Genomic DNA, 249733 nt, shown 5'->3' with positions numbered 1-249733 from the left:
TCAAGTATGTAGTTGGAGTTGTTATTCTTCTGTACTGCTTTTTTTTTTTTTATTTCTCCCCCTGCTTTTGGCAGCATCCCCATATGAAAGAACTACCAGTCAGATGTCACCAAAACTTCCTAGGGCACAGACATCCACCCATACAGAATCCAGCATGCAGTTTGTAGGATGTTTAAAAAGTCATCTGAAATTTTTGGACAGCCTCACATATCATCACATTTCTGTGATTCATGTATGCAATTAACATAATGGGATGCAGAACTTTGTGTCATTGGACAAACTGTTTTTGAGGGTGAAGAAGTGAAGAATGAATATATGTTTGAGGGTTAGTGACACTACAACTGGAATTCTTGGTCCAAGCTTTTGGTTTCAAAATGCAAAAGAAACGCAAAATTTCTACTAAAGTAATGTTGTGCTCCCTTTGGAAAACCAGTTTCAGGATACAGTGAAACAAACGTGATTCCACATCAACAAAGAAATGGCGTGAAAAGTATGTGTAAGGAACCAAAACACGACTTTTCAGATCTATGCTGAATCAAATCAGTTCTATTTGTGCTTTTCACAAGTACATGTTTAAAATTTCTATGCTGTATTCAAACAGCAGATACTCCTGCCCACCACCATAAGAGTCTCATTTTTTTTCAGTGTAACCAGGAAGGACAAATCTTGAACAAACTTACAAAATTCAACTATTTTTATTTTGTTCCTGTGGTGTAATTGCAACAGTATAAGCTATAGCTTCATCCATTCTCTGCGTAAATGCAATGCAACTGGTCAGTGTCAATGTGTCAGAGGCTTTCTGCTGTATCCAGTGGGCAATTCATTCTGCTGGAAGCATTTACGTGTGATCCCACAAATCTGCCCTTCACAGAAAAGCACAGCTGGACACAAACATGACTACAGCTCAATGCCAGACCTTAAGTTATGGCGATAAATCCATAATGCACAAACAATTCACAGATTATCAAGGTTTTCCCGTCAAAGGGAAGAACTATCACCTATTGTGACAACAAATTTGCCAACAGCAAGACAAGTAACTGACACAGACAGGATAACTTTTATCCCATAAGGCCTAAACTGTTCAACAAACACAGGAGAAACTTCTCCCACTGCACTGATGTGAAGCCACTTGAGCAATTAAAACTAAAAGCTGCTGGAAACTTATGGATGAGTGCCATAGGAAGAAAAATACATTAAAGAACATGAAGGTCTCAGTAACTAGGAAAACAAGTACAGTAATAGAATATTATGTAAGTATATGTATGAGATAAAGTATATTTGTATGTTTATTAGCATATAAATATATATAGCTGAGAAACCTGATATAGGGAATGGCATCCCTGCCCAGAGCAGGAGGGTTGGAACTAGATGATCTCTAAGGTCCCTTCCAACCCAATGTATTTATGATGCATAGCATCCGTGATAATTACATTATAACACCAAGTCTGTTTAAGGTAGTGCCATTGTCTATATACATGTTGTGTGTGTGTGTGTTCATCATGTAAAAATATTTGCATTTTCTGAGTAGAACTCTGCACTGGTTTTTCTTAAAGTGAGAAAATATTTTATGTGCAATTACCTCAGAATTCTAAATTATCTGATCCTCGTTAGAAGCTGATTCTTTGCACATTTAAGGCATGGTCTTTGCCAAACCTTTTGGATTTTGTCTTTCACTTTAGCCATAATCCTAGTACTAAATCAGATCGGATTAAAGAGTCTGTGCCTCATTAAGACTTAGAATATATGAAAACTATAGCTTGTATGAGTGAAAAGACTAACTGAAGGTTTAGAAAACACAGGCTATCAGTAACCAGAAAGGTTGAAGCCCTAGATTAGTAATCTTGTAATTAAGACGCCAGACAGATAAGCTATCTATAATTGTCATGATGTGAACAAAGTGAGTTCATGATTGAACAAAGAGTGGAAGAAAATTTCCAACAGCTGGATGTAAATTTTCCAATGGAATGTTGCCAGTCATTTCACTGAAGTGCCACTGGGGAGGAAGGCAAAATATGCAATGTCTTGCATTTCAGAAAAATACTTTTAATCACAAGACTTTTTACTTTATATTATATTTTAACATAATATTGACATTAAAATGAACCATCTTGATTTTATCAGTATAAAACCCTTTAGCTAGAAAACTCACTCCTTTGCTGAAATGTCACTTAATAGGGTGCTCCAAAACTGTGTGTGCACATGTACCTGCACATCCCTGTATGTGTGTGTGCGTGCGCACACTTTTTCTCTGCTTGTATTTCAATCTGGAATAAAAACAGGTCTTGAAAGAAGATATCAAAACTCCCACAAAAATGACATTCTGTTTTTCTAACCAGGAGCCTTACGAAAGCTCCAGCAAGAAGCACAACGATATGCAGCTCCAGGGTATTCTATCCTTGTGGATCGTTTACAGGAATGCAAAAAAATTGGTGTGGCAATGTTGAAGAGACTAACTCAAAATCCCTAACCCATAATGTTGAAGTTAAAACACAACCTTTGAAACATCTTCAAGAAAGATCTCCTAAAGATATTACTGCTCCAGCAGATGAAAAGATGGCTAAGAATTATAATACAGTGCTGTGCCCTAATTGATTTGGGATATCAGTTTACAACTTCCCGTAAGAATTTTTGGCAGCAATTTTGTGAACACTGCCAGTCAGATTTGCAATCAGATTAGTTTTGCATGTAAAGTGTTCCTTATAGGGACATTAAACACCTGACCTTTCAATATTAAGGTTTGCATTATCAAGTTGCTGGCGCTAAGTAAATAACCTGTGACTCTTACTTAGCTTCTTATACTTTTTGAAAGCTAGGAAAGACAGCCTGAGCCCTCTGGCAGAAATTGCATAGCTACACATGGTGAAAGCAATATACCAGATACCCTCAAGTCTCCACTTTTTAGAAAAAAATCATAAACCTGACTCTTGAAGCAAATGATTTGGCCAAATAATACTCAGGGTGTAACTTGCTATTCATGAATAAATTATTAAGAAACTGGAAAAATAGTGTTTCCAGCAGCACCTTCCTTCTGCCAAATATGGGACTCCACAAGGTTGCAGTTCCAACTGGGATACAGTTGGAAAAGGTCCCGTGAGCTAAATCAAAAAGCAAAGATTTTTGTTCAGTTTCACATTGTTAATCCATGGGCAATGCATCTGCTACAGAAATAAAAACTTAAAACATGAATAAAAATGTGATTTTTGAGGCCTAATTATTCTAGCGGATGTTCGGTTAGCCAAAAGTCACATGCAAACTTCAGAGCTGGATAAATGACATAATGACTATTACTGGCACACTTGTAAAAAACTTAACTATCTCAAGTGACCAAAGTAAACACTCTATTGTGTTGCCTTGCACTGTTCCAAAACAAAAACCTCATGAAGATACAGCCAGGACTATTAAATGCAGTTCCAAAGAAATGTGCCAATCAACGAGCACATGCCCACACAAAATACAGAAATGATAAACCAAAACTGTGCAAAAAAAAAAAAAATCATTTCCCAAATTCACCCACAATCCATGCAGACATGCCAGGTTTTCTATGAGAAGCCAAGCTAATGAAGTGGGTGTCCTGCAGATGTAGTTCTCCATCACTTATCTCCATCCCTCCTCGATGGGACATCCCTGGCTTATCCCCACCATATCCTCCTTTACCTCCCCAGCCATAACTGGACACGTTGCAATTATTCCAGAACTTTGCTCGTGCTGCTTGAACAGTCAAGAGGCTGCCTAACGAAAGGTATAAATGATGAATTGTAATTGCTTAGTTCTCCTGGCCTTTTCTTCAGCTGGGGTACTAATCTCATTCTCTTTCCTCAACACAGAAGTTAGTTTCCATGAAACTAGAAGGAACCTAACTGTTTCTGGGATCTCGATGAACGCGACCAGCCATGTCGAAGCTGAGGCTTTCCTCAGCTTTCACAGGTAGAAGCATTTGACAAGGAGAACATGTTCACATAAGCCTCATTTGCTTAGGAAACCAGGTTAAAAATCTTGAAGCCCAGCAAATGGCCTTCACAAGCGCAGCAAAATATGAAAAATGAGCTGTTCAGCTACTGTTAAATACCAGAACATTTCACTGCAAATTAACAACAAAGAAAATCTGTGCTCTTTCAAAGACAAGTATCGCATATGAATATCCCAGCACACAAGTGGATTGGAATTACTGTGCTTTCTTATGGAAGAGTTATGTGAACATCTAATTAGAGAAGCCATAGCATATGATAATGATATGAAAACAGGCAGATACATAGTATGAACAAACAGCCAGTCAGAAAGCCACTTCTATTTTTTTAAGGGAAAAAAAATCTTTTTCATCAAAAAGCCATCAAAGGTAATACCATGGAACAAAATCAAATTCAATTTCCATTATTCATACTTAAAATATTAAAAGGGGATGGAAAGATATGATCCAGTTCTCCTGGAGGGCTATTTTTAGAAAGAACAAGATCCTGGATGCTAACAGAGACTACTGGTCTGGTTTGCGCCAGCACAAAATGAATGACCTTGCTCTCACAACCTCATCTGATAGAGATGAGAGACTGCAAATGGTGTGAACAGAGACTCAGCTGCAACAAGCTGTAAAACTCCAGCATAAACAGAGGCAGAGTTAAAGCCGTCACAGTGTTGGTTAACAAAATATTTTAATCTCAGATTGCTTGAATGATACAAGAGTTTTTCTGTCAGGGTGGTCTTAAAGCTGATTGCTCATCAACTGGCACTGAGAATCCGAGAGTGGGAGAGATTCACTTCCCTGTGGCCCTTGTAGCTCGTAAAAGTGATGTCTGCATAGGTGGTGGTGGCAGCACAGGGAGTTAATCATCCTCCCAAGGAAGGGGAAACGATAACAGATTCTCGAGTTGGTTTTACAGCATTCGTTACTTACAGCATGTATGCCAGTCCTGTTTTATTGACTAGCCCTGGCCAAATCTACCCACTGTTGCTGTTCTTGGCTAACCTTGTCGAAGTCATTCCCGTTGCCATGAAACAGCTTGCTTCGCTCTCACTCTTCATCTCCCTCTAATTGCCTTTAGTGCACTCTCTGATCCTCTGCTTTGCTTCTCTGCCCTCCCACCTGTAACCTGGTTAGCTCAAGCAGCCACTCCTGGATTGCACGGAGTACTTTTGTGTAGCTGCTCTGCATGTAAAGGAGGAGAAACTGATCTCTGTAGAGGCAGATGACAGTATCCAGTAACAAAAGAAAGTGCTTGACAAACACTGTCCCCTTAGCAACGGGATAAGGCTGTAGCTGCAGCCAGACCTCTTAGGGTCTCTCTGGAATTAACCAGTATCCTTGACTGTTCCTACTGGGAGGCTTATGCAAAGTGTATAATTTGCATTTTATTTCTTTCTAATTGCAGTGACTTATTGTGTGTATGTTCCTGCACAGCTGAGAGCTCAGGCCTGTGGAGTACTCATTACTTCCCTTTTCCATTGAACTTAGTCCCTAGAAGCAGTATTGTAAAAATATTTTTAAAAGTAATAAGGGTTCAAAGCGCTGCACCCATCTAATTTCATGTTTCTTTTTGCTGATAAAAGCTTTAGCATGCCTTTTAATTGTTTCAAATATTTCAAAGTTATACAGCAACATATGATCTACTCTGATTTTTGGACTTAGCAGAGCTGTTCTTTATGCTGCTTCTGAACATATGTTCTGTTCTTACTTTTAAAATAACTACCAGAATATGTCATTTATTCTGATGGCACCACAAGTATTCTATTGATGCATTAATGACATTACTGAATCTACAGAAACATTTTTACTAAAAATGTATACAACCTGCAGAATCGTTAAAATCACTGTTAAATGCAAGAACCTATTCAAATACTTTTTTTTAATAAACATAATAAGCCTTACTGAAAGGCTTCTTTCAGTGAAAAAGATCACATATGTAAACTGGAAGTGTAGTCCTGGTTCTTTTAAATATTGCTCCTTTATACAACTACAACAAGATAAAGAATTCTGCAGAAGAGTTGTAGAATCACAAAGTTAAAGTATTATTTGTATGAAGTGCTAAGGCTTTATTTACATTTTTAAGGTAATTAATAAAAAGCTACTGAATTAATTAATTAAAACCATTTTATATTTACTAGCTTAAGCATGAGATTCCAAGAACTGCCCAACTGCCACTCTGGCTGTTATTTAGCAGAAGCTTCCACAAAAGTTTCTGACATAAAAATACTCATCAATGGGAAACTTCACGAAGGCAGAAATTACTAAAACAAACAAACAAATAAACAAAAAAACTTGGTAACAAATTAATCTGAGGTCAGTTTGCCACTCAAATATGTAAAACAAGCTGTTTTAAAGCCAATCAACCTGTTTTCTCCTTTTTAAGACCCCCCTTCTTCCATTAGAAGAAACAAAGTGATATATATTCTACTCTAACTGCCTTAATTCCCTTCCAGCCTGAATTATCGTCTGATCCTGCTGATACCCCAAGGTAGTAAAGGATTTGAATACTGCAAACTTACATTTAGATGAGGAGCTTGTCTACAGAGAAATAGGTCCAACCTTAGAAGAGCAGATAAGTAAACATGATTCCTCCAGGGCAGGATTGGTTTGTAATGTATGGAACTGTATGAAGGGGCAGTAAGGTATTAGTCACATGGCTTTAAAACTTTTATTTCTGTTTGATGTGACTTAAGCCTAAATTTACTTTAGCTATCTAAATGTTTTTCCAAAAAAAAGATGTATTTTAATTTCTCTGCTTTTCAAAAAGCTTAAGGCAGGCATTAAAATAAAACTGTTTCATTTCAGAGGTATTAAATGACCATCTAGTACCCAGGTCTTTTCTAAGAGAGGTAGATACACAAGTACCTTTGGGAAAAAAACGTAATGGAAAATTCAACGATATGTGAAAAATATTCACAAACCCACTGCAAAATGTAAAGAAAATTTATCCTAAAAAACAAGTTACTGTGCTATATTTATCATTATAATATTGTTAAAACTGTGAGGCAACGTCTGTCTGAAGGGTGCTTTCTAACTTTCTGCCTTTTTTCTCCCTTTCCACTATTAAACTTATTTTTCATTCTTTCCAGCTACATGTTACCCACATCTGGAACCCCTCCACTGCTGATCTCAATCTACACAATTACTTTGCCTTGGCAGTTCTTGCTGGCTCCCAAAATTGTTTTCAGTCCAGAAAGTGGTCCAAGTGAAAGTTGTATTCTTCACCACTATTTTCTTTGCCAATTCTCCCAAAGTCATTGGGGCTTGTTGCTGGTTGTCATCTGTGTGCTCCATTCCCTCTCCTCTACACACACCTGTGCCCTTGGTAGGTCCTTCTTTGTCTGTACTTCATTTGAACTTGCTCCCAAGCCTCACGTTTGATGAGTGCCTCTCCAACAGAGAAAAGTACTCCACTGGAATTATATCACTGTAGTTTAGGGTCTGGCCCTCCTTTAAGCTATTTAATGAGATTAATCACTTGTTATGTAATAGAATATTTTACTCAAAGAGAAATCAAGTTCCTTTGGTTACATTTTCATTATATCAATCCACGCAGTAATATTTCAAGGTAAGGAAACAAAATTTCCTTTATTTTACAGAAAAATAATAGTGATATAGAAGCTGTAACCACATTGCTCAGTAAAACAGGACCAGGGACCATTCCATGGCTCTGGAGTCAGTTGGCACAGTCAGGACATCTCTACACTTGTGCAGGGTCCTGGGTTCTCTTTTTGGTCTCATGAAGTGCCTCTTAAGATATTATTATGGTATCCTTTTTTTTTTTCTTCTCAGAATGTCTCAAGTAATGTAAGAGCTGCATGGAGTCACTCAGAGTGTATAGTCATGGCATTTACTAATATGTGGGTAGGTGTTGTGTACCATGGGGCATGGCATGATGGTACAAAGTAGTCAAGGGTGAAAAGTCTACTGGGAACGTGTTGGAGAACCATGCAGGGCACCAGGACACAGTATGGGGTTTTTCTGTATTACCCACTGGCAATTCTGGTGCGACAAATGTCTTACAAGAATTTTATGAGGCTAAGGAGCAGTCTTCCCTGGAGCAGAGCTCTGTGTTTATTGGGTGGGCTAGATGTATTATGATCACTTTGACCAGCCATGAAAATCCAATGGAGTGGATTTTTCTTATACTAATTAATGATGTAAAGTTACACATTACAAGTTGCATTCCAGGGTATGGATAACACAATAGTACTGATACCAGCAATTCATAAAATGGAAGATGATATAGTTGTAAAACAATTTGGCTTTGTTCATTCTCTATGGAAAAGTTGCTTCCATAAGCCATTAGGGAATTTATTTTCAAGCAGATGTCATGTTGAGCAATTTTTCTCTGGTGGCTGAGTTCCCTTGGGGTTAGTATTTTTTTATGAAAAGTATGCTGGTATTTCTGTAGCATGTCTCTAGCCTAAAGTATGGTTTGCAGCAAGTGATTAGTCATTTAGCTATTAAAGTAAGTTGATAAGATTCACAATTTATGAACTGTGAATTAATAAACAAAGTGAATTGATGAACTTAAATTCATAGGCTTACATTAAATGAACACAGACCGTAAGAGGAGATAATATATGAGGCCTGATGTTGCATGGAAACACTCTGCCACTAAACCCTAAGTTAAGGTTGCTATCAGACACAGACGAACAGAAATCTAGCATTTCAATCTAGCAGACCAGGGCCATCATTTAATCCATCCAAATGGCTAATATTACTGGAGCTTTTCCTCGACACAGGGCACAGTTCTCTTCAGCAAGGCAAATCTGCCCAAGTCTAGACATCCAGCACTCAAGTGGAAGTTTTTTGCTGCCATGACAGCACAGCAAACAGAGTTTAGAGCTTATGTTCCAACAACGTGATGGATTACAGACCAAAAATATTCTTGGTTGATGAAAAAAATAGCATGCAGCTAGGGTACCTGACAATTATTGAACTATAAAAGCAGTGAGGGTTGTCTTCTCATCCTCCCTCAGCTATAAAACATGCCCATTTCTTCCCATTGTCACCAGCTTTATAAAACTGCCTTGCTTTATCAAGTTTACTAAAGCTGCAACTCACTGAAGACAATGCTGTTGCACCAAATGAAAATTAAGAAACTAATTGTCTTTTGCAACAGTGACACAATGGAGGACAAATGGTCACAACAAAATCACGACATACCCTCCTGTGACTCATAATTAACTTTTCCTTGGAATGAGAGGAACATGCTGTCCTGTTTCAAAATTAACAGTGTGCTTGGTTGTGAGCCAGAGTCAGTGATAAATACATTTCTGATTACAGTCAGCAACTTAATTTACAAGCATCTGATTAGAAAAAAAAAAAAATAAATTTAAAAAAACCCCCACACACAAACACACACAAAAATAAAAAAAAAAAAACCACCTTTCAGAAAATACAGTGATATAAACAAGACAACTATGATCTAATGCACTGAGCACAAGGTTGGAGTCATAAGACTTGGTGTTCCCACTGCTGCCACTAATCTGCTGTATGACTGCGTGCAAGACACTGGATGTCTCTATCTCTATCCAGTTTCTTGGAGCTGGTGATTTAACTACCTGTGGTCACAGCTTAGAGATGAAGGCTTCAACTACGATCTCTGGATAAAATGCTATGTTTTTATAGAAAAAGGTTCCATAATTTTAAGGAGAGGTTTCCGCTTTCACCAGTTGAAAGTCCTTAACTGAACCATACCTTGTCTGCAGGTATTTATACTGGGGCATTTTAGCAGAATTCTATTCCCACATATGATTAAGGCCAGAGGAGTAGAGATAATCTAGCTTTATGCAAAATAAGAGCCATACTGTCCGTGTCCCACCCATAGGTTTTGCCCACAAAATATACTGGTCTTCAAAAAGTCTGCATTTGTTCCAAGCCAGCATATTACAGCTGTATCAAACCAGTTGGGTCAGAAAAACGACCATCATTTATCTTCCAAGTTAATGATCAGACATTTATATTTAGAGATAATATACTGCCCTGTGTCCCAAATGAGACAGCAATATGTGACTGTACAGAAAGTATGCAATTATGTGCGGAAGTTCAGTAGTCAGGGAATAGTCCTGAGTGACTCCAGTGATAAACGTATCATTGTAATAAATAATACACTGAGCCATAACATCAAAGTTAATTGCCAACCCTCTAAAACTTTCTGCTTCTGAAAAGAAAATAAACAAACATTTGCCATTGCTGCTTGAGAATGGCCATATTGCTTTCTCAGTAATAACTCTAAAAGGATCAACCTTTCAGCACTCCCTTATTTTGGTTGCCCAGCTTTACCTATAACATCTTGTTTCCAATTGACTATAGAGCTGCCAAATTTAAAAACATTTGCCCAACATTTCCCATCTTTACCTGCAGTTTTAAGCGTAACATTTTGGAAAATTTAGACAAAACTTTTGCTATTTGTGAGATTGCTCTTAGGGGAAAAGATAATTTTCATTATGTTTACTCATTAACACTTGCATTTCCTCTCTCTATTGACTCTGTTAATTCCCTGGCTCAGTACTGGGATTTGTAACAAGTCAAGATCTAAATTCAGCACACTTTTGTACGTGTTCAACACACTTTTGTACATGCAGCAGAATCTGGAAGTTTGCTCTGAAATTTGAATGTGTCCACATTGTTCTGAAGTAACCAAAGGCACCAAAGCACATGACAAATTAATCTTTTGTTTCCTGATGTGTGCTTGTTTTCATTGGAGCTTTCTCCAATGCAGAGCACAAACTGAACTGAGCTCTTAAATCACAATCGCACTCTTTTTACAGGAAGTCTTCTCTGTAAAACTCATACCCTTTATTTTAGAAACTGTAAGGTGTGTATTGTAATAAATGAGGAGCTGTAGGGAGAGAAAGAGTAGTTTTCTCACTAAAGAAACAGTCAGGCATTGGAGAGTGGTGTTTTTTTGCCAGCTCTAGTGCACACCACTCATGCTGTGCTAGACAAACCAACCTATTTTAGACAGATATTCTTATACAGCTGATAAGAGAAAGAAAAACTAAAACCCATGGTTTGTTTTACAATTGTTTGCTGGAACAGGTTTTCATCGGTTATCTTTCCAAATTTTCTCAATTTCAAGAACAATTTTAAAAATGTTATTTGAAAAGATTTGTTTTGGGGGTTTATGTTTTGGACAGTAAAGAGACAAGGAGAGAGAAAAAAAGCCATGCTTCACTTTCATATGTGCATAAATTAAGATCATAAAGCAAAAAAATTCGAAGGATCTGACTTTCAAGCTTTCAGATGCATTATCCCATCTGGCTTACAATTTGCCCAGAGAAATAGATTCTGCTCTCTGGGGACAGCGAGAGAACAACACTTAGGAAGCATGTTCAGCAGAGTTTAACCAGGCTCCGACCTGTGAAGCTGTGCTTCCACACTGATCTACGGTGACAATACAAAAGAGTGCGTAGGAAGCAAGAGGAGGCGTATAGCTGATGAATCCATGCCAGTGCCATTCCACTGGCAAAATCCCCTCCTGGGGAAGGGAAGCTGTTGCAGGAGCTCCTGCACGCTGAAAGCTGCAGTTGTGTGCATGGAGTACTTATGCTAATTTTGTCCAACCTGGGAAAAGATTGGGGGCGGCTTCATCACCGGCACCGCATACCTCTGCTGAACACTCTCATTTTTGCTCGGGGCAGTGATCAGAATTAAGCTCTGAGAACAGAGTCTATTAATATGAATGGAGAGAAGCAATCAGGTTATTTTCTACCACACAGCTTGAAGATCTCTGAGTTTTTTCCGCTGCATTTTAAGGTCCTGTTGCCATAGTAGGCATAGAAGTTCAGAACAATGAGCTGCTGTTCAAAGAAGGGACTGAGGAGTTACAGAACAGCAGTTCAGAAAAGGACACAAAGGCAATTACAGAAGCTGCAGAGAAATGAAATAATTTTTCTTTTATCGCAATCCTTGAAGTCTCTGTTTTGACACTGGTGGCACAAGAATAAATGCCAAGAAAAGAAATTTCATCTACATTCAAATAAATGTGATTTTTAAAAAGACAGATCAAACCATACTCTCAATACATGGTGACAGTGTTCTCAAAATCAAGGGCTGCTTCATGTAAAAATAGTCATGGGTTAGACCTACCTATCTCCTGAATTTATCTTAAGATCAATATTTTTTTAGAACTACTACAACTTATATATCCTCATCTAAAAAAAAAAAAATCTGGTTTATATTTACCTGATTCTCAGTTCTTGTTGGATGTAACTATTGCAGATACCAAAATAATACATCTTTAGGTAGTGTTTTCTTTTGAATCGTCTGTTGCATAGCTTTCTAGAGTTAATTTCAATGCCTGGCAAGCAGAGAGAAATGGCTATTATGGGACCCAAAACTAACAAACTTATAACTTCCCAGTACTAACGCAGGGAGTCCATTTGCCAAAGAATTACATAATGCTCCATTTGACTGCAGTGATTCTTAACAACATGTATTTAATGGACAGTGGTGCATTTCTGGAGCCCAGGCCAAAAGAGCTTGTTTATCCATTGCTCATTAAAGTGTTGAATTTAGTAGGAACAGGATGGGATAATTGCTATAAAACTATGTAAAAATGTACAGAGGTTTGATTACAGATATATTCCATTTTGCATCACTGAAGGTAAATCTGTTTTGCAAATGCAGGAGGATGAGAATGTCCTTATATTTCTGCCAACACCCACCTTGGTTTGCTCCTAACAGAGAGGTGATCACAAACTCTGGGGTTTGTAACATGGAATAAAAACCTCCTGGGTCTCTGGGGTGGGAACTACAGTAGCAATTACCAGCTTCCAATCTGTGTTCTCAGGAATTGATGCGGTGACGCACATTTGCATTTCTCTGATAGCAAATGATAGGGCATGCTAATAGCTATTTTAATAGTTTAACAATTATTTAAATTAAGGTTAACCCTAATTACATTTTCTGTTAAATCCAGGGAGTGATTTCTCCACCTCCAGTGGAAAGAACCACATGGTGTGAGCCTTACATGCAAAGAAGGATCTCTCAAGCTTTTCTGGTGCCTGGTGGGGAAGACCTGGGGAAGTTGTGGCTCTTGAGTTTTTGCATGAGGGTAGGAACTGTCCTGAACTAACAATATTTAGCTATGATGATCCTCTTTGGCCTGAGAGCCTGCTGGATGTATCCACCTGATCCATCCAATAAAAACAACCCAGGGCCCAAACTCTGTTGTCAAAGCTGGAAGCCAGGTAATTAGCAAGGCTGAAAGAGAGGGCACACCACTCTCCTTTTTTTACTGGAAAAAAAGATAGGACCCTTCAGTAGAAGACAACATCAGGTTCACGTGTGCAGAAGACACCTCAAAGGGACATTATATCCTCAATGTATGAGGAAGCCAACAAACCTAGAAGACCACTCTGGCTGAGCACAGGTGAGGGGGATGTGCTCTTCAGAGTCCTTTGCTTATTTTTGTTTAGCAAAGAAGCAAAAGCATATAAGTAAACCCACATTCCTGCTGCATCCCCAAAAAAGATTAGGTGATTCCACTGCATCTTCTGGAATATCAACCCTGGTTCTTCTTTAGCCTTTAATTAGTTTATTGCTTGTGGATGGTTATTGAAACATACACATGGTCCATCTGTATTATGTGAGAGAAGGTTTTATTTGAGAAACCTTCAGACAGTGAAATCAGAAGCATGGCTGTTGTTCATTCTTGCTGTTGACTGATTCAATTTAGCTTTAAATGTGTAATTAATTTTACTACTATAGGAAATTAATTATGTTTTTGTTATAATGATCAGTATTAATCTAATTAGTGACCATGAAAATCCCCAAGCAAAGCACTTAATCATATTAAAATTAAGATGGTAAATATTTTCCTAATGGAAAACTTCCAGTAAAACACTAATGCGCTCAAAGGCTACAAGCCCAAGAAACATGTAGCTTCTGTAAAATACTTTCCATAATGAGTTTCTGATTTCTATCTCTGCTACACAAGGTAATAGTGTTTGTAATATGATGTTAGAAACATACCCATACATCACAAGTAAGCTATGCAATACTTAAATCAATGCTTTCAAGCTTCAGTTCACCAGCTACAGCAGAAATAATTTTCAATAATCTCTTTCTCTAATTCCCAGACAGAAGTGGTACCCTGTCCTTGCAACTCTTTCTGCAAATAAAAGGATAATCTCCAAAGGAACAGCATTATCTTCTGTCTTCTAGGAGACATATGGCCTTAGTAACCAAAGCTGAAGTCTATTGTAAAGAGTTTGTATTATAGCACCCACAGAAAACATTTGAAGTCCATCTTTTTTTGTTAAAAATTATGCTCTGCTGTATTATTCTACACAGCCCTTCTTGTAATTAAATAACACCAAATAACCAAAAGAGTCGTTACAGTTCCCCTGGGATAATATAGTTATTCATACCTCAATCTGACCCTCCTTTCACTCACTTTGTTAGAAAAAGCTTTCTTTTACATAACTTGTTGCAAGCACTGTCCCAGATTTAAGCCACTTTGTAATACAAGGGACGTATTTGTCAACGTGATCCCCACAGGCCACCTAACGTGGCAATTGAAGTATTTATTTAAGATAAAAGCTTTGTATTGAATTAGAAATCGATCTTCCACGTGACCTGATAGTATTGTTTTATGTATTCATGTAGAGGTCTCTTTAGAAACCTCTTCCATCTGTGTGCTGCTCAAAGTGAGTGACCGAATCTTACCCTGACAGGCAGAAATAATACCTGGAAATATAATTCCCAGCTTTTGTGGGGTCGAGGGTGAATGGGGTAGGCACCAAGTCTCTTGTCACCTCCCAGCTCTCAGTTAAGCCATTTATCTCAATTTCCAACTGTATACAAACTCTGCCAGGAATTTATCAAGTCAGTATTATAGCTTATCAATTATGCATTGCTTCCAAACACAATACAGTTCATGAAGTCTAAAACACAAACCAGAAAAATAGAGAATATTTTCCTCCAGAACTGTATCATATCATTTATGCACAAGAGAGATCACATAAAGATCTTCAAATGAATTCCTCTCTTTCCTTTCAACTTTGCCCCTTTTTATCTTATCCTATATTTTCTAATATGAGTTATATGTTAAAGACACGAGAATAATTAATCCATTAAAGAATTAATGGAGGTAAGATCCTGAGGAGATGATGGCTCCAGTAAACTGATGGTTTACCCTATAAAATAATTTGTGAGAAAGATTTTTGGTTTCCTATTTCTTTACATCTACATTCTTTGTGTTACATATAAATTTGTGCCTGAGCTCCTATCTTCTGGATAGTAAACACACCTGCATCTCCCAGTCTTATTGAAGGTGTGTATATATATCTGGATTCACTAACATATGGCTGCTTTCCAGTGTAGGCCATGGGCTATTTACTGTTTTCTCTTTCTCCCTGCCAGCTTCACTCTGTTGTGACAGCGTATCATTGATGGTAACATTAATGACAGAACTGTCCCAGGCTGAAAAGATGTCTAGCAGTGGAGAAATAGAAATACACAAGTCTTAAAATAATATTCCAGTATTGATTTTGGTGGACTGATGCCTTAAAAAGCCGTATTAGTTTTCAACATCTCAAATTATCCTGCAAAATATACCTTTTTCCAGAGACCTGTATTTCACTAATCTTTACAGGGAGTTTCTTGCAGTCACCTTTAGGTACTAATGGTTGAAATCCATGCTTTGGTAATCAATTTACCCTGACATGAAAAGTCTGGGTTGGTTTGTTTCAAACAAGCAGAACACAAAAAGCTGCAGGCAATTCGTTCATGCAATAATTATGTTTGCTATCCTGGCTTTTTAAAAATCAGCAGGTTAGGTCATTAATCATTTTTAAAACTCATTATCATGATGAGAAATAAAGCAAATCCAACTTTTTTGATTGATGGAGATTTACTAATGGAAAGCTTTTATTGCTGCATGCAAGATGAAGATACTCACATGAAATATTATAAGTACAATATATGACTGAATTAAAATTTCATTTTAGATAGTGCCAATACCCAAGACCTCAGCCTGTCTCCTTCAATACACTCTAGTAGTTCAAACATCAGTTTGGCACCAGCATAGCATTTGTATCAAGTCCCATTTACAGGTCTAAAAAAAAAACAAACCTCTAAACTCATGTAAGAAATGGTTTCATGCCTGTGACACAACTTGATTAAGACTGCATTAGAGATATTACTAATAAATTCATAAGCACACCTTGGAAAAGTAACAATAGCATATCAATTTTGATATTATTTATCATTATTAAGCACTTCTCAATTAATTTTTCACAGCCACAAAATGTGGCTAGGCTAATGTCTACGCTTTAGATATTTTAATTCAACTTATATGTCCAAAAAAATGGATGAACACTACATGAATAACTAAATGCACAATAGAAAACGGGAGGGCTTAATGCATTACCAGGCAAAGCAAACACAAAGTACAACTATGACATGGGACCTGACCTGCCATCTTCTGTCAAGCAAATTTTCCAGAGGGAGAGAGAGTTAATTCACTGAATGCAATAGGGCCTCTGGACATCAGTGTATCTACTCTGATATACTAAAATAAACCTCTACTTGCTACTGAACACAAATTGAGCACGAACATGCAAAGGAATACACAAAGGAAGCCTTTTGTTGACCTGCTAGCAGAGAGGGAATGAATGCAGACACATACAGGGATACAGCTGGGATATTTTTGGGCCCCGCCGGATCGACTAACTGTTTTCCTTTTCAAGGCCATTTGTAATGAGAGTAACTTAAAACATCTCTAAATTATTCAGAGAGATTAGACCTGCATGCAGCTGACAAACAACCAGGGAGCATTAAGTTTATCTTTGGAGGCTTTCCACGGCTATCCGGTGGGGTGTCTAGCAGGGCTGGATCACCAGGACCATCACTGCACTTCTTGTGCAGTCCATGGGCCAACTGAGAGAGGAAGATGAATACTTTCTTGCACAGAAACAGGTTCAAGATTAGTTTTGCACAGCACAAATTAAAACCCAGTGAAGTTACATATTTCTAATTGTAAAAAAAATTTGTATTTGCCAATGCCAAAAAAAGACAACAAGTTGAAGACTGTTTTGAGTATTTTTATTCCTTCCTCCAGACAGAGAGAACAGCTTTTAAAATTCATTCCAGTGTTATTTGGAACAAACCCAAAGAAATATAATGGTATATATAAATTCACCTTTGAGTCAGCATCTCGTGTTTCAGCACTTCTAGTCACAGCCTCTTTCAGAACAGTACATCATCCATATGCTTCATGCACATCTTTTACCTTCTCAGTAAATCAGAAGATGGATACTAAAATCCAGAAAGCAACTTTAAAAATTCCCTTGTTTTTTTAGCAGATTTTATCGATACCAATGGTAGAGCATATTTTGTAATGGGAGATGGCAACATCTCCTTTATAATTCAGACAAACAATTGGAAATAAGGAGGTTATGAAGCAAGGAACATTTGCAGCAGCTAAACGGTAATATTCCAAACGAATGTTGAAAAAATATATGCAGATATAACAAAGAAGAAAAATTCCTTTTCACTATAATTTGTAGGAAGTATGGGAGATGTATAAAAGCATCATGTGTGTCTCAGTGTCACAGAAACTTCAAAATGATGTCTTTGTTTAAAGGAAAATGGGGGGGTTGGGTAGGTTTTTTCTGTTTGGCTCGGTTTTTTGCCAGGATTTTTGCCACTGAGAAATTATTTCAGAATCAGGTTTCCAATAAAAAAGATTTACTTAGCTAAAGGAAAATGGAGACTGGCCAGGAATCATTATGAATGTAAACAGTTACTGGTATCTTTATGAGCTATTTAATCGACCTCATCCTTTGAACTTTTCTTGAGATCAGTTCTTCAGATTAGAGGAACATAACTGACAAAGTTTGCTAAATGTCAAATGGTGCGTGATCATGCTTCTTTACTTCTGTACACTCAAATAGCAAACTTTCTTTAGGCCTCTTGCTGCCATTTTATCTGTGTGGATTATGATCCACAGACATTAATAATGCTTAATAACTCTCTTATTGCTTGCCTCAGGGGTCCCCCAAACCAAATTGATGACCTTAAGTCCTAAACCACCCCCCACATCCCTCTAGTATGATGACCTCTCGCTTTTATTATAAAAGCATAGTTAACTGATAAAGCAAAATCAAGAGCAGAGTCATTTACATCTGAAGCTTGATTAGAACGTTGTGCTAGGTTGGGGTTTTGTTACTGTCCCAGTTACAACCCGGTTACCAAGGAAGGCCTGGACTCAAAACCACTACAGTTACAAAACAGAGGTGAGAATCACCAGCTAAATTCAAGTGCGCTAATCATGCCACCACTCCCACTGACTTCCAACTGCATTTACACATCCACTGCACTCCCAGTGCACTTCAGAATTACAGTTTATAGCCATAAACATACTTTTCCAGTGGTACTCTTACTCAAAAAGCACCTGCTTTGTACCCACAGCTTATTCTCTCCGCTATGTGCATCTAAACACCCTGGTATAAACCTGACCATTTCTGTTCATGTTTTATGGATAGCAAATTTTCAAGCCTTCCAGAGGTCAAGAAGGAATTTGCTGTATTTCTAAACAATTCCTCTCATGATAGTTGTAAATATTAATAACTAAGTGAAGAGCCATACCTGCTCTTGTGGAGGATTCTGAGTGTAACAGGATTTCTTCCTTCCTTAAGGTTAGGGAGAAAAGTAATCTCATAACTCACATAGTGAATGAGAACTTTAGGATCACTGTGAGTTTGCAGCTTGTGACTGAGCTAAAGGGATGCCAGTCTTGGAATGTTTATTCTTGTCTAGTCCAGCTTCTTTTATTTGTCTTTGAGTTTTTACGTTAAGAAAATATGTTTTTCAAGGTGAATTTTATAAATTAAACAAGTAAATGAATGTGAGGTATGCGATCTAAATAAATTTATCTTACATTTTGAAATGCAACTGTGTGTCTCAGTATTAGAGGAAGAGATTTTGTTCATCATGTCATTCCTTCAGTTCAAGGGTGGGGGGGGAGTGTATAAATTAGCAATGGTGTCAACCTCCCAGCCTAGTTGTATTGATAAGCTACTTAAAAAATAATAATAGCAGTAATTACCCAAAGATCCTAAAATAATGCATTTATTAAGCTATGTAGTATTTTGTAAGATAAATAGGCAGCCAGGAGGGCCAACCGTGCCATGGGGGGCATCAGGCAAAGCATCGCCAGCTCTTCGAGGGAGGGGATTGTCCCTCTGTGCTGGTGAGGCCTCACCTTGAATATTGTGGCAGTTTTGGGCATGCCTGTAATATAATAAAGATTAAGCTCTTAAAGAGCATCCAAAGGAGGGCAATGAAGATGACGAAAGGCCTTGAGGAGAAGATGTATGAGGAGCAGCTGAGGTCACTTGGTCTGTTCAGCGTGAAGGAGACTGAGGGGACACCTCACTGCAGTTACAACTTCTTTACAGCGGGAAGTGGAGGGGAAAGCACTGATCTCTTCTCTGTGGTGACCAGTGACAGGACCAGAGGGAATGGCCTGAGGTCGTGTCAGGGGAGGTTTAGGCTGGATATTAGGAAAAGGTTCTTCACCCAGAGGGTGGTTGGGTACTGGAACAGACTCCCCAGGGAAGTGGTCACAGCACCAAGCCCGACAGAGTTCAAGAAGCTTTTGGACAGTGCTCTCAGGCACATGGTATGACTCTTGGGGTGGTCCTGTGCAAGGCTAAGAGTTGATGATCCTTCTGGGTCCCTTCCAACTTAGCATATTCTGTGATTCTGTTTTACTATCACTTTTGAACATTTATCCTCTAATGTAGCAGAAGAACACTGAGAAATTTGATTTCCAACTGTGATCTCTGAGGGAACTTATTGACAAAAGTATTTCTTGTATAGTTTGTCTTTGCAGCACTTTGACACAGAAATATTGAACTCTTTTCTTCAGATAGATGAAGTGAGTGCATACATCCTCTCCAGCTGCTCCAGGAGCATGACTGCTCTTTCTTCACAGTGTCAGCCCGCCCTAGCAGAATCTGTGAGCCACCCTCCCTGGTCAATTTTACCATGATTGTTCTCAAACATGAAATTTTAATCCTTGCCTTAACATTGATTTCATAGCAAAACAAGAAAAGGAAATTTACTAGCTTGGTAAAGGACAGGTTTGTTGGGGACTCTTCCTGGATATTTTAGGACACTGGAGCCCGCAGCACTGGGGACATCTAGTAGACTACTGTGGAGACAGCAGTAACACTTACAGAGTAGCAGATAATTTCTTTCACTGCTTGGATTTTTATTCCTAGTTAAGTACAGCACCATCCAAAGCCTCAGACCCCCAAACCTGCAAGGCACTACGGCAACTCTTCCTCTACATCCTGGCTAGTGGTTACATGGCAGCCAAAGATACTGCTCTCTTTTTAGTCAGCACTAACATTTTATAGGATAGTGGTTTTTTAGTGGGACAACTTCTTTCATTTTTATTTGCAGAAAATCTCTGAAAACCCAGAATAGATAGCAGGACTTAGAGAGGAGGATGAGTAATTGAGTGGGTTGTATTTAGTTAGGGAATAATGATATTCTTGCTGAGAGAAGCATGTTTTCTATGTTTATGCCTCGGCTGACAACAAACTGCCTGTAACTATTGTTATTGTACCATTACAGACTAGGGGGACAGGAAGCAGTAGATTTAATAAGATTAGCTCGTTGGGCTTCTGGTGGATATGCAAACAAACTCTGAAGGCAAAGAGCTGTTCAGATGGACACGGAAACTGAAAGTCAGGCTTCCGTCCTTCTGCTAGTCCTCATTGCCCTGACTTCCCAAGATCATCCATTTTGTCCTGAACACTGATCTGTGCCACGTATTAAGCTGCAATGATGCTTGAGTGGATCCCACACTGGGTATGATGGGTTGCCAGGCAACTTAAATTCATTCAGCAAAATTAAATTTCCTTTATATTATTATTTTTATTCTGTAACATGCAGGGCTGAGTAACAAATTCATATGTTGTGCTACCAAGAAACGATTTGATTTCTGTTAAAACTTTGCTTTGAAGAGAACACAAAAGCAGCCAGAAGAAAGAAAGAAGGGGAGGAGTTGCAATATAGACCAGCATTTTGACCTAGCTTTAAGTTAGAGTGAAGCAATAGAATGTCACAGTATGCTAATTATTTAATCAACCCACATCTTCTCTGCTGTTCATGTATTATTCTGACTACCAATCGAACACCATCTGCCCTCACAGAAAAATGTTCCTGCAACATACAGAATATTTAGCTGGCAAGAAACTATCACCATGTTCGCACTAGGAAGTCCTGAACCTGCGAAAGCTTAAGGAACTTTGGGACATTCGAAATATCTCCTCCTATCTCTTGGCCTTCTTCCGGAGAAATGGACGATTTCCATTTAAATTACAAATAATTTTAATAAGTTTCATTAATGGCTTTGAATACAAATAAGAAGCCAAGCTTTGGAATCCAGCATTCCTTTTAATGAAAAATTTCTGTCACTTGAAAAAGCGTGGGAAGCAGCAGCAAGGAGAGGGAGAGGAAAGGAGAGGGAGAGGAGGCGGCTCCAGCTCCTCTTGTCCTCTCTGCTCCAGCGGCACTTTCCTCAGGGGTCTCCTGGCTGCCCACCTAGTGGGGCCCTGGCTGGACTCAAGCTGGCACCCTATGTTCTCTTTTCCCCAAACCCAGGAAGCGTCCCTTTGGGAACCTGCCTCATATACTCTGGGAAAAGGACCCCCTGGCTTTATTAATTCTCATCTTTTACCTGGATATAAAGTCTTGTCAGGGCATGGATTTTTTAAGGCAAAGGGATAATTCCTGTCTAAAACAGAGGAACAACTGGCTTTGTCCGTGGGATCTTGGTAAAATATTCTAAGGAGAGGATTTTGGAAAGGTTGTTTAGTAAGTGTAGATTCTAAGGAGCTGTTTACCTTGAATAGATAAAATTACCTTGCTAAGTACAATGAATAACATCAAACCTATGCCAAAGGAGGATAATATAATTTACTAAGTTAAAAATAAAATATAACTACTAAAACAGACAGACAGTTGCAACACTTCATCCTGAACTGTTCAAGTTGCAAATGCAGCACAGTTGGCCTCTTCATCCTTTTCCAATCAAACCCTGCTTGTTAAGGAATCCCAGCCAGTTCTCCAAGTAAACACTCCAAAAGTACAAGATACTCCAAAGGTACAAGGATTGCATGTGCTATAAGAAATACCAAGCGCAGAGGCAGCCAAAACGTCTTCAGGTGCTATTTAGAAACAGGTCTTGGAAACAGTCCCACCGTCTTTAGTCAACAGATTGGTTAACAGGCTGATGTTGAATCTCCCTCATGCCCTTCTGTCTCACAGCTTGGCATGGAGCACATAAGTCCATACCTTACCCACCAGAAAAGCCAGCAGGGGTTTAGAGCAATGTCCCCTGTACCAGTGAAGAGCTGTTGAAAAGGCATTGATGGATCCACCTATCAGAATAAAAACCTGGACCCCGGCATCTCTGTTGTCCTTACCCTGAATTCCTTGGAGCAGGCCCAGAGATTTCCAGTGGGACTGGAATTTGGCCCAGTGTGCCACACTCCCATAAAACACAACTGTCTGTTGGTTAAACAGTGCCAAGCACGTCTCAGCCAGATGTCTGTTTACTGACTACTGAGAGAGAAAAGAAGCTCTCAGATGCTATTGCTTGGGTTTGCAGGATGTAGGACATTAATTATGAACAAATGAAACGATCACAAAACAGAGATGAGCCACATCACTTGGTTTGGCTGCAATTCTCAGGATATGAAAAAACAGTGACAGCACAGGCCTTGGTGAACATTCACTCTGCATTAAAAAATAAATATTTTGTTATCTATTTGCTTAAGATAGTTCTTTGCTTTCTTCTGCTAGAAGGGATAATGGACCATAAAATTGGTTAAATTATTGTCCATTCAGCACAAGTGCTCTCTGCAGTAAAAGAATCCTGCTTCACTTGGCCAAGAAAAAGATGTTGTGTTAAAAATATCTTTTCTTTCCTAGAAACAGCAAAGTCCAAAAACGTGAGATGGCATTCACTAGGAAAGCGCTGCTGAGGGAATTACAGCAGGATGGTGGGTTGGTGAGCGCCTTAAAGCATGGCCTTCCCTGGGGCACCCACGTAGGAGAGCAGGAGGATGGGGGAAGGCAGAGGTAGCAGAGCCCTTCAAAGGCCCTGAACTTTCTTATTATTTGCAGATGTAATTAGCATAGGCCTTTGCTCAGCAGTTAGCTATTAACAAACCCATTAAAAGACCTGCTCCAGAACAGACCATAATGGAAAGCTTCTGCTGTAATGTCTGCTGCCATTGCTGCCCTCCAGGGATGCTTCTCATCCAAATAGGCATCAAACCCCATCCTTGGCCTTTCATTGTTTTCCTACCTTTTCTAACCAGAATGTTGTGTCACACTGCCATAGCCTTGCAAATCAAGATCGAGAGTGTCTACGTCTTCTTCTCTGGACACTTTTCTATAAAAATTTTGATCTGATGCAAAGGCTTTAAAATTCACTACCTTTGCCCTACTCCACACAGATGATCTTCCTTAAGACAGGCATTGTCCTAGCCTTCTCCCAGTCTGCTTGTCTGTCCACAATAGGTTTCCAGAAATCCTGCATCACATCTCTCTGTATTCAGAGATGCAATCCACCTGGCCTGGTTAATCTTAGAACATTCTGCTTAAGTCTTCACTTACATTTTCCCTGCTCTAAGCTCGTCTTATCTCTTTACCACTAGCATTAGCTCCATGAGCTGTCTGCTCCCTGTAACTCTTTCAGTGAGCACAAATGCAGAATAAGCATCAAACACCCAGTTCCTGAGGGTCATCTGTGGATAGAACTTCTCATGGAGAAACAGGCCAAATCTTTTTTTCTGGTCTTCCTACAGCTAATGAGATAATGATTTTTTTTTCTTGTAGGGGATAGATTTTAGTAATTGCAAGGGATGAAATATGACCCCAAAAGATCTTATGAAAATTTTCATGTGAGCTGTTTTCAAGGAAGACTGTCTCTTGAACCCCTCAGCTCAAGAAAGCAACATACTAAGAGGAAGAGAGCAAGTGAAGAACAAAACAATTACGTAAAACTCAGACGCTGTTGAGCACCTTCCTCTCACCAAATGCATGCAAGAAGTGAGACAAGAAGGTGCTTGCTGTAGCCATTCCCCTGCTCTCAAGACACTGACTAGAGGCCCGAAAAGTCTCCAGGATACATAGCCTGAGCCATGAGAAAATATGAAAGAAAGAGTTTGTTTTAAAGATAGTAGAAGGAGAAATAAAAAACAAACCCACACCCCCCTTTCTTGAACTTTCCTTAATGACAGTGAGATGTTTCTTTCCCAGCAAAAGCTAACTGCTACTCTTGACACGCCTGATGTCAGCTGGAGGAACAGATGGCCCAATGGTTCATTTCAAACTGTTCACTCAGCCAAACAGCACAAATTGCATTAATTGCCTCACAGTACGAGCAGGGAACGGAGCGCTCCGCGTGTCCTCACTGTGAATCACTGAGACTTCTCATAATTATTCACATTTGACAGGTCAGTCAGGAACTTACCCTCATACTGGGAGGGGTGGGGGCAGAGGGAGCACGACACAAGAAAACGCCTGAGCCAAGCACTCTGCAGGTAACAGAAGGTGCCCAAGGGCTGATGTATCCTTTGACTTTTGCCGTGGCTTTAGAATGGGTCCCTCAGTACCATGCCACTTTCTGTTAGCACGGAAATGTACAGAGTAACACACCTACTGACCAGCCCCAGGGAGCAGGAGGAACCAGATTCGATTACTGACCTTCTCTCTGTTCACACTGAGACCAAGAACACCTTAAATGCACTGGAGGCCCTTCTTAGTAGGCCCTTGTTTTGTCCCTTCCTTCATCAAAGGTAGCTTACACACCACTGGAGGTCTTGGTTGGCCACCCAAGAGAAAGCAAGTTCCTAGAACCTCCCAGTCAGAACACCTAGGAATGGAAACCACAAGAGGAGACTCTCCATACCTGCCTTCAATGAGCACAGGTATCCAAGAATTGAAAAACCTGATGCAGCCAAAGAGTTTGAAAAAAATTATCCCAAATATGTCTTCTGTTTGTTTGTTTATTTCCATAATCTGAGAACCTTGTATTTGTTCAATTTACTAGTACATATGTGCACAGGCATCTGAAAAGTTCATGCAGAAGGGGTGCCCAGATAAAAAGCTCTCCTTTAGGTTTGATTGCTCTAAACCTTGTTTAATAAAGTGATTAATTAGATACTCCATATCCTGTTGAAAAGTCCTGACCCTTTGCTCATCACTTGTAAGTGAAATATATTAGCTTTTTGCACACTGAAGACACTACATTTCTTTTGACCAAGGGAAAAATATTGCTAAATTACCATGAGATCAGATATTTAAGGATACAGTTTCCAAGCTAATATGATCACTAATGCTTCTCCATTATCCATTGAGTATATTTTCTTTATTTCAGAAATTTAGTAAAATACAATACCAGGAAAAGACTAACCTTAATTTTCCACAGGCTGCTGAGATTCCTGCTGCAAAATGTACAGGCGAATCCTGCTGCGCTTTTTTCCTCTCTGCTTTAGAAGGAGCAGAACCACTGTGGTTTTAACACCGTGGGCAGAGGTTCTGTGCACATCTACGTGCGTTGCTAAACTCTGCTTGAGCCCCTCCTACAAGAAAAAAGCATGGAAAGACTGGGGGAAATTAAACAAACGAGCAAAACATGTGCAAACCTCGATCTACAGGTGCAGCCCTCCCCAGATTGGCAGCAGTTCTGTTTATTGTAAATGAGTGACAGCTGAGGAGCGGCTCTTTTGCTCCACACCTGCTCAGTGGAGGCTCTGTCTGCACTTTCCTTCATAGATCCCTCTGTGCTGGCCTCAGATCTCACAGGTCTGTAGAGGAGAGAGGTTCTTCACTGTTTTCCTCTCTTAAGCAGAAGTTGCTGTTTTCCCCCTCAAAAGTAGCTTGTGTGGTGCATTCAGGTGCTCGAATTTTGAGCACTATCACTTGGATTTCCTGGTTTGGAAACAGGGCCTTACTGCACTTCTGACATCTGCTTCACTTCTCATCCATGCCTTCTTTGTGCCCACGGGCTCTCCATCTCCCTTGGACTAATTCCACCCAAACATTCCCATGCCCACATTTCAGGTGAGCTGTTTCACAAAGCATTCCAAGAGCTTCTGCATTGCACCACCATCTCTGAACGATCTCTCCTTCTTTTGGACTCAAGCGAGCAGCTTCTGAAGTTACTGGAGAGCTTCCAGCTTGTAGCAGGAATTAATTCAGACATTAATTTATTCCTTTGGGGCTCTTTCCTGGTTTAGCTGCATTTTACCAGCATTTAACTGCATTCCACCCAACTCCACTGACAATATCAATGTGGGAGAAAGGGAAGGAGAAATGGAGCACAAAGCAGCCTGGGAGATCTGGAATGGCAGAAGTGGCCATCATTACCACTGGATCTTCCCCTGCTCTGAGAGAGGGCAACAGGCAGCAGAGCAGAAGTAAGCCAAGCTACAGACCTGCAACCTCAGTTGCACAGAACTCATGGCTCGGTACAAAACCAATTCAACTTTTCCTGCTTTGATTAAAATAATATACATTATTAAAGCTAAATATTACTGACTTATTAATTAAATGACAATGAGGGCTTTTGAAACCTAAGGGCGAGTAAATAGCATGGACATTTCTGCTTCTTAGCTAGTAATAACAAGATACTGGGAATGGGTTTTCAGGTATGGCCCCAGCTACCAAGTTCCCCTTTTGTAAGAGTGTAAAGGAGGGACTAGTAAGAGATCTTGCAGCATCATGCTAAATCTCTGTTTAGCAATTATGGTAACATCTATTTAGATTTATGCCCATATCAGTGATATGACCCTGGAAATGTAATGTCATGTACAGCATGTAAGACTTCAGTGTGATTTTGCTGTTTTGTGTGGAAGAACCAAGGACAAATTTGTTTCCAGTTGCAGTGACATAATTATGTTGTCAACTGCTGCATTTACTGTCTTGTTTTTGTCCTGTGTGGTGCTGTTTTTCTGTACGTTACCTTGATCTCGCTTATGTCCTTTTACCGAAGATTGCTGCACCTCTCTTACATAATCAAATATTTATTCCTGAAGTACCACTCAATGTTATGGCCATTTCGACATCTCCATTTCAGGTAACTAATTCCCATTACCAGCTCATACCTGTTAGTGTTTATTCATCCCAGAGGTGGTGGTCTCAGCCCAGCTCCCAGTCCACCTGATAAAACAAGCAACCCCAAGCACCACTGAAGCTAGTGGTTAATTAAAATGCAACCAGCCCTGGGCTAATTAATTACCCTGTACTGTCATGCTCGGCACAGGAGATGAGATTTAAAGCCACAGGGACTGAGCTATGTCTTGGATCTAGTGTGGGCGAAAGAACCTTGTTGGCCATGATGAGAGCTGGCTACAACAATTCACATGTCTAATAAACCCTGTGTGGGGTTTTGCAGTCAGGCTTCTTCTGGCTTTGTGCCCTCCTCATGCCAGGCTGTTGCACGGCACAGCTCCGCCACCATACCAGCAGCACCGTCACTTTCCCTATGGGATTAAGGGTCACCTGGCTTCTCTGGGGAGGGGAAATGAAGAAGGCTCACTCCAGTGACCTTCCCTGGGGCACCTGCTTCCTTCCTGGTGCAGAACCCGTGGGAGCTTTCTGACCAGATCCATGTGGCAAAGAGAGGAGCCCCCTCTGCTGCGTAGGCGGGTCCCCAGGCAGGACAGCAGTGGGGCAGCCCAGCCAGCTGAGTGATGGCGAGGACTGCAGCCTCTGCTTGCTCTCACCCCTCTTCCTCTCTGCACAGGGTCCTCATACATCCCCATATGCCTTTGTGGGTGGGCTTTCAGAACTGCCCCCCACTGCAAATTGTTTCATCAGACACGCTTGGACACCAAGCCCAAAAAAACCCCAAACCCTGGAGGGTAATTCCTAGGGCTGCGGTCACGGAGCATGACTAACGTGGAGCCGAGAAACCCTGGCAGCCTGTGACAACACAGCTGTAAAGTAATTGTTAATTCTGCTGTTGTTAACAGCAGTGCTCCAGTTTCTCTCTCATGTGATTCATCCCATGTTTCCCAATAACTGCTGCAAAACTAACAACCTGCCTCGTCACAGGAGGCAGCTCTCCAGCGCTGGAGACAGATTGTCCCGAAGTCACCTTTCCCTCCCTCCTCCACATTAATACAGGCAGCAGCAGAAGGCTGGCTCCTATCCTGCAAACACATTTTCAGAAGAAAAAAAAAAAAAAAATTGCCTTTTTGTCATTTTTGAAAGGAGCAACAAAAATGTAACGAAACCTCTTATCCTGATTAGGTTTTGCTAGTGAAAAAATGATCCATTATGACACAAGCTCATTAGCTGGAAGAACAATCTTCCTATAGAGATAGGTATGTCTTTCTCTTGGTCATCCATTAGTAGATTTTCCTTAGAAATTTCCTGAGACAGAAGATACTGAAAAGAATTTCTTGTTTACCAACTCCATCCCAGTTTATTTTTACCCTTGAGTTTGAATACTCAAAAGCTGGATGCTAATGCTTTGGCCCTACTGCACATTAGCAGCCAGTGCCTGGAACAGGCCATCAGCTTTCACTACATTACTGCACCTTCCACAAAAAATACAGGATTAGTTTTCAGTACTCTGAGATCCTCTTGAAACAACGAAAACAAAATGGATTCTTAAGAACATCATCATCCCCTTAAAGGTCTGACCCCTACTGAGGTCAAAATGAACAGGATTTTGTTTTACATTTGTTTCCTCAAGATGAGTAGTTACTCATCACTGGTGCATTCTTGTGAAAAAGTGGCAAAATACCATGCAGGGACCGCACGCTGTCAAGTAGAAACAGGTAAAATATTGTATTTGATAACGTCTTTTCTTATTCCACTTGTGTGAAAACTTGAACAACTGTTGAACAATTTAAAAAGAGACTCAGATATACCTATTTCTAAAATTTCAGATATGCTAATCTCTGAAACCGACTCTGTGTCCCTACACTAATGTGTTAAGTTCAGCCACTTCTCTGAAAACCACACTATAGTCAGGAAAATGCATTACAAGATGGGCTTTAAAGTACCTCCTTTGGAGCCAGCAGTTGTCCCAGCAAGCAGAGCATTGGTGTCCATAAATGTGCATCCAGGATGGGCCAAACTATGACGTTGGTGCTCGTCATCTTCCAGTAACTCATTGTCTCTGGAGCCACTCTTGGACAAATCTCTCTGCAAAGTCCCTGCTGTGAACTGCGCTAGGGAATTATTTAAAATGATAGAAAAGGGGACAAAGGAGGAATTTTAAACCAGACCAAATCCCCTCCCCAGTTCATCGCGATTCCACTGTCAAGTGGGCCAACAGCCAAAGTGTGGGAACATCAGCACAGGGGTAGGAGGAAACATCTGGGAACAGAAACACCTTCACACCAACACAGACAAGGGCTCCCCATATCACCAAATCCATCTGACCCACTAGTTCAGCCTCCTAGACAGGATTCCTAGCGCTGGCTTTAGGAGGGTCCCTACTAAAGGAAGTAAGAATTTGTCACAGCACAAAAATCTCGTATGTGAGCTCTCTAGGGCTAATCACACACCAACTTCATGTCAGCAGCTCGGAGCACCAGCTGAACGTAGTGAAGAGGCACTTACACACTGCTTCGGCAATCACTGAGTTATAGTTAGTAATCAACATTAGAAACGTGACACTGGTATATACATTCCACATTTCCAAGCATGCTTGTCTTAGGAACAAACCCAGGTAGTTGATATAAAAATCATGGGGGCCTCTGACTACCGTTTGTCCATACTCCTAACAAAGCATTTTGCCATTAGCTTCAGCGGGAGCAGAAAAATCCTTGCTGTTAAGGCTTTGGCACAAAACTATTGCTGCTTCTTTAAACAGGAGCTGCACTGCACCACGTTATCTCCCTAAGCAGCTATCCCACTTTAGCTTCCTCAGAGGTCAGCCATTCATCTCTGCTAAGTACATCCGGTGTAGAAAGAAAATTCCTTAATCCTATTTCATGTGCTTGTTTTCATATGCACAGCCACAATTCTCCCACAGCCAGCCTGGGTGATACAAGAAAAATCCTTGTTTGCTGCTACTGCTGTCTGTGCTGTACAGATGCTCACAAGAAAAACTTCGCTTGGGCTGGCTCTTAACTCTTGCGTGCTACAGCAGAGGTATGTAAAATAAACAGCCATCATCACTTACAATGCAAAGAAAGAAACCGCATGGATTTTCATGTCTACTAAATGATTACTAGCCTCTGAGAAATACAGGACTCAAGCACATGACAAAAATCGGCAAAAATCCTGTGCCTCGTTTACCTAAGGAGTTTATTTCACCTTGTTATATTTACCTTAAGCCTCCTAGACAAGAACTCCCTCAAGCTAATTACAGGATGGTTGTTTCCTTCTAGCATATGGGCTGACAGAGGACTCACCTTCGTCTCCAGAGAACAACCTTCCCACTGTCCTAGCACGTGCTTAACAAAAACTAATCTCTCTACTTTTAGCTCCTTTTAAATTAGGCTTAGCTCCTTGGAAGAAGAAAAGAAAATACAGGCAGCATCACGACACTTCCATGCTGTCCATAAGCAACCACTAAGAGAAAAAGACAAACCACCTCCACCCGTGGAGTGAGATATGAGACCACGGGTGTTTGAAACTGCACCACCTGGTACTGTACTTATCCCGGGTAAAACTGACAGGCCAGAAGGTCTGTTATAGGAGGCAAGAGATATTTAGGTCACTCCAGAGAAATGCAAAACCAGAGCTAATATCCAAGCACATTCATGGATTCTCAAAAAGTGTCAACCCGAAGCAAGTCCACCTTTCATTCAGCAACACCCTTGTGTTGAAGAGGCTTTGCCTGCACCTCCCTTGTGTAGGCTTACAGAATAGTGAACTCATTAAATACCTGGGCATATTTCTTACCCTAGATTAGAGGAAAATGTTTCCTTTGATAAAAGAAGGTGAATTTGCTACACCTGAAAATGCAGTGAAACAGTCCAAATTTTATTTATCACAGCATGGTTCTTTATTGACTGGTGAGTTTTTTAATATACAAGAAGAAAAGTTCTGGACTGTCTTTGTTTCTACACAGAAAATACTTCCTAACCCCTGCTTTTTTGAATGACATCCTTTGTTTCTTGTTGTTGCAGAGTACTGAAACACAAAATTTAATACTATGTGAAGAATTTCAACAGAATATTTAATAAAAGGGAGTAAAAAATTTAACACTTTTAAAAAAAAAGCAATATAAAAAACTGCATTAGGAGTAAAATGCAGGTCCATCCAATTGTCCAGTCTGGAGTATGAGTTATTCATTTTCTCCTGTAACAAAGAGGTGCACATTTTTCTTGGACTGTAGCATTTGAGCTGTGCGATCTATGCCAACCACTGCAGCCAATTTCTGAGCATCATACTTGGAGTAGAGCACAGTACAAGTCCAAGTAGCATCCACTCCATTGTCTGTGGCCTTCATCATGTTACAAATCTCACTGTAGAAGTGGGAGTATGTTGGTAACTCATAGAAAATGAGGTTCCTAATGCCTTTTATCGTATACCTGTATTAGGAAAAAGCAAAGAAGTAAGTTTGTTGGCTATTCGTACAAAATGTCAGTGTTAAAACACCAATCTTGTATCAGTTCCTCCAATTTCCATCCACTTCAACGCTCGTCAGTTATAACTCAACTCTACAAACCCTGCGTCATGGACTGAAGACTGAATAGAGGAGTGGAATTTAACGGGTAAATCTAACACTGTCAGGCACAATGACTTCCTCTAAAGTACGGATCACCACCAACTTATGTAGTAGTCAGCCTCTTTAGCCTGGATTTTAAGACAGTGAAGCCTGATCAGACTAAGACTCATGAACCTTTTCTTAATTGCCAAAATATCTTCTGCTAATAGAAAAAATCCTGTTCCATTAGGAACTTGTAAACAGCACCAGTCAGAATGTAGCAAATTTTCCAGGTGGCCTCAGTTTGCTGTATTGCATTTGCTGAAACAATCACAACTTTTTCCAAAATTTTATGCAATTACTGTGGCACAGATGAACACAAATAAAAGGCCCAATGAATCCCACTTGCAGGCTATATCATCTTGTCCTGACATCAGTGGAACTTGGCAGCACTTACCTTCCTGAATAAAGCCTTGCGCATACCCAAGTACTAAAGTCTCTGCAAAGGGACTGCTGACAACATGCAAAAACTTTAAAGTAAAACTCAACAGATCTTACTTCAGTCAAAGATGTCCTCAGAGGGATCCAACAGATTCAAAAAGCAGTACAGTCCATCTATGAACAAGGTCAGACTCAACCTTCCAAACAGCACACATGCAACTCAGAGGGAAAACTCGGTCCACAATTTACCTTTTGTAAAAGTGGAAGCGCTCAGTGAACAATAAAAACTGCTTCTCTCCCTTGAGAAAGAACCGCCTCGCTCTGCAGACAGCAGCCTTTTTAGTGTATTCACAGATGTGAGTAAAATTCAGGTCCTCTTTCTTGAAGTAATTTCGGAGACGCACGTAGTCAAAGTATGACGGGACATAAATGAGCGTGTGTGACATGATGGCATCGCGGTACTCGGGCAAGACTTTGTCGATGAAAAACTGAAACCTCGGTTAAGAAAACAAGTTATGTTGTAACCAGAGTCAACATTTAGCTTTCTGATGATGATCATGACCTCGAACATAAATACCATCCAACAACAGGCTACAGAAGATTTTCTACACATTTCTCCTTTTTTTAACTTCATAGGATTTCTACACGCATAGAGGATAAAAGGCTTTATCAGTACTATGCAATCATGGTAGAGACTGATATTCCTTTCCCAGACTTTATTCTCCCATGCCTTTGGCAAGGAGAAGGCCAGTATTCCCCTCCATATGTGCAGAGCCCAGCCTACACCTGAGGACTAATAAAGGCATCCTTCTAGTGGTGAAAACACAGCGTGCTCTGCAGGGAACAATATGCTCCACTAAACCCAAAACTGCAGTCATTAGGGCACAGCAAAACAGTCTGAAACACTCAGTACCTTGCATCTATTACCGAAGTTATACTTTCAGGTTCTAATCTCCGAAAAACATGAGGAAGTTGGACCACAACGTGGCTAATGGAGCCAGCGAGCGGCACGTTGCGGACGGCCACCTGCGAGGAGAAAGTAGGATGTTAGGGGAAGCAGCATGGCAAAGGCAGCCAGCTTCCTGCTTCCAACTCACATCTGCCAGAGGTGCATGGGGCTGCTTTCAGGAAAGCTCCAATATAAAACTACTGTCAGGTATAAACATCCTTGATCTCTTAAATACACAATGACTACTTATGCCCTGAATCCATATATATGAGGTGGTCTACTAAGGTTTTTACTTTTCCTGTTTCTTTCAAAGTACTAACAATTCATGCTTCTTACGCAATAGGAGATTTAAAAAAAAAAAAAAAGGAAGCATGTGAACCTTCCATTTCACAACAAAATAAATAAAACAAGGTAACTTATGTATGTCAAATTAAGAAAAAAAAAAATCCAATTTCTGACATAAAACAGCAGTTATCCATGAAAGAAAAGGATCAAACAAGTATGGCTGCATAAAGAGTTCTTCATGCCTCTGGCACAGCATGCAGCATCATGAGATTCACACTGCATTACCTGGGTAAGGGAAATGACTGGCACAGTCTTGAAGCAACTGAATTATGGAATTTTTCTGCGTGTCGGGTTCTCTGTTCCTCTCCCCCTCCCTTCTGTCAGCACTAGAAGAAAACTTTCAGCTCATCTGTGAGCTCACCTGCCCAACGTAATTGAAGCAGTGTTTGTTGAAGACAGAGTTGATCTGGGGGTCCTGAAGGGCACTGAACAGCAGCGTCTGCCGGTAGTACTTGGACCAGTTGTTGAGGTTCTGCATTCGTACTCGGGAAAAGTCCACCCCATGGGAATCGAGGGGCAGCAGGTTAATGTGCTTCACCAGGTGCTACACAGACAGAAGGAAACACATCACTACTGACATCCCTGTGCCACACCTGCAAAAGCCTGAGCTGCATCGAGAAAGAAGGCAGGGACCAGCAAGACAGCAGAGAGTAAAGAACACCGGCATCTCCCAAGACACAACTGTCTGGAATTTATTGACCACAGCAAGAGTAATTTACTTGATTTTCTGCTGCAGAACTGAAAGCTACCATCTCTTTAGTCACCAGTAACAGTAACCTTAGCTTCCAATCCTCTCCTTGGGGCAAGTATAATGGATTTGTTTGTATTTAAGTCAATGGGCCCAAGGTTTCTGAGCTAAAAGAAGCCCCAACTGCAGCTCAGCTCCCATCACATTCACTGAGAGTTTGGGTGCATGTGAGGAAATTCACTTTATTTTTCTCTCAGGGAATGATGCCTAGGACTGGCATCCCTGCCACCACACGGCAGTTGCACCTAAAGGAAAAAATAAAGAAACAGGCTCCAGGGCTCCAGGACTCATTCCCTGGATATCACACAGACTCATATGCCCCTTCTGGGACTTGTGAGGAAAGAAGACATCTTCTGATTCCTTCAAAATGCACAGTAACATCATGCTGTCAAAATGCCTGGTCCAGGTACTTCAAAAGTGTTTCTGGGGGGGAAGAAAATCCCCACCCTTTCTGTTCTGAAAACTTTTACTAACCAAAAGCCAAAAAGCACAGGTACTGATGCATATTAGCCACAATCCAAAAGCTCCATTTTCATTAAATGTACAGGAAAATGTTCATACTGTTTAACTATGGACATGACTAAGGTTTAGTTACTTAGCAGTCAATGGAGACATGCAGCAGCTCCTATTGCTTTCTGGGGGAACCTGAATTAGGTTGCAGAGATTCCTCACATGGCTGCAATCTGACTGAGACACTGGGCACTCAGATAGCTGGCATATTTTCTCCCAGATGTGATTAAAAGAATCATCACTATCTCATCCTGCAAGATAATTAAAACTGTCCAAAAAAAAAAAATCTCTGATGAAATATGCCACTAAGATTTACAGAGAACAGGTGCTGAATACTACCAAAATCTGTAGAAAGAATATTCTTAGTATAAGGAAAATAAAAGGGTGGTAGGAGAAAAAGGAACAAACATTCATGTCTGGAATCAAGTCAATAAAAACCAGCAATACTGCTCACTGCCAAAACTGAGTTACATCAGACTAACAAGACACAGCACAACACAAAAATGAATACATACGGAAAACGCACCAGAACGTGTTCCCAGTTCTGCATCAGGTAAATATCTGCCTGATCAATTATGAGAATTTCTATTGATGACAGAAAATCAAAATCTCTCTTCTTCTCCCCCTCTGCGCCAATAACAGTCCTCATCCCCAGGGGAGAGGCGATGATGATGTCTGATGAGTAAAATGGTGCATACAGTCTCATACTCTTCTGAAGAATTGCAACTCCTGTCCAACAACAACCAACGGCAAATTCTTAGTTAAGATCATTTATCAACCATATTCTTCTAGCAGGCTCTGTAATAGTAACTCCCTACACCTCCTCTCCCTTGACACTTACTGATGATTGTAGCTGGACACAACTCATCTGTCAGAAACTCTTCTGTCCTCAAAAAGTGCTTACCTGCTCTACCCCCATTTGACAAGCATTTGGAAAATTTTCATGAAGTTAGGCAAAGTCTTTTATTAATACTTTTTTCCAGATTTTTCAGAACCTGGACAAAATTTTTTGACTGAAACATTTTTTTTTTTTTTTTTGTGATTTTTTCTGCTAAGCAGGAGGATGAGGGAGCGGAAGAACTTTAGGGAAAAAAAAGCCAGAAATTATTAACTACTCCTTTCAACCTAAATCCTAAACTTTGGTCTCTGCCTTTAGGTATTATAGGGACTGTTATTCTAATCTGTCATGAGAGATTTGGTGTGGACCTCTTGACTATTAACTGCCTTTATTGACAGAGCTGCAAGATTTATTACTAAACCACAAAGGACAAGGTTCTTCATATTACGATGACCAAATGCACGACCAGTTTTGTACCTTCCCTGCCGCTGCTTCTCACACCACATGTTGCAGTGTACATTCTGATGCAGCTTATGCATCACCTCTCATGTTATAGACAGGAAAAGGAAGGAATCAAAGGAGTTTGTTTCATAACTACATGGCAATACTGCTAGAACCCACTTTCCCGATCTTAAAAATGCAGCTAGTCCAGACCACATTCAAACAACCCCTACAGTCTGCCCAACAAAGGAGTCTCTCCATCTTCTTTCTCTGTCTGTGTGAAGACAGCTATCACAGGTACAGCTGAAGAATTTCACACAGACAGACAGTGGTGGGGGTCCCTACTGCTATTTTAACCAAATTATTAAAAAAAGGGAAAAAAAAAAAAAAAGAAAAAAAAGAAAGGTACAATCAGTTGAATTTCCAGGAAGAAGATATCACTTGTCAGAGCATATACACAGTTTAGCAACATCAAGTCTTTCTTCTGTTTAAAAATGTGCAAGAGTGGTTTCAGTAAGGCATAACAAATGTGCTTTAAATTAGATCTTTGTGCAGAAGAAACAGGGTGTAAGGCACAGTAAGAAAGAGAAATTATTCTGCTTCTATGATTTGCTTCTGCAAGTAACAGCACTGAAAGTTTCTTCAAGCATTTCTTAACACTTAGTAAGTGGAACAAGCAGACTGCGTTATGGGAGAGGACTGAAGGGAAAATTATTATGCTACTGAAAGTAAGATGCTCTCAGCCTGAGAGATATTCACTGGGGAAGGAAGAAAGAACGACTGAGTGCGACCTGCTTGTAATCTTCATTACATTTCTTGGGGTGCCAATTTATCTTCCAAGGCGCAATATTTCAAAAGCCTCTGATCTGTCAAGTTAAGTTAAAAAAACTGCCTTCTCATCTTGGCAGCTCCAGGAACCAAGCCACTAGCTAATTCTCTGCATACTGAGTTACTAAACAGCGTAAGATTACAGTATTATGAAACAGTCTCAAATTTGCTGCTGGTCCAACACTCCTACTTGCTGGCTCTCTGTTTGCTTTCATGAAAACCATGGGCAACAAAGCAGAAAACTGCTTTGCTCAGTATTGAGCTTTAAGTTTGTTCCAACCATTACCAATTATAAGAGACATTGTGAACAGGCTGATTAAACCCCAAAGATTTTTCTTTTTTTCATAACATGAAAGACTTTGCTGCTATCTTCAAAATGAGGTGTGGGCAATCCTTCTAGAATAAAGCATTCATTGCATTTTAAGTGATTCTGAACTTGATGTGGAAATAATTACTTTTCTAATTTCTCTTCCTTTTTAAGTTCTGACAAGGTAAGAAAGATTTGCAGAAAAATCGAAGTTACCAATGCAAAACTAGCAGGAATACCAAAGAGCCCAGAATCTCACCAGAACTTCCAGCCCTGAAAGCCCCTAGACATTTGGGAAGAACTTGTTACTTTGCAGTTCTTTCCAAGCTATGACATCTCTGTTGAGTAGGTCATTACCAATTCTGAAGTGGTCATCAATGTTGCCAGCAAAGACAGCTTCATAATCTTCAGGTCTTTTTAGGTTGGGGGGCTTCTCTTCCGGGTCAGAGCCAAACTCCCCTTTGAAGCGCTTTTTATTACTTACATCTATTTTTTTTTTGTCATTCACTTCAAGAAGACTGATGAAAATATGCACAATTCTCAGAGCACATTCCCTGAAGGGCACTATCATCAGCACCTGCACAGATCAACAGTTACAACAGAATAACCCATAAAATACAAACACTCACAGTTAACTGTATGTTAAATTATTTTTTTTACTTGGATGTGTCCCCGGGGGACATCCCAACAGTCAAAACAATTCTGACATGCAGTGGGAAGAAGGATGCAATGGGATGCAGTGTGCTCACTAACTGGTACTGGCCAGCAGCTCAGCTTGGTTCCCCATCTCACACCCACAGTACCAGTATAGGGGAACTGAAAACTAAGCATGTTCTCCTGTTCTCCCTCACCCCTAGGCAAGCAAGAGCTCCTGTGATACAGAGAGGGGGTCAACGGCTGGCTTCTGGGTGAGTGGCAATAATCTCTGCACAGAACTCTAACATATAAATGTCTAACAGGGCAGTCAACACAGAAACCAAAGGCGTTGGCCGGGTGTGCAGCAAACACTAAACCCTGACTCTGGAACTGTTCAACAGGCAGCTGGCACACCAGTGACAGGCTGGCCATAGTTGAATCTGTCCTCTAGCTGGTTATCAGCTAGAGGAGACTGTGAATCCAGGGGGGATTGGTTTGGGGCCCACTCCCCCAGTTATGACTGGTGGCCTTGACAATGGGATTCCCTGAGGTCTCCCAGGTACAGAAAGATCCTTCCGTATAGGCAAGTCCTTACAAGTGTGTTAAGACAAAAAAAAATCTGGCACAAACCACACTGAGTGACAGCCTACACTACCTACTGTACTAGCAGATTTAGAAATGGAAGCAGGAAAACGTAACAGTCTGTAGTGACAGGGGGAAAAACAAAGAGGTGAGTCAAACTCAGGGCTCGGCACAGAGACAGGCTGGCTAACAACACCGTGACCACTGCTTCTTGCAGGGCACTTGCCCTGGCCACAGAGGACAACTTTTGGACATGATAAAGGGATGTGGAAAGCCACGTGCCCAGAAACACGTCACCTGAGGGAGCAGCAACAGAAATACTTCCGGATAAACTAGCAGGATGTTTGTACAGGCAGGCAGGGTGAGGATAGGGGAATCATGTTCATGAAGCTCTCTTACCTTAGGCCTAGTGAGCCCCTGATCCCTGTAGTCATCTGTGTCAGACCCTGGTTTTCTGTCTCTTCGCTTGGCATTGTTGCTGAGCACTTGGGCATTTGCCTTCAGAACGTGGTTCAAGGCATGCAGGCAGTAAGCATGCCGGATTTCCTCTCCATTTGTTAAAGCATTTCTTTCTGGATAGAACAAGTCCCGGTATGAATTCATGATACAGAAGAGCTCTCTTTGCAAAGGGGTAAAAGGGGAATCGCTTGGTTTGTTCACTGAGGAGAGAAACTGTTTATTCACTTTTGGCCAAGTGGACTCCAAAGGCTTGTGGAGATAAAGCTGTTTCACATCAACTTCTTTGTCTGCTTTCAAAGTTTTAGGTTTCTCCAAAGTGGAAGAAAAAGTTAGTTGTCCCAGTCTTGGCCACTGAAAAGAAAAAGCCAACGACAAAGACGAGTCATATGTACCCAACTTCGTACATTTTAAGGCATGTCACCACAGCTGACAGTTCCATCAAGTTCATGAAATTTCAGAAATTACCTTCTCATAACATAAGTTGAACCCTTTTTTTCAATATGCAGTCCCTTTTCGAGTCTGCCAGAGTAAATAACAATAAACTTGATCTCAGATCTGGATGGATCTTCCAGTGATGTGTCTTTAACTGTTCTCATTTTACAGAAAACTGAGGAAGGATACAATTTTCTGCCTAACCCACTCAGCAAACCAGTGGCTCGACCCAGGGAAAAGATGAAAACACTGAATTCCAACTATGCTTACCAACTGGCCCCACTGAGGTACATACTTTATTTAAAAATGAAAACAAACCCATTAGGGGCTGATCCCAGGAGTTGTGATTCAATTACTAAATGAAATCTTCTGGATGTCTCTCTGATTTTGAGGGCAACAGCTATCAGTGCAATAGGGAAAAACTCTAAACTTTAAGCCTTCTGCCATGCAAGTTGTCCCCAACTATCCCCATAAAGTAGCTACACCAATTTAAGCAAAGATTTATCACGCACTTCTTCAGGTGGCACTGGTAATTTTGGCCACCATATTCCAAAAAAGAAAAAAGTGAATTAAATTTTTTTTTTTAAATCACAGTTTTCTCTCTGACTAACTATTGGCTAACTTCCAAACAATGTCACCCAGCATATGGCTGACCAGAATGGAAGGCAACTCTCCAAAACAAAATCAGATGTGAAAAAGTTAGGAAGCAAGGATTTGTCTAAAAATGAGTCTTTTGAAAACCAGTACTCTTTCATAAGCAATGAGGTGGTTTTCTGATACTGTAATTCACACATTATTGCCAGAATTAACAACGTACGTAATAAATTCCCCTTTCACCAGCCTGTCAATGCCACCCTGAAGCAAGAACGTGAAAGTGCATCATAAGTACTTTTAAAACTGCACATGGTCATCTCAGAGGTTCAGCTGCAGAGCACATCATGCTGTCAACACGCAGAAACAAGCCCTGTTTCTACCCTTTGTTAAGGTTTTGGGTTTACAGATCAAACTCTACAGCCACGTGTTTCAGATATGTCACCATGTGCCTACAGAACAGCAGACTTCAGATTTCAACTCTTGCACAGCACTAAGTGCATAAGAAAACTGTTCAACAACAACGGTGACAAAACCTTGATATTTGCAGTGCCAACTGTTAATAATAACAATTATAATCTACTTAGTTTTTATATGATAAAGGATTATTTTAATCCAGGCATCTTTAGGAACTCTGTAAGGGTACAGAACACTATTACCTGGCTTTGACTTGAAGTTTTAGGAAGTGTAGACATTTTCTCTATTTCTTTTTCTTCAAGTTCTTTGTCCATGTGCTGTTTAAATGGATCTATTTATAACAACAACAAAAAAACAGCCTGAGAACTATTGCAGCTAATAGTGGAATCAAGTTTCAGAATGGATTTGCAAATGAGACGAACATTTTCCATGCTGAAACACCACAATTAAAACTAGTTATTTCAAAGCACTTGGAGATGAGAGAAAGGATGTCAAATTCTCTCTAAAAGAACAGAGGGAACAGATTTGACAGATTGCTTTTACAAAAGAAAAAGAAGCACTTATGGAAGTACTAGAATTTTCAAGCACAAAACAAATGTTGGACAGGAAACCGATATGTACTAGAAAACACTGTGACAATTTTCTGCCTTTAGCTTGGACATGTCCATTGCTTGCAGGTGAAAAAGGCTGTCAAGTGAACTTACTGCCCTTCCTAATTTATAAACAGTTCTGCCCAGGGCTTTGGCCAGTGATATGAACACAGTTTGTAATAAAGTACAAAAATATTAGGCGGGTTATGGAGAAGGGAGGCAAAAATTGCCCGAAGTGAGCAGAAGTCTGATTTATCTAATCAGCATTTCTTCTTGGAAAGGAAAGGAGAGGCAAATAACTGTTAAATCGTATTACATTCAAAGACACTGGCACACACAAAGTCACATGCAAAGCTTATTTTGAAAGCCAAGCCCCGTATCCTGCTTGCGGCACAGCAGCGCTCGCTGCATAAAGAAAACTAATTAGGAACACTAGTGCTTGCCAACAAATATCCAGCCCACATACAAGTTATCCAGGCAAGAGTCAAGACATTTGCTAATCATGACACTGTTGAGAAAATCTTCCCAGCAACACAAACGAACAGAGTATCATTTAATTGCACTACACTCTTGCTCCTCAGTTGAGGTTTTACTGATTACAGCATTTTTCAGATAAAGTAGAGGGAAGAATGAGATGCATTTTCAGGAATTCTAGTGACCTCAGGGATAGAGTAGAAATTCATCCCCTTTCTGCTATCTTAGGTGACTCGTTTTCTGTAACAGATTATAAAGACACTTCCAAGCTACAAGAACCCACTGAGAAGTAGTGCATCATTTATAGGTGGAACAAAGCTGTTAGGATACTTAGCATGCAGTTGGAGAACTACCATTCTCATTAAAATGTAATGCCAACAGCCTAAGTAAGTCATATTCTTATGGTAACAAGAACGAGCTGTTTTTTCTATCACATGGCCCTTTGATGCTTCCACACATTTCATGCATCAACCAGGCTGCCTCCCAGATCTAATGTCAGCTGCTGCTCCAAGATGACAAGCCAGCATCACTAGGGATGCTACAAACATATTTCTCTCTCTCAAACTATGCCATCTGATATTAAAGCCACAGAGCATAAAATATGAGCAGAAGCTCGGCGAGTGCCAATGTACGGGATGTCACCGAGCGATCGCACACCTGTGCCACGCACTTATTTGTATTACATATGGTGGGATGACTCCAACACTGCGGCTCAGATACACCCAGATTCTGAGCTACATCCGTAAAAGACACCACATGTGCTCTGCTGATGGCTCATACCTTCCTGATCCTGGTGCAGTCAGACTCCTCTGCATAACCTTCAAAATTCTGAGAGCCCAGAGCATTTGTCTAAATTACTGTGGTTGCACCAAGCTTCTCAGAGTCTCACCTCTAACTCCACTGAGTTGTGAAGGATGCCCTCACAGGTCAGCTTTGTGATTATCTCCTGTGCTGTTCGTGCCAAAAATATCTTCAGTAGTCAAGTGCAAACTTGCAGAGCCCTTCGTATTACACTGGCTTTTAAAACTACTGTTAAAGCAACAGAACAAGATAACACCCTCCACACACATCTCTGGATCTTGATACTTCAACCTTTATCGGTCACAGCAGAAATCATGCATGAATCCCAGTCCACAGGGGCTACAGAAATCAAATGGTTCAGCTACACAACTGCATTCCTTATGGAACTGGCTCATACACGGCAATGCAATGAATAATGCAGTGGAAGAAGTCGGAAGCTATGCAGAGTATCCTTAAGGTGCTTGATAATTTAAACATGTTTACAGATACTCTTCTAAATGCAGATCCCTAAGCACAAACACACTACCTTCTGAAAAAGCTTGTGAAGAACTGCTGCCTCTCGTATCTGCATTACAATCTCCACTCTCCTCTTCCATGAAATTGGTTTCCAAGCTAAATTCAGATTCGTGTTTCACATCAGTAAACTCCTCAATTACTCCATGACGTGGGTCACAAGAGGTATCTGCGCCATCGTCCTGCTCCTGGCCGAGCGTCTGCTCTGCTGTGTCTGTAGCTGTCAATTGTTAGAGGGAGAAATGGGTTATTCTGTTATTCTCTCCTGGAAAAGTTACTGTCTGTAGACGTTGTTCGCTCTGAGTTACTGGCCTTTTTCTCCCAATACTCTATCAAAAAACATAAAAGCAGACTTTGTATTCTACAATAAAGATGACTTTTGGCTAGCGTGCCAAATGTTACATAATACAAAACGTGTTTCCCCAGAGAAAATTAAAAAAGTAACCTATTTGGGGAATAAAACTTCTAGTTTCCAAAGACCTCAAGTAACAGGAAATAATTAAAACTTGACTCCTCTCTCACCGAATTTTTTTGCAGACTTCCTAAACGAAGATACCTTGTCATAAAGGCGGAGGTTTCCTCCCAGTTTACATACTCTTTCCTCTGCTATGAGGCAAACCTTTCCCTCCTCTCGGTGGCAGCAGCCAAGCCAGATGCTACTCAAGAGAACAGCTTGTGTCTGCCATGAGTGGGTGAGAACCCCTGGTATGCTGCTCCATGTGGTTTTCCCCTGTGCTGCCGCACAAACAACATCTGAGGAAGCAGCAGCAGGCTGTCTGACGGGAAATGAGCACAGCTACCCTTTCCCCTGCTAAATCCTTCAGCAGTTGCTGCTTCCACCCACACAGAGGCAATGCAGCAACAGAGTCTCCAAGGCAGAAGAGCACCCGGCCAACAAGCCAGTTCTGCACCAGGATCCTGGCTAAAACACTATTTACCAAAGCATGGGAAAAGACAAACTACCTTCTTCCTCCTCTGGTACATCATTCTTATCTTCTTCACCTCCTTCTGCTTCTCCAGTCTCCTGGGACCCTTCGCTGTCCATTTCTGCCTCACTTTGCCCAGATTCTTCTGATTCACTTTCATCTTCCTCTTCCTCACTCTCAGACTCAGGAGAAGTCTTCAGGGTAGCCAGGAGCTTATGATATACAGAGACCTGTTCCACTTCAGTCTCTGAATCGCTTTCTGCACTCGATTTATCAGAATTCTCAGACTGGAAAGGAAAACACGAGTGTAACAGCAACAACAGCAACAGTCTATTAGGCAGCAGGCAATTACCCCTACCCCTACGTCCACTGTTGTATTTCCCCTCTCCCATGCAACTCTTACGCAGGTGCAAAGGAATTTTTCAAAAGCCAACATTTTATGCCAACAGCTATGCTGGACATCTCCATTCAGATTCTGAAAGCATCCTGAGAGGCAGTCTGAAGTGCCTTGTTCTGCACTGATTTGACTTGGAGCATCACAAAATCCGGTTCTTTCAGTATGAACAAAGTGGGGGCATTTGATCTCCACAGACAAAGGTATTTACTGAACTAGGACTACATCCTTCTAAGAAAACCAGTCAGAGATTGAAAACTGTGGAAAGGCACCCCTGCAAGAGACAGAGCACACTGGAAATGCTTCTGTCCTTCAAGAAGGTAAGTGAAAAAGCTGCCAGTTGACAATGGCTCCCCAGGGTGCTGGTCAGGTTTGACTCAGTTGTACAGCCCTATACCTCAAACAAGCCAGCCTCAGAGCCAGTTCTGTCCTGGGCTTGCACAAGCCAGTGTACAGATTACAGTGAAACAGGAATACAGGCACATCACCACTTACTCCTTTCTTAAATCTTTTCAGCTCCAAAAGGAAAAAATCAGTACATACTTTATTAATGCACAAAATTGATAAAGAAAAAAAATGAAACAGAGTAATTAATTTTTCCACACTAAGACTCTGAAGTGTTTTATTAATTTGATGATGAAGGAGGTTACCAAATCCTGACTGAAAGAAAGTTAAAGCACTGGCAATCTGAAGAAGAGGAATGAGCATTAACAAATTTCTTTGTTCAACAGAGAACAAAACATCTCCTAACTCATGCAACATTAAGTTTATTAACATAATTAAAACAACTTAAAGCATGATATAATTTTCACTGTAACTAAGTATATGCAAAAAACCCAAGAACTGCTGTTACTTCCTGCTGCTTCTGCCCTCTCATGGTATTAGTTTTGAGTTAGACATTGTAGAGAACAGTTCAGAGCCAAAATTCACACTCATTTTTTTCTCCTAAATGCTTATTTTCTAAGTGGAACAACTTAATGAGGCTGAATAACTCGGTAACACAAAATGCAAAGTTTTTCACTTCACTGAACTACACAAAGATGAAAGTAAGGAAAAAAAATACATTACCAGTTCACATATTTGAGTTGCTTCTGGTCTTTCAGAAACCCTGAAAAGAAAGCACTGAATTATCTTACGCTGTCAATGAAGTTATATACAGGATGAAAGAGATGAGGGGAAGAGTGAATGGATGAGTTATACAAGTTTGAAGAAATTAAAAGAAAGTTTAAAACCAAAGCATCACACATTTTTCCCTAAGAAAACACTGCCACTTACCCTGAAGGGTCACCCTCTCACGTGATGATGCACCCTGTACATGAAGCCTAAGTGCTCAAGCATTACAACAGATCAACAAAAGTTCTGAAGTAAAATCCAGCTTTAATCAAAAGATGAGGTGTTAAAAGGAATTTAAAAGAAGCTACCGACAAGGATAGTTTTTACAAAGTTAACCAGAGCAAGGGTCTACCTCTAGCATTAAATATTGATCTACGAAGTGGGAAAAAGACAAACTACAGGAAAAATTAGCATTAATTAACCAGTGTTGGGACCGCAATTCTGCAAACAAGACACTGTACAGAAGATGGGCCTAAACTAACCTAAACTAACTTCAAAAAGATGCAGAGCCTCGAGTGGGTCTGAGCGTCACCGTACGCAGGACACTGTTCCCAGCCGGACAGGGCCAGGAGGATCCCAAGGGACACACAAAGAACACGTCTTAACGCTTATGTGCCTTCTCCTAAGGGCACAACTTAAGCTGGTGATACAGCAGTGTTTTTCTCGCGGGCTTCCAAGGCTCTACAGCAGCACCAGGTCACACAATACCTGGACCAAGCAGCTCTTTCTTCACAAGTTTACACGGGGGCACTAAGGGACAGCGCCCTCTCTGACAGACGGGCATCCTGCCCTGGAGGCCACAGGTCTTCGGTCCTGCATTTTCACATCCTGTGCGGCATCAGAATGGGCACGGAACAGTGGGAAACCTGGAGCCCAGACAAGGGACCAGCCTGGTGTCACATGGGAACCCAACTTCGCACTCCTCCGCTTCCCCACTGCTCTTGGCAGCCTCCGGGCTGCACCACAAGAGTCTGGGACACTTGTGGCAAGAAAATCCGAGCCCAGATGTCCTGCCTTCCGTTCTCCTCTCGAGATTCCAGGCTCACGAGCGGCAGCGCGCCACGCAGCTGCAACTCCCCTCCGTCCCTCGCTCTCACGGGTTTGCCCGCCCCGGCACTCACTTGTCGTAGAACGGGTGCTCCTCCCCGAACTCCCGCAGGTGCTTCTTCTGTTTCTTGCTCAGGGTGCGCAGCAGCTCCCGCCCGCCGCGCCGCTTCCCCATCCCGGCCCGGCTCCCTCCACGTGGGATGTCCCACGCCGTACGGCGGCCCGGACGCGCCGCTGTAGCACGGCGGGGCGGTCCCCGCAGCCCGGCACCGCCCCGGTGCTGCCGGGGGCGGGTGTTTCACGCCCGGGGAAGGCGGGGCCGGGAGGCGGCTGGAAGGAGCGGCGGAGGCCGGGGGTGAGCCCCGCGGGCCGCGCCTCGCCCCGCCCGCCGCCGGCCTGCGGCCGTATGGGGAGCGGGGCGGGCGGTTGTGCCTGCGGGCCCCGCTGGGGAATGCAAAATGCCTGCAGGGAACATTCATCCCAAACTGTGCCCCAAATCCAGAAGCTGTCCCGAAGATGCGCCCCGTGACCCCGAGCTTGGTAGGGGCCGTGACGCGTTTCCGCTGCCGAGGCGGGGCTGAGGCCGCCGAGCGGCGTGTGCGGATCGCATCCTGCAGCGCATCCCGCATCCTGCAGCGCATCCCGCAACGCAGCCCCGCCAGCCCCGCTCCGCCGGGCCCGGGGCTGCTCCCCACGGCCACGATCCCGCCGGCCGAAGGGGCGGAGATGGCTGCCCTGCACCGAGGGGCGAGTGCTGACGGAGCCCAGGCTGTAATGAGGGTGGGCAGAGGGATGTTGAAGGCCTTCTTCTGCGTTTTTCTTTGCACCGCAAGCTTTTGCGTATAGTTACCATAATATATATTTTATTATGTGTATGTTATTATATAATAAAGTGTATTTTTCCCGTGTACATAGGGGATAGGACTGGACAAGCCTGGGCGTTTGTCCTGGAAGTGGCCAGAGAAACGGGCCAGGTTGGAAGGGACCACAGGGGGGGGTCAATCTAGTCCAACCTCCGTGCTTAAGCAGGGTCGTCCTGGAGCACATTGCACAGGATTACGTCCAGATCGTTCCTGAATATCTCCAGTGAGAGAGACTCCACAACCTCTCTGGGTGATCTGTTCCAGTGCTTGGTCACCTGCACAGTAAAGTTCTTCCTTATATTCCATTGGAAATTCTGTGCATCAGTTTCTGCCCATTTCCTCTTGTCCTATTGCTTGGTATCACCAAGAAGAGCCTGGATCCATCCTCTTGGCACCCCTCCTTCAGATATTTATACAGATTAATGAGTCCATGAATGATGGAGAGGATGCTCTGACCTTTATTGCTATGATGAAATTTTTTAATTCCCACAGCATTCCAGGTGAATGCAATGTCTCTTCCAATCTCCAGCTGCGGAAGCACTGATGATCTGAATGCAGTGTGACCCACCCTCTCCATACCTTGGGGAACACTGCAAATGGCCTATTCAGGTAGACACTACTTGAGATACCACATCTTCCCCAGCTCACCGCTGATCTGCAGTGCTTTGCCAAAAGCTACCAGTGCTGTGGGAAAACCTCTACAATAAAGCTAGAGGGAGAGACCCAGCAGAAGTCCTTAAAGTTCAGACTGTTTTATTCTGAAAGGTAAAATCAAAAGCTCCAAATGAAACCACACTAATTTCTGGATCTTCTACCATCTTACTGCTAAATCTTACTGAACGCTGCTTAGGGGTGAAGTAAAATACTTTTGCATGCATGGAGATAAACAGTTCTTCAGAAACTACCTTACATTGTGTCAAATAAGTTCAAACTCAATTCTTGACTTTAAAGTTCTTTATATTCCTTACATCCCCGTGTTTCTGTACGATCTGGCAGAAGCTCCTCTGATCTTTAGTAAGGAGAGGCTATAAATGGTGTTATGTGCAAAGCACACAGAGTTTGCCTCTGTGAGTACAAGAACTAAGTGAGAACAAGGGAATTCCAAATAGGATGGAGGCAGGGAGTATTTTAGGAGAAAATGGTTTAGCAGCTGGTGATTGTAGCTTCTTAACTACCTTGACTTCTTGTCTATCTTGACTTGAGGGCATCCATGGATTTGACTGAAGCAAGCAAGCACGTTAACTGCACTTCAGTTACACAGAAGCCTCGGGGAGTTGTTAATCCTGCTGTCTTGCCCCTTCGATAAACCCCTCCGGTGTGGAGGAAACTGTCTTAATCCAATCCATTCTACTGACCTGCTTTACCCAGTTCCCCACAGGAAAGAGTTGTCAGTGGCAGTGGGCTGTGCCCAGCAGCAGAAATTCCCTTAGCAGGCTCTGTCAAAGCCAACACGTTATGTAACAACACTGACTAAAATAAACAATTTTCAACTACCAGGCTTTTTATGTGGAGTTGGCAGCTAAGAGGAAAGATTGTGCCAATCAATACTACCTCTGTCAGGAGGAGGTTTATTTGTATGTTGCAAAATTGTTTTTTATCAGCTTCCACAATTTGGCATTGGGAGCCAGCAGGAAGAGCAGGAATCTGTTCAGAGCTGAACTATGAGAGCTCAGAAGCTCTTTGGGGACTGAACTTGGGTACAGCTGCTAGGGCAGTGAGCAGTTGGAAACCTCTGCATTTCTGTATGTTGAAGCAAAAAGGGGAAATGACAGGATTTGGTGGCAGTAAGGTTATAGCTTGGACTTCAGTGGTTTTTGTACACTCTTTCCAAAATATTGGCTCTGATGATATCTCACAATACTCGGTGGAGTTTCGGACTGCCTTTTTTTTCCCACGAATTAAAAAATGCATTAATCTCAGTCTTTTGTGATGCTCTGAATGCCAGCACTTGCTGCTGTGACCATTTAGTCACAACTGTTTTGACAATAACAGATGGTTTTTCTAGCAGTTTACAAGATTTGGGCCTGTAGCTTAATGTCTACTGTCACCCCCTTTTCCTTCATCCTGACTTCAATTAAACGCCTGAAACCAATGAGACTCCAGGGATTGCTTCCTTATTTCTGCTCAACTCCTCCCTCCCTCCTCCCCACACCTTGTGTTAGAAGGATCCTGCTTGGGCAGCATTTGGTGATTAGGATTAAACTACTTAAAAACATAGTGGTGCCATTCACAAGTGTCTTAAGAGATGTGCTCCCCGGGAGATTAACACCTCAGCTTCCCTGTGGTGAGGCACTGGCAGTAAAGCTGCACTGACACTGGTATCCCATGGACTGGAGAGCGTGACCACCCAGTGTTGCACAATAATCCTTTTCTTAAATTAGATCTCTCCACTTGAAAATTTTAAACCAAACTGCTAACTGAACTTGTATTTCTGAAGAAGTGAAATCATGGAAGTTACACTGGAACTCCAGGTTACTAACATGATAACATATCACCAGTGTCTCTGATTCCAACAATAATGTAGGAAAGAAAAGGAAGGTAAAAAGCTTGCATTATTTGTAACCTGTTCTGCTGACCCAATTCTGTCAGCAGCCACAATTAAACCCTGTCAGCAGAAGTCTCTTGCTGCTATCTGTGTATCCCCAGCACTTTTATCTGCATGACATGTTCCTGAGACACATGGGTTATAAAAGCCGCTTCCTTCATTTTAAAGAATTCTGCTAATCTGAGCATAATAGATTCCTCCTTGCTAGCTTATTGCCTTCATTCTTTTGTTTCATTTCATGTGCAGCAGCTCACTTACATGCTTTTCTTCCTCCCTGCTTTTCTACTTTTGCTTTTGCCCTGTTCCCTTGGGAGATGACATTTTCTCACTTTGGTGTATGTTTTTAATTGGAATAAGTATGTTGATCATATACTCTCTTCCTATCCAGATGCAAAATGGAGAGCTGAATTTAAATAATTTGCTCTAAGTTACTTAGGCAGTGTAAGTTACACCAGGGTCTTCAGCATATAGCTTATAAACTTGAATGCTGATTTATTTACTAAATGCACTTCTGTGGTGCATAATAAAAAGGAAGATGTGTGACTTAAGATACTGTCTGGTTGCGATGGGAAAGGTAAGTGATGACATCAGGTCTTCCCTCATCTCAGACTATCTCTGCTTAATCTTCTTTGTCACCTCTTTCCATCCATCACTGCTTTCCTGGTAACAGCCAGCACCTCTGCCAAGGCAAGTATCTTGATGCGTCCTTGATGTACTGTTTGCATAAATGTGGACAGTAACAAGCAAGTAATACCACTGAAAATAAAAAAGAAGAGCCGTGACCAAATATAGTGTTCAGCAGCTGCTGACTTAAAATATAAAAAGGAATTGTTACGACACAACCCCCCACAAATTTTCTGCTTACTTACAGACTACTGAAAGCTCTGCACAAGAGCGTGAGCACCGCTGGAATGGGCCATTTCTGCAGGCCAGTTCAGCTGCAGGACTTTCAGGAAGTGGCATGACTTTTTGGTGAAAGAATTCTTTGAAGTAGAGTTCTTTGAAGCATGGCCATACTTAAGGCGACAGATTTTTTTAACTTCTTTACCCTCCTTTCTGTAGTATTAACTATTTTTTTAATTTAGGCATTCAAGTTACTTGTTTATTCTTAAGCAACATGAATTGAGCTAAGAACAGAAATGCTGGGGGCTTCTGTATTAAGCATCTGTTCTCAAATAGCCATATTTAGCCTAATGCTCTTTTTCTTAAAAAAACTAAGTTTAGAAACTGCTTTGCCACTGTTTTTTTTTGCCAGTGTGAGCTGTATTTCGAGTGATATTGAAAATCAAGCTGCACTCTTTTTGACAAATGGCTGATACATTTACTGATGCTGTAATTCCTTACACCGTGGTTACTATAATGTATTGTCCATGTAAAAACCACTATATTTGATTTAGTGTTTTTAAAAGAACTATAAAGCTTACACACTGAAGAAATATGGAATATGGAGAATATATATATTTTATATATATTTTATATATATTATACATAATACATAATAAAATTTTAGTCTGTTGAGGGGAGCCCAGCATTTTAGAAAGAATCACAAAATCTGCCTTGAATCCATGTGTTGTCTATAGCAACATCAGCTTAAAAAACCCAAACCCACAATCATTTCTGAGAAAGCATGCATAATGCAGTAAAGAGTTTAACTGCCAGCTTGTATGTCAGAAATGAAAAACTGAACATGAAAGAAGGGGATGGAGACATAGCCCTCAACCTCTTCTGTGGGCACCCAGAAAACTGAATTGCACTCTTTTCATTGTTTCAGACTAGTTCTGTAGTACATCCACATCCAGTTCGTAGAAAACAGGTTTTCCAAACTTTTAATACCCTGCACTGGGACAGGTTAAGTAAAGGTATAGATTTTAATGAGATGCTAGAGAAAGTGGAAAGAAATCTGTATTAAGGCTTTCTCTGCTTCTGGGTGGGTGCCAACATAAGGGAAGAACTGGACCTTTTAAAACTGATCCTATTTAAAACATTAGAATTTCTTTTCCTCCTAGTAGTTACTGAACTAATCTATGTTATAATTTTTAAGGTTCCCTCTTGGATAATGCAGAATTGTTTTGGTCTGAAAGTTTCATCATTATATTTGATTTCTGATGGCAAACTAAGCCTTCTGCTATTCCTTAGCAGTGTGGCCACTGCAGGCTCAAGTAGTTCTAATCAGCTGTAGGTATCTGGAGTTGCTGTAAATGTTTGAAATATTGTTGGTGTTACTCACTTATGACGCCACTGCGTCTCCATAATGTAGGTATTGTAACTTTCTCTGAGCAGAAGGTGAAACTTCTGTACTCTAATGGCTTAGGGGAAAAGCCCTATGAATGTTTTCAGCAGCTAACATAAAAGAAAACCCCTTATTTTTGACTGGAAACATTCTAATATTGAGGCAAAGAGGAGTTAATATTTATACAGCAGGAGGGAATGAAAGATGAGTGATAACAGTGTGCTGATGAACAAAAGACCTTGCTTCAGAGATGTGATACACTGATTAAGAGCTCTTTGATAATATCAATCAGCATTTTATTTAAGTAGAAGAAAATTTGCACTTTTTATCACTGATGTTTCTTGTAATTCAATAAACAGCATTTCAGAAAAAAGGCGTGTTTTGAGACAACTAGAAATTTTAAACAGTGACACAGGTACACAAAACCCCAAATCCCATAACGCTGTCCTCTTACCACACGTAAGTGTTGCAGAAGAGAATCGTTATGTGAGCTTTGTGCACCTACCTGAACAAATAAATTGTCTGTATTAAAGGCTGAGGTTTTTCATATTCACTCTGTAAATTAAATACCTCTCAGATTTCTGTTTCCTACAGGGTCATGTAGGGGTTCACTGATATGCTGTCACACACACAGATCCCCTGAGGACCTCAGTGATTTATCATGTTTGGCTTACGAATGACTGCCAGAAATGTAAACTGCATTTTTCACCACACAAATGGACGAAGATGAATACTGAGGTTTTGTGGAAAAAGCTCCTGAACTTTAGAAGACTACAACAGTCAGAAGGAAACAGGATGAAATGCCTGAATAGGAGCAAGAAGTCACCCCAACTTTTATGATAGGAAAAACATTTTTAAAAGCCAGTTGTGCTATTTTTGTGGCTGCAGAAATGTGGAAACTAGAGGAAGGGTGGCATTTTCTAATGCCACTTGCTTGGGAAAGCCACGAACAACATGTGAGGTTCTATTCCCAAATTTCTATTTTGAAGGGACAAATAACAGACTGCACCTGTCTTAGTGCAGTCTGAGCTAAGAGAATAGCAGGCTTGAAGGAGTTTTAACTACAGCTTTATATTACACAAACAGTAAAACCTTCCTATTTCACAGCTTCCTGGGTAAATGACTATCCCTTGGATTTGCTGTTTTTCCAGTGCTTCCTGGAATAACAGATACATAGTAATTAATTTCCTGGCATATGAAATGCAGAACTGGCAGGAAAGACTTTTAAAGCAAGAAGCTTGCTGTAAAGACAGATTAATGCTGTGACAATTAAGTTGTGGTAGTGGTATGATTAAGACTAACTGTAGAAACCAAAACTGAAGTAACATTCCAGACATGACTGATGACTACTAAGGAGGAGAAATACATGCTCTAGGGCACTTCGATGAAATGTCAAGAATGAATGGAGACTGTTTCTTTAAGCATCACACTAAATGATACAGAAGCTACTATTCATAAATTGCTTTTGTGCTGGAAGATACACATGGCAAATGAACCCTGGGTATCTTGGACATGCAGGGTAATTTAGACTGTTTTAAAAAATATATTAATCCATAAGTAATAGGATTCTGCCACAATTGCCTTTGAGCAGAGCTTTCCTGACAATTTTTCAGTGGTTAAATGGCTCAAAGGAAAGTAACACAAGTGAATGCTCTGATTTACATAATATATTGGTCTGTGTATTTTTGACACCTAAAGTAGGCTGGCAGCTGTTAGTCACTAAGTATTTGTGGAAGGAAATCCACCTCCAGTTTACTGGCAGTGACCAAGGATTTTAAAGACTGAATGGACTCGAAAACTTATCTATCTTCAGTGCCAGTATTTAGCACAGTTCCTATTCAGACCAAGACAGTCTAACCACAGATGGAATGAAGAAGTTTCACTGTTATATCTAACAACCACTTTCATGATACTTTTCTAAGTATTTCTTACTGATCTGTGTGTTTGTGTAAGAGCTTTACATGGCATCTATTTTCTGTTACCCTTGGGAAAGCATTTTCTCATACTGGCAGATAATGTTAGACATCTGCCCATACAAGCTTGAGGATGGTCAAAAAGCAGTTTTCTAACAGTGAGGAACTGTACTCAGAAATGCACCATTTTCCTCTTGTTAATGGTTGTCTGACTTAGCCTTTAAATTAGGGAAAATTGAATCAAATATTTGCTTATTGGTTTGTCTGTGTTCTTGAGTATTTCCAGTTCTTTTCTACTGAAGATGTTCCAAAGTGCTCAGTGAGTGTACACCAGCAGGGTGGACACAGCTGTGTGCAAAGGGGTAGAAGGAACCTGACTGGATTTCAGACCAGAGGTCTCTGTCCTTGAATGCCACACGCAGATTACAGGGAAGAGAAAGCAAAGGTAATTAGGCTGAAGGTTTATCACTGCCCAAGTTCATATACAGTAAAACTCCACCTAGAAAGACAGGGCATTAGCTTAACCAAATATCTAAAAATCTTCTCTGAATGACTGACTTGGGTTGAACTCGTTTGCTAGATGAGGCTAATGCAGTATCAGCCAGGGGCGAGAGCAGCAGTATTAAGAGTCTGTGTCCTGATTAAGGGTGAGACTGAAGGCTACCGGATACTGGAAGTCAAATTTTGCTCCTGCATGCTGCCAAGTCTTTTCATCTATCTTTCCCTCCTTAAAAAAGGCAGTGATATCAAATTGATATTGAACTGATCCTAAGGATTTAGTTCAGTTCAATGTCTGAAAAAACATTCCCTCTCTCCTTAAGACAGAAGTGCTGGTTTACAGAGATACTGACAGTGCTTTGACTCTTTCATACTCAAACTGGAGTTCTAGGAAGGTAGGAATGCTTTGCTGTGATGCACAGAACTCCTATGTGGCAGATGTTGCCTCTGTTTCAGGGCATGAAATTGGCAATTCTGGCGGTTTTGCTGTATGGATCTAAAAGTAGGCCCTTCAGAAAGGAATCATTTAAGCTTTGGATGTCTGACTCATAAGAACATAGTACAGCATGCTCAGATACTGATGTTTATAAATGGTATGAAATAAGATGTTTTTATTGATTTCCTCTAAAATGCAACTAAAAATTTTCTGATTGAAAAAGAGAGGAGATGGTCAGTAGGTAGGAAGATGAATCGAGACAAGACCTAAAGCAATGGTTGGAGTGTTGCTGTTGGCAGTTGCTAAGAAAGGTGCCAGAATGCAAAACTGGAGAAACGTGGTAAAAGAAGTAAAGAATGGAAATAGTTCATCCAACGAATGAGTTTATCCAATTGGTAACTGGATAACAATCTGGCATACATAATATTAAACATCACACAAATGTGAAGTGGATTTGCAAGTATTTCAGAATTAAGAAGCCATCTAGCATCAAAAGGATATGATGAATTTATATACATTTATATATACACACTTTTTACAAACTTATTATAAATAACCATAGTTACAGATCACAAACTTCTTCACTTTAGAGCTGTACAGTCTAACATGTACTGGAATTATAAGGAAGAATAACTTGATGAAACAAGAGTTTATAAAATTTCTTTATAAGAGAACTTTTATTTAACAGTAAATTAGGCTGATAGGAACAATGAACTCCAGTACTAACAGAGCCAAGTACCTGGTGTGTTCATGACTTGACTTCAGCTTCTTCCACTTGAGGTAGTGTATCCCAAACTGGCTTCTTAATGTGTTCAGGTATTCTCTCTATCTTAGTCTAAAAGGAAAACAAAACAACCATTTATTACACCAAATAGCTAACATCTAACTACTTTGCTTTATTTACTCTCGTTTGAGATATAACTCAGATTAAAAATGCCACCTAGTGGCACTTCCAAGCAATACAGCCTCTTTAATGTGTAATACTCAGGAAAAAACGTTCCTTCCAATTTACACCTATTTCCTCGGCTGACCTTCTAAAGACTTCAGTAGTCACTGGTACTTGCATCAGGACTTCAGTCTCATAAATTATTAAATTATTAATTCGGCGTGAAAACTTACCTTTTTTACTTCCATGGCAACCCCTTCAGGTAAGTTTCGTTGCACATACTCCAAGTAAACTGCAGCAGTACTGCCTGTTAGGTATTTCAACTAAAACAGAAGTAATGTTTTTTAATTAACTACTATTATTAATGCTTTAAACAGAAAATAAAAACCAAACCCAAAAGTTTGCCCTAGCTTCTTTTTAGCTCCTGCTATGGGGCCAACTGCCATCTTTTAAGAAAGGCAGTTTCCATGATATTGAACAGAGTTGGTTATTGAACTGTACTCAACTCTCACACAAGTATAAAGCAGTTACTTCCCTCCACAGAACTGCACATGCTGCCTGGGACCACAGGCACTGATTATGACGTAAGTGGTGGATCTTAACTCTGCAGGTATCAGGTGAAATTAATTACAGGTTATGCAAGAATAACCAGCTTTTGTACACCCTCAAAGTTCAAGCCTATTATAAATCCTGCAGCTCCAGAGTTCCAATGATTTTTTAATTTCTCCTGGTTCCACTGAATTACTGATGTTTCAGTTTTTCCTGCAAGGCAAAAATTGTGCTTATGGTTTGCGGGCAGCCACTTGTACTGCATAAATGTCTGGGGACTTCAAGTCTCATTTTGCTAAGCACTGTGCAAATGTACAGTAAGACACCCAGGAGCCACAAAATGCTGGCAGTAAACCTTTCTTAGAAGAAAGTCAACCACAGCTGCATTCTAAACCATACAGCTGTCTGTGTTACTGGCCACAGAACTTGTGGTTTGTCTATGCATCCTTTCTTGTATTTCCTCCACGCAGTTTTAGTTTGCCACGTGATGCTGCATAGGGCAAAAGTATGTCTGTTCAAAAACATCACACAAACTCACAGAGAACAGAACCCTTAGTGACTGGCAACAACAATGATTCAGATGCATCTTCTTCCCTTCCTGAGAAAGCTTCCATCCCACTGACTTTTCACAACACACACGAAGACAATCCTCAGTTCTACCTTATCCTTTTAGTCATCCTTTCAGATGTTAACATGATAGTCAAAACCAGCCTTTTAGTCCAAAAATTACATAGGCTGTGCATTCAGAATAACATGTGCTACATTTGATGTACCTAGGTCAGCTGCTGTCCGATGCTCCCCTACCCTCTCCTTGCCAACCCAAGTAAATAGGAAATTTGTTTTCACTCTTGAACTAACATCTAGTAACACCTTTGAATTGCGCAGCCATAACACTTTCTTTTCCGTCTTTCTTACCTCCAAACACAGGTAATGTGTTCTCATTTCATACTGAACTCTGTGCTTCTTGAAAATATGTACAGATTTGAGAAGTGTAAATCGTTCTATTGTCTTCGGAGGTTTGTCTCTGAACAAAGAAAAAGACAATTTCATGTTATATAAAGGACGATAATACAAGTTTATCTCAAAGATTATGCTGGAATCCCTGTTCTTATTTGACATTTAGAAGATCTTCAGGGAAATATGAAACACTGGTACAGGGCAGTCTGTTATTATAACTCACATGGGCATGATTAACGCTCAGGTATTAGCCAGCATTAACTCAGGGAAGCTACAGCACTGACAGCTGTACTCAGAGTACTGTCAACATCCTTCATGTCAACATCCTTCATGTAGTCCACTACAGCAGTGCTGAGTGCAGAACTGCTGCTGCTTTCTTACCACTGTACTGCCACCTAAGAAACGTCAGGTTTATAATCTGAGAAAAAACTGTTAGGTTACATCCATTTCTTAAAAAAAAAAGAGAAAATAACACTTCTAAGCACAGAACCTGAACTACAGCAGATGACATAAGAAGCATCTGACACCGTATCACTCAACAGATCTGTTACTTACACTTTTTCAACTGAGATGCCAAGTTCTTTAGCTGCAAGCACTGCAAAATATTCATAGCTGTCCAACACAGCTTTATCGTGACCTTTAACTAAAAGGGACAATCTCTTGTACAGTGTTTCCGGCTCATCTGAAATAGATACCTGCATTTTTAAAAAAAGGACAAGAGTTACCACTGCATGTTCTCCTTAATTAATGCTCACACTGCCTGTTTCCTTAACCTGTGTGCCCCATTTGTAAAAGAGGAAAAACACCCCACAATCTGTTCAGTTGCTTATTTATCTAAGGGAAGTTCACTGTATTACCTGGACTGACAGGTCTTGCTCTTATCAGGGAAAGGAAAGTCTGAAGAGTCAGCTAAGTTCTGAACATTTAGGTAAAATTTCTTCATCCACAAAAGAATGCCAGATAAATATAAGGAGGACAACAATGGCAAAGCCAAGAAGGAAATTCATTGTCAAATCAGGTCTGGAGCAGCAGTATTTGTATTTTAAATAGCAGTGAGAGAATACCCCAAATACTCAAAAGTTTGCTTGGTTATGGAAAGTAACCAGAACATTATGGTCAACAACCAGAATTCTCACTTTACTAAGTTAGTTACAGGACTAATTTAAACATAGCAGGCTTCCCAAGGAGTATTATCCTTTCTGTTTGTGCAAATACAAGTTTGTGATTTTCAGTCAGAGCTTCAATTTCTGATGGCCTGGGCTCGCTGATCATCTGAAGAGCCTTGATGTGTCTAGAAGTACGGATTTTCCCACAGGTTTACTCCTAAGCAGTTTAGCACAGTAAATCCTGCATGCGCCCGACACGGCAGGAAGGCTGGGTCAGCACTGCAGATCTAACACTGTCTGTCAGATGTTTCTGAAGGCCTGGACAAAAGGCTGCTAAGCTGCCACAGGTGCTGAACTGAATGTGGCCAAAAAGCTGGTATTTCATAGAGTTACGGCTGCAGACAGAAAGCAGGAAGCGACTAAGAGGCAACTGTGAGATAAAGAATCTTGCCCCTAAACCCCCAAAAGAACTCAAATGCCAGTAATCTAAATTATTTCTTTATGACATATTTAACATAGTTATGACAGAACTTTAAAAAGCTGCAAGAAAGGAATTCAAGTTTTTCTGCACGTCCTCTTTATAACTAAGACAATATACAAAATACTGTGCTACAAAACACTTACCAAAGGATTGGTCTTAGGCTCCTGTGTATCAACATGGGATCCAGCCAGCCGTGCTCCCATCAAGTTGGAGCTTCTAGAAACACAAGGGGAAAAGCATAAAATAAGTTGTTAAAGATGGAGTTGGTTTTTTTTAGGGACTATGGAGGAGCAGTGAAAGGAGGAGGTCCTTTATACTTACGGAAGAAAATACTGCTTTTGCATAATTCTGCTTGCATAACTGACAGGAAAAGTTGATCCCTGTATAAAACAGATAAGTTATGCTGTGGGTTTTTCCCCCCAAACCAGAAAGCAGCCAGTTAATACAGGTTTATTAAAAATTACTTTTTTTGTACACCGAAGTGCAGCACATTCCTAGGCACTGATCTGGCAAAGTATGAAGTCTGCTCTGCTGGAACAGGACTATGGAAATATATTTCAGTATACAATAGCACCCAGAAAAGGAACAGATTAAAGGCACAATAACAGTATGCACTTGCTAATGAGGCACCTGAATAGCAACCACAAAGCATATTTTCAACACTGTATTTTTTTGTGGCATCAGATGTCATTTCTGTATGTGTTTTACTTTCATAGTAGAATATATATTAGTTTTGTCAAGTGACAAGCCAAAGTAGGACTTATAAAAGCAATTGAAAACAATACCCTAAAATGCAAAAATTCAACTTCTGGATTTAATTGGATATTTCCCATTTTTTCCGAAAAAAAGTTTCTTGTGATTTTGAACACTTGCTCTTTTGAAGAGAATATTTAAACAGAAATTTTTCTTACAAATTAATGAGTCATATTTAAAAGATAACATGACTTTTCTGTGTTAAAAAGGTAATACAGTTATAATAAAGATGTAACACTACTATCTTTCATACTGGAATTACTGTTCCCTTCTGAATATTATGTGGCTTCTAACTTCCTTCCACTAATTCTTCATTTGACAAAGTTACAGACCACTGAGGGAAGAAAGATTCAGGAAGGAACTTTCACTTGCCTAAGAGAACCTCATGGCTGCAGCAAAATGCTGAATCCAAATTATCTTCTTATCCTGCCCCTTGATACTCTTTTTTAAGAGGTGCTGGAATCATAGCTTTAAGAGAGAAGACAGATACTGTGCCCAAGAGTTATGCATGCAACTGGCTAATCAGAAAGCAGGCAGAATTTACACTTTTCTAGGTAATCTTACTGTAGTTGCTCATGGATATGCATAACTGACTACATGATGCCACTAGGTCCCTAACGTTTTCCAGCACCCATTATAGAATCATTAGACATCAGCAGGGAATGAAGCTGTTTTCTGAAAGAATTCTGCCTCCATCACTACTTATCCTACAAATGCTGCTTCCAGTAACAAGGATGACTGCAGGAAGAGGCAGGACAGTTTCCTGTTTACAAAGGTGACTGGTGTACAAATGCCTTCCCTTAGGCGACCCTTTCAAATCTAGATGTTCACAGAGAGCCACTGGTGTTACATTCTTTAAATGCATGTCACAATAAGCAACTTCAGGAGCACTGAATATTTGCCACTGTAGTTGACAGTCATTCAGGACGTTTCCAAGTTTTTATGTTAGGAACTACTTGAGCCTTAATACTTGAAACTAGTGAAATACATTTGATCATTCTCTAATGACATCTAATAAAATAGAGGGACTATTTACAAGAGCGTGTAGTGGCAGGACAAGGGAGAACGGCTTCAAACTGAAAGAGGGAAGGTGTAGATTAGATATTAGAGAAAATTTCTTTTCTGTGAGAGTGGTGAAGCACTGAAACAGATTGCTGAGAGAAGATGTGGCTGCTCCATCTCTGGAAGTGTTGAAGGACAGGTTGGATGTGGCTCTGAGCAACCTGGTCTAATGGAAGGTGTCCCTGCTCATGCAGGGGGTTGGAACTAGATAATCTTTAGGTGCCTTTCAACCCAGGCCATTCTATGATAAAATTATGTTGATACTTGCACCTCCATTCTCTATCTCTGAAGTGAGAATAGTGCCTCCCTTCCATTCAACAGCAATATGAAATACAATAACCATCACCTGACATCACTTCAGGAAGCAGACAAGCCTATGAGCATAAACCATTGTATTCAGTGCAGAGCTTAAATTGCGTGTGCAAGCACACGGTACAGAACCTGAGCCCAGACAACAAATGTAAGACTACTGACTGTAACCATACCTAAGTCTTTTAACTGTTTTGTATTTTGCGTGTGTGTATGCAGTCTCTATTACGTGTTCTTTTACTGCTAAGTGCTTGAGCTTGTAATACGGATTAATTATTTGCATACAAAAATATGTGCACTCAAAGCATATTGTGCTATGTGGTTTTGGATACAAAATTTTTCGTCTTCGTGCAATAAAGATGAATCAAACAAAACATGATGAAGCAGTAGAGTCCTATCCCACAAGCTAAGCTCTCCAGCCTATCCAATATCCTATGATTGTGCATGTTATTCCCACCACATGCCATCTCCCTTTGTTACTAATTATGCAGGTGTGCGTCATGTCTAAAATTAAAGGTACTCTGTGCAAATTTTGACAAAATGATACACTGGATACCTCAGGTAGTAAAGACACTGTTCAGCAGGCAGTAAAGTGTACTTTTAACAGCTTCATTCTCTGATTTAAATACACTTGATGTGCTCTGCCTAATGGCCATCATAGAAGGTGGAAAAGACACTCCAAGTCTGCAGCATAACAGAATTCAACTTCCTATGTCACCCAAGACCTGGCACAAAACATAATTACACCTCTCCTAGCGTGAAATAGCCTTAATTTTGCTTGGCTGAGAGACTCTGAAGTACTCAGGGGGAGGCAGATGCCTGCAAGGTAAGCAAGTCCAGAATACAGTGCATACACAGAAGTGAATTTAAGGTTTCAAAAAAGTAATACTAAACACCCAACATCGAATTTTCTCAATTTGAGAGAAAGCAATCACTCTTTAGAAGTCAAAACCAGCAGGAAACATCGGCAGTGCAAAACGCCTCCCTACTTTTTAACGCTGTTAACTTCCAAGATTTGAAACTTTCAAGACCAGAAACAGGCTTGGCACATGACGTCCCAATCCAAGCGATCTACTCCTCACCATCCCTTACACCCAGAGCAACTGCCGGGAGAAAATCCCCAGAGCTGCAGGGAAGAGTTCTGAGGACCCATTAGGCGACGATGGCGTGCAGAGACACGGCCCCACGCCGTACAACCCCAACCCTCCCGCGCAGCCCTAAGGATAACATTTGCCACGACCCCTTTTCCCACTTCCCTTCGGGAATGAAGACGCCGAGGGAAAGGACGAGGCGAACGGGGCTCCCCCGTTCCCTCCCCCGCCACACGCCGCACCTGACAGAGCCGCCGCCACAGCCACCCCGCCGCCATCTTGTCTCCGCCCCGTCCCGCCCCACACCGCCCGGAAGGAGAAGCCCGGCCTCAAGCGCCATCCCCTTCCCGCAAGGGAAAGGCTCTGGCCGCAGGGCAGCGCTCGGGGCGGGGAGACGAGTTAGGAGCTCGCTTGGCGCCATGCGAGCTTCCAATTCGTCTCCCCGCCCCTGTCCCCGCCTCCCCCAGGCGCTGCCGCGGGGCACGACAGGCGGCGGAGCAGCTTCCTGTCAGCCGCCTCCCGCCAGCCGTGCCCGCCGGGCCCCTCACAGACACTCCCCGTCCTGTTCTCCAGGAATCCTTTGAAAATCCGATTACACGGACCTTAGTTTTCAACCTTTTCCCCTCCCTCTTAAAAATACTTTAAAAAGATATACAAGCCCGTTAGTGCAAAACCCCGCTAACTCTATATTACCAAAGTATTAAAATTACTGGAAATGGCACATAAACCCCTTTCTCTTAATGATATAACACAGGTTCTGATCAGTACCAAATATTTAAAGGGGGTGGGGAATAAACAAGCACCAATTCACTCCACTAAACCATCCTTAAATACACACAACCAGATAGGGATTAACCTGAACTTTAGCTTTATGCAAGTCAAATGCCAAGAGTGGGAACCTGAAACCAGCATAGATCACAAGTTATATCAAATGTATATTTTTTTTTATTTTGTTACTTCCTCTGCCACCTAAAATTACAGTTGGCTTTTTACACTAAAGCACCTAAAATATTTACACAACCATCTTCTAATAAAATAACAGTTAAATATTGAAAATAAGATTTTTCTCATAAAATATGCTTTCTGTATGTACAGGTTTTATCAAAGAGGACTAGGTCCAATATTGAACAGTCTTCCATCATCAACCATCAGCAAGAAAACAAGTTTTCTGAAATAAAACTATGTCCAACTCGTACAAATAGGCAGAACAGCATGTTTAACATCAGCCAATGCAACACTTAATAATGATGAAGTCAATGTTTGAGGCCTAAACCACGTACTGCTTAGGAAATGTACATTTCTTTTTTTTTTCCTTTATGAATAACTTCTTTGGTTATCACTGTTCTGTTATCTTTTTGGCTGTACAGCATCTGATTAATGTTACAGAACCAGGCATATATATGTGTATGTATATATATATATTTATAGATACTAAGTTTAGCACAAATCCTGTTCAATTTTTCCACTGTAGATACTTTAATAAAGAGCTGTTCTTCAGAATCAAGCCCATAAGTTTCTACGGTATTTCACGCTGTTCTTCAAACAGAATTCTGACTGGCTTCAAATATCATTTTGCTTAAACATGCAGTTTTTTCCCCACCATTAACAAGGGAACCTGAAAACACATCAATTTTCCAGTGTAGCAGCCTTTCTCAGAAAGATCCTTAGAAGTTCAAAATGGTACAAGTTTGGGAGAGGGAGAGGAGATTCTGCTGGGCTGTTTCTAACACATGGTCTTAAGAGCCAACACGTTACTGCTCACAAAACCCTTCACTTCGCAAACCATGAAGACTCCACAATCTATGAGATTTCTTGTCAGTGGATGTAGCTGGTGGCACACAGCTGAGCACCCAGCGTGCTGAGCCTGGGCTGCAAATGGCCCCTGAAAAAGTAACGTGTCACAGCACGGAACTGCTGGGGAGTGTCTGACCGGCAGTTCGAGAAAGAAAGAAAAGCTGCCTAATCTCCTGAAACTCAAGGGTACAGTAAACGATAACGTCACCCCTTACGTGGTGACAACCTCTGGAACAACCCCCAAAGCAGTAAAAAAAAACATGTACAAAACCAGGAACTTCATTAACCAGAAACTGGGAAGTTATTTCCATTCTCCTAAAGGGTTCTTCTTTAGCATCAGAGCATTTGACCTTAAGTAGAAAGTTGAGGTCATTTGGCTTCACGTATTTGGCTATGACAGAGAAGGCACCTCTCTCTGTCAATGGGTCCCACTGTTCTTGAACTTGTGTGGTCCAGTACTCTTATATAAAAGTGCCATAATTTGCCCTCATTTTGCATAGTTAAACAAGGAAGAAAGACAGTAGAAAATAAGACCTACCATTACTCAGATTCTGCTAAAGGTATTAGGAATGAGGCAAAAAAACCCCAATAAAACAAAACCCAACCCCTAAAAAAACCCCAAACAACCCTAAAACCTGGAAGATCTGAAATCACTTATAAAATATTTTATAAAGTTAGCAATACTCCTCTACTGTGCAAAATTCACAAGAAAGTCAGTGCTGCTACCTGTGAAAGCTCTGCAATCAGCATCCATACTCTATAATTAAAGGTCCACTCAACCTAACTCCAATTCTTCCTTAATTCTTTTATTCTGCAACGTATGATTCTTTTGATATCCTATTTATTCAGAGAACCAAATCTAAATTTATATAAATGGTGTCAGGCATCCAGCAGGTAGATCCGAACCTATGGGAGGAGAAATGGTAATTAAACAGCAACATCAACTCACCTTTGCAGTATGTTTTACTGCATAAACAATATTTGACTTTGTTGTAATGAGGACTGAAAGTGGCACAAGGTTAACATTTTATACCTGGAAGTAATAATTAATATGGGCTGAAGGCATATACTCCACCAATCTCTGTTCCATGGGCAAGAACCCTGCACTGCTCAAGCACAGACTTCCCTAAAACCATCGACATGGCTATTCCACAGTGTGATTTATTGTCACAGCACAGTATTTCCAGTGCAATCTGATTACCAAGGCAGTGTTCCTGATTCAGTGTTCCCATCAGATGATGTGAACCACAGTACAATAATTTTCTTTCTTCAGTCCTTGAATTAGGTCATTTGAAAATAAGAAGATCAAAACCTTGCTAAAATGGAAGGTCTAAAATATCCTCTGTAAACAAGACAGAACTGAAAATGTACTGCAATTACAGATGATGCAGTCACTCCTGTAACTATTTCACAGTTAAATCAGATTTTTTCCCCCTCCATCTCCCTTAAAATGACAACACAAAGAATATAATCATATCTTTAGGAGAGATGACATTTAGTCTCTAGAAGATGCTGGAAATGATCCAATATAGGCAAAAAAAAAAAAGTTTCATCAAAAGTGTGTGAAGCTTATTCTTGCAATTGGGGTAAAATGAAACTTGGAAGAGTTAAAGACTAAAGATTCTACTGGGACCATCTGGAGGGAACTGACAGCAGAACCACAAACTTCTGTAATTAGTGGCCTTGGAAGTTATCAGCAAGAAGAGCTCAGATAAAAACACCTTATAAGAATATTTGTACCAATTATTTATTTCTTCCCCAAAACACAAATTAATAAAAAAAAAGGGAAAAAAGCAGATTTTTTTTTCTAGACCTGGATAAAAGAATTATCATTTTCAACAGGTAGTTTACAATCAGAGGGGAATAAACAAGCAGTCCAGGTTTCCTGATTGATCCATTCAGGGTGTGCTCAGTAGCTGTCTATCAAACAACTTTATTTACAACTCAGCATCATCCTGCAGTAGATCTGGATCTTCATCATCCAATAAAAGGTCAGCATCCATGACTTCGTTCTCTTCCATGACATCGCCCAGATCCGGAACAACATCGTCATCAATGTCACCAACATTTTCAACATGTTTAACCAAACCCATGTGATCCAGGGGGATCAAACTATGCCCAGCTGGCCCAGTAGTTCTTGCAATAGTGGCTGCCATTTCTGCTGCCACAGCAGCTTTCTGAGCCTTCTGCCTTTGCTGTTCTTCTTGTTGTCTGTGAGTCTTCATATGAGCATTGCGGCTTTTGATTTTGAAAAATACCCTAAATTTTAAAGGGAAAAAAAATATCAGATAAAAATGCATTGCTTTCGATGAAGTGAGCCAAAAAAGACTCAACAACCTATCAGTACATTTGCTTCCTTGTCCTGAAATAGAAGTCAGTGAAGTCTGCAATGCCATGGTGCGAATTTCAGGGACAAACCACCAGATTTATACATCCTGATGGCCTGCTCTAACTCTGCCAAAGGTAGTTTGTAGCTCCCACACTTACTTCAGTATCCGTGCACAGCCTAATCCTCCCTGTATTGGTTTTACAGCAATCTTGCACAGGATGAAAAAAGTGAAGTAATACCACAACAGGATGGACAATGCAAAGAAACAGAGAAAGCTGCGCACTGTCACACCCAAGTCTGTGATGAAGCAGAAAGATGGACTGTCAGATGTACAAATTCTAACACATAAATGGATTCAGGAAAACAGGAGTAAGTACTGCAGGGGTATCACATCCAAAATGTCATGCAAACCCATCTCTGAGAATTTTGGTAAATTCTCCCATCCAAGGGGAGAACTTCTTTTGAGACCATCAGAGTGAAATAAAGGGTTTGTTCACAGCACTACTGATCTGGAATCTAAACAGGCAAATGCGATGCAGTACTGCAGATACTCATATTTACTTACTTGCCGCACTCCTTGCAAGGAAAAATTGTTGTTGGGTCGGTCTCACCGCTTGTTGTGCTGTGGGCAGGTGAACTCTTGATGGAGCAGTATCCGCTCTGCGTACCAGATTTCTGCTTAGTGCCTGGGATGGTGCATTGTGTTTTTGTCACTTGATTCGTACCTCCGTGAATGCGAGCATGGCCATTTAGCGCTTGTCGGGAACTGAACACCTGATGGGGGGTTGTTGGGTGGAGGGAAGAAAAAAAACAAAGACAAAACAACAAAAAATATAAACCCCAAGAAATCACAAGACAATACTGGAACTGCAGAAAGTAAGGTGCTGAATGCATATCACAACGGAACAACTGTTCACGTGTAATATGCACAATCCCACTAAAGAAACTTAGTCATAAGAAAACAAAGCAGTGAGCTATCCTATTATTTCAGTTGTGTAACATAATCAGAGCTGTTACCATACAGTAATTCTAACTGACGCATCATCTCGGGATTCAGTTTTCTGTACAGATCAAACTGCTTATATTTGGTGAGGTGAGAATTAAGAAAGTCAAGAATTTAAAGCAGTCAAAATATCTGTAATATCTTTGTAACAGAGAGATATTCAGGAGATATCACTGCCCAGGAATAGTCTAAATCCATGATCTCCAAAATCACAATTCACTAGTTTACACGCACCACCACTCCCCCCCCTTAAATATACCAGACAGACTCACAGCGCCACAGTTTGGCATTTTACAGATGAAGGAGGACGAAGAAAGTGGAAGACCCTGAAGAGCAGGCAGATCTATGGGTCCAACAAGAGGGATAGCTGGTGGGTCAGGAGACTTCTGCATTTCCATTTCTTCCTTTCTGTCTTCTTCAATCTCCTCATCTTCCTCTAACACTTCCTCTTCTCCACTTGTCTGAAAAAGACAGTGCACTTGAGAAATACTAGAAATACGGTCAAAGACAGCAGTGGAGAGTTCTGAACAGCAGGCTTTTTAATCAAGCCTGCTTCCCAGTTTCAGTATCTCTTCCTATCCTGAATGAACTTCTGGTCTTTCTGGAACTACTGCCACTTAATGGATAAGCTATAGCACAGGAAGCTTCTCTGCAGTGCTCAAAACACCCTCCATCTGTATTATGGAGCTGTGGCTCCAAAGATGCCAGATGTGCAGGTGCAGATACGGATGCCAGGGTGCAGTACTCTCCTGCCATTAGAAAGACAATGTGCACTGTACTTGTAGCCAAGTTATTTAATAAACAAAAAAAACCCACCTCAAACCCAACTCATAGACCAACACATCTCAAGTGGTATTTGTACCAGAATGTTAGAGCAACCTTTAGGAGCAGACATGGGCACAGGCAGAATTTAAAGAGGTTTACCTGCTGGACTACAGTTAGATAGTGCACTTTTAACTCATTTCAGTCCAGGAACACAGATCTTGGTGCAGCTGAGGTCACACAATGTCCATACAGAACATAATTTAGCATCATGAAATAATTTTGGTTGGAAGATACCTGTCGCCTAGTTCAACCTCCTCCTCAAAATAGGGCAAACAAAAATTATCCAGTGTTAAACCTTCTCATATTCTTTTAGACTTACCAGGCATTCATCTCTTTTTTTCTCTAAACGCGTTCTGTGTTTCCGTCCCAAGCGCAAGATTTTCTTCCAGGTATAGTAGTATTCCACACACTGTGCAACTGTCTTAGACTTAACCTGTAGTTGAGTAATTACAGAATTAGTCCAATCTCAATTTTTTCTTTCATTCAACACTATTTGAATACATTCCAAGAGTCAGGCTTTATTACTCAAACGTTCAAATGGAGGGCAAAAAAAAGGCAGTTTAACTACAACAGGAATGCTCTTGTAGAATAGTGGGGTTTTTTCAGCAAAATTTGTGTTGACTTTTTCAGCTTCAGTAGATTTCTCTGGGATTCTCTAGACTCCAGCCAGAAAATGACTCAGAATATACTTTTATAGCTCAAGTGTACAATACAACTGAGAAATCTAGGAATTAAGATTTGATTTGCATAAATGCACGTTTTTCAACATCGGAGCTAAGAAGGAGGGTACTGTGCCCTAAGATGTATACACCTTGCCTTTTCTGCGTCTTGGCAGAACGTGAAAATTAAGCCCAAACATGTTCTCTCTCTCTTTATTTACAGGTTTCAACCCTTTCTGGCACCAGGCTCCGTGCCAGGGACTCGAGTATCTTTTAACAAACTGCCAGCGAACACCAAGATGATAATGGAGAACCATACTTATCCCACACGCAGAATGCCACGATTTGGACTTCAGGTGTGGAAACTTTTACATGTAATAACAAAAGGAACAGTTTTTATTTATTTGTAACTGTTTTTTACAGGTATTTATTGTGTAGGTATGTCCAATGAATAAATCACTCTTGTAACTCCTGCTGGCTCTACGCCGGCAATAAGCTTGTCTGACCCTGGAGGGAAAACAAAGAGGAACAGAACACAGCAAAAGGATAAAAAAACCCCAAACAATTGACAGAACAGAAATAACCTTACCATTTTCTGTACATATATGAAGTCTTTGCTGTAGGTGGACAATGCCTCTTTGAACAGCCTCCTTTCTTGATGTGTCCATTTGTCAGAACCTTTAAAAAAAAACAAAACTAATTCATTATAAATGGTAAAAACTCACCACCTTTATGTTGATGTAGCATCTGAAACAAAAGCTGGGAAGCCTCAAGCAAATGCTACTCATAGCTGCTACCCAAATACAAGTATGGGTGTACTGACTCAGACCTCCAGTCCATCTAACCAGTACTCGGCCTCCAGCAGTATTCACAGATGGTTGCCTAGGAAACAGTAAGATCAGGGCAAGCAAACACAACTCCTCTCCCCAATTTTTCGTAACCTCTGACCACTTTTGGTGCAGGGGATTTCCTGAGTCTGGTTTTTGCTTATTTAGTAACTACCCTTGTAAGTGCTGAGACACTCTTCCTTTCAGCTGATTAAAATTCTTGCACCCAAAACATCCTTTGCTGAGGAGTTTCACAGATATGTGAACCATCTGCATAAAGAGCCATCTCCTCTTTCTTTGTTTCCTGGCTCCCAGTAGCTTCACTGGATGACCCTTTGGTCTTCAGGAGGAGGATAAAATGAGCCCAAACTTGACCATCATCTCCATGCTATTCAAGACCGCATGCCCTTTCTGCCACTCCAAAACCTTTGATCATTACTTGTGACCCTCTTTGAACCTTTCCAGTACTAAAACATTCCTTATAGAGATGACAGTACCAGAAAGGCACACAGAAGTCCACATATGAGCAACCCACCGATTGTCACCGTGGCACCATGTTCTCTATTCTCTTCACGTTTGACCTTTTTTTTAGCTTTGTAAAATACAGAGATGATACTTTCTTAGAACCACCATTATAATCCCAAGCTGTCATTCTACTTGAGAAGTATCACCAGAGAACTCCTAACTTCCTGTGTAAAACTTGTATTGCTTATTCCCATATATGCCACTTTACATTTGACTACATAGAAGTTCATCTATCGTTTTGTTCTCCAGACAATAACTCTTTCAAGATCCTTTTGCAGCTCTTCACCTGCATGGCTTGAGGTAAGACACCTAAAACATGTGCAACAGTATGCAGAGATTGTAGCAATGTGCAATATGCAAAAAGTATTTCCTGATCGTTTAATGGAAGCTGTATATAAAATTTCTAAATATTGTTATTCTGCGTTTGCTCCACCAGCCTAACTGCCCGTGAAAATGTGAAATCAACATTTAAATTGAAATGAATTTATGCTTCCTCAGTATTAGTTAAAGAGAAGGAACACAGGATTGCTCTACTGCATCAGTGTTCTGTTTAAGAGTGGGCAGCATTACATATATTAAAGGAAGGATATGCAAGAAGCCATAATGTGGACGCCTTTGAAATGACTTACACTATGAGAAGACTCTACTTTAGCCTGAGAGTTTCTGAAACATCTATAACTTTTATGAAAAAAAATCCCCAATACTCCTGTCAACATTACCATTCTCCATAGAAATGTTTGCCTCTGCACTGATTTCAATTAACTTGGACTTGACACCACACATGGTATTGAACTCTACAGGTTACTTATGTCTATTAAAAAAATATATATTTTATTAACTACAAATGTTTTGCTTTTCACCATCAGCTCCCAAGCTTACAAGTTCAGAGCAGGTATCTCACTGCTCCTTTATATGCTGAAAACTACAAAATTAACTTTTCTGCAGCCTGTTTTCTGTAGGCTTTTTCAGTACTGGATATAAGCATGCATTAGTTATTTCCACAGAGATTTACACTTAAAGCTCTCTTAAGCATCAGAGAAAGGCACTGGCTTCAAGCCACAAGTTTAACTTATTCTATTATCATCCAAAGATCTTTCTGCTGACACACTGCCTTTCCATCCTTCCCACCCTGAACCAGTGTCATTCCTTTCTTACACAACTTGTCAGTCGTTTGCATTTACCCTCCCTTCGGGCAGGGGTAAATGCACTGATTCAGTCCAGGGGGCTACTCTACTATGCCAAAACATAACTTTAGAAAGGGTAACAACACCAAAGGAGGATTTTAATTTTTTGTAGTCATGCTGCTCTCCTGCCTCTACCCCACCTTCCTAAAAAAACAACACAATAAAAATAATAACAAAGAATCACTTCCATGATCTAATTTTATTGGACACCTATGGAGGATTTGGGCCTTACAGACTTTCCCCAATAGCTGTGGTATTAGCAGAGACCCTTACAAGATTATGCGGGTTAATTGGAAGTAACCTAATTAATAGAATAAATCCTGTGTAGGAAAAGAAACAGAAGAAAAGCTGTTTTTAACTCTGGTTGCTGGGAAACCACTTTTGCTCTTGTTAGCTTGAGGGAGATATAGAGAACATGCATAGAGAGAGATCTGCAATGCAGCAAAAAAGAATTTTGGGCTTCAGAATACAGATAAAATTTTTAAGCTGATCTTTTATGTTTAGACGTTCATTCTGTATTTTCTGTTACCTGCCATATTGTTTTTGCACTGATTAATTGACAATAAATATCTTCTACTAATCTGCGCCCTTTGGGCCCAACTTATGGGTTTCAAGGGGGCCACACCTACACCTAGGCAGCCCCACTAAGAGGTGGCTCAAATCTACTACATTCAGCATATGCTGGGTCTGATCCACACCCTACTGCAGTACCTACAAAAAGCTTCCAGACTGCTTGAAGTGCCTTATTTCAGAGACCATCTCTCCTGCATCCTTCTCACTGCAGAGCTTCAGACCTGAGAAATTCCACTGTTCAGATGAGAACAATTCAAGTGTTTGCAACGGTGATTAGATACACATTCCCTCTCTCTTCCCTAAAACACCATCCTGACAGATGGCCAAGCTAGGATGGAGAGATTAGAGTGTTCGTCCAATCAGCCCTGGGTCAGCATAGCCAGCTCTCTGGGCACACAGTAGAAAATCCTCAAGTTTTACAGCTTGGTTTCCTCACAAGCCAACAGGTTTCCAAGGTGAGCTATTTGTTTGTACCCTCATTTGAGGGCAATGCTAGGGGTGAGTTCCGATATTTATTGTTTGAGGTATCAGTAATTCTCATGAGTCCGTGCCATGCTCTGTTTCAGTATATTCCACCTTTAAATGTGGCAGGCCCAGGATCTGTGATTTCTGAGTATGGAGCAGAAAACACAAGTCAACCCAAGCAAATATCACTTGAAGTTACATTAAAGCTATTCATGCACTAGATTGAGAGAAAATTCCCAAATGCCTCGAGTGGCTGATTACCAGCAAATAAACTGTTATTCAAGAGCTGTTGCATGGTGCTTGAGTGATGCTGTCATATAAGTTGCAATCACATGCAAGAGCATTAGAAAGTAATGCTCTGTCTTGTTATTTTATGGTTCTTAAATCCAGACTGGTGATATTTTGTTTCATGCTGTGGGAAGTACAATCAAACTTTCTTTGCTGCTTAAGAAACGGTGATACGCTGGTGTCCACAGGTTTCAGTGCTAGTTAACAAGGATTAGTATCATCTCATGTTAAAGATTAAAAAAATCAAGTCTCTCCTGGCTCCTCCCTGAATCCCAGTAAAACACTTTCTGAAACTACTGTGAAGTTGTTTCAGTAAAGGCTGTTGCTCCTGTGCCACACAGGCAGAAATTTCTTATCTGCTTTGCTAATTAGATTGTTCACTGAGGAAGAGGTTGCTGGGATATCTCCTCATCTTCCTGCTCTCATGCTCTGAACTGTCTCACACGTATGATTTAGTATCATCTCTTCAGTCAAGAGATCCTGGTCAAAGTTCCTGGCTGATGTTCTCCATCCACCCACATGTCCACCCTTTTGACTGCAGCAGAGCTGTTATCAAAGGCACTGGGCATCTCCCTCAGACAAAACTCTAAACCTCATGTTCACATTTACTCATTATCATTATGAGCTGCCATCAAACATGTTTCTGTTCTTGTTCTCAGGACAAGGGGTAAGGATTTGCTTTACAAAAGATCTCCTGTTACTTGTGAGCCTTTCCAGTGGGCTGCTACAGCCAGGAAGTAGGTTGTTTCTATAATTATGTCGCACAATGACTGTAACTGGAAATGAACTTGACACTGTGATTGACTGACCACCAGAAGACAAACCAGAATGTTTGTTTCCCATTGAGCCTAAACTGGAGATCATAGAATCACAGAATCAGCTGGATTGGAAAGGACCTCTGAGATCATCAAGCTGAACCCTTGATATACTACCACTGCGGTCTACTAGACTATGGCACTCAGTGCCACATCCAATCTCTTCTTAAATACCTCCAGGGACAGAGAATCCACCACTTCCCCAAGCAGCCCATTCCAATGCCTGATTACCCTCTCTGTAAACAACTTCTTCCTAATATCCAACCTAAACCTCCCCTGGCAGAGCTTAAGACCATGCCCTCTTGTCTTACTGATAGCTGTCTGGGAGAAGTGACCAAACCCCGCCTGGCTGCAACCTCCTTTCAGGTAGTTGTGGAGAGTGATAAGGTCTCCCCTGATGAAGCCTCAACTGTCTTAGGAAAAACCCTGTTCTGTGTTTAAGCGGTTGTTAGCCACTACAAAGTGTTAGGGGGTAATAGAGAGGGCTACAGAGGAGAGACATTTGCCATCTATGTTCTGGTTACATGACTCAAGTCGCCTGGCTTAACATCACATTGTGTATTTCACAGGGGGCACTTCTGCTTCATCACCCCAATGCAGCTCTTGCTAAGTCTGTCAAAGTCACCAACCTAGACTTATTTTGATTAGACCCACACAAAGAGAGGCTCTCTAAGCAGCACTAAGACAGTACTACGAGTTACACCACTGCCTCTTTGCAAGGATGCTCATGATTATCATATTCATTGATTGTGCACCATCACCTCAGAGAAGGCAGATGTTTACATACCAAACAATTCAGACCTTACTGATAGTAAATTATAAATTACAAATAGCAGCAGTTTTAAAACGAGATCACATGTCAGTTTAAGAGAAAAAGAATCACTCGAGGCAGTTTTAAATCCATAGAATTTTACACAGCAACATGGATGCAAATTTTCCGCATATTCTCAGTCATGTAAAAAACTGTTAAATTTGTAACGAAAGGCTCTGGAAAAACCCCTCGACACTGTCCACATCACCTCTCCATGAGATGCTGCCATCCCTGCAGCGGACAGCAGAGAGTGCAGTGTGATCCCATGCTCCAGCCTGGGATGCCGGGCTTGGACTCTCTATACCAGCAGACAGAGAGATCACAAGGAAACCTACCAGCGTAGTGGTAATTTGCCAAAGGATGACACTTCAATCTCACTGGCTTTAGCAACAGCAGCTTTTCAAGAGCAACCTAAATGAAAAAGCAGGGAGAAACAGAATTAGCAAATGCAATCAGCTGCTGCATAAAACTGCATTTAGAAGACTATTTTGTACGAGGATACGAATTAATTTTCTCCCTTTTCTCTTTTCTGTCATATAAAATCACATCAAATTATTCAAGGCCCATTAACACTGTACCTTACAAAAGACCACCTAATGCACACCTGCCCTGCCTTAATTAGCAGAAAACTGGTTACTACTTAGAAACTTCCAGCTCTTCCCTGCCTTCCACATGCCACATACAAACAGTTTATTGTATTTGACTTGATAATTTTAATTGACACTAATATTTAATGGCTGGTTTGACAGCATTAATATAGCATGAAGTCTTTTAGAATACCTGTTTAGGTCAACATCCATCAGGAATGACAGCAAGTATAGCTAATTCTCCTTCAGAGCAGAGAAATAGATATTTGTGGATCCCTACAATTTTTCCCCTGACAATTCAGACTCCCTGTAAAGCAAATTCCACATCCTGACAGTAAATTCAGTCACCTGACTCAGACCCACTCAGATACAGCTAACAGAGCCTAAGGAAACTGGGACACAAGCTAAAGCCCACTGTATTAGACAATACTGTGAGATCAGTCCAGCCCTGTGTTCTGCTGCATTTTGTTTTAAATTGGCTTTCCAGGAACTGGTGCAAGGGCCTTGTCTTTCTCAACACTGGGCAAAATGGATGTTTTGCCCTAGTTAATAACATTCCCATCACTAAACTAATGCAAATATTTGAAATGCATTATTTATATAAGAACTGTGTGCAGTTACCTCACAGTTCTGAACAAATAAGTAGATGTGACTGCTGCTACAAAAAAGGGTTTTTATAAGGGCTAGAGGAGGACTAAGCTCTCTGTGACCAAGTATAAAGCCTGTGAAATATCAGGGCTGGAGCAAGCGCTGGGAGGCATTCAAAGCTCCAAGGCTATAAACTAAGTAATCTTATCTATATGAAATATACAGTAAGCCTTCAGAGAGGCACTGCTTTGAAATTTAAATTTATTAGAGAATAAAGTGAAAAGTCATTCCCCAAAAATGTTACAGGATGTTTAAAGCATCATTGCAAATCAATCAGAAATCTTTTTTTATACAACCATATCTAAATCCGTTTAATAAAGCATGCTAATTTATCTGCAGAAGAGGATCATCTCTCCCCTTTCAGCTTCTTATCTTACCATAATATCTCCTTTTGCTTCAAAGAGAGAGTGCAAAGCGTATTCTGAGTTAGTTCCTCCACCAGGTAACACACTGGAACAGCTCATATTTAAAAGGTCTTCCACTGTCAAAAATAAGTCAACATTTTACTGATGATACAGTAGCCTATCAGTCAAACATCCAGAGCCAAAGATTTTGTTACGCCACTCAGAGACAACACAGTTCAGGGCAGCAGCTTCTTCAATACTCTCTCTCCCCAGCATCTCATCTTCTTGTTTTAGGATAACTCACTGAGGAGAGGACGTAATGGGACTTGCAGAGCTCCTTGGGATAGGATAAGCTACGACAGAGCCAGAGATCTGCCTGTGAGACAGTGACTTGCACATGCCAGTGATGTTGCTGTGCCAAGAAGGCTCCAGCCAGGGTAGAGAAACAGAAATTAACTGTGCTGGAAGCAAGAAAAAACTCTGTTCAGGACAGGTAGAATCCACCAACCCTGTCACATTTCCTCTCAACTATGGTCACAGGACAGGCTCAGGGGCCATCAGCTGCCTCTGATCTGTGACCTCTGCCCTTACCAGGCAGTTCAGTACCCAACTTCCCAGCAACGATCTTTCCCCCTTGGCTGCCAGAAAGCAGTTCATTCAGACTTCACTTTAAATGCCACTATATAACGCTATTACTCTGAAGCTGTAACATGTAGTTCTGGTCTCTTTCTCTGCATTCTCAGTAATTAATATCCATCCTCCTGAACGTTTTGTAAAATCACACATGAGAAATCGATGTGTATTTCTTCAACAGGCACAGGCTGACATAGGAACTTCTAAAGTGGCAAATTATTTTACCTCTTTGTTGGAAGACTTTGTTCTCCAGTTCTGGCCACGGTTTCCAGACCAAAGTAGCCTTGTGCACGTCTTTCTCCATTAGCAATCTGTCCTGCAGCTCAGGAATATCAGCCTGGAACCTGGACCCGATATTGATTCGCCTGTAAAGATGAATAAATACATAAATATTCAACCACACGAGATGCAGAAAAAACAGAATTCACACTGGTGTTCGCTCTATTTCCAACAAAACTTTTATTGCACTCAAGTGGCAGGAAATTGTGTCAGATTGCTTTACGCAATGCTTTACTCCCAGTGGGGCAAGTATTTTGAATACCAGAGAGAACTGATCTCTTGGGGGAAAACAAAAATTTCAATATGCAATTCAAACTACACTGAGACATCATACCTTAGGGACGACCCAAGCTATCTTATATGCATGACTAGCAAAGAGGCTAGATGTCAGAAACAGCAACGTTCTGTTCCATAGAGAATGGTGCTCTTCAGTAGAGAGCAGAAAGAGCCATTACTACTGAGGGACAATCCTGTTTGCAGTTTGCCTGGGGAACCTACCACGTAACACCTCTCTAAAGCTCCACCATAGATACAAAAATGTATGTTAGAAAGCTAGAGTACTGGATCAGCACGTTTTCCTCACAGCCCTCTTCCCAGCCAGCACTGTTGCTTCATTTGCAGTGGCTGCCACCAAGCCTCTCCTAGCATTTTTGAGCCATGACACCTAATTCTCCCACAGCTGCTTCGCACCAAATGTCCTCAGCCACCATCCATAGAAAACTTCAATGCCTCCAGCCCAACACTGATTTCAGGCAGTTGAACACTACCTGCCCAGCTCAAAACACTTCAGGCCACATCCTTCAGGCTGGAGATAGTCTATAAGAGCAGTGACAAAAAATATTGTTTTTCTTACGGTTCAACAGTCTGTTCTCCAGGCCCAGGCGTCACTGGAATGACACTTCCATCAATACTATCTGAAACAGAGATTGCAGTTTGAGTATTGCTGTAGATGCACCCCCTCCAGGGCTGCACTGACACCTCCCTATTAACATTACTCCAGTCTATGATGCAAAAATGACCCTTTATTGATATTTAGACAGAAACAGTCTAAATTTTTATAGGTAACAGAAATGTCCAAACTAGCAGATGCTTCTACTGCCCTGATCATGGGTGATTAGACACCTTTTCTTGAGAAGCACTGAATAAACACTTAAAGTAAACTCCATGCCTCAAACCAAGTCTTTTTCCTCCACTACAGAAGGCCCAGATGTAATGAGAGGCATGGTGGTCCTTTCTCAAGGCAGACCACAAGGAAAGATCACAGCCTTACTCGCTGATTAGGCTCCTCCATTCTCAACAGTGCCTCTGCAAAATCCAAGGCAAAACTGGGCATTTCCTGTGATTTAGCAGATGTGGCCATGCATGTGAGCACACATAGAAATCATCCACATGGTAACACAGGAAGACAGGACAGTGGCATTTCCTTTGTACTGCCACTCTGTAAATGTAATACTTACTAGACCGACACAGGAGCACCCGTGGAGTAGGTGTCAGTGGAGTAAGTGGCAGCTGAGTATGTGAGGTGCTATGAGATGAAGTGATAACACTGCTGAAGAGACCAGACCCTTGCCGAACTGGACTAAGCATCGGTGGCGGAGTGTAGGGGGGGAGTTCATGTGTCCGGTCTAGCAGATGATCTCCCAGAACACGGGGAGAGCGAAGCTGACTCTGGTACAGAGTGGCACCGGAGTGGGACATGCTGAGGTTGAAAGAAGGAGGAGGTATGAAGAGAGGTTCCGGTCTGTGCCGATACTTCTTCTTATCCTGCAATGGTTTGAAGTTTTCTTCCAATTTTACAGCACTTGGATGAGGTTTTTTGCTAGTTTCCTAAATGAAAACATGTAAAACCTTAGTATTTAGGCATGCTTAAATGTGGTTTGTGCACAATCCCCTACAGATTTGGGCAATGGCCACAGAAGAGCTGTAACCAGCACGCAGTTATTCAGGCACCACCATAATAACCCTTGCCAGTACAGTATCTGTAGATATCTATACAGAAACCTCAGGGGAGTGAGAAAAACCAGGACAAATTAACCTTCACCTCCATCAGAGAGCCCTCTGGGTCAAGGCAGGGCTGAGCCACAGTGACAGACATAGAGAGGCTGCTGCCAGCTTTTGAAAGTGCTGGGAACGGCTCTCCCAGACCACAAGTCTCCCACACCCTCCTTCAACTCCACCCAGGCACCCTGGGCACTTCTATTTGCACTGAGCACACAGGCTGTTGGGAGATACCTCATGTGAGCCACAGTTTATTAGAAACTTTATATGAGAGCTTTTTCAATGCATGCATTTAGTTTGACCAGGAAGGACACATGAGCTCAGTGAAATTACTGCAGTACTCAGCAGCAGGAAAGGAAGAAAAATGTAATAAATTCAAATTCTTTGCCTCTTATCACTACATTCCCATCGGCTTGATTACAGTCCAGCTGCAACAAATCTTGAACTTAACTCTCTCCTTTTTCCTTGGAGAAAAAAAGGGTAGTAGATGACCATTTGGGAAATTCACACACTGTAACATGCCCGGACTTCTACAATTTGAATGTTAAAAATCAGAGTACACAGAAGCAGAAGGCACAGAATTTGTGCAAACCTGGAATCTGGATTTCTGTGGGATGGGAGTGAGGTGGGAAGAAAGAGGTTCTCAGCTTGTGCTTTAAGAACATGGTAGATGAACACAGAATTAAATGTACTGCTTTTAGGTGTTCAAACTCTAAGTTATCTTTAGGATAAATCTGGGAAGCAGAAAAAAATTTTTGACTGATGGGGTTATTCCAGAATGTCTGCATCATCTGGTAAATTCTACTACTACATGAAGCAAATTACTACAATGTATGTTTAAACAACATACATCTTTACACCATGGGTGGTTCTGGTGAATCACATTCACCCAATAAAAATCATGTTATACAAGCATTAGCACTGTCACCCTTTATCCCTTATGTTAATAAGTTCCAGCTTGAGGAAATGTTTTTGATTACAGAGGTCCTGTCCTCTCTGTTAGATCATGGCTGTATCCTCTCCAACAGCTGTTGACATTTTTTCTCTGTAATTGTAAATGTAAAAAATTAAGTTTTGGAAGAGTTTTGCTTTTGCATGGAAGAAAATGCAGCTTTACAGAGAATTTTTTTGATAACGGACAGTGAAAGTTACCTGCAAGGAGAGATATAGTCCATCAAGACGGTGAATATTGAGTGCTCAAAAAGAGGAAAGGGGAAAAAATCCAAACAACCCAAAACCTAATAAAGAGACCAGAGAGCCAGATCCAAGTCTTTGATTCAGGGCTCATTTGGTACTTCTTTCTCACTAGTGTAAAGCAAACCAGCCAACCAAGACAACATCTTAGAAGTCCTAAACACCTCCATCTCCTCCACTGCTTCACCTACAGTATACCTTAACCTCAGTGGGGCTATGCCACCACTGCTTTCAGAAAAGACCACACTGAATAGTGAAGGAGACAGTGGCGTACACGGGCTCTCGATTAGGAATCACCCCGATACTTTTCTGAAGCTCGAGGAACTGATTCCTACTATCCAAGACAGAATGCGTCCTTGTGGGCCCTGCTGCCACACCTTGATAGATCCACTCTGGGTAGATCCTGATGGACCCTCATTGACTGCTAGCTTCTGCTCACCATCCTATAGCCTTGCTGAATATTTAGTTCCTTTCTGCTGTTTGATTTTATTGACTCCATGAACTTTGTGGGAGCTTTTCTGGACAGCTCAAAGCACAGTATAAATAAATGCAAGACAGCTTCAGTTCTTTGGTATTAGGAAAAAACCCCCTCTCCAATGGCACAAAATCTTTTTACAGAAGAAGAGGGAAACTGTACATCTTTTGAACTTTCAATGTTTCCAATGCTACTGCTTATATAAAAGATAGGGTCCAGAGAGGAAACTGCATGAGTTTCGTTTGCTTGGGCAACAACAAAGACCACAAGCATCATTTTGAGGGACTGAATGCGCATTTAGCCAAACACTGGCAGATTTAATCACAGTCACTTTACATACACTGCAGAAATACACAAGCCCAAGCCACCTACTCTGATGTCTCTAGAGAAGATCTCCCACTCAGAGCTCAAGGATTCAGAAAAGACTGTCCCTATTCTTTAGAGGAACTAGAAATAGAAATGAAAAATTGTACTGCTGAGTTAGTAAGTATTGTGAAATGCTGGCTTTCCCAGTGAAGTGGAAGTTTGCGTGTAAAACCTCTGTCTGAAAGGAAGAGAGAAAAGATTTTATATACATTTAAAAGTAGTGTGAATGTCTGAGTGAAAGGTTGGGGGGGTGATAAATACATGGACTATTTTAAGGAGTCACCTATGATGGTATATGCTGTCACCTTGTTTGGTCATCAGCCTTGCATGGAGCAGGAAAAGAAAAAATATCACACGAGTATTTCTCTGTATGGTACAGATAATACCATACAGTATTTATACTCCCCAATAATCCCTTATATCGTTTCTGCCAACATGGATTTGAAGGAACAAGCAGAATCTATTCCTACACCGGAACATGAAATAAATACTGCTTGCTCCAGGACTCTTTCAGGAAAACAATAAAGAGCATTTTCACATCTCATTCAAGTACCCATCAATTCCTTGTGCTGCCTGACAATTTCAGTTTTATGAGCGAAATGAAAGCACTAAGCATAGCTGTTTTTTCCATATCAGAACTCCCAGTGATTAACCCTTAGAGCTGATGCATGCAGAGAGAAAGGGAAAAACTACTTCACTGCAAAACTCCAAGTCGACAAGCTTCATACTGGCTTAGAGCACCCACTCTAAGCACTGCACTATCTTCAGCTGAAATGAGCAGCACATATATCTGACTATAGAGAACAGGAGGAAATAAAACTGCCGAATTTAAGCAATAACATAACAGTGAAGCAGCCTGAAAAGGAAAAAGAAACAAAACCAGTAAAAAGATAGTAAATCCCTTTGTTCTAGTGGGATAAAATCGAATTACTTATTTTCAACTGAGATCTCGATTCCTCAGCAAAGGGAAAATAAGTATTTCCAAATGACGAAGGAAGAAATGCCGTGATGCTACAAGACTTTTTTTTTGTTTATTAGGAATCATAAAGATTCCAGAAAATATTTTAAAACACAGATGTTTTAGAAAATAGCAGCACTACAAGCAAAGGGATTTAACAAGCACAGGACAGTTAGTGGCAAGAAACACAGCACTCACAGAGGATGAGCAGGGGTTGGCCACTTTTGGACTGCATGGTGGAGAGTAAGTCATCTTCACGAGAACGGGCATCTCGTCATCTGACACAGAGTTGGCAGGCTTGTCTGTGACTGTGGCAGCGCTGGCAGAGGGCTGCGTGCTGGGCTCAGGTGACAGAAGCTTTACAGGGACAGACACTGGCATGACGATGGGCGCGAGGCTTTCCACCTCTTTAGGCAGCGGCTGCTGTGGTGGTTTCTCTCCTTCATCCTGTACAGACAATTAAAGGCTTTCAGCCCGAGTGAGGGAGTGCTGCTTCTGGATTGATACACTACCCAATGTATATGCACCGTGGCTGGAAAGAAGTGGCCAGGGTTACAGAACACACACCAGCATTCCTTCTTGGGACTCTTTATTTGCCTTCAACGAAGTTGACAGCTTTGGTGACAAATAATCACCTGAAACATCTTCACAAGGTAACTTGCAGGAGGGCAGATAAACACATCTCTTTTTATCACTACAAACACAGAATTCTCCATTACCCACCTCAAAACAAAGACACAAACTGTGTAACTTTGGTAGCTTTTTGCCTTCCTATGGTGTTCCTTGTTAGGACAGAATTTCTAAAGTATCAGGATAGAGAACGACTAACTGACAGGGCAAATTATTTTTATGCAGAATAACTCAAACACATTTTTGGTTTGGCATTTGTTGATACCCATAGAACTAAAACACTTTGGAAGAAAGCTGTCAAAGATTCAAAAATTCTGCTCCTTCAGTTAAAGCCTGGGAAGGCTTCCAATAAATATCCCTTAGTCATCCAAGTAGTTCAAATAAAAATAAGGAAGACTTGATGTTCCTCGTATTTCTAATATAATAAACAAACATGAGGGGGAAAAAAAATTAAGACACTCCTGACATGACTTTGTAGGGTGTTTCTGTAATGTGCTGAGAAACAGAGAAGGACAAACACTGATCTGTCCTCCACCACTGCCTCTGAGTTTAAAACAAGACCTCTGGCCTACAAACTAACAGAATTATGTGCATTTCTACTTACACAGGGTATGACATAACAAAACAGCGCTGAGAAGAACAAGTTTTGACAGCAAAGCAAAGCGTTGCAAAGCAAGCAAACACAAAAGGAGAGTGCCAAATACTGAAGTAAAATGGACTGATACCTGTTTGAAGTTAGGAGATGCTCTTACTCCTCCGTGTGACCTCATGTGACCATTTAGAGCAGGCAAACTCTTAAACTCCTTCAAGCATATTGAACACATTAGCTTGTTCTTCGCATCAGCTCTCTCAGGAAGTGCTTCTCTGTTCTGGCCACTATATTTGTTTTCATTTTTTTAAGCATGGAGCAGAAGAAAAAACATTAGTTTGGCATATTTCCTTTGTTGCAGAGGAAGCTCTTTTAGTCAAGGAACTAAATAAAATTTTACAGCTAGATGGTTATGAAGTCATAGTTAAGCATGTGGTGACTGCTGTGGAATACGTGGCAAATAACCTAGGTGAGCTGCTCCCAAGATGGGGAGAAGGGAAGTTTTGAGTAGGACATGCTCATCAAAACGTGAGTCTCAATGCAAAGAAGTCTGAGAACCCATGAGATCTATCATGACAGGCCTACATTTCCCCCCTCACGACACCAATTAACAAGTACTTGGATGCAATGCCTCTAACTTATTGTCAACCTCATCCTTCAGAGGTGAGACCTTAAGAAAAAACAGAGGATCTCTGCTGCCAAACTGCCAAAGTTACAAATCCTAACCACACACCATTCTTTCGTTTATAAATGCAGCATAGAGCAAACTGCTCCCCTGCTTTTGGTTTTAATTTGGTTCCCTTCCCACCCACCTTTTTTTTTTTTTTTTTTTTTTTTTTTTTTTTTTTTTTTTTTTTTTTTTTTTTTTTTTTTTTTTTTTTTTTTTTAAAAAAAAAGACAAAACATTTATTTGATTTTATTGTGGAAGGGTGATGCTGGAAATCACACAAACTTAAAATCACAAACCACAAAACTAAAGATGTTTCTAGAAGAGCAACAAATATTACCTACCCAGACTGCATTCTTTTCCCTCTAAATTGCAGAACTTTGCGTTTCTCATATTTAAATTAAAAAGACCCCCCAAAAAATTTTAAAATACCTTTGTTCTGGGGACAGCTGCTGCAGTCTGCCTTCTGACAGTTGCACCTGCTATCAAACGAGGAGAAAGGAAAAGAAGGGAAAAAGGAGAAAATAATTTTTCTGGAAATATTAATGCGCAAATGAAGAGCCTTACAGCATGAAGTCTGCATTTTGTGTATGATTTTACTGATATTAAAAGCCTCTGAGTTGACAGCCTGACATCAAATCAGTGCCCCTGTGAGCATAGCTAGTGCAAGTTTTCTTCCATTCACCCGCTGTTTGAAGCCTTTGTTCTGACCCAGAAGCACTACTTTTGGAAACAAGTAGCTGACTAAGTGCTCCTGAACAACTGAGCTCGCAGGTGTTGAAAAAATCAGCAAGAACGCTTCGTTGTCACTGGGTCCCTCCTCCCCAGAAACCGAAGCAGACCTTCCCAAAGCCTCTCAGAAGGAAAGCAGCAGCGCCACAGCAGTAGTTCTGTGCTGCTGCCAGCCTGGCCCAAAGCCAACCCAGAGATAAAGACAGAAGCCTGTTAATGCAATTCCCCAAAACATCCCAGAGATGCCCACCACTCACATCCTAACCTTCTGACTCTCCTGAAGAGTTTCCACACCTTGCTACTCCTCTGCAAACAAGTTTGGCTGAGCATGGATCTAAAATACTACTTACCTGAGGCCATGTGGCGCTGGGAGAGTCCTGCTGAGAGCTTTTGTTGTTCAGATGAACCCCCGAGGGTGGCAAAAGTGTTCGATGAGGGATGGCGTTACCTACAGAATTTACCTCCTGCCGTGCAGGATCCTCTGTGGTCTCTGGTGGAGTGAGGCCAACATGGGAGTTCAGAGATGGCACTCTGCTCTTGCTCTGGTATTGCTTCTGCTGATCTTGCTGCTGCTGCTGCAGTAAACTCTGTGGGTACAAGTGCCTGTACTGTTCATGGGGATCTTGGAAGCAATACTGAGGCACTGCTCCCAACTGGATAAGCTGCACAGGATGACTGGGATCCTGAGAGTACTGGTGTGGTTCATGCATAGTCTTTGGATCGGGTTCCCTGTGATACGGAGGAAGTGGCAATTGCATCTGCTGCTGCTGTTGCTGTAACTGCTGCATGACAGGTTGTGTTTGGTAATACTGAGCGATCTGCACTGGACACTGCCGCTGCTGCCGAGCTGGCTGCTGCTGCTGCATCTCCTGCATCGAGAGCCGCTGGTGCCCCTGCTGTGGCTGAGCGTAGTACTGAGGCTGCTGCAGGTGCTGCATCTGCTGCGGTAAGAGCTGCTGGGACTGCATCTGCGGAACGTGCGCCTGTCCCTGCTGGAATGCAGAATGCATCTGCATTTGTGATAAGTGCTGCTGGTAGTCGTAGTACAACTGTTGGTGCTGCATGACTTGCATTTGTTGCTTTTGCTGTGTGCTTGCAAAATTCTGTTGTGTTTGCTGTGGCACTGGTTGATATCTTTGTACAGTGGAAGTTACAGGCTGTTGCTCAACCGCTGGCTTCTGGGACAGCAGCTGCCTGAGCGCACTGTCACCAGAACTATCCACCATCGGAGACTCGGTGTGCAAAACCTGAGCCATGTTGTTGACTTGAATTCTTAGATTTTGGTTAGCAAATACTTGTGTAAAGGAGTCCAATTTATGCAGGACCCCACTGGTAATTTTTTGCGACCGGTTTTCACTGGGTTGAGAGTAAGAGTATTGGTATCCATCGTGGGAGTCCCCCTGCCCGAGGGGGCTCCACACTGCGCTTTGATTATTCAAATTGTTCCTTGCTGGGACATGGTTTCCTGAGCCAGAATGTGTCCAGCTGGTTTGTCTAGACGTATGCATTGAACCGAGGCTTTTTGAACCTACAGGCAAAGCTATACTGTCCCTTGAATCTTGGGGAAACTGAGGGGAGAGGGGGGATGCCTGGGGAGCATCCATAACAGACGTCCCATAGCTATGATTTAGAGATGGAAGGGAGTTCATTTGGTGTTGTTCGTAGTACAAGTTCTCATTGTTGTTGGCAGTATGGTTAGTTTTATACAATTGCTGGTCCCCCATTTTTGGTCACTTCTGTTCCAAACTTACAGGCACGCAAACCATTGAAATCTCTATGAACCCTGAGATAGCTGAGTGAGGGGAGGGGAGGGGAGAAGAAGCTAGAATTACTTATAATTCAGCATGTCCATGTGCATCACAAGGACTAAAGTCTCCTCCAGTCTGTCAGTAATTCCAATCTCAGACTCGACGTTGCTTCACATCTTCAGTAAATGGACCACAACACAAATCCTACACAGATCAGTAAGTTCAGTGTACCAAGCACCTGTGGAGTAAGTGAAAGACAAGGTAAATGTTGGATCTCTGCATAAACTGTTATTGTTATTGCCTCAGAGGAAACTCTAAAATCTTCTGAAATCCCTAATCAGATGCAAAATTGTAACAGCTGGGCTGTTTCAGAGCAGTTAAGACTTCTTCATCTCATCCCATTATCCGGCCTCTTCTCTAGTGCTCCAATAAAATCATTCTGCCAAACCAATAAAAGCTTATTCTTCAAAACTGTCTTTTCCCCTAAAGTATATGAACATTCAAGCATTTTAAGCTGGCCACATCCTGCACTCTCATGACTTATTTTAGTCAGACAGTTGACTATCAAGTCAAGTCACAGACTCACAGAATGGCTGGGGTTGGAAGAGACCTCTGTAGATCACTGGTTCAATGCCCTGCTAAAGCAGGTTCACTTGTGCCTATCTCCAGAGGAGGAGACTCCACAACCTCTCTGAGCAGCCTTTTCCAATGCTTGGACACCCTCCAAATAAAGATGGATGTATCACACTAAGACGGAACTTCTGGTGTTGCCATTTGTGCCCGCTGTCCCTTGTTGCCGCTGGCCACCACTGAAAAAAGTCTGGCTCCATTCTCTTGACACCTGAGCTTAAGATATTTGTATGCATTGGTAAGATCCCCTCTCTGTTTTCTCCAGGCTAAGCAGACTGGAGCTAAACAGCCTCTCCTCATAAGAGATGCTCCAGTACCCTAATCATCTTCATAGCCCTCTGCTGAACCCTCTCCAGCAGGAGAGGGTTGTTTTTTGAATTTGTCTTTTTTGAACTGAAGAGTCCAGATCTGGACACAGTACTTCATCTCAGACCTTGCTAGGGCTGAGCAGAGGGACAAAATCACCTCCCTTAACCTGCTGTCAATGCTCTTCCTAACACCCCCTAGGACAGCATTGGCCTTGTCCACAGGGGCACACCGCTGGCTCAGGGACAGCTTGTTGCCCACCAGGACCCCCAGGTCCTTCTCCACAGAGCTGTTTTCCATCAGGCTGGCCCCCACCTGGTACCAATACATAGGTTACTCCTCCCCAGGTGCAGGACCCTACACTTGCCATCACTGAACTTCATTAAGGTCCCCTCCACCCAATTCTCCATCCTGTCCAGGTCAGGCTGAATGGCAGCACAGGCTTCTGGCATATCAGACACTCCTCCCAGTTTTGTATCATCCTGTTGAGAGTACGTTCTGTCCCTTCATCCAGGTCACTGATGAGTAAGCTGAACAAGACTGGACCCAGTACTGAGCCCCGGTGAACACCACTTGGAATAGACCTCCAAACAGACTGCATCACCGATCACGGCTCTGGGATCAGCCATTCAGCCAGTTCTCAATCTACCCCACTGTCCACTCATCTAACCCACACTTCCTGAGCTTGCCTGTGAGGATGTTATGAGAGACAGTGTCAAATGCCTTGCTGAAGTCTGGGTAGGCAACATCCACTGCTCTCCCCTCATCTATCCACAGCCAGACATTCTATCACAGGAGGCTATCAGATTGGTCAAGTGGTATTTCCCCTTGGTGAATCCATGCTATTAATAATAACAGTAATAATATTAATAATAATAATCATCATCATCTTTTCCTTCACCTCCTTAGACATAACAGCCAGGATAAGCTGTTTCATCATCTGTCCAGGGACAAAGGTGAGGCTGACTGGCCTGTAGGATATATGCTAAGACCAAACCAGTCAATGGGAATCATTTCACTCACCTTACACTGGGAGTGCTGAACTCCCAGCTTCTGTTCTACCCTCTCAGATGCAACCTTTTATAATTTTTACTGTATAAACTGTAACTCAAAGTAACATTTTACAGACATCTGTTTTCGATGAATAAAAAAATCCATAAGCACATTATAGGGCTGTTGGACTATTCCACAATAAGATGCAATCACTGTGTCTGCAATTACACATATGCACAGAAGTACAATATGCTTACGCACTCATAAATATGTTACAGCTGATTCTGAAGTTTAACAAGAGCATAAAAATATTAGACCAAAACCTTAACTCTGCCTCCCTCACATCTGATTTTCTACACGTAATGCTCTCCACCAGAGACTCCTACACACTGATGTCCTTACCTTTTTAAACTTAGGAGAATCCGCGATTTAGATGGATAAATGTGAAGTCACCGATGGGGAAAATTTTAACCATTGCCAGATGCATATTAAGGAGAGTTTGTGCTAGCAACAGCAAACAAGGGTAATGCATAGCTGCAGGCAGGAAAAAACCTTTTCCGTTCTAACATAATGTATGACAGAAAACCATAGCTCCCAATGAAGAGGGCTTGCAGTGTGTACAGTTTGTGTAAACCATCTGCAGCCATTACTAAGTAACATTTCCACGAGACAAATAATAGCTGAGATTAATTGCACATTTATTTCCCCTTTACAGAAATATACATTGCTTCACAGTTTCTCTGAACACACTCCCTTCCAAATTTTTATAGATGAACAATTGAAGAAGATAGGAGTCAACAATGAACAGCCAGGCTGCCAACAGGATTTTTCATCCACAACACAACTTCAAAGACTTCCTATTAAAAATTACGAAGGGAAACTAAACAAACCTTCCACAAAACATTAAAAAGGCATAAAAATAAACACTGTGTGATATTTCACACTGAAAGGCCATCAACGTTTAGAGGAAGAGGGGGAATATGCTACTTGTTTTATGCCTGCCAAGTTAAGAAAGCTCCATTGAGATGGTGTGAACACATCTTCTCATAAAAACAGGGTACTACTGGATCTACACGTTGTACACCTTTTGTATAGGAGCTATGTCCCATTTTACCAATTAACAGATCTGTAATTTACACCAAGTTCCTTGGTTTTGACCCTTCTTCTTAAATTTTGAAGTTACAAGTATTAGTCAAAGGACAAGAAATAACAGTGATACAAACCAGTGAGGGAAAATAAATGTCTCCAGGAGACAATTAAAAGACCACAAGAATTCCAAGAGTAAGGACAGTAAAGAGACTTAAGAATAAGAGAGCAAACAACAAGATTTTGGTACAAAAATGAATCAAGTGGCCAACCAGACCCCTGGCCCCTTCTCTTCCCACAGGCAGGAGCACCATGATGGCAGATGCTACCGACTGTACCAGCAGCCACAGCCAGTGCTGCAGTCATGGCAGAAAATGCCGTTCCTTGGGCACCCGCCAAATTCCACTTACTGCACCCTTTCACCTGGGGGTTACCTGTCACAGTTCTGAGGATACTGGAAAGCAGTCAAGAGGTTTTATATCCGATTCGTTAGTACAAACACCTCTCTTCCCCTCTCTCAGAATCAAAAGAAAAAAAAAAATGCTGACAGAAGTTCCCTCTCCAGCAGCTCTGCCATCCTCAACTCAGCTCTGGTTTAGGAGTTGGGACATACTGCTGTGTGCTAGGTGGATTACAGTTATACATCACAGTTATACAGAAACATTTGTAAAAATCAGGGAAAAAAAATGGAATATTACACTAAAATACCAATCAAATCACAAAAAGACTGGAAAGTTTAGTCATTGTGAGAACCACATTTGAAAAAATTCACATTGTTTTCAAATCCCCCCACTTAAAAAATAAATAAAAAAAAAAAGAAAACATTTCTTTCAAATTCATCACTCATCTGGAAGGAGAAAATGCAAAGGTTTAAAAAGCATTGCTATTCTGCATTCAGGTAACAGGAAAAAAAAACATACAGGCATGTTGATAGAAGCATAATCAGTAATAAACCAGTCCCTTAGATACCAAATATTTTTTTAGTACTCGATCAGGCTTGATGCTTTATACAGCGAGCATTTGCTATTGGTTTTAACAAAACGCTAACAATACACATTTCTTCTTGGATTACAACCCATCCGAATATATCAGTGCTGCATGCAACATCTTTAAGGCTTTAGAGGCACCAAAAATCTCTGGCCAACTGAGAAGCCATTGGCAGCACTCTGAATGACTTCTATTTCTTTCAGTGACAGGAAAAAAAGGGTGCTTTTTCTCCTTTTTGTTTAGCATTGGTGCCTAAACACCCATCACTGACATTTATCATAACAACTCTCTCTACTAAATGGTTAAATCAAACAACTAAAAGCAGCAGGAGTTTTACAAAAACAATGGTTCTGCATTTCTGTGTTTCTTCTCTTCCTAACAGTCATTTATGCTTTTTAACCTACTACATTTCTGACATTGCAGATACATTCCAATTATGCAATCATTACAAAGAAACATGAAAACAAATGCAAATGGACAGAAACATTTCTGTAGACTGCCCAGAAATACCCTACTTAAGTTTATGGATGAAATTTGGACTCAAGCTAATGGGAATTCAATTGATTTCAACAGAGACGAGGTTTTGCTCCAACTCTTTTCTCATCATTTCAGCAAGGTCCCCTGCAAACTTGCACAGCTCCAGCCTCCAGACTAAAGGCCACGGACACGCCAAGATGGCTGAAATGTCTTTACACACTCCACTTTCAAACACAAGCAGCTAAAAGGCGATATAATTACTCCTGGAAGTATGTCATAACTTAATTCTGGTAAACATGAAATGGAAGAAAATTCCAACATTATCAGTCTTCAATAAAGGTGATTCTATTTTTCTCTTTTGTAAACTGTTATCACTGGATAGCCAGAAGAAGTTGCAGAGTTCCCAGCATAGGATGGACACTGACTGTTGGAGTGAGTCCAGAGAAGGTGATGACAGAGATGGAGCACCTCTCCTATGAGGAAAGGCTAAGAGAACTGGGATTGTTCAGTCTAGAAAAGAGAAGGCTTCTGGGTGACATAACTGTGGCTTTCCAGTACTTGAAAAGAGCCTATGGAGAGAGACTATTTACAAGACCCTGCAGAGACAGGACAAGGGGGAATGGTTTTAAACTGAGGGAGAGCAGGTTTAGATTATATATGAAGAAAAACTTCTTTGCTGTGAGGGTGGTGAGACACTGGAACGGGTTGCCCAGAGAAGCTGTGGATGCCCTATTCCCAGAAGTGTTTAAGGCCCTGCTGGATGGAGCTCTGAGCAACCTGGTCTAGTGAAGGGTGTCCTATCCATGGTAGAGTAGTTGGAACTAGATGATCTTAAAGTGCCTTCCAACCCAAGCCATTCTATGAACTCAGAGAAGACAACAGGCAGTGAAACACTCCCAGCTCCATCACACACCACAGAAGCCAAAACCTGTCGAATTTTTCAAATTGAGTAAATAACAGATCAAACCACAGTCACGCAACTGAACTGCCTAAATTCACATGAATTTCAGAACAAGGCATCCACTCCAAATAAGTGCATGCAGGAAAGTTGGGCTGGGTGTGGGCTGCAAAACCAGCCAGAGTCAGTTTCAGAACTGAGTTAATGGAGAGGGATGACAAAAGACTGTACAAGAGCAGATGCTGAAGGAAGCAGACTCATTAAAAGGCTGTAAAGTTATTATAGCACTGCACTGACCTAACCAATCTCGGTACGCTGCATGGCTGTGTTTCAAAAGGGAAATGGATCCTACAGTTTGTCTAACTTATTTCAAGTTTTTCAGCTGTTCCTTTAAGCAAAACATCTACATGCTTTTATAGATTAATTACTAGTTAGCCTGAAAACAAAAAGACTGTATAAGCTGGCAGAGGCCAAAAAACCCAAAGGAAAACACCCCTCCACGTTCAGCCAGCTTCTTCAGGACAGAGTACCTGCACATACTCACAAGCAACAGCATCAAGCAGATGCTCATGTGCTGGGGCACCATCCCTTCTTGTGTCCCTCTCTCCCTCTGGGACGATAACACGTCAGCTAAAGCAAGCTTAACCACCACTCTTAGCAGCCTTAGCAGTTTTGTAACACTTAAGGCATGCCTGCCCCAGAAATGTGTCATTGCTGTGTGTTCTCCCAACACTGCAGACATGTTTCCATCGTGCCTTACCACCCCTCAGTTGCACAGGCTGAGACAGGGCTTTCTCAAGTTGCTGTCTTTCTGCTGTTAGAATATGTGCTTCATTCTTAACTGCAGATAAGATAAAATCCAAATCAAGTTGTCCCTTCCCTTCTTTTTCTCCAATGCTCCCCCCTCCATTAGGTTCAACAGAAACAAACCAGGGCTTATCTTATTCAATTTTTAGCCTTTTTTATGAGAATGTCTTTATTGACCTGTTTTGTTATTCAGAACTGTCAGATCTCCTGCCAAGCTATTCCTAAATGAAGACAGCCATCATTCACAGCATCTTGCTCTCCGATTTCCTTTAAGATAGAAACAGGAATAAACAGCAGTTCCTTCCCTGCTCCATTCTGCTAAACACCAGTGCTACCAGCAGCCCCTGCCACACAGGCTGGGGCCATAACCCAGCCATTTAAGGGACAGCACAGATAGTCCCGGTTTTCAGCTGGGCACTATGAACCCACACTGAAGAACAGCTAAAAAGCAGCACAGTGCTCAAACGGAATTAATAATTTCAAAAGCCAAGCAAGGTGGTTGGGTGAACCAGCAGAGAGGAAAGGTGAGACGGTAACTCAAAAATCTACTTTTTTTTTTTTTTTTTTAATATCTATAGAAACCCCAAAGACATCTGATATAGCAATAAAGAGAGGCAGAGACCGAAAATAAGGGTCAAAGGGTATCAGGATCATGGTTATTTTAGGTAAAATAAACACTGAAGTAGCAATATGGATTTCAAGGGCCAATAATTTTCTATAGCTGTCTCAAGGACAAATGCTTACAGGGATGAAAACCTTTTCATCCCAATCCTGGATACAACTGCTTCTATGGTTTCTACTGCACTTCAATTTTGGCTGTTTTTGGATGGCAGAGATCTCAAACCCATGCCCATTATCTGTCTACAAACCCCAAGGTTGGCATATTTAGGCAAAACCAGCCCCAACAAAAAACCTCACTCCAGTATATGAGAAAGTATGGAAATGAAGGCATTACAAAAGTGAAGAGGATTGAAAAAAAAGCAAAATATTTAGTAGACTGATTTTTATATCAAGCATAGTAAGAAAGCTATACACTCTTAAAATGGAAAGGAAAAAACAGATCAGCTGCTTTTTAATATTAATGCTGGTAATTCTTCAACAGTTGCAGAAATCCTTCAAAAATTATCATTCCCTTTGCAGCTGAGCTTCTTCTGCAGTGCAGTTGGAAAGGCTGCTGCGTCTCATGTGGCTGCTCATTTAAGCTGTTCCCATTTCCACTTTTAAGAGAGACTAGAATGTCCTAATTCAGTTTAATAAAGAACACATTGGACTTGGGGGAGGGGAGAACAACGATGGCATTGGGAGAGGAACCAAGTAATTTCTCTACTTCAATGAAGTTTTAAAAAAGGCAACAACAACAACAACAAAAAAAAAAACCAACAGCAAAAACAACAGTTGATCATCTCAGGAAAGTGTCTAGAAAAGGGGGAGGAGAAAGGAAGACAAACAAGAAGAAACATTTTCCTCTCTTTTTGATCTAAGTTGTAAGTAGAAAATGCATTCAGAGGCAGTGGTAATTTAATGAAAATCTTTTTTTCCCCCAAACAGAATTCTGGTTATTCAAGAAGAGGAGGCTGATTTCTAAATAAAGCCATTAACTGAATTTAGTTTAAGGGAGATACAATTTCATGAGTCCCAAAGAAACAAAGAAGGTTGCTTCAACAAATCTGATTATCTTTGCTGTCAGTGAATTGGTGTTACAGTTTCAAGGTACTCTAAAGGCTTCAGAGAACTGCAACTGAAGCAGGTATCACATTACTTCATAAAAAATGGCAAATGTAAAATTATGTGATATCCTCACAATAATGATTAAAAAAAAAAATGACAAGCCTTGACTAAGGCCAGAAGGGCACTTGATTTGCATATTCCATGACTACCTGACTAAAAGCATACCGAAGACAGTACTAACTAAAGTGATAAACACAGTAGCTTTTTTTTTTTTTTTTAAATATTCACCAATGCATTACTGCATATTTGATCAAGGCTGAAGCTGTCTGTGAAACTTTATCTGAAATCTTCTGAAATCTCTTCAGCCAGCCTGGGTTTACTGACTGCTCAGACGACACAAATCTTAGTCCCTTCTGCTGAGGGCAATACTCTCAAACGCTTCCTGGAAAATAAACATGTCCCATTAGCAAAATTGCCCTCAACTTCATATTTTAGTTTTCTTCTATTACTGAACTGAATGACTTTTTACTCCCCAGCAAGATCCTAGTTCTGCAGACATGAAAAGCCAGGGGTATGAAGATCTTAGGACAGAAAGGTTAGATCTTGCTCACTTACTGTAAGTGGCTACATTTTGGGAGCGATTTTTAAGCCTTCTCACTCAAACATCAATGCATCAGCTATTGCTGTTACCACAGCCAGGATAAGCACACACAATTTTAGTTCAAGGTGAGCATCCTTGTAACGCACTTAACCAGTTTCTCCCTGACCTCTGCAGTGTTTACGACCCGTAGCGTGTAATGTGATTGCCTTCTTCTGTAACTGTAAATGCTCTGAAACAGTCAAAGAGCATATGCCAGGATTTACAAAAACAGGCAAGGAGGAAACATCCTGAGACAGATAAATAATTTAAAAAAAAAAAAACAAGCAGAAGTAGTAGTATGTGGAAAATAGCATATGGCTAAGCTCTCAGTGGGGAGGGAACAGCTATTTTGAGCCCGGTGTCTCTCCCAAAAGTTTTCAGAAATGCAGCTGCAGGACTTTCTGAAAAGTCCATCCCTCTAAACTACACCATGTTGGTATCTAGCAATGGAACCAGGTCAAATGGTTGTGCAGAACTGACCACCATGGCTGCTGCTTTTATTTTTTTTCAAATTAAGGTAATGTCCTTTTGCTTGTATGAGACAACACAGCTAAAGTAGTCTTTTAGAAAGATATAAATGTGTGTCTATCTCCTGTGTCATACATACTGTGAAATAGTATTTTACAAGATACACAGCCAATGCACAACTAATCATATTTGAGAAGCCCATCAATAAAGTCAGAGACTCAGATGCCCAAATTCTGGAAAACAGTCAAAAAGCATAGAATCTATTAGACAAGCCAGCCTTAGAGAAACTGGACATATGATGCTGTGACATTACCTGATTTTTGAGCATTTGTGAGATTCTTGGATCTTGTTGTGCTGTCTTTGCCATAACATTTCATGCTCCTTTCATTCTGTGATCTCAGAGTGATATATCTGAACAAAGGAAAAGAATGCAAAAATTAGTTTTTCCCCACAGGTGACTCTTCTGTTACCAGCTTGGCCCAAAGCACGAGCAGACCTGTGAGCTTCCTACTGTAACACAGCAAAATACTAACTTCTATTCAAAATATTATCAACAGGTTGCTCTCTCCTTTAAGTCACTATTGCAGAGGACATCTACCAGGATTCATCTCCTTTAAAGAACCACCAAGAACCCCTTTCCCATAGTGACAGTAAAAGAGACTGCTTCACTGTCAAATCTCTGGGACTGATACATCCACAGTCCTTCAAATTACAGACTGAAATGCAAGAAAATGGATCTTTACTTTTTACTCAGTTTGGCACTTACTGCAAAATGAGGAATGGGTTATGTTGATGCAATAAATAAAACAACATCTTGCCTCTACTGCAGAGACCATAAAGATTTCACAGCATCCCAGGCTGCTTTGACAGAACCCAGTGGCTTCTCTCATGGAGAGATTTGCTGGCCCAGAGCTTGCAACCTACATGATGAGTGTCACACAAACAACAGAAGGTACAGAAATCAGGAAGGGAGGGATTAATGAAAGTCAAAGATGCAGGAAATAACAATCAGGCTGTCACCCACTGCAGAAGAGATATCTAGACAAGGCATCTTAAATTATTGAAATGAAAACAACACATTTGTTTTTGTAAATGCTGCTGCCTGGATGGCTTTTAGGAAAGGCCCTCAGCACCTGAGGGTATTAAGAAGGCTGGCTGACATCACTGTGAGGCCCCTCTACATAACCTTAGAGAAGTTATGAAGATTGTGGGACATCCCAGAAGGCTGGAAGGCAGCTAATGTCACTCCCATCTACAAGAAGGGCTTAAAGGAGGATCCGAGAAATTACAGGCCCATCAGCCATACTTCAGTCCCTGGAAAAGTTACAGAACGAATCCTGCAGGGGGTTATCACAATGAAATGAAACATGTGATCAGAAGAAGCCAGCGTGTATTCACCAAGGGCAAATTGTGCTTCTACAACAAAGCTGTTGATGTGGGGCAAGCGGTGGACACTGCCTACCTGGATTTCGCCCACACTTTTATATAGTTTCCCACAGCCTCCTTCTAGAGAAACTGCTGTGTTACAGTCTGGACAAGTGGTCCATGTGTCAGTGGGAAACTGGGTGACAGGTGGCACCCAGAGAGTGGTGGTAAACAGCTCCTTTTCCAAATGGCAACCGGGCACAAGGGAGGTCCCCCAGGGACCAATACTGAGCCCATTGCTGTTTAATACCTTCATAAGTAATCTGGAAGATGGCATAAGTGTACCCTGATAAAGTTTTCTGATGATACCAAGCTAGGCAGGGAAGCACACTCTGCAGGAAGACCTGGGTAGGCTAGAAGAGTGGGCTAACAAGAACCTTACAGAGCACCACAAAAAAAATGCAAGGTCTTGTGGATTGTACCAGACGATCCTTTAGGTTCCTTCCAACCTGGTATTCTGTGATTCTGTAAAACAAGCCTGGAAGCTTAGGGTGCAATTCACAGCTCCATGATATCAATGGAAAACTTTTCATTCACACTGAGCCCTGCTGGTTTTGGAAAATCATTCCAGGCTTAAGAACAAAAATGTAGGAATGATCACAGATAACCTCAGTGAGGTCAATCAGCATTTACTTCCTCTCACCTTCATGTTAGAGTCACTTGCTTAAATTATTCTTTTAAAATCTCTAATAGCATGCTGAAGCACTGTGACACCACTACATAGAGCAAGAAGCTGTCCCCCAAGTCCAGCACAGACCAGGTGCCCTCCCTTAGTCAACCAACACCACAAACCCAAGCCCACAGAAAAGAGACAGGTCCAACACACAGTCCAGACATCACCCATCGAAACATGCACCATGAGAGACAGCGAAGCCCCTTACAAAGCCTGATCTGCCTAAAACATATTTCTTCAACAGAAAACCTGAGCTGATGGCAAATGCTGGTAGCATCACCCAGGGATATACGGAGTTTTGTAGATCTAAGTGAGTTTTTGCTTACAACACTATCGTATTGAGCCCCAGTAACTAAAATCTGTGCACATCCACATCCTGCTGCAAACATGAGCTGAAATGCTACAAATGTCCCCAAACGCAAACCTGCTTGCATCCCACCTGCTTACAACTTTTCTAAGCAAATCCATGAATTTACCTGTCAAAATAAGACAAGTTCTAATAAATCCACGTGTACACAGTGAGATACCTGACTTGGTTTTTATATTGGTAATTAACACCTCCAGGTCTGTAACAGGCATACTAAATATTCTAGACAATGGGCAAAGGTGTACCATTTCTATTTGTAAGAGTAAATACTCAGATACATACAGAGAACCTGAGTTTAACACCAAGGGAGCCAAGTGACAAAATGCCGGGGGGGTTTTGTCCCAGTTTAACACAACTGTTTAGAACTTGCCAATATGTTTAAATTTAATCTTTAAAAAGTAACTGCTATAGCCTGGGATGGGGCAATCCAGGATGTACATACAGGCCGGGGAACGAGATGCTGGAAAGCAGTGCCACGGAAAGGGACCAGGAGGTCCTGGTCGATGGGACTGAATGTGAGTGAGCAGTACCCTGGGAGCCAGGAGGGCCAACCATGTCCTGGGGGGCATCAGGCAAAGCATCGCCAGCCAGTCAAGGATTGTCCCACTCTGCTCTGCACTGGGAGGCCTCACCTTGAATACTGCGTGCAGTTTTGGGCACTGCAGTATAAGAAGGATATTAAGCTGTTAGAGAGTGTCCAAAGGAGGGCAACAAAGATGGTGAAGGGCCTTGAGGGGAAAGCATATGAGGAGAGGCTGAGGTCATTTGGTCTGTTCAGCCTGGAGGAGATCTCACTGCAGTTACAACTTCCTTGTGAGGGGAAGACGAGGAGCAGACACTGATCTCTTCTTTGTGATAACCAGTGATAGAATCCAGCGCAATGGGCTGAAGTTGTGCCGGGGGGTTTAGACTGAATATTCGAAAAAGGTTCTTCACAGGTGGTTGGGCACTGAAACAGGGAAATTGTCACAGCACCAAGCCTGCCAGAGTTCAAGAAGCATTTGGATGATACCCTTGGGCACATGGTGGGATTCTTGGGGATAGTCCTGCGCAGGGCCAGGCATTGGACTCCATCATCCTTGTGAGTCCCTTCCAATTCAGCATATTCTGTGTTATTCTGTGTTATCATGAGCTGTGACCAAAGTCACAATTAATAGCTTTGCTTTCTTTTTCAGTTATCCATCTGCTCTGAACAACAAATGCTCGTATTAAGCCTAAAAATGCCAAAATATTCTGCAGACAAACCATCCCTGGTAGCTTCCTGCAAGAGGCCAGGGCAACGGATGCCAGGAAAAACAACAGGAATGCCCAGGAAAACCCTTTCCTGTTTTTCTTATTTGTTTTTGCTGCCTTTCCCACTATACTACTTCATCACTGGAGCAACAATAACACCCATATGCAGGTGTACACGAATTATCAGATACATGCAAACTCTCATACATAATACCACAGTTAAAAAATTAAACTTTGGGCATTTTGGAGACAGAGGTAGTGAACTGATGGCTGATAAATACTGAAAACAGTCCCAACATAATTAATTCAGCACCAAACACTACAAAAGTACATAAAATTCACAAATGAGGTTTTAATTATTTTCATTAAATTTTAATCAGCATCTCATTTTTTGAAGTTTATATTAAAAAGCAATCTAATTTTATATTCTTTTGCCATATTCTTCAGTTTTGCTCCAGTCCCAGCCCCTAGATTTTGCATACAACCAAAGCACAGTAAGGAAAAGCTAAGAAGCGGAGCCTCCAGCAACATTTACAAATTAAGACCTAAGTCAGAGATCAGCTATCCCATACGCACAATATAAATTTTCAGTTCTCTCTCTTCATTAGGATTGATGACGCTGCTGGAAAATAAGGAGCACATAATACCTTTTATGGGAAAGTAAAGCACAGATGAATTAACAGAGAGAGAATGCAGCTAAATCAATTTCTCATCTCAAGATAGTAATGGAGGCAATTTCTTGAACTTTACTATGCTTGTAACATATTGATCAGCAGAGCTTCACACTGAAAGTTAAACTAGGTATTTTCCCAGGGATAAAATGGAGGATGGCAGTAGAACTAGGCAATACACCAAAGACAGGATTTTCTCCGGTCGTGTTACACTTCAGAAAAATCAAGGTTTCCACCTACTTGCATGTTACCGCAAAACATGAGAAGAAGATTTCTAGATTAAGGCTGAATTAGTCCTGTATGAGCCCTAACAAAGCAAATTTAGTGACAGGATAAGGGGGAATGGTTTCAAACTGAAAGAGAACAGGTTTAGATTAGATACTAGGAAGAAATTCTCTCCTGTGAGGATAGTGAGGCACTGGAATGGGTTGCCCAGAGAAGCTGTGGATGCCTTACTCCTCAAAGTGTTCAAGGCCAGGCTGGATGGAGCTCTGAGCAACCTGGTCTAGTGAAAGATGTCCCTTCCCATGGCAGGGGTTGGAACTAGACGATTTTAAGGTCCCTTCCAACCCAAACCATTCTATGATTCTGTGATTCTATGATTTACTTTCATGTTAAGAACTTTTATATCCTTCTACATTAAGAACTTAAGCGAAGTGTTGAATTGGGAACTCAGACTTCCTGTAGATCATCAGAGCAACCAAAATGGAATTCTGGGAAAATACCGAATAAAAAACAAAAAGAAGAAAAAAAGTCATTTGGGATTTCTCCTCTCCTTCCTAATGGTCATGTGTCTAACCATTCACAAACACCAGCTCATAAACTTCCCATGAAATGAATAAACCTCAGCTATTTCAAATCACTGAAAGACAAGTTTTCTTTACTGTATTTGTCATTTTTTCTATTACAAGAGTGACCAAGAACATCCTGTTATCTAAACTGGTTGGTCATCATTAAACAGCATTTAATTATTTTTGGGAGCAGGAGAGGAGAAAGTAAGCCACCTTAAGATAAGAAACATTAAGAACAACAAAGTACATATATTAAACAAGCAATACCAACAAAGACTGTAATATCAACTTGCAAAATCAGCAACAAAATAGTTAACACCACCAGAATTATCATCAATAATCATATATCATTACTTTGGTTCACTTAACACAACTATATCAAACCACAGTCTCTCTTCACACGCTGGAAGTCCTCTCTTAATCATCAGCCTCATGAATTTGTTGCCCTTCCCTGGTCCATGTTCAGCTTCCTGCTTGCACTTACATAGAAAAACTCTAGGACTTGAAATTCTCATTCAAATTCTACAGGATTCTTCATGCATGCATAATTATTTTCATGTGTTCATTTCTACATCTTTGAAATGCTTCAGGAATATTGCATGACATTTATTTCCAAAGGAAATGTCTTAGGCAAATGGTGCATCTTACAGATGAGATGCTAATGCGCAGACAGATTACGAATTCCGAAATCTATTAGTTTCTCTTGCGTAGGGTCCAAGGCTTAAGAAAACACATACTGTACGTGAGATTATGTTTAAAGTGACTTAAGACATGAGCTACTGGTCAGATGCATCCCAGTCACACAAAGCAAAAGGGTGCTCAAGCTAGCAGACACCACCCGTTACACCACAGGCACAACCCACGAGATGCCTTGCCTTGAGTGACTGCATCAAGCAACTGCTCTCTGGCACTGGCTGGAATGTAATCCAGTCCTCTTGGGCAAGGCTTGGCTTATCCCATCCAGGAGAAAATACTCCCACCATTTTTGTGTGCCTCTTTCCAGATTGAGGATGCCTGGTGGCTCTTTATCACCCCATACTTTGCATTTTTCTTCTTCTTTACAACATTCTGTGGGTTGGGGGAGGTGAGATGGAAGAGAGGGAGGACCAAACCTCCCCAGAAGACAGGGGAGCACCACGTATTTACACAACAGCATATTCATGCTTTCTGTTTTAATTCCTGTTCCTTCACTAATAAGTCCTGACTTGTTTTATCAATCATTATGCTGCCATTTTTACAGGATGACCACAAAGTCTCCTTCCAGAGCAGTTGACACTTGGTGCAGCACTCATCAGGGCACACACTGCACTGTAATCCCCCCTCCTCCTGCACACACTGCTTTCGTTTATCTTACAAGCAATTTCCTCCAGCATTTTATCATCCAATCATTCAGTACTATGAGTTCTGCAACACATTTCAGCCAGCCCTTTTTTTCATTATACTTAATGCCCCAAGCCCACACTCCTGCAAAATTTCAGTTACTTACTTCAAACTATGAGGTGACTAAAACCATTCAAACAAAATCATTGCCAAAAATGACATCAATAAACAACCCTCCCTCCTTGGAAAAATCTCAAACTATTCTTTCCCTTTCCAAAAACAGCCACTCTCCTAAAAGAAATTCCCCAACCACTCAAGAAAAACTTCTTTAAGTGGGCACTCCCCATAATGAGCTTTAGCCCTAATTGTTCCAGTTTGGCAGAGTAGGGAACACGTCATAGTAAAATCTTGTGTCAACAGCCTGATAAACCAATGTTTGGACCTCTCGTGCCACACTAACATGCCAACCCTGCCCTGAGAAAATGGAGCAGGAGCTCCACAGCTCAGGAAACAGCACTACCAGACCAAAAAAACCCCCAACTTCAAACAAATAAGCAGACAAACCTCAAAGTCTAACAGTTACTTCTTGGCTCCAGATCTTCCCCGCAGAAGGTAGGCGGAAAAAAAAAACCCAACCCATCCCACCCTTCTGCAGACTGACTCCTATGCAGTGCTAAGAATATTTTGAAAGACACAAAATGTATAACTTTTCAACTGAATATTCATTTCTGAATTGAAGGGAAACATCTTAAGGGCGAGTGGGTGTAAGGAATGATTCCTCCTCAGCACTGCCGCGCTATTTATTAAAGGCTGTGAATACCCACAGGAATTCAGCTTTGGCCTTCACACTGTACACTAACAAGCTTGGTTTACTGACATTCACAAAGCAGATGAAGCTCTGCTTCAAATGATCCCTTTGAAAGGGACAATTACACCAGACAACTGGAAATTGGAGGACCAACAGAACTAATTAAATTCTTCAGTTCTGCCTGTATATTTATCCAGATTTTTCTCACCATTCTTACTCAGAAGGGGAATGGGTTGGCTTGGGAGGCCAAGGGAACGGAAGTATGCCTTTTTTTCCCCCCGTCTCCCCTACACAGTTACAGATCTGTTCGGAACAAAACTTGAGACACGAAATCAATGCAGCCAGTAGTGGAATTCATCTTATTCTGACAGAAATATTCCATTTTCCCTAGCTTATATTTTAAATTGCTTTCTGATATACCAGGTTATTATTTTTTTTTTTAGCCTCTTTGGTTCCTTACATAATTAAATGCCACGCTATTCAGCTTTTACAATTACTTTTACCATTTTCAGAAGAACATTTCTCAACTTTCTGTGAAGAATTTATTCCCCACAAGTATTAGCTTCACTGACTATTTTCTTGTTCATTACATTAAAAGCTCTTAGCCATCCCTGTAGAAATCTTTTCCCTTATACAGACTTTCCTGTAGGGTAGATAGTATTTGCCAATCCTCAGTTTCTTTTCCTACTATTTCACGTAACCAGAATTAGCTCAGAAAAGGGGAAAGGTCAATGTCTTCATCTTGCAATCATGGAAGAAGGGCTATGCACAGCTTAAGGACACATTTTTGTTACAAGTTCAGATTTTGCATTTAATACTTGCAAAAATAACAGCAATGTTCCCCAAAGCTGTCCTAACTAAGCTATGAACGTTTTGCCCATTTACCCTACAGGTAGAGATAAGCAGCCTCTGAAGCTTCCAGTACCGGCTTCTACGATTTCTCTTAGAAGACCACCTCAATTTTGGAGCAAGCCTGTTCCCAGCCCCTCAAACTTCACTTTCAAGGTACTGCCCACACCAAATGCAGATCCAGCAGCACAACACTCCCTCCAGTTTGCCAACTTACAACAAAGCATATAGAACATCTTCAAAAGGTGCTTTATTGATGCAGAAGTGACAAAGTAAAAACATATTCTGCAAGAAGCAAGCTCATCCTGCTTAGCACTTGAGGGAAATATTAAAAAACTCCAACAGATTAATGTCTCCCTTCCTCAGTAGGATAAGGACAATTATTTGGCAAGCAAGGGGGGGGGGGTATTTGTTTTGGTTTGGTTGGTTGGTTGGCTTGGGGAGGGGGAGTTGGGTTTTTTGTGGACTGCGTGGGGCAGAAGAACAAAAGATAAGAAAACTGCCTTTTAAAGCTTTGTTTCTGACACAACTGCCATCTTGTTTCTTAGCAGAACAGTAGGAAGGATTTTCCAGAGTGGGCCTAAAAAACACCAGGGGAAGAAACTTCTATAGCAGGCACAGTACACCACCATAGCATCTTCTCTTGGGAATGAACTATAAGGAAACACTCTGAAGATGATAATAAAGCCATAGATGACCAGCAAGTTTCTCTTACATACCAGTTAACCAAGTAATCCGTCAGAATTACTAGAATGTTACCAGGCATCACACATCCGATTGAAAGCAACATGTGCCTGACCGTTTCGTACCATTTTCATCCATGTTGCAGGTAGAGCCTGAATTACTGACCCAGATAATTCAAGAGCCAAACAGCTCTTCCCACATTTCCCCATCATCTAATTGGCATCCTGGCACAGTGTTTCACATCACGGTGAAGAAAATGGGGGCTCTACAACAGGGGCCAGAGGATCATCTCCATTTCAAGTCCCAATTTTGTCTGAGGTCACAATGACTTGAATCTTACATGAATTATGCATAATCACCCTCCAAGCAAGTGGACCTGCGCCAACTGAACCTCATAAAAGTTTTGGAGGTAGCAGTGGACATATTCTACAATCCTGTTTACTTGAACCATTGAGGTTTTACTCCAGAATAACCTTCCACAGTCTGCTCACTGTTTTTTTTTCTCCTTGAGACATCAGATCTCAGCTAAATTCTGTAATTTCCCATCTGCTGTCATCCAGAGAAGCCTCTATGAATTCTCTCTCCAAGCAGTCTGTAAAAGACCTCCAACACCTTCAGAGCAAGCTCATATCTTTAGACAAACTAGATAACATGCTTAGCACAAATTCTGTTCAGAGAAGTCTTGCATTCAGACAGGGTGTTGTTCAGATGCCCACATACCAAGTTCTGAGTCTCAAATTCCACGAGCCAGCACGGCAGACAGAACCTCAGTACCACTTCATAGACCTTGCCTTAGCCTTTCAGCCCATTCTCTGTCCCTACAAGACGTGTCTCAAATAGACACACAATATTTTTACATCAGCATTTTTATCAATTGTCTTATATGGATATTAAGTTTCAGAGTGTGCTATCTGGAAATCTTGGCTGCTCCAGACCATGCTTTTAAAGACTTACTCTGTAATTCTCCTATCAATTTGCTGAAGATGCATTTGTGTCCTCTGATTTAGGAACATATAAAAAGATTTTTCATGGTTATCTTAGCTAAGATTGGACTGAGAGTATTTATTTATTGCATTGTTTACATGCACTGTGAGCCACCCGATGAGGAAATGAAGAAATAAAAACAATTGTCTCCTTTAGACCACATCATTTCTGACACCATTTCTACTTAGAGATAGCTCAGTTTTGTTTGTTTTATGGAGGAAGAGAGTAAGCAAACACAGACGTCAGTTTTTCATCATTTACTGAACCTATGGCATACAAGGCTCATTTATCATGAAGCCCTAGACTCAACCTGAAATGCTAATTACAGACAAAAAGAAAAGGTAATGCTTTTCCAATAATTAGTAGGCAAGCAATTCTCAGAACAATGTTATCAGATTTATCACAGCATTCTGGAAAGAAAGTGGTGCTGACACACTCGTGGTTTCCCTTCTGTTCCCTTTTCATTTACTGAAGATTCAAGCCTTTGGATTATCTGCTCGAGACATCGGACAGGTAAAGTAATAACAGCACAGATGCTCCCCAGTGAAGCATCCTTGGGAACTGCCCAAGGAAGGGTGGTTACAAGCAATACGACCAGAGGATTGAAAAGTAATACCATGAATCTCAGGTATCTTTAGTTCTAACTGTGGACTGAAAAATGCAACCAAAAATGCCATTTCTAACAACCCTCATCACTGCAAACACCAGCAAACATAATTCAGAGTTGTATAACGGGAGCGAGGAAGGACTGTGACTTGATTTTAAAAAACAACTAGAACAGGAGGTAAAAACAATTTCAGCAGAAATGAAAGCTGAGAGACACTGCAAGCGTGCTAAGCAAGTCAGAAGTAAAATTTAGCTCGTGCAACACCAGCCAGACCTCAGCAGGCAGTGCTTCAACCTCTCTCACCTAAAGTAAGCAGCTTTGGGGTCTCCCCAAAGCTTCAACATAGCCAGTCACAAGGGATGGTATCAGCAGGCCCACGGATCTCCAAGAACCCCAGTGAACACACTCCCACTCTGAAAGCATGGTGGTACATCGCTAGAGAGAAGGTTGGTACTACCACTGTGTGGCCTCAAGCATTTGAAGAGATGCTAAGCCGTGTTCTTGTTTGCTCCAGAGGCACAACGCCAGCGCTCATGTTAAGGAAACACCATTATTCCTCTTGGCCAAACCTCATGGGCTTTAACTGAGGTGCGGGCTGCAAAACTGTCACAGCACTGAGGCATTCCAAAACACCCTTCCCCTAAGACTACACCCAAAGAGGAAAGTACCAACCTGCATGAACGTAAGGTAGGTGTTCAAATAGCAGCCTCATCTGATAAAGATTTCAAACAGAGACCTCCGGGGGAGGGCTACAAGATTATGAAAGGATTTTCTCCAATGTATGAACAATCTTTCATTTGTTCCCTCATCTTGCAATGGTAAATTCTTATTGCTGTGCTTCAGTTAAAAATAAGAAGAATGGAAAATATATAATGAAGGCACTGCATGTAAGATTTAAAGTTGTCTCCGAATACCTAATGCACAAAGATTTGTTTTCCTTCAGATGCCAAGAATCAGGCCAGAACAACAGTAATGTGATTTTGGCTTGTACAAAACAATGCTTTCTTTTTTTTTTAATAGGTAATGGTCCTACCTAAATTATTATTTTTTTTTTAATTGAATTGTCCTTATGGAAGATTCAGAGACAAGCCTTCTGGAAAAGAAGTAACTGCATGAGACAAACATAATCAAGAGTACTCTTTTGTTACGTTCTTAGCATTTCTACACTGCAAATTCAAGCTACGAAAAATGTCTGTGTATCAGATGCTGCAACAGGTAACAGCATGAATGTCTAAATCTTTAAAAGCGAAGGGTTTCAGAAAGCCTAAGTATTTTTACTTTTATTTTTTAAATACTGAGACCCCTGGTACAGATTTCATTTTCATTTTAGTTTTCCTACAGAGTACTGGTTTGGACGAAGTCCATTTCAAAGAAAAATCTTAAGGCATTCTTTACATCATCTTCCCCTGCATTAATGTCTCTGGTAATGCAGGGCTCAGATAAGTCCATGCAGTCTCATGCCCAACTGATATATTTTCCAGCAATGCCTAGCTATGTCAAATGCTTCATCTCTCTCCATCCTGTGCATGAGTTTTACCCCAAGGGCCTGGTTTCAGCTAGGATAGAGGTAATTTTCTTCCTAGTGGCTGTGTTTTGGATTTAGGATGAGAATAATGTTGATAACACCCTGATGTTTTAATTGTTGCTAAGTAGTGCTTACTCTTCGTCAAGGACTTTTCAGCTTTACATGCTTTGGCAGTGAAGAGGTGTACAAGAAGCTGGGGGGGAGCGAGAGCACTGGGAGGACTGCTGACCTGAACTGGCCAAAGGGATATTCCATGCTACAGAACATCATGCCTATTATATAACCTGAGGGCAGGGGGGAGGATCGCTGCTCAGGGACTGGTTGGGCACAGGAGAGAGGGTGGCGAGCAACTGTGTTGTACAACACTTGTCTTTCTCTCTCTTTTTGTTATCTCCCTTCTCATTACAGTTACTATTTTATTTTACTTTCTTTCCCCATTATTAAGATGTTCATATCTCAACCCATGGGTTTTTTCCTGATTCTCCTCCCCATCCCACTGGAGGGTGGGGAGTGAATGAGCAGCTGCACAGTACTTAGTTGCTGGCTGGGGTTACACCATGACACCAGGTCTAGATTCAATAGTGGACTGAAACTCCTTTGCACACTGTCTCATTATCTCCAGACACTGAGTTCTGCAAGGCTGAAATTACTTAAATAGACCAACTGAAATGCCCCGTTCCTTCGAGATCTCCTGCCCGTTTCAGAAAGAGAGATGGCACAAAGTCATCTTCCTTCTCAGGGAGACCTTGAATTACCAATTTATTTGACACTCTCTGAAGCCCAGTAAGTCCGAGCCATCACTCCCCAGAGACTCTATGACACACTGATAATGTTTTCTTCTCAGAAACTATTACGGTGGTTTTGCACAATATAAACAACTGTTGAAAACAGAGGAGTACTAGTCTGGTGTGCCTTACTTGCAGACAGCTCCAGCCTTCTCTTTTGTCCCTGGCGTACCAGCACCAGCCACAACCCAAGAGTGCTCTCCTTCCAGACGAAAGGCCACAAAGACAACAAGAACTGATGATGAATGGAGACAATCTTTCTGTGTTTGTGCAAGAGGAAAAACATCTCTCTGGTACTCCTTGAGAACAGGCAGTGCTGAGGCAGCTGGTGATGCCTCTCCTACATTCACCAGCAAAACAAGGTACAACTATGGAGTATGGTCCTGGAGATCCATCTGATAAATGATTATGTCCTTATTTCCAATAGATGCGCCTGTTCCTGTCAGGAAAACCTGAAGATGAGATTCTGATGGATTTATTCACTAGGTTGAGCTATGAAGTCATGAACTGAAAAATATATCTTACAGTAAAACACAGGTGACTATTAAATTTCTCTGGATGACAGGGGACTACTTAAGACATGAAATCCTGAGATGAACAGACCTTAGACCTCTCTAATTTGAGGCTTCTGGTAAGTCTGTTGAGCAAGAAGAGGTATGGGAATCCTCATAGGTCTCCATACTTTTCAAAGCACCAACAGCAAGTGCAGTCTGCACAATCTCTCCCGTGGTAACAGACATGCAGTTTCACTCTACAAACTGGGGTTAATCACTATTTTTACTTCTTTAGGGGGCTACGAAGTCCGTTTAACCTGGGAGGAAAAAAAGTACCATAATTCTTTGGACATGACTTTAATGGTCTGTTGTCCCAGATACAGATATTTCCCACAAGCACAAAACTGGTATATTTTATATACCCACAATAATAGAACACTGAATCAGCAAGGATTTTCTGGTTCATATTATCTGAACAATCTGAGATACTTTATATCACTATCACCTATTTCCTTCAGATCTCAATTCTATTTCTCAGCTTCTTATAGGCTCTTAACAACAAGATGATGCTCAATAAAAATAAAATCATCAGCAAGATGATTTTGATCAAATGTATATTTAAATGAGTAGGCTCATTTCCATTTGAATTTTAGCCATATCCTCAGATGAAGAAACTGCCTTCTGAGTATCAGTTATTATCAGAAGGAAGTTGCCCTGGACTTTGAGAATGTCACAACTTCCAGTGAGTTCGTTGCCTTCTGGAAAGTCCTACACTTAAAGACTCTAGCTAAGATGGGAAATTCTGACACAATTCAGGCTTTTGACTCCATGTTGATGCCTAAGGACCACCACAGATGAGCAGTTCTAGCCTCACAGGGCTGTAAGCATCTGCTTTGTTGCTAATAAGGACGGGTAAGGAAAGACTGTCATAGCTCCTACTCCTAAACCTAGCGAAGTGGTAAGAAAAGAGTTCTTGCCCTTCCCACCAGCTGCTTAAAAAAAAAAAAAGAAGAATTCTCCACGTGAATCAAATAACTTGCCAAATGATTCACAGCTGTCATACCTGAACAAAACATTACCATGTCAATATGAAGAATAAAAAAAAAAAAAAAAAAAAAAAAAAAAAAAAAAAAAAAAAAAAAAAAAAAAAAAAAAAAAAAAAAATTATACTGCAGATTAGAGAAAAGCTCTTAAGTATTATGAATTCTGAACCTTAAGAATGGATGACATACTTGCTCCATCCTAACATTGGGAGGGAAAAAAAAAATATATTTGGTGTCATAGCACCAGCCTTTGCAAAAAGGGTAAAAATAACACGCATCACAAGAGACAAGAATCCAACACATTAGGTAATCTGTGATAACTCTATGAATAAAGCAGATAATACCAAATTAGTTAACTAAAAAAAACCCAACAAAACAGCCATGTACAGATCAAAAGAATACTTGCCTATGCATTTCAAACTAATAATCAACTAGAATTACAAGTATGTGCCGTTTTAAAATAAGCAAAGAACCAGATTCACGAGATGATCTGGATTTGCCCACCCTCTCAGACATGTTGGCTTTTAACATTTACAGAGTACTAAAGAAAACATCCCACCACTTTTATCTGGATTGATGTCACATTTGCCACAAAACTTTCATGTTCAAAAAAGAGGCCCGCTCGGCAGTAGATGGAGTATTTCATTAAAACGTGTGGCAACAAGTGCCCACTCTCCCAATCAAAAGAAGCAAACCACTTTCCAGTAACATCTGCCTGCAGATCACAAGATGCTCATACAGAACTTTCCCACAAAATACCTTTTTCTTACTCCTGTCTAAAAGCATTCTTATCGATAAGTAAATTCTGAAACTAAAAAAAAATTTAAAAAAAGAAAAAAAAGGAAAAAATGGAAAGAAAAAAAACCAAACAACAAAAACAGCCTCGGGTATTCTTCCCAGCATCATTCACTTATCCAGAAAAGTGTAAGGAAACATTAACAGCAAGAAGCAACTATTTCAAGCTGAGGGTAACTACGAAGAAGAGAAATTTGCTTCACTTTATAAAAAAGACATATGGTACTACTAAAAAAAAAAAAACCAAAACCTGAAGGGTCCATTAATTATAATGGTTCTGCGGTTCTTCTGGATTTCAATTAGAAACCACTTTATTTACAGCTCTTGGCTCAGCAGCAGGCAACCCAACCCAGTAAGAACATTTTTCATGGTGCAGTTTCTAATGCAAATAAAAGTAAAGGCAACCCCAGAGTGGTTTGCTAACTTATATAATGAGACAGGAAACAAATGGTACAAATGAATAATGACCATGTCAAATGCATTCAGAAAGAGCACAGGACTCAAATACCAAATTCTTTGACAAGTACATTTACCTCAAAGAACTCTAAAATAGCTCTTTTTTTCCATAAATACATAAACACTTTTCCTAAGATTTCATTTTAATAATAATTTAAATATACATTCGATCAAAATATGAAGTTAAATCCATTCTCTCCACCCTCAAAACCAAGAAGTGACCACTAGAAACAGGTATCTGACTTTTCTGCTCAGAAAGTCCACATTTAGTCATTTTGAACAGAGTGAAGAGCAGCCCTAAGAGGCAATACTAAGGTCTGCCCAGGGGCTCTTTTGCACTACTTGCAGATACAACAGCACAGGCAGTGAAAGGAGGTGTGGAGAAATCAAGTGGTTTCTCCCACATACGCATTTTGTGCACACAAGCAGGCAACATGCAAATTAAGTCTCCCAAAAACGGCTGAAATGTCTCCCTGAAACCAGGGCAGGTTCACCAAGGACTGAAACCCCTCAACTTTGCCACTGTATTCAGTTTGGTGCCAGGGCTGAGGTGCAGCCCCTGGCAGATGGCACTACTCACTCCTCACAACAGCTCAGGCTGGAGTTACACCACCTGCATCCTCCTCTGCCCAGTTTACAGCCATAAACAACCAATTCCAGAGATGAACAGCAGACCTCCTTGTTCAGTCAAAGGGCTCACACAGGCTCAGACCACAGTGTTTCTCCCACCGTCTCCCCAGGAGGATGGCCTCATGCAAACCAAGCTTCCACCAACCTTGTCTAAGTTGTTATGCTTTTATTCAAAAAAAATGGAACATCACAGGGAAAAACTCCTACAGCTACTTTTCACTGCACTTTTAAAATGGAAACAAAATAAATTTTGTCTGGTTTAACAGCACTTTTCCAGATCGTGCTAGATACAGAATTTTCCATCTTTTCAAATCACGAGGTTTTGTCAGACACTTGCACGCTCTCTCAATGCTATTCCCCTCTCTGGCTTGTCAGTTCACTTAGGAAAGAAACACCTACATTTTGGGCTTCCATTCGGCAGAATGCTTTGAAGCAGTTCCTAGTATCACAGAAAATGCTTATCATATGCTAGCAAGCACCTCACTGAAAAGACTAAGTGATGCATGTTACTGCAGCCCATTTGAATCTGGGTAGTTTCAATTTGTATTGTGCTCTTAACAGTGGTAAGATTCTGGAGATGATCTTGCATCTCTATCATTCATAAAGGCCTACTGCATTCAGAAGAGCAAGAAATGCAGGTATATATTTCATAAGGATGTAAGCATTCCTTCAAGTCTGTAAAAAGCACTTTGCACTGGGCAAACTATTTAAACAGGACTTCTGACCAATGCCTTCATTATCACCCTCCAAAGATGTCCAACCTGGTAACTGCGGGCACAACTGCGCAACTGATACCACCACCAGCACCGTGGCTGGCTCATGTCTCCAGGTTTCCTATACAGGCTATATAAAAAAAGGAGGGGGGATAAAAAGTTTCTAGAACAGAATGTGATCAGAGCACTGAAATTCAGTTCCTATTGACCTGCCCTAAAGAAAAGACCCTTTATCTCTACTGGTTGCAAGGACAAGTCAGGCACCTAAGGAAATTAGCTGATCCAATCAGAAGCTTAAACTTAAGACAACTTAGAACATCCCGTTATCAATATGTCTTTTGATGTAGACCACAACAGCAGTAAGTTCAGTTAAACCTTTTTTACAGCTACCCAGTATCAGCTTATTAGGGACCAGATGTCATTTGGTTCGTAGATGGGCTACAGTGCGTTTTGAATAAAGACAAGGTTGCGGGAAAGCAGGCTGTGATGAGGCAGGTGCAAAAACAGTACAGAACACAGAGGAGGGAAAACTTTCTGCAAGGCAAAAACATGAAAGATCCAATACTTTTCCGTTGTTATGCTAAAGAACCACAAGAGAGCCACCTCTGGAATTGTGTTTAACGCTGAAACACACCAAATCTCCCCCACCCAGCTGAAACCACCGCAAAACACAAATAGCTGCCCACCCACACCAAACCACCACAAGAACCACCAAAATCAAAACGACCACGGGACGTACCAAAGTGCCGCGTGTGCCACTAGACCACCGCGGTAGCAAAAGCTGAACAGCACGCAGCAAACGCCCGAGGTGCGCCACACACAAGCCACTAAGCAACCAGCCTTTCCCACTGGACAGCACTGTAAGGAAGAAATATTATGAGGATCTCAGCAGCCCTTAACGCTGCTGTCGTGAATTTGGGAAAAAAAAAAAAAAAATCCTAACACGCAGTACCACTCCCACAAAAAGAAGGGATAGAACTTGTTCTTATATAAGTATGTATATTATTTAACACTCGAAAACAACAGTTCTATCACATCTATGCAGAACCAGAAGTGGTGAAGAGCTGAGAGGGGAAAAAAATAATTTCTACTCTATTGTATCTATCCATTTTGTTTGTTTGCCTCAGGACAAGTCAAGGGCCCTCAACACACTGCAGAACAAGGACCACTATCTGTTTTCTTTCTCTTCCTTTGTTGTGGCAGAACGTGACTGATGCAAGTAGGTGCAAGTATAATTCACACAATATTTGCATCTATTAGCTATTATCTCCTAGGAAATTATCTTTTGGGCCTGGGAAAAAGTGATTACAAAACTAAATGTGAGATAAACAAATGCACACCATCATCTTCAGGCAAACAATTGTTTCTGCTTTTGCGGTCATCTGAACAAGTTTTGCTTTTCCTTAGATTAAACAAACACACGCTGCCAGGATGCACGCGTTGCTTCTGAGGTAGATGTGAAAGAGAAGGCCTAGGTAACAAAAATAAATTTCAAATAGATGTTAGTATATTCACACTGCAAAGAACATAAAAGGAGGCAGGAAGCAGGGGAGGGAAGTGTCTCTCTCATATCATATTTAAGTGACAGTACAAGTAGCAGTGACTTTTTTTCCCTGAACTGCTCACAGATATGGGACCATTGCATAATCTTCAATAATCTTGTAAATTCTATTCACATTTTTTCTGAACATTACAGGAATTCACAGAATTAAAAGCAAAAATCATGATTTTTTCCCAACTTGCCACTCAAAAGAAACAGATGCAAAATAGAGCAAGTTTTCCTGTAAAAACAGCTTCGTCCTACTTTATGAACTAGTTATTCCTAACTCTAACCACCTCCCCTCACACAGAATATTATGTAGTGCTAAAAAGTTCCTCCAGTCTCTACAAACCAGCCATATTTGCATGGTCTGTATAAACAAGTTGGTTTATGGCAAACAGAAATCCATACACACGCAGTGGAGTGTAACAGCTGCCTCATGGAAGCAGGTATGCTTGTGTATCCCAAGCCTAAACTCATCTGGGTGAGTAGCACTAGGAATGGACATCCAAGGGAAGGGAAAAGAGGCACAACTTGGTGTAGAAGTGGAAAAAACAGGGCAAAGGAAATGAATGCATACATTTTTGAGATTTTGCCCTGGTAAAATCTTGGACTAAGAAAAATTTCAGATGACATTTCTGCAGATACAGGGAAAAAATCTCTAGAGATTCAATGTGAAAAGTTATTTAAAACATGCACAAATCTAATTTGATAGTCAGCTTTTCAGTCAACCTATTTTCTGCACTCCAGTAAGGGCAACAGGGGAAAACTATTTAAATCTTATGAAATAATACGGAGCAAGGGATTTTTCATTTCAGAATGTATTATTTTTAAAACCACATGGAAAATGTCATTCAGGAATACCAACCCTTTGTGGCATCTTAGATGGCCTGCATGACAAGTATGTATCCAATAAGCAAGTAATTCAGTGTCAACAATTATCAAGGAAAAAACAAGTCAAATTCAATTTTACTTGAAGATGGCTTTCTAAAATACCAGAGAGAAAAAACAAAAGCTTTCCTGCAGTAAAGAGACAGCTGGGGCTTTGCATGGCATACTTCAAGAGCAGCAACACACAGCCCTTGTTATATTGAAAGCCTCGAACCTTTTCCAAACGACCCTTATTCTCTTTTTTTCCCCTACCTGATATCTTTTCTAGCTTTTCTTTCACATTACTGATGGTTCTTCATAGTTTCACAACACCATCCTGCAGGATTTTTTAAAAATAAACCCAGAATCTGAATCAACATACTCGCTAGTCCATGTCCAGGCCCCTTGGCTGTTTGTCTTATCAGTACTACCTTGTCTCAAGCATTTCCTGCAGCAGATGCAACATTCCCTCTCCATCCAGCTGTGTTACTCTGTTTTTATTCCTCTAAGAGTCCAGTCCCAGAGAAATAATGATTTCCACTTAAATTTAACTTCCTCTGAAGTGCCTGATGCGTCTTTTGCAATCAATTTTCTTTACCTGGTCTACAGTGACCTACCATAATCTATGGTACAAATTTCTGAACCTACCTTTACGAAACGTGAGAGGCCATTAAATGCACCAATTGCAGCAATCTGTTTTCCTGATTCAAGTTATAGACAGGAGCAAAATGCCTAGAGCTGCTTTAGTTAACTTTTCTGCAGAGCATGGAAGAAAATTTCCTGTAATTCTGTAGAAAGCACACTGCATCTTTTACATGCACATAATTTGCAATTTTGAAATAACATGCACTGGAAAAGTATTTTTTTAGTACGTCTGAGTATGCACTTGAACACATAAGTACATAGTAAAAGCATGATACTTCATGACTTCTGAACTTCTGAAATTCAAAGTCTTAGACAGTTTCCCGTCAGAGCAGTTTACTATGCCTCCTCCACATCTTACCCCCTCACCACCACGGGCTTTCAAAGTTGAGCTGTTTGGGTGTACACATATGTGTGTGTGTGTGTGTGTATCCCTGCATGTCTGTGTAGCATCATTTTCAAAGGGCCTCTGAGAAGGCGTATTCACTTTTTCCTCAGGGAAAGCCATGGACTGAAAAGAATAAGCTCTTGCAGTATGAAGTTATTTAATACTTCAATAGGGTAACAGATTAAAAAAAACCAATCTCAAACCAAAACTTATACAAAGATCTTTTCCCGCAGTGGTTTTAAGGCAGAACCAAAACTTGTTTACGTCAATGAAGCCCTCTAATTGAAATCTACATAACTGGGTCAGAAATTGTGTCCTGGGGAGAAGAGTTATTATTCCTTAACTCCAGAGCTTCAAAGAAACTTTAAGAATGTTTCTTTGTAATGTTTCCTTCAACAGACCTCAAATCCTCCTCAGATACTGCCATTTTACCCTAACCCAAACAGAACAAGCAAAAGGGAATCAAACACCTCCTCACAACCACAGATGCTGGGAGATCAATGATGCAAGTTACAAAGGCTCCCTACCACTTGCCTTTGTAGTATTTACTTGAAAAAGACAAACTGGCATTACTGGGCAAACTTAGTTCTAGTCAAAGGCTTGGTAAACCCCACTTTACAAGCAGGACAGAACACACATCTGTGAGTCAGGGCAAAACAGTATCTGCGTTAAACACCAGAAGTGTCAAGGTCTTTACCTTGACAGCAGAGTTAACATCACCCAGTGGGGCTGGAGGCAAGATGGAAGAAGTGTGACAGTTCTTGAGGGTTCCAGTATTTTCACAAGACACCTAAAACATACATGGATTTCCTTGCTTCCAGTGACATGTTTGGAAAGGGAATCTTTTCAGCACAAAGCAGGGCAGGAAAAGCTGAAGGACCTGCTACAAAAACCAAACACACCCACCACACACCATTTCCCAATAAACCCAAACCACAGTTTTCCTTCAGGCAGACAAACAGTAAGGCAGGACAATTTCAAACTATTTCAAGTGACAGTAAGACAGAGAGAGTCCTCTGCATTCAAAATGAACTGAGCCTACATGAAGGTTTAGGATACAACAAAAAGCAAGGCAAACAAAGGCTGGAGCAACAGTGTCCTTCCCAAAGGTGGAAGAGCTATACATTTGGTAAGCACAATCCAAACATTTCTGACAAGATATATTTTTCCAAGTCTAGTTTCTCCAACAGATACACACTTCCACATTTTTCTCTTTACTGTTTATGAGTACTTTTGGCTTGTTAAGGTAAGTATGGATTCAAAGAGGCTGGGAACTGCACTTGCAAACACTATTTGACAAAATCCTTTTATGCTACTAAGAAAATTGGGGTTTATTAGGGAGAGCATCCATGTAGATTAGAAAGCAGCAGAGACTCCGAAAATACATGAGAACAACACAAACAGTTTTCAACGAGGAAAAAAAAACGGAGGAACGCCCTCATCTCTATACTGGGATCATACATCTCAGTGTATCATATATACCTGAATGAACTGAAACATAGGAAGACAACACCTCCTCTCCCCTCCCCATTAAAAACCTGAACAGCTAAAATCCCACAGATGACAAAACTATTTACAGTTTGTCAAAGCCAGAGAAGACTAGAAAGAATTCCAGATGAACCACACAAGGCCAGGCCAAGGGGCAAATTAAATCCACTGCAGATCAATAAAAAGCAAAGTGCATTTAAATGAAAAATGCGAAGCACTCAAAACTGATTGCTGGGTTTAACAGTTCTGGAGTAACTCAATATTTGAATCAAGTGTTCAGCAAATAAATGAAACATACTGCTAGATATGCAAAGATAGAACTTAGAAATATTCTTTTTTTCCATTTTCAAGACGAAAGCATTCACATGATTATCTAAAGGATAAGGACCTACAACAGCCACAGCATAAATCAGAAGCGTGTTCTCCATCAGACTGCTGTGTTCGGCTCTTATCATCTGATCTCTTCTTGAGATAGCAGATGTAGTAAAAGCCTCAGAAAATGGGGACAAGAATAATTCAGGACAAAGACAGATTTCTGTACAGAAAGAGATGGAGAAGCTTGAAGCACCCCCATTAACACGAGATGGATAAACTATCAAGGATATAAAAAAGAATTGTGGAAAAAATGACAGGGCTCCTATACACTCTCATTGTGCAGAAGCACAGGCATTTCTGAAACACAGTACACTTAGAGCTGCTGAAAGGAAATGTGTGTTTGTTTAGTTGGTTTGGTTCTGTGGCATTGCTCTGTTGATCTGGTTTTGTTTATAATCAGCACTCAATTTGCACAGTACTTTGCCACAAGCTATGAGGAAGATCACTGAAAGATTCAGAGGAAGACTAAAGTTTCACTTTACTTAAAAACAAATCATTTACTTTAGGTAGGGGAAAGATCAGAAATATATACCTGTCCTCTGTATTTGTAGATATAAGATTTTGTACGGCACAGAACCCAACTGACAGAAAAGGCTCAGAATTTCCTCTCTGGGCCTTGAACATAACCATCCACCTCAGGACAAAGGACACGTTATAGTAGCGGATACAACCCTTGCAAACAGCAGGCAAAGGACACAAACACAGGTTGCAGAACTGGTCTATTAAGACACCTAATCCTCTGTAGAGTGGTATGTCCACACAGTAAAGCAGAGGGAGCTGAGAATGAGAACATGTAATGTTTTGCTACAGGGCTTCAGCCCAGGAATGCAGATACAGGTTACTCACACTCTGTCTAGAAGTGGCCTTTGCAATGTTTGGAACAAGAAACTGCAGTGATTTCTCACCGGAGGACTGACATGCTGTGTTGCATCAGGGCAGTGCCATCACAGTGGTCTCACACAAACTGTATCCTTTGGACGCTACTACCCTTTTGCAGTGCTCAAAGAAGTGCTCATACGCAAGGAACTTGCAGCAGGAGCAAAGTGTATTTGTCCTTAGTACTACGGTGTACACTCTTCACTAACTTATTCCTGAGCGTACGAGCCCTGTGTTATGCATCACAGCATGAGATTTTTTTTTTATATATCTAGAAACCACCACAGAACTAGGTTAGCCTGGCAGGCTTGCAGCACTTCATTTACATATGAGTCAATCCTTCTGCAATACAAACATTAGTGATGCATTCCCCACCGTCCTTCTATTTATACTCACTATTTCACCTGCAGGCATCCCGAGTTAATTAAACAAATCAATCCCATTGAGATAATTGTGTCTCAAGCAAATTAACACAATTAGCCTTATAAAAAGAAAATCCCGCTATATTTCTTCATATCAGTCATGTGCTCATTTCTCCAACTCTAAATTTGTGGCTATCTAGGAATCTGCATTAAAATGAAAAGTAAAATGACACATCAAACTGGCTGATGTGTGACTGTTACAGCCAGCAGCTTCTCTGCTCGCATCATTCACTGAAATTCTACTGAAATCAGAGGTGCCCATCAGAAGGAGTATTCTTAAAGAACAAGTAAGCAAGGAAGGATCCCACTGGACTGGACACTTTGCCACAGCTAGATATGTAGTGATGTGGTTAACTGGATATACCAGGAATTAGACTCTTAATTCCTTCTTCTCAGGTCAGGTTTACAGAAACCCCTCTGAAACAAAGCTGAACTTCTACAAATGTCATCTTGGTACCCATCCTTTTTCAAAGACCTTTGTCTTCAGCCCTCATGTGTAACAAAGCTGCTCTGGCAGCTGAACTGACACCATCATTCTTGGCCATCTGCTGTGTTTTCAGGGTGTTTTTGTTCCCTGGGGCAGCCTGAGAGAAACCCAACACCCCTCAGCCTCCCTGGTCACAGCCCACCCTCCATCCAGGATCTCAACCGCCCTGTACCACTGCAGCCAAGGCAGGGGCTGGCATCCTTTACCACCACTTGTGGTAACAGAACAGGCCAAAGCTTTTGGCCAAAAGCTGGAGACATCTCCAAGATACAGCAGGAAGACTGATCAGAGCTACTCTGTCAGAGCCTGCAAGGAAAAGTGGTGAAAAGCGATGAGCACCCTACAACTAAAAATGGAAAACTTAAATAAGAGGCCTATGTGCAAAACCACAACCTTGTCAGCTGAAGCGCCTACCCAACCCCACTCTTTCAAGAGACAGTAAAACATCTACGCAGCACATTCGTAATGCTGTGGACTAAGGCCCCACAGTTGCCTGGGATGGTTGCTGCCTTACTTCTCTGAGCCTGTGAGCAGTGAGGGTTGCTTGGATGTGGGAGACTCCATTTCACCAGCTCGTGAGAAACTGCTGAGCAGAGGCAGGTAAGGGTGTATATGTGTGTGCGAGAGAGACAGAGAGAAAACAAGATGCTAATGAAGCTGACCAGTAATAACTGTCTTCTCATCTCTCTCCACAGACGACTGAGGGAGGGGAGAGCTGCTCCTCCCCAGTGCCTCCGCTGGCTGCTAAGCAACTGCAGCAGCCGCACAGGGGCAGGCGGGCACCCAGCATTAACTTCTCTCCCTTTTTGAGGGAATTCAAAAGGATTCCTAGTACATTAGCTTTGAAACTGGTCACCGGTGCTAGGCTCCTAAGGGTAATTATGGGGCAGGGAGGAAAAAGGGAACACAGCAGGAGACCAGGTTCACACACTGCTCACACACTGCTGCCTGGGCACCGTGCACTGATGAGGGAGGGTATGCACAAGATAATACCATGGATGACTCCCCATCCATCTTAAAAATTGAAAATAAAAGGGCTTTTTTAACCATACCTGAACTAAAGCATTTTTCCCTCTTGGCACATTTCTCATCCATGTGGCACTGCAACCAACATATCACATTGCCTTAGCAAATGTGGGTAAGATGGTAGTGGTAGCGTTCCATCCATATCCCTCCAACTGTGCTTCCATATCGTGCTGTCCAGTAACTTGCACAGCCCACCTGGTCCAGAGATCTGCTGCCAATCTGCCTGCAGAGCTCCCAGCCTTGAGCCCAGCCAGCTGCCCCCTCACCAAGATAGGTGAATCCAGCTGTGAACCACACAGAAAAAGAAGTTACTGAAATGGGCTTGGTGAAAAACCAGCCCTTTCCTTGTGGAAAGTTGTTTTCCACCTTGGATCTTTTTAGTGGCTTTGTTCACCAGGCAGCTGCACAAGTCAGCAGGTCAACACAGGCAATACCAACCCCTTCAGCCACTCACTGGTCGGCTGTGAATTTGAAGTCCCCCAAGGTGTCTGCTTCTCTGGTGCCACCAAAATTCTCCCCCACGCTCACGTGGAAGATTGCAGGCAGGAGCGGGTAAAGCAGCCTCTTCCACAAACCTGTGCCAAGAAGTAGCTAGGTTGACTGCTTAAACATTTTGCTGAGGATACACAGCTCACAGTTGGCATTGCCAGTGACTATTCTAAACAGCTGGAGAAGTTTTGCTAGAGTCCTGTTAGGAAACATACTGTAGGAGTGATCTACACAAAGTAAGCCTTCAAGTGAGTATGATCAAACTGCACAGACAAGCAAGGGAAGATGTTAGCCCCAAAGTCACATTCTGGGCCAAACAGGCATTCATTCCCCATTTCTTGCATCACCACTGTGAACTGCACACTGCACTTACCCCACTGCACCCCACAAACTACTGGCATAACCAGAAAGTCGTTCTTATGAATTAAAAAAAAAAAATTAAGTACTGTCTTACAAAATATGTTTTCTTTGGGAAAGTTAGAAGAAGCAAACTTAAGTGGCAAGAAAGTCTTCCATTAAACTGATTTTATACAGTACAGAAATCAGAATGCTTCCATATACCTAATTATAAAATGAACTTAACATATCAACTCACAAAGAGCACAAAATTCTACATATCATTTATGAGTCAGAGTCAAAATGGATAACAGATACATCAGAAATACAAAAGTACTTTATTACAGGGCGGCCTGGGAAAAGGGATAGATATCTTATCATGAAGTGTATTTAGAAAATCAGTTCTGTGAGACAGGATCCACAGATACAGATGTCCTGTCATAAAGAATTCATTGTTTACAAATACACTACAGAACACTCCATTTGCAATGAAGTACCATAAATAATTCACAGGTAATATGTGTCATAAGTTAAGGCAGTGGCATTTTCTCTGCCATTCTCACAGAGCTTCTCATACTCAGTGAAACAGAGCTCTGCTGTAATATTGCAAATTCAACTAGAACACTGGATTTTCATTAAAACACAAAACTTCTTTCCCCACAAAAGGCTTTCCGACCAACACCATCCAGACAAAGATTTCTACACAAGCATTACTGTGGGAACAAGAAGCGGGACTCCTTTTTCTTTTTTTTTTAAGACGCTAAATTGCACATATGAATTTTATTTTGGCACACGTAAATAATGTGGAATTGCCAAGTTGGGTCCACTGCCCAGGTGCAGCAGTGTTGCATAGCTTTACCTTGTGACCTCTATTCCAACCTGAAAAGGCAAATGCAGAGATATGAAACTCAACTAGTGTGATCCCCATCTCTCTGTAGAATACAGAGTAACACGTCACAAAAAGTGTGCCAGAAGTTTGACACGGTGATGGAAACGTGCCTCTTTTTGAAACTGAATTAAGACGAACTTTATTTTATATGGGTCAAACAAGCAGTCACCAGGAAAAGAAAAATAAGTCCAGTTATTACTGATATGGAATGAATCTAGAAAACTGAATTAACGGTGGAGGGTCCCTCGTGAGTTAGCTTTTCATTTTCCATGATCTGTGCAAATTCACCTATTTCCCAAAAGACCAAGCAAAAATTGAATAAAACACTTGATCATAAGTTGACTTTCCTCTCTATTCTACTGGTACTATTCTTTTTTTCAGCAAGATGTCTTCACAGATGCAAAGTTCGATTTATCTGACTCCTTTAATCTTTCTCAAAAAAAAAACAAAACAAAAAATCCCACCTCCCAACTACTGAATAAAAAACCCCAAAGCCACTCAAGACTCCCCCTGCTTTAGCTATAGAAGCCACTCTCCACATGAATGGGTAGGCAGGACTTAAATTCTGTTTTCTCCCTTCTGAGTCATGAAACAAACCCCATATTTGCTAAAGAGAGAAAAGAAACAGACCTCAATAGCAAAAACAAACCTCACCAGCCTTCCAGAGGAGGTACAACGTTTCACAGGGTCAGGTGGTCTCTACCCACCTCCCACAGACGCAGAAAGCAGAACAGACCATTGATCACCTGTCTGACCTTCCACTCAAGGTCTGCCACAGACCCACGTGCAGATACATTGCTTGCTGTATACATATATCACAGCAGCAATAAAACTATGCAATCCTAATTCGTGAGCAAGTGATCAAGAACCCATCACGTCCAAAGGGAGTTGTTTTACCAAGCAATTTATTCTGTTTAATAATTTGTGTGTTACAAGTAGCCCAGATTCATCTGGTTTCAACTTTCAGCTATTCAGTCTCATTATATCTCCTCCTACGAAACTGAAGAGCTTTGTACTTTCTTTCCTCTATAGATATGTGCAAGATACAACTCAGCCTCTTCACCTGAAGTAAGCACGCAAAGCTTTTTATTAAAAAAAAAAACAAAAATAAAAATCTAACAGTAAAACAGCGTTTCCAACTGTAACCAATCTCTCAGTTTTCTCCAGGCACGTAAGAATTGGACTCTATTCCAGTAATGATCCTGTGCCATCATACACTGGTAAAACACTATACACTTCTAGGGGACATGCTTGGCTTTTGCATTCCAAGACCATATCCATTATTTTAGTAGTGCTGCAAGGCCTCTGTATTTTGTTAGTTTTTTACCACCATCCCAGCTCCCTTCCAATAAAAACTGTTCTCCAGAATGTAGAGAGCTCTTCCCTGTATAATGTATAGAGCTGGACTGGCCTGTGCTAACATTCATATTAATCAAGTAAGCCCACACCAAAAGGAAATTAACCCCCTGTGAGACACAGGACATATTTGCCATACCCCAATATTGGTGGCACCTTCAAATTTAGAAAGCAACAGCTTTGTTCAGTATAATTACCAGTGATCTTTAGTTCTATCAACTAAAGACTTTTAATTACTTTTCCCTTCCCTTTCTAAATAATCACATTGCCTCACCACCCATTTATGCTCACTGCATTAATTCTCTATTTGCTGCATATATGTAGACATACATAAATGTGACAGGAGACCCAGCATAAAAAACAGGAGACCCTCTCTGCAGAAAAGTGCTGAAGAGCACTCGGTACAGATTTCATGTCCTCACAAGCAACAGTACACAACAGTTCAGCATACAGTTGTATACTGGTCCATTTTGAGCACTGGATACAATAATTTTAGATGGGCCCTTCACTTTCCTCCCACAGAAAAACTTCACGAGTTAAAACACATCCTGGCTAAGTGAGTGTAGGATTACAGTTTGTTGTGTTGTTGTTTTTTCGGTGTTTGATTTTTTTTCTTTATGTAGTATCTAATAAAGCATCAGCAACATTAACATTAGTGTTATTAGTTTACTTAATATTATGATGTTCCATTAGACAAGGGATAATACAATTGTAGGCTGGAAATTAACTATGGAAATATGTTGATATGGTTATATGGAGTCATGAAACTTTTTCAAATGCAGAAGCACTGTGTCTACAATACAGCTTAAACAAGTTAGCTTATTTCAACTGTATATGCATAATAAACTTTTGCTTTATGCTGTCATATCAGATACTCGTTCTTACAAAACAAAAATATTTGTTTTGTTTTTTAAACACAATAAGGCATTTAATGACTACTAAAAAGTTACGGTTGAAGTTGAGTCAGAACAACTTGTCAGAACATAATGCTGCTTCTGCTTTCAGCTCAAAAAGGAGAATTCCTATCATTATGAAATAACAGTAATACTTATAGGCAAAAGTACCAATTTAGTTGTAGTGCTTTTGCTTTTTTAGAGTAGGAAACTTTCTCTTTTAGACAAATGGCAGAAGCATTGCAATGGTGTGCTGGATAAGTAGCACACATGAAGACGTTACACAGGACGTTATGGCCTGTATGAGAAGCTTCCCTTTAAAAGCAAGCGTCTAGATACCAGACCAAAGTGCTCAGTGCTTTTTGCCCATATGGATTTATTTGCAGAACAGGAACACCATAACGTAGATCTAAAGGTGTTCTTTTCCTAGGCTAAAGTTTAATAGAGCTTTAACTCTTTTAACAAAGGTCAATGAAGTTTCGAGGCATCTCCTCAGGTTAGAATTGCCTAAATAAAACCTGTGCAGCCATTTGTTGAACCCTAGCTCAACATCAGAATTAATTACTAGCCACAAAGCCTTCCCTAGGATACTTACTGGAGTGGCTAAGAACACATCTACCACAGCTCATTTAAAAATTAAAAGTTTAATTGGCAAGACCTAACAAAGGATGGCCAACTTGCCCATCGGAAAAACACCTTGATCATCTTGTAGCTGTTCCCAAACAATCACAATAATTTCTCTGAATAAATGAGTTTGGGGTTTTTTTTAGTGTTTTGGCCTCCATCACAAAGTTAAAGGGTAGCTATTTCCTCATTTCTGAGGCTGCTAGTATCCCAAGCAATGGAGAGGGAGGACTTTCACTTCTCACCTCTCAGAGAAAGTTCACACCTCACTTAAAATAACTGAAATACAGCAAGAAGCTCCAGCCACCCCAGATGAGTGAATCTTCCTCATTCTCTGTGAGCTGGTTTCAAGCAAACCAAACAATTTTCATAAGGTCACATAGGAGAATGTGGCAGAAGAGAACTGGAGCCTGGGAAGGACAGATGAAGAAATTCCGAAGCTGAGGAAAGTTTGGACAGGATGGCAAAGATCCCACACACTATGAAGAGCACCTGCATCTCAGTGACACCCAGCAGCACAGATAAAGGCATCACTATCCTCTAGGAAGAAATCCCTTACTTTAGGAAGAAATTCTTTACTGTGAGAGTGGTGAGGCACTGGAATAGGTTGCCCAGCAAAGCTGTGGATGCCCCAACCCCGGCAGTGTTCAAGGCCAGGCTGGATGAGGTTTTGATCAACATGGTCTAGTGGGAGATGTCCCTGGCCATGGCTGGAGGGTTGAGACGATGATCTTTAAGGTTCCTTCCAACCCAAACCATTCTATGATTTCATGAAAGGACAACCCTACTGTGGACATGCAGGCTAAAATGCCACTAATTGTTATTCTGCAGGCACATTGCATGCTAGCCTTTTTTTTTTTTTCAGCTTTTGAAGTATTATCTAAACAGCAAAGTACGCTGAAAGACTGTCCTCCACATTTTTTAATACATGTTGCAGCCAGGCACTTGTCTTTTGTGGTTGCATGTATTTCCTATTTAAGAAAAGGACTACAGCAGTTCCTGGTTTGTCACATCTTCAAATAGAGAGTTTGCGCAGCAGCTTCCTCTGCTCTGCATTGCTCTGCATTGGTGAACTCTCTCTTCCCTCTCACCCTGTTTAGAAACACGCTCAGCCACCTACAAAGCCGATTTACAGCCACAAGGCAACAAAATGAAGGATTTTAAAACCACATCCATGATGGCAACCCATGGGATTTTTTCCTCCAAACCTAGATTTCAATCCTCCCTTCTCCATCTGCACTTTCCAGCTCTTACAAAATAATGAGCAAACGCTTCTCCAGCTTCACAAATCTGGCACATTTAATTTTTCTTGTCATTTAAGAGATACTATTAATACCAAATAGTTTGTGTATAAGAACACCGTGCACTTTTGTAAAGCTTTATTCAAAGCATCCTGTGATCTTCCACTGAAAGCATTAATTTGGTACCTTCACAGTACTTCTGAGGCACGTATTATAAATTGTCTCACATAGGTCGAAACTCTGAGGAACACTCAGGCTAAAGTGACATGCTGTTGGGCTAACCACCAGAAATCCTCATGTCCTGCCCGACTTCTCAAAATTAAGTAATTAAATGATTAAGGAACAAGTTCATCACCTGCTAAGGACGCCTAGAGGTTAGTAAATATACAGAAATAGTTTTTTGTTAGTACCCCCCTCTTATTTTAATTTGCTTGGAATAAAAACCCGGTGTCTTCACCTATCACAATTATACAAACCACATTCTCACCAATAGCAACCTGTATGGTTGTGTTTCATATGTCCCATCTGAACATGAAAAGCTGATGTTAACCCCTTCCAAATGAAAAGAATACTCTCAGGGCCTGTTCTTTAAAAGTAATGTCCCTGGATCAGCAAGAGACTGCTGGTAAATATCACATAAGTCTCAGTTTGTTTTAAACAGGAGAAAAAGAACATAGGAGAACAATCCCTCCCATTCAACTATTCTTCATATAGTATTATACAATTACATAAAACTGTATTTCTTTAATAAGAAATAAATGTACACGTATATGGAAGAGGACAAGCAACTAAAAAAGCACTGAAACTAATATAACATCAACATTTCAAAAAACAAGGAAATCATTTAAAATTTAATCAGCAGTGAAAGGCAAACCCGTGCATGATAAGAAGACAGCCTAAGCAAACGTGAACTTGTCTTGCATGACAGACAGCACAGGATCTCCTCAATGTATGTGACTCACCAGAGTTTAAACCGCATTACTTGCTCTGATTCTTGTACCGGGATCCTTCAAGGTGACATCTGGACACACAGCCGTCTTTCTCGCTCTAATAAAAGTACTTTAATATTGTAAGAGAATACCCTGCCTAAACCACTGTCAGCTATGGTTTTACTGAATGGTGGCCATTGCTACTTTGATTCAAACCTCATGCAATAACACATCCCACCAGAAACCGATGTCAGAACTTCAGATCATCCTACAGATGACCCTTAAGTACCCGCTAAAGTCTAAATTAAACAGTAGTTTGCACCTCCTTTTGTATCTGAAGTAGTCAGAGCCACAGATCGTCTCAAGACTTTATTCTTCATCAGGGTATTCAGGGCATGTCATGACATTCCTTTCTTTCCCTAAACCGTGTCTAGAAACTAAAGAAGCAAGAACACACCCTCATCTGGCTCTGACTCTCAAATCAGAACTGAGGAACAACAGCTGGTCTCTGAGTTGGTGGCACATGAAACACACATTTAACAATTGTGGAGGAGATAATGCAGGCACCCCTCGAGGGCTCTACAGCAACCTCTCTTGGTAGAAATGCTAAGTTTTTAATGCACCATGGTCCATCCAAGAGATCATAAAAGGAAAAAGTTACACAGCAAGCTGCAGAGGTACACCCCAAGCACCTTTTCCATTTTTTTCAATCAGTGAAAGCTTGTTGGATATCCTCCTAGCGTGGTGTCAAAAAAGTGCTACTTCAACTGAGTTTTGTCACTGGGATTGATGGTGTAACTAGTTCAGATTAAGAGAATATTTCTAGTGAAGACTTCATCATCTCTGCCAGGGGAATTTTAGGTTGGATATTGGAAGAAATTTTTTACGGAGAGAGATTGGAATGGGCTGCCCGGGGAGGTGGTGGATTCACCATTCCTGAAGGTTTTTAAGATGAGACTGGATGTGGCACTTAATGCCATGGCCTAGTAACTATGGTGGTGTTGGATCAAGAGTCGGACTTGATGATCTCAGAGGTCTTTTCCAACCCGGTTGATTCTACGATTCTATAATTCTGTCTCACTGTCTTCAGGCTACAAAAGGAGATGGTGTTCTATGCTGCAAGTCAGAAGAAACTAGAGAGAAAAAGAACAAGACATAATTTGTTCTTTCAAGTTGTCTACTCAAGAAATCCAAAGGAAGTTTAAGTGGGCAGTCAGGTCTAATCATTTGCCTGTCTGTTTTTAATAGCACAGATGAGGATAAGGGCCAGAGAGTATACACTTTTCCCTTGTAAAAGAAAAAGCATGGCATTGTTAAAATAACACTTAAGTTTTCAAACTAGCAATGCACAGGATCAAAGTGACATCAATAGGATATATCAGAGGTAAAATTCATCGGAACCTGTAACAGACAGACCAAACAGAGTATTCCCTGACCAGCAGAAGATGGCTTTGGTGGGAGGGTACCATTGCCCAAATCTCCACAGCCTTCCCACACTGCCCTAAGGAAATTACTCGAGTCGCTTCAGAGTGACATGCCTAAAATGAGACTGTGTACGACATCCCCATGGAAGTAAAAAGTCTTGATCTTTTTAATCTCCAAGAGGCATGTTCAAACGCTACACTCACAGGTAACTGTTGGAATAAATCATGAAAGCAGTATACTGTTGCTGTTAAGGCTCACCATGTGAAAGCAAAAGGCCAATACAGTACAAAAGCAACGAGCTTTGCTCCTGATAAAATGGAGGAGGAAAAACAGACCCAACCCTGTTGGCACACTTTGCAGACAAATTCCTTTTGACGATTTATGAACTTTTTTCTTCCTCTTGTTTAACAAAATTACTTCAACAGTATAAAAGTTGGCAACACAGCTATCTCAGAAGAAAGTTGCTGTATTCCTTATTGGTAAGCAGTGTGCACACACACACAAAAAACCCCACACCTACAGGAAATTGAGAGCTATTCATTTAGTTTTAGCCAAGTCTTTGTGAGACTGCACCTTTTGACTATCAGTTTATGGTAAACGTGCAACTGTCTAGTACTTAATCTCATAAAAACTAGACGAAAAAGAAAACTACCAACATTAAATTTAACCTTCAAAAAAGAACACAAGTGGTTTGAATGCAATTGTCTGGAAAAATGCTACTTAGCAAAAACAAAACAACTACTCCCCACATACATGCAATATTTAAAAGAAAGAATTCAAAGCTGTAATTATGTTCACACAAACCTAAAGTGCAGAGCACAAGAAGTTCAATGATACAAAATTCCTTAAATGTTATTTGTAATGACACCATGTACCCCACTTCTTCTCATATTTTTTTCACTGGTGTTTTGGGGGCCTGATGGGATGCTGTCCATTGCCATTACCAGAAAGAAAATATGGAATCAATTCTCATCATCTACACGGAACATGAAACCTGGAGCAATGGTATGCAAAAAAACAATTAGGTAACTTTCTGGTAAAGTGTATATTTTGCTAGGCATAGTTTCTCTGAACAGCAGCTGGTTTTACTACAGCAGTAATATAAAGTCACAAAGTACTGGGAATAAAAAAATTAAAAAGGAGAACTCTGGGAGATACCCTTGGGGAACTGCATTTGGGAAGGTAACAATCCTGTAAAAAAGACTGGGGGTCACAGCAGGCACCATCTAGGCGCTAAATTTCCTGCACAAATCTGCAGCTAAAGAAGGAAACGTAACCTCTGGATGGATAAGAATGTTATTTCGTGTAAGGCAAGGCAGGGAGGGAGAGTATTATCTAAAAAACAGTAACAACAAGGGCAACATGCATTTCTGGTCTATTCCCTTCAGAAAAGATTTAGAGAATACATCTTATATTGAGAGTTTAAATGGTCTGCATATTGGGCTTATCAAAGAGGATAAGAGTTATCAGTGACTTACCAACAAAATGGCTAAATGCCTCCACCAAAATTTACTCAGAAGATAAAGAATACATTAGACAAAACTAGTACCCCAAAAGCTGCTTCTGGTCAGATGAAAAAGTTTTAGGGAGTTCAGAATTAATCTCCTCTGCCTGACTGTGCATAATTACAGTTGATTGATGTATGGTATGCTTAGAAACTCATCAACAGCAAGCTTGTTAAACACGATTTCCCCAAGATCCACTTTAGTCTTATCCAGTTGACTAAAATCTTGTGCAGTTCCTCTGGCATTTACATCTTCCACACTTTGGATGCAATGCTGTACATTCAGAAATACAGACCTCTGCATTTGGATAACTCCAACCAGTATGGCTCTTAGAGCACAAGTCTTCAGAAGCACAGGCTGCTCCCTGTGCACTACCAGAATATTAAAATCAAAGTTCATTTGTCTTCGAAGTGCTTCATGGCCTCAGTTCTGGGTTTTCAAGGGTTTTCCCAGAACTCCAGGACAGACTGCAATCTACCATTCTGCTACTCTACCTAACGTTATTTGGTGCTGGAGTTTCAAAATTTTATGTGGATAAACAACGAACATGAAGTGATTTCCAAGTATGGAAATGAGCACCAGAGTTTATGATATCCATATCTTCTTCTCTCCACTTTTCAACTAACAGTAACTTGTATTCAGCAAACACACAATGCACTGTACTGCATCCATGCACTATATTATATCCCTCCATGGATAAACAAAAAGGGGACATGTCTCCTTCCATCATTTATAGTCAGGAGCGGACACCTCTGTGAAGTAACAACAGAAGTTACAGACTCCCTATAGAAATTACTGAGTGAGAGATCACGACCTGCTCAAGAAAGACACAATGAACAGACACCAGAGGCTCATTCTGGGGACAGAAGCCTATGAATGTATTTCGAAGAATGTATTTTCTAAAACTTAAGGGTTTAGGAAGTCCACAAGTCACAAGCAGCCCTGGCTACTGGCTGAGCATCAAGAGGGCCACCAGGGAGTAAATGAGAGTCACCTTTGGCTTTGCTCCTTGAGCTGCAGAGATGCACCCAGCAAGAGCACCAACAGCTGCCTGCCCCTTACAGCCCCACCAGCCAAATGGGTGGACTAGGGAGAGCTCTCTGCTCCTTAAACACATCATCTCTTCCACCTGGAGCAGAAATTACCACCTGCAGCTGAAGGTCACTCATAAACCGAGAGAGCACCCTTTTTGTGGGACATTAACAGCAAACAAGGTTCTGCTGTTCTCAGAGCTCTGTCCAGGTATCTTAACTAATATTTTCCTTTAATTTAAATATTTAGGGGGTTTTAAGTTAAATTTAATCTCATATGTGAATTTTTTTTCATTTTTCACTCATGGGGCTCCCCCCAATATTATTTTTAGACTTTTTAATTTTATTTTTTAAAAAACAGCAAGCTACTGACACATTTCAAGTTGACAGCCAAGTCTGAGCCTGGAAACTGTACAACCTCCACACAGAATGGGTTTCTGAGAAAAAAAAAAGAAGAACATTTCTATATCTCGCTACATCATTAGCACACCCTTATTGCTAGGATTTCAACATCAGCCTCAACCTTAATTTTCCTTTTAACTCTATCCACCACATTGCCTTTAACTGAGGAAAGGTTTAATATGAAGGGTGGACAACCAAGGGGGAGATGCAGAGAGGAAGAAAAAGGGGAGGAGAGGAGCCAAGACTCAAAAGATTTGGTGGTTGGCACTTTGGTACCGAAAGTCAATGTGATCTGTTTCATAAATTACCATGGGGAAAAAAAAAAAAACACAAACCAAACCAAACTAAACAAAAGAAAAAAGTCCCTACAATCTGTTGTGTTCTTGGAGCCACTGTTTCTTAATAAAAGCAGAGAAGGTTCCCCATAACAATGGTAACAATACATGGCAGGACCTTGACATCTGAAGCACAATAATTAATCATCTCAACAGTAAGTATCATCCCCTTTTTACTGAAAGGGGAGATGACTCAAAGACAACCAAGGGAGTTGCCCAAAACCACACCACCAGTCATTAGCAGAGCTGCAGTTGGAAGTTTCTTGGCTGCCAGCGCTATTTTCAAGCACTGAAATTGGCAGCCGGTCCACAGCCACAGAGCTGGTACCGTGTGCTCACCAGGGAGAGGGTCACCTGCTCCCCACACCGTGTCTAGGAGCTCCAGTCACACCACCAACATCAGAGAAGGACGAGGGGATCGTGGTGGTGGGCTCAGTGACGAGCAGCAGCAGTGATGCTCACATCACCCCACAGGCCTGCTCTGGTGGGCACTCACTCCACAGGGGCAGCTGCAACCCCCAGGGTCAGCCCTTACAACCCCCTCGTGCCTGCGTACCTGCTGAAGCCCAGAACACTTGGGTGCAGTGCACGACAGGCAACAGGCAACCCAGAGACTGCAAACCTAAACTACACCTTATCTTTGTCCTTTATGTACTCAAGGGAAACTTCAGGTCAGTTCACTTCTCAAGAAGCAGCTGAAATGGCTCTTTCAGTCTCAGCCCTATAGATTTAATGTGCATTTTACAGTACTGATTTCAGTTTCTCTTAGCCAGCTCACAACAAGGATATTCTAAAGCCAAAGGTAGCCTTCTTTCTAAGGGTAGTTTGAAAAGTATTAAATAGGTTAATTTTCCATCTCAGTTTTTACAGAAGCAGAACAATTCTTACAACAAGCAGATTGGGAAACCCAGCATGACAGAGATGGGGAGAGGGAAGTGAGTATTCCACTTCTACACTAAAAGCAGAACCACAGAAATTTGCTTTTTGTAACTTAATTAGTCTTAATTTATACACAAACTTACATCTAGGACTCTGTTACATTAGCTGAATATATTCCCCCGCTTTCTATATTCTGCCTGATACCTGCCTATACCAAGTTCTCCAGACATTCCTTCCAACTCACTTGATCCTTTGAAGCTGACAGTTATCTACACATTCAGGCACTGAAGTAATTTATTCTTTTAGAAGTGTTAAGCATTTACAACTCCTAACATCAGATTGTGCAAATATTCAAATTTTCTGGAAGTAAAAAAAAGGAAAAAGCATTTACCTTGATGTCTCCATTTATGTATATAGTCTACCCCCACATACAGTTAGAGGCTTTTCCTTATGCATGAGATATTTCCCATTTTTCTCCCTGTGCTTTCCAGGTACTTTCCACATATTGCGACATAACAGCTAAATAACACAAGAAAAGGAACTCAGATTACCTCTTACTGTCTTTCTTATTTTGAAAGTTTTCCTAAGATGGCTTCTGTGGAGACAAAAATACTCACAGGCAATGTCAAAGGAAGTTATTAAAACTCATCTAGCAGTGATGCAAGAGTTTTGCACTGATGCACGCTAACACAAGAAGAAACCACAATGTGCCAGTTTAGACAGAAATAATTACTGGACTTTGCCTCTATTTGGTATCATCAAAATTGAGTGTTACAGTAAACAAGAACACAAACACACCCAAAATGAAAAAAAAAAAAAAAACCAACCCCCCTAAAAAAACAACTAAAACCCCCACACAAACACTTCAACAAGTTACTGAGGTTCTGCATGTGTAAAAACAGGGTTTTCACTGCCAAGACTCGTTAAAAAAGAACAACCAGAAAATGTCTGCAAAACAGATTGGTATTATAAAGTGCATTAACAGCTATTAATAATAGAATATACATCAACCTACTGCTTTTCAGATAATCAATATTAATTGGCATCTAATTTGGAACTGTTAAGGCACAAGACCTTGGAGCTGCAATTTGTCAGGTCTAAGCTAACAGCGGGTGAAAATAGGCCTGATAACAGTTACTTCCTTGTCATTTCCTTTCAAAAATGACACAATGCTGTTTCAGCGACCAAAGTAATTTTTACCTCATAAACACACCTCTGAAAAAAGATTAGGCCTTACAGAACAATTTTATATTTATGATCCAAGCTATCGGGCAGACCTCACGTGAAACCTGACTTGCAGTTCACAAGAGCTCCAAGTTCCTTGGAAGGAAGTAAGATAAAGGCATAGGGAAACACAGGGGAAGGAAAAGAAAATACTGGGTGAGAGGTCTGGCACCTATCAACATTGCTGCAAGCTTGCCAAGTCTCATAATTTCATCACTAGGCTTCAGGCATATTAAAAGAGCTATTATTCATTATTTTTATTCTACCTCATCATGTAATCAATAGGACGGATGCCAAAAGCCAGCCATTACAAGGAAGTCATCATGGCTAGGATTAAACCAAGTGCAGACTGGACCACCTATCACTGCTTTAAATGGGACCAAAACATAACAATCCCTTTAACTGGAATGGCAGCAAGAAACACAGGAATGCTTCAGAAGGACTCCTCCACAAGAAAAAAACAGCAGGGAATGGGTCAGGAAATACCCATGAAAAATGTAAGCAATCAAGGAAAAACACAGACAAGAGATACTGACAGGATTCAAGGGCACATTTGGGGCAGGATCCAGATGCCTGCCGGGAAGGATGAAAACCTAAACGTAAATGGGGTGAGAGAACGCAGAAAGGAAGTAGAAGTTTTAAAAAAAAAATGAATAAATAAGTAACACTGATACCATCCATAGTAGTTAGGGATAGCTGAAAGAAGGAGGGACACCTGACAACTGTGGCCCTGAGAAGGAACATGACCAGGACAGCCACTTCTTGTAACACAGGAGGGCAAGTGTGAGAAAACTGCATTTCCCCGGCCCAGGCTACTGGGGAAAGGATAAACAAAGCCCTCTCAGAGAAAGGAGAACAAGACACACATTCCCAGCTCAGGATTATATTTTACCCTGAGAAGGCATTACACAAAATGCAGATGGAATATTTTCTTCTAGAGGTGAAAGATGAGAGCAAGTTGGAAGTGCTACTTCTTCCTCACAGTATCTCATTTTAAAGCCAGTTCTGCGATTGCTGGCATCTGGCTTACAATTTGCACGTGCCTGGGGCAGGCAATAAAGCAGTGGTGAGAGGCCTCACTGCCTCAAGGTGCAGAACTTGCTAGAAACAGAGCCTCCTCAGCACTTGTTTTACGCGAAATGGAAGAGTGAGCTTGCCCTGGGAAAGACAGTGTGATGCAGATTCATCAATATCCATTCCTCAGAGGAGAACGGTACTGAACAACATACACTATATAATACACGTAAAATACATGAGGATAACGTCTTCAGAAAATACTAGCAGCTGAATGAGTATGAGTAAATTGTTATCCCACACGCGCACCAAAGTCCCCCCCGTCGCACTGACTCTGGACAAACACACTCCTCGTTCAGCTGTATCTGAACAAACCAGCCTGAACATAAGCACGGCTACCTATCCCATTCTGGCCGTGCTGCTTTTTGGCAAGAGCACCCCAGTGGCAAAGGCACAGTGGGCATCCCTCAGCCTCCGGCTGCATCAGCGCTGGTGGCAGGCGTGCAATGGGACGGCAGCTGAACACCCTGCATGCGTGCTGAGGGGTGCCAGTGCAGGTCGGGCTGAAAATACTCTAAGTCCTGAAAGCAACTATAATTACCCATTCTTGGAGCACAGGTTGGAACACGTGCAAGTGAAGCGGCTCGTTTACATAACAAATGAGGTATGCATTGAAGGTGCTTTGTGTAACAGACTGCAAGGCCTCTCACCTGGAGAGCTGTATTTTACCAACTCTACGCATACAAGACTACCTTAGTGTAGAGAGTAAGCCTTTATATAAAATATTCGTAACAAGACCCGACAGTGGCATGAAGGAGGGGTAGTTTAAATGGACAAAATGCCTAACACTTGCAAAAAATCCTAAGAAGCAAGCAAGCCTTTGATTCTTGCATACTGCACACAATGCCAAGAGTCATTCAGAGTTCTGAGTTCTTGCTTGGGCAGCCACCTTCCAAAGGCTAACTCTACTTAGCAAACAAAACTTTAATGGAAAAAAAAAAAAACAACAACAACAACAAAAACAAAACTCATAAATCAAAAATCCTCAGGAGCATCTACAACAGCTAAATCTCTGAATCCAAGAAAGAAGTCTTTTAGTCCTGGTCCTCATACAATGACACATTTAGCTGTTTCCACTACATTTTCCAACCAAGAGCCAAAAAGAACAATAGAGATTTCTGAGGCCTGTAAATGGCACAGAGCTCAGGAAGAAAGGGGATACAAAAACGAAACACACAAGTGATAGAGCTGGATAGTTGCAGTGTGGATTGTACACTGAAAGACAGTGACAATCCCTATGTACTACTACTTTAGTGTTTGGCTGTTTGTTGTTTGAATATGGTTAGCCCAACATCTAAGAGTTTTGAAGACATCTACTCTCTACCGGTGGAAGCCTCTGAAGCAGAAACTGAAAGGAAAGAAAGTATCTATATAAACACTGCCTTTTAAAAATGCTATTAATAAAAAACAAAGAAACTAATACATTTAAAAAGAATCGCAAACTTGCAGCTTCCTTCACCACACTAGTGTCCACAAATACTAATTTCAAACTCAAATCTAGAGGTTTTCTACTCATATAGACTCTGTCTTAATAAAAACATTCCAAATTTGAAAATACTACAACAAGAAAAACAAGTTTTAAAGTGCTGAAGTTAAAACAGCTTGAAGATCTTTTTACCTTTCAAATATCTGGGATAAGGGGGTGGGGGAGGCAATATCTCAAAATTGAACAAAAACTTCTCTACTTCATCTCTTACTTTAAAAAAAAGCTCTAAACCAGCAGCATAACCTGTCTTGCTAACCCCTGCACTGGAAGGCGTATGTTTTTGTCTTCTAGACTTTGTACATCAGTTCACCAGCAGAAAAGACTGGGTCAGAAGCTGTATAGAAGAGAGGTGGTCTCTGCTTGGAGAGTCAGAGACAGATGTAACTGAAAAATAAATATCTCAATTATTTGCAGGGTTCTGTGAGGCAAAGAAATGGTTGTCTTCAACCCAAAATCAAACCAGCGAGACGATTTCGTATAGGAACATGTTTATCTTACCCTCTCTCTTACCTTATCAGACACATCTCCTTGTCCTATTCAAAGTACAGCGAGTCATAAAGTTCCATCTGCAACAAAAGAAAAAGCCCATTAATACCTCCTGATAACCTTACAACAAAAGTCTAATAAGCAGTTCAAGAAAAAAACCCCCAAACTTCTCCCACCATTCCAGTATGATCTACACTCTAGGCAAGTTGCCCTCCTGTCTGCAGCAATCTGGGAAACCTGGATATAAAGGTATTAAAGATGTTGTAACATGTTCTGTACGAAACACGCTCTTCCTCCTCCTTTGGCAAGGATAACAGAGGTGGTCAAAGTGTACAGGTTGCCCTGCCGAGTCGTAAGTCAGTCTGCAGCATCCTCTCATGAAATTAAATGAGCATCAAATTACATAATGTGAATGGTTGTAAAATGAGACCAATGGTAATGGCTAGAAATAATCCCAGCTCTGTCGTGCATCATGGAGACAAATTTCCATCGGAGTATCAAACCTGGGTAAGCAGCACCTTTTATCTCCAGGCCAAGAAACTGTCAGCAAGCAGCCTTTCTTAAACACAGTAAAGCATGCAAGAAACGGATGGAACAAAGCTCTCATGCTCAAGTTTAAATGACACCCACCTCGAACAAGTACATTTAATTTCTTAACACCTTTACAAACCAACCTTTCAAAGCAATCAAGGTGCTTTTATATTATAGGGAAACATGACGCAGTCTGGCATACTTGGGATCAGAGGAAAGACTATCGCACACATAACCAGCAAATTTGCAATCTTAGAACTGTCAATAAAATTTACAGTCATGGCAGACTTGGGCTTGAACAAACACTTTTCCGTGGTACCATTAAGAAAAGATGACATGACCTGCAATCCAGCCAGTCCGTGAGTCACTAGGGAAGAAGAGAGACCTCCCATCTGGCAATCCTGAAAAGCGCTAAGAGTCTGCCAAGAGCGAGAAATGCGAATCAAGGACGTAATAACCAACCAACCCCTTCACACACCCTTTTAGCCTCTTCAGTGTCCTGCCCATAGGGCCTGTTAGTCCACTGCCAGGCTGGAAAAGGTCAGAAATGTACAACAGTAAAACGGTACACCATACCTGAGAACACAATTAAAAAACCCAAACAACCAATGTTGAATTTTTCAATCCACGTATCTGGGGGAGATATGGCAGGAATGAAAGGATTTGAAGCAAACAGTTTTCATGTCTGCTTACTTTTCCTGTAGTGATGCTACTGAAGAGTACCCCTGTGCCTAAAGTACAAAACTTGATGCATCCTCACTTGGCTTTCCTTGAACATGGAGCAGCCACAATGGCAACAGACCCCGGCAGGAACCCACAGGTGCTCACTGCCACAGAAAGGTGACAGCCTTCACCACGCTGTGCTGCCACCTCCCCCACCCATGGGTCCCCAGTCAGGAGTGCTGTCTGTGGGCCAGGGTCCAAACTGCCTACTCTGGGATGCTTCCTTTTCCCCCTCTCTTCAAGAGTACACTAGTATACACTCCAAGTGCTAAAAAAATAAATCTTTCATCCTGTAAATACCATTTTCTCAGATTCTACTGATGATCATTAATTTTTGGCATTACCAGAATAATATGACAACACAGTTCCACCACTGTGGGATTTGGGTTTTTTTTTGTTTGTTTGTTTTTAACTTGTTTTTTTGTTTTTTTTTCTTATGAAGAAGAGATCAAAATTTTGTCTATGTTACAGAAAGATTTGAACAAAAGAGAGCCACTGACCAAGATCCCCCTTCAGTATCCCTACTCTGCTATTCCCCTGCTAACCCAGTAAAATTCCTCAGAGCACAACCCCTTCCTGGCTATTTTCAGAGCAACTGTAGCAATCATACAAGAACAATGGGGAAGTTTGTTTTACTCAAAGAGTAAATGTTTTGCAGCTCCCAATGTAAATATTTTAATTAATGGATTTTTTTTTTAACTCTCTACTGCCTTACTTGTGTTCACATTCACACAGACTTATCGGGACAGAAACAGCACTCAACTTCTAGAATACAAAGGAAAAGAGAAATAAAACATAGAAAAATTACACATTTACTTCAGAAAAAGCACTTTCATAAGCAAATCAAATCTCACTAGGCATTTACTGGAGGAGATCTGGGAAAAAAAGGATTTAAAAAAAGCAAGTCTGCTCATTTCCTGTGTCCAGCTGAGGGCCTGTGTTAGTTCCCATCGAGATAGTGGGCCTATTTTAATAGCCAGTCTGTAGAAAAACATATCCTAATCTATTTCCAAAACAACATTACACTCAATGACCAGGCCACAAGAAAAAAGCCTTGACTTATCTTTTTATGTCAGACATCAGTATGGTGGCTCTTAACTACCCATCACCCTGCATTCACTTCACAGAAATGCTCAGATCTCCTCTTAATAATCCATAAACCAAGCGTTGTGGACTCTGTTGGCAGGATTGGACTCAGATGCACTCTCTCAAGGCTGTTCATACTGGCTGGTTTCGTACACGACTGGTTTTGTACTACAGAACGTAGCTGGACTGAGATGCCAAGCCATCCTGCATGTGCTCTTCTGCTGGTTTTTGGATCCAGCAGGACCCCCAGGTACAGGCAGCTCTTTCTCTCTGCACAGTGCCTCTCCCCACAGAAACCATCTTCCTCCTCTGCCCCCAGATACGAGGATAAAATCTGGATGTGATATCAGCAGATGGCTGGCATTCAGGATTTTTTTTAATTTTCTTTTTCAAATGAAGTAGGACACAGATGGTGACGTTCCTGCTTTCCCAAAGCCTGGAACGTGAACATGGACCTGTCTGAGCTGGGAAGCCCAACCCCATAGTACATTTCTGAAGAGCTGTGGAAATTACTGCACAGACCAGTTCAGCCTGAACCAGTCCCACACGTGGCAGTGTTTCCCTTCCCCTGCTTTTATCTGAATGGAAGGTTTTGTTCCTCTTGTACTGATCTCACCACACTTGATGCCTGTTAGCAACATCCTTCTAAAAGTTCAAACAAACTCTATAGAAATTCCCTGCCAATGTACGCAATACATATGCTATCCCAGGTAAAATCCTCACTGTATTTTTCAAAATACATTGCATTTGTACTCTTCCACCACCTCATGCAGGATGCTGGTTGCATGCTTGTAAGACTTCTCAGATTCTGTGACACCATCCGCACCAGCAGCTCCATCACCTCCAGGCCAGCACGGTGGAGGCACTTGGCACTAGATCCCACTAGGCAGTGGGAAAGCATGGGAAGAGGCCTACAGCCCTCTGTCCCGCAGGGACTACTAACTGAAGGAGGAGCAAGACTTCCCGATTGCATTTCACTGAGAACAAACCTTCCACAGTCCTAAGTTAGTAAATGCCAACTATCAACCATTCCCTAGTTAGGATGGGCAAGAGTGGGGAAAGAATGCCTGGTTCTTACTTGATAGAGACCCTTAAATGTAGTATCAGCAGGAGACACTGAGGACAACAAGGCAATTGCTGTTTCTGCCCAGCAGCCTGAGGCTGGTGCTCATGGAGCAGGAATTGAGCAGAGGGATCACCCCTCACAGTGTGCACCCACTGTGGTCCCTGACTCCTATGGATGGTAACCGGATACCAGCAGATGACGCCAGCTGAGAGCTCCCCTTGCGGCAGGATGGTTCAAAAGTATTTGTTTGCAAAACCTTTCCTGTCCCTGCCAATGCCACAAAGTGAAAGTAAATCTCCTGATCTTGCGTTTGAGTGTTATCACCACTGCTATGGTTGTATATGCACGGACAGCATCAACTTTAGCCAGAAAATACTTTCACCGGAAAATACTTTTCTTTAAAAAACAAAACAAACACCACCAAAGAAACCTCCAAAAACCCCCCAACATTTGTTCCCCTCAAATATTCCTCATCAAATTTCCTGGCTATACATGCAACATTAAAACACAGAGTGAAAATCAAACAAGTAAATATCTCTGCTTGGAACAGAACTCTTGCAAAACACAGTTTTCATAGAAGACCCAAGTGAGGAGGCAGACTTTGCATTAAGCCCTCAAGGCGCATGGACTCTGGAAAATGAGATCTCTCAGCAAGCAAGTGACCTAATGCTTATGCTAGTCCTTCCATCTTCTCTCTGACCCCTTCCAGAGAGCTACTGCACTTGACTTTTTCATATGCCTATTTAATCAGCAATGTGGAACTTGCACAACCGCATCAGTGTCTCTGCGGTCTTCTCGTCAGGGCAATGAGTAGAAATGCTCCCCGAAGGAAAGGCACATTCGTAAGTCTCCCATGCCCACGGGATGGAAAAGAGAGCGAGAACAGATGAATGTTAATCTCTCCTCCTTGCCGCCAGCAGCAGTCTGTACTCTCCCACGCAGCAAAGAGGGAGGCTGTACAATTTGTTGAGGCCAAACTGTCTGGAAAAATGCAGAGAGATAAAACTGATGGCGAATTCTCTTCTCTATCAATTCTCTTACTGTAAGGAAAGTTAAAGTCAGTCATTGAGCTGCTGATGGAAGATGAGACCACAGGGTCTTTAAGGGTCTGCTTTTATGAAAACCACAGAGCTGGGCTACACAGGATTGTATCAGTTCAACATATTCACTACCTCAGATATTATGCTCACATACTGCTTGCGCTCTATGACTTCATACCGGGAATACTTTCATTGGCAGATTAAACTTTTTGTCTGATCACAGGAACACAAAAACAGGACCCAACACCACTCAATGTAGAAGTCCTCTCCAGCCTACATGACTCCAAACACCTACTTCCTAACCACGAGTAGGTAGCCAATAAGCACACGAAATACCGAGCCTGGAGCATTAGCCACCACACACACTTCTTTAACTGATCTGTGCCTCAAAGGTGTCTGTCAGCACACAGTACCGTACATGTGCCAAACAAGAGCACAGGGCAGAAGCTCCAAGCAGGAAACAGAAGCTTGTCTTAGATTAGCACAGCTCACTCAAGTGTAGTGCTGCGCTCAGATTTGGTTCTGATTTGCAAACCTTACTGTCACTGGCTAAGAGGGTGCTTTAAGTTTTGTTAAAAAAAGCAAAATGAAAAGCCAGAAAGCTGAAACAAACACAGAAATGAAGTTACCCTGGCAGCAGTCAGAACCTATGAAAGATGAGCCTTTGTCAAACCCTGTTTTACAGCATCCTGCTTCTTACTTTCCCATCTCCTTATTTAGCTGAAGGCAGCCACTTGTATGGGCACCTCCCAAGTCTCCAGCACATTGTATGCAGAAAGACACAGCAGAGAGAGCCAGAGGAGAGTCTCCCTGCTGCAGCAGCTTGAGACATCATCACTCACCTCTGATCTTGACTGAGAATCCCTCCCTACTACCCCCAAATTCCTACTACAAGAGCAGCACTTTGTTGCCTATTGAGATGTCTTATAAATAAGCCAAGGCAAAGACCAACTTGGCTCCAGGAAAATTTTAAATGGCACCTTGGTGAGCTGGTGGCATGTTTCCAGTTCTCACCATTAATTCCAGAATTAAGAGTCCTGGAGTCACCATATTGCCTAATGATGGCAGATCCTACCCTCAAACACACATGCCAGCACTGCTGCCATGGTTGTGATTACAATTAATATCTGTCCAGTAGGAATCACTCTAAAAAAATTCAGTTTCTTACCCTGATGATAAATCACTGTAGCAGAGACAAACTGCAACCAGTACCTTGATCAAGGGCAAGGTGAAAGTTCTTTGGGTAATCTAGAGAAGAAATCTGAGCCTTACAGGGAAAATGTAAGTGAAGATCAAGGAGGGGGAAAAAAACCATTTATTTAAAAAAACATGCTATTTAATGTTAGCATTTATTAATGTTTGGCCTTCAATTGTGGATAAACAGACAAGAAACTCTCTGTCTGTGCACATATTTAAGACTGTTTACATATGAAGTCCAAAAGGATGTCCTCATTTTATAAATAATTTGATCTGATGACTACATCAGAAAAAAGTGCAACTTAAGGCTAAATACAGAGGCAAAACACTTGGCTACTAATGTCTAAACAGGGGGGGCAAAGACTAAACATCAGAGTCACTAAAACTCAGCAAATGGTTTATAATTGAAGCTAAGTGCATAACATAGTGCACATTCAACACACACCGAACTGGAACTCTAGTGAAGCTGTGCTTACCAGAAAGTCATTTAAGTATTCAATATGAGAGCCTTCTAAATGTAAACACTTCCTCTCCTACTTATACCTGATCACACAAGCCAACCGGCAATGCCTTACTCCTCCGGTGTGGTAGGCACAACACGTCAGAAGCACACTTGAGGAGCCACAGGATCAGGTAACACAGACAGCATCAGGAGATGTTCAGATTTCTCTCCCAGAAGAATGAGGAGAAAAGGTCCCCAAAAGATTTACTGTCCGAGCTCAAAGTCTGTGTTTTTGTTTTCCTTTGTCACATGCTCCTTTATGTGCGCATAGATGGTTGTAGTTACGACTGTATGTAATTTGCTTCAGATCAATCACTTCGCATGTCAGTGCAGCACAGGAAACACTGCACACAAGAAACTCTGTATTCCCCTACGAAGAAATACTACTTCCAGCTAAAATTTGCTCCTCAGCTTAGTCAAATGCACAAAATTAGTTTCTAGTTTTGTTTCTCAATGGAGAACCTGTAAACAGCAATATAATAAGCAGACCATAAGCAGTCTCAAAAGAGGGCCTCAGAAGTATTTGCTACCCCAAATTTCCTACTTCCCAAACTGAGCAAATGACGAGATTTTTTTGTGATGTTCTCTAGTTACTGCTGCAAGCCATAATGGCAGGTCATACTTTGCCTCTTGCTTGAAACTCACTCGAAAGCATGCTCCTGTGCAATCAAGAGGCCTGCATGCAGAAGAAAGGAATAGTGACCTTAAAAAAAAGCAGCATAAATGTAATTTTGGTGCAGCAAAATTTTCTGTAACTACTGATACCTGTATATGCAGTATCTAATATACATTATTAGTAAGCAATATCTGACAATAAAGTAATATTCTGTGCTTTCAAGAAGACCTACACTTCTGACTGAGAGAAGCAATGAGGACTGCAAGCATTTAACTTGAAATCAGCGACCACACGTGGTAAGAAAGGCTTGCCAGGATGTGAACCTTAATTATGACTTCATCCTGCACAGCTCCCTTGAAAAAGAATCGGCTGAGACATCTTGCCCAAAGCAGCTCCTACAGAGCACAGCCCAACCAAAGAGGAGTCCAGGGTGCCAAGAATAACAATAAAGAAAAGTTTTCCTCACAAATAATGAGGTATCCCTTATAATTCAACCCTATAAAACCAGATTTGTCAAGTTCTAAATTAGGTTGCAGCAATATTTCACTGCACCATAAATCTTCCTCACACTCTAATAAAGATGCCTAATAATTTAATATGCCATAATTTTATTTTTTTAAATCTGGAACTCGTCAAAAATTGCCTGAAACAGGCATCTCTTTTACAGTCCATTTTCCATATAGATATAGATTCCAAAATGTAACTGGTTCGCATTTTTTGCATGGAGAACCGTTTGCAAAGTGCATTTACATGTAGAGTACCAAAGGTTGTAATTATCCCTCTTGGGTTTCTTAGGTAGGTCAGTGCACATCCTACAAAGGCTTCTGTATTATCCCATGATATTCATTCAGCATCATTTTTTTCTGAAAGCAGCAAAACCTCTTTAAAAGAATCACACCAATAAGTAAAAAGTTCAGAAGAAAAAAAGTGGGTTTCCAGAGCCTGAACTTTTAAAACTTTTTTCTTTACTTTTTATTAAAAGTTTCACAGCCTTTTTTTTGCTGAAACAAGATTACTTCACAAAATTCTGAATTCCAACTGTCTCTTACATTTCTATTTCAGTGGATAACATGCACCTCAATAAAAAGAAATAAAAGTGGAAGCTATTTTAAAGGAGGGGGGGGATATTGCCAGTACTTGTTACTAGAATTTCTAATTCCCATTGCCTCCCAACTAATCAGGTCTGTAATAAAAGAAACACCATTTCAAAGCAGTTGCCACGTCTGTATATGCCACCACTGTACAAAGTTAAGCACACAACCACATTAAGCACTACAAAAAACTATACATTTTTCCTCATGAAACAGATACAATCAAAACAGCTCTAGAACTTTACAACTGCTCAAAGTTTTAAAAAACAGTGATGTCATTATTTTCCTGCTGCTTCTGAGAGGTTTACATCCCTGCTTCCTGCTGCCTTGCTTCACTCTTCTTAACCCAAGAAACACAAGACAGGCACCACAGCACTTCAGTGCTGGGATCACTGGAGGAAGTCAAGACAAGTCCGTTTTACATCTCACCAAGTCTCCTTTAATGGCAATTCAATAAAACCTGCACTGCCAGGAGCTAAAATAAAAGGCGAACTGTCCTCTTATTTGCTATGTCTCTATGAGTACATGTGCTATCTTTTCTTTACCCTGTTCAGCCAAGGGTCACTGACAGCGTACGGAGAAGCCAATTCGCGGTCCTGATCCTGCAAAACGCCACGAGGAGAAGGCCCCAGAAAGCAACTAAGTGGAGTTTGCAGCAATTAAGACATGTTTGACTACTCTGCTTATCGCATGATTGCACTCCCTGGAGTGGAGTCTTGATACAGGCTTAAGTCAAGATAGTAAGTGTCACAACCATTTCACAGCTTGCTGTCAGATCACAGAGACGATTTAAAGACAGAAGAAATAAAGAAAAAGTCGGGTTTTTTAAAACTTCAAATATTTTACACTGGCGCAAGGCTTTAACAGAAATGTTATTTTAGGTAACTGACTCACTTTTCACTAAGATTAAATTTTATCAACCAAGTCCTAAAGAGCCAGGCAATTTAAAAGCAGTTCTCTGCAAAAAAAGATGAGTTCATACTATCCAAGGAACTTCCGAACCCTGTTTTTAGGCTAACATATAACCAACCCTGCAACTTCTGTCTTGCTTCCCCCATTGAAACGTCAAGAACTTTACTTTCACCTTTACTTAATTTACCAAGTTTTCTGTGCAACCCTCGGGGTGCTCAGGCTGGGGTGGCTACAGGAGAGCGAAAGCTGCCTGCGGGGTTTGGGTGGGCTTCTGACAGGCTGGGAGGGAGTTGTGTGTTGTATTTTGCTCTTTTAGAGTCAAATGCCGGGACTAAGACTGGTAATAGGAAACTGCTTAGTTAACCACTTATCCCAGCATTTCCAGGAAACAATCTGTCTGAAAAAGATTTATTTTAATGAAAAAGAAAACAAAAGAACCCCAATGAACCCATTTATCTAAGACTAATGCCCAGCCACTTTCCCCACAGTTTTTAAGAACTGGGTTGGCTTCTCCAGCCAAGAAAAAAGTGAGGCCAGACTTCGGGAGCTGTTGGGCTGATGCCGATCTGCAGAAACTCTGAAGCTCAGTAAAATTATTCTGCATTTATTTACAGCTCCACCAATAAATGCAAAATCTGGTAAAAATGGGTTTCAGATATTGAAACTGTACAATGCCCTTCTAGCCAATTTCTGATATTTGAACTGCTCATATAAAGGAAGGATCCATCTCAACACCTGTTTTCCTAAATCAGCTTTCCTGGGCATCTCAATTAATTCAATGCATCCACTACAGTTTAAACTTAACTTTTTGTTCTACTCTGTGCTTTGTAATTTACAGTATCTGTAGTTTATATATATATACACGAAAGGCATGTTAGAATTTGGTTTTAAACAAGTGGTACACCACCCAGGTAATATAAAAGTATCTGACCTTACATTATCAAACCACCAATACTTCAAGTAAGTATTTTTTTTAGTACTTAGTACTCTTCTTTAAAACACACACACAACTCAAAGAAAAAGCACATAATATAAGAAAACACAAAATCTTCTCCTTAGAGTAATATTTATTTGCTAAGAAAAGTTATTTCCTTAACTGGAACATTTTTTATAGCTGGGAAAGCAATGCATAAAGAAATTACTACATTCACATGCTTGTACATCCATTAGTTAAAGTATTTCCCAAGGAAGTCTAACCAACAGTTATGTCTAACATGCATAGTCAGTTAAGTAGTGCTGTCCACAAAATACTACCAACAAAAATGTTTGTATAAACAACAGAGGAAATATAACTTGTTTATTATACAGGTGGATTATCTATCAATCAAACTGAGAGCTTTTATGGCATTACAAGTAACAGCAAAAATTTTTAACTATCACAACCTTGATTAGTCTTCATACTTGACAGAGTTTGCATCTAGTACTTCCAATCCACCTAGTGCTGATTTTGGAATCAAACTACAGCAGTTATTCAAATCCTCACCATTGACTAATTCCCTTCCTGTCTTCAAATCACTCAAAATATCCAAAACTCAACCCATCTCCAAGACCTCTTCCCATAAGTATGCTTTCTAGGCTTTCACATACAAGGCCAATGCTGGTATTCACACACAACCTTGAGAGAGGGTAAGACCAACACATCCGGTAGGGAAACTCCTGAAAGCCCAAGGTTTTGCCAGTGCCATTAGTGACTTCTTAGGTGTCTCAGAGAGCAGTTCTAAAGAAAGTAAGACCACAAACCTATAAGGGATCGGACCTGCAGAAGGACAGTCCCTTTCAGTCATCAACAGCTACACGATACCCGTTTAGCTCAGTAAGGTCATCACAACATCCTACAACACACCATCTCCTCGCTGTGGCAAAGCCACAAAAAAGGTGCTTTTTTTCACCCTCTCTCACAGGAGAAAAGGAAGGCATCACCTGCCCTAAATTATCCTGAAAAACTCTCTAGGCAGACTCAGTGCTTTCTTTAGGAGCTGTTCCATGCCCCAACCTTGGGACAAAGACTAAGAGTGAGGTGCAAGTGCATGATCAGACTCACCCTGCACACAGCTGGCAAAATGCAGCGCTTTTCCCAAAGAAATTTTAGAAGCTGAAGCAATCTGCAACTACCCCTTACACAAACCTGAGCACCTTAACCTAACTTTGGACACAATCCAGAGCTAAGTCAGAGCTGTCCAGCTCCAATCCCACAGATTTCACCCGTTTCACAAAGCGTGTCCACAGCGCCGGCCCAGCACGCACCTTGCCAGCCTGTTCTCAAGGACAGGACCAACAACTGTCAATGCTCAACCAAGATTCTTTTTTACCACTATCCGCAAAAGGTCAGTGCTGCAGGCAAGGAGACAAACATCCTGCCAGACTGAGAACATGCCCACCACCGGGAGGGAGAAATGGAAACCAGTGGCCTGCACCCAGAGAGCATTCAAATCTTGAGGTGAAGGAGCCAACATGCTCCCTTCCCGGCCAGAGCAAGCCCAGGAAGAGGAGGAGGAACAAGAAGGAACCCTCCCCAACCGAAGAGCTGAGCTGGAAAGCCAAACTCGGCCGGCAGCAAAGACAATTTGGCAAAACTCAATTAACCCACCGGCAACCCAGGTTTTGGTGGGTTTGTGACTTCAGACTTCATAAGAAACTCCATTTTCCTGAATGATGCTCTTCTTCTTTATCATCATTAACATCACTTGCTTATTTTTTTCAAAAGCAGAGAAGCTATCACTTCTGCTCAGAGCTGTGTAACACAACTAGAATCTTTCCATTTTCATTATATCAAGAAGCACCTTACAGAACAGATTTTAGTTGTCTTTTCTACAAAAAGTACACTTTGGTGGTTTCTCTTTAGCATCTCCACTTTCCAAACACTATGAAATTTTCAAGGTTTTTTTAACCACACAATAATTACACAAGTTAGATCCCTTTTTCTGAAACTTCAGATGTTAATTAACAGTGAAAGGGCTATGTTAATAGCTTTGCTTTTTTTAACCATGCTGGGATCGTTACTTTACTCCACGCAGCCAGGAAAGAGGAAAACGTACACAAGCAACAGCAACAAGTAAGCTAGAACTAAGCTGTGGGTTAGTAAGAAAAGAAAAAATTGATGAATAATGCAGGAATAATGAACTGGGTTACTGAGTTGTATGTATGGATATGACTATGTGACGGGGTGCGTATTTATACCACACATATGTGTTTGGTGAGTTGGAGCTTCTTATTTGCCTTCTGTCATGTTCATTTATGTAGTCTACTCCCATGAATCATACCAAGAGCCCTGGTCTCTGACAGTCTGCACTGTCTCCTAGAGAAACCTGCTTTTGCCCCAAATAACAGTTCCTCATTTTTTTTCTGGGTATTTTTGTAAGTTAATAAAGGACATTTCCACTAGAAACGATTCTATCCCAGGATAAAAGATGATACAACAAAACCATACAATGCCATTTGCATTTAAAACTCAATATTTTCAAGATCAGTCTTCTTCAGCTATTAAAACAAGTCAAAAAGATGCTTGGTGGAGGCAAAGCTTACACTTCAGATACACTGCTTCTGATATTTGAGATGTTTAACACAGATTCTATCCCATAAACTCTCCAGCATCACATTTATGAGCAGAGGGGCACATTTATTTCTTTGGATAGGAAACATGGAGTAGATGACCACTACATCACTGGTGAAAACTGCTATCTTATAAAATAGCCTACAGACGCCTGAATTTATAAGTTCTCATAACCAAGTAGCCTGTGCCAAGCCAGGCAATCCTGATGAATTACATTAGAAGCCTACAAACTTCTCAGAAGTAATTAATTTGCTCAGAGCTGCATGTGCACAAAGACACACATGCAGTCACACTTCTGAAGGAAAATAAATTCTGACTTCTTACATCCACGTATTTTCCCTTGAGGATAAACCTGATTATTAACTATAATAAAGCTCTAAAATGGATGCTAAAATGGTGTTTGAGGGCAGCATTAGACACTCCAAAAACATATATAAGCTGAATTCTAGCACACTATATAAAGGCAAGTTTCAACTAAAAAGCTTTACTGTGATTTGTGGTACTTTAAAAGTACTCTTGTAACAATTTTAATAGTTTAGAATATTGGAGTTTAGTCCCAAAGAGATGTAGCTAGTGTTAAACTGCCATTTTAATGGAATTTTCGCACCCTCTCTCCATGCTCTACTTTATAAATAAACCTCTAGACTTTTTATTGATTTTTTTTTTAACATGATAGATTGAGCCTCTCTGGTAGAGAGGGCCAAAGAACAGCACATGAAAAATTACGGGTTCATGGTTTGTGAAAGGGACAACAATAACAAAACCCGCAAAGGAAAATAATTGCAACACAATGCATATATGCCTGTGTTCACTACTTTCAGATCTGCCCTCTGTGCATGTGTGTATATATATATATATATATATATATATATATATATATATATTTATATGTGTGTGTCTCTCAAATCTGCTTTATGAAATTTACCATCAGAAACAATTAAAGGCATGTCATATACAACTGTATGATGTGCTATACATCTTTTACAGTTACAAAGACTAAACCTGCCTTCAGTGTGTCTGACTTGAGTAGCACATGCTCTGAAGTGGTGCAGGACACGCCATCAAAAGTATCTCAGAAGTTTTATAGTATTTTAAGGTCTAGGTTCTGGAGACACAGAAGCAAAAACATTCAAGGAAGTTTTTTATGGTGTGTATAACAAGAATTAGGGTAAGTTAATATAGTTATTCAGTCTTACAGAGTCCTGTGCCAGACAGCTCACCAGGATACGTTCCTGCTATCCCAAATTCTGTAACCAGCTGGGCCCGTGTGAGCACTGCCAAGTGCATTTATGGTCAAGCTGCGAGATCACTACTCCTCCTACAATCCAGCTCAGAAACGTACAGTGGCAGAATAAAAACTTACTACCCATGTGCATGGATACCCACCCACATGAAGAACAAATCGTTAAGTTTTCTTGACACAGAGAGGGACCTACTTTGGTCTCGTGATCCAATTTTCAGTTGCCAACAGTATGCAAGGGATAAGCAGAACAGCTCATGCCACAGGTTACTTTCTCACATAGGAAGAACGTGAAGGACAACTGAACAAAAATGAAACATGACAGAATGCTGCCAGCAAACTAAATTAAGCACAATAAAAAATATTCAGCAGCCTTTTGTCTTTATCCTGTTTGGTTTGTCTCTTCTTATTGCAATGTATTTTTTTTTAAATTTGGATCTGTTCACAATATATGTGACTAGATTAAAAAGATTCCTTGAACACATGACTGTGCAATATCATTTAAATTCTTTGCAAGATCTTGCAAATTCCTGTGTGCTTAATTTTAGAAACAAGGACAACAAAAAAAAAATATCAAAAACTCAACAACGTCTGCCATTTCCATATGTGCTCTATATTTTACTAGTTCTTTACCAGAAATGAAGGGAAAAAAAACCCACCTTAAACTAAAAACCAACAACTTGCCCCCCACAAAGAATGTTAGGGACATTAAACGTCCCTGACACTTTGAAATACAAGATACTACTGATTTGTTGGTCATCTAGACATCTGTTACACCCAGCTCTAAGTTCCCCTCAGCTGATATGCAGAAGGACTGGTGGTTCAGAGAGCTATTTGAGGAGACATGAAGATGATGTGACAGCAATATCATGGATACTGAGGGATTCTGGCCATTCTGCCCAAAATGATTTTCAGTGGACACAATTGCACCATTCCAAGTCCAGAGCAACTACAAGTCTCCCCACATCATCCTGTCAGTGGCAGTTTTTCAGATGATGGAAGGAGACAACATCAACAATTACTATCAGTAATTCATGGGGACCAATGCCACACTTACAATGCTTCAGCAACCAGTTACACAACCTGACCAGCTCAGGATGCTCAACAAACATCAAGGGAAAGGTGGGTTCAAAAAGTGAGTCTACCAAACCAGAGAGCTCATGTCACATCTCCAACCAGCCCATACCACCTCAGTCACCAAGCAGGGGTGCAACGCACGCCCATTGTTGTTCCTGTGGGCTGGTACCTACATCAGAAGGGACTTAGCCTTTTTCTTGATTCAGCCAAACCAGACACACAAATCCAAAACCAGACATCCTGACTACTTCTCGAAGGTCACATCCCTGCAGGTGAACAACAGAGCTGAAGGACCAGCACTACTACCAACCATGCTGCTGCTCTGTGAGGAATACGACCTTCAGAGGCCAATGTTTTCAACCTGGCCTTTTTGCTGGTGCTTAACTCACACAATTCTTTATCTCCATTAAGCATCTGATTTTTAAATATCACTCCGCCTTGGCTCACAGGCACCTGCTACTGACAATTATCAGAGAACATATGTAAGAAAAAAGAATAGCATATGGCTATAAAAGTAAGTACAGTGAGGAAGTGCTCCTTGCAAGCTCTAAAAGAGACAAGTAATTTCACCAGTTTTCCAACGGGCCACCTCCACGGTGCCTGTGAGCACCGACCGCTCAAACACACACTCACATGAGTAACACCAACAAGTGCCAGGGCATCCCTCAGCACTTTGCTCTCCACCCCCTTCCTTGACTGCTGCAGAAAAGCTGAGCCAGAAGAGACGTAAGAGAAATACAAAGTGTGTGAGTCCATAACTTTTGAAATACCAGAGCCCAATTCAAAGCTCTTCCTGCAAGCCTTCCTGCTGAGGGTGCCTGGAGCCCTCCCTGCCTTCCTCCCAGAGCAGAGTGCAGCTGATGAGACGCATGACACGAAGGGAAATCTTTCCACAACTCTTGCAGCGTCAGGTGGGTTGTTTCCCCATAGTTTTTAAGGGTTTTTTTAAGTAACTGGGATTAGTCCCTTACCCACTGCCTCAGACCTCTCAAAATAGTAAAGATCAATTCAAATATCCTGCATATAGGACATCATGGCTGGAAATTTAGCAAAGGAGTCAGAATGATGGTTGTTCTTTTGCTTTGTCTCTGTGCACACTGGTATCACCACCAGTGCACAATCAAGTCTGCTGCATTGAAATGCATAAATTCAACATCACATTTCTCCTATTTCTCTTCTTAATGTATTTATTTTTCCTCTGGGAAGTGACTTACTTTAAAAATTGCTTTATGATTAAAAAAAAGGTAGCAATCAACTTTTCAAAATGTCAACTTTAATTTGATTTCTGTTTCCCTCCTCCCAGCTCCTCAGGCTCTCACAGGAAACCCCCATGCCTCCATTTCACACTGTGCCACAGCTGCAGCCCCAGCACTGACCCCAGAAGGGAAGCCCCAAGAACATGGTACTTCTGGTAGAGATGAGGTACTCCCTATTCCTGCCACAGAGCTCAGCTTTGCACATGGGACATCCAGGCACGACCTAAGAGCTCCAGTTCAGAACCTACTTACTCAGTTTCACAAGGGCAGGTTTTGACCTGCAGGGCCGAGGAGACATACCTATGCAACGATGTGCTGCAGCAAAATCCAGACCTGGTCCCCAGATCTGCCAGAAGGCAAGTGCTGTCCTTGGCTTGCTTCCACTGCATCAGTGATCCTGGGAACACCACAGTATATTGGGGGTCACCCAGTCTGGTTGCAGGCACAGCAGTGAAATGAGTTACATTTAAAAGGCTTTAGACCACATTTTCATTTCTCTTCATCATACAAGATTCAGAGTATTTATGATGAAGTTATTGATGTGCCACAGTCAGTGAGGGAAGACTCACTGCACAGAGCTAATGCTCAGTTAATAACCCAAAAGGGAGGAGAAAAAAAACCTCTGAATTTAGCAGGGCTGATGTAAGCTGTGATGTCATTTCCACACAAAAGGGTAATGAAAAAAAAAATTTTTTTTTCAGATCCCAGATAGAGAGATATGTAAATTGTTTGGCCTCCGTTTCAAATAAACAGTGTGTGATAACCCCAAAACTTAATAATGCTTTCAGCCTTCGCTCCTGCTCTTCAGAGGACTCAAAGCCTATGACAGGATCAGATTGCTGGGAGAGCAGCAAGCCAAACCACTTGTACAGGCACGCAACCTCAGCGCTGTCCCACCCAGCAGTGCCAGCAGAGTCTGGTTCTCACTCTTCAACAAGATGTTTGGGGCTTTTTTTCTTCTATTTTGGAGGAAGTAATTTTAAACAAACTATCAAAAAAAAAAAAAATCTTGCTCGAACAGCTCTAAAGGATTTTTGCTACGATTATGGCTGAAATTAACTATTCTCTAAGGACAGATTAAACAAGCCAAGCAAAACAGGTCAGAAGATCAGAGGAAAGGCATCTAAGAATTATGAACGATGCCCAGCTAACTTAACAAAAAAACTTCAGCCAACCAGAGAAGAAACTGCTGAAAGAAAAATCTGAAAGTAAAAAAAAAAAAAAAACAAAACTTAACTTACTGAACTGTGGTAACTCAGAAAATCCTGCAGAATAATTTTATCATTTTTTAAAAATATTATCTCGGGTTTTTAAATAAACTCCCCCACTTTTCCCCCACGAAAAAGCAACTTCTTAATAGAAAATCTGCCTTAAGTGCTGTGCTTACCTATTATGCCAGTAAATAATTTTAGAACTTGAGAGCATTTATGAGAAAATTCAACCTGAAGGGTAATTTTCCTGAAGTTTCTGCTTGGCAAATGAAAATATCCTTCCCTGTAATTGTTATTCTGTTACCATCATGTAAATCGGTGTTTTACACAAATGCAGCTTGAAACCTACCTACTGAAAGAAAAACAACATCAAATCAACCAACCTGCACAGAACAGGGCAGAAAAGCACTAACAGCATGTAAGCACAGGTTTCCAAACAGTAAAAAAAAAAAGTTGTTGCATAATTTATTCACTTTCCTACTAGTTTCGCAGATGAAGATAGCAGCACCATGAGATAACTGAAAGATTTCTTTTGCCTTTAGCTCAGTAATTTACAAGTCTTAGGGTTTCATTGGGTTTTGTTGTTGTTCAATGGGAAAATACTGTGGAAATAACATTTACCTGTGTTCCCAGCCTACAAAGCTTGCTAACTACAGCTTGATAGAGGCACATACCCACCAGGCACTATAAAGAAAGATTTACCGTAAGTGGTGACTAATCCTTAGAGTGTACACTGTACATGTATCACTGAGTCAGCTTGAAAGTTTGTTCATTCACTCGAACACCACTTCTTCCACTCTCCTATCTCTCTGATCAGCAGGCAGATCTGAAATTTGCCTTTCCTTCATTCAAGGAGAGCTTCTCACTGCCTTAATAGGCAAAAGATGCAGGTACAAAAACTTGCTGCTGTTGTACAGGATCGCCCTAAAAAACACGCGCTTGGCTACACAACAGCATAAAAACAAACAGACCAAAAAAACAGAAAGTCCTACATTTTCCTTCAGCAAGAAACTTCTGTGGATGCAAGGAAGGAGCCCTGCAGGGAGGAACTCTCTATGGGGCGTAAGCTGACCTTCCTACTGGAAAAACTTCCCAGCTCCCACATTTGACAATCTGATTGTACAAAGCCTGCAAGAAATGCCCAGTTTAACTGATCTGGTTTACTGGTAACAGAAGCAGTAGCAGAACAATTCAGGCTCATATTCTGGAACGGCCACATATGACTTTGCGTTTGCTGAAGCCTAAAATAAGATGCCCTGCTCTTTTGTTCTCTTTTTTCATTTCTTGCAATTTACATAATTAGCAGTACGGATCTTCCAGAAATAACCTGAAAGTAAAAGTTCTACCTGAAAAAAAGAGCTGTTTGTGCTAAGGATAGCGTGGTGCTTAAATGTAAGGATTTTCCTTACATAATTGAAGCCCATCATCCACTTTGTAATTACGATTCTTCAAATAGAAGAATACAATTATTACAGAGTAAAATAATTACACCAAGGAGCTGCAGTCACATACAGACCCAACCCTGCACCTTCTCTCAAACAGTCACACAGGTAGTTCAACCAACTACAACATGAGTAGGTGTTGCTACAGATGACTAAAATCTGAAAGATTTGGCCCAATACTGATCACACAATCCAACCAAAGCTTTTCCAACAGCCAGCGCTAGCTTTACGTAGTCATCCACGTGCCACTGCCACATAATGTCTGTGCTGCAACCCTTTTAGTTTTGGACATCACCTACAAGCTGAGAGGTAGTCTTTAAAAACAGAGGATTCCACATTATTTTAATGAACCCCTTTAACTAACAATCAAGTATTTAGCCTGGGGATCATAAGCTGACAGACTTCCAGCATCAAAGTATTGCTCCTTTCATAAATTAGAGTAATTCTGTGGTATTAGTCTAACGTTCATATATGTGCATTCAACATCCAGATTAAAACTGCTTCTGAAAGTTGGAAATGATTGAAATAAAAGTCTGCTAGGATCTTATTTTATCATTCCCACTCATGTTAAGCAGTACCTTACTATGCAGGCAGCCACATTTGGCTTAACTTACGTTCTTTTCATTAACAAAACAGCACTTAACCCAGTGTCTTTTTTCTATGCACCTCCCTGTTCAGGTGTATTCTTTCTTTAAATCTGTTTTTAACTTCAAAGACTAGCTTTTTACTACAAGCAATATATGAAGAGTAAAATTCATCCTCTGCAATGTATCTTTGGTTTTTAAGTATATAAACGGTGAAGCCTTTTCTCGTTCTACCTGCAAGGCATATTCTCTTATTCATGCTCTTTCATTATAATAGCAGCAACTTTGGAAAAGTATTAAAGTTCATTATGAACCAACCATCTCTTTCAAAATTTCATAGTCCTAAAAAAACCCTTCTTTTCCTCACTTTAGAAAAAATTTGCCTCTCATTTTCTAATTTTATCAAACACATGCAGGCAGCAGCAATACTTTTTCATCGTGATCCATGCTGCTCAGATACCAATTTACTGAACTCTGACAGCATAAAACAAGCTTATCTGACAAAATAATATAGAAAATCACTGTTCATCACCATGACTGAGAAGCCTCTCCCAGTATTGGAAACACAGCATCGAGGGAATAATGAGGGAGAATTTGCCTGCCCGTACTACTGCAAATATTTTGGATTAGACGAACTACTGCCATCTTCAACAGAGATATGCCTCCACCATATTCAGAAATATGTGTTTAACTTAGTTATGAATATGAATCTCACTTTTCCAGCCATAAACTGCTAATTTAGAAACCTCTCTCCACTCCCCCACTCTGTACCTCATGCTTTGCCATGCAGACTTATTGAAATGCATTGGGATTGTTTGCAGGGCATTCCTGCACATGAGGATGGAAAGGTAATTGGTGCTCCACTGCCTGCATTTGGAAACACCTTCTAACAGAGCAGATACTTGGTTCCTACAGCCTGTCTTACCTTGGCATGATCGGGAGGGTGAAAGACCTACCAGACAGAGGCAAGAATGCCATTTTTGACACTCAAATGCTTACAGAAAAGACTGCATCTTGCCCAGCTTGGCATGCTACTGCTCGCAGCAATTGTGTTGCCAGAGAAAAGTTAGAACTTCAAACAGCTTTACCCAACCCTTTCATATAAGATATCCTGGTTCAGCATCTCACTGCTAAAGCACATCAATCTCTGAGATGGTTTTTCTGCCTTATTTTTGCCAGGAACTGATTAGAATATCACTGCATGTACTTGTTTATTATCATTGCTGTGATGCCGAATTCACGTTTTTACACTGATCAATAAAAACTAAATCAACATATTACACACCCAGCCCACACATGAAGAAAATTAATTCTAACAAGATCAAAGTTGTCTACCTTCTACTGCTGTAAAATCACAACCAGCCTGTTGGTTTTTGCCACTTATCTTTGAAGAATGATTGGAAATGAATAAAAATCAGTCTGGAAGCATATACTGAAATTGCAGATACAAAACAGAGATAGGAGGACACTTGTAAAGTAACCACGTGGGAGACCTTCACTTGAATTTGAACTGCATGGCAGGCTAAAGAGAGACAGATGGGCTACCAATGCTCCTGCAAAGCTGCACCATTCTGTCTGGTCTAACATTAACTACTTCTTTTGTTCTATCATGATACATAGGGGTTCCTTTGCAACACTGAATATAAGCTTTTGAAAAGTAACCAAAAAAAACCCCAAACATCATGCCAGCGAGTTAGCATCTGAACTGCTTCCACGCATTTCCCCCCCAGTATATTAGGCGCACAAGCAGCAACAAAACTGCTGTGCTCAATGTTGACCTACACGTGGCATGAACTTGTGGTTCAGGTGACTCCAGCCCTTAGCGCTCAGCTTTGGTAATGGCCACAGAGCTCAGGGCTATTTCAAGGCCCATTGTGGCCTAATAAACATTGATGATGGTTTCAGCTTCCAAAAAGAGTGCAACATGCAGCCCTCTCCCTGTGGAAGGTAGTGAGGGGCTAACTCAAACACCACCACCTCTCTGCAAGGTAAGCCCAGCTTCAACACTTGGGACGAAACACAATATAAAAGAGGCAGATCAAAAAGAAACAATTGGGAAAACATTTACAGAACTTCAGGTCAATATCCTGAATATTTGAGGGCTTTGGCAGACTATATTTTGGGGAAAGGAATGCTGAGTTTAGCTGTGTAAGTCTTCTAAGTATTCATACTTGTGGAAGATGTGAACCATGTAAAGACTAATCAGCATCCTTTTTTTTTTTTATTAATATAATGCAAGTTTTCACATCAGGAAAAGAGCAAAGAGCTAGCAAATCTGCTCACAAAATAGCAACGGCACTAGTTACTAGTGAGGGTTGGTTCAACAGGAGAAAGAGACAGCAGAGCAGCAGCAGAGACAAAGCACTGGTGGTACAAGTTTGGGAGGCAGCATTGACAGCCACAGTCCTGCTCCAACACCCAACAAACACCCACAGACTCTTGCCAAAGAAGCCCCATTTACCACCTCCTTCTTCATGCACCACCACACTGTCCAAAGGAGTAAACAATTTTAAGTCTCTGATAAAAAAATTAATAACACCTTATGTTATGCCTCAAAACTTTCACGTCTGCAATGCAGTATTTCCTCATCTGCAGTGTTTAAAAACTGTATTCGAAATGGGATCTCTTTTGAGGAAAAAGTATTATTACATATGAATAACATACTTCCTAACATACTGCCTGCTCCCCAGTAAACTGCATTTAATTCTGTATGCAGAGTAGATGTCCATCTCAAGTTACACAAAGCTCTAAGAGCTTTCATTTCAGTGAGACACTTACGATCATGCTCTTGCAACAATGCCCATAAGCATTGGAGCCATACGACAGCAGCGTTTACCCTACTGACATTCCAGGATTGCTGTGTGTGTTCTGTTAAGAAAATGAAAGAAGTTACTATGTAGGTCAAGTGTAAAATTAAAAATTAAAAAAAAAAGGCCTTACTAATGTAGCTGTAATTGGCATAACCCTCCAAGTGTAAATAGAGATCCTTCCAGGAAAAAGCACTTCTAGTTCTGATTTGGCACGTGAAACATGACAGTACTGGGATAAACGCTTTTCTGCTAGTACAACTGGAACTCAGACAGGACTCTCACCCACACAGAAGCGTTGCAAAACCCCTCAATCCCCTAATAATATTCATGATTTTACCAGTGGAACCGTTGATTTAAAGGGGAGAACGTATTTAAGGTCATTTCTAAATACACCAGCATTAACTATTTTTTTCTCTTACCTATAAAAACTAGAACACAGACTTCCTTCCTACGCACCCCCATGCCCCCCCCAACACACATACACTAAAAATATATAAATAAAGGAAATGAAACTTCCCCATCAATGAAAATGGGGGAGGTGAGGGATTGGAGAACAAAGACAAAAATTACCTTGCTGGGTTTTTTTAAGACAGAGAACTTCAGCCATTATCGAATTTTAAACTTAATAGCCACTTGCTGAGCAAGGTTGGGTACTTTTTTTTCACAGTCCAGTGCTGAAGTTATTTAGGATTTGACATTCACTTAAAAAAAAAAAGTACCTGATATAAATTCTGCACCTCAAATGGACGCTGTCCTTTAAGAGCCCTGGTAAGCCTTGTTCTAGCCAGACGGTGTGAACAAAAATGTCTCACCATCAGGGACCTTATAAAAAAGAGGTGCTGATAATTTAACATTTAACTTACACCTACCTGTTTTTTCTGGGGCAACCCTTCCCCAATCCACATTTTTGCAGTCTTTACACTCTAGGGTTAGCTGGAGGTTTTAGTACCCGAGTCTGAGCTTTTTCTTACTGAATATGAGATTTTTGACAAATAAAAAACTGAAAAAGATCATCCACAAAAATCTTGCTTTGCTGTAGTTGCAATAAAGTCTAAACATGAAAAGAAAAAATGGCAAAGGAAAACAAAACCTTGCAGCTCTACACTTCAAGGACATATCACAATGCGGGCTCTATCAAAAATCTTACCATGAGCAGTTGATGAGGGGAGGGAGGGGAAAGACAGCAACCATTTTCTTGCTGAACTAAACAGGCAGTAGAAAATTCGTGACGAGCCAGGATGGCTGCTGTAGACATCAGTGGGGTATGGAAACTCAGCACTTGTGGCCATTTGCCTGGGAAGTGAAGTCCAGCAGCCCAGCTGAGTGGCGCATGGGAAGCTGAAGATGAGCCATTTGCCTGAAATTCTAACAGAATTTGAACTGTAAATTGGAGAATGACAAACTAAAAAGAAAATCTAAAAAAAAAAAAAAAAAAAATCAACTACCTTTTGAATCTGCATCATACCAGGATTTTGGGTCTTTCCAGAGCAAATCATCAGTCAGTTACGAAAAATTAGGTGGGCTGCTTGTGTGCGACACATTACATTTGTTACAGAGTAAGCTGAAACCACAAGACTCATTTCACTCAGAACCTCAAAATATACCCAGTGCTACACAACTACCCCAAGCCCCTGCAACATCCCCATTCTCATACAAAGAGTTTAAACTTTAAAAAAAAAAAAAAACAAAGAAATCCTATTATAGGGTAATAGGGCATACATTTAAAAGCACGCCCTGGGCTCCCCAAACTATTATCCTCTTGAGAAGAAAGTAATGTAAATTACGTACTTGCCTTCTAGTTTCTGTGGCAGCAGGTTGTAACCTGAGCACATTTTCTAGTTTTCCCCCACAAAAATCAATGTTCTTTTTTTCTTTCTGCTTCTGTTCTGAGCAGCCCAGGTGAGCCCGCACCCCTAACAACATGGAGTGACACGGCCAAACCAGAAAGAGGTAGGAGAAACCACTATCGAAAACATTATTCCTTTTGCCCACAGAAACCAATATCCAACAAGAACCAGTGCTGGTATGACTTGCTGACCAACTGTGCCACCTACTTCATCCTCCTGGCCAGGCTGGACATACAGTGGCAGCAGCAAGGAGATGATGGTGCAAGAGCCCTTTCTTGGCGCCTCCAAATCAAAGGGGAAATACTCCCACAAGGTCCATAGGATAACTTGGCACACAAATGCATGCCGCTCAAAAGTAATTTCAATGGATCTCTTAAATCTGTTTGGTTTCATACAAAGAGTTAAAAAAAAAAAAAAACCTTGTTGCTATCGTTCTTTGAACTACGCTCAGACCTGCTCTTTGAAGGAAGAGTCGCCTTTCTTAAAATATATTTGAACATGCTATTTTTATCTTTATCTTAGAAGGCCTGATTTCCCCTCACAGCCCTGCAACTGATTACAATAATAGGTTTCTCAGAGATGGACAAGTTAAGAAGAGGTTTTATCACTTCATATGCAGCTAAACGCATGGGAAGAGCTCCCTTCATTTTTCTTTAGATTCAAATGCAGCCCTCTCACTCCCCTCCCTACAAATACAAACAGAGCAACTCAACTCTTGTAAGCACATACGTGCCATGGAAGTCAGTTGGACCACTTGTGCTCCTCACCTTACATAAATAACCAAGGGTGTGGCAGCTCTCACTCCAGGCAGAATTCATACGTATGCTTAAGGATGCTTTTGCCTACTTCTTACAGGTGGAGTGGAGCCAAAAGGATCCGTTAATTTTAGGGACAGAAAAAACTATAATTCTGATAATTTTTCATTGGAACTATGCAGCTATGCAGCCCCCAAAAAAATGCAAGGGGAGGAAACAAATTGTTTCCACGTCAACCATTATTTTGTATCTGTCAAACACTGCTTGCTCTTTAAAAAAAAAAAAAACAAAACAAAAAAACCCAACAAAACCAGAACACATATTTCTAAGGAAGCTGAAATGAAACTGCCTTATCTCACAAGTCGCTATGACACATAATAAAGAGGCACAACCCAGGGTCCTTCTTCTCTACTTTACTACTGTCCCATTACAGTATTGGTAAAGAGAGAGAAGAGCCTTCTCAAACACTTTGCTGAGTAAGTTTTTAGGTGACATATTCCCTACTTAATTAGAACAAACAAAAAAATAAAATAAGATAAAAATATACACAGTAAAATATTATCTTACTGCTTTAGGAAACCTACAGTACATTACTGGACTGCTGTTCTTACACTTCTCTCACGCTCCTTTGCCAGGTGCCAAGTTACGAGCTCAGTTTATAATGGCAAGTCTCACTATATCACTGGAAGAATTAAAATGGCCAGAAGAAGAGAAGCAACAAAGTTTTGAGTTTAAAATCTACAAATTCCTTTTTCTTATCTAGCCTAGTTGAGCACTACCCAAAAGCAAAACAAACCTGAAACAAGGACTTGCTTTATGGTTCTCACAAGGCAGGTCATCATTAGTAACATACAGACTGAAAAAATGAAATGGCTAAGGCATGGAGACTTTTTCAGTCTATCCAAATACAACATGAGTCAATGTTAGGTAGAGAGGTTAGTCATGCTGTGGTTTATTTATGCTTATGTTGGTCTATGCAGGAGTGATATAAATACTGGAGGCAGGATGCCTGCCTAGCTAGCCGAGGCCTCATCCTTCTCCCTCAGGGAGGGATGCCAACAGCAGGACATACGTTGATAACAGCATGATTAAGCTCTGGCCTTATCATTTCACCAACAAGCCAATTCTTCACTCTTCACTCAGGAGTGAACTTTCACAGTGAAGTGCATTACTTATATTCGCAATTTTTAGGCTTTTCGAGATATACTGAGTTTGACTACCACATCGCAGTGCTGCTCAGTTCCTCACTGAGTTGCCCAACTTCAGAAACACAAGTTGCTTATCAATGTTAGCAGAACAGATCATAAGAGCATTTATTCGCACCAAAACTTCTGAGTAGACTATATTTAAAGCTTAAATTTTTCCAACGCATTTCAGAGCATCATTTACAAGAAAAAAATACGTAAAACACATTTTCTTTGTATGAAAATTCACTTATCTAAATTCCAAACAAATATCTTTATTTGTTTTAAGCAAAGACGCATAGCTTAACTTCTGTACCACATGTACATGCACAGAGCACTCACGGAGCAGCACTTCTGTTGTTAAATGTGTGATCTGGACAAGCTTTAGAAAATAACGTAACATACCAGGGCACACCACGCCCCGTCACTTCACTGGGCAACAAAGTGAATTGGTTTATTTCTAGGTAGATGAATCTTACAAAAGGCAATGGCTCCATTCCAATCCAACCGAGCATCCAAGACCACAAAGCAGATAAGCCAAGACAGCAAACAGCTGCATATACCGTATGCAGAAACAATTCATGCATACACCAAAGTTATAAGGATGGATCACTTCCTCATGACACTGTACCCCTAGCGAGGGCAGGGACCAAGTCTCTCTGTGGGCCAGAGCCCCAGGCAGGATGGGTAAAGGCAGCAGGGTGGCCCTGCCAAACAGCCAGACACGCCAGGCCAACCTTGACAGGTTAACTCTCTCCTCCTCCCATACCTACAATAAAACTGTAGCTGTCAAAGGCATAAAAATCCCCCCCCCCCGTAATTATTTGCTTAGAACGTTAATCACACAGTTAAGCACTTTGCAATATTTTCCATAAATAATTAAGCTGTGGGTCATCATATCTATTTTGCTATCCTATTAGTCTGTAAATATGTATGAACTTCACCTGTAACTACCTGAATGACAACCAGCACTGATGCACAGGGACAGTAAGTGCAGGTCAGATTTGACTGGACGAACGCACTAATCCCGCTAAGTTTACATCCTGACCAGTCAAGCCTGGATAGTTGACGGGCACATGTGAAAACCGCTCTGTAAAGTCAGCAGAAGGATGAGTAGGCATTATCCATTTATTAACTGGTTAACTACCGATTAATTTCACTTGCAAATCACCTCTCCGGTATTTAAACACCTGGCTAAGAGTTCTTGCTCGCTACCACCCCGCATGCTGACGGGCCGGAAAATCGGAGCGCCCCGGCAGCGCCCAGCCCGCCGCGCGCTCCTCTCCCGCGGGAAAGGAGGAGAAATCCCCATTCCTCCCAAACGAGCTCGCCGCCCCACGCGGTGCCGCCCGGGAAGGGCTCCACAGCCGAGCCCCGCGACCGCCCCGCATCCAACACTGATACCGAGACGGCACGGAGCGCGCTGCGGGGCGAAGGGCGGGGGGAGCCGCGCGTGGGTCGGACACTCGTGTCAGGGGCCGTGACAGCGCGGCGGCTCGGAGAACTTCCGCGGCCAGCCCCGCCGAGCCGCCCTTCCCCGCCTCTCCTCTCCTCTCCTCCCCGGCACAGCACGGCTCGGCTCGGCGGCGCCCGGGACTGGGCGGCAGCGCCGCGGAGGGGCGCCCCGCCACCGGCCCCCGCGCCCCGCGCCGCCCGCCCGGGCCGCCCAGGTACCGCGCACCCCCCGCCCGCCCGCGGCCGCACGGGCAGCACGGGGCGGCGGCAGCCGGGAGGGCCTGGGCGCTGCAGACCGAAAGTGAACTGCGAGCTGCAAACTTTTTTTTTTTTTTTTTTTTTCCCCTTTTCGCCCCCCCCCCTCCCGCCCCCCCACCTTCCAGCGCTGCCCCGGCTCCTGCAGAAGCGAAACTTGCGAAGCGTCGCCCCTACCTGGCGCCAAGTCTGCAACAAGTGCAGGCGTGGTGGGGGGAAGGGGGGCCGGGCGCGGGGATCGTGGCGGTGTCGGCGAGGCGGGAGCAAATCGCGATATTAATTTATTACGGAGCTGCCCCGGGCTCGGTCCTACTTCACTTACAGTACGGCGCCCATCCTGTAAACAAATATCGCTCCGCCAGGAAACGCGCTGCCCCGGCCCGGCGCGGCCCCGCTGCCCGGCACCCACCCCGGCGGCGGCGGCGGCACATGGAGCGGGGCGGGGGCCCCGCGCCGGGGGAGGCTCCGGGCACCGGCACTTACCTCCGGCACGGCCTCCCCCGCCCGCCGCGCTGCCGAGTCCGTGATGCAAAAAAGAAAGGAAAGGGTGAAGGAAAAAAAAAAAAAAAGGAGAAAGAAAAAAAAAAAATCCGGTGTCAGCAAATCGCTGTCAAATAATTTCCTTGCAGCAGGGAGCGGGGAAAAGCAGAAGCAGGAGGGGGAGGAGGCTGCGGGAGGCGGCGGGATCCCTCCGCCGCGATGGGTCTGGCCCCGGGTAGCGAAGCAGGAAGTAAGGTGTCGGTGGCGCCGCGGCCGCCCGGCCCCGCGGCGGGGCGAGGGGCGCCCGCCGGCCCCAGGGGCCCGCCCGCCGCCGGCCGTGCGCCGCCGCCTCCCGCCGTACCTCCCTCCTTCCCTCCCGCTCCGCCGCGCCGCGGTCTGGCCGGCAGCCCCTCCTCTAAGGGCGGTGAGCGCAGCGCAGGTGCCGGGGCCACTGGCGGCGACCTGTCAGCGGCTCCCGCCGGAGCGGCGGGGTGCGGGCGAGGGGGTGCCGCGGGATCCCGCCGCAGGGCGCCGGGGCCGCCTCCCGCTCCCGCCCGGGCGGCCGTGCCGGAGGGTGACACCGCGCCAGCCCTGCGGCCGAGGGGATCCCGCCGCCGAGGGGCTGGGGTGGAGGGGGTCCTCCGCTGGCGCCGGGGGGGGGGGTGTCCTGCGGAGTTGGGGGAGCCGTGTCGGGGCCGGGAGCTGCGAGCTGCGAGCGCTGCGGTCCGGCCTCCGCCAGCCCCGGGGCGCCGGAGGAGGAAAGTGGCCGCCGTTAAGGCGCTCTCTCACCCGGGAGGTCTCCTGCCCTGTGCGGGGAAGGGCTGCTGCGCCTGCCGGGGCCGCCTCCGGCTCCAGGGAGGCTCCTGCGCTTTGGGTTAATTGAGAAGTTAATTCTCTAATTCAGCGAACCTTGTAGGAACTTGCTCCTGTGGTCACTGATCGTCGCCACTGGTACTCTTAAATTGCCTTTTTTCTTTCCTTTTTTTTTTTTTTCCTTTTTTTTTCCTTTTTTTTCTTTTTTTTTTTTAATTCTACAGAAATATATTGGTGAAATACCTCATCGGTCCTGTTTCCCTTGGGCTCAGCATTTGCATTAGATTGCACCAAAATGTTCCCTCACAGAGAAGGATTTTGCGTCTTGGGGACAGATATGTGATGCATACAGCTTATGCAGTGCTCTGTTTAAGCTCACGCACAATGACAGACAAGTTACTGTAAGAAACCGTAGCTGGGAAGAGAGAAACTGAAACGGGGATGGTTATAGGGCCTACTTCTGCCTTCAAAGAGGGGAAAAAAACCAACACAAAAAACTCTCAAGGGTTATAACTGGAACAGAAAAAGGTTTGGTGTTAGCGTTTGTGATTCAGCCTTGCATTATAATGGTTACCAGCAGCCTCATTTTCTTTTTATGGTCATCCTGGTTTCCTGATTGCATGACACTTCCATTGGGCCACTGTTCTTAATAATTTAACCTTTTATGAGATTGTTTTGATTTACAGCGTAAATGAGAGGAAGAGTAAAAAAGTATATCACCCATTGGCTATTAAACTCCTTTGTACTATATGCAAAGGTCTCTGTTGTTTAAAATGTTGTGAGAAAGGCTCTTCTCTAATTTTTTCTTTTTTTTTCCCCAGCCAACTAGTAATTTTCTAATTTTTTTTTTACTTAACTGAAAAATACCATTCAGATAATATAACATCTCTGTGCTGAGCTATGCAAAATGTATGCTGAGTTTTGGATTCAATGGTTGGCTTGTTTGCTTGCTGAAGTACTAAGTCATATAAACTATGTTGAAAATAGAATTAAAACCACAACTGAACATGTGCCTTGCCTCTGTTTTTTGTGTTTAGTCTGAAACCTAGAATAGCCCATATTACTTGTGATTTCCAAAATGACCTCTGAAAATAAGCAATGGAATTTAACAGTCCTTCTAGGTTTGTCTTGGCATTTTCACTTTTCCAGTTAATCAATATGAGCAAATTTCTGTTGAATCAGCTAGGTGTTACTTGATTTACCTGAAACACACAGGTTTGTGCTATAACTTTCAAAATAGAAACAAATGTCAAATTTGAACAAAGAATCATTATCAAGCAGCCTTCTGACATGCTATAAACTGGACTCATCTTTGCCATAACAAGTTTAGCTACACAAAATTCTTTTAGCTTCGGACAACATTTCCATAGAACTGTGGGGGCTGGCTATAACCAGATTAAATTCTTTGTACTTATCCTGCCAGTTATGAATTGGTCTCCATCAAAAGCACAAAGCCTTAATTTATGTTTCTCAGTTTTCCTCATCCTTCTTCTAATCTTCAAGGATTTGAGTATGAAGCTTCCCAGTTTGGAATAACAAATCATATTACTATTTACAGTATTAAACCTCAGAATAATTTTACAGGCTTGTCGTGATGTTGTTCAAGAATGATTTGACAGCGATACCTGGCAAGCTGGTGAGTGTTTGGAGCCCTGAAGCCGGGGTGAGTTAGGTCCTGGCCCGGGGAACTGCCCGATTGCTGCTGTCAGAAGAGGGAGACCTTGCCCTCTCTTCCCTGCCCGTCGAGCTGGTTCAGCTCATCAAGCCAGAAAACTCTACCCTCTCTGGGCTAATTTCGTGCCATTTTGGTGAGCTCCCTGGGAAGTCAGCTGAGTGCCAGGGGCAGCTCAAAGGGAGCTGAGGGGGGACTTGGGACAGGGAGGGCCTGTGAAGCCCTGCAGGAAAGCGGCAGGGTGGCTCAGCTGCCTCTTCAAGCCTCCCACCACTTAAAACAACGGAAAAGCAGCGAAAGTCGCTGTCAGATTTTTGTTAGCGATTAATGCATTTTAATTTTTTTCTACGCAGGGCTGTTTTAGAAATGAATTATAGAAGTTTAGAAGGTCTCTGATCATCCTCCTGGTTCATTCCTTTCCAACACAGAGTTGCTGTGTCATCATCTTCCCAAATGCCTTCGTTTTTATTAGAAAGCTTTGCCTGGAATTTGTAGGCTTTCCAAGAAAGACAATGCTGAAGAAAACATAGTATGGCTGTGGTAGGAGGTAACATACCTTTGTTCAACAGCTGAAGTCATTTAAATAAAGCCACTTAAGATACCTTAGTAAATCACATTTATGCAAATATATTACTGCTCAAAATCACAGCAGCCAAAGTGGATATCTGTCCTATTTCTTGGCTTTGGATGCCTGTTTCCAGGTTGAACTTTTAATTGTGGATGTTATCTAAAAAAAAATAACCAAACCTTAATTATCCAAGTCCATCAGACAAAACCAATGACAGACTTAGTTTTGCTTTAATGTGGAGCGGTTGAGCCATACAGTGTACCGATACAGGATTTAGGTTTAAAAGCAAGTTTGTTCTCAGAATCCGATATCTAACATAATGTGGACTGTAGTGTTTGTAACTGAGATTATAACTTACTTAGTTAAAGTTTATTTTCCAGGGGAAAAAAAAAAAAAGTCATTATGGATATTTCAAGAAATGGCAAATATGCCTTTTGCTACCTATTATTCTGGTGTAATTACTGATCATCCTCTGGTTAAATGTTTGACCTTGATTTTTCATTTCAATTTGTGAGTTTTCCAGCTTGACATTGCTGGTTCTTTCCCTTCTAAATTAGTTCGGTATCATCTGAATCCCTTGGCTTTTGCCAAGTCATTTACCTTTGTCTCTTTCCTGTTGAATGTATAAGGCACACTGGGGTCTTACAGGAGTGACACTAGCAGGGTCAGAATAGTTTAAAAAGGCAAACGTTTTCTGCCGTCACATGCCTTGTGCATTGAAAGGGAAGTAGCCACATCATCCCACATACCTGAACACAAAGAAAATTAAATTACAGTTGGTGATGGGCTTGCTCAGAGATCAGCAAGTGCATCAGTCCAGTCCTTGTGCTCAAGAAACTGTATCTCTGCTTTGTTTGAAGGTAATGTTACTACCTCTGCTCTGGCCTTGGTGCTTCTTACCTTCATGTATGTTTGACTATGGTGTCTCTCCCTCTTAGGTCCTCTCACCAGGAAGCTCAGGACACGGAGAGCTTCCAGGATACAACATCTTGTGCTCTTTGGTGTTGCTTCTGACTTATGCTGCATCCATTGTGAATTAGGAAAAATGGCCAAATTTGAAGTGGAGCTTAAAAAACGATTAAAATAATTTTTAGTAGAAATGCATCAGGACCCCAGCTTCTGCAAACTACCCTTTGGCCGCTCCTGCTGCCTGGGTGAAAAGCAGGCCTGTGTCAGGCAAGCAGCATCCCACCCTTGCTGGTCCAATTGGCTCTTGTCCAGTGAAGTGGCTGCTCTGATCCAAGATGTGGGGTGAAGTCACAGATTTCACCAGCAGACTAATATGATCTCAGACCATGCCGCCAACAAACCTAATCTTGGAAGTAAAACTTCTTAGTTTTATTCTTCTCTTTCAGCCAGATTGGTTTGCTGATTGCACAGCATAAGGAATGGTGAGGAAATGTGCCGAGGAGAGAAGAAGATGAAAGCATACTGCTGTCACTCAGACTGCTGGTAAAAGCCTTGCCCACAGGGCCCCTCACTCCAAAAAAGGCATTGAGGTGCTGGCATCTGTCCAGAGAATGGCAACAGAGCTGGTGAAGGGTCTGGAGCACAAGTCTTATGAGGAGCAGCTGAGGGAACAGGGGTTGTTTAGCCTGGAGAAAAGAAGGCTCATGGGAGACCTCATTGCTCTCCACGATTACCCGAAAGGACACTGTAGCAAGGTGGGGGTTGTTATCTTCACTCAAGTAACAAGCAATGGAGCTAGAGGAAATGGCCTCAAGTTGCACCAGGAGAGGTTTAGAATGGGTATTATGATAAATTTCTTTATCATAAGATAAAGGGTTGTCAAGCATTGGAACAGGCTGCTCAGAGAAGTGGTAGAATTACCATTCCTGGAGGGATTTCAAAGATGTGGAGATGTGATGCTGAGGGACAGTGGCAGACTTGGTAGTGTTAGGTTAATGGTTGGACACAATGATTTAAAGGTGTTTTACAACCTAAATGATTCTACGGGTTTTTTCCACGAAGGTTAAAACAAGTGAATTGTGAAGGCTAGGGTCCTGCTGTCCCTTCTGCAAGTTTTTGCCTCCAGCTGTATGGTTTTGCCTCCTGTCTGCATTCAGTGCTGACCCTCATGCTTTCCAGGTAAGCCAGATCACCTCCCAGTGCTGGCAGAAACATCCTGTCATTTTTCCCATGGGTTGCCTCATTGAATCAGCCAGGCAAGTAACAGAAAAGGAGAAAGGAGCGTGTGCCTAAAAGTGGGATTTGCATCCACACCAGTTTAAATTACCTTTAACTGTCATGAAGCCACAGCTGCTATCTCATCGGGAGAATAAGATGCTCTTTAAGATAGTCAGTCCAGGCAGTGGACAAAAAAAGAAAAAGGAAAATTGAACCTGCCATAGCTGTTTGGACCATGGGCAGCTCCAGGAGTCCACAAACACTAGTTTTCTCTCAACTCAAACCCTATCAGTCACTGAGCCACTGAGTTGCTCCTTTGGTGCAGCCTGAGGTAGCTGATGAGGCTCCCCCTGGGGCTCTGGCCCAGTGCTGATAGAGATGAGTGCTGATAGATGAGGGATCCTCCTGACAGCTCTTGGTGGGATGTGGCCTTGACTTCTCTTCTTTGCCCTGCAGCTGGGAGTGTGGGACATGTGACTCTTTGCAGGATGCCCTGACACAAATCAAAGCCTATGAAGTGCTTAGGAATGTTTTGGTAAAGAAGTTGCAGTTGGCAAGTGAGAAATAGTGGTGACTTGGAGATTTTTTTTCAGTGATACTATTACATGTTTTGCAACCATGCATGAGCCCTGCAGAGGAAAATGAGCTAGAGACATTCTTGCTTCATTTCGTTACCATTCCTCTTGGAAGAGTCACTTACACTATCATGCTGTCAGGAATACTCTGTGGCATGTATATGTGCACACAAGAGATACAGTGACATGGACCATCTTGTGTGATCGTGTCCTAGAGAGCAATGCTCCGGTTTGTGTGGCTTTTTGACATGCCAGAAAAGAGGAAATGTTTTATTTTATACAATACGCTGATGTATGTGTTTGTAAATTTACAAATGTGTTTAATAGATACATATTACATAAATTATGCTACATACATTTGTAAATTATGAATTTGTAAACATATAAAACTCTTGTATCTTTATAAAACTAACATGAGTGAAAATAGCTTTTTAAAAAATAATTTCCAGATTTTAAGTTGACGGAGTAGATGAGCTATTTTACACTTTAAAACCACTCACTCTGTTACAGCTTTGATCTGAGATGGTCTTACAGTCAGGGGCCAGTAATATGTACCCACTTTACAGAGGGGTAAGCTAGGGAACAGAGGTGGTCCAATGTCATCCAGGAAAGTAGCTGCAGAGGTAAAGTATGAAAACAAATCTCCTGAGTCATTGCACTTTGTTATATCTTGAAGACAGATCAGTGTTTTGCAAGTAAATCTTATGCCCAGCTTGCAATGTTTGGAGGGCTGACTGACATGCAAGAAGTTTTATCCTGCTGGTTTTGTGTGCGCTCCCAGTGGTAACAGCTGAAAAGTGCTCTATGAAGAAGCAAACCTTATTTTTAAATGTGCTGCTGTTGTACTACCAGATAGAAATACTAAGTCCTGTTTGCAGACAAAGATTTAATTCAATTACACTATTTAATGGAAACTGCCTTTACAGGGACACTGTCAACTTGAAATCCATTGAAATACAGTGACAGATTTAAGGTAGTGTTTCCTACAATATTTGTTGAATGCCCCAACCAATCTTCCTGTATTATTTTCTCTTGGTTTTAAAATCTTATGTGGTAAAATTGATATATACAAAAAAAAAAAAAAAAAAAGGCTTTAGGATGGCTTGTTACAGACAGCTGTACTAATTTCTAATGTGTTTGCTGAAAAAGAGAAACCATACTTTTAAGTTCGGGAAGGAAAAATGAAGCTAATTACAGTCAAAACTCTTCTAAAGATAAAAGGTAAACAGTTATGGAAAAGATGTGTGATGAGAATAGAAGGAAGCCAGGCATATTACCTTTAAGTTACAGTTAATCTAAATAGTTTTCTGTAAGAGAAGGATAATATCTAAATACAGATATGATTAAGTCAGTGTGGTTCCCTACCACAACGTGCAACATGTCTAAGTCCACACTGACAATTGAGATCAAGATTAAAGTTTTCCAATGTATGTAGTGAATTTCGGTGCAATGTCAGCTGTGTTACTTTTTCAGAATTTTGTCCATTAGAAGTGGATGCAGTATTGGCAATAGTACACCATATATTGTGTGGAAGAGCACAGACAGCCATCTCTGATTGGAACTTTGCCAGTCATCGTATCACCCTACTTTCTGCAGTTTCTGTTTTCTATTTCATATTCCTCAGCACAGAAGCAAATTATTACACTGATTGTATCAAAGCTGAATATACAAGGGTTTGTTGAAGGAGTTTAAAACAACCATCCACATCTTCTGCTCTGAACTTTCCCATTAAGAACTGTAACCTGAATTTTTATACAAATCTTTTATAGTCACCAGTTACTTCAAGGTCTCACTGTGTCTTACTTGTCTGTTTCTTACATATATGACAGTGGGCAGACATGCATTCAAAACTGTAAGGATACAGCTGTCAAGATTTAAAAATGCTATTAACCACCATGGCTGGGCTCATACTGTATATCCAATATATATACAGTATATTCTGTTTATAGTGATGTAAGGCACTTTACATCATCAACTTGAAATAAGCTGTATTGTTTCACATTTTTACAGTGATGGAAATGCACTTACAGTATAAGACAAGATCCTTTACATTTCCGTGTTAGTGTTTTTGTTTGCTGGCCCCAAAACACTTGAGGAGGTGAGAGCTGCACTAAAGAACAGAAAGCAGAAAATGCAATGGAGTTACTGTAAAGCTGCAGTGAGACAGGGAACTGCAAGAGACCCATATAAAGCAGGCTAACAATAGCAGAGGGAAACCAATTTGTTCTACAGCTGAGAGAGTTTTGCCAGCAGCAGCTGAAGGGCAGCATATGACAAGTAAATCCAGGAACATGTAAGTATGTGATGTCTTTCTGATGGACAAATTTTGCTTCTAGAGATGAAGAAACTACCTCCATTGCATTTAAATGGCCTGTGAGTCTCCAAACAAATATGGAAGATGGGAAATTAGGGTATCCCCAAAACAATATCCTGTAGTGCTCCAGATTCAAGCTTAGTCTGTGAGATTAAAGGTCTCAGACTTTTGGGTCTGTTCTGTTGAGAAGAGAGGTAATGGTGCAAATTTGGCATGAGATTGTTTTCAGATGTGAAAAAGAAGAGTCTCTCTTCTGGGTCACTAAACTATGGAATTTTCATATAAAAGATCTCCAAAGTTTTCTTCTAACCATGGGTGGTACCAACTTGTTCTTCTGTTTCTGAGAGCTCCCTGTGAACCCATCAATGATGGCTTGATAAGCTAGGGACCAGAAGACTCATCTCTTAGTGTGCAGTACCTGAAGCACTGGCAGCTTGCTAGAAAAGCTTGATGAAATACAGGGAGGGAAAAGAGGTTTCTCAAATTGCTTTAGTTGATGTGTTGGTCTGCAGAATCCATTTAACTTTATTCAGAAATTCTAACAATGACAAGGCATGCATTTGTGTTTCTCTGGGTGTATATTTTACAGCTTATGTGTCCTTTTTTCACACCAACATCTCCTCTAAACCTCCTTAGGAGGACAAGTACAGCTCCATGGATTTTTGTTTTGAGTCCCACACCAGCTGACTAATCTGGCAGCTAGCAAGAGCTGAAGATTGAGGCACTGATAATTCCTCTGCACCCCAGAGAGGGGCAAAGGAGCTAATTATACATCAATTGCATATCAGTTGAGGAAATCCCCAGATGAGGAGTTGTGGGTGTATTTCAGTTTCTTTGCACTACTTGAATGATGTGCTGGGAACAAAGGAGAACAAAAAAAAAAAAAATATATATATATTCAGCCCTAATTACTCATACTGAACTTGTGGCCTTCTTAAAATATGCTCAACCCAGGAAGCACACCCAGGCTTCTTCCAGACTTGTTTTAAGACTGCGCCATTAGAGGCCGTTCTCTCTGAAGTGTCTGCCAAAAACCTCTTGAGTCTGTGTTTAAGGAGTAGTCCTGCGTGGAGGTCCTTCCCTAGTGGTGTGCCAGTGTTTTCCCTTCCTATTAGAAGACTATCTGAAGATCTTGGACTTGTTCCACACTTAAGCTCCAAGCATCTTTATTGTCTATCTGTCCTTGCAATACGATAGGCCAGAAACTTTTACTGTCTGGCCTTTTTTAAGGCTTGTTTCATAATCTGGGTAATAGAAATTTCTCTGTTTCCCATTTCCAGTTCTGGAATGTTTGTTATATTCAATTGTATGTCTGGCTTGGTGTTTACTTCTGCAGCTCCTGCCTATGTTTCAGGCAGTTCTTTATCTTATCTGCAATTGCTATCTCCACTCTCAATCAGCACATCTCTCTTTATTAGTAATAGATCTAGTCAGTTCATCTGTTTGCATACACTCTAGCATGGTAATGTTTTGTCTTGCCAGCAGACAGAGATTTTAAAGCTGTGATAACCTATATGCTTGTCTGAGGGATGTGAAAATAGTGTTATGAATGTTGTTTGTGAAAACTGGGGTTTGCACATCCTCAGTTGTTTTCACATAACTGTAGTTGACTGTCATCAGAGAAGTGACAAGCATAACAGACAGCATTGCAAGCCCATTGTTCACATCTGGTCCTAACTAATCGACCACAAAAATCCTCAGCATTTTCCCCCAGTTATCTCTGTGTAGATACCACTTTGAGGACAGTTTTCTTTAAATCACCCTACCCTTTCTTTGCTCCATTTTAAACTCCGATTATACCTTATTTCCTCTTCCTAATTTTTTCTTCTACTGACCTTGCATTATGCATAAATATTCTTCATAGGGAAATCAGTGAGCTATTTGTTGTTAATTTTTTATGTCTTAGATTTCGTGCCCAGTACATAATGATCCAGTTACATCTCCATTTGCATGCAGTAACCCCTGCTTTCCACTTCTCTCTGCTGCCAACAAAGCAAGTTTATTTTCTAGCAACTTAAAGTACCTCCTTTTATCCTTAACTCTCTACAGATGCTTCCCTCCCTCTTCTTTGTTAATTAAGTCTGTTTCTAAGGATCCTCTGCCTAGGATTGCGCTTGCCTCCTTCTGTGCCATGTTCTGCTCTGAGAGGGAAGGTGACAGGTAGCTGCTTCTGTCCCCCTCCTATTTCCTGAGCATGGCAGTAGAAAGATGCCAGCTTGCCTAAAAGGAGCTCTCGGCCAGTTTTCGAGCAAGTGTTTTGAAAACTAGTTAGGCAGTTTTCCCACTGTAGACAGGCTCATAGAAGGACCATTAATTACTCAGTGCAGGCTTAACCGTGGGCAGAAAAAGGGGGCTTTTGTGCGATTGTCAAACCCTCACCATTATTTGTACATGTTGGTTTTGTATTTAATAGGATTACATGACTTCTTTGCTCTATATGCCAAAATGGATGGTTCCTTTCAGTAATAAAACAAAGCCAATAACCTGAAAGGAACCACGACTCAAAAGCACAAACTTGACCTCTGAGTGACCTTGACATTTACAGACTAAAAAGAACTTTTCTTTGAACAGACAGAAGAAGTCAGGGAGCCAGCAAGAACCAGGAGAAAATGGTTTTGTTGCTTTCCGATTACATTGTTTAAATCAACATACTACATGGTTTACAATACTTCATTACAATGTATTAGGGCCTGGAGGTGATTTAATGTCTGTTTATAATTGAGACTAATCTTGAAATAAACAAATGAATGTTTGGAAAATGGATGAAGCTGTTCTGCTAGAGACAGCGTTAAATGCATCTCTGAAGAGTAAATCATGGCTGTACAGCACTGAAATGCTTTTTATTTCTACCTTCAGTTGTATTTCAGTAGTTTTATCTAACAAAATTAATCACGGTGCAGTAAAAAATTTCTAATTGGGTAGGACTGTCTAGCAGACATACATTCTATAACAAATCCACAATTTAAAAACTGTTTAGCCCTTTAAAATCAGGGAAAAAAAACTAGAAAATGCTGTAGCATTATACTAGGCACCATGGTGATCTAAATTAAATCTGTTACAACCTGTTCTAATTTAAAATTGCTCCGTTGTGTGAATGAAGGGGAAAAGAAGAGTTAGTTCACTTGTTCAAAGCATTTTCATGTTTCCAGATAAATCTTTCATCCTTCCTGCTTTTCCTTGTGGCTGCAAATTCCTGTTTCCTTTGTGCATCCCCTGCATAACTGCATGTAAATGTAGCTTCAGACAGAGCTAAGAACTCTTCCTCCAGAGTTTGGTATCAGTTCTGGTCTCTATCAGCAGAGAACAAGGAATGTCATTGAGTGTCACCATAGAGGTGCCCAGCTGCTCATGGCACCCAGAAGCTCCTCTGCAGTGCTGTAGGCAGGGGCCTTGCTAGAGGAGGTTGCTCCAGTTTCTTCTGCCAGAGGAAGACTGCAGCACTCATCTGGCCATCCAGCTTCCTGGGCAACTCTTTGGACACTTGTGCTTCTCTCCCTCTCCTACCACCCAAAGCCCTATCCGTGGCCCCCAGGCTTCAAAGACCTGACTCATTCCAAAAATGTCTTGAATTTCCTTCAGTACCAGCCACTAAGCAGTTAAAGCCTTATTTGAAAGTGGGGGGGGTGGGGTGGGTGGAAAAGTGAAGTCGCGTGGCTCCTCCCGTCCCACCCCCCACACCCTTCCGGTTGCAGGCTGGAGGGAGTGGGAGCCGGGAGGGCTGGAGTGGAAGCGGCGGGAGAGGCTCCCGCACCGCCGTGGCCGCGCGCCGTGCCGCCACCCAGCGCTGAGAACAGGGAACAGCAGGGAAAAGCAGGGCTCCCGCAGGGAGCCGCCAGAGCGGGCACGGCTCGGGAGGACTGCTTAACCTGCCTGCTTCACCGCATCCCACACCCGCTGTAACAGGCTGGAGTCTCCGAACTTTGACCGTGCACTTCCTTGAGCTGCAGTTCATGCCAAATACCGTGGCTGCTCTTTCTTAGTACAGGGGTTTTAAAGGTCTGGTCCTACACAGCATCAATGATTACAGTTCATACGTGTGGTTGCCTCTCTTTATACCTCCCTTCTTGTCATTTTGTTTGCCACACCAACATAAGTGGCAGAAATCTCAAGAATAATTAAGTTTGTTCAAGCTTGAAAAATAGTCAACCACATGAAAGTAAGGCCTGCAAAGGGGAAGGTTGCAACAGAAGCCTGTATGTTCATCGGCATCAGTAAGTAAGCGAGGGGGAAGGGCGTTAGCTGCAGCGTAAATTTCAAGTGGTGCTTGCACTTTCCTAGGTGTCAAAGCTGACCACCCCTGTGTCACAAGCGTAGGCTTTCTTGGTACCAGCTTAGCAACCTCTTTGTATCATAAAAGCATAGAATGGTTGGGGTTGGAAGGCACATTAAAGATCATTTAGTTTGAAATCCCCTGCCATAGATAGGGACACCTTCCACTAAACCAGGTTGTTCAGAGCTCCATCCAACCTGGCCTTAAACCCTTACAGGGATGGAACATCCACAACTTCTCAGGGCAACCTCTTCCAGTGCCTACCACCCTCACAGTAAAAAATTTCTTCTTAATATCTAATCTAAACCTACTCTCTGTTTAAAGCCATTCCCCCTTGTCCTATCACTACATGCCATTGTAGAAAGTCCCTCTCCATCCTTCTTGTAGTTTCCCTTCAGGTACTGGCAGGCTGCAATTAGGTCACCCCGAAGCCTTCTCTTCCAGACTGAACAACCCCGATTTTCTCAGCCTTTCCTCATAGGTGAGGTGCTCCATCCCCCTAATCATTTTGGTGGACTCCTCTGGACTTCCTCCAACACGTCTATGTCCTTCCCATGCTGGGGAACCCAGAGCTGGATGCAGTGCAGTGCTCAAAGTGCAGTCCCACCAGAGCAGAGGAGCAGGATCCCCTCCCTCACCCTGCTGGCCAGACTGCTTTTGATGCAGCCCAGGACACGATTTGCTTTCTGGGCTGTGGGTGCACATTGCTGGGTCATGTCCAGCCTCTCATCCACCAGCGCCCCCAAGTCCTTCTTGGCAGTGCTGCTCTTGATCTCTTTATCCCCAGCCTGTATTAACTGCTATGTCTAAATACACACTAGCAGTGTCCTGAATTTACAGTGAAAACAGATGAGATCAGGCACATTTTTGCGCGTGTGGTTTTTTTCCTTTGCTCCCATGTTAATTCCCCCCCCCCCCCCGTGCAACTCATTACAGACTATTATCTTAGCTCCTGTTAAATCTCTTTTAGAGGTTGGCATTTTAACTTACCAGCTTGAGCTCTAGACTGTTGACATATTACACTGCAGAAAGGAGTGAAATTATCATGGACTGAGTTGGCACTGTATTTTTCTAAGGCACTGCGTGATAAGAATAAATCACTGTTGTCACCCTGACATGACCCACTAATGAAGATGCACATCGTCTTGCCCTGCCTCCTTACTGGATGTTAAGAGAGGACCTTTCCTCTGTCTTTTTTCTTCATTTCCAGAGTGGAAGACGCTCTCTAATTCTGCACATTGGTGTGCCTAGCAATATTGCTGTTGCCTAATGCAATAAAAATCAGTTATGTAACTGCCTTTGCTAGACTTGCAGAGAGCATTCACCAGACGGGAAGATGGCCACGGTATCTTTATGCTTTCATCATGCCTCCTGTGTTCGCTGTTATTATGCAATATGCTCTGCTTTACGTATCTTCTTTTTCAATAATTTTCCTTGACATCATGTTTAGAATATTATACACCTATAATCTAAGATCATGCAAAGACAAAGCAGGGAAAAGAAATAAGCTTATTCTGATTTATTGCTAAAAGGGCTGATATTATAGCACTAGTGCCTCAGAGGAACAAAGAATCGCCTACAGTTTGTCAGATAGTATTTTTAATACTCTAATTCTGAACCAAATTCCTAAAATAATCTGTGTTTTCAGATTACCGTGTGCTCTTTTGTTCTGAATAATGTCTTGCTTAGTGAACTATGTCTTATCAATCCACCAAGTACTGAGTGTCATTGTTCACCTCATTCACAATTCATCTTTTAATTAACATTATCACAGGCAAAATTCTATTTTGGTCAGCATAATTTGTCATTGGAACTGGCAGCACAGAAATAAAAGAATTACCATCTGAATTTATCTTAAGACGATGAAGGAGATGGTAACTACAAACCTACCTCATCCGGCACTGAAGAGGAAGGGAGGAAAACCATGTAAATGATAATGGCTTTAAAAATTATATTTACTATGTAAAAATCACTACTTTGGCCATTCAGTATCTGCTAAGCAAACAGTTTTATCAGAATTACTGTTACTGAAAATATAAACCTGAATCCTACACTTAGATACATGCTTTATTTGGTGGAAAGGGTTGCTGACTTAGGGAAGATTTAAGAGATACAAATGTCTTTGCAAAGTGATGATTTTAGATACAGATATGTAATATCAACTTCGTGCAGCAAAATGCTGATCATTTGCTTTAATAGTTAAACCTCAAAATTAAGTTACAAGTGCAGCCTTTTTTTAGGGAACAGACAAGGAAATGAATGTTTTTAAAATGTTTTTTTAAACTGTGCTAGATGAGCCTTTCACAGGGAATAGAAACATCCTTCTCACAAGACTCACCTTTCATAATGATTGCCAGAAAACTCCGTTGATGTGAGGAAAATTAAATAGCATTTTATTTTTCTGAGTCTATAAAGAAGACATCTATCCCTGCAGTCTAGATGTGCAATGTTTTTCTATTTACATTCAAATTAATACGGTGATGTCAAATCGACTGCATCTAAGGTACAGTGAACACGCCAGTAGACCAGCCACTTAAAAATTCACCCTAACATCCTTTTACCTTATGATTTCATCCATTCCTAGTTGCAAATGCAACAGGTCCTGAAGATGATCCCATTCAAGCAGGACTCAGCCAAGATGACAATAGTTACTGGAAGCCGAGCACCTCTTTGAAGCGTGCTCTGTTTGGAGGTCCTTCCTCTTTCAAAACAATCAGGCTTCAGCTTGGCTGCCACGGGTGACTTCTGTTGCATCAAGAGGAAGTCTTCCACTGGATGATCCATTAGTGCCTTCTAAAACAGTTTTTAAAACAAAACAATCAGTCTCCACTGTGAGAATTTGTATTTTCTCAGTTGTGCCTATTGTGCTGGTTTTGGCTGGGGTAGTCTTCACAATGAGTAGTATGGGGCTGTGTTTTGGATTTGTGCTGAACATAGGGTTGCAAATATAGAGATGTTTTTGATATTGCTGATCAGGGTTTGTGCAGAGCCCAGGCCTTTTCTGCTTTTTGCACTGCTATGCGTGGAAAACTGGTAAGAGACACAGCTGGCACAGGCTGACCCCAGCTGACCAAAGGGATATTCTGGATCATATGATATCACGCTCTGTATATAAAGCTGGGGGGAAGAAGGAAGAAGGGGGAATATTTGGAGTAATGACATATGTCTTCCCAAGTAACCATTATGTGTGATAGAGCCCTGCTTTCCTGGGGATGGCTGATCGCCTGAATGCCCATGGGAAGCAGAGAATTAATTCCTTGGTTTTCTTTGTGTGCATGGCTTTTGCTTTCCCTGTTAAACTGTCTTTATCTGAACCCATTTATCTAGCTTTTACCTCCCTGATCCTGCTGGTGGGGGAGTGAGATACTGGCTTTGTGGGGCTTGGCTGGTGGCTGGGGTTAAACCACAACACGTATTTACATTGTGTTCCTAATGAATGCAGCATTTATTAAAAATACTGGACCTTGATTTAGTTAATTGATCCCCAGTCAAAGTACCAAATTTGGTTTCTTTTTATTTTCCTTTTTTTTTTTTTTCTTTTTCTTTTAATGGCAGAGGTAAGCAGTGCTTAGACAAGTCAGGAGGTGAAAGAGATATAAATGACATATGCATCTTTCATAACCATAGTCTGTAGCATTCTGTGGGCTATCTTGTGTGTTTGAAAGCAAGGTGAGATCCGGAAACCTCTCAGCTAGAACAGAAAAATGCTATGAAGATTTAATATTAACCCTGCTGAAACATTAATTCTCTAAATTTCTTTTCCTCAGTTTTTATCTGATAATAAACCTGGAAAGAGTTAGACTTTTTGGCAGAAGATAAAGACAGTCTCCTCAACCTTAATTATTATTCCTGAATTTGAATAATATCTTTGCTTATGAAGTTAATGGCACAGGCTAAAAGTTACAGAAAATTCTACCGCAAGTTGTAAGAAAAGATACCCAGGAAGTTGTTAGGCTCATATTGAAATAATGGCTTTGCGGTCTAATTTCTGTTTGGGTTGCCCACTTCTCTAAGGTAAAATAAGATGCTTTTCACATTACTAAATCCCAGGAATTTTCTAACGTTTTCTTCATGCAGCCCAGAAAGAGAAACAATTAAGTCCTACAGCCTTCTTTCACCCTGTGCCGTGTTCCAAAGAAGCGCCGTGTTCTGTATTCCTTAGGCATCAACAGCGCATGAATGAGAAGCAGCGTGGGCTTTACTGCTCTTCTAAAGAATATATAATTATTTTCTGTGTTTTAAGAACGATTACTTAAAAAGTGACAAACGAGATAAAAATAAATACAGTAAAAATATTTAGCCTGCATACAGTAAGGGTACATACAAAGGGGAATTATCCATATTCTTAGAACATTAGAAGGTGAAATTAATATTCTCAAGGCTATCCTTTTGCCGTTCTGTGATTCCCTCAGAGCACTGGCTAACCCCATCTTTTTTCAGTTCTTGCAATCAGTCTTTCCAGAAATATGTCTGTTTCCTTCATCTCAGAATTCCCCAAAACTCCCAAACCAGTGTGCAAGTCAGTGCAATGATTTATAAGCTCTTGAGGTTTCATAAACAAGTGCTTGCAAGGTGTGAGTAACACAGGAGTGTGGGGTGCTGCCCTCTGATGCACGGAAGGTTCAGTCTTCCTGAGAGTAGCCGGGAGATGGCACACAGCCCATCCCCTTTCTTATATCAATGTATGGCCATAGATGTTTTGTTACTGCTCGGACAGACACAATGTATCTCCCTTGGGAAACTCCGTATGTAAATTATTAGTTGAGAGGAGAATGAGAAGGAAGAAGAAAGGAGATGAAAAAGGGAAAAACCAACTATGCAACTCACTGTAAGAACCAAAAATTATTAAGGGACATAAGATGTGAAGTGGAACTCTCTTTCAATGCACAGTTTTGCTGTAATTTAGTACTGTTTGGCAAAGGTAACATTTGTGGCTGCCTTTGGCTAGTACTGCAGGCAGTTATAACTTAGTTTGCCTTTCCTGTCTGTTTATTCCTCTCCCGTGCATTGTCTAGTTTTGGAAGTGTAAATTCTCTGGAGCAGAGACTTCCTCAACAGGATTTGTCAGAGTAGGCTCCTGCTGGGTGGGGTCCTTATCTCAGCCATGAAGGCTGACAGAGGGTGCGAGGTGGAAGTGGTATTTAGTTTGTGCATGATGTTAAGGTCCACACAGAAGTTGCCAGCAAGCAGAGGAAGGTGTGTTTTTAAACCTCAGCATGGCTCCAGCAGCTGCTCAGGTGCCCCATGGCTGCACACATGGTCAGACACGTCTGCTTGGTCTGGGCTCAGCTGTAATTACAGAGGTGCAAGGCAAGCCTGTGGGTAGAGCAGTAGTACAACAGGTTTTTGGAAAGGCCTCGTAAGACACCGAGCCTGTATGAGCTGAAATGGAGTTACAGAGGATGACTGCTGGGTTTGTTGGTGGTGATTTGTTTTAAGTCTCAGACCTGGATCCCTACTTGAGTGAGCAAATGACACTGCAGCTTGGGTGGCCCTCTGGGAGCCAGGGCAGGGGCTCGTCTGAGCAAAAGGATTTATAACTTCTGCTGTTTAGTAACATTTGTCCTAAAGCTGTAGTTGCCAGATTCATGTAATTTACTGATTTATTTTCTTTACACCTGTGCACAGGGAGCAGGGGCCTCCTGGGATGCCCTTGCCACCCCTTCACCCACAGGCAGTGCTGACATGGGTGCTTCAGTTGTGGGGGGCACCCGTCTTTGCCAGCCAGGCCAAAGATGCTCCTAGCCTAAGGCATCACTTCGAAGTGGGGGAGGCTGGTGGACAACACCCTAGGGGACAACAAGCTCTGGATCCTGGTATACAACAAGCTGTCCATGAGCCAGCAGTGTTCCCCTGTGGCCAAGAAGGCCAGTGGTATCCTGGGATGCATTAGGAAGAGCACTGCCAGCAAGTTGAGGGAGGTGATCCATCCCTCTACTCAGTCCTACCGAGGCCTCACCTAGAGTGCGGTGTCCAGTTCTGGGCTCCTCAGTACAAGAGAGACATGGAACTCCTGGAGCCGGTCCAGCAGAGGGCTATGAGGATCATTAAGGGCCTGGAGATCTCTCGTGAAGAAGGGGTAAGGAGATGGGCCTGTTCAGCCTCGAGAGAAGATGACAGAGAAGGGACATCATCAATGTCTCTAAATGTCTGAAGCGAGGGAGCCAGGCTCTTCTCAGTGGTGCCAAGCAATAGGACAAGAGGCAGCAGGGAGAAACTGATGCACAGGAAGTCCCACCTGAACATGAGGAGGAACTTCACTGTGTGGGTGGCCAAGCACTGGAACAGATTGCCCAGAGAGTCTCCCTCACTGGCGATATTCAATACCGGCCCGAACGCAATCCTGTGCCATGTGCTCTAGGACGCCCCTCCTCGAGCAGGGAGGCTGGCCCGGATGACCCACTGCGGACCTTTCCAGCCTGACTCGTTCTGTGATTCTGAGAGGCGAGCGGGGCAGGCGGTCCCGCTCAGGCTGGGGGCCGTGTCCCGGCAGAGCGGTGCCGGGGCAGGACGGCGGCCTCATCAGGGCGGGCAGGACCGCGGCCCCCGTCAGGGCGGGCAGGACTGCAGCCCCCAGAACGCGTCGCGGCGGGCGCTGACGCGGGGGGCGGGGCGGAAGTGTGTGTTCGCCGGGCTGGGCGGCCGCCCGGGCCCCGTTCCGGCTGTCCCGGCCTCGGCCTCGGCGGCGCGGGGCAGGGGCAGCAGCGCGGAGAAGATGGCGGCGGAGCTGGAGGCGGAGGTGCAGGCCATCGACAAGAGCCTGCTGGAGTGCTCCGCCGAGGAGATCGCCGTGGTGAGGCGGGGGGCCAGGCGCGGGGAGGGAGGGAGGGAGGGAGCGGGGGGACTCGGAGGCCGCGGGAGGCACCGGCCTTGGGGGGCCGTTCCCGGAGTCGGGGCGAGGCCGCTCCCGGGGGCGAGCATGCTCTCCGAGGGGAGTGGGGGGGGTGGTGTGTCCCTTCCCGGGCTGGCTGTGCGGGCTTCCCTGGCTGGCAGCGGCGTCCCGCTCTGCCCTCAGCCCGCTGTTGTCGCCGGTGTCGCTATTGCAGCAGCCGAAATCCATGGCAGCGAGCAGCCAGCTTTTCCTGTTGTGCCGGCTGGCGCAGGTGGCTCCCTGGAAGCCGCGTGGCCGTGGCCATCCCCTGCCGGGGGCGGCCGGGCATCTCGCCCCTTCCTTCGCCTCTTCCTCAGGTTCCTTTCCTCCGCCTCCCTTGCTGCCCTTTCTCCTCTCTCGGCCGGAGATTCCCCTTCCTCGCTGTTAATTTAGGTGCATGTCTGACCCCAGATAGGCTTTACAGCGTTGAGGAGTCATTACAGGATTCTTCCTTCCTCCCCACTGTTTAAGACACGGTTCTGGCAAAATCTTGTAGTAGTTAATCTTAGGAGCGTTAGAATGGGATGTTTGTAGAGAAAATGTTAGTAAAATCAGTGTAACATTTCATGGAACCGTAGAATATGCTGAGTTGGAAGCAATCTACTTCTGCTGAGATTCTTCTCCTGCTTTTACGAGGAGTAGTCTCAAGGGTAAAGTCTTCAGAGAAACTTTTGTTTCTGGCATAAATGTCTGTCCTTATAGACACTTGTGCATTTGAGGAACTGGACATAGATGTTAAAATACAGAGACTGTATTTTCATGTGCATATCTGTTGGATAAAACCCTGAAGAGCTGTGTGTATTTCAATGGGAATTACATTGGCTGCTTTCCAAATGAAAATAAGAGACTGGTATAATTCAGATTATCCTCAGATTATGCTGGTATATCTACAGCACAGACAAAGGTATGATTAGATGAGCAAATGTGCACAGTTAGCCATATCCTAGCTAGTTTAGCTCCAGGATTAGTCTTCCTTCCCAAACCAAATAATTCCATCAAACATTTATAAAGTAGTCCAAATGAGGCCCAAACTACCTTGCCTGTGTGAATAGCAGATGTTTTTTTGGGTCACACTGCAGTTAAACCCAAGCCAAATGTGCACCGAGTGGAATACATTTAAGAATTCACTCTAGTTACAAGTGCCAGCTTAAATATAGTCAGTTCTCTCTCATTTTTATTCTGTCACCACCAGCACAAGCTCCAATTCTGAGATCTATCACTCAAATCTATGATGTGGTTTTAGCATTGTTTTTCTGCCTCCTTTGCTGATTGCATTACTTTGCTGATACCCCACTATTAACAAAACAATACCAGCCCAAAGCAATAGTTGCAGCACTTTAGGCTTTACTTCTCCTTGCAACAACTTAATGATAAACTTCCAAAGAACAGCGATAAAAAAAATGCATTATTTGTAACAGAACATGAAGCTGCATTACAAGGATTTATTTGTGTAGCTAAGAAAAACATAAATTGTACCTTTTAGCTTTTGAATCAGCAAACTGAATTTTTTATGGCTTATTTGTATTATATGTTTTGTTCTGCCAGTATCTCTTACATAGGGATACTGTGATACTTGTGGATTTAATAGAAAAGCTGGTGGAGCATTAGGTATTTACTTATATAAAGTGTTGTTTGATCAGTGCTTTTTGGTCTTTGTTTTTTTTTCTGGGTCAGTTAAAAATTGCTGCAGGACAGTAAGTGAGGAGGGAGGAAGTGAGGAGGAATACACTTCCCTTTTTAATAAAAACCTCTCTACTCTCAACTAGAACGTTACCTTTTCTTGCATGTGACTTCAGGCTAGAAGATAGACAAACAAATACTAATTGAAAACTTGCCTAAATGCAAAATGATTTTGTTAAAGAACAAATTCCAAAGTCTTGAGTAGTTTTTCTGGAGTTTCCATGTTTCTCAGGTAGCGATTTAGAAAGGCAGTGCAACATAGGTGGGCACATGTATTTATTTCTAGTAACAGTTTTATGTGCACAACAGCACTGTGAGTTGCCTTCCTGGTAGCTCTCGGAGTGGCATCTGTTTCCTTGTCCTAGTAGCCTGGATTTCCTTCTAATATTATTTCAGCCAGGTTCTGATTTTCAAAACTGTGTGCTCAGTTATGCGTATGGAACTGGTCCACAAAGAGATTTGGGCGTGATGACGTTCAGTGTTGCCACACCTAACTTTCAGACACTACTCCCAGAATTTTTGGGATGGGAAAGCCATTTACTCGAGGAACAAGAATTTTCTCTGGCAGGGCATGTGTCTGAGCTTGTAGTACAGCTAATATGCCCTGTGTATTTTCTAGATAGAAATTAGTAATGTACTGCTGAAATAAAAAGGCTGAAGTTAAAGATATTTTCCTGAAAAAAAATGCAGGTGTAATAACTAGTATATGTCGTAGAAAATAATCTAAAAATGAACTTACTAAATGGAAATCATGGAAAAAAATAAGTCAGCGCTACTGTGATTGGGTCAGTTTGGGGTGGTAGTAGATATTTGGCACAACAAATGAAAGTTGAGGAAAAGATTAATGATCTGGGGGAAAAAAAGTCAAAGTCTTAGTAATGAAAGTTTTACTTTTGTGTGTGTGTGTGTGTGTGTGTGTGTGTGTGTAGTTCTCGGAATCCTGGTGGAAATGGTGAGATTATTTGTAAACTTCTAGATTGGCTTTTTGGCAACCTTTTCCCACGTATTTCCTTGGAAAAAACCTGGGCTTTGACCTTCAAAGCTGGATGAATATAGAAAGACTTAGCAGATCAATTATGATTTTAGGAAGTCAAACTTAGGAAAAGAGAAGTGAGGAAAGCACTCTGACAAAATAGGGGGTTTTTAAGTCTGAAGTTCTACTTTAGAAAATGCACCTAGTAATTGAAAATACTATGCTATATTAAAACAAAGGCAAAAATTCAGCCAATTTGCAATGGCACAGATGTTCTGCTGACTCTGTATGTTTGTATCTTAAAGAACTTACTACCGCTGTGTTGTCTCAAGCATAAGTTCTTTGGAGTAAGTTATAAATAATTCAGAGTAAATCAAGCTGTAACATTGGATCACTAAACCCATTTATTTTGGTATAATTAATTCTTGGTTTTCATGTACAGTTTTAGGTTGATTCTGAATTCTTTTCCTCAAGTTGCCAGGGGGCATCTGCTTGTCATATTTGTAACGAGAAATGGCACACTAAGGCTGTTTATATAACACAGGATTTAATCAGTGGACACTTGCAGTATATGCTTGCTCCCGTTTGTTTATTATAAAAACCTTGCAGTCTTACTTTACAGTTTAAACCTTTCTAAATTTGTAATCCACAAGGCAGAAATAAAACAAATGTTGTCCTAGAGGATTTTTTTTTACTCTCTGTGTGTATACAAGGGAAAAAAAACTAGAAGGAGCTGTGAGTTTTTCAGTGGCTTAGGGCAGTTCAGTAGTTCGATGCCTTTTAAAAACTGTCAACATTGGTTTTTTACAATTGATTGACTAGGAGACTTGTAGTGGATTGACCCTGGCTGGACCCTAGGTGCCCACCAAAGCGCTCTCACTGCCCTCCTCAGCTGGACTGGGGAGAGAAAATAAAACAAAAGGCTTATGGGTTGAGATAAGGACAGGAGAGATCGCTCACCAGTTACTGTCACGGGCAAAACAGACTCATCACCAATCAAGTCAGAGTAAGGTTATAAGAGATAAAACCAAATCTTAAGAACACCTTTCCCCCATCCCTCCCTTCTTCCCAGGCTCAACTTCATCCACATTTTCCCTACTTTCTCCCACCCAGCAGTGCAGAGGGACTGGGAATGGGCATTGTGGTCAGTTCACAAGTTGTTCTGTGACTCCTTCCTTCTCAGGGGGAAGACTCCTGACACTCTTTTCCTGCTCCAGTGTTGGGTCTCTCCCATGGGAGACAGTCCTCCACAAACTTTTCCAGAATGGATCCTTTTCCACTGGGGGGGGAAAAGTCTGTCCTTCAGGAACAGACTGCTCCAGTTCCAGTCCCCTGTGCGGTCACAAGTCCTGCCAGCAAACCTGCTCCAGCATGGTCTCCTCTCTCATGGGTTCACAGGTCCTACTGGGAGCCTGCTCCAGTATTGGCTTCCCATGGGGTCACAGCCTCCTTTGGGCATCAGCTGCTCTGGTGTGTGGTCCCCCAGGGGCTGCAGGTGGATATCAGCTCCATCATGGACCTTCATGGGCTGCAGGGGCACAGCCGCCTCACCATGGCCTTTCCCATGGGCTGCTGGGGAATCTCTGGTGCCTGGAGCACCTCCTCCCCCTCCTTCTGCATTGACCTTGGTGTCTGCAGACCTGTTGCTCTCCCATATTCCTACTCAAATCTCCCAGCTGCTATTTCTCTTTCCTACCCTCCTCCCCCTAAGTATGTCATCCCAGAAGTACTGCCACCATCTCTGATGGGCTCAGCCTTGACCAGCAGTGGGTCCATCTTGGATCTCTGCTGGACATGAGGGGAGCTACTGACAGCTTCTTAGAGAAGCCACCCCTGTAGCTTCCTTGCTGCCAAAATGTTGCCACACAAACCTGATGCAAAAATTTATGGATCTAGCATCACACTTGAAATAGTAATTCCAATAAGTTATTTTGGAACTAGGAGAAACCAAAGTCCCTTATTTTCACAGATAATTTATTGAAATTAAATGAGAAATGGACTCTTACCTGATGCTGTGTTTGCTGTTTCTGTGTACTTTTTGTCTCTCTCTGTTCCTTGCCAACTGAGGCTTCTGCTGATCCTCTGTGTCCCCACCTGGCAGCATCTGTCTGCACTCCAGAGAAATGAAACCGACATAGTCTAGACCATATCCAAAAAGTCACTGCTGATATTGGGACATTTTACTGGTTGTGCATCCTGGAAGAAAATGTTTATGATTTTTTTCTCTTGAATTCTGTATTTTTGAAAAGAATTTTGTATGTTGAAAGGATAAAATGTGCAAGCAGGGGAAACAAATTATTCCTTTCCTAATGCCTGCCTTTTGTGATCATCTAGATTTAACACTTGAAGGAAGCATGGCTTTCTAGTTTTGCAATGCCTTTTTAGATTTTTGATTTAGAAATAAAATAATCCAGATGGATATAACTATGTTTGGTATTTTTATTAATGAAGAATTTGTGTTCTCATTCCTTTTAATTTAAAAGAAATGGCTGCAAGCAAACGACCTTCAGAAAGAAGTATACCAACATCTGGCCTATTATGTACCAAAAATTTACTGCAGGGGACCTAACCCTGCCCCTCAGAGAGAAGACATGATGGCACAACACGTTTTGCTGGGACCAATGGAATGGTATCTTTGTGGAGAAGATCCTGCATTTGGTTTTCCAAAGCTGGAACAAGCAAACAAACCTTCGCATCTCTGTGGTCGCGTTTTTAAAGTGGGAGAACCTACATACTCTTGCAGGTAGTTCAACTTAACGTTGTGAAGTATTTATAATTTGTGAAGTCATGGGACATTTTTCAATAAGAATATACTGTCCTAATTAAAAATTAATACCCCAAATGTATTTTTAAAGTAACCTTACGTGTTTCATTCAAGTGGGATCAGGGGAAAAGTAACACACTGCAGATTTGTGAATGGAAAGATATTAATTAGTGTAATGTATGGTGTTTTCTGTACAAAAGAAATACAAGATTAAGAAAGTAGTTGGGGTGACCTGTTAGGGTGATTTAAGGGTATTAATCACAAGTAAGTGGGCAGATGTATGTGCATGTATTTTGAGTGTTTAATATCAGCTGTTAATGTCGATGATGTGTTTTAGACTCTTTCATGACCTGTTAAACCAATCCATTGGATGCTAAAACAGGCATACCAGCTTCTAGTTCCTTCTCTACCTCTATCTCTAGATCTCTCTAAAAATACTTTTATTGAAAGAGAACAGGAAGTTACTAACCAACTAAGTATTTAAAAACGTCTTCAGTTTTAAACCATTGTATTACTAGCTGTAGGTTCGTTTTCATCTTTTCTTTTCTGAACTGTTTGTAAGTTAAGTTTACTTTGTGCCCTCTCTGTCACAGATTTCTCTCATTTTCTTTGGTTTCTACCACTCACTGGGACTCTTGAACACTTGGTGGGGTGTGGTGGGAAGGGAATGTCTCTTTTATTTCAAGGATTTATTTATCTGTGTTTCCATCCCCTTCGTTTACAAAGGCAGAATGATTGTAGAATAATTTTATCTTCTAATGCTCTCATCTTCTAGAAACATAATATCTGATTGGCCTTTTGGGTTTGAAAATGTTTTGAGACCTCTTTATCTTGAGATGGATGACATTAAACTGATGGGTACTTTAGATACTTTTGACCACTAAGAAAACTCCATCTCCTTTCAACTGTACTTAGGTTCTTTCTTCAGCCTTGGAAAAAGTAGAGAAATCTGGGTAGGAAGGCTGAAGACTATCAGAGGCTGTAAAAAGAATTTCCAGAGTTACTTCAGTACCTTTTCATGAAATCTGGTCCCAAAGAACTAAAAATCCAAACTTCAGAACTAGTATTTTAATACAAGTCAAATTGCATTACAACCTAGAAGTAGTATGTTAACGATCAAATACTGTACATATGGACTAATGAAAACTTTGGGAATTCTGTACTTTTTTTCTAAACACTTGCTTTTTCAAGACCATCAGCTCAATATATAAAGTATTTCCTTGAAAATACTGTCAGGTATGATGAAAACATAGAATAATTCAATTTATTGGTAGCATTCAGAGAATGAGTGAATGTGCTGTTCGTACCCAGCATCTCTGTTAAGGAGAGAAATTATTTAAATATTAATATTATTTAAATACAGCAGACCATAATGTCATTCAGGTTAAAAAGGGTGTCTGGATAGGCCATCTTGTCCAGAGTAATGAGAATTTAATTTAAGCTTTTGTGGAATACAGCAAAGAGTTGTTTTCTGAGTCCACAAAATACATTAAAAGCAGTGGATTTTTTGTGTCCAGTTGTGCAGCTTACAGGTCTGCTTCTGCTTTATGTGTAAGCACACTTACTTGTTGGTAAGTACACTGCCATAGGTTTACAGTTCTGAAGAATCAACACTCAGTATTGCAGAACTGATCTCTCAAATGCTGTAGGCACATTGCTGCATTAAGTGGGTTTTTTTATCTTTTTTTAAAATTTTTTAACTTGTATATATATAAATTTCAAAAAATATTGCCATAAACATAAACTATTCAAAAACTGGAAGACCTTTGTATACTTTTGCTTTGACATTTTCACCTTTAGTAGCTGCTCTGGAGAAAACAAAACGCGAAAATGGTACTTTCTTCATAGTAAGTCATGGTTGCCCGATTATTTTTCCATCATTTATTTGATTAAATGAAATGAAAAGAATTTTTTATAATAACATTTCATGTGATCTTTGGTGTTTTCTTTTAAACTCAGTAAGTTGTTTCTCTACATTCTTGTTTTGATGATAATCATCATAAGACAGACATTCTCTTGGTAGTTATTTTTACATTGCAAGACCTGACTCCCTTCGTCTTGGTGTGCCTTGAAGTCAGTTACACTACATAAGTTCATGTAGTTTCAGTGTTTTTTTCAGGAGTACAGTTAAATGTAATGCATAATTGTCTTATTATTTGTTTACCCACTTTTGCTAAAAATATTACTTTTGTCTAATAGTGCAGTGCATGTAGACAGGACCTTATTATGGTCTCTGACTCTCCTGGTTGAGGAAATTGCATTCTCGCACCTCTTCAGTGAGCTTGTAAGGCTAAACTTGGAAGCAGAGGTTTGATCTAATCTGTTGTGTGCTGTTTTCCTTTCCAGTGTTCAGTGAAAAGGTGTCTTCTCTGATTGCTGGAGATCATTAATGCTTGTATTGTGTACTTGAGAGAACACGCTTGGGTTTATACTGTTTGCCTGTCCTATGTTATGTAATTCATCTGTTTACTTGCTTATGTACTTGTCTCACTTCTTGAAGGCAATGTCTATATTACCCAACCAGACATACTACCCACACAAGATTTTAAAGCCCCTTCTGTTGTAAGAACAGATTTTTATTTCTAGTTCATTTGTTTCCCTCTCTTTGGAGGCCATCCCTTCACTCTTCTAGAATAATATATACGTTAGTCAGAAGATTCATATTGCTGATAGTTGAAAATGACCTGTTGTAAAATGTATAATCAAAGGCAAAAACAAGTGTTTAATGCTTTTTTGTTGTTGTTGTTCTTTCTGTTGTTGCTGTTTTCAGAGACTGCGCAGTCGACCCAACTTGTGTGTTATGCATGGAGTGCTTTCTTGGAAGTATTCATAGAGAGCACCGATACAGGGTTAGTGATACTGCTGGAATATATGACATAGCCCTTAGCAATTTTGTATGTGCATGAAACTCTTTGTTTCGAGTTTAAGAATGTATACATAATTTCAAAATGGTGCATGAATACAAAGTTTGAAATTATGTCTGCAGTAATCTTACAGGAACTTTAGTGTTTTGATCTGACTATAAATTCTGGAAGTTAATGTTTTAAAATACAGAGCAAAAAATATTATGCACAACAGTTAAGCTTACAAATTTATGTTATTTTTAACGTAAAATTTAGTGAATTTCACAGTGTTAGAGTTAATTTTCATCTTGTTTTGACTTTTATATTTGTCTGGTTTTTTAAAGCTATTGAAAAACCTTTATTGAGAAGCCATTTCTGTTTAAAACTTTTTCTTTAAATATCTGAATTGTTATCAAATTATGTACAATACCAGGACCTTTATTTGTTTTTAAATGTAAAGTTAAAATAGAAAACTAAATCTGTAGGTGCTGTTTATTTTAGTGATATACTACTATTGGTAGCTCAGATTGATTAAAAAAAACGCATACAAAGCAAGCCAAGAAGTCCTTGATGTGTTTTTAAACTACGAAGTTAAGTGAAAACTACCAGTGCAACTTTTCTGTAAATCTGTTTTTGACAATACTGCACTGCTGTTAATGTAAATTTGATCGATACCTGCTTACACTGAGCACTAGGATTCAGAAAAAAAAAAAAACAAAACCCAGTACAATTTGACTCAAGAAACCTAGCCAGATTTGCTGATATCAGCTCACTTCTTATAGGTAGGTTTTTAGTGTGCAAACCTAGTGAATTAACAAGTCTAAGTGACATCAAAAAAATGTAAGCAAATGTCCTTTTAAATATCCATGTAATTTTGTTGATACTGTAGGAGGTACCTGTATGTATAGAATATACCAATATGTCAAAAATACATGGAAGAAGAATTCTTACGTGAATCAGTTAATAGTTATGATGCAAAAAGAGTATTATTGCACTTATTAACTTGAGGTGGTCTTAGCTTTAAAATAAAATTTATTTATTCACAATATTAAATATATACAATATTTTATATATTTATATCTTATGTATATTGCCATATACATAATATATAAACTTGTATATATTTTATATATTATAATAATAACTGCATTTTTATTTATTATTGTAAAACAGTGTAAATATATCGTTATAATTTTCAAGTACCTTTTTTCCATGCTTACTAAAACTTACGTGAACAATTTAAGTTTTGTCTCTCAATTCCTTTTACCATAAAGCACATCTTCTACTCACTGTGTAATAGCACTGTGTAAAATGATTTAGCTTTGTTCAGATTAAAATTGTGAGAATCTGGAATAGTACAGATGCCATTGAAAGTAATAGATTCAGAACATCTGAAAACCAGGAAAAATCCACAGCCTTCAGGCAGGGCAAAATGGAGGTGTTTGAAGGTGTTTTGCTGTTTAGGTTTTTTTCTTTTGACATAGACAGACTGATGAAGTAGACAAGCTTTCAGCTGTCACAGAAGTAGACACAGTTTCACTGCTGTTTTAACAGGGTACTGTCTAAAGCTATGAGGTTTTGTGATCACGCTTTTGTAGTTTAGCTGTGACTATTCCTTTCTTAATTTGCATATATATGTATATATATATACATACATTCACATGAAGTGCTTTGTTTTTAAATAATTTTAGATGACAACATCAGGTGGAGGAGGCTTCTGTGACTGTGGTGATACAGAAGCTTGGAAGGAAGGTCCTTACTGTCAAAAGCATGAACCTTACACTTCAGAGACTGCAGAAGAAGAGGTAATTACAAGAGAGGAATCGTGTTTCAAAACATGAACTGTGTATATGTATGTGCCTATATATAAATGATTCATATGAAGTTATTTTTAGTCTTGTATACTATGCATGAGAGATGGTAAGAACCTTACTCTTTGAACCACACTGTTAGACACAAATTAATGTCAAACTTAAGAAGTTATTTAGAATTGCATTTCCTACTTAAAGACTTCCTTTTGTATGTTCTTGGTCATCTTTGCAGCTTTAGTTCTGCTGCTTGGTTTTTCTGTATTTTCTGTCAGGTCAAGGGATTCTGCCACATGCAGAAAATAGCTGTGTAATCATGTGCACCAAGAAACCAAATTAAGCTATCTGTGCAACATATGTTCTGATTCTTACTAGAGTACGCAGATTTTAAAAATCAAAGTAACTTGCTGTTACAGGAAAGTCATAATGGAGATGTAAGTAAGACAGAGGCTTCTAAAAGCTTGTTTGGTATGGAGAAGGTAAATAGGGAACATATCATCACCACAGAACCATAGCATAACAACTTGGACATATCAAAGACAAAAAGACAGTTTTCTTACATACTTCTTACTTTTTATGGTATGAATTCAAGCTGTTGGACTAACTGTTGCAAAAAACCATTGTTAAAAGTTTACGTGTGTTCAAAAGGGAAATTTATCATGGCTATGGAGGGAAAAATTATCAATGGCCATTTAAAATCTCAGATACCATCTTTGGTGCATGAAGTATTAGTGTCTTAAGTTACTGGAGACTAGGAAGCATTCTGTCTTCTGCTTATACTCTTTGCATCTGTTGTTACATCTCAGGAGTGAGTGTGGCTAATTGGGCTTCTGGTCTGGCCGCTCACCTGTGTTGTTACATAGTATAATTGCTGTGAGATTTTTATTAAGGGAAAATACAAGACAAAGTTTTCAGTAATTTTGCTGATCTGATGGTCTAAATGAAGCAACTGTAATTGTATTTTCAGTAATGGTGGTTCTTCTAAAGTCTGTTCTCACTATCTCAACCCTGAGAGTCCAGCACTGCTGCTGGACTCACCACTTGGTCTACATGCCAGCTTACATTAGTTGGCAGCCTTAGGAAACTCTTGTTCTGAAATCTTGTGTGGACCGCAACTTCTGTGTCCAAAGATACACAGTGAGTGTGACAGAAAAATTAAGGTGCTGCACAGCCTTTGTATTTCTTCCGCATGAGCATCGTGGATTGAGGTCTATGTTATGCAGTTGTGCTTGAGGTAAATTAAGGATCATTTGTTGAGCATTATTGGAGCCTGTTTTCTGCCTTACCCAGATATGTCTTTATTGAAAGTGCCGGGAATGGATGGACTGCTGCTGCTTACAGTTTGCCTTTGCTTTTGGTGACTGATAGTTCTCCATATAAAGTTTTAAATGAAGGGGAAAAAAAAGAAAAAGAGGAATGGCAGTTGTTAACAGTTCTGTAAAACTTTCAGATATTCCCAAAGAGTCTTGGGGGGTGGGGGATAAACTTTACTAGTACAAGTGAATTGCTGTCTGCTAAGAGCCTCCTGTAGATGATGCAGGCGTAAGTTCTGAAAATATTATTGTGACCATTTTTATAAACATAAGCTGCAGTAAAACACTGAATTTGGTATTAGGTAATCCTGAAACAGAAATTGGGCCACTGTTAAGTATTTAGTTGGCTAACAGTTACATATACTTCAAAATAGCAAACAATGAATTGAGTCTATGACCCAATGTATTGCATATGTCCAGGTGACCTGCAGGGCACGCAGTGTTCCCTTTTGAGCTTTGTAGAAGAGGAACTAGTTGTTCTCGGAAATTTGAAATAGTAGAAGACAACTCCCTTCAGAGTAGAGGTTTTTAATGTTTTTTTATTCACAAGCCTTGAAATGGATTGGAGGGAAACGGCAGTGGTACCAGCACTACCTCATCCGGAGTTGGCAGTGGTTCTCATTTGCTGCTCCAAAAAGCAGTCCGTTCGACTTGGCAGACTGAGGCAACACTCCTCTTCCTCCCCTTCCCCATTTCTGTTCCTCCACCTGCAGCAGCAGCCATTCTGCTCTGTCACAGAGAGGAGGACAAGTTTGTAGTGACTGCTGCAGTTATTAAATGGAGAGCACAGAATACGCACAAATGGATGCACAGTCCACAGACATGGGGGGAGCAGCTCTCTTTGAGCAAGACTGAGACATGGACTGATCATTACGAAACACCTCATTACATTTCAGCATTTAATTATTTATATACCACAGCATATAAGAGATGTGCATCATAAATCACGATGCCAGTGTGCTGCATGTTGTATAAGCTGGGATGGGTAAGACTGGTGCCTTTAAATAACAGGACAATAGATGCGTGGTCATTTGTATTCTGCGGTTTCCTAATATTGTTAAGTGGAACAAAAGATACAGTGATTTGAAATCACATTTTTGAAGGCATAGCAGAAGAAGCAGATTTTATATAGCTGAGGTTAAAAGTTTTTTAGAAGAAGTATCTCACTGTGCTGGAGTGAGAACAGGGAGAGTGAAAACAAAGAAATATGTGTAAATGTCAATGTGTGAAAGTGTCTCTGTAAATCAAAGATGAGTTAGCACTCAGGTATTGGTTGTCAGATTAGAGCTTTGGTGATTATCAGTGTAGAACTGGAAAAAGAAAACAGGATAATTATTGAGTCTGTTCCTTTCAAATGAGAAGTCATTTAAAGAAAGACGTCATTAAAAATACTTACATCATCTTTGATAAAAGAGAGGTGCAAATTTAAGAGTTTGTTTTGAATGTTATTTAGTTTCTCATTTGCTATTTATATGTATTTTCCAGGATCCTCTTGTGCACTTACCTGAAGATATGGTAGCTAGAGCTTATAATATTTTTGCCATCACATTTAAATATGCAGTAGATATATTAACATGGGAAAAGGAAAATGAATTGCCTGGACTAGAAATGACGTAAGTATAGTATTTGTCTTCTACCTTTTAAAGGCTTGCAGATATTTACAGTTGAAAGTAAAAATTGTGATTTTAATTATCTTTTCTGCCTTTCCTAAAATTTTCAGAAGTATTTTGTAGACAGTGGGCTACAATAATTGTAATACATTTGTATTTCTCATAGTTTTTACTTTTGTGATTGTAAAGTGTATTTCTCTTCATAGCAATGATGGAACAATTTCTTTCCCATATGTTAATTATCTTAGTATTGAAAAGGGTCTTATGATCAAAGTTACTGAAATTCTGATGGCAGAAGTATTTTGTGCTTTTGGGAATCCACTTACTACAAATTTTGAAGCGTTACAGAATGTTTAAGTGTATTGTAGCATCACAGCTATTATGGATTAGCTTGTGACATCTTGTTAGTATCTGCTTTTACTTTGTGTTTTATGAGCAAGAATACTGTGATGGGAATCAACAGATTGAACTGAATCTGTGAGCTTAATAAGTTGTGGTTTGAGGACTGTGGAGTTTGTTTTTTTAAGAAACTGCCAAGTTTTTGTTGTCTAATAGACCTTTGTGCAATGTCAGGAAAGCAGGTGTGGCAAAATAATGCCAAGACTGCTGAAATCTTTAAGAAACTATGGGGGAATGTAATGAGCACAGCTGCACTGGAAGGAAATGTGTTCTCTTTAGTAGGAAAATGTCAACTCATAATCAACAGATGTTAAAAAATAAAATTCAGACTGAAATATTGTCTTGAGATTTTGCTAATTTTGGACTTAATTCTGCGGGAAAGATGCACATTCTGATAGAGGACAGGAGTTACCCTTTTCAAATAAATTGTTGAGATATGTTCCAGTTTAGCAAAGGAAACCCAGGCTTGGGTTGTCTGTTTGGTGGAAAACTTTGTTAAACTAGAAGATTTTTTTAATTACATTGCTTTGAATGATATAAATTCAATCTTTGCTTTGAAGTGAGAAGAGTGACACTTACTACTGCATGCTGTTTAATGATGAAGTCCATACCTATGAACAAGTTATTTATACTCTTCAGAAGGCTGTCAACTGCACACAGAAGGAAGCCATTGGTTTTGCAACAACAGTAGATAGAGATGTAAGTAAATTAATTGCTAGAACATTTAATTACCTTACCCTAATGTTTATTTTATATGACTACAGTTTGTTTTCCCAAAACATGTGGTTAATGTGATTGAGCCCTGTGTGTCACGCCACAGTAAAATGTCTTGACTCATGGGCCAATCCAAACCAGACCTGACACTGAATATATGTTTCAATGTAAATGTTTTCCCATAAGTCATGTAAGTGTAGATGGCAGGGTGTTTCTCTTTCCTCTGTCAAGGACAGGCAGCAGCTTTGGCCCATCCCTGACTGTACACTGGGGAGCTGACATTGGAAGAGCCCCTATGTGTGCTCCAAGCGTAGGAAATGCTTCTCAGAGTAACAGCAGTTAACTGTGAGGGTTAAAATCCATAATTGAATGCTTTTGTTCTGGTGCTCATGGAACTACTTGTGGTTTGTGGGGCTTTATTAATTTAATTTCATTTAATTTTTCATAATCGTCAAATTATAATGGCAGGAAGAGGTGAAGCATTTCATACAGTATTAAGAAAGAACAGTGAGTTCAGAATCACTATATGCTGAATATAATTTTAATTAGTACGTTGGTTTCAGAAGTTATGTTTGTGTTGTGGTTGTGGCTCCTGTGTATCTTTTTAAGAAAGGAATGCTTTGTAGGACAACTGCATCTTGTTATTTGTGCAATGAGCTTATACACAGTTGCCATGAAAATGAGTGTCCTTTTCTCTTGGTTTGTTGCCTTATGGTTTTTTTGGGGGGGTGGTGTGAGGAGGAAATCTCTTCCAAAATGGCAATATGAATGTTAGTTTGAGTACTTAAAGTGCTTCAAGAAGGCCAGTGGAGAAGGAGATATAACCACTTTATATTACTGACCACTGAACTAGAGTTTGGTTTTGTATTATCAGTACTTTGTTTTTTTGTGATACCAAAAGATCCTCTAAATATGTGCTGACCTGGACACATACTGTGCATTGTAGGGTGCACTTAGGTTTTTCCTTGCTGTTGATCCTGTCCTACTTTTAAATACGTTCAGGAACACATATGTATATATATGTGCATGTATGTGAAAGAAATGAGAATATTATGCCTGAAGCAGATTTGTCATCAGGCTAGATCTAAAATATCAGTAAGCTGTTCTGTCTATAATACACTATAAATTCAATCAACTATCTGTTTTGATTATGCATTGACAGTACAGAAAGACTGAAAAGCTTCCTTTTGAAATTAAGCAAGTGCTTTAAGTGTATGTTTACTAGACCATTGGCTTTAGTATCTGCTTTTTAAAGGGCACTGGAATGTCTGAAATATCTTCAAATTCTACCAAAACTGATTGATGCATTCATACTAAAGATAAGTTTTTAGTATTTTGAAATATAAAAGTGTGATGGTTACATCTTAAGAACAATGCCATACACAGAAAATTTAGTATAACAGATGACTGCATATGATTTTGTTTTGTTTTAAAAAGTACAGGATGCATGTTGGAAATCCAAGAATGTAACATATACAGTACTTTAAATTGAAAGTAGCATGAAAGAAGGAGTGGTTATTGTGCATCTGAAGCTTTTACTGTTGTGTTTTTTGTTAATGGAACTTCTTGTTTTGAAGCTGGTGGTAAAGTTATGTCTTTATGAATTCACAGGGACGTAGGTCTGTTCGATATGGAGACTTCCAGTACTGTGACCAAGCAAAATCAGTAATAGTGGTAAGTGATGGTGGTAAGTGGTATTATCTACTGATTTGCCTCATATTAAACAAGAGGAGGCTTTGCTACACAGTTTTCTGATGCTGCTATTGTAATGAATCTTGATATTTTAGTAATACAAAGTGTTGGAGATACTATCTACAATATACGGAGGAGGGTTATCAAAATAGAGATTTATGTGTTGTTTTTTTTTCTACTATGGCCTACCTTACACCCAAAATAATTTTCTAAAAAGAGGTTCATAGACGACTTTTTCCCTCAGAAAACAGAACGTGATCAGGAACTTCAAATGTAATCTTTCAGAATTACGTGCCAGTTCAGATCAGTGAAGTTAAACTATTTTAGTTTTTTTCCTATAGAATGAAGTTATGTCTTTCAAAACCACAATTATGGAAATTATTATGGATTGAATCCCAGTTGAATTGTGAAACTACAAATACAATTTCATTTTGCTTTTCTGCATTTATATATGTAAATATATTAATAATATCTCTATGTTGCAAGGTTCCTCTGTGTAAGAACATGGGAATAATGTTTTCTGTTTAACTTTTCTTAAACTGCTGCAGTGCAGTACTTAATCACATGTAATAAATTGTTTATATATAATAGAGCTACCACTGAAAACCAAATGCTGCAACTAGATTTACAGATCTTAAATGATTTAAGGTATTTTGAAAGCATTAGCTTATTTTTTGAAGATAAATTTGTGCCGTATTTTTAACTTAGTGCCCATGCAGTCAAAGAAAAAATGGCTTTTATGTGTAACATCTAACTATTATGGTTTATAACACAGAGATGAGGGAAAATACTTTCTTTCTTGTTCTAACTCAGTGTGTTTAATTTGTATTTTTGAAAACTGTGGTGGGCTGCTGTGTGACTTGCTTGTCATGTGAAAAACAAACACGTACGGCCGTCTCAGGTTGTGCATGGTATTGCTTATCAGTAACATGCAGCAGATCAGTGTGTATGTTGATAAGAGGCCAAGGGTGGAAAATGGATTGACCTACATATGTTGGTGTTGCATAATAAGGTCCTTCAAATATTAATAGGGTAAATAAGGTTCAGGCTTTTGTTTTTTTTTTATGTAGGTGTTAGTAATCAGAATATGTATTAATATTATAAATGATTGGAATTAATCATAGGAATGCTGTGTTTCTTTGTAGAAATATCTGCCAGTCCTCACATTAATTTATGTGTTGCCTTCTTTTTCCTCTCCTTTTTAAGAGAAATACCAGTCGTCAGACAAAGCCATTGAAAGTACAAGTTATGCATTCATCTATTGTTGCCCATCAGAGCTTCGGGCTGAAGCTCCTAACTTGGCTTGGAAGTGTTATTGGATATTCAGGTGGGCAAACTTGAACTTTTTGAGTAAGTTAGAGAATATTTATGAGACAAGCTGATTTTCTGAAGCAATTTTGTCCACTTAGTTTAGATATGTAATGTATAAGGCAAAGCTATTAATAACTTGTCAGACTTCATTCTATTTTGTCTTGCTGGAGTGCTGTTCTGAATTCTAACTTCATGTGAAAGTGCTACCAGTCTTACGTAGTCTTTTCTGTTTAGTTGCTGTTGAACAGAAGCTGAGACTCACTGTCAGATGCAGTGTGCCAAAAAGCTATTTTTCAGTCCCTGCATTTTTAAATGAATGCAGTAAGCTGAAAATAACCTGTCTGATTAGATAAAACAAAATTATTCAGAAGTAATTTGATGAATGATGATGAAAGTGATTGCTTCAGATTTTTTTGCTAAGTAGAACAACAGAGAAAATGCAAGGATGTGTGGAGGGTATTGGTAAGTATAGAAGCAAACAAAGTATTAATCAGATTTTTAAAAGAGTTTTCGTGAAGGAATCAAGATACACAGTATCAGTTCTTATGGAACTGCTCTGTGCTTGTTTTGACTTGCTTCTTCCTTTGTCCTGGTAAGTCTTAAGGTTGTGAAGATATGAGGTGTGAGGGGAAATAAAAGGAAAAGTGTCAAACTGCTGATATGTAGAAATGTAGATACATTCCCTCGTGCATTTTATGTTGTATGCATCTGAAAAATGTTAGCAAGAAGTATTAGCAAAGCACATGCAACTATAATATTATATATGTTCTGCGTAAGTACAAGATTTCTTCAGAGACTATACCTTTTGTTAGACTGGTAATGGGAAGGCTAGTCAAGATTTTAGGCATAGGGCCTCTGTAACATGTTCTTGTTTTAGTAAGATAAGTAGTTAATGTTTGTGTAAGTAATTTTTAAATATACATAAATCAAACATTTCAACCGAAGTTATGGTAGCAGTTTGTTCAGCTATTTGCCAGTGTTGCTGGCAAACCATAGGTATTAATAGAAAGGAGTTATGAAGATATTTGATTTCTGAGATAAATTTTCCTTTCAGTGACACATGTAGGCAGGCACTGTCTTTCTGATTTTTTTTAAGCCCAGTTTTGTGCCATGTCATTTGTGCCAGGTGACACAGTCGCTAATTTTCAGCACTAAATGACAGTGGAAAAAAGTAACTTGAATATGTTAGTGATGTCTCAAATTGCAGAAGAAAGTATTGAATTCAGTTTGACTGTGTGTATGTAGTGTTTTTGAAGTTTGAAGAGTTCACCTCATTAAATGCTGTGTTCTTTATGATTCAGAAGGGCAAAAAGCGTGTTTGATGGTAAACAGCACACATACGTTCTGTCTGTGACCTCTGTCCTCAAGTACTTGAACCGCCTTACACATCTTGGAATGCAGGCTTGCAATGTACTCCTGAGTCTGGGGTTTTTTTAGCTTTTTAACAAACGCACCCAAACAACTAAATTCTGCTCAATCTTTTCTGTAACATGTGGTGACAGAGTTGCACTGCTTAAGTGGTTACACTTAAATGTCCCTGAACAAAGGGCAATAGCATTTGCTGTGCCACGGAATTAGGTTGGATGATTGCTGTGAAAGGAATGTTAAATTCTTGTCATGAAAAAAGAGGAAAAAACCTTGCTATGGAACTTCATGAGAAGTTTGACTACTACATCCTTCCTAGCAAATGTCAGTTCTTCAGGAGTAAGTGTCTGTTTGATAATTGTTGAACAATGCAGTGGTTTCCATTAATTTGTTGTCTGATTGGAATTGAACTTGGTAATGCGAAAGGGAATAACCCCAAACTGCTCTGGGGATTCTCAGACTATAGAACTGTACCATAGGATGGTACACACAGCACTAAGCCACTGCCCACTCTACCTAAGAAGCTGAGAAGGCCAAACAGCACGTGGAAACAAGGCCTCTGTAAGTCACATAGTTCTTAGGGAATATGCGTTATCTGCAGTGCAAAACCAGGTTGAACATTCTTAATATGAGTGTGTCAGGGCTGTGCTCTGTTGCAGATGCAGGCTCATCTGCAAGCATATAATAATTTACGTGCTTATATAATAATTATTACTGTTTTCCATTAGAAAAAAGTACATAGAGAAGGTTTGAAATTATACCAACTCCTAAGTGTAAACAAAAAACTCATATATGAGTAATTTCATTTATGAATTATATTTTCCTTTTGATAGGGCACTAAACAGACAAATAAAACCTATAAAATTAGCCTCCTGTGTAACTCTTCTTTATATTAGTAAGTCAAACACACTTTTAAGGAAGCGCGTTTTTGCTTGATAACCTTGAAACAGATCATTGTGTTTGGCAAGTTTCACAGTGTTCCTTATGTTCCATAAAAGCCAAGTGTGAAGCTTGCAAGGTATGAAATATTTGTGTGTCTATCAGCAAAGTATGAGTGGTGTTATTCACTTGTCAGGGAAAAGAAGGATGTGTGATGACTTCTGTGTTTTATGAAAATCTCAGTATGTCAAAATAACATATGTTTGTGTTTAAGCTATAACTAACTTGTATCATTTCTCTTCATTAAGATGGCCTTCGTCGAATATTGTGTCAGGTTGGTTTACAAGAAGGACCAGATGGTGAAAATTCCTCTCTTGTGGATAAGTTGATGCTGTATGATTCTAAACTGTGGAAAGGTGAGTTTTCTCAATCTTCTGGAAAATGCTACAGAGTGCTGTGCATAAGTTTTCCCTGTGCTATATCTGCTAATGTTTGATCAGTTTTACTGCAGTGTATTACAGATAAATTTGCCTGATTTGTTATAATCTATCCCTTCTTGATACACTCCCAAGTATATTTAAGAAAAGAACAGACCATTTGGAGACGAGGTCGGTTTTAGACTTAATTTTTTAAAGGAGTCTAAAATGAAGGCTGACTTGAATATGCAGATGACAATAGTTAAAGGAAACTGAGTAAAAAAACAGAGCATTTTGGGGTTTGTCTGCTTTAGAGGATCTCAGCATCTGCATCATATCTACCAAAATGCATCTTTTTAAGAGATAGGGCAGTGGTTTTCTGCTTTGACTTGTGTTTGTATTCATGAGGTATTCTTAGCTGTTCTGAGAACATTGAGTGAAAACTACTGTTCTGTTATATTAGAGCCCTTGAAAATTTAAAAGTCTGACTGATACAATGGGATTGGCTAGAAAAGTTGTAATTTTGAGGAATGGGAGGTAGTTAAATTCTTTGTCATCATGGATTCTGTGTCTCTTTTGATATCCTGAAAGGGCATATAAGGCCAGGTTAAGAAAGAGAAGCACAGAAAGGGTATAGAATGATGCAATATGTCTGTCTCGGGAACTTCTTGGAGTAGCAATAAAATAAGTAAAAAGTAAAGTCAATAGTGTATGTAATATGGAGAAAATGATTATTTTAGTTTCTATTTCTCTAAGCCCTTTGTCTTGAGAATGAATGCCTGACACTGCAGATTTTGTGAGTTGAAAGATACTGCTTTTATGGAGCATTACAGCATTTTAAACACAGATTTTGTTAGGATATTGTCTTCCATGGAAGAAGGAGTAACTTTTGCATTTATATTTCAACATCAGTATTTCTATACTTTTTTTTGTATTCCAAAATTACTCAGCATTAAGAAAATAGTGTAATAGCTTTTGACTTGAAAATGACCTACAGAAAGAAAAGGTGCATTTGTGTCCAATATGTGCATTTGTGTCCAGTCTACATACAGACGAATCACATTCATATTGATAATATTTTCTGGGATTCTGTTCAGACAGAATAGAAATTCAGAGACAGATAAGCTGGTTATTTTATGGAGATGTTCACAACTAGGAAAATTTTTTGAACACTTCTCGTAATAGTGTGCTCCTCTTTTCCCTGGGCCATCCAAATCTGCTGTTTATCCTGGGGAGGAACAGAGTTCTGTTCTTGTTTCGCTGACTTCCCTTATATTTGAAGATTTATGTTCCCATTCAACAGTGTTATCTTATACAGGAGTAATAAATAATGCCTCTTGAAGAATTTTGGTTTATGTATTCTTCATCCTTTGCTACCACCTGACAGACTTAATCAAAGCAGCTTCTACTCTGAAATGAACACTTGCCTCATTCTGTAGATGCTTACTTTTCTAAATGTTTCCATAATATGTTGATAGAATATAGTAACATGCAATGTTTCGTTCATTTTTCTTGACAGGAGCTAGAAATGTGTATCACCAGTTATTCATGAGCAGTCTGCTTATGGATTTGAAGTACAAGAAACTTTTCGCTATCCGCTTTGCAAGAGTAAGTATTTTTCTTACTAAGAGCCATTAAATGCCTAAACTGTCCAGTGAAGAGAGTTTAGTTAGCATACAGTACTTCAAACAAACTGTTACCCGATTTTTTTGCCTTTTTTTGGAAGTGAGAAGTTGAAATGAAATGCTGACAACTTTATTTTAGTCTTCGAAATATTAGTTATAATGGCATCTCATCTCCTGGGAAGGAAATGGACTTTCAGACTTCCCAGAACTAAAGCAGTTTAGATGTTTTTGTCTTCACCATCAACTGTGCAGGCTATCACTTCTTAAGAGCTAATCACGTCTTATTGTTGAGGTGTAAGCTGTTAAAGCACTGCTCAGAAACAGTGCTTAAATTTAGTTATGCTTATGAGTATTTCTGCAGTAACCGGTATTTGAAATGCTTTAAATCAGCACTGCAAAATTCTGCTCACTCTGCTACAGACAAATAATTTTTTTGAGCAGAAAATAAAATGTTAGCCTTTACTGTGAAAATCAGAGTGAGTAGATCTCACATGTGAGCAGATTAAGTTGTCATATTCTTTGTGCAGAATATCCATATAATAATCCTTAAGAGCTACTCTTCCCTTTATCATGGCATTAAAGTTTCCCAGAGCAGACATTTAAATTAAAAAATCAGGTCAGTGTGGATTAGAGGTGAATCTCCCCTTGTTGTTTAGAATTACCGGCAGTTGCAGAGAGATTATATGGAGGATGATCACGAACGGGCAGTATCGGTGGCTGCTCTGTCTGTCCAACTCTTCACTGTACCTACTCTGGTGAGTAGTGCCTGTCTTTCTTTTAAAAACTGATAGTTGGCACTCCTTGCCTTTTTTTGCCTCCTTCTTAATAGAACTATGAGCGATTGCAGAGTGATTTTATGAAAGATGACCACGACAGAGAGTTCTCAATTGCTGACCTCTCGATACAGATATTCACAGTGCCTTCTCTTGTAAGTACTAAAAGACCAAAAAAGGAAATCTTTATTTGTTAAAAGCCACTCAAGTTTCATAAATCAAGGCTTCAGATTTCTTTAATGTTACTGTGGAAACGCAGAGCAGTCAGACTGTTTACGTGCATTGCTATGGGTTTAGAAGTTAAAGCATTCAGCACTGCAAAGTTGGAGTCTATCTTCCCAGAGACAGCTGGGCGTTTTCAGTTTTTCTTTTTACGTTCTACTCTTTTTAGAAAGGTACTTTCATATTTATTTAGAAACAAACACACATAACATTTAAATTCCTCATCATACTGAACCACAGTTACTGTTTGTAGAAATCTATATTGTGGTTTGCCTATCATGGTTTCAGAGCACCATTCTGATGCAGGTAATTTCTGTTGCAGTGCTTCAAGCACCGTGACTTCTCCCGGCTCTGCTGGTCTTTCACCAGCTTATGCTTGTTTGGGAAGCTTTTTTTTGTTTTTTTTTTTTGCTCCAGTCTCCAAATAAGTCTGTCTTTGCTTGTATTATGAATTAGACAAATTAAACTGTGGAGCTGTACTGGAAATAAAAGCCTGATTTTCATACCCAGAATTGTTTAAAAAAATCAATGCTTCTGAATCCTCCCAAATTTAATCAGCTTAATTGAGCTCTAAAATTCAATAGTAGCATGACAGTCACAATACTGAGAAAAGTTGTTCTTCAGTTTCCTAGTGGCAGATATTATTCCTGGGAATTCAACAGGACCTCAGGATTTTGTTCCCATTGTTCAGGGCAATAATATGTTGCCCCTTCTAATGTTGATGCTTTCAGTAAGAGTTATTCAGACTTAGAGTTAGACTTAACAAAATAGTATTATTCAAATGATTATGATGGTATTTTTTCCTTTGGCAGATGGGGTGGTACAGTATGTGAATCAATCCATATTTTTTAAAAATGTAGTTTGAAACATTTCCTGAAGCAGAATGATTGCAGTGTCCCTTTTACATGAGTTCTATTTTAAAAGCATGCAAAAAAAGTAAAGCAAATGGTTTTTGACTCTTTTGCAGAATGATAGAATAGACTGATGAAAGTAATTATTATAAGTTCCTGTCATATGAATTAAGTAGTATTTTTGTATGTTTAGAGCCATTCATTCTTAAACAAGTAAGCTGAAGAATGTAAACCACCCCACTGCCCTCCAGTAACATTTTCAAAATGGTCTTAGTACTTTAACTGAGTTTTTTTGGCTTGAGGGTGGATGGGCAGCTATGTTGGTGATGACTTTTTCTTTCCCCCCTGCAGTAGCATTTTAGAAACTATTTCCAAGTATTGTTAGCAACTGTGGAACCCAGAAGCTCTAGTCAAAAACTGCAGTGTCACTGGGGTAGAACAAAGTGGCCAGTCTTCTACAAGCTACCAGCCAGATCCAAGAACTGTAGGGCTCACCCCATTTAACCTGGAGAACCAACACAATGGGCAAGTTTGGAAGTGTTCACGAGTAGGAACAGGCAGTGCCTACTTAGTGCCCCCTCCTTTGTTGTGGAGGTGGGTTAGGTTAGGCTGTGTGTGGAAGACAGTATTTTACAGACTTTCCCTGTTGATTTGTTTCATACAACACATGGAAATATGCAGTAGTCCCTGAGGGGAATTACAAGTAATGTCATGTAATTTCCGTGTGGAAATTGCACTGTACAGTTCCTTAGCAGTTCAGAAGATGCTCTGTTCACCACGGCTCTTGACAGTTTGTAAACAGAAAGCAGAAGAGCTGTCCCTCCCCTGAAGGGCTCATACTTAAATTATATGAGAGGACACAACACATACTTAAAGGGAGGTACAAGTTAATTATAAGACACATAATAACATGTGTCATAATTATATGGGTTAACAGGAGCCTTTCCATAGACAAACTTCTGTATAGAAGGGGTCTGAAAAAAGAGATCTCGATTCTGATAATTTTTGGCTAGCTTACTTTTTCTTTTCCTTCTGTGATTCTCTGAAAAGATTGCCTTTAAGTGTTCTGGTTTTATTGATATAACTATTGGATAAAAAAGAATGTATTTTATAAACTTCATGGTGCAGTGTGAAAATCTTGTTAGCTGTGTCTGTTAATTACAGCAAATTTCAATGTACTTTGGCATAGGCTCGAATGCTAATAACAGAAGAAAATCTCATGACCACTATCATCAAAACTTTCATGGACCACTTAAGGCACCGTGACATCCAAGGCAGGTTTCAGTTTGAACGTTACACTGCTCTGCAGGCTTTCAAATTCAGACGTGTTCAGAGCCTTATTTTGGATCTCAAGTAAGTACATTAACCGTGTGCTGATTTGATAAATGGAGTTTAAAAAAATCTAAAATTAACACTTGCATCTTACTCATCTACCCAGGTATGTGTTAATAAGTAAACCAACTGAGTGGTCAGATGACTTGAGACGCAAGTTCCTGGAGGGTTTCGATGCCTTCTTAGAATTACTCAAATGTATGCAGGTATGTAAATCTGTGAATTACAAAATTTTGCAAGATGAAAGCAGGAAGTTAGCTATCATGATGTAAAAATGGAAGAAATATAATATACTTCTCATTTTATAACTTCAGTACAGTATTACTTTTGGAGTCATCATGTTTTTCTGAAACATAACGTCTACCTCACTTTTTAAAATTTAGTTTGGGGTAGAGGGCAATAAAGTGAAAGAGCAGTACAAAAAGAAGTGTAATTTGGGACATATTTTGCAGTTATAGAGGCAGACAGGGCATTTAATTGTGTGAGCAAAATCTGGTCCATCTTAAGTGTCAGCAGAGTTGCTCCTTGTGTATTGAGGAATATATTGTTCAAGACACACAAACAGACCTCTTCACTGTGTTTTTTTTCCACAGCCTTTTCATGTACTTATCTTAAGAGGAGCATTTTAAAAACAGTGCAGCTTTTACAAGGGCAAATTGGCTGTGTGATCAGTGAGGTGTAAGTCAGAATCACTCCCATTTTTCAGTACTTCAGTAGCATACCTGTCTCAGTACTTAGCTTTCATTAATCGTTTTTTGATAGTCACTTGAAAATTTTGTAATCCTCAGATAATGCTGGGGTTTTTTTCTTCTTATGCTAAGAGCTGATTAGGTGTTGTAGTACCCAATATTTAATTAGTACAAAACTGTATGTAATGGCACAACCCTAGAAAGTGTATTCAGAAACCAAAATGTGTATGTAAGATATTTTATGTATGCAAATGTTGTTGGACTGCTCATAATACTGAAATCTCTGCATTTGTTAATAACAGATACAGCTCATATCCAAACCTTTCTTGACATAGTATTCTAATTTCCCAAATCCCACTTAATTGTCTTGTTATTAGTTTGATATGTTTCATTCCCTTTCAGATGGTGTCAAGTTTCTTTTTACCTGTTGCAGCAACAATATGCTCATAAGGATAGCTAACCAGTGTCTCACACTCATGCTGATTTTATCAACATATTTCAGCGATACATTGTTGAGATGCATAATTCTTTTTGGTTTAGGGTATGGATCCAATAACTCGTCAAGTAGGACAACACATTGAAATGGAACCAGAGTGGGAAGCAGCCTTTACATTGCAGATGAAATTAACACTTGTTATTTCAATGATGCAGGACTGGTGTGCATTAGATGTAAGTTCCTTCTGAATTGTTTTTCTATGTGGAGGGGGATAAAACTCAAATGTTATTACATGTAACAATTGAGCTGAACACATAAATTCACCATAAGCCAAGAAAATCTTCTCTGAGTGAGTGCAAACCTTTTCTGTATTTAAGCATGTCTCTTATGGCTTGTACTGGCCAATTCATGAGAATGTGGTTAAACTTTTTTACAAAATATTTCAGAGAGTTGTGTCACACATCTGATAGCTGTGATCATCACAACACTATCAGGTTATAATTATCAGAGAAGAGGGAATAGAGGAGGAGACCCTGGATCTACCACATACTGCAGATTGTAGATGATGTTTCTACTCCATAAGTGTTCCAAGTTTTAGGAGTACAGAACTTGAGCATTGTAAAATATGGCTGTGGAGTAAGTGATCCTAGAATATTTGAGCATTCAGGCCGGCTTTAATCTCTTACTGTTATTTAATGTTCAGATTTTATTAGCCTAGCATTATCATTGATCAGAAAGTTACCAGAACCCAAACCCAAACAACATACTAGTGGGTATTTTTCTCATCAGACATACCAGTATGAATTTTGCAATCTGTGCCCTCCTTAATTTGGCTCTTTTGTTGGAATCCTTATCTTAATTTTGCAGGACTGTTGTTAAAGGTAAAAACCTCCAACCCTTCAGTCTTTTTTACGTTGGCTGTATTATTTGTCTGTTTTTTTCATAATCTCTGTAAACTGCAATCTTTCTTTCAGGAAAAAGTGTTGATTGAAGCTTACAAGAAATGCCTGACTGTGCTGATGCAGTGTCATAGTGGGTTTACTGATGGAGAACAGCCTATTGTTCTCAGTATGTGTGGACATTCAGTTGAGACTATCAGATACTGCGTTTCTCAGGAAAAAGTTAGCATTCATCTCCCAGTTTCTCGTTTACTTGCAGGTATGAACTACTTTAAAAATATTTCAGGAGATGAAAAACATTGTATAAATGTGGTTTTTGTTTGTGTGTACGTGAAGAACTACACAACTGTTGCTTAAGGCCTGAATAGGCTGCATTTTGACCATTTTCTAGCTGTTTGGTAGCCTCTAGGCCAAATGTTCCCAAGGACTGGAGGACTTGCTTTCGTTTCAGACCTGGTGGAGATTGTCTTATGCCTCTGGATTTGTATTGTAGGTAGCTACTGCTGCTTTTGCCACTTTGTGATGCAAAAGAACTGCAACAAAATATCGACTGTGGTTGACTCTTTTGGAATACATTTATCTGTCAGATTGAATAGACTAATCAATGTTCTGTTAGAGAACAGATTTATCAAGCAGATGTGTCACCAGAAAATCAAGCTATGCCTTTCTCTTTATATTGTGCCTATCTTTTTCAACAGTTGTGTTGAAAAACACTTTGTGAATTTTAGTTACAGAATCAGAAAGCCATATGATAAAATTCACAAGTAATGAAGTGAAATAGGTAACTCTTAGGTCAAATGCCATGCAGCTCAGGATCAAATAACTTTGAATATTTGAATCTTTGAGCCAAGTCCTTGTAACTTTAAAACAAAGAAAACCAGAAAACCCTCATGTATTTTGTAGGAGCCACATTCTAGTTCCTGAGATATTTTAGGAGGTTTTTATCTAAGAACTGATAAAAAGGATGAGTTGTCTGTTGTTGATTGTCTTGATAGACCCAGGACTCTTGGCTGAGGGGGTATGACAGAACCAAAAGAAGGGCAAAAATCTTACTTGTACTGCAAGGTTTACACAGATACGATGTGAAAATTTTAGTTCTCTCAAAATGTATGCTTTTAACATGTTTCTTCAGGAAATAGCTGTGTTGCTCCAGGGTGATAAGTCTGCAGGCTTGTAGCTGTGTCCAGAAAATGGTCTGAGAGTAAATTAGATGACCTTTTTTTTCCCTATTTGAATTATATAAAATACTGTGTATAATATTCTGTATGTTTTTTCCCCCATGTATTTATGTAGGTTTGCATGTTCTCCTCAGTAAAACTGAAGTGGCCTATAAGTTTCCAGAGCTGCTACCCCTGGTATGTAATTAAATGTAGCATATTCATTAAATATAATTAATACTGAATGCAAAATTGGTCATGTAAATGTAGGATATAATTAAATAAAACAAAGGATGTTTTTACCATGAATTCTACTCAGATTATCTTTGGCAGATGAAATTGTCTCTTAAAAGATTAATGATGATAGATATTCATGACTGGAGCATAGGCAATCAGTGTTGCTTTCTTAAATAGCTAAGATTCAGGTTTAAGGCTTGTATTTTGTTCTTCATGCATAACCATTTTTTTTTTTTTTTGTATTAGAAACTGTTTTTAGAAACTTCAGGCAGGATCTGATTCCTTCTCCTTGGTCTGGATTCTGATTTTCTTTCCCAACTGTTTCTTGCTTCCCACATGTTCTTTCTGAAATGATGTTTCTTTAGTGGAAGTTAAAAAAAGTAGGATAAAAGAGGATAAAACTTAAGTTGGAGAAGAATCTCAGTGTCTTTTGAAAGAAATAGTACTTAACCTTTGAATGAAAGAAATAAAATTGCATTATTATTAAATTGACAGTGTTGCTGTTTTAAAATATGAAACCATCTGTTCTTTAGGAATAAACTAAAGCCCTTGTGCAGTACTTTCATGGAGCAAAGAGAATGTAAGGGTAGCATTTGACTGGATAGATTGTGAATAGACTCATCAAATTTTGGTGTTGGATTTGCTTTACTTTTGTATTGCCGAAATATCTTAAATGATCACAAATACCATCCTCCTTCATTTAAGTCCCCTTTTATTTTCTCTGTATATATCAAAATATTACATTTTCTTAATGCAGAGTGAACTTAGCCCGCCTATGTTAATAGAACACCCTCTACGATGCCTAGTTCTGTGTGCCCAAGTGCATGCGGGGATGTGGAGAAGGAATGGGTTCTCTCTTGTCAATCAGGTGAGTGTAAATAGTACCTGCAGAATCGCTGTTTTCTGGTGACTCCCCCAGAATAATTTCAAACCTCAAAACCTTCCCCTTCTGTATTGATTTCAAATTTTACTTGTGAAAATCTTACAGCAGTGCGAGGTGGGTGTTTATATCAGCACTCATCATTTGAGTATTTGTGCTTTTAATCTGGTCTTTGATTTTCTTTAGTCAGAAGTCACTTTTTTGTTTCAGAGCTGCTACAGGACTCAGTGACCTTAGTGCTCTGCATGTAAAGAAGTTTTAGTAAAGTGCAGTTAATGACTCTTAACCTTTTTATGGTAAACTGTCCAAAAGCATTATTAAATGCAGAATTAGATCTGTGCATCTTCAGTAATGGATTCATCACCTCCATGTAAAAGTGTCTCAGATAAAAAAACATGCAGCATTAGATATTGTGGCTGTTTATATTTATAAAGTAGTTTGAAATCCAAAGACCCCACAGAAGCATTAGAATCAGTGTAGAACTGAGTGTTTCTTGGCTTTAGCTCTCATGCTTATTTCATACTTCTGGAGACTAGCTCCTTTCATCTCTAAACTAGTGTGCTCTGCGTTTGTATGAATTAGATGTCTCAAGCATAACAACTATAAAATGGGTACTGTGGTGTCAGTACCACCCACCAGGGTGATCGTCTAAAGTGATTTTCTTAGCAAGACATAGATTACAACAGGAACAGGATTTCATTCCTGGGAGGTGTTAACTTGATTTATTTGCAAGAAAATCCTTTCAGTCCCACCAACCCTCATATTCATTAGATAATTCAGTCTCCTAGTACACATGCACTGCAATTAAGCTGTTCAAACATATTGTATTCTTGACACTTCTTGACTCTTAAAGGATCTTTATAAGGTGATATCCTTTATTGTCATTATTAATCAAAAAGAACTCTAGTTATGTAAATTTATAGCAGTGCCCATGCTACTCAAGGCACACATCAAATCTGGAATTTCAGCGTAGCTTTTGCTGGTGAAATAAGTCTGTTAATTTCCCCTGGTTATCAGTATCTTGAATTTAAGAGCTTGGTCTAGTTTAGCTAATAAGGTTCCCAGAGTCAGCAAATCCTTCGTCTTTCCTGTGGCTATGAGAGCTCATGTTCAGCCAGCTCCATTTGCATATTTTGCCAGACAATAGGAATGGGCATGTCTTTGTGTGGATTATTAGGGTGGGGAAGAAAGGCACGCCTAGTTGTCTTACATGTAGTTCTGGTGAGAAATTATGTGTTCCTAGAGGAAAGATTGGCATGCTGAAGATTGCTCCTGGTCCTAGGCAGAAACTTGTCAGCCCTATTAATTTTTCCTTCATTGTGGTAGAACCAAACTTTCCCACATTTCAGTGCCGTGCAGTGTTTGCAGTGTTGCTGCTGCTTGGCACAGTAGTGTTGAGTTCATTCTCAGGATGGTTTGGGTTAAGTCTAGTTCCATCACAATATTAACATTGTGCTGACACTGGCAATTCCTGAAAGATTATATCTCAAATAATCGAAGAGCAATTCATGGAATGAAGAAGAAACTTTTCTCTAACTGCAAGGGCTTTCACTCCTGAGAATTTCGAACAGTGAATTGCTAAGCAAATAGATATATTAATACATAAGCCAATGAGGTCAAAGATATTTTCCTTCTAAGTTTATGCAGCCCAGACATTAGATCAATACAATGCAGCCAGCAACTATTTTGTGCTGTATAAAAAAGCTTTTTGATTACAGATACAATTGTATAATTTTTTCAAATCACTGGTTCATTTTTTATTTACTAACACTGTATAGCAAAGTTAATTTTTTCCAGAATTAAAATAATTATAGATTAAATATGATCTTAATAATGATTGTGGTATTTGTTGGTTTTTTTTTCAGATTTATTACTATCATAATGTGAAGTGCAGGAGGGAGATGTTTGACAAGGACATAGTAATGCTTCAGGTAATCACATATACCAGTTTACATTTTTATCAAGCATTTTGAGGACGTGTGTGTTTGTTATTAGCTCTATCAGAACGTTTCAATGACAAGGAAAAAAGTCAAATTTTTGTGGAAAGGCTCCAATTTTCTTATTGTATCTTTATAGTTATGGGATAATTTGTAAAGGAAATAACTGTTGTTGTAATCCTTATTTTTAACTATACTTTGGAAAGTACGGAATTTTCTATGTAATGCACATATAATGCTACTTCTTCAAGAATGTAATATTTTAACTAATGGGTTGTGCTGTAGTAGCAGTTGTGTGAGTCTGTGTCTTCAGTAATGTACTCAGTGTATGCATTGGCTCTTCCCCCCTTCAAAGTTGGCATCTAAAATACTGGACAGAAATTGAAACCCTTGTGATTTATTTCTTTCCTTCAGAAGAGATTTTGCAAATCTGGCAGACTGTTTAGCTCTGACACAGATTCAGTATTTCTACACTGAGAGCAATGTAAGCTAACATTTGCAGCTCGGGGTGCATAGTTCACCTGCACAGCAAAATATTTTCTCAGAAAATCCCTCAAATCTTACCTAGAGTTAGCAATACCCAACAGGATACATATGCCCCAAGTTTCTTCTGCTTTCAGACATGTTTCTCTGAGGCTTGATCTACCACTAATTTTTAATGATCATCTGCAGCTGCCTGTTTGGGTAGATATCCTTTAGCTTTGTTGGAAATTCTTGTGTCTTAAAGATGGTCCCATTAGCAATAGTGAACTAATAGCAAATTTTTATAATAAGATATCTTGTTTAATAAAAAAAACTTTAGCCAGTAGTTTTCGGAAACAGAAGTCAGTGTTTGTGCTGCATTAAGACATTAATATTTTTCTTTCCAAGAAGATTTGGGAAGTTTTGCTCTAAAACCTTAGCCATTCTTTTGAGGATTGGAATTAGTTTTTAAAATCTTCAGTGCTATGTATGAAGTGATATTATGCCTTAAGTTGAGCCAGCAGGAACAAGCTTGGAGAGATAAAACCAACCAAACAAGTCTTTCACTGAATTTTATTTAGACCGTTTCAGATAGAAGGAATAACCCTGAGTATTTTACAGGATGCCTTTAAAATGGCATTAGAAATTATTGATAAAGCATAGAATTCAGCTTGTCAAGTGTGCTGACACTTCTCATTTTGGAGTCCTAAGAGGGTAAATTTAAGTAGTTAAGTCTTCATGCCCAGGATTGAGAAAGGAATTAATTTCATAAAGAATATACTGTGGACATCATATATAAGTATATAAACACACTATAATAAGACGCAATCTAATTTCTGTTTATAATGTTCTTTTAACAGACTGGTGTGTCTATGATGGATCCAAATCACTTCTTGATGATAATGCTGAGTCGCTTTGAACTTTATCAGATATTTAGTACTCCTGACTATGGCAAAAGATTCAGCTCAGAAAATACTAACAAGGTATTTTATGTACTACTGCAGTAGAAAATCCGCAATTTTGTTTTTCGAAGTGTATCAGATGCAGAGCAATTTCTTGATAAAAAAGCAAAACCAATCCTATTTTGGTTTCATTTGGCTAGTTTGAAGTATGCGTAAATATTTTTACCTATCAAACTGGTAAATGTCAGAAAGTGTTGAATAATTCTTGCACATATAATTACAGTTCAGCACAGCTTAATTTGGGAGTGCTAAGGGTGAAAACAAGCAATGTTTTGAATCACTGAAAAAGTATTTTCAGTATATGGAATAATTCTTTTAATTGAAAATTGTAAATTCTTTTTTTGATTGTTTCAGGATGTTGTTCAACAAAATAATACTCTTATAGAAGAGATGCTATACCTCATTATAATGATTGTTGGTAAGTTCAGAATGTATTTAATTAATTTTGAAAATTTAAGTCTCTTTAATGGTCTGGAATGAACATTTTCATTTCCATCTCAAGTTCAGTTCTGTTGGGAACTTCATGTAGTTCTGACTTCTCTTGTGGAAGAAAAACCTCAAAACTAGCTTAGATTAGTGTAATGAATTTTTGAACTCTGGTGCATGAACACAAGATTTCACAGGTGGCTTTTTTTCCAACCTTTAACTTAAGGAAGAAGAGAAAGGACTATTTAAAATCCTAAAAAAAAAAAAAAAAAATTATGTGTTTTATTTCTACAGGTGAAAGATTCAGTCCAGGAATAGGACAGGTAAATGCAACAGATGAAATCAAACGAGAGATCATCCATCAGCTGAGCATCAGGCCAATGGCTCACAGTGAACTGGTAAAAGCATTACCTGAAGATGTAAGTAACTTGGCCTGGAGGGGGGAAGCAACTTTTACTTTTTAAGGCTGATTGCTGAAAATTTTTCTTTTGCAAGTTCTTTTCACTTAATGTGGAATGGATAGAATGGGAGCAGCTTGATTATGCTTAGAGCAAGGTTAGCATGAGTACAGAGTAATAATTCTCATGGAGAGGGTAGGAAAGAGATAAAGAAGGAACAGCATATGAAAGAGGCAGGAACCTGAATGCTTCTTCGGCTCCTTTCTCTTTTTAATACGGTTCCTTATCAGGCCATCTGGCCGACTGTCTCTGCAGGCTGCTTGTAAACCCTGAATTAGATGTATGGAAGTGGGTTGTAAGAACTATCCAAAAATATTAGCTGTTATATTTTAATGCCTAACAGTAAGTGAAAAGACATTGAATCAGACACAGCATTACAACTTGTGTAATGTAAATGGTTCATTTGCATGAACAGAAGCATTTATGTGAATTCTGTTAGGAGTGCATCTGTAGGATAGCAAAGCTTCCTTTTCTTTTTAATATTTTTGAAGCAATCTTTTAAACATGATTTCTGAAGACAGAATTCCGTAGTTTATTTGACTGTACAGATAGATTCTGAAATACTTTTCTTTGTTCTAAATATCCTAAAGAATTTGAAAAGCAAAATTTTAAATTTATTTAAGAATAGTTTTAAGGTTGGATGAAAGAGCAAACTGGGATTTTAGTTAGAGTTCCAAACTGTTTTGTCCGTCTTAAATACTTTTTCCCTGGCACATTAACTGCTATGAATACATATTGCAGGAAGGGGATGGGAATATTAAAAGTCAATTTGTGTATGAAGTAGTTTTTTGAGTAGTATTTGAACTAATGTCTCCTGCTGCCTTTTGTGGTAGTTTTACCATTTCTCAGTAACTTTTTTTAGCTTTCCTATATTTATTTCAACTTAAAGACCTAGAAACCAGAAATAGCGACTGTGTATTCCAAAGATAAGCTCAGTATGCAAGATTCAGGTTTTCTTCTGCTACTGTTACATCCAAGTTCAGTATGACAGGGAAAAACAATAAAAATTAAGCACTTGGAATGGCATGGCTTGTTAAAAATGTAGATGCAGAGATGGTATTCCTGAATGTATTTTCATGTTATGTGTTGCTGTAGCGTTCTCTTGGGTACCAGTAAAACGACTTTGCGCTACATTCATTTTGCATGCTTACTGTAGTATTATATCTTATTTGAACGTGTTTAATCCAAGAACTGCAGTAACACACTGTCTTGCCTTTTCACTCAATTGTAGGAGAACAGAGAGACAGGAATGGAAAGTGTGATTGAAGAAGTGGCATGTTTCAAGTATGTTTCCCTCTATTCTAATATTTCAGCTTTAGAAATGGAACGGCTAAATTAGTGAAAATGAGAGAATAAAAGAAAGAGAGCTGGGTCGAGACAATTTCTCATGGCTTTACTCCCATGCAGGATTCTTAATACTGTTACTTACTTGTTTTCTAGAATGCCTGTTGAGCAGTGGTTTTTAGCTGTTCTACTTAACTGTTTTTTCTCGGATGTTAATAACCAATGGGCATAAGATGTTTTGTTTGGTTTTTTTGTAGGAAACCAGGATTAACAGGCAGAGGGCTATATGAGTTAAAACCAGAATGTGCCAAGAACTTCAATCTGTATTTTTATCACTTTTCAAGGGCAGAGCAATCAAAGGTAACTAGTAATTTAATTTTATGGTGGTTATTTTGTGTCTTTTTTGGTTTGCCTTTTCCCAAAGCTTAGTTCTGGGAAGAAGTGTTATGAGCTAGATATTTGAGAATGTTAACAAAATTTGCCCAAGATTTTGCAGTGACTGCTGTGCCATTGGATCCTGTGCCCTCTACAGAGCTATTGAAATCAGTGGGCCTTCAGGAGCTTGTCTGTGGCTTCTCTTACCTCTTATGTTACTGAAAGTATTTAAAACAATCTATATTTTCCCTTAGTTTTACGGAAATTGCCACTCTAGCTCAGAGTTGTCTTACAATCTTATGCTAGAAAAAGAGTTCAGACTGGCTCAGGATGAAAGATTAATTTTGAAGTTGTGTGCCCTACTTTACAAGTAGAACATAAATCGAAAAGACTTGAAGGCTTTCATGTTTATTTAAGGCCAGTAAAAAGGGGGAAAAACAGTAACAATGGTGTAAAGCATGAATACTTTTTTTATTAGTTTTATATTTGTACAGGTTTTGAGTAATTGTTCTTCTATTTCAGGCAGAGGAAGCACAAAGAAAGCTGAAAAGACAGAACAGAGAAGATACAGGTATTTCTTTTTGAGAGAAGATGGTAGAAGAAGGAATCACATATTGAGCTGTGTATTGTCCTGACACTCAAGACTAACAACCTGTTCCTGGGCTAGAGTAGAAATTGGTTGAAAATGTAGCAATTTCCCTTATGTCTCCCTGGCTATAGACAGGGATCTGATCTGTCATGGAACCCGCCTTCTGGAGAGTTTATTCCTTTGGCTTTTCTGTTACATGCAAGCCACATTGAATGTTACAGCCAGTTATCAGTAATACTGTTTATCAAGCAATTGCTTTCTGCCTTAGGATCATAGAATGGTTTGGGTTGGAAGGAACCTTAAAGATCATCTAGTTCCTACCCCCCTGCTTTAGGTGAAGCTGTTCAGTCAGACATTTTATATGGGCGTTGCAAATCTTGGAGAAATGTCAAACACACCAATTTCCCTTTCAGCACTTCCGCCGCCAGCTCTTCCTCCTTTCTGCCCACTTTTTGCCAGTCTGGTTAATATTCTGCAGTCTGATGTGATGCTGTGCATTATGGGAACTATACTGCAGTGGGCAGTAGAACACAATGGCTACGCCTGGTCAGAGTCCATGCTGCAACGGGTATGGGGTTTTTTATTTTAAATAATGCTTATGCTAATGAAGGAATATTTATTTTAGCATTTTAACGTGGTTTTATGGATAAAAGTTGTTTGCTTGGTATCTGAAATACACAGAATATTCTCTGAATGAGAAATAAATGGTATTTGCTGATATACAAAACTAGGGAAACCCCTCTGCCTCCAATGGAATTTATTTTTTTAATGAATAGAAGACCCAGGTAAATTTCTAATGTGATGCACAAAAAAGGAAAGAATTCTGCTTGAATCAGTTGAAATAGTGTTTATTGTGGTAGAGAACCAGTTAATCTGAGTTATTGCGTATTAAATAGACGTTTTTTTCTTGATGTTCACTTGCTTATTTTCAGTTTGAGCTACATCGCTTCAAAAAAAATTGTAGAAGTGCACTAAAGAGTTTCCTAACTTGAAAATGTATCAGCTTTGGCAAACTTTACTTATTTTCCCCAAGTCAACTACTCTTGTCTTGGAAGATCATGCAGAAGTTGATGTGAGACATCCGCAAGAGGAAGTTGCCCATATCTAATGAGACTTTGTTAAATAGATGTGATAGACTGAGGAAAAATTGACTGTATAATTAAATTTTAAAAACATCAAGACTCTCATCAGGTTTTACAGTTTTTCTGTAGATGCTTAGACTGTTGTATTCCAGTTCTGTTACAAAGTTTCAGGTGATTATCCTTTCCTTGCGTGAATTTCAGTGTTGATTCCAGGCATTCAGTAATGCTTTATGTCTAGAGCATCCTACCAATTTGCATAGGGTTGCAAAATGGCTGACTCAGCATGACAGAATTCACCAGCAAGATTGAAGTATTTCAGCTTTAAAATGCCATTCGGACGATTATAGTGCCAAATAGGGAAATTCCATTCCTTAAGTGCAAGGGGATTTGCAGCTTTTCATTGACATGAAAATTAGCGTTATTTTAAAATGTGTTTCTAGAGAGAATTCTGTTTAAAATCTTTAAATTTTTGTCAGTAAATTTTGTATGTTAGAAGGGTATAAAGTGTGCATTGTGCTTCTGTCCATAGACTTCAGATAATAACAAGCCATTGCCAGGGAGAGAGCTAAGCAGCACTGACTTCTCACTCACTAGTAAGGACAGCAAACAGAAAGATATAAGTAGTTCAGTGTGGGTTTTATGTGGCAAAGTTCCAAACAAAAACTATTGCTGCTGTGTAATGTAGCTTTAGAATTCGATATATAGAACTAACTGCAAATATATTCATATTATGTAATTGTATGGTATGATTATCCTGTCTCTCAATTAATTACCCAAACTATATAGCTAAATTATAGGAGTTATTTAAGGAAAGAACTAAAGTTCATAATTCTTACCTAGGTTTTGCATTTAATTGGAATGGCTCTGCAAGAAGAAAAACAGCATCTGGAGAATCTCAGTGAGGAGAATGTTGTAACATTTACCTTCACTCAGAAAATATCAAGTATGCTTTTCTTTTCATATTTATAGCAAATCTGAAGTAACTGAAAATGCCAGGATCTCGTATTTTATTCTTCTGAAACGGCATTTACCAGAAGAATATATTTGTTTATTCATCAAAATTTTACCAAGTTGACTATAGATATGTGCTTTACATATATGTAGATTCTATGATGGTAGCAGTACTAAAGGTGTTTTCTGGAGACGAAATCCAGAAGTTGAACAGTTCCCACTAAACTTAATTCTTAATATCTTTAAGCAGCATCTCAACAAAGATTGCTGTGCAGCATTAGATACAATTGCAGAAATGATAGTTAACATTCTTAGGTTCTTTTAATCTTGTCTCTCCTTTGTATCTCCTGACTAGAGCCTCTAGTTTTGTCAACATATGAAAATTGCTAAGACTCTTCCATTTAAAATAATAGGAAATAAAATACTGGAAGTTCTACATAGGAGCTCCCAGGATGAAAATAGCAAGGGAGCACATACAGTGCGTTTCTCTTGTGAGAAAATATAATCCATAAGCATGACTTTCAGGATTTAGAGGTTTACTCTAACTTTTCAGGGTTTAGAGGTTGTTCATCAAAATGTTTGCAATGGGGGGGGGAACTAAAAGTTGTATTGTGCCTGTTTGCTGAAGGAATTCTTCAGCTACTGAACAAGTGCTGGTGATTTTTGTTTGAATTGTTAATGAATGAGTCATTTGTCAGGTAATGGTATAATCATTGTAATATTTGTTTCAGAACCAGGAGAGGCACCCAGTAATTCCCCTAGCATACTAGCTATGCTTGAAACACTGCAAAATGCACCTCATCTGGAAGTGCACAAGGACATGATCAGATGGATATTGAAGGTAAATGTATTATTGTGATGATTTCCTAATTTCCCCTGCTGATTTGTTGTAGCTAAATTTTTCCTCTTCTGGAATCCAACATTGCACGTTATCTGGCCAGCATTGTAGTATACACAGTTACATTCTCATGTCACAAACAAATTAAGTGTTGTATTCTTTTCTTACAGACTTTTAATACTATTAAAAAGCTAAGAGAAAGCTCTTCTTCAAGTCCTGTGGCTGAAACAGAAGGAAATATTATGGAAGAGGTAAAAGCAAGCTGTAACAGCTGATTTAGAACATGTCTGGGTTGTGGCTAGCAAGGAACTGTATTTCTAATTGTAGCTCTAAATCAAAGATAGGAAACATTAATGATTTCTGAAATTCTGTCTCACAGCTCAAACCCATTTGTTTGAAAGGCCTATTGGTAGAGTTCCTGGACTATTTGCTTTATATGTTGTAGTCTCCAAATCTTTTGCAAGTTCACCCCTTAGAATTGTTTGTATTTTTTATCACAGCACTAAATGTTTCTGCTTTTCCCATAATCTCAGACTCCATGGAAAGTTGCTAAAAGAAATGGTATCTATGTATTTTTGCCATGCAGGTTATTCCAGATAAGCTCTGCCCATTTGTTTAGCTCAACATGACATTCTAGATACTACACCTTAGTGCATTTAGGAATACAGGTAGTATGGAGGGAGAGTAACACTAGAGATGAGACCTGTCGCTTTCTTATCTTCTTATCTTGTGAATGACTAAAGGGAAAAGAAATATAAAGTACAGTTAAGTGTTGAGGGGAGGAGGTTACCCTCCTGGCTCTGCAGTTCTACCTGGCATTGAACATGAGCTGAAGAAAAGAGGGCACAAAATAACTAGACTTTTCTTGTGTCTTTTATGAGATTTTGATTGTTTGGAGGTTAGTAAAAGTTACACATAGCAGTAGCTAAAATTTGGAGGTTAGTCCGTTACACCAAGCAGTAACTAAAATAACTTACCTGTTGCAACAAGATCTTAAAGATGACTGAGTGAACAATACAATTTCAGAGTTCACGTGATAAAGACAAAGCTGAAAGGAAGCGGAAAGCTGAGATTGCCAGATTGCGCAGGGAAAAGATTATGGCTCAGATGTCCGAGATGCAGCGGCACTTCATCAATGAAAACAAAGAACTCTTCCAGCAAACTTTGGATGAGCTGGATACTTCAACCTCTGGAGTACATGAAAATAGGTAAAGGAATCTCCTTTAAATTTTTCACCCTTAATGTCAGATTGTCCCATTGTTACTGCTTTAAAAAGCTTGCCTTTTTTTTTTTTTTTTTTTTTTTTTTGTCTGGATGGAAAACTATTTGTAAGTTTTTGAGACAAAAACACAGCGGTAAATAAAATGCTTTCCACCCTTTCTCTGTCAAGATGGTGGGCTAAATATTGATTCCGCTCTTGCTGCATCCCCATAGTGCTCAACATAAACAGGCAAATAATTCTTTGTACAAAATCATCCAGTGAATGATTTATGATACTGAAGAGACTATGCTATTGAACACGGTAAATTGGAAACAGCTGATTATATCTCGGTTGAAGATCTGGAAGAAAATCTGATTGTAGCTGGAAATATGGACTGAAGTATGCTAATGATCTGTGGGGAAGTGCAGAGTGTTTTCAAAATTCATGTCAGACACCTTAGGGATGGGGATGACAGAGGGCTGCACATTTAATTTCTGTGTTAAACTGGGGTGGGTTATACTATTGGGAGGGTATGCATTTTTTTCAGAAAGTATGTGCTATTTCTGAGAACATAGGAATTGTTGTATAAATGCCAAAATTGGTTTTTGTCAGAGAGCATTTATCATAAATCTAGAAAACTCATTCATCACATTTAAATCATGACCTGAAATGAGATGTTTTTCAGACCATTTGCTTACTAATATTCTTTGAATATTTTAGCCCTGTAATTTCAGATGCAAAACTCACAGCCTTGGGACCAGAGCAAACTAGAGTAGCCGAACCCAGGCAGGTTGTTATGTGTATATTGTGTCAGGAGGAGCAAGAAGTTAAAGTGGACAGCAGGGCTATGGTCTTGGCAGCATTTATCCAGCGATCGACTGTGTTGTCTAAAAATAGAAGCAAAATTACTCCAGACCCTGGTAAGTACTGTTCATAGTTACCTTTAATGTTAAAAAATATTGAGAGTCACTGTGACAACCGCATGTGCTCCTTTGAGACAGTGACATAGCCTTATGTTAACTATGTGTTTGTGGAAGGCTTCTTTGTAATCAGTAGCAAAACTCCCCATTTTTTTAGTGAGATAGAAATGTGTGTTCTAAATAATGTAAATCACTGAAAGCATGATCTAAATGTTCTGCCATTCATATGTGACAAATTATTTATAACTGTTAAAAAACCCCCTTAAAGTCAGAAGTGTTTGTTCTTAAACGATGCCTGTAACATTAGAGAGAGAGGAGGTGTTGATTGTAATGCTGTAGAAGCACAAGATGTATGTTATCTTCCTCAGCTGTATCCTCTGAAATTCCTCTTAGCGATAATAAAAAAATCTTGGATTTAGGTACTTTGTAAAACAGATCACAGTGAGCAATGATATTGATAGAAAGGCTTCTCTGGATTCTAAACACATAGAAAATCTCTGCACTGATTTGTTTTGTGTTCTCACTTTGAAAATTAACGTTCTTGGACTCACTGTTTGATGGTATCGAACCGCTAAAACTGCAGGTACATCCTGGGCGTTTTACCAAGGCCTCCAAAAGCTTGGTTGGAAGTCTTAAGTACAGCGCGCACACACACTCAAAACAAAATGACATGATACTTGTAAATGATCTAAATAATTTTAAGTTGTTGTGGATTAGTAATGTGTTCTGTGCTTCATCAAATGAGTTACAGTTCTCTGATGAAGTTAAATAATAATTCGATTGTGGTAACATCAGTCTACATTAAAGTCTTTTGATAAATGTTTATTTCAAAGTTGTTTTGTTTTGTTTTAAATGCAGAGAAGTATGACCCCTTATTCATGCACCCAGACCTGTCATGTGGAACACACACGGGTAGCTGTGGACATATTATGCACGCTCATTGTTGGCAAAGGTAAAAGGCTGTATTAAGTTTTTAGTCCAAATAGCATGTTGAGTTATCAGATTGCCTAATGGCACCAATTTTAATGGCAAAATTACTACCATGTGGTAAGTGTAAACAGTAATTTCATAAAGTGATTAAAACAACTTTCTGTTGGAACAAAGAAGTAGAAATCAAATGCTGTAAATATGTTCAAAATAATTTTCAATTGCTGTCTGTCATCTCAATAAAGAAGAATCCAAAGCCACAGATGGCAACTTTCATTCCATTTGCTTATCTCAGTGCGTAATTCCCTGTGGTGCACATATATCTGAACACTAAGCTCAGATTTTTGGGGGTTTTCTTGCAGTTCACTGGTAGACATGTTTTTGCTGCTTCTTCTGCTATCTACTGGAGGTTTAAATGACAGTGCATCTCTTGCACTCTTGATTCCTCCAACGTGTTTAATTTGAAGTAGAAACATCTGCAACCTAGGTCAAGTTCATCTTCAACATGAACTCAATTTAATCCTTTGTTCTTAGCTATTTAATAAAACCTTTTCCAGTTATTTTTATTATTTGATTTTTGGAGGTGTATAAACATGCTTCGTGCTGTGTGGGGCCAGTGCCATGTGACAAATGCAAACTGTTCAAACCTCTGACTTCGGTTAGGCCCTTGCTTTGGTCCTTGGCATGGCTTCTAAAGGGCCTAATTTCAAATTCTGCCTTGTGTGTGAAGAGGGTTAGGAGCTCCCAGAGATTCTGTGGCCATATTTGTGGTTTCATTTGTGGTCTTTGATACCACTGCTCGCAGTCTTATGTGGGTTCCATTATCTCCTGGAAATGCCCTTAGAGGCCTGTATTCAGATCATTTTGGGGTCGTTGTTTGGCATGGTTTAAACCACACCAAAGCTTCTGGAATATCAGTTACGTTTAGCAAAGCAGTGAATTCGGTTTCTGTTCCATAGAGGATTCATCCACCAGTTTTTCCAGTTGCTGCTCTGTTTTCGTTGTGGCCTGTAATGGAATATGCCCACAGATAATGCTTATGGCATCTCCCTAAACACTTTATGTTAAATTAGGCCTTTTTTTCTTTTTCTTTTAATCCTTCAACCTTTCTCTTTGCCTCTTCCTCTGGAAATTGCTAAAGTCTTAAACATGATTTTAACAGCCCAGTGAGCTTAAGCACTTTAGGGGATTTTGGCACCCAAAAACTGGGGATAGCTGCAGTTAGTAGTACTTTATCAGTCAGAGGGTAGAGCTTTTTCCCTCAGATAATTTTCTTACCTATATCTGGGAAAAGGCAAAACTGGTCTTCCTGAGAATTCTTGAATTTTTACGTTAAAGTAATGTTTTAATAATTTGCCACTAATGACTTGCTGTTTTCTAAAGGTATTTTGATGCAGTCCAAGCGAAAGAGCAACGAAGACAACAAAGATTGCGAGTACACACAAGTTACGATGTAGAAAATGGTGAATTCCTTTGCCCACTTTGTGAATGCTTAAGCAACACTGTTATTCCACTGCTTCCTCCACCAAGAGTTTTGTTCAACAGGTCTGTTTGCTTTATGAATGTCCTCAATAAATGTAAAAAAAAATAAGGTCTCAAACAAGCTACACCCCAGAAAACCCTCATGAATGCTTATTAACTTTCGTTTAGATACACTCAAATGGATTGCCTGCCTGCTTATTTTGGTTTATGAATTTTACTTTGTTGTATATTATGGAATTTAGAGCATGAAAGGGCAGGAAAGCATAGGACCTACAGAAAAGAACTGAATGTAGAAAATACCTTGGCAGCAGGGAAAGAGCCTGTTGAGAAACAGAAGAGCATGGAATGCCTCTAAAGTACTAATTCTGTATACAAATTGGTTTTAATTGTTTGTTGGGATTTTTTTGACAGGTTAGACTTTTCAGGCCAACCAAACCTAACTCAGTGGATCAAAACAGTATCCCAGCAAATAAAAGCACTGCATTTGCTTCGAAATGAAGACTCTGCAAGTAAGTCTGAAGAAATCTGTATATTTATATGTGAAAATGCTATACTAGTCATGGAAAAGAAGTGAGCATATCAGTTCTACCACAGTAAGTGGCATGAACATCTTGGAAGTTCAGCTTCTGGTGGTGTGCTTCTTCACCTTTCTGTAATGGAAAAAATTATGTATAGGTGAATAATTAGTGATTTACTACTTTTTTTTGGTACAGGTCATTCTGGTCATTCAGAAAAAATGGATCAGCTACAATTACCGGAAGGATTTAGACCAGATTTCAAACTGAAGTATGTATTTACATCTTAATAATTCATTAAAAATTCATCATGAAATGATAACAGGAAAATAGAATGTAACTTCTGTGCTGGGTCTCATAATTAAGGCAAATATGTGAATTTTGCTTTAATTAGAAAAAATAATTATATTATTATGATGGTATTGAAGTTCAACCCACAAGTCCTAAGTAATGCAGTAGAATTTGAAGAGGTAGATGTGTTGAGTAGTTGTGCAGAGAACATGCTGCACTTTTTTTTCTGGCATAAAGATTAAGCTTTGTACTACTTGTAACTGGATGAAAGATTAATTGTTATACCCAGCACAATGTGAAACATGAGGGAAGACTATGAAATGCAGACTGCTAGTATTTAATTTGAGCTGCTATGGTGTGCTTGTATTTGGTTCTACCCTTTCTTGACTTGAAGAAAAAGTAATAAAATCATTACATGGTACAGACAGTTGTTTCCCAGCTGCACACAAAGATGTGAGGCACCTGTCCCAACTGGCAACAGATTTAGCTATCAATCACACATATTTCTTGTAATTTAGCCTTAACTGTATAATCTTTGAAGACTAAATATACTTAACACTAAAAAATGAGATTGATTCCAATCAAATAATCAAGAAATAATTTGGAATGTATCTGTCACAAAAAAAAGAGGTTACTGAATACCAGATCCAAAGAAGGATATTGGAGTTGTCACTTAAATTTTAAAAATCCAGTTGTTAAGCTATGGATGAATGCTTATTATTAAAGTACTATGCTGCCAGTGGAGAAAATAGTGAATTAGTAATATTGTTGTCTTTGTTTCAGGAATCCTTATTCTGAGAGCATAAAAGAGATGCTGACAACTTTTGGTACGGCAACATACAAAGTAGGCTTGAAGGTTCATCCAAATGAAGAAGATCCACGTGTACCTATAATGTGCTGGGGGAGCTGTGCTTACACGATACAGACTATAGGTACTAATGCATTAATTTTGCTCCTTTCTAGGTGATTTTCAGAATCTAGTTTAACTCACAGGATTGAATTATTTTTTTTTTACAGAACGAATTTTAGCTGATGAAGATAAACCATTATTTGGTCATTTACCTTGTCGACAGGTAAGGATCAAATAGCAATTCCTCTTTGAATTGGTGGAAAAAAGAGGGAATTATGCTTCACTAGTGAAATTTTAAGCAAAGTTATTTGATAGTTTTATTTGTTGGATCCTACTGTTGAGATTTATTAATCTATTTTAAAATCACACCTAGAGAAACTGTTACTTTTTTTCCCTATAAACACATAATTTAGTAAGGTTATGGTTTCTTATGGTAACAGTCAAAATAAGAATACTGAAAGGAACTTGTGTATCTGCATAAAATAAGTGTCTATCATACACTACATAGTCCAACTGCCCCCATAAACTGCAGTGGAGAAGCCTGAAAAAAATGCAGTAAGTCAAAAGACGTTTCTTTTCACATTGAGGAACTTGGTTGACTGTGTCTCTATTTCTTTGTTTTTAAAGGACGACTGCCTTACGTCACTAACAAGATTTGCAGCAGCTCATTGGACAGTTTCATCTCTTTCAGCAGTACAGGGTCACTTTTGTACTCTATTAGCATGTGAGTTCACCACCTTATGCTGGTTTTTTTTTTGCAAAGATACAGATACAGAAAAATGCTTTCAGAATGACTGTTAGTATTGATTAGAAAACTGTTCTATGTACTGGTTTTAGGGAATAGACCAAGAGCTGATATTTCCATCTATACATACTATGTCATACCATGGAAAAAAGCAAAGAGATATTTCTTTTGGTCTGCAGGTCCAAGATACATTTCAAGGGAAGCATGGCTATTTTGCTGTGAAGGATTTCTGTTGATTCCTCTTTTTAGAAAGATACCTAGAGCAAAGGAGAAGGAAGTGTGGCCCTTCACAAAAGGGATGCACTAATTACAAAGAAGTTAAGATTAGTATAATGTGGAAAGGAAATAGGGTATTTGTAGAGGTCTGTAATAAATCTGCAAAATTTTCTGTCTTTTAAAGGATCTGTGGTAAGACATGACTTAGTATGTAACGTCCTATGTTCATTGTGAATTTTAATGAGAACAGCCAAAATGTTCCAAATCCCAAAATGGGATGATAGCTTTAGTATTTCCAGCCAATAGAGCGGGGAAACTTTTAAAATGCATTCATATGCTGAAATTAATGGTAGATGGATACCACCTACTGCAGCAAGCAGTTGGCAGCTTTATGGGGAAAAACTTAATTGTCACCACTTCATGGCAGTAATGGTTGAGCCGTTTTCTCTGTGAAGCAGGACAGAAGATGCTGCTTGCTACTTCATGGGAACTGAGTACCACATACTCTGTGTGGTTTGGGTATTCTTGAAAACTTGAATCAATGTTTCTTCAAAGCTCTCCTTCCTTCCAGCTGGCAGAAGCAACTGTACTGCTTTGATTTGTACGAAGGAAAAGTTTCTGCTGTTTTGTTTTTCAAGGCTAGGAATAAGGGAAATTATTAGCCTTTGATCTGTCAGTATTCTATAAACTATACATAAAGATGACTTACTGAAAAAAAATTTGGTTTAGTAAATCCCTTGCTCTGGTCACGTTTTTGATAGAAACATTTATTATGCTTTTGGGTTCGGTTTTGTGGCTATATGCTTACAAAAGGAAGAGCATTTAAAATCTGAGTAGTGATGTAATGTTTAGTAATAGAAATAGATTCAAAATGTCACATCTTCAACTAATTAATTTTTTGGCCAGCAAGGCAGCAGTCTTCGACTGAAGTATTTTTAAGTTCTTATGATGAGACTATTTTTTACTGCAGTAGTGTTTTTAAACTTGGCAGCTTAATGCTTATAGCTGCATTGTAAAACTATACCCATAGCTGCAATTGAAACTCTTTTATTATAAATCAGAATTTACTGCTTGGAGCAAAAAAGTCTGCAACTGTTCCTTGATTGTTACTTAAAATGTGTAGTGACGTTTTCAAAACACTTAATTTGTATTGTTTACTTTTAGATGGAGGTGCCTGGAATTTATTAAGTGCATGAATTTCTGTTGTCAGCTGGAGTACCTTGGTTAATAATTTGTGGTTACCGTGAATACTGCAGAGATGGAGAGACCAACATCTCCCTCTTTCTTAATTAAAGTAATATATATATATTTGAGTCCATAAGGCAAATTATTGATGTAGGGCAAGTTCAGTGAGTCTTGTCAAGTTAAGCAAATTGCATCCTTTGAGCAGCTGTCCAGCAACTATTAGTGGTTCTATTTAATCAATAGTGTTAGAGCTTATTTCTGGGTCAGAGTTTGAGACACTGTCTCATTTTATCTCCCAGGGAACCCAAAAAATGAAACAAAGTTACTATGGGAGTAGCAAATGGCTACTTCTTTTCATTTCAATAGAATAAAATAGGCAAGAGCCTTTTCCGATAGCGTTGAACAACTCTTGAATCGATTCCTTTTTGTCCAAAACAAGTACATTTGTATTTTTTTAAGCATGTACATGAAGGAGATGGCTTTCATTTTGTAACTGAAGTACACTAAAATCTTTTCATGTATAAATGTTCAATTAATTTTTTTTTCCCCTCTCCAAAATATTTAGCACTGGTGCCTAATGAAAAAAATGGAAATCTTCCTTGCATACTTGATATTGACATGTTCCATTTATTGGTACGTATTCCACAGTATATATTAATAATATTTTCATCCAATAGGCACTATGTAAAAACTGTTGAAAGCTTTCTCTTTACTCTAAGTTAGGAACCTTTCAAAATGTTCAGGTTTTTAATTTTTTCACTACTTAATACATTCTAAAGACTTCTTTATTTTCAAGTATTCTTATATATATATATATATATATATATATATATATAAATAGGGTAAAATGTGACAGAATATATGCTCTTTGGCTGTTAAAAAAATGCTAAAATAAACGATAACCAACCCCCCCCAACAAACTACAAACAAAAAATAGGGACAAAAAAGACCCTCCCGAACAAAACAACAAGATTTAAAACTCTCCTGATAGTTAATCGTTGTTCTCTTAAATAATGTCTCTGTAATTAGCTTCAAAATTAGCCTTAAGTCTCCCTTCAAAGGGTGTAGTTGCAGCATGAGCAGAGAAAAGGGTAAGATTCCAAAGGAAAAGGAATGTACCAGCTTTCTTGTTTTCTTTTACAGGTAAGCTTGGTGCTCTCTTTCCCTGCCATACATTGTCAGGATTTTTCAGGGGTTAGTCTTGGCACTGGAGATCTTCACCTGTTTCACCTTGTCACTATGGCACACATAATACAAATTTTACTTACCTCATCAACAGGTAATGCCACTTTCTTTCAACTTTTATTGTGATGATTCCTTACATCTGTACTTAGGAGAAAGCTATGATGCTGTTGGTAAATCTGTGCAGTTTATAGCTGCAAAACACAGTTGTTGGTGCTCTTGTCTTTCTGTCCACAGAGAGTATTTATAAATTGTACTCGTACAAGTTCGGTCATCTTTATTGCTCAACAATCGAGGTTTTTTGGAGCATAGCTAGTCATGAATCCTAGCTTTCCATCCAGTGTGTGGAAGTGTTTATGGCAGAGACTTGGCTTAGGCATTGCATGATGAATAAGTTGCAGTTAGCAAAGTAAGGCATCAGTGTTACCTTCTGGCAAGAGAGGGTGGATAAGGCCTTGTATGCCAAAAGCAAAGAACTCCAAGCAAGTACATTGGGAAACCAACCAATTGAAGAAGGAAACCAGCACCTCACTGGAGCTGACAATAGCATAAACTTACCCCATAGGATGTGCAGCAGAAAACTTTTTTCTAGTACATCCTATTCTATTCCAGTGGAATATTTCACTTAGTTTGGGCATTTTTTTATCAAAACTTGAAAAAATACATTCTTGTTGTATAATCATGTATATATGAAACAACTTGCTTAATTATTTATTTCTTCTTCAGAAGAGAATGGCATGGATCAAGAAAACACTAACAGTGAAGAGGAACTAGCTGTGCTTACACTGTATAAATTTCTTTGCCAGTGTACAGGAAGGTAAAAGTGTGATCTTTTGATAAAATTTCATGGTATTTTTCTCCCTCCTGGACTCAACGTTAATTACTGACTGAATTCTATTTAATAATGGGGTGAAAGATGATGCTTTTCACTTGGGAGGTCTTGTGTCTTGTTACTTATCCGACACTTCTAGATTCACTTTATTAACTATTCCTATAAATTGCTCTGTGATCATGAAGACACCTGCTCATGAAGATTGTTCTCTGGAACAATTTTTTCTTTAGTTGGTTTGCAGAACCTGGAATTGGCAGTGTCTGAGTACAGAAAATTTGTTGGGATAGGAATGGCTTCAAACTGGAAGAGAATAGGTTTAGATTAGTTATTTAGGAAAAAATTCTTTACTGTGAGGGTGGTGAGGCACTGGAATAGGTTGCCCAAAAGAGCTGTGGATGCTCAGCCCTTGAAGTGTTCAAGGCCAGGTTGGATGGAGCTTGGGGCAACCTGGTCTAATGGAAGGTGTTCCTGCCCATAGCAATGGGGTTGGAACCAGATGATCTCTAAGGTCCCTTCCAAACCAAACCATTCTGTGATTCTATGATCTGAAATGTTCATGCAAAATTATCCTTAATGTACTGTCCCAGTTAGTTACATTTTTATGAATCTCTAGTTTCTTGTTTTTCTTGGAGTTTGCTTTGAAATAAACACTTTGCATAATGATTGTTTCAACTGACATCAGTAATTTAATACGCAATATGACTGAAGGCTTACTAAATATAGCTCTCAAACTGAAACAGTTAGATAAAAGTAAACTTTTTTTCTTGTATTCCCTTAAGTGCCTTGAAAGAAATTTCCTCAGGCTGGCACCTGTGGAAGAATCTAAAAGCTGGAATCATGCCTTTCCTGAGATGTTCTGCTTTGTTTTTTCATTACTTAAATGGAGTCCCGGCACCCTCAGAAATTCAAGGTACTGTCTGCTTTGTATTAAATCAGCTTTTCAAGACATAAACATTAATGGTCTAAATAAATTACATTTAAACTCTCTTTTCTGAAGAAACTGATTGAATGAATGTGATCTTGCTACCAGTGCAGAATCATATCAGCATAACAAAAAAAGAAACCAAAAAAAAATTTTGTTTGTTTTAAAAATGTGTTTTTAATATAGAGGTAAACACTGTTCTAGATTCCTTAAACTGGAAATTGATGCTTTTCTGTTAATAAGGGAAATACAGATTATTTCAGATATAGATAGAAATACAGATATTTCAAAGCTCCTATAGATTACTATTTTTAAATGAGACGACCTTTTGCTTGCATTGATTTCATTCAGTCAGCATCTGCTAACAATTAATATTAAGGCCAGGCTGGATGGGAGCTTGAGCAACCTGGTCATCTGGTCTAGTGGAAGATTTCCCTCCTCTTGGCAGGGAGGTTGGAAGTAGATTGTCTTTAAGGTCCCTTCCAACCCAAACCATTCTCTGATCTCTCTGTAAACACACTATGTTATGTTACACCCCAGATAATTGACGTTAGTAACATACTTCACTGTCCTCCACATATGGCAGGTGTAGGGACAGAATGTAAATCTGAAAATGTTAATAATAAGTAGGTTCACAGCACATCAGGACTGCCATGTTTAAAACAGAGTCTGATACTTGGTGCTGAGCTGACATAAGAACAGTGGTTGTCTCTCATCCTGGGTGTGTTTGTGATTTGGTACTTTCAGAGTGTTTCCTTGACGAGTTGTGTGTAAATTGTAGATTCTTAATTTTTAACCATTTTAATTTTGTAACAATCACAATACTTCATCAGTTAGGCCAGAAGAAAGAAACCTCTTTTTCTGAACTTTCATTTTCTGTAACAAGGTTTCTCAAGTTCATAGTCTGGACCAGTACAGATCACTTGAGTTCTTTATTGTATGGATACTTTAAAGGTGAGGTGCAAAGTGCAGATGTACTTCCAGACAGTAGTTCTGCGGGCCTTTAAAGAGGATGTTGTAAGGGAGTAGAAAAGAAGGGCTTTGCTTCACTTCTTTTTTACAGTCCTCAAGTCCTGGGTGCTTGGATGGCCCTGCAGTTTCCCACCAGTGTGAGACGTTCTGGCAGTGTCTGTGTCACTGGGTGTTTTGTGTTCCTTTCCCACTCCCTGGATCCACAGATCTCACAACTGGCTTATATTCCTTTTCTCTGGTTTACTGGGGGTTGCAGAACAGAAATTACTTGTACATGAGAGAGAAGTGAGTTTTTATTCTAATTCTCTTCCTTCCTCTGTTCAGAAGCTAAAGAGGCTGTTCCCCAGCAGAGGTACTGGTACACTTTTTCCTGAAAGTTGGGAGAGCAGAGACCAGGAGAGTCAAACCGCTAGACCAGTGTGAATATGGCAGTCTGGGGCTATGTCCTAGATATTTTAGTAAACTTTGGCATTGCAGGCATTTGCAATTCCTAAATTTCTTTCTGAGGCTGTGGTACACTGCCTGTCACTGACCACCTGTCTTGATTCCTTTCACAAGAAGCACAAAGTAGCCATTTACTGGGGGACATTGAAACGAAGACATAGGAAGTTGTAAAGGCTGTTCAGCTCTCAGTTGTGGTTGTTACATGACTACTCTTGAAACATGTTTAGGGAGGAAGTTTGAGGAAAGGTGCTTTTCTTTACTGGCAGTTTTCCAACGTACCTGTCTGGTGCCTTCAACACTTCCAATCTTTATGCCGGGTTTTGGGTGCTGGAGAATATAGTTTTGGGGAAAAAAAAGGAAAAGGATAGCTGTCCCATTACTTAGACCTGTATTTAATTTATTGTAGTTAATGTAATTTTTAAAAACATAGTTATGAGAATTACACTTTTTTTTTTTTCAGTAAATGGAGCAAACCAGTTTGAACACTTATGTAGCTATCTCTCCTTGCCAAACAACCTCACTTGCCTTTTTCAAGAAAACAGTGAGATTCTGAACACTTTAATAGAAAGGTAAGTTGTGTTTTTATGCTTAGTTTAAATATAATGAGTCCTGCACAAGATAGCAGTATAAGTATTCTCCCAGGAGTGCATATATGGAAGTGAAGAGTAGATTTTGGAAAGTGTTTGTGAAATAAGTGTTTTGAAGGAAATAATTTTGGTTGTAGGGTTACTTAATAAATGTACTGTGGATTTTTTTTTTTTTTAAATCATTCATTAAAGTTAAAATCCAGTTTTTTTCTTCCTGTAGTTGGTGCAGTAACAATGAAGTGAAAAGGTATCTGGAAGGCAAGAGACAAGCTATCAGGTAAAAATGGCCACATTTCAAGAAAGAGATGGGGAAAAAACTTTAATGTTGCTGTTTTCTCCAAATTTCTTTGTAAAGGGTGTTTATAACAACATAGTATCGGTTCTGATGAAGATATTATGGGATAAGCAAAGATACTTTGGGAAAGTGTAAGAAAACGAAATATTGCTGAAATCAGTAGATTTTAAAACTGTAACATTTAACTTTGCCTTTGTTTAGACTGACCCACAGTAATTTGAGGCCATAAAATTTCTTCTCACGTTTCCTATTGCTTTGTACCTTCTGATTCAAAAAATACGCTGTTGCTGTAAGATATCTGTAACCTTTGTTTAAAAATACAAGCATTGAGGAGGTTTTGAAGTTATCTTTTTAAAGAATCCAATTCCTTCAGTGAAACCAACACTGAGTCAGTTGCTAAAAAGAAAATTCCCTTCTCATAAATTTCTTCTTGCTAAGCAATTATTTTGAATTCAAATCACATTTATTAATTTGAGGGTGTAGAAAAGTGGTTGGGGTGTTGTTCTTTCTGAAGGCTGGGTAAAAATAGTGGTTAACAATTATTCAGATAATTATAAGTGAATGTGAGGTTCACAGTGCAGTCATTGTAAACGTATCCCTGTGCTAAATACATAAAGGTAATCTTTCAACATTATACATTGAATAAGCGTAAGTGACAAAAATAAAAATTAATCACTTTATCTGTTAAACACCAGACTATTAACAGAATCTCAGACAATAGGAGTGTTGTGGTTGTGTAATTGATTTCCTGCTACTTGTGATTGTTGGGATTTTTTTCCATGTTTTCCTTTTGCTGATTCTTAACTGCTCTTCCCAAGATTATGTCTGACTTGATAGTGATTTTTTTCCCTCTCAGCACGTTCTTGTTTGTTTTACAAACACTGTTAACATTTCATAGTCTAATTTGTATTATTCCTAGATTTGAAGATTATTAAAATTTAGTGTATAGTATCTGTTATTTTTAAATATATAGATATTTGGTATTAAATAGGTCCATTTCATGAATGTTTCATTCTCTGCAAGATACAAGTTCTCTGAACTTGATTGTCAGACTATTTTCAATTCAGTATTAGTGACTAAAGGAAAATACAAAGCAAACTGATAAGGGAGAGAACAAATATTTAGTTAAATCTGTTTTTACCTCATACTGAGATTTTTCTGAAAGTATACATATGACATGTATTATTCTGACTTTCTGCCTCTGTGTTTTGTCAAATTAATAGAAAATGTGACAAAACAGGAGATAGTTTAATTGAGAGATATCGTGGGTTCCTTTTAAATGTGTTTCCATTTTCCTCTGAATGGCAGAGAAGAGGAAAACTTTAAAACTTTAATTATTCACAGATGCTGTTTAGATGAGTCAGGAAAACACGAATGAGTTTGAACTCACTTGCGTATTATTCACTTGTGTATTATTCATTGAAATTTGAGTGGTTGACTTGATTGTTTTATTCCAGCTATGCAAGAGAATCCAACAAATTAATAGACCTTCCGGATGACTACAGCTGCCTCATTAACCAAGCATCCAATTTCTCGTAAGTTGTGTGCAATTACAGCGAGGACCCTGAAGTCTTCTGCTGCTTTTAATGAACTGGGAAACCTCTAACATGAAAGTCTCAGAAAGTTGCATAGAGAATCATAAAATTAATGGCACATAGCATTTGTCAGCAAAACTGCCATGTATTTCAGAGAAGTAGAAATTACAACTGTTAACTTTTGAATCTTTTTACCATCCAGAGTTAATACATACAGTGAATTTCTTTTTCTTTTGGTTTGGTTTTTTTTTGCTTAACAAAAGGTGTCCGAAATCAGGTGGTGATAAAAGCAGAGCCCCAACATTGTGCCTTGTGTGTGGGACCATGCTGTGTTCTCAGAGTTACTGCTGTCAGACTGAATTAGAAGGGGAAGATGTTGGAGCCTGTACTGCACATACATACACTTGTGGTTCTGGAGTGGGCATATTCCTTAGGTAAGGAGGAACTCCTCTACTCATACTGCCGGGTTAGGCGGTGTGTGTAGTCATGAAATTAGTAGTTCTATAAATGTGATTGCAGGGTTGGTTTGTAAAGGTAGTGTTTTGTTAACAATAGGGTTCCCTAAAACTAGAGTGTGTTCATCTTCCTATACTTAGGTATAAGGTTAAAAGGTGGTTTCTTTGAAGTTAAATGTCACAGAAAATTTGAATTTCATTTACAAGAGAATTTGTTTTGTCTGTGCATTTATTTCTACTTAAGTATTACAGAATGCTGAAGGTAAATACTTTGATTTTGTTATTGCTGCTGCTGCTGTTAAAACCATGAAAATTCACATTAGCTGTCTTCCTGCATACAAGAAAAGGTTAGGTAATGTCTATTTTCACTTTGCCAAAGATTAGTGAGAAGTGAAACTGTTTTTTTTCTTGTGGTTTTGTTGAGTATTTTACACAGACTGCTAATAATATGACATGAAACTACATTGTTTTTAACTACTATGGAGAAGTTATAACAGGAAGAGAATGAGTTCTTTAGTTTAAAAAAAAAGTACCTTTAAAAATCTGTACATGCAGATTATACAGAATAAAAGTAGGTAAGAACTGGAAAAGCAGTGTTTATGGAAGTATAAGAAACTAATAATCTAAAAATCAATACTTTAAAAACTTCTCTGTGTTTTCCTCTAGGGTAAGAGAATGTCAGGTGCTATTTTTAGCTGGGAAAACAAAGGGCTGCTTTTATCCTCCTCCTTATCTTGATGACTATGGAGAGACAGACCAGGGTCTCAGGTAAATATTAAAAAAAAATATGTCTTTTAAAGGCAGGACTATCTGGTTTGTAAAATACACTTTTTATGTTACTATTTTATTTTAATTATATAAGTATCTTTATATTTTGACGTTGCTGCTGCATCTAATATCTTCAAACTTCTTAATGCTAATGTGTGGTTTAAGGTCAAAAATATTTAATGGAAGATCTTTTCCAGGTTATAAACAGTTGTCTTGAAGTTTAAAAATATAAATCTTTTTAGCATCTGTAAAGTTGCCTAGAAACTAAGGCTGAAAATTTTACTTGTATCTAGTGCATTTGTTTGTATAACCTGTGTTAATTTAATACCAAGCAAAAATACTATGAGATTATTTTATTTAATTAGGTAGTTCTTTGTCTTAACTCCTGTCTCTGCTTCCTATGAGAGGATAGTTTGGAGACATGATAATGTTAATTCTTGCTACTTTTGAAACCGGTCAAAATCAGAGAACATGAACTGGTTCAGCCTGGAAAGGTTGCTGCAAACGTGCATTTCAAGGTCTGTGGGCTGTACAGGAGGTTCCCAAAGGCTGGAGGGAACTGCTGAGCTGTAAGGGTGAGGCACCACACGAGGTAGCATCGCAGTTTACTAATCCAAATATCTGTTGATTTGCTCTGATAAGAGAATGATGTTAAAGGGTTATCTAAATATTTTGGTATTTTAAAGGGTTATCTGGTACTTAATATATCTCACTTGAGTGTTTGTGCTTAGCTGCAGTGTTTTATCATTCCTGATAAGTGTTATCTCCTTTTCAGACGTGGGAATCCCTTACATCTGTGCAAAGAGCGATTTAAAAAGATTCAAAAACTCTGGCAGCAGCACAGTATCACAGAGGAAATTGGACATGCACAAGAAGCAAATCAAACACTAGTTGGCATTGATTGGCAGCATTTATAATGGTTATCTGCTGAAGACTGGAACTTTATTAATGATTTTTGTAATTCAGTAAGCTTTTCAAAGGTGGGATGAGGAAAAAATTCTGAGGTAAAAAACCCCAACAAGCTCAAACCTGTTATTTAATCTTTGTTTTACAATGTATTTCATAAAGATACCAGTTAACATTAATCAAGTAAACTTCTTTCTATGTAAGCAAGTTTTATTAGTCCTATAATTTGCACTGTGCTTCCTTCACAGAAATGTCTTGGGTTATAAACCTGGGCAAATGAACTTGAGTTTCTGATAAAAAAAGAATGACTCTTTTTGGAAGTCTGACTATGATTTTTCTTAAAAACTGCAAGAGAAAAAGACTGCTGAAACAGAAACGAGATAGAGCACAATTATTGATTGTGTTTTGCCCCATGCTAGTAATCTGAGCCATTTTATTTATTATTCTGCATTTTAATACTTAAGCTGTGTGTACATGCAATGGAATGAAGTAAGGAAGCAAATAATGTAGCAAATGGATGTTTCTCTCTGCATTATCCATCAGTGGATAATTCACTCTTTCACTTGGTGTATCTAAAATGATTTTGTCATTCGTACTCTTGCAGCTTTCTTGCTTCCAGTTGTTTTTGAACTAAAAAAAAACTAACACTAGCTTTACAAGTAAAATAATTTAAAGCTTTTTCCAGAGCATTGCACTCCTTAGAATTATGTGGGTTTTAATTTGAATTTAGCTGGGAAACCCTTTCACTTTCAATTAGGTTATTGGTATTCAAGGGTTGACATTGTGCTTTAGAAGTTAAGATAAAAACACATAAAAGTCACAAAAGCTGATTTTTTGTTAATTTGCAGAATCACAGAGGATATTTTCTTCTTTTTTGTTGACAGTCAACTTTTAAGGTGCAAATCCCATCTCCTTTTTGTTGCAGACAAAAGGAATAGTTTCCTCTGGCTTTGAAGGGCCACAATCACACTGCCCACATTTTTGCATTGATTCTTTTTTTTTTTTTTTTTCTGTTGTCCCATCAAGTATATTTACTTTTTGGCTTGATTTAAAGCTCTGTAAAGATGTTTGCATATAGTATATTTTATAAATATATTCTATAACTGCGCAGATTTGCACTTGATATGAGGGTGCCTGAAGGCAGTGAGTTTTCTAGTATGTAATTAGATCTCCAAGGTGTCTCTAAAAAGTCACATTATGCTTACTGATTTAAAATAAAATTCATTACCTTTATCTCTCCTATCTTCTGACAAATTAGTAAAATCTTAATTTACATAGTTCTGTTTCCTTAATAATCTGTGGGGTTTTTAGTTAAGTCTTAATTTCTGACTTACGTCTTCAGCCCTGATAAGCAGTTCCCTTTACTGTCTGCCAGGTCTTCAGTTACACTCGGTCTGACTGAATTGTTCCTATTTTTACAGATTTAATGCTTCAGATAAATTTTGTATATTCATGGTGTACAGGACAATTTTTCAAACATTCAGTAACAGTATTGAGTGAAGATGTGAAGTATGAAATAAAGAAACTTGGCGAATGTGGATTTCCTTTTCTTAAAAACAGTACAGACTACTTTTGTCTCTACTACCTGTTGTAGATTGAATCATTTATATATTGCTGTCACTTCCTATGAAGAGACATGCAGAAGTTGCAGGAGCAAAGGACATTAATGCTTTATCTCTGGTTTCCCCTACTTAAGCTGGTTGACATATCAACAATTTTCTGTGCATGGTACTTAGAAATCCCTCTTTTTTGGTGACATTACTATTCCTTTGCAGAGAGTCTTGCTTTTTGAACTATGTGCCACAGTCTCAAATGTGTAACTGCATTGAAAAACTCTTTTCCTGTAAGCATAACATTAAAAAGATAATTAATGATACTGATAATTGATTCTCTGTGCAAAGCAAAATATTGACAGTGAGAAGGATTTTTTTCCCTCTGGGATCAGAGTTGGAGACTGCAACCACAAATAATTGCAAAGTACACAATTTATGATTTTTTTGCAATTTGGTCATTCTTTACTCAAGACTTCTATTTTCTGATTTGTTTTGCATGTATTTATATTAATGTAGAAATATTTATATATAACATTGTTTCAGTATCAGGGAAATAATATCTGTAATAAATTGGCTATAACTTTAATATTTATGAATTATGTGTACAACCTAGAATGTATTATGTGTTTGGGGGGAGAAAAAAAAAAAAAGAACAGCAAAACCACACAAAATTCCCAAACGTAAAATCATCATAACAGAATACAAAACTAAGCTGAAAGCATCAAGTAAGTGCTTTTTCATTCAATAGGTACTTTCTAAATGTTGTTTTTAGAATTTTGCTGAGCTTGTTCCTTCAAGTGTGCACCTTGTTAATCACAAGCTGACAGAAATACCTGGATGTGCAACATCTGCAATTCTCTGGCTATAAATGTAAGATGATTATATTATTAGTGTCACTTGCTTCAGTCAGCTAAACCTTTCTTGACCTCTACCAAAAAGTCTAATCGTCTTTTTAAAGGATTGTAACTTATATTTTGTAAAGGAATGAGGGTTGAGGTTCACATCAGTAACGTTTTTTACTCTGTTCGTACTTGAAGATAACATTTCTTACTCTCCCCAGCCTGCCACAGGAGACTCTTTCTTACTCTGCTGGAAATACAATAACCAAGATAACAAAAACCTGGTGCCTTCTGACTTGTGCCAAAAGCCAGTGCTCCCCACAGCTCTCTAACCACTTCATCTGTAATGTCAACGGGAGTTTGTTGTCTGAGATGAAGTGCTTGTGGATTCTCAGACTGTTGACATTTACAGCTCTCCTCTGGTTCTCTACAGCTTCCTTCCATGTCCCTCAAACTAGTCTTCAACGCTGATGACTAAGCAAGTAGATTTCAGACCTTCCTACTGCAGCCCTGGGAACAACCTGGACTGGAAGAGTTCAGTGTGTTCATTGCACTGTACAGTTCAGTTCTTTCCCTGGGACAGTGGACGTGCCCCATGCAGCTGCACAGACCCTTTTCTGTCCTTTTACATTCGACATTAAGCCCTACCAGCGCTTGTGCTCCAGCCCTGGCATCTCACTTTAGGTGCATTTTATTTTATACTAGATGACTTGGTGTTTTGTTTAAGAGGCTCTGTCACTGTGAGAATTTTCCCTATGACGTGAATCTGTAGAGGAGAAACTGAATGCTCAATCTACTGTGCAAATACCTTCAGCATTAAATCCCAGCTGTTTTCCTTTCTGGAAGATTAGGTTGCAGAACGGAAGTTGCATCTCAGATCTCTTGACAGTAGTGTCATGTCATGATCAACTGAGTTTGCAATCCACCTCCATTCTGCCCTGGACTCTACTCAGTTGTAGGAATTGCCTTCAGCAGGAAGTGATGGCTCTCTGTTTCCATGCTGCTGTAGAGATTATTGATTTTAGAAGTCAAACATGACTGTCTGAAACAGTTTTGGCTTGAATATCAGCCCATGGGGAATTCCAGTTGTGACTGGTTGGCTTCCAGTTGTTCATTGCCACCTGAAACCTGAAAATCCAGCCAGGATTCTGTCCACTTTGCAGTTTGCCTAGTTTGCATCTCCCAAAGTTGGTTATGAGGATGTTGTCTGAAATTATATTGAAAGTTTTTCTAAAGTAAGACATCTGCTGTACAGAAAAAGTGCTTCACAGCAGAAGATATACAGAAATACACAGGGAGACCACCTCTGGTAATAGCAAGAGATATTGGCTTTGTCTTTGTAGGGTTTCTATGGGTCTTGTGATCTTAGTATTTTTGTATTACAATCTGCTTGGCTTTTGGTGTGCCAGGACCATTACCTGGCCAATCCTGCATCATAGTGGGAATGGGATGGTGCTTTTCAAATCTTAACTGATATTAAAGAAAAACTTGACATAGGGAGGCATCTACTTACATTAGCTGTTCAGTTCCTCAGCTATTTGGGGTTGATTGTCCCAGAGTCCTACTTGATGCTGCACAGAGAAGGTTATGGATTTAACAAGAACGACACTGGATTCAGTTATTATCAAGGCTTGCCTTCTGCAGGAATGCTTCCAGGTGCTCAAGGAGTGATGAACGGTGGGGAGCCTGCCAGCCACACCTCTGTGTGCACAGCTAACACATGGCCATTTGTCTGCTTTCTCTGGGTCACTGGTTCAGGCTGCATGGAACAGCTTCTCTGTGTCCTTAGGGACAGGCACAGAGAAAGGTTGCTTGGCAGTAATGGGAAGTCTTACAGACAAATTGTATTTAGGGAAATGTCTTTCCTTACCATGGTTTTGTTCTTGTTTTTTGGTGGTTGGTTGTTTGGGGTTTTGTTTTTGGTTTTTGTTTGTTTAATTTTGGTTTTTGGGTTCTTTTTTTTGGTTTGTTTTTATCTTGGGATTTGAATGTTGGGGAATTGGAAGGGGAAGAGTTGGCTTTTCCTTTTGGGCTATGTTCACGCGAAGGTGGGAATAGTCTCACATGAAGAATCTTGCTAATAGGTATTGCTGAAACCAAAATTCCATCTTTTGGTGGAAGCCATGTGGGGGCATGGATGGCACATTTTCATCTCCAGTTGCTGATAACTTCCAGTTACCAGTAAGCAGCTTCACCTTGTTGGAGTGTCATTTGTTGGTTTGGGGAACCAGCGGTGACTGATGCAGGGGCATCGCTGTAAGCCTGGGATAACTTAGTAGAGGTGCCTGCTTGGCTGCTGGGACTGCAGCAAGCACACACGCCGCAGGCAGCTCTAGAGCATGGGTTCATGGCTGGGGGGAGCTGGAGCCTCTCTGCCTCTCCTGGCTGCCAGCCAGAGTGCTCATGCAGTCTGGGGTTTTGCTGTCGAGGAGGTTTAAACTGTTGGGTCAGGGACAGGGAAGAACTCCATGTCAGGAGTGTGGTTGGAGATCCCAGGCGTGACTGAGGCTCTTGACCTCTCAGTGCTTTCTCCCAAACCACACTCTGGAAGCTCATCCACTGGAAGACTCTCAGAGATGGGACTAAAAGTCCTGGAGAGCTGTGCTTTTCAGACAGTTAAGCAGCTTTTTCCAGTAAGAGGAAGAAGCGATTTTGTTATCTATTTTATTCCAAGGCTAAGGGTCAGGAGAAATAGTGTTTCCTGGTTCTGGGAGAGTCATCTCACTGTCTGAGGGCTAATTCAGAAGTGCAACAGTACTGAGCTGGTTTTGTTGATAGTATTATTTTTCACCTTGTATTAGTCAATATGTATTTTGTTAAACATGTTACATGCTGGTATAGGAGTATAAGCTGCAGTAAAATAGTTCAGGTTTTTGCAAAGCAGGGCCCTGTGAATACCACACGTTGGACGTGCACTGTACCCCTCTGATCATGTTGGGAGTGTTTTGATGCTGTTCAGTGCCCCTTCTCACCAGCTGGCCCCGAGAAGCAGCTGAGTATTTATGATAATGTGTGAAAGCTTTGTCCTAAAACATCCCCTCACTTCAGCTTGAGACCCAAGAAGGGCATGGTGATTTCATCTCAAGTTCACTGTATCTACCCACAGGCTTGATCCCACAGACACCAAGATGTGTGTTACCAAGCAGTCTGGCCAGGATCGTGTGCTACAGAGGACAGGAGCAATGACTGCTGAGTCCTCCCTACATTCTGCTTGCTTGGTGGTAGCAAGCTGGCTTTTGGTACCTCTTTTATACCCTTTGGCATTCAGCACGACCTGTGGTCCTGTGTTTTGCCTCAATATCCTGCTTCACCTAAGTAAGGCTGCCTGTTGTGTTTTCCTGGTTTGGGGTGCCTTGGCTGATATAAAATAACATGAAGAGGAATGGTACACACCGCACTCTCCCTCTTGTTACCAAAGTGCTGCAGGTCTTATGCTGAGAAGGCAACTGTACCATGGCCATTTGGAGCTCAGGCTTCCTGGGCTGGGTGGAAACAACACATTTCTCAGCATCTTCCCACTTCATTGCTGTCAGTCACATCCCTCTTTATCCATACGTGCTGCTCTTTAAAGGCTTGCTCAGTTATTTCTTCTGCTGTTTTGTACATGTACATTTCTATTCATACTTCATTTGTAGCAGTTTTCACATTTCTTCTACCAATTTTTGTTCCACATATAAAAACTGCTTTGCATATTCTTATCTTGAGGCTTTTGCATATTCATCCTCTATTTTTATCTGCTCTTCTGCCACCTTTCCCCCTCTCCTGGCATGCAAACAGTAGATGACCAAGTCTTATACCTTTGATGGAGAGATTTGTCAAACGCTCTTTCGGAGGAAAAAAGAAGAGGGAGAGTATGAGTTATTTCGCAGAGCATCAGGTGTAGGAGCTACGAAATGGCAAGTACTGATCTTGGTCTCCATGACAGCAATGATTAAATGTTACTTTTTCATCAGTTTGTGAATATATATTTTCACAGTCTCTTTTCAGACAGCGTGAGCTCGGAGGTGGTAAGTTTTCCAGCTTGTCCTTTGCGTAGGATCCTGGAAGGAAAGCCAGACTGGGTAGTCAGCCACGGGCAGGGTGGGACAGCAGAGCTCGGGTTAGGGATGGCGTCTGTGCAGACCACTGCGGAATGTTTTAGTGACTTATAAAACCAGGGTGTTGATTTGAAATCAGACATGTATTTGAAGAACAATGTGTGAAACATATTTCTGTACTTGCAGCATTCTAAATGTGGAGGATGGTAAAGTGTGTTAATGAATCGGAGAAAAGATTATGTAAAAATAACGAATGTGAGGGGATCAGCAATATGTTCACTGATGTCATTCACTGGTGTCTTATAACCAGAGATGCCTGCATTAGAGAAGTAGTGTTTGCTTTTGCTCCCCATAAAGACAGCTCCAAGGAGCCTGCATTTTCTTGCAATGATTATAATCAAGAGTCCTTTGGAATGAATGTGCAATTCAGCAGAAAGTACACTAGAAGAAAAACAATCTGCAGTAATTGCTGGGCATCTATTTAATGCTGTTGAACTAATCAGGCATCTCATCTGTGTATAATAAATCTTTCCAGGTCAGGTTTCGGTAATTCATAAAGTGGTCCAGTAGCTGAAAGCTTGGAACAGGGCATGAACTCTGAAACAAAGTACTTCATGTTTTATTTTCTTTTTTGGTGTACTACTTTGTAATGTAGGCTTTAAACTCTGTCTCTGCTATCAGCTTGAACTGGATGGAACCAAAAATAAGGGATTTTGAGTTGTTTTATTTTTAACAGAGTGGTAAATGCTCTACGCTAGCAATGTGTGTCACTTGGAGCATGCAGAAGCCCAGGGTGCTCCTCTGGGAGGCTGCAGGTAACTGCTGCTCGTGCCAACATGTGTGAGACACTTAAACATTTCCGTGTGAGTAGCATTTCAAGTTATTGGGTAGGGTAGGTGTGCTGTAGCTGTTATTCAGGGCATTGAAAGGTGTCATGTCCAAGACAGCAAACCCAAGAGCCAGTGTGGTGGCTTCACTGCACTGGAGCAAAGCGGGTGCTGGGGGCGGTAAGCCCTGCTCCAGGCACGGTGAGGGAGGTGCGTGTGGCTTCCCAGGGCTGCAGTAGCAGTGGCTGTAGTGAAAAGAGGATGGGCTTGAATCCTGCTCTCAAGAGCTTTCAGAATCCACTTGTAAGCCTTCACCAGTGACAGAGGCCTAGCCATGAAATATTTGAGAAGGGTATGTGGCACTGGGAATGTTTCTCTCTGTGAGCAGCACTCCTGGTCGAGTGCCAGCTTGCAAAGAGGGAGGGGACAGAAAGTTGTTTTATCCCCCTGGAGTCAGGGATATGCTGTGGCAGTAATTATTTGTAAACTAGACATACTACTGCGAGTTTTTTCGTGAACCAAATGCTTCCTGAAATGCACTTAATCCATTTTTAACATTACCTAAGCTCAAGAATAATCTGAAGTACTCTAAAAAAAAAAAGTTAGGCAAATAGAGAAAAATTTTGATTTTTAGGTTCTATTACATTTAAAATTTCACTGGGCTGAAAACAAGAAATGCTGTCATAATTTACTTAAAATATGCCTACAGCAACATTACAGAATCAATTTTACTTCTACTCTTGATGAATTTATGTGATTAATGCAAGATTCATTCATATGAACTTGTGAATTCACCTTGCCCTCATTTGTATATTCCCCCTGTGTTTTTTTGTGTCTTCAACCTTAGTCTGTTACTTGTGTCTGAGAAAACACGTGTGTAAATGGAAAAACTCACATCCATTTGAAAAATTGTCTAAGGCAGAGCTGTGCTGCCCTCTGAACAGTTACTTGGTAAGGCAGGAGGCAATTTGTAAAAAGAAAACTTTGCGTTTAGGGACTGTGTGTGTGTTGGGACTGATGAATGCAGTGAGCGTCTCCTTCCAGCTTGTGTATACTGACATTGCTGTCTGGCTGGAGAGCGGGAGGCACACACAGCTGGCAGGGACAGTGGTTCTTGGATGCAGCTGTTAAATTCTTTATTGTCACATATTTCAAAGTGATTTTTGTGGGGCTTTTTTCAAGAATTAAACTTCATTTTAACCCTATTAACAAGACTGTCAGTTTGTGGAACTGTGTGCCTCAGACTTAGTGCTCTGGTCTCCTCCTTCCCTCGCCCTCCCAGCTGCAGCTGTGCCTTACCACGTCTCACATGCCCAAGTCTCCCCATTTCTGATTTGCAACTCTTGACCCTCCTGCCCAGGAATGTGACGTGCAGTGCCCGGAGGCTTGGTCGCCTGGTGTGCATCACCCCAAAGGCAGGCTGGAAACCTGCCCTTTGGTCCTTGTTTTGCTGTTTGACTGGTCTCTCTAATTCCCACGCCATCCTTTGCTCTGGAAAGTTTTGAGAACAAACTATGGAAATGCACTTCATCATTAGTAGTTCATGTTTATGGACTATCCTTCTTTTTACTAGAAACAGGTTAATCAGGCAAGACTGGTTGTACTAGTTCTATGTGCTTTGGGGGGAGCTGGTGGGATGGGAGGTGAGAGTCCTGCTCAGCCCTTCCTCTGGCACCACATGTGAGGGGAGGACTGCAAAACGGGTGTGTTCCCCAGGGAAAGGTGCTGCCAAGATGGTGCAGGTAATGGAGAGCCCACAAAGCTGAGCTCCAGGCCAGCGTTTCCCACCTCACAAATGTGCTTTGGATCCAAATTCAACAATACCTGTGAAATTACATGGGAACAGCAAGTGCATCTGCTTTGAGAAAGGCATTGTACTACTTCAGTGTTTCAGTCAGTCACTGAACATTATAGGTCTGATACAATTCAAAAAAAGTTCCATGTACTCATTACTTCAGATTTGAGATAGCTGCATTGCTGTTGCCAGAAATAAATTTGCCTAAGCCTGTGTCTTCCCCACAGGGGGCTGTTATCACATGGTTCCATTCTATTTTTCTGGCCTTATCTCTTAATTAACTAATCTCTAATAATGCTCTTTCTTTTTTTTTTTTTTTTTAAATAAGCATCTGTGATCCCTCCCTATTTTCCACTGATTATGCTCAGAGAAGTGTTGTCTTTTTTTACAAACCGAACAAGTCGGGTGTGAATAAGTAACTGTTCTGCTGGCATCTTTTTTTTTTTTCTTTATATCAGCCTTTAAAATCTGCCCAGGCCATTAGCTAGGAAGGACGTGTGGTGCCTGTGAGCCCGATATAGCATTCCCATGCGCTTTGCTAAGCTGCACACATGTATTTGTGTGGTATTACAAAATGCCCAAGCTCATGTAATGCATGGAGGCTAATCTTATCAATTGTATTAAGGCTACTTAAGAACTAATAGCTTTAAGGAAGCTGTTTATATTTCCTCCTTTAAAGCACTTTAGTCAATGTTCTGTGTCCCTTCAAATAAATGTCACCAGTAAAATGGTGCACTTTTTGTCATTTCTTTAAAAAGTGATGTTTCTCAAGAGTTGACACTTCAAGGCCTTGGGCTGGCTCTCAGATCTGCGTACTTGGAATTAAGCTGGTAATCCATATGGAGGTACCTAAAAAGAAGTGGCCTGGTTTGCATGAATTAAGCTCACATCCTTCTGAAGTTTATGAGTTTGAAAATCAGGGCACGGCTCTGGAAGTCGTCGGATTGCTGCAGGCAGATTTGGCTGGGGGAGCTTTAGACTTAAATTTAAAATAAGAACAGTGTTCTTTTGAATGTCCATTGCAAGTTTGATTTAAATGGGGGAAAAAAAGAAGAGGCTGTAAACCCAGCTTAGCTGATTGTCAAAGATCCTGAGGATATCAGTGGTTTCACTGGTGGAGCGTGACCAGAAGACCATCTCTGTGGCTGTGAAGATGTTTTAATTCCCATATACTACAAGAGGGTGCTATTCAAATAGTACAGCAAATTCTGTTTCTAGTAAGAGGCAGGTGATTTAGGAGTCTCTTTGCACAAACTGAGCTTAGCTGGGTACTTGAAAAGAGGAAGGTTTGCTTTCTCTCAGAGCATTATATGGAGGCAGGGAAAACCTTCCCACCCACAGGGGGAACACATAAAACAGGTCCAAAAAATGAATTCAGAAGGAAAAAGTCAGCAGTAATGCAAATTAGAGAAATCTGTATTAAACTGTATATATTTAAACATTTTCTTTAAAGAGATCTTTACTTGCAATACAGTTTTAATATCTAAATTTACATTTGCAGTCAGCAGAAATACCTTTATCTAGAACAGCATTTGCAGTGTCACAAGAAAGTATATGTAAGATTGGATGAGTGATATATTACATGTAATATTTTACAAAGCAGTCGTATTACGGTCTTGTGGTAATCATGTTACAAAGATCTTCACCAACCAGGAGGCTTTATTTTAGACAGAATTAGCATATACATTGTTTTTTCCCTGGTTCCAGTACTGTTCTTCATAAACCTGTCTCAGATGGTCTCTTTACCTGCCTAGTACCATTGCTCTGGGAACTGGCTTATCGATGTGGTGTTGAAAGAATAATCTGACAATTTGTTATGTTGCTGTAGCAATAAACTGAAAAAAAAAAAAAAATAGAGACCACAAATAACTGAGGAGTCCTGTCTAAATTAATGGCCTAAACCAGATTCCTAGGGCAGCAATAAATCTAGATCTCTTTGAAAA

General features: G+C 40.3%; 4 protein-coding genes and 1 long non-coding RNA gene across 12 annotated transcripts; 2 read left to right on the top strand and 3 right to left on the bottom strand.

The window, feature by feature from the left end:
* Nucleotides 1–30952: 30952 nt before the first annotated feature.
* Nucleotides 30953–46236, bottom strand: UTP25 (UTP25 small subunit processor component). Its single transcript, XM_027893512.1, has 12 exons — nucleotides 46076–46236; nucleotides 44910–44949; nucleotides 43485–43734; nucleotides 42535–42741; nucleotides 40386–40474; nucleotides 38644–39054; nucleotides 37384–37603; nucleotides 35139–35341; nucleotides 33716–33898; nucleotides 32974–33086; nucleotides 32310–32555; nucleotides 30953–31503 (listed from the first exon to the last, which is right to left on the bottom strand). The coding sequence occupies exons 1-12, from the start codon at nucleotides 46174–46176 to the stop codon at nucleotides 31257–31259; spliced, it is 2310 nt and encodes a 769-aa protein (XP_027749313.1). The 5' UTR covers nucleotides 46177–46236; the 3' UTR covers nucleotides 30953–31256.
* Nucleotides 46237–54855: 8619 nt separating this feature from the next.
* On the bottom strand, nucleotides 54856–62014 carry MRPS10 (mitochondrial ribosomal protein S10). The gene is made up of 7 exons (XM_027893513.1): nucleotides 61923–62014; nucleotides 58787–58845; nucleotides 58609–58681; nucleotides 57434–57573; nucleotides 56837–56945; nucleotides 55606–55695; nucleotides 54856–55321 (listed from the first exon to the last, which is right to left on the bottom strand). Exons 1-7 carry the CDS (start codon nucleotides 61956–61958, stop codon nucleotides 55235–55237), a joined length of 594 nt encoding a protein of 197 aa, XP_027749314.1. The 5' UTR covers nucleotides 61959–62014; the 3' UTR covers nucleotides 54856–55234.
* A 3007-nt stretch (nucleotides 62015–65021) lies between these two features.
* TRERF1 (transcriptional regulating factor 1) lies at nucleotides 65022–164098 on the bottom strand. Of its 6 annotated transcripts, XM_027893508.1 has the most exons (18): nucleotides 163765–163905; nucleotides 136182–136237; nucleotides 132279–132406; nucleotides 94900–94997; nucleotides 84229–85864; nucleotides 83579–83628; nucleotides 82616–82766; nucleotides 81459–81707; nucleotides 77727–78096; nucleotides 77123–77183; nucleotides 76216–76355; nucleotides 75391–75494; nucleotides 74114–74189; nucleotides 68880–68968; nucleotides 67951–68064; nucleotides 67079–67267; nucleotides 66369–66577; nucleotides 65022–65733 (listed from the first exon to the last, which is right to left on the bottom strand). In XM_027893508.1, the coding sequence occupies exons 5-18, from the start codon at nucleotides 85600–85602 to the stop codon at nucleotides 65412–65414; spliced, it is 3498 nt and encodes a 1165-aa protein (XP_027749309.1). In that variant the 5' UTR covers nucleotides 85603–85864; nucleotides 94900–94997; nucleotides 132279–132406; nucleotides 136182–136237; nucleotides 163765–163905; the 3' UTR covers nucleotides 65022–65411. The 6 variants fall into 6 exon arrangements, with proteins under 6 accessions (XP_027749309.1, XP_027749310.1, XP_027749307.1 ...); XM_027893509.1 differs by lacking the exons at nucleotides 132279–132406; nucleotides 163765–163905 and adding an exon at nucleotides 164071–164098 and having other exon boundaries at nucleotides 83579–83625; XM_027893506.1 differs by lacking the exons at nucleotides 132279–132406; nucleotides 163765–163905 and adding an exon at nucleotides 164071–164097.
* Nucleotides 164099–164402: 304 nt separating this feature from the next.
* On the top strand, nucleotides 164403–165888 carry LOC114062263. Its single transcript, XR_003572330.1, has 2 exons — nucleotides 164403–164491; nucleotides 165105–165888. It is a non-coding gene; the product is annotated as an uncharacterized LOC114062263 (long non-coding RNA).
* Nucleotides 165889–183031: 17143 nt separating this feature from the next.
* On the top strand, nucleotides 183032–240878 carry UBR2 (ubiquitin protein ligase E3 component n-recognin 2). Of its 3 annotated transcripts, none has more exons than XM_027893496.1 (47): nucleotides 183037–183199; nucleotides 188414–188673; nucleotides 191465–191543; nucleotides 193229–193342; nucleotides 196144–196271; nucleotides 197228–197366; nucleotides 198993–199055; nucleotides 200280–200400; nucleotides 202937–203044; nucleotides 204564–204652; nucleotides 205499–205597; nucleotides 207705–207868; nucleotides 207954–208053; nucleotides 209077–209205; nucleotides 209947–210130; nucleotides 211165–211226; nucleotides 212023–212133; nucleotides 214011–214076; nucleotides 215405–215527; nucleotides 215861–215924; nucleotides 216227–216351; nucleotides 217622–217674; nucleotides 217932–218034; nucleotides 218572–218620; nucleotides 219052–219206; nucleotides 220561–220663; nucleotides 221403–221512; nucleotides 221680–221760; nucleotides 222536–222717; nucleotides 223431–223630; nucleotides 224489–224582; nucleotides 225941–226102; nucleotides 226451–226548; nucleotides 226753–226825; nucleotides 227629–227777; nucleotides 227863–227918; nucleotides 228323–228419; nucleotides 230407–230474; nucleotides 230985–231120; nucleotides 231750–231840; nucleotides 232635–232765; nucleotides 234654–234762; nucleotides 235001–235057; nucleotides 236533–236610; nucleotides 236874–237044; nucleotides 237732–237833; nucleotides 238609–240878. In XM_027893496.1, the coding sequence occupies exons 1-47, from the start codon at nucleotides 183122–183124 to the stop codon at nucleotides 238748–238750; spliced, it is 5256 nt and encodes a 1751-aa protein (XP_027749297.1). In that variant the 5' UTR covers nucleotides 183037–183121; the 3' UTR covers nucleotides 238751–240878. The 3 variants fall into 3 exon arrangements, with proteins under 3 accessions (XP_027749299.1, XP_027749297.1, XP_027749298.1); XM_027893497.1 differs by lacking the exon at nucleotides 205499–205597 and adding an exon at nucleotides 205326–205424; XM_027893498.1 differs by lacking the exons at nucleotides 209077–209205; nucleotides 209947–210130; nucleotides 211165–211226; ... (29 more) ...; nucleotides 237732–237833; nucleotides 238609–240878 and adding an exon at nucleotides 208441–208526 and having other exon boundaries at nucleotides 183032–183199.
* The last annotated feature ends 8855 nt before the right edge of the window (nucleotides 240879–249733 follow it).

The sequence above is a fragment of the Empidonax traillii genome, unplaced genomic scaffold, assembly GCF_003031625.1.
Source record: "Empidonax traillii isolate 1590-97213 ecotype Southwest subspecies unplaced genomic scaffold, ASM303162v1 scaffold391:size1093220, whole genome shotgun sequence".
Lineage (NCBI taxonomy): Eukaryota > Metazoa > Chordata > Aves > Passeriformes > Tyrannidae > Empidonax > Empidonax traillii.
This window is presented reverse-complemented; position numbering and strand designations above follow the sequence as displayed.

Excerpts from the sequence above, each read along its gene's own strand:
- UTP25 (XM_027893512.1), bottom strand. The coding sequence starts at position 46,176 with ATGGGGAAGCGGCGCGGCGGGCGGGAGCTGCTGCGCACCCTGAGCAAG. Across the intron at positions 42,742-43,484 it reads TGTACCAGAGGAGGAAGAAG|CTACAGACACAGCAGAGCAG; the intron begins GTAGTTTGTCTT and ends AACAATTGACAG. Across the intron at positions 40,475-42,534 it reads TTCACAAGCTTTTTCAGAAG|ATCCATTTAAACAGCACATG; the intron begins GTAGTGTGTTTG and ends TGTTATAAATAG.
- TRERF1 (XM_027893506.1), bottom strand. The coding sequence starts at position 85,602 with ATGGGGGACCAGCAATTGTATAAAACTAACCATACTGCCAACAACAAT. Across the intron at positions 81,708-82,615 it reads CATCTCCTAACTTCAAACAG|GATGAAGGAGAGAAACCACC; the intron begins GTATCAGTCCAT and ends TTGTCTGTACAG. Across the intron at positions 76,356-77,122 it reads GGAGAACAGACTGTTGAACC|GCGAATCAATATCGGGTCCA; the intron begins GTAAGAAAAACA and ends TCATCTTTACAG.
- UBR2 (XM_027893496.1), top strand. The coding sequence starts at position 183,122 with ATGGCGGCGGAGCTGGAGGCGGAGGTGCAGGCCATCGACAAGAGCCTG. Across the intron at positions 199,056-200,279 it reads AAGCAAAATCAGTAATAGTG|AGAAATACCAGTCGTCAGAC; the intron begins GTAAGTGATGGT and ends CTCCTTTTTAAG. Across the intron at positions 218,035-218,571 it reads CAAGGGCAGAGCAATCAAAG|GCAGAGGAAGCACAAAGAAA; the intron begins GTAACTAGTAAT and ends CTTCTATTTCAG.
- MRPS10 (XM_027893513.1), bottom strand. The coding sequence starts at position 61,958 with ATGGCGGCGGGGTGGCTGTGGCGGCGGCTCTGTCAG. Across the intron at positions 57,574-58,608 it reads AGCCTAAGACCAATCCTTTG|GTATCTATTTCAGATGAGCC; the intron begins GTAAGTGTTTTG and ends TTAAAAATGCAG. Across the intron at positions 56,946-57,433 it reads GGCATCTCAGTTGAAAAAGT|AGACAAACCTCCGAAGACAA; the intron begins GTAAGTAACAGA and ends TTCTTTGTTCAG.